General features: G+C 39.9%; 65 protein-coding genes across 65 annotated transcripts in view; 28 read left to right on the plus strand and 37 right to left on the minus strand.

The window, feature by feature from the left end:
• MONOS_12531 (putative glycoside hydrolase family 31 protein) overlaps positions 1-1,822 on the plus strand; it is a 2,286-nt gene extending 464 nt beyond the window's left edge. Inside the window, exons 1-3 of the mRNA XM_067865161.1 lie at positions 1-332; positions 628-1,533; positions 1,649-1,822. The exon at positions 1-332 is cut by the window's left edge and continues 464 nt beyond it. Coding sequence (XP_067721017.1) covers positions 1-332; positions 628-1,502 — 1,207 coding nt within the window. The 3' untranslated portion in view covers positions 1,503-1,533; positions 1,649-1,822. The remainder of the gene's footprint in view (positions 333-627; positions 1,534-1,648) is intronic.
• Positions 1,823-2,867: 1,045 nt separating this feature from the next.
• MONOS_12532 (uncharacterized protein) lies at positions 2,868-3,779 on the minus strand (the record flags this gene model as incomplete). The annotated part of the gene is made up of 1 exon (XM_067865162.1): positions 2,868-3,779. One exon carries the CDS (start codon positions 3,777-3,779, stop codon positions 2,868-2,870), a length of 912 nt encoding a protein of 303 aa, XP_067721018.1.
• An 830-nt stretch (positions 3,780-4,609) lies between these two features.
• MONOS_12533 (uncharacterized protein) lies at positions 4,610-15,643 on the plus strand (the record flags this gene model as incomplete). The annotated part of the gene is made up of 1 exon (XM_067865163.1): positions 4,610-15,643. The coding sequence occupies one exon, from the start codon at positions 4,610-4,612 to the stop codon at positions 15,011-15,013; it is 10,404 nt and encodes a 3,467-aa protein (XP_067721019.1). The 3' UTR covers positions 15,014-15,643.
• A 5,036-nt stretch (positions 15,644-20,679) lies between these two features.
• Positions 20,680-22,283, minus strand: MONOS_18150 (putative superoxide dismutase). Its single transcript, XM_067871141.1, has 4 exons — positions 21,886-22,283; positions 21,632-21,831; positions 21,230-21,532; positions 20,680-20,899 (listed from the first exon to the last, which is right to left on the minus strand). Exons 1-4 carry the CDS (start codon positions 22,244-22,246, stop codon positions 20,858-20,860), a joined length of 906 nt encoding a protein of 301 aa, XP_067721020.1. The 5' UTR covers positions 22,247-22,283; the 3' UTR covers positions 20,680-20,857.
• A 154-nt stretch (positions 22,284-22,437) lies between these two features.
• On the plus strand, positions 22,438-28,341 carry MONOS_12973 (uncharacterized protein; the record flags this gene model as incomplete). Its single annotated transcript, XM_067865640.1, has 7 exons — positions 22,438-22,440; positions 22,527-22,562; positions 22,800-22,914; positions 22,974-23,044; positions 23,103-25,258; positions 25,394-26,579; positions 26,672-28,341. The coding sequence occupies 7 exons, from the start codon at positions 22,438-22,440 to the stop codon at positions 28,064-28,066; spliced, it is 4,962 nt and encodes a 1,653-aa protein (XP_067721021.1). The 3' UTR covers positions 28,067-28,341.
• A 602-nt stretch (positions 28,342-28,943) lies between these two features.
• MONOS_12972 (uncharacterized protein) lies at positions 28,944-34,287 on the minus strand (the record flags this gene model as incomplete). The annotated part of the gene is made up of 2 exons (XM_067865639.1): positions 28,944-34,170; positions 34,237-34,287. 2 exons carry the CDS (start codon positions 34,285-34,287, stop codon positions 29,146-29,148), a joined length of 5,076 nt encoding a protein of 1,691 aa, XP_067721022.1. The 3' UTR covers positions 28,944-29,145.
• Positions 34,288-34,374: 87 nt separating this feature from the next.
• MONOS_12971 (putative nucleosome-remodeling factor subunit BPTF) lies at positions 34,375-35,813 on the plus strand (the record flags this gene model as incomplete). The annotated part of the gene is made up of 7 exons (XM_067865638.1): positions 34,375-34,378; positions 34,634-34,676; positions 34,748-34,766; positions 34,873-34,923; positions 35,016-35,144; positions 35,213-35,570; positions 35,648-35,813. The coding sequence occupies 7 exons, from the start codon at positions 34,375-34,377 to the stop codon at positions 35,707-35,709; spliced, it is 666 nt and encodes a 221-aa protein (XP_067721023.1). The 3' UTR covers positions 35,710-35,813.
• Positions 35,814-38,596: 2,783 nt separating this feature from the next.
• On the minus strand, positions 38,597-46,492 carry MONOS_12970 (uncharacterized protein; the record flags this gene model as incomplete). Its single annotated transcript, XM_067865637.1, has 3 exons — positions 38,597-41,170; positions 41,960-45,018; positions 45,667-46,492. 3 exons carry the CDS (start codon positions 46,490-46,492, stop codon positions 38,597-38,599), a joined length of 6,459 nt encoding a protein of 2,152 aa, XP_067721024.1.
• Positions 46,493-46,526: 34 nt separating this feature from the next.
• MONOS_12969 (uncharacterized protein) lies at positions 46,527-50,858 on the minus strand (the record flags this gene model as incomplete). The annotated part of the gene is made up of 1 exon (XM_067865635.1): positions 46,527-50,858. One exon carries the CDS (start codon positions 50,856-50,858, stop codon positions 46,527-46,529), a length of 4,332 nt encoding a protein of 1,443 aa, XP_067721025.1.
• A 933-nt stretch (positions 50,859-51,791) lies between these two features.
• MONOS_12968 (putative Glycosyl hydrolases family 31) lies at positions 51,792-52,984 on the minus strand (the record flags this gene model as incomplete). Its single annotated transcript, XM_067865634.1, has 1 exon — positions 51,792-52,984. One exon carries the CDS (start codon positions 52,982-52,984, stop codon positions 52,136-52,138), a length of 849 nt encoding a protein of 282 aa, XP_067721026.1. The 3' UTR covers positions 51,792-52,135.
• A 3,416-nt stretch (positions 52,985-56,400) lies between these two features.
• On the plus strand, positions 56,401-58,888 carry MONOS_12529 (uncharacterized protein). Its single transcript, XM_067865158.1, has 5 exons — positions 56,401-56,884; positions 56,934-57,073; positions 57,167-57,231; positions 57,329-57,693; positions 57,805-58,888. Exons 1-5 carry the CDS (start codon positions 56,583-56,585, stop codon positions 58,388-58,390), a joined length of 1,458 nt encoding a protein of 485 aa, XP_067721027.1. The 5' UTR covers positions 56,401-56,582; the 3' UTR covers positions 58,391-58,888.
• Positions 58,889-59,869: 981 nt separating this feature from the next.
• On the minus strand, positions 59,870-63,644 carry MONOS_12528 (putative serine/threonine-protein kinase Nek1; the record flags this gene model as incomplete). The annotated part of the gene is made up of 8 exons (XM_067865157.1): positions 59,870-60,120; positions 60,212-62,012; positions 62,175-62,343; positions 62,569-62,604; positions 62,700-62,763; positions 62,898-63,021; positions 63,117-63,409; positions 63,617-63,644. 8 exons carry the CDS (start codon positions 63,642-63,644, stop codon positions 59,870-59,872), a joined length of 2,766 nt encoding a protein of 921 aa, XP_067721028.1.
• Positions 63,645-64,394: 750 nt separating this feature from the next.
• On the plus strand, positions 64,395-68,897 carry MONOS_12527 (uncharacterized protein; the record flags this gene model as incomplete). Its single annotated transcript, XM_067865156.1, has 4 exons — positions 64,395-64,596; positions 64,685-66,941; positions 67,119-67,326; positions 67,549-68,897. The coding sequence occupies 4 exons, from the start codon at positions 64,395-64,397 to the stop codon at positions 68,665-68,667; spliced, it is 3,786 nt and encodes a 1,261-aa protein (XP_067721029.1). The 3' UTR covers positions 68,668-68,897.
• MONOS_12526 (putative Large subunit ribosomal protein L4e) lies at positions 68,891-70,966 on the minus strand. The gene is made up of 2 exons (XM_067865155.1): positions 70,937-70,966; positions 68,891-70,853 (listed from the first exon to the last, which is right to left on the minus strand). Exon 2 carries the CDS (start codon positions 70,848-70,850, stop codon positions 69,189-69,191), a length of 1,662 nt encoding a protein of 553 aa, XP_067721030.1. The 5' UTR covers positions 70,851-70,853; positions 70,937-70,966; the 3' UTR covers positions 68,891-69,188.
• A 1,936-nt stretch (positions 70,967-72,902) lies between these two features.
• Positions 72,903-73,205, minus strand: MONOS_10045 (uncharacterized protein; the record flags this gene model as incomplete). Its single annotated transcript, XM_067862454.1, has 1 exon — positions 72,903-73,205. One exon carries the CDS (start codon positions 73,203-73,205, stop codon positions 72,903-72,905), a length of 303 nt encoding a protein of 100 aa, XP_067721031.1.
• Positions 73,206-76,134: 2,929 nt separating this feature from the next.
• MONOS_10046 (putative regulator of chromosome condensation) lies at positions 76,135-78,948 on the plus strand. The gene is made up of 10 exons (XM_067862455.1): positions 76,135-76,228; positions 76,281-76,382; positions 76,433-76,503; positions 76,549-76,633; positions 76,704-76,891; positions 77,018-77,468; positions 77,657-77,715; positions 77,829-77,908; positions 78,049-78,097; positions 78,166-78,948. The coding sequence occupies exons 1-10, from the start codon at positions 76,156-76,158 to the stop codon at positions 78,754-78,756; spliced, it is 1,749 nt and encodes a 582-aa protein (XP_067721032.1). The 5' UTR covers positions 76,135-76,155; the 3' UTR covers positions 78,757-78,948.
• Positions 78,944-82,949, minus strand: MONOS_10047 (uncharacterized protein; the record flags this gene model as incomplete). The annotated part of the gene is made up of 6 exons (XM_067862456.1): positions 78,944-81,179; positions 81,399-81,533; positions 81,759-82,486; positions 82,559-82,589; positions 82,650-82,741; positions 82,796-82,949. 6 exons carry the CDS (start codon positions 82,947-82,949, stop codon positions 79,071-79,073), a joined length of 3,249 nt encoding a protein of 1,082 aa, XP_067721033.1. The 3' UTR covers positions 78,944-79,070.
• A 300-nt stretch (positions 82,950-83,249) lies between these two features.
• Positions 83,250-86,885, minus strand: MONOS_10048 (putative Ubiquitin-like modifier-activating enzyme 1 B (Uba1B)). Its single transcript, XM_067862457.1, has 3 exons — positions 86,813-86,885; positions 86,657-86,730; positions 83,250-86,590 (listed from the first exon to the last, which is right to left on the minus strand). The coding sequence occupies exons 1-3, from the start codon at positions 86,863-86,865 to the stop codon at positions 83,550-83,552; spliced, it is 3,168 nt and encodes a 1,055-aa protein (XP_067721034.1). The 5' UTR covers positions 86,866-86,885; the 3' UTR covers positions 83,250-83,549.
• A 141-nt stretch (positions 86,886-87,026) lies between these two features.
• Positions 87,027-89,749, plus strand: MONOS_10049 (putative tubulin polyglutamylase TTLL1). The gene is made up of 10 exons (XM_067862458.1): positions 87,027-87,127; positions 87,193-87,331; positions 87,393-87,421; positions 87,465-87,553; positions 87,611-87,692; positions 87,748-87,999; positions 88,213-88,507; positions 88,653-88,758; positions 88,930-89,022; positions 89,155-89,749. Exons 1-10 carry the CDS (start codon positions 87,065-87,067, stop codon positions 89,186-89,188), a joined length of 1,182 nt encoding a protein of 393 aa, XP_067721035.1. The 5' UTR covers positions 87,027-87,064; the 3' UTR covers positions 89,189-89,749.
• Positions 89,750-90,199: 450 nt separating this feature from the next.
• On the plus strand, positions 90,200-94,065 carry MONOS_10050 (uncharacterized protein; the record flags this gene model as incomplete). Its single annotated transcript, XM_067862460.1, has 11 exons — positions 90,200-90,221; positions 90,290-90,472; positions 90,547-90,609; positions 90,665-90,689; positions 90,758-90,932; positions 91,017-91,129; positions 91,243-91,988; positions 92,180-92,590; positions 92,719-92,803; positions 92,916-93,090; positions 93,275-94,065. 11 exons carry the CDS (start codon positions 90,200-90,202, stop codon positions 93,389-93,391), a joined length of 2,115 nt encoding a protein of 704 aa, XP_067721036.1. The 3' UTR covers positions 93,392-94,065.
• A 728-nt stretch (positions 94,066-94,793) lies between these two features.
• Positions 94,794-103,377, minus strand: MONOS_10051 (uncharacterized protein; the record flags this gene model as incomplete). Its single annotated transcript, XM_067862461.1, has 5 exons — positions 103,295-103,377; positions 102,941-103,165; positions 99,367-102,876; positions 95,127-99,258; positions 94,794-94,831 (listed from the first exon to the last, which is right to left on the minus strand). Exons 1-5 carry the CDS (start codon positions 103,331-103,333, stop codon positions 94,794-94,796), a joined length of 7,944 nt encoding a protein of 2,647 aa, XP_067721037.1. The 5' UTR covers positions 103,334-103,377.
• Positions 103,378-104,129: 752 nt separating this feature from the next.
• On the minus strand, positions 104,130-104,808 carry MONOS_10052 (uncharacterized protein; the record flags this gene model as incomplete). Its single annotated transcript, XM_067862462.1, has 4 exons — positions 104,130-104,194; positions 104,269-104,383; positions 104,449-104,745; positions 104,803-104,808. 4 exons carry the CDS (start codon positions 104,806-104,808, stop codon positions 104,130-104,132), a joined length of 483 nt encoding a protein of 160 aa, XP_067721038.1.
• A 706-nt stretch (positions 104,809-105,514) lies between these two features.
• On the plus strand, positions 105,515-106,562 carry MONOS_10053 (putative casein kinase II beta chain). Its single transcript, XM_067862463.1, has 2 exons — positions 105,515-106,027; positions 106,107-106,562. The coding sequence occupies exons 1-2, from the start codon at positions 105,562-105,564 to the stop codon at positions 106,448-106,450; spliced, it is 810 nt and encodes a 269-aa protein (XP_067721039.1). The 5' UTR covers positions 105,515-105,561; the 3' UTR covers positions 106,451-106,562.
• A 33-nt stretch (positions 106,563-106,595) lies between these two features.
• On the plus strand, positions 106,596-110,725 carry MONOS_10054 (putative DNAdirected RNA polymerase, beta subunit). Its single transcript, XM_067862464.1, has 4 exons — positions 106,596-106,816; positions 106,889-107,001; positions 107,180-107,282; positions 107,363-110,725. The coding sequence occupies exons 1-4, from the start codon at positions 106,613-106,615 to the stop codon at positions 110,534-110,536; spliced, it is 3,594 nt and encodes a 1,197-aa protein (XP_067721040.1). The 5' UTR covers positions 106,596-106,612; the 3' UTR covers positions 110,537-110,725.
• A 69-nt stretch (positions 110,726-110,794) lies between these two features.
• MONOS_10055 (putative ELAV protein) lies at positions 110,795-113,537 on the minus strand. Its single transcript, XM_067862465.1, has 3 exons — positions 113,383-113,537; positions 113,166-113,291; positions 110,795-113,115 (listed from the first exon to the last, which is right to left on the minus strand). The coding sequence occupies exons 1-3, from the start codon at positions 113,507-113,509 to the stop codon at positions 111,671-111,673; spliced, it is 1,698 nt and encodes a 565-aa protein (XP_067721041.1). The 5' UTR covers positions 113,510-113,537; the 3' UTR covers positions 110,795-111,670.
• Positions 113,538-113,666: 129 nt separating this feature from the next.
• Positions 113,667-115,801, plus strand: MONOS_10056 (chaperonin containing TCP1, group II (cytosolic)). The gene is made up of 4 exons (XM_067862466.1): positions 113,667-113,987; positions 114,069-114,247; positions 114,297-114,801; positions 114,925-115,801. The coding sequence occupies exons 1-4, from the start codon at positions 113,688-113,690 to the stop codon at positions 115,624-115,626; spliced, it is 1,686 nt and encodes a 561-aa protein (XP_067721042.1). The 5' UTR covers positions 113,667-113,687; the 3' UTR covers positions 115,627-115,801.
• Positions 115,802-116,793: 992 nt separating this feature from the next.
• On the minus strand, positions 116,794-118,391 carry MONOS_10057 (putative DDE superfamily endonuclease; the record flags this gene model as incomplete). Its single annotated transcript, XM_067862467.1, has 2 exons — positions 116,794-118,005; positions 118,059-118,391. 2 exons carry the CDS (start codon positions 118,389-118,391, stop codon positions 116,794-116,796), a joined length of 1,545 nt encoding a protein of 514 aa, XP_067721043.1.
• A 1,486-nt stretch (positions 118,392-119,877) lies between these two features.
• Positions 119,878-120,384, minus strand: MONOS_10058 (uncharacterized protein; the record flags this gene model as incomplete). Its single annotated transcript, XM_067862468.1, has 1 exon — positions 119,878-120,384. One exon carries the CDS (start codon positions 120,382-120,384, stop codon positions 119,878-119,880), a length of 507 nt encoding a protein of 168 aa, XP_067721044.1.
• Positions 120,385-128,895: 8,511 nt separating this feature from the next.
• Positions 128,896-130,432, minus strand: MONOS_3494 (uncharacterized protein; the record flags this gene model as incomplete). The annotated part of the gene is made up of 7 exons (XM_067873499.1): positions 128,896-129,418; positions 129,487-129,842; positions 129,902-129,945; positions 129,993-130,097; positions 130,147-130,250; positions 130,309-130,357; positions 130,424-130,432. The coding sequence occupies 7 exons, from the start codon at positions 130,430-130,432 to the stop codon at positions 129,324-129,326; spliced, it is 762 nt and encodes a 253-aa protein (XP_067721045.1). The 3' UTR covers positions 128,896-129,323.
• Positions 130,433-130,587: 155 nt separating this feature from the next.
• Positions 130,588-132,572, minus strand: MONOS_3493 (putative pre-rRNA-processing protein TSR4; the record flags this gene model as incomplete). The annotated part of the gene is made up of 3 exons (XM_067873498.1): positions 130,588-132,146; positions 132,196-132,287; positions 132,471-132,572. 3 exons carry the CDS (start codon positions 132,570-132,572, stop codon positions 130,730-130,732), a joined length of 1,611 nt encoding a protein of 536 aa, XP_067721046.1. The 3' UTR covers positions 130,588-130,729.
• A 70-nt stretch (positions 132,573-132,642) lies between these two features.
• On the plus strand, positions 132,643-134,161 carry MONOS_3492 (uncharacterized protein; the record flags this gene model as incomplete). Its single annotated transcript, XM_067873497.1, has 7 exons — positions 132,643-132,834; positions 132,883-132,985; positions 133,037-133,178; positions 133,232-133,591; positions 133,693-133,769; positions 133,863-133,940; positions 134,096-134,161. The coding sequence occupies exons 1-7, from the start codon at positions 132,656-132,658 to the stop codon at positions 134,159-134,161; spliced, it is 1,005 nt and encodes a 334-aa protein (XP_067721047.1). The 5' UTR covers positions 132,643-132,655.
• A 202-nt stretch (positions 134,162-134,363) lies between these two features.
• Positions 134,364-136,672, minus strand: MONOS_3490fu3491 (putative DNA damage-inducible protein 1). Its single transcript, XM_067873496.1, has 8 exons — positions 136,433-136,672; positions 136,299-136,341; positions 135,965-136,253; positions 135,639-135,874; positions 135,404-135,497; positions 135,174-135,266; positions 134,974-135,057; positions 134,364-134,878 (listed from the first exon to the last, which is right to left on the minus strand). The coding sequence occupies exons 1-8, from the start codon at positions 136,617-136,619 to the stop codon at positions 134,522-134,524; spliced, it is 1,383 nt and encodes a 460-aa protein (XP_067721048.1). The 5' UTR covers positions 136,620-136,672; the 3' UTR covers positions 134,364-134,521.
• A 26-nt stretch (positions 136,673-136,698) lies between these two features.
• MONOS_3489 (putative phosphatidylserine decarboxylase) lies at positions 136,699-147,693 on the plus strand (the record flags this gene model as incomplete). Its single annotated transcript, XM_067873495.1, has 2 exons — positions 136,699-136,890; positions 136,941-147,693. Exons 1-2 carry the CDS (start codon positions 136,727-136,729, stop codon positions 147,691-147,693), a joined length of 10,917 nt encoding a protein of 3,638 aa, XP_067721049.1. The 5' UTR covers positions 136,699-136,726.
• A 257-nt stretch (positions 147,694-147,950) lies between these two features.
• MONOS_3488 (uncharacterized protein) lies at positions 147,951-149,482 on the plus strand. Its single transcript, XM_067873494.1, has 3 exons — positions 147,951-148,396; positions 148,469-148,641; positions 148,710-149,482. The coding sequence occupies exons 1-3, from the start codon at positions 147,963-147,965 to the stop codon at positions 149,402-149,404; spliced, it is 1,302 nt and encodes a 433-aa protein (XP_067721050.1). The 5' UTR covers positions 147,951-147,962; the 3' UTR covers positions 149,405-149,482.
• Positions 149,483-149,654: 172 nt separating this feature from the next.
• On the plus strand, positions 149,655-157,522 carry MONOS_3487 (putative Nuclear pore complex protein Nup98-96; the record flags this gene model as incomplete). The annotated part of the gene is made up of 1 exon (XM_067873493.1): positions 149,655-157,522. One exon carries the CDS (start codon positions 149,655-149,657, stop codon positions 157,464-157,466), a length of 7,812 nt encoding a protein of 2,603 aa, XP_067721051.1. The 3' UTR covers positions 157,467-157,522.
• MONOS_3486 (Rab1e) lies at positions 157,501-158,600 on the minus strand. Its single transcript, XM_067873492.1, has 4 exons — positions 158,446-158,600; positions 158,242-158,349; positions 157,943-158,190; positions 157,501-157,874 (listed from the first exon to the last, which is right to left on the minus strand). Exons 1-4 carry the CDS (start codon positions 158,578-158,580, stop codon positions 157,745-157,747), a joined length of 621 nt encoding a protein of 206 aa, XP_067721052.1. The 5' UTR covers positions 158,581-158,600; the 3' UTR covers positions 157,501-157,744.
• Positions 158,601-160,776: 2,176 nt separating this feature from the next.
• MONOS_3485 (uncharacterized protein) lies at positions 160,777-161,688 on the minus strand (the record flags this gene model as incomplete). Its single annotated transcript, XM_067873491.1, has 1 exon — positions 160,777-161,688. The coding sequence occupies one exon, from the start codon at positions 161,686-161,688 to the stop codon at positions 160,777-160,779; it is 912 nt and encodes a 303-aa protein (XP_067721053.1).
• Positions 161,689-162,430: 742 nt separating this feature from the next.
• Positions 162,431-162,766, minus strand: MONOS_3484 (uncharacterized protein; the record flags this gene model as incomplete). The annotated part of the gene is made up of 1 exon (XM_067873490.1): positions 162,431-162,766. The coding sequence occupies one exon, from the start codon at positions 162,764-162,766 to the stop codon at positions 162,431-162,433; it is 336 nt and encodes a 111-aa protein (XP_067721054.1).
• A 936-nt stretch (positions 162,767-163,702) lies between these two features.
• MONOS_3483 (uncharacterized protein) lies at positions 163,703-164,979 on the minus strand. Its single transcript, XM_067873489.1, has 2 exons — positions 164,721-164,979; positions 163,703-164,653 (listed from the first exon to the last, which is right to left on the minus strand). Exons 1-2 carry the CDS (start codon positions 164,812-164,814, stop codon positions 163,809-163,811), a joined length of 939 nt encoding a protein of 312 aa, XP_067721055.1. The 5' UTR covers positions 164,815-164,979; the 3' UTR covers positions 163,703-163,808.
• A 3,899-nt stretch (positions 164,980-168,878) lies between these two features.
• On the minus strand, positions 168,879-169,810 carry MONOS_3482 (uncharacterized protein; the record flags this gene model as incomplete). Its single annotated transcript, XM_067873488.1, has 3 exons — positions 168,879-168,891; positions 169,092-169,285; positions 169,340-169,810. The coding sequence occupies 3 exons, from the start codon at positions 169,808-169,810 to the stop codon at positions 168,879-168,881; spliced, it is 678 nt and encodes a 225-aa protein (XP_067721056.1).
• Positions 169,811-170,419: 609 nt separating this feature from the next.
• Positions 170,420-172,710, plus strand: MONOS_3481 (putative TMS membrane protein/tumor differentially expressed protein; the record flags this gene model as incomplete). The annotated part of the gene is made up of 9 exons (XM_067873487.1): positions 170,420-170,438; positions 170,490-170,570; positions 170,630-170,697; positions 170,753-170,848; positions 170,899-171,060; positions 171,125-171,329; positions 171,408-171,758; positions 171,939-172,275; positions 172,353-172,710. 9 exons carry the CDS (start codon positions 170,420-170,422, stop codon positions 172,474-172,476), a joined length of 1,443 nt encoding a protein of 480 aa, XP_067721057.1. The 3' UTR covers positions 172,477-172,710.
• A 4-nt stretch (positions 172,711-172,714) lies between these two features.
• MONOS_3480 (putative ubiquitin-conjugating enzyme) lies at positions 172,715-173,885 on the plus strand (the record flags this gene model as incomplete). The annotated part of the gene is made up of 6 exons (XM_067873486.1): positions 172,715-172,717; positions 172,818-172,947; positions 172,994-173,034; positions 173,094-173,195; positions 173,256-173,530; positions 173,619-173,885. 6 exons carry the CDS (start codon positions 172,715-172,717, stop codon positions 173,719-173,721), a joined length of 654 nt encoding a protein of 217 aa, XP_067721058.1. The 3' UTR covers positions 173,722-173,885.
• On the plus strand, positions 173,841-175,366 carry MONOS_3479 (putative nucleolin). The gene is made up of 2 exons (XM_067873484.1): positions 173,841-174,504; positions 174,580-175,366. The coding sequence occupies exons 1-2, from the start codon at positions 173,885-173,887 to the stop codon at positions 175,289-175,291; spliced, it is 1,332 nt and encodes a 443-aa protein (XP_067721059.1). The 5' UTR covers positions 173,841-173,884; the 3' UTR covers positions 175,292-175,366.
• Positions 175,367-175,527: 161 nt separating this feature from the next.
• Positions 175,528-176,239, plus strand: MONOS_3478 (cytochrome b5 domain-containing protein; the record flags this gene model as incomplete). The annotated part of the gene is made up of 4 exons (XM_067873483.1): positions 175,528-175,598; positions 175,667-175,770; positions 175,839-175,904; positions 175,962-176,239. 4 exons carry the CDS (start codon positions 175,528-175,530, stop codon positions 176,237-176,239), a joined length of 519 nt encoding a protein of 172 aa, XP_067721060.1.
• Positions 176,240-176,372: 133 nt separating this feature from the next.
• On the plus strand, positions 176,373-180,037 carry MONOS_3476 (uncharacterized protein). Its single transcript, XM_067873482.1, has 2 exons — positions 176,373-176,546; positions 176,596-180,037. The coding sequence occupies exons 1-2, from the start codon at positions 176,436-176,438 to the stop codon at positions 179,857-179,859; spliced, it is 3,375 nt and encodes a 1,124-aa protein (XP_067721061.1). The 5' UTR covers positions 176,373-176,435; the 3' UTR covers positions 179,860-180,037.
• A 45-nt stretch (positions 180,038-180,082) lies between these two features.
• Positions 180,083-182,242, plus strand: MONOS_3475 (putative Ribosome biogenesis protein - Nop58p/Nop5p). Its single transcript, XM_067873481.1, has 7 exons — positions 180,083-180,203; positions 180,253-180,626; positions 180,703-180,754; positions 180,815-180,897; positions 180,962-181,357; positions 181,479-181,728; positions 181,833-182,242. The coding sequence occupies exons 1-7, from the start codon at positions 180,106-180,108 to the stop codon at positions 182,113-182,115; spliced, it is 1,536 nt and encodes a 511-aa protein (XP_067721062.1). The 5' UTR covers positions 180,083-180,105; the 3' UTR covers positions 182,116-182,242.
• A 367-nt stretch (positions 182,243-182,609) lies between these two features.
• Positions 182,610-189,456, plus strand: MONOS_3474 (uncharacterized protein; the record flags this gene model as incomplete). Its single annotated transcript, XM_067873480.1, has 2 exons — positions 182,610-182,643; positions 182,727-189,456. 2 exons carry the CDS (start codon positions 182,610-182,612, stop codon positions 189,389-189,391), a joined length of 6,699 nt encoding a protein of 2,232 aa, XP_067721063.1. The 3' UTR covers positions 189,392-189,456.
• Positions 189,401-205,052, minus strand: MONOS_3473 (putative ubiquitin domain-containing protein; the record flags this gene model as incomplete). Its single annotated transcript, XM_067873479.1, has 1 exon — positions 189,401-205,052. One exon carries the CDS (start codon positions 205,050-205,052, stop codon positions 189,561-189,563), a length of 15,492 nt encoding a protein of 5,163 aa, XP_067721064.1. The 3' UTR covers positions 189,401-189,560.
• Positions 205,053-205,885: 833 nt separating this feature from the next.
• MONOS_3472 (uncharacterized protein) lies at positions 205,886-208,207 on the minus strand (the record flags this gene model as incomplete). The annotated part of the gene is made up of 2 exons (XM_067873478.1): positions 205,886-208,128; positions 208,198-208,207. The coding sequence occupies 2 exons, from the start codon at positions 208,205-208,207 to the stop codon at positions 205,886-205,888; spliced, it is 2,253 nt and encodes a 750-aa protein (XP_067721065.1).
• A 14-nt stretch (positions 208,208-208,221) lies between these two features.
• On the minus strand, positions 208,222-211,144 carry MONOS_3471 (uncharacterized protein; the record flags this gene model as incomplete). Its single annotated transcript, XM_067873477.1, has 2 exons — positions 208,222-211,003; positions 211,115-211,144. 2 exons carry the CDS (start codon positions 211,142-211,144, stop codon positions 208,496-208,498), a joined length of 2,538 nt encoding a protein of 845 aa, XP_067721066.1. The 3' UTR covers positions 208,222-208,495.
• Positions 211,145-211,349: 205 nt separating this feature from the next.
• MONOS_3470 (uncharacterized protein) lies at positions 211,350-213,188 on the minus strand (the record flags this gene model as incomplete). Its single annotated transcript, XM_067873476.1, has 1 exon — positions 211,350-213,188. The coding sequence occupies one exon, from the start codon at positions 213,186-213,188 to the stop codon at positions 211,350-211,352; it is 1,839 nt and encodes a 612-aa protein (XP_067721067.1).
• Positions 213,189-213,948: 760 nt separating this feature from the next.
• MONOS_3469 (putative sentrin-specific protease 1) lies at positions 213,949-217,158 on the plus strand (the record flags this gene model as incomplete). The annotated part of the gene is made up of 1 exon (XM_067873474.1): positions 213,949-217,158. One exon carries the CDS (start codon positions 213,949-213,951, stop codon positions 217,156-217,158), a length of 3,210 nt encoding a protein of 1,069 aa, XP_067721068.1.
• A 2,373-nt stretch (positions 217,159-219,531) lies between these two features.
• On the plus strand, positions 219,532-221,734 carry MONOS_3468 (putative TRP protein for ciliary function; the record flags this gene model as incomplete). Its single annotated transcript, XM_067873473.1, has 4 exons — positions 219,532-219,633; positions 219,699-219,820; positions 219,890-220,111; positions 220,210-221,734. The coding sequence occupies 4 exons, from the start codon at positions 219,532-219,534 to the stop codon at positions 221,525-221,527; spliced, it is 1,764 nt and encodes a 587-aa protein (XP_067721069.1). The 3' UTR covers positions 221,528-221,734.
• On the minus strand, positions 221,717-223,628 carry MONOS_3467 (alpha-1,3/1,6-mannosyltransferase ALG2). The gene is made up of 5 exons (XM_067873472.1): positions 223,520-223,628; positions 223,347-223,463; positions 223,086-223,288; positions 222,336-223,027; positions 221,717-222,214 (listed from the first exon to the last, which is right to left on the minus strand). Exons 1-5 carry the CDS (start codon positions 223,572-223,574, stop codon positions 221,878-221,880), a joined length of 1,404 nt encoding a protein of 467 aa, XP_067721070.1. The 5' UTR covers positions 223,575-223,628; the 3' UTR covers positions 221,717-221,877.
• A 90-nt stretch (positions 223,629-223,718) lies between these two features.
• MONOS_3466 (uncharacterized protein) lies at positions 223,719-229,198 on the plus strand. The gene is made up of 4 exons (XM_067873471.1): positions 223,719-223,800; positions 223,889-225,907; positions 226,315-226,392; positions 226,511-229,198. Exons 1-4 carry the CDS (start codon positions 223,771-223,773, stop codon positions 228,992-228,994), a joined length of 4,611 nt encoding a protein of 1,536 aa, XP_067721071.1. The 5' UTR covers positions 223,719-223,770; the 3' UTR covers positions 228,995-229,198.
• On the plus strand, positions 229,005-231,803 carry MONOS_3465 (uncharacterized protein). Its single transcript, XM_067873470.1, has 2 exons — positions 229,005-229,077; positions 229,182-231,803. Exons 1-2 carry the CDS (start codon positions 229,063-229,065, stop codon positions 231,597-231,599), a joined length of 2,433 nt encoding a protein of 810 aa, XP_067721072.1. The 5' UTR covers positions 229,005-229,062; the 3' UTR covers positions 231,600-231,803.
• MONOS_3464 (putative HECT E3 ubiquitin ligase) lies at positions 231,754-238,499 on the minus strand. Its single transcript, XM_067873469.1, has one exon. It carries the CDS (start codon positions 238,492-238,494, stop codon positions 231,997-231,999), a length of 6,498 nt encoding a protein of 2,165 aa, XP_067721073.1. The 5' UTR covers positions 238,495-238,499; the 3' UTR covers positions 231,754-231,996.
• A 351-nt stretch (positions 238,500-238,850) lies between these two features.
• MONOS_18151 (uncharacterized protein) lies at positions 238,851-239,956 on the minus strand. Its single transcript, XM_067871142.1, has 4 exons — positions 239,767-239,956; positions 239,695-239,717; positions 239,482-239,638; positions 238,851-239,435 (listed from the first exon to the last, which is right to left on the minus strand). The coding sequence occupies exons 1-4, from the start codon at positions 239,924-239,926 to the stop codon at positions 239,095-239,097; spliced, it is 681 nt and encodes a 226-aa protein (XP_067721074.1). The 5' UTR covers positions 239,927-239,956; the 3' UTR covers positions 238,851-239,094.
• Positions 239,957-239,985: 29 nt separating this feature from the next.
• MONOS_3463 (putative WD domain-containing protein) lies at positions 239,986-246,254 on the minus strand (the record flags this gene model as incomplete). The annotated part of the gene is made up of 3 exons (XM_067873468.1): positions 239,986-242,143; positions 242,317-245,945; positions 245,999-246,254. 3 exons carry the CDS (start codon positions 246,252-246,254, stop codon positions 240,104-240,106), a joined length of 5,925 nt encoding a protein of 1,974 aa, XP_067721075.1. The 3' UTR covers positions 239,986-240,103.
• A 223-nt stretch (positions 246,255-246,477) lies between these two features.
• On the minus strand, positions 246,478-247,867 carry MONOS_3462 (putative 60S ribosomal protein L3-2). Its single transcript, XM_067873467.1, has 2 exons — positions 247,740-247,867; positions 246,478-247,670 (listed from the first exon to the last, which is right to left on the minus strand). Exons 1-2 carry the CDS (start codon positions 247,839-247,841, stop codon positions 246,615-246,617), a joined length of 1,158 nt encoding a protein of 385 aa, XP_067721076.1. The 5' UTR covers positions 247,842-247,867; the 3' UTR covers positions 246,478-246,614.
• A 61-nt stretch (positions 247,868-247,928) lies between these two features.
• On the minus strand, positions 247,929-251,064 carry MONOS_18152 (uncharacterized protein; the record flags this gene model as incomplete). The annotated part of the gene is made up of 5 exons (XM_067871143.1): positions 247,929-248,059; positions 248,132-248,483; positions 248,592-250,537; positions 250,683-250,818; positions 250,885-251,064. The coding sequence occupies 5 exons, from the start codon at positions 251,062-251,064 to the stop codon at positions 247,929-247,931; spliced, it is 2,745 nt and encodes a 914-aa protein (XP_067721077.1).
• Positions 251,065-251,208: 144 nt separating this feature from the next.
• Positions 251,209-252,884, plus strand: MONOS_3461 (uncharacterized protein). Its single transcript, XM_067873466.1, has 7 exons — positions 251,209-251,331; positions 251,380-251,440; positions 251,512-251,556; positions 251,606-251,806; positions 251,858-251,946; positions 252,012-252,149; positions 252,292-252,884. The coding sequence occupies exons 1-7, from the start codon at positions 251,253-251,255 to the stop codon at positions 252,573-252,575; spliced, it is 897 nt and encodes a 298-aa protein (XP_067721078.1). The 5' UTR covers positions 251,209-251,252; the 3' UTR covers positions 252,576-252,884.
• Positions 252,870-260,108, minus strand: MONOS_3460 (putative casein kinase 1; the record flags this gene model as incomplete). The annotated part of the gene is made up of 5 exons (XM_067873465.1): positions 252,870-258,949; positions 259,123-259,306; positions 259,580-259,719; positions 259,870-260,043; positions 260,100-260,108. 5 exons carry the CDS (start codon positions 260,106-260,108, stop codon positions 253,229-253,231), a joined length of 6,228 nt encoding a protein of 2,075 aa, XP_067721079.1. The 3' UTR covers positions 252,870-253,228.
• A 2,337-nt stretch (positions 260,109-262,445) lies between these two features.
• Positions 262,446-263,560, minus strand: MONOS_3459 (uncharacterized protein; the record flags this gene model as incomplete). Its single annotated transcript, XM_067873463.1, has 2 exons — positions 262,446-262,872; positions 262,947-263,560. The coding sequence occupies 2 exons, from the start codon at positions 263,558-263,560 to the stop codon at positions 262,446-262,448; spliced, it is 1,041 nt and encodes a 346-aa protein (XP_067721080.1).
• A 5,257-nt stretch (positions 263,561-268,817) lies between these two features.
• MONOS_16133 (uncharacterized protein) lies at positions 268,818-269,449 on the minus strand (the record flags this gene model as incomplete). Its single annotated transcript, XM_067869048.1, has 2 exons — positions 268,818-269,138; positions 269,207-269,449. 2 exons carry the CDS (start codon positions 269,447-269,449, stop codon positions 268,818-268,820), a joined length of 564 nt encoding a protein of 187 aa, XP_067721081.1.
• Positions 269,450-271,163: the final 1,714 nt, after the last annotated feature.

The raw sequence follows: 271,163 nt of genomic DNA on the forward strand, positions 1-271,163 counted from the left end.
CACGATCTGGCTGGGAGACAACAACGCGACGTGGGAGGATCTGAAGGACTCGATCAGCGGGGTGCTGACGATGAATGTTCTGGGGATGCCGTTCTGCGGGTGCGATGTGGGCGGGTTTTCGGGGGTGACGAGGGCAGAGCTGATGACGCGGTGGGTGCAGCTGGGGAGCTTCCTCTATCCGTTCTTCCGCTCGCACGCGGCAGTGTTCCAGGAGTCGCACGAGCTGTACAAGTTTGGGGAGCCTTGGACTTCGATCAACAGGGCGTATGTGCTGCACAGGCAGCGTCTGCAGAGCTACTGGTACACGCTGCTGGTCAACGCACATGAATACGGTGTGTTGCTCTTTTCTTTTCTTTTCTTTTCTTTTCTGTTTTGTGTTGTGAAGAGGTGGGATGGGAAGAGATGAGATGAGATGAGCCAATGGAGAAATAAAAAATAAAATAAAATAAAATAAAATAAAAAAAGCGTGAGAAATGAAGTTAAAGGGAAATGAACTGATTGTTATTGTTCATGTTTTCAATTTTTTGTTTTTTTTTCCCATTCTTTCTCATGATTCATTTCTTTCTTTTTTTTTCTGTGGGTGCTCAATTTTCTGATTGGTTGGCTCTGCTCGATGCGCTGTTTCAGGCACGCCGATGATCCGTTCGCTTGCGATGGAGTTTCCATCTGACGAGAAGAGCGTGGGTGTTGATACAGAGGCGATGCTGGGGGATGCGCTGCTTGTGATTCCTATTGTGACGCCTGCGCCTGGCGGGGCGAACAGCACCGACGTGTTTGAGCGGAGGGATGCGTATTTCCCTCCGTCGACGCGGTGGTACGATTGGTGGGAGCAGAAGGAGGTGGGGTACAGCGGGGAGACGAGGACGCTGGAGGGGAGGCTGGAGTGGATGCCGGTGTATCTGCGGGGAGGGCGGATTGTGACGGTGCAGCAGACGGTGAAGGAGACGCTGGAGCTGATGCGAGGAGCGCCGCTGACTGTGATTGCGGGGCTTGACGAGAAAGGAGAGGCGGCGGGAGAGTTTGTGACGGACGACGGGCTGACAGAGCGGACAGAGCGGCTGAGGGCGAAGTTTTGTGTGAAGAAGGAAGAGGGAGAAAGGGGAGAGAGGGAAGGGTGGAGCGTGATGGAGATGGATGTTGTGGACAGGTCATTCGAGACGAAGCAGACGGTGGAGGAGGTGGTTGTGGTGGGGGTGGAGGGCGAGGTGAAGGAGGTGAAGGTGTGGGTGAAGCTGGCAGAAGGGGAAGAGCCGGGGCTGGCAGAAAGCGTGTCGGCTGCGATGAAGAGGCTGCTGAAGAAAGAGGAAAAGGCGGGTGTCAGCAGCGGGGAGAGGGAAGTGAGGAGCAGCTTTGTGTTTGAGGAGGAGAAGGGCAGGCTGAGTGTGCGGGTGAAGGAGCAGACGCCGATGAGCAAAGTGAAGGAAATGCGAGTGATGTGGAGGTGCGAGAAGCGGAAAGGCAGAGAAGAAGAGAGTGGTGAAGAAAAGCAAAAAGAGTTGTAGCATTTGAGTGAAACCTCTTTGGATTGCGACTGTGTGTCTTTTTTTCCCCCCTCCTTCACTTGTTATTTTTTTGTATTCTGATTGTTTCACAAATTTTTGATTTTGACTTTTCTTCTGATCTTTTTGGCTGTTTGACCGATCCACAGTTTCGGGTCTTGTTAGTTTGGAGCCAAAGAGAATGGTGCTCGCAGTTTGCCATTGAGACTTTTTGTTTTTGTTTTTGTTGTTGGTTTATTTTTGAATCGTCTTTGTAATTGTCATTTTTAACATTTTTATCATTAGCATTGTTATCGATAGTTAAAAGTTTATAAATTGGAGAATCGAAACAGATTATTTTTGGACAGCTTCGGAGTGGTGTTCTATTTTGTTGAAGAAAACACGAACAAAGATTTTGAAATGGATGCAACGTGCTTTCCTGACGGAGGCAGGAGGCTTGCAGAAAACAAGAAATCGGAGCTTCTGGGGGAGTGAAATAAAAGTGAGTGCATTGGAAGGAGAAGAAGGAAGCAAAACGTGCGGGCATCTGCACCCCCCAAAGACAAAGGCTGCTGGGAATGAGAGGAGCAGAACGACGGGGCAAGGAGCAAGCGCGTTGCAATGGCAAAAAGCGTTGTTTTCTTTTTGATCACTCTTTTGTGAATCAAAAAAAAAGTATCACATTAAATCCAATGAACGCGGAGCGGTTTCTTCCTGTTTATTCTGCTTGCTTTTTAGAGTTCCCTTCCAAAATAAAACAAAATAATTTTGCAGATTTCTTAGTATTTTCCAAAAGCAAATCAGATTTTTGATTCCTTCTCCGTTGGCTTGCCCTCACCTCAATCTCCTTCTCCATTTTCAGAGAAACACTTGACGTCAAATGCCAGTTTGCTGATTTCTTGCTGAATCATTCAGCAGATTGGGCGAAGGCGAAAGAGTTTGAGACATCTTCGATGACTCGGAGAGGCCTCTTTTGTATTTTTCCTTGGACTGATCGAAAAGACATTTTGCTTGCTGACAAGCAAGAAACGATCCAGCAACTCAGAAGAAGCACATGGCTGGCCTGCAATTCATTGACAGCTTCCCATGAGAATTTGCATTGTAATCGGAATGGCACACATATTCAGAGGGGGAAACAGAACACGCAACTTTGTTGTTGCTATCATCAACAATGTGAATGAAACAAAAAAGAAAAAAAGAAAAATGGAGTTGTGGCTGAGCAGTGATCTGAATCTATTTGAAAGAGAAAACAATATTATGTGACATCGATCACAGAATGAGAGCTGAGAGAGAACGCAGACAGGAAGGGGCGAACAAATGCAGATTGGAACTGATGGGGCTGACAATAAAAATGTTTGCCTTGTCTGTGTTTTGTGCTGCTTGTGTTGCTTATGAGGCAGAAAGGTCCGAGATCGAAGCAACAGCTCTTGCAATGGCAAGCGCTTCTTGCAACATAAGTGCTCTTCGGCAAAGTCCGAAATGGTAAAGCAAAGTTGAGAGAGGGGATAATACTTGCTGCATTTGCACTGATGACATTTTGAGGAGCAGCCGTTTGGATGGGGGCTCGACTGTGGAAGGGACTGTGCTTGCTGTCAATTCGTCTGTTGCTCTTGTGGATGCTGAGTTGAGGCAGCTCCTCCGCTTTCCTGCTGTTGCTGTTGATAGGCAGAGTGCAGCACGTGTGGTGTGCTGCAGAATAGTCACAGAGGAGAAGCAGGGCAGCCCGATTTCGATGTGTGGCGGCTGTGTGTTTCTGCGGAATGTGTCTCTTAGGATGTGTAGCGCAGCCCAGACAGTGCCTTCCCTTGTATCTGTTGCAGCAGGTGTGCATGGTGTCCCATTTTTTTCAGAGCAGCTGAGCGTGCTGTCGTGTGTGTTTGCCTCGTTTGCGGTGGCTGTGCCTCCGCTGCTTCCGTGTGCATCGCAGCACATCTCGTCAACCATGTTTGCGAACATCACGCATGCGGATGGGCAGTTGTCACAGCTGCAGAGGAGCACGCGAAAGAGGGCATGGGAAGCAGAGATAGTGTCGTCAGAGATGAGGAATTGCACGAACCCATACTCGGGAGTGGTTGTTGTGCCGCCTGACGTCTGGTCGATGCATGCGAACTCGACTTTTGCAGACTGCCGCGCAACAACTGGGCGGCAAGAGTTTGTGGATGGAACACACGAAGCGTCGGATTGTGTTTTCAGTGTGGTGACAAATGAGAGCGGGGGTGCATTTTGCTTCAAGGAAAAAGCATCGCTGAGTGTTGTTCGATGCTCGTTCGTGAATTGCTCCGCAAACCAGGGAGGAGCCATTTATTTTGAATATTCGTCTGGGTTTTTCCGATGTGAAAGATGTGTGGTTGATGGATGCAATGCAAAAGGTGAAACAGGGGGGATCAATCTGAGGGGATGCTCATCATCGGTTGAAAAGGAACTGTGATTGGAAACTCTGTTGCCTCAGGAAAAGCGCTGTTTATGTATGCTAATCTCGCATCAGGAGTTCATGTTATGGATTCGAATATTCTGGAAAACGGAAAAACTGTTGATCATTACACAGGTGCTCTTCATTTGTATTATGTGTTTGATGAATTGACAATCAGCAACACTCTGTTTCATTCAAACCATGCAAAGACATTTGCAGGATGCATCTTGTTTGGAGATAGTTCAGGACCAAAGTCAGCAAAATATCAGTTGAGCTTTTGTTTTTTTCGGAACAACACAGCAACGCAATTGGGAGGGAACGATATTCATATTTCAAACAACAATTGTAATGAAAATCTTACAGATCGCAATTTGACAGGCTGCTATTCGCTGACAGAAGGCGTGAGGGTTTCAAAATGCACGAGCGGTGGCTATGATTGTTCGGAAAATCAGACATACACGAATTGGCTGCCTGACATTCCGAGTGCATACGAGACAAGTGTCGACAGCAGGTCGGGGATGGACAGAAGCGACTGTGGATATGCGCCGCTGTGCCAAACGATCCACTTTGCCTTTGGAAGGATTGAAGCAAGGTCGAGCAACAAGATTGGTGTGAAGGCAGGGAAGTGTGTGGAGGAGGAAACGGAGGTGTCGAGCAGAAGCGTGGTTGTTGAAGGGGAACAGCGCGAAGGGTGCCGGATCGAGTCAGACGGGAGCGGGGGATGTGTGTTTGGGATCACCACTGGGCACTTTGTGGGGAGGAGTGTGACGCTTGTGCACAAGAACAGCGAGAGTGGAGGGGTGGGGTGTTTCTGGCGATGACTGACAACGGGATTGTGGATCTGGTGGGGTGCAACGTGGAGAGTGCGGCAGGTGAAGAGGCACTGCAGGCACCGTTCATGACGATGAGCAGGGGAGTGGCAACGCTGGAAGATGTGAAGATGGAAGGGATGAGGTTTGGAGGGAGGGGGGCGATCCAAGGATCAGCGCCGGGATCAGGGTGTGGGATTGTGGTGAAGGAGTCGAACATGAGCGGGATGGAGGTGTCGGAGGGAAATGGGAGTGTGGTTTGCTTTGCGCTGGGAGGCGGAGGGGAGGTGGTTGTGAGCAGCTGCAAGGTGAGTGGGTGTGGGTGCGAAAGCGGGTGTGGAGGGAGTGTGTGCGTGAAGATGGAGGGTGGGGGCAGGGTTGTGGTGAACGGGACAGAGCGAACACAGTTTGAGTTGTGCAGGGCAGGCGCAGGGAGGGACGGGGCAGGAGGGCTGGGCGGGGCTGTGTTTGTGGAGACGAACAGGGGAGGCGGGGAGGTGTGGATGGGGAACACGACGTTTGAGAGGTGCACAGCAAAGAAAGGGGCGAAAGTGTTTGTGAGCATCAGCGACCTGTCGAGTGTGATTGTGCGGGAGCGGTTTTTGGTGGAGCACACAGCAGAGGATGCAGAGGCGTTGAGCGGGTTTGACCGAGATCGGAGCGGGGAGACAGGATATGTGCCGCTGATTGTGTTCGTGGAGCAGTGGGGCGGGAGGGCGTTTGTTGCCGGGGAGGAAGGGGCAGAGCACTATCGGTGTGGGTTCAGCTTCTATGCATGCAGCACGATTGAGAAGGCAGTGGAGCATCGGTTTGCGAGCGGGAAAAGAAGGATGGTTTTGGAGGCACCGTTTGTGTTTGACCACGAGATGGTGTTTTCAGGGGAAGAATATGAGATGGAAGGGAGGCAAGCACAGAATGAAATCCGGATTGATGGAGCGAGTGGAGCGGGGCAGAGCGGGCTTTTGTGTGTGCAGACGGGGGTGGCAGTCTCGGATGTGGTGTTTGTTCTTCCGATGTCGATTGGAGGCAGGAATGTGTTTGTGAGGTGTGAGTCCCACGAGCTGAGGTTGGTTCGATGCACCCTAAGGCCAGTGGGTTCATTGTCTTCATCGCCATCATTTGCCACAGGTGTCGCAGCATGCACGCTATTGAGGGAAGAACAGAGAAAGATGACATATTCATTTGTGTGTGTGGTTGATTCAGCGCTTCGTGTGGAATCGCTTGTGGTGGACAGGGGGATGTGTCTGCAGAGGTCGTCGGTGATTGGGTGCAGTGGGGTGTGCGATGTTGAGCTGAGGGGGTGTGTGTTTGAAGGGGTTGAGAAGACAGAAGGGAGTGGGGCGTGTGTGGAGGGAGAAGTGAGAGGAGAGGGAACAAAGAGAGAGGGACGAATTGTGGTGGAAGGGTGCACATTCAGGCGGTGCAAGACAGCGGAGCAGGAGTCGAGTGGGGGCGGGGTGTGTGCAGCGCTTTGGGGGAAGAGCACGTTGGTGGTGAACGGCACAGGGGTGTTTGAGGAGTGCAAGGCGAGCGAGGGGAGCAGCGGGAAGGGGAGGGGAGGAGGGGTGATGATAAGGGTGAATGATGAAGAGAGCTGGCTTGGGATATGTAGAGGGGTTGTGTTTTCGAGGGAGAAGCCGAACTGGGCGAGATGGGGGCGAGATGTGTTTGTGGATTGCGGAAGCGGAGTACTGCTGGAGGGGAAGATCAGTGCGGAGAGTGTCGGGTTTGCGGATCCGTTGGAAATGGCGGATGATGCGCTGGGGGTGTGTGGGGTGGAGAACGGGAGTGCTGTGCCTGTGATACCTCTGTTTGTGTATTTGCTTGTGCAGCCTGGGAGGATCCGTGTGGATGGCAGGTCAGGAGCAGATCATGTGTTCTGCGGGTTTGAGTTGTTTGAGTGTCTGACAGTGGACTATTGTTTTGAGGAGCGAAGCAGTGTGAATGCGAGCAGGATAGAAGTGTGCAGCGAAGCAAGGCTGGGAGCGGAGATGAAGGTTGAGTCGTTTGGGCTGTCGATATGCTCGCAGAGCGAGGCGGAGGCGCGAGTGGATGTGGAGGATGAAGGGGCGCGGAGTGAAGAAGGGCTCATCAGCTGCTCTTTCCCGTTCAGTGCAAGTGGCACGTTGTTCTGGCTGGCTCGCAGACTGCAAGTGGGGAGGGAGTGGCTGATTCTGTCGAGGGAGTCGCTGAGGTTGAGCAAATGCCGGGTGGGGTTTGGATTTGAGGATGGGGAATCGGCTGGGTTCGGTGCGATATGTGTGGTGGGAGGGAGGATGGAGCTGAGGGAGTGTGTGCTGAGTGTGGAGGCGGAGCTGGAGAAGAAGGCAGCGGTGGATGTGAGGGGTTACAGCACTGTGAATGTGGCAGGATGTGTGTTTGAGGGGTGGCGGAATGGCAGAGGAGACGGAGGCAGCATGGCGATAAGAAGCGAGGGAGGGGAGGCAGGGAGCGCAGAGATCAGGAACACCACGATAAACGGTTGCTCTTGCGTTGGGGGTTGCGAGCTGAAAGGGGGTGGGATGAGCATTGCGATTTCAGAGGAGGATGAGTTTGTTGTGCACAACGCTTCGTTGAACAGGTGTTCTGTTCCGTCTGGGAGCAGCGAGGCATGCGGTGCAGAGAGAGGAGTGGGAGGAGGGGTGTTTGTGGAAGCGGTTGGTGGAGCTGCGGGTTTTGCGCTGAGGGAGATGAAGTTCAGCGGGTGCGATGGGTGGAAGGGGAAGAATGTGTTTGTGTGTGGGAGGGAATTGGACAGGATAGTGGACAAGGAGCATCTGAACTGGACGATGAGCAGCGACGAGCTGGAGCAGCTGGAGTGGATGAGTGGGTGGGAGATGAGCAGCACGGGAACAAGGCTTGCGATCCCGCTTGCTGTGTATTTGTGGGGCAACTTCAGCATGGAGGGGTATGTGGATGGGGCAGGAGGGGAGGACTTCAGCGGGTGTGGGCAGCCCGTGATTCCGTGCAAGACGATCGATGGGATGGTGAGCATGAGGCTGGGGAGAGCCACAGCGACATCGAAGTGTGTGATTGGTGTGCTGGGGGAGAGTGCTGCGAGAGGGGCAGTGGAGCTGTCGAAGGCAGGGTCATACAAGTTGTGTGGGTGCGGGGAGAGGAGGCGGATAGTTGTGGAAGACGGTGGAGGTGGAGCGCAGCGGGGGTATTTTGGATGCCATGTGGAGTGCAGGTTTGAGAAGGCAGAGTTTGCGGTGCCAGACGAGCTGTCTGGGCAGCTGCGGAGTCTGTTTGAATGCGAGGGAGGAAAGGTGGGATTGAGGGACTGCAGCGTGAAGGCGCGAGAGACGGGGAAAGGAGTGTCGTTCAGCGTGATAAGCGCGGAGTCTGGGGTTGTGGAGGTGGCAGGGCTGGAGGTGGAGGGGATGGAGTTTGGGGAGCGCAGCATGGTGGTGATGGACGGGAGTGGGGGAGGGGATGTGAGCGGGAGGATGGATGATGTGGAGCTGGACGGAGTGAGCAGCAAGTCAGGTGGAGGGCTGGCTGAGCTGAGGAGCTGCTCGTGTGTTGTGTGCGAGGGGTGGATGGTTCGGAGTGTGGAGCAGGTGAATGGGAGTGTTGTGCATGCAGAAGGGGTGAAGGAGCTGAGGATTCGGAGCAGCGAGTTCCGGAGGTGCTGGCGGGAGATCCGGAACGGGAGTGTGCTTGTTGGATGGGTGTGTGGGGGTGAAGAGGCGGAGGTGTGGAACTGCACGATGGAGGAGGATGGGACAAGAGACGGGTTCTGCGGGGGAAGTGTGTGCTGTGGAGTTGGGGAAGGGGGCATGCTGAGGTTTGACGAGAGTGTTGTGAGAAAGAGCGAGACGATGGTGCGGAACGGGGTTGGGGGTGGGCTGTATGTGGAGTTCTTGTCGAGGGAGCTGATCTACTCAGTGAAGAGTGTGGAGTTTGAGGAGAATGTGGCGTGGCGGGGAAGGAACGCGTATGTGGTGTGCGAGGGAGCGCGGGCAATGATCCAGTACGAGCTGTGGAAAGGGACAACAACAGAGGAGACGATAGAGGAGAACGATTTGTGGGTGTATGAGAAAGGCAGCACAGGAGAGGGAGAGACGATGAGGAAGCATCTGTTTCCGGGGAATGAGATGATTGTGTATGTGGACTCGAGCGGGAGAGAAGGGGAAGGGTGCGGGGCGTACGATGACTACGACTTCTGTGCAGACCTGGTGAGCGGGTATGCTGTGATGAAAGGAGCACAGCACATCCTGCACATTGCAAAGGATGCGGCGCTGAACGGGGAGCTGATGCGGACAAGGGATCCGCTGACGATCCGGGGAGGGAAAGAGAAGTCGGTGATGAGGGTTGGGGAAGGCGGGCATCTGGTGCAGAAGTCGGAGGTGGAGTCGAACACATTGGTGCTGAGCCAGCTTGTGGTTGAGCTGGGGAGCGGAGGGGGTGTGGAGGCAGAGCTTGTGTTGGTGGAGAAGGGGAGGGTGGCTGTGGACAACTGTGCATTTGGAGAGGAGAGTGTGGGAAGGGGATCGGGGATGTGGATCATCGGGATGAGCGGTGGGAGGTGCATGATGGACAATGTGAGTGTGAGGAACATGGAGTTTGAAGAAGGATGTGGAGTGGTGAGGGTGGATGGAGGGACGGCAGAGATTGGATGCAGCAACTTGACTGCGTGCAGGACAGATGGGAAAGGGCTGGTTGTTGGAGGCGAGGGAGGAGATGTGAAGATCAGCGGGTGTGCGTTTTTGGGGTGTGAGGCAGGAGGCGGGAGTGCAGTGAGGTTGTGTGGTGGGTCGAGTGGGAGGATTGGGAATGGGAGTGTGTTTGAGGAGTGCCTGACACAGGGTGGGGAAGGAGGGGCGATGAAGTGGGAATTGAGCGGAGGAGGCAGATGCACGATGGATGGGGCAGGGGTGCGGAGGAACTGTGCAGAAGGGGAGGAAGGGAGGGGAGGGGGTGTGTTTGTTGGGATTGTGGAGGAAGGGGATACGAACTTTGAGTTTGGGAGTGGCGTTGAGTTTGGGGGGAACAGGGCGCAGGCAGGCAAGGATGTCAATGTGATGTGCAGCAGCCTGAACAGCTCGATCCAGGCATCGCGGTTTCTGTTTGAGCTGAGGAGTGGAGAAGGAGTGTGGAGGTGTGGAATGGAGGGGACGGACGAAAGCATGTTTGAGGGGGTGGATGTGGATCTGATGCTGTTTCTGGTGGAGTACAAGGGGGAGAGTGTGTATGTGTGGAGCGAGGGGATGGACGTTGCAGGGTGTGGGAAGCAGGAAGTGGAGTGTCGCTCGTTTTGGCGGGGGCTGAAGAATTTGAGGGATGGGGCAGGAGAAAAGAAAGTGTTTGTGAAGGGGTGGACAAGCATCGCAGATTGCCACGATGTGAGTGGGCTGAGGATAAGCGCAAGGGATGATGGGGAAACCTCGGAGTTGCGGGTGGGGAGCAAGCTGCCGAGCGGAAGTGGGGGAGGGGTGCTGAGCTCGACAGCGTCTCTGGCGATTGTCTCGCAGGTGTTTGTGCTGCCAAGCAGTTTTGATGGAGAGGTGGGCTGTGTGATATCAAGCCGAACACGAGAAGGGTTGCTGGTGCTGAGCGGGTGCTCGTTCAGCCTGGTTGAAGAAGGAGGAAATGGTGAGGCAGGTGAAGGAAGGCTGGGATACGAGCTGGTCTGTGTGGAGGGAGGAAGCGCAGCGATGGAAGACTGCAGGATACGGTGGATGGAGTTTGAGAAGAGTCCGCTGCTGTTTGTGGAAGCAAGAGTGAGTCTGGAGAATTGTGTGCTGGATGGGGTGCTGTCAGGTGGAGGAGGCGGAGGGGCAGCGAGGGCTGTGTGTGGAGAGGAAGGTGTGTTTGTGGTTGAGGGAGGCGAGTTTGGCGGGTGCGAGAACGTTGGGGCAGGAAGCAAAGGCGGGGTGTTTTTTGTTGACAGCAGGACTTCGAGGATGGCAGAGCCGTTTGGATTGAGGGAGATCAGGGTGGAAGGCACGAACAAGGCGGAGATAGGAAAGCAGCTGTTTATTGCGTCAGATGATCTGAACAAGACAGTGAGAGAGGAGACGATGGGGTGTGTGGTGGGGCTGAGCGGGATGGATGAGAACAGCTGTGTTGGATGGGAGGAGAGGTTCGGGGTGATAGATGTGAGGGTATTTCTGGTGAAAGCAGTGCTGGAGGTGGTGGCTGTGTCGGCGAGGGGGCATAACATTTTGGGGTGCGGGAAGGACGAGATGCCGTGCGAGACAGTGTGGGAGGGGATGAGGCACCTGGATTTGGGGAGCAGGGAGAAGGCGCTGGTGATCGTGGATGAAGCACTTGTGTGCGACGATCTGGATGTGAGCGATGTGAAGATTGGAGGGATGGGCAGCGAAGAAGATGAGAAGCACTTGTCAAGGATCCGGTTTGAGAAGAGTGGAGAAGGTTGTGGAGAAGGTGGGGGAGAGATGGGAAATGGGGTGATGCGGAACAAGGGGGTGTTTGAGATGTGGATGATGGAGGTGGGTGCAGGAGAGGGGTTTGGGAATGCAGAAGGAGCGCTGATTGTGAGCGAAAGGGGAAGAGTGGTTGTGAGGGAGAGTGTGTTTGAAGGGAGGGGAGAGGATGGGGAGAGGAACGAGTTTGCGCTTGTGGAGATAGCGGGAGGGGAGCTGGTAATGGAGAATGTGGAAATGAAAGGGGTGTGTGTGAGGGGTTGTGTGGTGAGGATGCGGGAAGGGAGCGAGATGAGAGCGGAAGGGCTGAGTGTTGGAATGGCGCGGCTGTATGATGGAAGTGTTGTGGAGGTGGGAGAAGGGCTGGGTGCCGAGAATGGGAAGAAGGGGACGGTTGTGGAGATGAACAAGTCGGAGATTGTGGATGTGAAAAGGGAGGTTGGGAGAGGGTGTGTGGTTGACGAGCGGGGGGAGGGGCTGAGGGGGAGTGTGAGTGTGCGGATGGTGGGGGTGAGGATGCACACGTGCCAGTCGCTGGGATCGCTGGAGGGGGGAGGGGTGTTTGGAGAGCTTCGGGGAGAGGGGCAGATGGAGGTGGAGAACTGCTGGATGGTGCAGTGCAGCAGCAACGGGGCAGCAGGAAGAGGAGGCGGGGTGTATGTGAGGACGGTGCTGAAGACAGAGCTGAAGCTGGTGGTGAAAGAGGGGGAGTTTGACGGGAATGTTGCGCTGTATGGGAGGAATGTGTTTGTGGAGTGCTTTTGCATCGAGGAGCAGATCAACGAGACGCAGTTCCGGCTGAAGCTGAGCGGGATGGTGCAGGAGCACCTGTTCAGCGGGGTGGACCGGCAGGAGCACACAGAGGTGGTGGATCTGATGAAGTTCATCCGGGTGTATGAGGCGTCGACGATATTTGTGGGGAGCAGAGGGGAGAAGAAGGGGAAGAACGCGAGGCAGTGTGGAAGCTTGGAGGAGCCGTGCCTTTCGCTGGAGTATGGGTGGGGGCATGCGGTGTCGGACTTTGAGTGCCGGCTGCTTGTGATGGGGGAGTGCGAGCTGAACGGGGATGTGGATCTGAGGGAGGTGGTTGTGAAGCCTGTTGAGAGGGATGTGGGGCGTGTTTGTGTTTGTGTTGGAGGATGTGGAGGTGGTGGTGGAGGAGGTGGAGGAAAAGGAGGAGCGGGAGCAAGAAGCGGTCTGATGGAGATGAGTGGGAGTGTGGAGGTGGAAAGGGTGGCATTTGAATTGGGGAGTGTGGAGCGGGGGAGCTATGAATGGCTGATGCGAGTGCAGGAAGGGACGCTGGAGCTGGAAAAGTGCTCGTTTTTGTCGGGTGGGAGTGAAAAGTCGGGGTTTGTGAAAAGGATTGTGTGCTGCTTGGGAGGGGTGTTGGTGGGAAAGAATGTTGAGATGAGGATGCTGGATGTGGTGTGTGGGGTTGTGTGCAAAGAGGGGATGGTGGAGGTGGAGGGGATGAAGGCGAGCAACATGGACTGTGGGGAGTGTCTGATGCGCTGCGAGGATAGCTTTGTGGGGATCGATGGAATGAGTGCAAATGGGATTTGTGTGGGGAAAGGGCCATTGGTTGAGGTGGATGGGAAGGGAAAGGACAAGACGGGGGAGAGGAATGGAAAGAGCTGGATGAGGGGGGTGAGGGCAGAGAACATGAGCAGCGGTGGGGAAACAGCAGTGTTGAAGGTGGAGAGGTGGATGGATGGGGAGGTGACGAACTGCTCGTTTGGCAGGTGCGATGGGGAAGGGACTGGAGGGAGGCTGATGGTGTTGGGAGGGTGCAAAGGGGTTGTGGTGAGCACATGTGTTTTGGATGGAAGGGGCAGAGGCGAGGGGGATGAGCGGAGGGGTGGGAATTGGGAGGGAGAAGTGTGCAAATGGAATGGATCGGCAGGGGAGTTTGAAGGATGCGAGGCGGTTGTGAAAGACACAACAGTCTCGAATTCAGGAGAGGGCGGGCTTTCTGTTTGTGGAGGAAGTGTGGAGATTGAAGATGGGAAGTTTGAGAACAACAACCCATCAATTGAAGGATATCCCTCAATGAGAAGAAACATTCTCTGCTCCGATAATGGAGTGTTGAATGTGATGAGCCTGAAAGGAGGAGACGGATGGGAAAGAAACACATCCTTGTGGATATTGAATGAAGGATGTGAATTGGGTGGGATTGCTTCTGAGAGAGCATCATCGCTGTTCATCCCAGTTGTGGAAGAGGCGAGGAATGAGACAGCATCTGATGGGAGAACAATCATCACGCTGAGTGGGAGACTTCTTCTTCCGTGCAATGTTTGGTTGAAGTTGAGCTTCAGGAATGGAAGGGAAGAAGTGGTTGAGAGCTATGGGGTTGGTGAAAGGGAAAGTGTGTCAGAGAACGAAATTGTTGCTGCTGTTTCATCGGGTCAGATGGCAATAGTGGGAGCAGAGACAGAAGTGTCTGTGAGTCTTCTATTTGGCAATCTTGATACTCCATCTGCCACTGATTCTTTCATATTGAAGAACAGAAGCGATCCCAAGGCAACTGAAGATGAAAGAATTGTTGAAGGAGGAAAAAAGGAAAGATCAATATGGCCAATAATCGTAATTGTGCTTGTTGTGATTTTGCTGATAGTTCTTATCGTTGCAGTTGCATTTATTATTCGATGGAAGAAGGCAAAGGATGAGAACAACGATTTGAGAGAAATTGTGAATGATAACATCAGAAAAGATCCGAAGGCATTTGAGATGGTGACGATGGAAATGTCACCGGAGGAGCAATGGAGAAGAGCAGAGAGGGAAGCTGAGAAGAAGAACGAAGAGAGGATCAAGAGGAGGGTGTATGCGAAAAGTCTGCAGCATTCAGAGTCATCAGAGCATTTGTTGAGTGAGAATGGATCGACTGAATACATATTTGGGAGTGATTCAGACAAGATCCCTCAATGGATACTGGAGAAGGTGGATGAGAAGGAGGAGGAAGAAGAGACAAATAAGAGAACACCTTCTCCATCCGTCTCATCCACTTCAACAACTGATTCAGATTCTTCTTTTGTTCGAGTGGAGGATTTGTGTCCAACAACATCATCGATGTCGAATCTGGTGGATGCGATGGCTTGCTCATCTCCACATGAAAAGCTGATCGTGGACTTGAGGGATTCGCTGTTCATGTTATTACATGGAAGGAACAAGACAAAGGAGATGGCAATTGGATGTCTTCAAGAGAGGGAGCAAACTGCTGCCCAAATCCTGTTCTGGGTGGCGAATGGAGCACTTCATTCATTTGATGAATGTGAAGTGCCACTTCAGTCGCTGACAAATCTGAGTCCACACATTGTGCTGTTCTCAGAGCATATGGTGATCTGCATTGCCAAGCATTCCGACTTCTCTTCAGATGATTTTGAGTCGTCATCCATCTCTTCATCAAGTGTTTTCACATCAGCAAGTGATGATGATGACAGAGACTCTCTGCTCTCGTCTGCCTTTGAGGATGAGGATGATTTCAAAAAAGAGTGTTTGAGGTGGAAGGCGCCAGAGCTGCTGAATGGGAGGAAGAAGCATGCGACGAAGAAGACAGTTGTGCTTTCGGTTGGGATGATGATGTGGGAGTGCCTGACGCTTGATGTCCCGTTTGGGAAGTATGAGGCGGAGGTGGCAGGGCAGAAGATGGTGAACGGAGAGAGGCCGTGTGGAGGGGAGAGTGAGGCAAGTGGGATGCATGAGATGGTGAAGGGATGCTGGAAGGCAGACAGTGGGGAAAGGCCAACGTTGCCTGGTGTGACGCGGAAGTGCTTTGAATTCTTTCCGGCTGGGGCGACAGTGGTGACGATGAGCGATGCGGTGGGGTGTGAGGGTGGGAGCGAGGATGCAGCCAACAGCGAAGAGATGGAGAGCATGATTGGAGAGAGCGAGCTGAGTGTAGTGCGAGGCTCGCCAGCCCAATGAAGAAACTGGGCACTGGAGCAGAATCGTGAAAGTGAATGCATATGCGAGCGAAAATGTGTGGAGGAAATGAATTGAGAATGAGCAATCGATGGGGTCTGACCTGGTGGGTGGAATAACGAAAGGAAGGCAGAGGACGGATGAAAACAATGATGATTGGAGTTGGCGAATGGAATGGAAATGGGACTGGGAATAGTTGGTGGTGTGTGAGTTCAACTCTTTCACTGAAAGGGTGTTGAATGGAGCACTTGTGGAAGGGTGGTGCGGTGGGGTTCAAGGAGCGGAGAGAAGCGGAGTTGTCAGCTGGTGCATTTGTGGAAGTGCTTTCGAACAATGGAGAGCTTTTTCATTCATTCATTTGTTTGTTTGTTTATTCATTATTTTTTTTTTATTGTGAGTTTTTTTATATTTTGTGTGTGTGTGTGTGTGTGTGTGTGAATTTTTGTTGTTGGCAGTGCTGAATGGTATGGGGATTGCTGATCTTGTTGAACAATCGAATTGTGCCATCTTTTGATTGGTGCTTTTTTCTCTGTTGGCTTCAACATTTTTTGATGCAGAACAAATCGAAAAACACTTTGAAAAAATACAGAACCAGAACCAACAGCTCTGCTGACATTTCTTTGTCCACTTTCTCTTTCGAAAGCGTCAAATTGTTCATTTCTTTCGTTCCTTTTCATTTTCAACCATCTCTTCCATTTTCTCGCTTTGAGCTGCAGTTGAACCATTCCAACAATTCAGAAGACTCTGATGTTTCATATCACTTCCGAAGAAGAGGAAACAACAAAACATGAAAAGGAGCTGCTCACTGTGAAGAGAGAAGAAACTCCTCGTGAAAAGAGGAAGAGGCATTCCTTGGAATTCACACTTTTTCAAATACTGTTTTGATGGCTGAAGGTCAAAACACCATTTGAAAAACCCATGGAAACGCATCTGCCAAAACAACACTTTTGAAAAACAAAGATGCCGATGATGAGAAGTCGGAATTGCTGGAATGCTCGGGCTTCAAAAACACAAGTTAACAACTGCTCTGTATTTGTGAAATGTGCAGTGTGTGGAGCGAAGGTCACAACTTCGATCTCTGCTTCCTTGAATATTTCACGCATAGGAGGATTTGAACTGCATGATTGCATGAGCAGAGGAATCAATCTGAGGCATTATTCTCTTCAGTCACATTTTCTTCATTCGGTGATGGATGGAAGAAGAACAACAAACGAGAGCTTGTTGAGTGATGTTTGATCCATCCAAAATTGAATTTGGTGAAATATCAAGAGAAGGTGAAAATAGCATTGAATGCTTTTTTTGTTGAGTTGGAGATGGAGCTGAACAATTGAGTGAAGTGCGAAGCAATGTGCAGCGATTCCTGAATAAAGAGAGTTGTTTGGACTCGGTTCGACAGCTTTTTTGAATCGAGATTGTTCATCAGCAGGATGAGCAAGGACACAGCTCGATGAAATTGGAATTCAATGCGAAGACTCATTCATGCTGAATGGCAATTCTTCTGAAAAATGATGTTTTTCTTGAGTTTTTCGTAAAGTCTCTTCTGCTCCATTTTCAAGCAAAAACAAACATCCCATTTTGAGTGCGGATTGCAGATCCAACACACACACTTTCTCGAAGATGTTATTTATGGCTTGATTATTTTATTTTTTCGTTAAGCGAAATTAATTGAGTTGAAACGAAGAGTTGATTGAAACAAAAGATTATTTTTCACATTTTGAAACCGAACAAAAGCGATCTTTCAAAAAGGAAAAAGATTCATGAATCATTTCATTCCGTTTTTGCAAAGATGTTTCATTGGATTGAAAACATCTTCTTTGAAGCAATCAATCGACCAATCGTCACTTGCTTTCTCTGCGATGTTTTCTGTGCCATACGATCCCCTATTAATTTGAATATCGTATTCAAAATGCAATATTGGGTAATTCATTTTGAAAAGTCGCAAATGGATAATTTTCAAATAAATCAAAAATTTCATATGGCTAATTTTTTTTGAAAAGTTCCTTTTGTTTATTTTTCTAATATAATAAAAATTTCATATTTCGATCTAATTTCTGTTTCCACTCACCATATTTCTCTGTCGTGAAAGCAAAATCTTGACATTGGTATAATTTCTATTTTTGTGAAGTTTCATGAGAAAGAACAGAAATTTGAGAGAAATATGAAATTATTATTTTATTCGAAAAATAAACAAAAGGAACTTTTCAAAAAAAATTAGACATATTTTGCTCAAATTTCTGTTTCCACTCACATATCTTCTTAAGAATGTGTTTAATAGCATTATCCAGAAATAGATTCCATATTAGAGAAGTTTGGTGTATGTCAAGAAAAATTTGAGCTAAATATGAAATTTTTGATTTATTTGAAAATTAAACATTTGCAACTTTTCAAAAAGAATTACCCATGTGGATCATTTTTATTGAAAACTTCCATTTGTTTTATTTTCAGATAAAATAAGAATTTCATATTTTCATCAAATCTCTGTTCACACTTATTAAACTTCACAGAAATGGAAATCAAAACCTTAACGATGTTATTATTTTCATTTCAGTTAAGAAATATTTGTGGGAACAGAAAATTGATGAAAATATGAAATTCTTATTTTATTTGGGGCAAAATATTTAGATTCAGGCATTTTCATTGAAAAATTATGCACTTTTCATTGACTTTTTTTGATCAAAAAATGCAATAAAAATGGGTCCATTTTTTTGACATTCGTGAAATGTTGGAAAACTTCTTATTATGATTTCAACGATCCATGTATGGAGATATAAAAGTCAAATGTATTTTGAAATTAGAGAAAGCGAAACAAAGTTATGAGTGAAACAATTTTTCATTGCCGTGTGCAAAAAATGCTTGAAAGTCCGTATTTATCCCCATTTGTTCATTAAACAAAAGGGAGTTTTCAAAAAAAAAATTAATTAAATATATATGTTATTATTTGATGAAAAATCGCAAACGTAAAATTTTCTAGTTACAGTTAGTGTTTATAATGGTGGGCACTTTTTTTAACTGTGGACAATCGCATCATCTCAACAACCGTTAATAGTTTCATAAAGACAATTTATCGAATGATTCCTTCAACGAATATAAACAAATATGAGTTGTTTTTATTTTTTATCCAACACAGTGAAAAATAATGATTATTATTTTTTATTATCGGAGAAACTCGGAGAATCTTATTTCTCCGAGTTTCTCCAAGAATTGAAAATGATAAGTTTTTTATTTTTGGGGTAAAATTGTTTCATTTTTGAATGACTTATAAGTTTGTGTTCACAGAGGAAATAATTGGTCTAATTATCAAATAGGAAACGTCAATTGTCGTTGAGATATTGCGACCATCCTCAGTTATTAAAAGTGCCTGCCATTATTTACACTCACAATAAATATAATTTTCATATCTTGATTAAAATTTTGTTCACACTCACAAATCCACATGATAATGTGCCTAACAGCATTGACATGTTTTTTCCTCCATTCTGATGAACTTTTGCAAATAAGAACAGAATTATGAAAAAAATAATGAGTGCTTGTTATTGTTTGTGGAAGTGTTTCTGAGGAAGAAAAAACTACAATTGATAAACAAATGTTTATAATGAACCTTGACAATTTATTTTATATTTTGTGACATCAAAACTTCTGCAACTTCTGCTTTCATTTAATAAAATACATATTTGAAAACAAATCTCTTGTTTTAACTTTGTTTTAACAGAGATGCACCAAAAATAATTCAAAGTCGAAAAACTTTCAAACGAAATCGAAAATTATTATTCAAAGTCGGAAAACATTCATTCAAAGTCGAAAGTTTTTATTCGAAGTCGAAAAGGTTTCATTCAAAGTAGAAAATTTGACAAAAAAAATAACTTTAAATCAAGAGAATTCAGTTGGAGAAAAATATTGTTCTTTCATTTTTGAGAACATTATCATAAATGGATGTGTTGTTGATTTCTGCAAAATATGAAGATTTCGAACCAAAACAAACTCAAAAATAAAATATTAACATAACTTGGAACATTTGTTTCCTTCAATAAGAAATGAGTTGTTTGTGATGAAAAAACACGAAATAAGAGAGCCAATACTGTATTCTTCATTCTACATCAAATAGGGGAAAAAATAAAAAATTTCTATGGAAAATTTTCTGTAAAGAAAAGTATTTTCAATTGAAATGAGATAAAAATGTGTCAGAATTTCTTTCATATTTTCAAATATGCTATTGGACAAAAGAAAGTGAAGAAATATATCGGAAAAAAATATGAAAAGTCATTAAAATAACAAATATCATAAGTATTTCAACAATAACGATGTTTTTTTTGACTATTATTGATTTTAGTCACTTTTTTAATATTTGAAGTTTTTCGAACTTTCGACTTTGCTTGAAACTTTTTCGATTTTGTTTGAAACTTTTTCGACTTTGAATAATTTTAGGTGTTCTGTTTCAAAAGAATAAATCGTTGCAAGAACAGCTGCTGTAACGATGTTGCTTTAACGGAATTGTCATTTGGTAAATCAGAGTGAAATTCTTAATGAATGATTGTGTTCTTTGCAAAGAAAAATTTTGATAATAGAATACAAAGCAACAATATGAATGCTAGATATTGAAGAACGGAAAACAGAGCATAATAAAATAATTTTTGATAGCGCTTATGTTAAACAGAAAGAATGAATTTTTCATTCAAAGTTTAGAAAAATACTCCATGGCGTAAATGATTATTCATTCTGATAAATGCCGAGCTCATTCATGTTAAAATTCTTTGTGTTGAAAGCATTCTACAGTTAGCCATAAGTATCGGTTCAAAGATAAAACAACCACTGCTTTCACGAACATTATCGATGGGATTTGGAGTCAACAAAGAAGTTTTTCACTTCGAACAAGTTCAAGAATGAAATTCATTGATAATTATTTTGCAAGTTTTGTAACATTATAAAATAAATCTAGACATTTTCATGAGTATGTTAGAATGATTAATGATTTTTTCTTTCAAATGAATGCGAAAAACAAAAGGAGCTAGTTGTTTGTTTCGGTGATGAAAATACAGTGACTGATTGCAATTTCACTCCAACAACAGAAAGATCATCGGACGAAGATCTTGGAGTTGGCGATGACTGAGATGCATCTGAATTCGCTGTTGATAGAGATTTTTTTTGATTTTTTATCTCATTCGCAAAATACTACTAGAATTCACTCTTTAACCTAACTCATTTTATAAAAACAGTTCAAAAGCTGTTTATGAAGCTTTTTGAGGACTTTACAAAAAAATATTCCTGACTAAAAGAGATTAGCATATTTTCTGTTCTTTTTTTTTATGGTGAAAAATATTACTCTTTTGGAATTTTCAAGAAAAAAATTTGCACTTATGATAGACTTATTCAGATCAAAAAACTCAATTTGAGTGGGTTCATTTTTTGACATCCTTGGAATATTGGAAGACTTTATGTTTTGGTTTCAATGATGTTTGTTTTCAGCAATTAGATTCTAAATTATTAAGAAATTTGAGAAAGAGAAATAAAGTTATGAGCGATTAAAATTTTCAGTGCCTTTTGCAAAAAAATGTTGAAAGTTCGTATTTTCCCACAAATTTTCAATTTCGAATTTAAGTTTTTGACTTTGCTTATTTTTCATACAGTTGACCAAAACTGGTTCAGATGGTTTTTGATAAAAAAAATGAGTTTTATTGAATTCAATTACAATAATTTTTTATCAGGATTTACAAATCACTCTATACGATGTATGAAATATAATTCTTGTTAATCTTTTTGAAAACGGAAAAAAAAGTCTCTTATCAAAGATTAGAGAACAAAAAATTCTTTTTGTAATAACACATTCATTTTTGCTTTTAAAATCAAATGTAATTATTCTTTCTTGTTCATCGCTGAATTATAACGCTTTTCGATCTGAAATACAAATACAATGCAACGTTGGAATAAATAAATAAATAAATAAATAAATAAATAAATAAATAAATAAATAAATAAATAAATAAATAAATAAATAAATAAATAAATAAATAAATAAATAAATAAATAAATAAATAAATAAATAAATAAATAAATAAATAAATAAATAAATAAATAAATAAATAAATAAATAAATAAATAAATGTACACAAAAGAGCACCTAAAATAAAAACTATTTTCTCCCAACAAGACAATATGTTATGATAAAATAAATTCAAGCAATCCTCTTTTTCTTTTTCATTTAAGCATTAAAAAATATTAGCAAACCACATCCCAATCCAAATACTTCATATATGTCCTCAATGCTTCTTTCTTTCCCAATACTCCGAAGTCTCTCACAAATGAGTGCTCCCATGCATCAATAACAATCAACGGAACATAAGATTTGATTGAAGGTAAATCATTTCCTCGAACAAATCCCACAATAAGCGAAGAAGAATCATTGTCTTCTGATCCTTTTGTTTCTTCCTCTTTACGAACTGAAGGATCATAAAGAAGAACTGCCCAACCTATTCCTTCTGCAAATCCAACAGAAACAAGATCATTTTCAATATTCTGAAAAGATCCATACTACAAATTGAAAATTAAATTATAAATTGTATTTAATAATAATTATGTTCAATTCAAAAAATACAAATTTTCTGTTAAAGGAAAGAAATTTAAGCAAACTCCATCTTCTAAGCGCTTGGCAAATTCCGGTGAAGGAGTTAGACGTTTCGGGTTTGTGTTTTCAAAATATAGTTCATGCAAAATAATTGTTGATCGCTCAAATTCCATTCTAAGTTTTCCATTCTCAATCTCTAAATCTGTTTTGTCTTTTAAATCATCAGTGAGCCACTTGTTAAGAGCATTAAAATTAGAAATGCAACCTCAGAAAATATTGCAATACTTTAATAAAGCTCAAAATCAATCACTACGCAAACTTTCGTAATACTTCCAATGATCATTTATTGTGTTCAATGACATAACATCCATTTTTTCAGATTGCAATTTGGTTAAAAGCTCTTTTTTAGGCTGTAACACTTCCGGCTTCACATCAGATTTCTGAGTTGCTTGTAAAGGCATCAATTTTCTTGTTCCTGTGGCCTGAAAAGGAATTGAAATTTTGATTGGATCAATTCCAAGAAAATCCCGCTTTGCTGAAAGAGAAATCGATGGAGATATTGGAGGAGGAGGTGGAATTGGACTCAGTTGAGGAATGGAGAAAGATGATGGTGAAAAAGGAAGTGATGATAAAAACACCCTCAGTGCACACAGGGTGACGCTAAGAAATAATAAAATCATGCAGATGAATTACGTGAAATAACTTAAGCGTTGACATGGGCTGTAGTTAAAAGAATAAACCCATTCCTTTTTTATCGCACTTTTTTGATCATATAAATAATAAAAATTATAAAAAAGTTAAAAAATTTATATTTTACACAAAAGTGAATTCAATTAATACGCATATCAACGCATTTTCATAACTAGATCAAATGGTATTTTCTAATTGATTATATAGCTGTGCTTATGACTTTCAAAATAATTCTTTCGTTTTACTCCATTTCTTCGTTCTAATTTTCAGATCCAGGAATATTCAAGCACTGTATCGCCAGTACAGGTAATTTATAACAAAAAGAATCAGCAGGCATATTATTTTAGCTTCCATCTTTTTGCATAATATGAAAAGAATTATCTTTTTTATCATTTGTTTTTTTTTAAAACAAAACATTTACACAAAAATTTTTCGATTACCTTTAGAGTGTGATGCTTCTTTTTTGTGCGAAATTAATTTTCACTTTCTTCAATCTTATTTTTGTAGCGTATGAGCAAAGAGAAAATGATAATTTATATACAGATAGCACCAATAAAGAACTCCGAAATCCGAATGATTTTTCTCAAAGAGTGCAACAAGAAATTGAAGGCAGTCAAAGATCATCCAGGAGCCAATCTACTACAAATTATTTCACTCCGTTAGAGGATATCAAATCTTTATTTCGAGCGTTTACAAATTCTGTAACTGATGCATCAGCACTCGGATTATTGAGCTCAAAAAATTTGTTATGCGTTTTGCGCGTGAAAGTTAACACGGTTGAGCTTCGGGTATTTTGTTTTGAATTGTCTTCCATTAATATATGTGAATATTTAATTCTTTTGATAGGATTCTGCTCAAACGCATCTTGTATTAACATTACGCCGTGGGCAGACAAAAATAAAACAGTTAAAAACTGATAGCGTTAATCAAACCGATACTCCACGTTATAAACAGAATATTTTTGATTTTGTCATTCCTGCAAACTTACCATTTTACAATCCTCAATTAAATCTGATGGTTGTCAAAGAAGAAGTGACAGTTGTTGAAAACGAAGATCAAAGTGCATCTCAGACAGTAACGGAAAGCAACGAAGCGAGTGGAGGAGGCGAAAAAGAAGGGCAATCCGAGAATGATGCATCATCCATGAAACCATCGAATCTCTCATCACCATCATCTTCCGTGCAGACATCTGCAGGATCTGCTCCAAACACACAAACAACAGTTCCACAATTGCCTCTTTCACAGCCTGACGCAACGGCCAATCATTCTGCTTCAAATGAAAATCCGAAGACTTCTCCACAAAAGCAGACAACCACTTCATACTCTCCATATGCTGTCTGTCAGTTTTCGCTTTCACCACTCTTCACAGAAATGATGAAAGGAAGGCCGCTGTATCTGCTGCTCCCTGTCTCTGCGACGTCTCGCTTGCAGGTGAAGATCCTTCCCCAGACAATGGAATATTGGCTGCGGGCAGGTGTCAAGCAAGTGCAGTTTGTTCAGAACCAGATGGCAATTGTGATGGTGAGTGATGGCGTTTTCAGCACATTCGGTGCTCCAGACGCATCTCAGGGCCTATCTTCATCCTCTTCGGAAACAGGCAATTCCTCCCCTTCTTCTTCTGCTTCTTCTTCACCTTCAAAACCCACAAACTTATCGCAGTTTGCTTCGTATCTTGCCCCGCTTCTCTACAAACAGATGACGAACTCGCAGAATCCAGCCACAAAGGCATTTTTCCATTCTATTTCGTACAGAAAGCACGTTCCTGGTGTCATCAAAGGATTTGAAGGCGTGTCGAAGGGCACTCCGCTGATCGAAAAGATCATCAGCGACAGCAGCGAAGAAGTTTACTCATCGCCTGCTGCCTCTTCTTCCTCTTCTGCTTCTTCATCAGAAGCTCAAATGAGCGAAAAGAAGAAGGCTTTCCAGCTTCAGTTGAAGAAGAGAAAGGCAAAGCGATGGATGATTGAGCCGTCGCTCATGGGTGTTATTTCGGTGGAGCTTCGGATTTATCCTATTTTCCCAAATGTCACTGCAATTCCGCCAGAAATTGTGATTCGTGTTCCGATTAAGCGAGAGCAAAGAAAAATGCTTGCAAGTGAAGAGCATAGAGAAGAAGGGAACGACGAATTTAATTCACTTCAAAACACTTCACCATCTTCGCCTTCTTCATCTTCTTCATCTTCTTCCTCTTCATCGTCATCATCTTCTTCTCCAACAGAAAATGACTTTCAGGAGCCTTCTTCGATACCGCAATTGAACACCCACCTGTCGACTGCTTCTCTTGAGCCATTTGTTCGTCCCGACTCGTCCAGCTCTGTCTCTTCTATGACGCCTCTCATTCTCCACGAGGATCAACCTCCGAATTCTGACACACGCTCATCGCGCGCACCGCTTGTTCCTCCACTTCACCTCACACCAACACTCACACAACGCTCGCAAGGTGCACCTGCTTCTCTGCGTTCTCCTGCTTTCCTATCATCTTCTGTCGCTGATGCTGTTCCTTTGCCTCCTCTGCCGGCAGATGAGGCAGCCCCGCAGATGGAGACGAAGTCCATTCCTGCACTTTCTCGCCCAGTTGCTGTGCAAATTCACGTGTTCTGGGCAGAAGCTGGTGCAGAAGTGGTGCATCCACAGAAGGAAGGCGAATCAATGAAATTTGATCTGCCTGAAATGAACGGCAATGCAAAAGATGAAGACGGCAACATGAACATTAAACAGAAGCTGGAAAATCAGCTTGCACTTGCCAAGTTGCAGAAGAACGAGCCAGTCAGAGTGAAAACGGAGGAGCTTCTGCGGAAGTTGGAGGAGGAAGAAGAGCAAAAAGAGAAGCAGAAGAAGAAGACGTCAAAGACAAGCATCAATTATGTCCTGCCGAAAAGAGTGGTGGTGAGAATACGAGCAACAGACGCAAGATCAGAGCTGGCAGAGACGATACCAGGCGTCTACGAAACAGCCGAAGACCCCGATTGCCCAGGGAAGATCAAGGAGCTCAGAGAAAGAGCGTTTGATGCATTTACTTCATCGTCGTTATCAATCATTCATCAACCTTTTTTCTTTTATTTTTGAAATAACTTTTTATTTTTTTCTGTTTATTTTATTGACATTATTTACAAACTTATTATAATGATAATGTATAGCTTCTTCTTCGAGGATTTCACTTTTGTGTCTGATATGCGCTCTCCACTGGTCTTTTCGCTGATTTCGCAGACACCAAATGCTCAGACGCAGAAGACGCCTGAGAAAACGAGCTATTCAGAGTCTCCCCTTTTGACTTTTGCTGTGTCTCTTCGGCAGGCAGCACTGAAAGCAAACGAAACGTTTCTCTGCCGCTTTGTCGACCCGACAGTTGGGTATGCGCTGTCTGTTGGTATCCACACGCAGCACCTGAAGCGCATCGTCAGAAGCTTCCCTGTGCCGAAGCTGATGCTTGATTTTGGCGTGTACACACCACCTGTCCATGGGATCCACCCCCCTTTGCCTCCTGTTGTGGTCACACGGATGACACCTGACTGGGAGTCGCACTGGGAGGCGATGATGGAGAAGTTTGACCCGACTGCCGCTGAAATGCCGGAGTTCACAAATGGATATCCACACACTTTCCTCCCGTTTGTGTGCGTGCCTGTTAAAGTGCAGCCAACATGGACAGACATGGCGCGCGTCAGAGAGGTCATCGAGAAGATGGAGATGAATGCGCTAAGCGAGGAAAACTTGTACTACGGAATGTCAGACCTGGGCAGCTACATCGAAGATACCGCAAGCTGCCCAGACGAAATAAACTATCCTTCGATGACGTTTTATTCTCTTCTGAAGCCGACGTCGCTGGAGTATCAGAACCATCTTTCTGGCGATGGTAGACAGGAGGCTCCTCCAAACATCTCAGCTTCCCGGCCAAAGCCGTCAAATCCGCAGCCAACGTGCCCTTTGCCGCCGGCTGGCATTCTCGAATTTCTGTACACGACTCCTCTGCCTAATCCTTCCTCTGTCACAGGCATCGCCTTTATTACTCGGCCTGGGTGGGGCGGGACATTCCGTGCCTTTGTTGACCCGCTGTATGCGCTGAACCCGGAGTCAGCGATATTCATCGAGTTTTACTCGCCGATTATCAACCAGGAGACGAAGCAAGGGCTGTTCAAGAAGAAAGCACTGGATTTAATTGAAAAGGAAAGCAAAGACAAGAAAACAAAACAGGAGTCAGAAGCAAAATCTACAGCACTTCAGCTGCCTGTTGTTTCACTGAAAGATATAAAAAAAGAAACAATCAAAACATTCCTAACACTCAAAGCTGTGGCAATTGCGCCTTTGGTTGATGAAATGTCGAAGGAAGTGTGTTCTTTTGGATTCGCTTTATGTTTTAAAAGGAGATTTCTTATTGATCATGTTGTAATTATTTTTATAATTTGATATGTTTTGTATAGTATCAACTTCTTAAGAAGACGCAAACCATCAGAAGGCTGTACATGAAGATCGATAATGTTCCTGTGACATCGACAGACCCGAATGCATATGCGTCCATCAGCATCGACGCCATCATCCGCCCAATGCCATTGAACTCCAATGTGAAGAAAGACGGCTCGTACATTGTTCAGCCGCCTGCTTCTTTCACAGTCGACGAATTTGGGCTGAAAGAGGCACGGAGAGGAGAAGACGAAGTGGAGGAGCTTTTTATTGGTAAAATCACGCAAACCGTGGAAGGAGAGCAAGAAGAGGATGAAATGGATGGGGATGTTGATACAGAATTTGATATGCTGATGGCTGAGTTAGGAGGAGGAGGAGAAGGAATGTCTGCGGAAGAGCTGAAGTGTTTGAAGGACAGGAAGAAAAAGCAGCGCAAAAACAAATCACAGAAAAAGGCCGATCTTGCATTGGCAGCAGTGGAAAAGTCGTCGGAGGCATCGCAACAAGACGACGAAGACGACATTATCTCATCAGCTTTGTTTGAGGCGCAGGCAGAAGCAGCTGGGGTGCCACCGGAGGAGATGCCGGATTCGGAAGGGAAGCGGATCTGGGAAAGGCTGAAGCTGAAAGGGGTGAATGGCATCATGAAAGTGATGAAAGTGATGCAATCGGGAGACGATCAGAACAACGCGCTGTTGGAGAATGAGATGGAGCATGTTGAGGAGATGAAGAATGAACTGGAGCAGCAAAAGGAAGAGGAGCTGGCTGAGTTGAAGAAACAGCAAGAAGAAGAGGAAAGAATACGGAAGCAGATGGAGGAGGAGAAGGCAGAAAACGAGAGGAAGGCGATGCTGCTTGCTGCTCAGTTGCAAAGAGAACATGAACAGGAATTGGAAAGGCAGAAAATGGAGGAGATGGAAAAGAAGAGACAGGAGGAAGAAAGAATAGAAGCAGAAAAGTTGGAGCAGAAAAAGAAAGAAGAAGAAGAAGAGTTGGAACGGAAGAAGAAAGAAGAGGAGGAGATTCGTGCAGAATTGCTGAGAGAGGAAGAAGAAACGAGAATTGCACATGAAAAGTTGAAAGCAATGTTGGCTGAAAAAGAAAAACAAAAAGAAACCGAAGAGAAGGAGAAAGAGGAGAAGGAGAAGGAGATAGAGAAAGATTCACTTCCCCAAAATGGATTGTTTTCAATTGTTGGTGTGACAGCAGCATCGATTTCGGCAAAAAAGCAAAACAGAAAACAAAAAATTGACAAGAAACTTAAAGCTGCTATGAAGCGAATTCAGAAAGAGGAGGAAGCTGCAAGAAGGTTACAGGAAGAAATTAGAAAGTTAAATGAATTGAAAGAAATGCGAAAGAAGAAAAAGAAACAGCAACCGAAAAACGAAGGTGATGAAGAAAATGCATCAAACTGAATTTACAAAAACAAAGGCAGTTTATAGCTTACATTGGAGATGTGATTTAACCACAGAATTGATTATGAGGCATTTCTCGTTTGTTCGGAATTTGGGAGAATTGTGTGACAACACTCTTCTTCTGCAATATTTGAAATGGAACAGCAAAGCCGAAAATTACTGAGGCAAATGTATTTCGAAGATTTCGAGTTTTTTATTTCACGTTAATCGCACCAATCAACACTTTTTGATTGGAGGAATGAAATAATCCATTATTTTGCGCAAAGAATAAAAAAGTAACCGAATATCTTGCAAAACATTCACATTAATGCAAGCGGAAAATAGAAAAAAGAATTATTATTATTATTTTTCAATTGTTTTAAGCTTTAATTAAAGCAGAAAATAATTTTCTTTTGTACAATAATCTTTTCATCTTAACTTTCACATACACTCTTAAATGTTATTCTTCAATAACAAAATTATTCTCTCTGTTTGACTTTCACAACATTTGTATTCGATTTGCATGCATGGGTTATTGCTAAAGCTTTTTTTTTTACTTTTAATTAATTTATTTTTTGTGATTCTCATTCTCATTTGCTCTTCCATCTTAACTTGCAATGTGTTATGGATGCTTTCATCCTCCTTTCTTCTACTGTTTTTTTATTTTTTTTCAAATAATTTATTTGTATTTGAAAAAAGATGCTTTTTTTGAAGTTTATGTAGTTATTATTCTCTTTCATTTGTTTATATTATATTTTTTATATTTTATTCTTTTCCTTGTATTTGTTTATATCCGCTTTTCATTTTGTTTCTTTTCCATTTTGGATTATTGGTGATCACAAATCGCATAGCAATGCATCTTCCTATTTTTATCTACCAGAAGGTAAAAAGAAATATTCGAACTATTAATTCTTGTTTAACTGAAGAATAGCAAAAATAATTGTTTGAAATTAAAAAACTAAACTAATAGATTGAAAAATAAAATGCGTACGAGTATAACAGCAACGCATGTCTTTCATCTTTCAATATGTTTCACAATCTCCAGAATTCGTGAAGGAAATAACTTTTTCTAGCTCACAAAAAATAAAAAGAAAAGAAACTTAAACTTTTTCTTTTTGAAGCTGAGAAATAATTGACCTCGCTTCTTGCAGTTCTCGTTCAAGTTTCATTCTTTTCTCCTCATTTGTCTTCACTTTCTCCCAATCTCTCAATATTCCATTCAATTCCACTGACATATCCTTTCTCTTTCCTTCTTCTTCTTGAGCCATTTTCTGATATCTGTGTAGTTCTTCTTGTGCAATTCTGTATTTTTCTTCTTCTTCTCTCATTTTTTCTTCCCACTCTTTTATTTGTATTATTTGGTTGGACACAATTTCTTGATAATTTCTGCATTGCTTTTTCGTTTTCTCTTCATCATCTTCGTATTTTCGCAGTCTTTCAACCACTTTCTCGAGTTGCTCTCCATCTTCTTTTATTTTCATTCTCAAATCAGCATTTTCAGCTTCAAGCCTCATTCTCTCCTCTCTTTCTCTTTCCAATCTCTCTCGCTCTCCAGCCATCCGCTCTGCTTCCCTTTCCAACTGTTTTTTCGCTTCTGCTTCTTTTTGCAAAGACATCTCTAATTCTCTAATTCTTTCGTCCGTCATCGCTTTCTCCTTCTTTCGTTCGTCTTCAATTTGCTTCAACGAAGTCACTGCACTCTGCAAATGCGCTCCAAACATTTTGTTTTGTCTTTCCAATTCTTCCTTTGCCTCCTTTTCCTGCTGCAGAGTTGCCATCAAATTGTGAACTTTCTTCATTTGCTGGTTGATTTCGTCTTCCAACACATTTCTTTTGATCTTTTCTCTTTTCAGTGTTCTTGCCACTAATTCTTCTTCTTCCTCTTCTATGTTCATGTGCATGTCAATATGTCTGCTCAACTCAACTTTCAGCTTCTGGTTCATTTCTCTTTCTTTCGAGAGCGCCATCAGCATCTCTTCGTGCTCTTGCCCAATCTGCTTGTTCTGATTCAGAACTTCCTCCACACCTGATCTGAGCACAATCAACTCTCTTTCTGCTTCTTCTCTTCTTTCTCTTTCTCTCCTCAGCTCCTCTTCATGCACTTCTCTCTCATTCCTTTTCTCTGCTTCTCTCTTCCTCTCTCTCCAATTTGACTCTGTTTCCAGCTTCTTCAGCTGCACTTTCAGTTTTCTATTTTGATCCAGCCATTCTTGGTTCTGTGCATCCAATAACGCAATAATGCCTTGCTGGGCTGTGAGAAGCTCATTAGAAGAAAACACATACGAAGCAGAAGAATCTGAAGAAGGTCCGCTTGCTTCTGATTTCTCTTGCTTCTCTGAAGATTGAGTTGAAGACTGTGCAGATGTTTCAGAGAGAGGGTGAGAAGTTTCTGAAGAAGAAGAATTTCCAAAGGCAGAATCTGCAGATGCATCAGAAAATGCAACTCCATTATGAACAGCAACTTTATGAGAAGTTTGCTCATTTTTCTGTTCAAGTTGCGATGATGCCAATTCTTTTTCCTTTTCATTTGGATGATTGTAACCAATTGCGACGTCTTTCTCGGACACAAAGTTTTGCTCCTTTTCTTTTTTTTCAAGCAATCCTTTTTCTGTTTCTTCATCTTTTTCCATTTCAATCGTTGAAATCTCCTTTTCTTTTGGAACATTCTCACTAACATTATCTTCTTTCTCTTCAATCGCATCTTCAATCATTTTGTTTGTATTCTCTTCTTCACTTTCATTTATTCCTTCCTTCTGCTTTGATCCTTCTGTTTCATCGCTTTTCTTATTGTCTTCTTCAGTTTCCATGTGATTATCTTCTTTCTCTTCTGACAACTGTTCAATTTTCTGAATATCCAAATCTTCTATTGGCTGCTTCTCAATCATTCCGTTGCCATCTTCATCAATCTGTGATTTTCCTGTATTTTCCTTGTTATCTTTTTGACTTTCTTGTTTTGCTTGGTTTTCACTCATCGTCAGAATAGACAGATGAAGAGGCGATTGAACTGGCTGATTGAATGGCATTGCCAAAGAAATAGGCTTTTGGGGGGTTGGTAAAGAGGGCAATGAAGAAGTTGAATTTGCTGAAGAAGTGTTGAACGAAAGATCAGCTGAAAAAGAAGCTGAATTCTTTTGTGGGGACTGGATAAGCAAAGGAATATGTTTCAAAGGTGATAAAATGGAAGAAGAGGCAGAAAATAAATCGGATGTATTAACAGAAGATGAATTCTCTGAGGAAGTTTGCAAAAGCTCAGAAGAAGAGAAAGAAGGAGGAAGAGGCATCAGATGTGGAGGAGAAAGATGAGAAGAAGAACTAACAGCAGGCTCTGCAAAGGGAAGATGAAGAGGCGTGGTGAAATGCTTTTTTGATTCAAGAATGCGATTAACAAGAGCAGAGGACAAAGGATTTTTCAGTCCGAAAAGCGAAGAAGGAATGGCGGATGCTGACAAAGATGAGGAAGAGGAAGCAGATGATGGAGTGGAAGATAGCATCATTGAGCCAGCGGGTGAAGGTGTCAGAAGAGAGGGAGATGGAAATGTGATGCGAGATGGCAGAAGAGAAGACGGAGAAAAGAATGGCTGATTTGATGGTGAAGAATACTTTGGAGTGGAAGATGTCAAAGAAAAGGGGGCATTTAAAGCAGAAGGAGCAGAAGCAGAAGCAGAAGCAGAAGAAGAAGAAGAAGACGAGCCAATAAAAGCAGCAACAGAAGGAGAAGTGTTAGAATTAGAAGAAGAGAAAGAGTTAGAAACAGGCGAAGAAGTCGCATTATTCGTCTCGGCTGCTGTTTCAGATGAAGGAGGAATCAAAGCAGATGGCACAATCGACACACGAGGCGCATTGTCTTTTGAAGGCGTTGTGACAGCTCTTTTCAATGAATGTGGAGTGGCTTTGAACGGATGAAGTGGAGTTGTGGTAGAATTGCTCGCATCAGCAGCAACAGAAGAGGAAGCAGAAGAGGAGGCAGAAGAAGAAGCAGAAGAAAGAGAAGGAGAAGAAGATAGCAATGCAGATGGAGCAGGAGATGTTGTGTACTTCAGAGGAGTTGCTAGCAATCTGCTGTGATTTGCTGAAGCAGACGAGTAAATTGATCTGATTAAAAGTGAATCGTTTGCTGCTTGTGCTTCAGAAGAATTCAATTGGTTTTGTTGTGTTTGCTCAATTGCCAAAGACTTGAGTGGAGTTGCATGAAACATCACTTTTGATGGAGTAGTTAATGTTATGTCTGTTTTCCTCTGAGAAGGAGAAGAGTCTATTTTCTCTGCACTTTGACGCATATTTTTAATTGCCTCATTTTCATTTTTGTGTAACGTTACAACATTCTCAGCTTCTCTCTCTTTTTCAATCTCTTTTTCGAATTCTCTGTCAATTTCAGATTCACTCATCTGCCTTCCATTTGGTGCATTCAGCTTCAATTTATCGTTTCTGTCAACGTCAGAGCCTTCCTTTCGAAGGAGATTGCGATTCAGATAAACAGGCGTATGCACAGAAGATGAAAAAGCAGCTGTTTCATAGAATGAATGAGACGTGTCAACAGCCTCTTTTTTCAGCATTTCGCTTCTGTCGTTGGTTGAATAGGCGTCATTGGAGACAAATAGCGGAGGTGCTGACAACCTTTTGGCTGATAAAGGAGTATGAGCATTGTTACGTGCAGCTGACGGAAACGAGGGAGTTGAATGCGAGCTGACAGAAACAGACAGGACAGAACGGTTTGGCGTTTGGGGAAGAGGAGTGAGATGGGAAGCAGCAACAGAAACACGAGAAGGCGTCATTTTTGGGGTCAGAATTGGAAATGACAAGGAATTCTGCAAGCTCGAAGAAAAAGATGAAGGAGAAGCAACTGAAAATTTTTTAGAAGTGTCTGGCGTTGAAATGCATGCTTTGTCATTTCTTTGTTTACAATTCTCTTTTAATTCTTTAGCTTCGTCTGGATCTGATATATTCTGCAAAAACGGCTTTTCAAAAGAATTGCTAAAAGCAGAAACATCACTTTGTTGCTTCGGTGAATTGCTGAATCCAGTTCTCGTCTTTTGCAAAGGAGACGAAGTGGCATTTGATGACAATGAGAATGAAGAAGTGTTTTGCCTGCTGCGAAATGGAGATGTAATTCCCACATCTTGCTGAAGAATTGCTCTTTGGCTTGCTTTTACATCGTCTTGTCGACCTTTTTGGCTGTCGTCGTGCTCGTACTGAAATTGACTCTCCTGTTTGTTTGCCATCTTTCTTTGTGTAAATGCATCACTTAGCATTTGTTCAGGATTTGCTGTGTGTAATGAAGCTGGAGAATGAACAAGCGAGAAAGAATGAGAGTGATATGGTGTAACTCTTCGCACAATTTGCGCAGAAGAAGTAGTTGGTGTAAAGGAATGCAGGTGAGGAGTCAATGAAATAGGTGTTCTGGATAATTGCAATGGTCCTCTTGATATTGATGGAGTTGAAGCGATTCTCGAGACTTCAACGATTGGAGAGGATGATGAAAATAAATTCTCATTTTCTTTTTGATGTGCTGCTAGTGAAATTGAATCCTTTTGGTTTATTTCTTGAGAATTTAATCCATTGTTTAGTTCGTTTGATGCGACAATTCGATCAATGATTTCAGACTGCTCTGTGGACAAAGGTAATTGTTTACTGGAATAATTTTTAGCTTCAACATTCGTTTCATATTCATTGGCTTCAGTTCGATATAAGTCTTTTAGCGAAGAGATATTCGAATTTATAGAAATTGGCGACTGAGTATCAAAAATGATTTCATCTGCAGTTGAAGAAAATGAAAACTGATCTCGAATCTCGAAATGATTCCGTAAAACAGTTTGTGGAGAGCTCGAATTTGCCAAATCTTGCTCGGTCTCGCTTTCTCCAAGAGCTTTCAAAGCTGTTAAATTATGATCTTGAGCAAGATCTCGGTTTTCTTCTTGAATCATTTCGTTAAAATCTGCAGCTGTAAATTCATGTCTTTTTTCTGATAGTATTGCATCCATTGAACGTTTTTTAGTCTTGTTTTCCTCAAGAGAATTGTTTGTTGATAACATAGTTTTGTTATCGTGATTTCCCTCAGAATAGTTTTCCCTGGAATTGGCACGAATTGATTTAATAAAAGGAAGCGGAGATATAGAAGGTTCAATAATCTACATTTGAAAAATCAAGAAAATTAAAATTTGCATTTTTTGAATCAATTGTTGCTTGTGAAATACCGGAGTAAATTTTGTAGTAACTTGTAGAGTATGTGGCAAAGATTCACTCATATAATTAAGTATGTATGATCGATTTTTCTAAAATTTCACTTCGCTATATTTAAATTTAACACAAAATTAAAAATTTTAGAATATCGAATGTGTTAAATTACACATTGATCAATGAATCAATTATGAAAAAAGGTTTATAAATTTCGAAATTGTTTGATTTTTATTTTGAAAGCCTTTACAAATTTTTTATCTTTTAATTCTAATCACTTTTTTGAATCTGTAACATGTGTTAATTTTTAACACTTCAAAAATTTGTATTAATGTTCAATATATGAAAATTATTTGATAAAATATTTAATCGCTTTTGACTGCATATTGAGAATAAATATGCCAAAATCAAACAAAGTGGGGAATCATAGAAAGAAAGGAAGCGATAACGATCCAAGTAGGTACTGAATATATTAATTTTTGTTTTAAACTGATGATTTTTTAAAAAAATCAATTACTCATATAATTATAGACTCTATTGCATATGTCGAGTTTATATCCTAATTTATTTTCTTTTTAATATATTTTAACGATGAATTTTCGATGAAAATAAAAATTCTTTGGTTTTTTATTTAATTTTTTACACATTTTTAACAGACTCCTTTCATTGAAGGCCAATTTATGATACAATGTGATAAATGCAAAGAGGTTATTATTATTACTATTTTGATAATTACCATGAGTGAATCTCACAAATTTTAATGATAAATTTCAAAATAATGTAATTTTTTTCAACTCAGTGGTATCATGGAGTTTGCGTGAGTATAACCCCAAAACAAGCGGAATCCATGGATGTGTATATTTGCGATGCATGTTTAGGGAAATCTTTGCAAGGTAAAAAAAGGATAGCAGGACAGTTTTTGCAAGAGGTTTGCACTTATCTTTTCGAATAGAGCGCGTGAAATAAAATTTATAATATTTAAATTAAAATTAACAGCAACCCGCTCAGCCAAAGCCTCAAAAAGATATAAGAGCTGATGTTATAAGACATTTAGAAGCAATATTGAAACGAGGATCTGAGAAATGTGTCAATGTTTTAACTCAAGAATTATCATTGAGCATAAGCAACGAAGAAAAGGAGCAAAAAATGGATCAAATAAAGCAATTAAATGCATTTATAATGGATGAAAGGAAAATTCATTCAATGGCAGTTGAAGCAGAGAGAGGCCTGAAAGAAACTTATGGAGGAGAAAAAGAGAAAAAGTATAGAGATCAATATAAAAACATTAAAAATCGTATGGATTCAGAAGATCCGGCAGTCACTCCATGGAAGTTGAGATTTTTACTTGGAGAAAGTTTGCTTAATTTTGAAAATATAATTAATAAGTTAAAAAAATTTTTTTTCAACATTGTTATTGATTATGTATAATAGCTCCAGCTTTTGATCTTGGTGCGGTGGAGATAATTAATGCAGCTGCTGTTGATGCCTTTTAGTGGCAATTTATTATTCATCTCAAATATTTATTTTCTCATCACATTGTTTTGTTATCGAAATCATTTTTAATTTTTAGTTAGAATAATAAAAATTGTTGAAATAAGATTATAATTATATATTTCCGAGAAAAATTAATTTGTTTCTTTTAAGTTAAAAAACATTATTTTTTCTGTCTTTTGTTTAAAGAATGTAAAAGATCGAAAAGAAAGAATTATTGCCATTAAACGAAAATGAACTTTTGAAAAAGATGGAATCATTCTTGTTATTTAACGATGCGTTCGTGATTGAGTTGATTTATTGATCTTTTTCATTGGATGTTGTGAATTGCAAATTTTGTTCAGAAGTTATTTTGATTTTTTTCAATTTCTTTACAAAAGCTGAGGATGGTTTTGAGAAATGCAATTGTTTGTGTTTTTTAAAGTATGTTAAAATTTGCTGATATGTATTTTATGATGCATTTCAAAGAAGCATTAGAAATGAACAAATTCTTTTTGAGTTTGTGATTTTATGAAAAATGCTTTTACCAATTGCAAAGAGTCAATGAACTAAACTCGCTATCACTCTCTTATAAATGGATGATGGCTTTTCTTCATTCAAACATGTTAAATAATTTTTTTATCTTTTTATTTCTGTTTTAATTATTCACAATTCATGTAAATTTTTAATTTTTTTTTCATTTTTTTAATTAACTTATTTCCAACACTGTCATACAGAAATTTGATACAGTAATTTTTTTGATTGTATTAGATAATGAATAATCACGTTTTATCCATCATTTTCATCATTTCATTTCTTTTTGGATAATATGAGTAATTTTTTTGTTTCGCCAAAAAAAAAAAAAAAAAAAAAAAAAAAAAAAAAAAAAAAAAAAAATAGAAATAAATGTTTTCAACGATTCAACAATTTTTTATAATTTTTGTAAAAGTCGAAAAATGGTTATGATTAAAAAAGACAGAAATTCAACTCCTCAGTAATAAATATGGAATTGAAAAAGATAAAATTAATAGGTTTTTGATAACACTGTTCAACTTCAAGAGGTATCGTACGGTACAGAAAACATCGCAGAGAAAGCAAGTGACGATTGGTCGATTGATTGCTTCAAAGAAGATGTTTTCAATCCAATGAAACAACTTTGCAAAAAGGGGATGAAATGATTCTTGAATCTTTTTCCTTTTTGAAAGACCGCTTTTGTTCGATTTCAAAATGTGAAAAATAATCTTTTGTGTCAATCAACTCTTCGTTTCAACTCAATTAATTTCTCTTAACGAAAAAATAAAATAATCAAGCCATCAATAACATCTTCGAGAAAGTGTGTGTGTTGGATCTGCAATCCGAACTCAAAATGGGATGTTTGTTTTTGCTTGAAAATGGAACAGAAGAGACTTTACGAAAAACTCAAAAAAACAATATCATTTTTCAGAAGAATTGCCATTCAGCATGAATGAGCCTTCACATTGAATTCCAATTTCATCGAGCTGTGTCCTTGCTCATCCTGCTGATGAACAATCTCGATTCAAAAAAGCTGTCGAACCGAGTCCAAACAACTCTCTTTATTCAGGAATCGCTGCACATTGCTTCACGCTTCACTCACTTGTTCAGCTCCATCCCCAACTCAACAAAAAGAGCCTTCAATGTTTTTTTCACCTTCTCTTGATATTTCACCAAATTCAATTGTTGGATGGATCAAACATCACTCAACAAGCTCTCGTTTGTTGTTCTTCTTCCATCCATCACCGAATGAAGAAAATGTGACTGAAGAGAATAATGCCTCAGATTGATTCCTCTGCTCATGCAATCATGCAGTTCAAATCCTCCTATGCGTGAAATATTCAAGGAAGCAGAGATCGAAGTTGTGACCTTCGCTCCACACACAAAGCACATTTCACAAACACAGAGCAGTTGTTAACTTGTGTTTTTGAAGTTCGAGCATTCCAGCAATTCCGACTTCTCATCATCGGCATCTTTGTTTTTCAAAAGTGTTGTTTTGGCAGATGCGTTTCCATGGGTTTTTCAAATGGTGTTTTGACCTTCAGCCATCAAAACAGTATTTGAAAAAGTGTGAATTCCAAGGAATGCCTCTTCCTCTTTTCACGAGGAGTTTCCTCTCTCTTCACAATAAGCAGTTTCTTCTCATGTTTTGTTGTTTCCTCTTCTTCGGAAGTGATATGAAACATCAGAGTCTTCTGAATTGTTGGAATGGTTCAACTGCAGCTCAAAGCGAGAAAATGGAAGAGATGGCTGAAAATGAAAAGGAATGAAAGAAATGAACAATTTGACGCTTTCGAAAGAGAAAGTGGACAAAGAAATGTCAGCAGAGCTGTTGGTTCTGGTTCTGTATTTTTTCAAAGTGTTTTTCGATTTGTTCTGCATCAAAAAATGTTGAAGCCAACAGAGAAAAAAGCACCAATCAAAAGATGGCTCAATTCGATTGTTCAACAAGATCAGCAATCCCCACACCATTCAGCACCTCCGACAACAAAAATTCACACATACACACACACAAAATATAAAAGCCTCACAATAAAAAAAAAATGAATGAATGAAAATGCTCTCCATTGTTCGAAAGCACTTCCACAAATGCACCAGCTGACAACTCCGCTTCTCTCCGCTCCTTGAACCCCACCGCACCACCCTTCCACAAGTGCTCCATTCAACACCCTTTCAGTGAAAGAGTTGAACTCACACACCACCAACTATTCCCAGTCCCATTTCCATTCCATTCCCCAGCTCCAATCATCATTGTTTTCATCCGTCCTCTGTCTTCCTTTCGTTATTCCACCCACCAGGTCAGACCCCATCGATTGCTCATTCTCAATTCATATCCTCCACACATTTTCGCTCGCATATGCATTCACTTTCACGATTCTGCTCCAGTGCCCAGTTTCTTCATTGGGCTGGCGAGCCTCGCACCACACTCAACTCGCTTTCTCCAATCATGCTCTCCATCTCTTCGCTGTTGGCTGCATCCTCGCTCCCACCCTCACACCCCACCGCATCGCTCATCGTCACCACCGTCGCCCCAGCCGGAAAGAATTCAAAGCACTTCCGCGTCACACCAGGCAACGTTGGCCTTTCCCCACTGTCTGCCTTCCAGCATCCCTTCACCAGCCCCAACAATCTGCTTTCCGTTATCTTCCCCACCCCTGGCCTCTCTCCGTTCACCATCTTATCTCCAGCTGCCTCTGCCTCATATTCTCCAAACGGGACATCAAGCGTCAGGCACTCCCACACCATCATCCCAACCGAAAACACAACTGTCTTCTTCGTCGCGTGCTTCTTCCTCCCATTCAGCAGCTCTGGCGCCTTCCACCTCATGCACTCTTTTTTGAAATCATCCTCATCCTTAAACGCTGATGAGGGAAGAGAATCATCATCATCATCATCACTTGCAGAAGTCACAACAGTTGACGAAGAGATGGATGACGACTCAGAATCATCTGAAGAGAAGTTAGAGTGCATCACAATGCAGATCACCATATGCTCTGAGAACAACACAATGTGTGGACTCAGATTTGTCAGCGACTGAAGTGGCACTTCACATTCATCAAATGAATGAAGTGCTCCATTCGCCACCCAGAACAGGATCTGAGCAGCAGTTTGCTCCCTCTGTTGAAGAGTGCCAATCGCCATCTCCTTTGTCTTATTCCTTCCATGCAGCAGCATGAACAAAGAATCCCTCAGATCCACAATCAGCTTCTCATGAGGTGATGAGCAAGCCATTGCATCCACAAGATTCGACATGGATGAAGTGGTTGGACACAAATCCTCCCCTCGTATCAAAGAAGAATCTGAATCAGTTGTTGAAGTGGATGAGGTGGATGAGACGGATGGTGATGGAGTTCTCTTTCTAATTTCCTCTTCTTCAACATTTTCCAACATCCATTCTGGAATCTTGTCTGAATCTCTCCCCAATATGTATTCAGTCGATCCATTCTCACTCAACAAATGCTCTGATGACTCTGAATGCTGCAGACTTTTCGCATACACCCTCCTCTTGATCCTCTCTTCGTTCTTCTTCTCAGCTTCCCTCTCTGCTCTTCTCCATTGCTCCTCCGGTGACATTTCCATCGTCACCATCTCAAATGCTTTTGGATCCTTCCTCACTGTATCTTCCACAATCACTTCAAGTTCCTCTGCTCTTCTCTTTTGCTTTCTCCATCGGATAACAAACAAAATCAAACCAATGAGAACAATTATGAGAATTATTGCCATAATAATCACAATGATTGGCCAAAATGATTTTCCTTCTTTTCCTCCTTCAACAATTCTTTCATCTTCAGTTGCCTTGGGATCGCTTCTGTTCTTCAGAATGAAAGAATCAGTGGCAGATGGAGTATCAAGATTGCCAAATAGAAGACTCACAGACACTTCTGTCTCTGCTCCCACTATTGCCATCTGACCCGATGAAACAGCAGCAACAATTTCGTTCTCTGACACACTTTCCCTTTCACCAATCCCATAGCTCTCAACCACTTCTTCCCTTCCATTCCTGAAGCTCAACTTCAACCAAACATTGCACGGAAGAAGAAGTCTCCCACTCAGCGTGATGATTGTTCTCCCATCAGATGCTGTCTCATTCCTCGCCTCTTCCACAACTGGGATGAACAGCGATGATGTTCTCTCAGAAGCAATCCCACCCAATTCGCATCCTTCATTCAATATCCACAACGATGTGTTTCTTTCCCATCCGTCTCCTCCTTTCAGGCTCATCACATTCAGCACTCCATCACCGGAGCAGAGAATGTTTCTTCTCATTGAGGGATATCCTTCAATTGATGGGTTGTTGTTCTCAAACTTCCCATCTTCAATCTCCACACTTCCTCCACAAACAGAAAGCCCGCCCTCTCCTGAATTCGAGACTGTTGTGTCTTTCACAACCACATCGCACCTTTCAAACTCCCCTGCCGATCCATTCCATTTGCACACTTCTCCCTCCCAATTCCCACCCCTCCGCTCATCCCCCTCGCCTCTGCCCCTTCCATCCAAAACACATGTGCTCACCACAACCCCTTTGCACCCTCCCAACACCATCAGCCTTCCTTGAGTCCATTCCCCATCGCACCTGCAAAACGAGCAGTTCGTCACCTCCCCATCCCTCCACCTCTCCATCTTCAGCACTGCTGTTTCCCCACCGCTGCTCATGTTCTCTGCCCTCACCCCCCTCATCCAGCTCTTTCCATTCCTCTCCCCCGTCTTGTCCTTTCCCTTCCCATCCACCTCAACCAATGGCCCTTTCCCCACACAAATCCCATTTGCACTCATTCCATCCATCCCCACAAAGCTATCCTCGCAGCGCATCAGACACTCCCCACAGTCCATGTTGCTCGCCTTCATCCCCTCCACCTCCACCATCCCCTCTTTGCACACAACCCCACACACCACCTCCAACATCCTCATCTCAACATTCTTTCCCACCAACACGCCTCCCAAGCAGCACACAATCGTTTTCACAAACCCCGACTTTTCACTCCCACCAGACAAAAACGAGCACTTTTCCAGCTCCAGCGTCCCTTCCTGCACTCGCATCAGCCATTCATAGCTCCCCCGCTCCACACTCCCCAATTCAAATGCCACCCTTTCCACCTCCACACTCCCACTCATCTCCATCAGACCGCTTCTTGCTCCCGCTCCTCCTTTTCCTCCACCTCCTCCACCACCACCTCCACATCCTCCAACACAAACACAAACATGCCCCACATCCCTCTCAACAGGCTTCACAACCACCTCCCTCAGATCCACCTCCCCGTTCAGCTCGCACTCCCCCGTCACAAGCAGCCGGCACTCAAAGTCCGACACCGCATGCCCCCACCCATACTCCAGCGAAAGGCACGGCTCCTCCAAGCTTCCACACTGCCTCGCGTTCTTCCCCTTCTTCTCCCCTCTGCTCCCCACAAATATCGTCGACGCCTCATACACCCGGATGAACTTCATCAGATCCACCACCTCTGTGTGCTCCTGCCGGTCCACCCCGCTGAACAGGTGCTCCTGCACCATCCCGCTCAGCTTCAGCCGGAACTGCGTCTCGTTGATCTGCTCCTCGATCCAAAAGCACTCCACAAACACATTCCTCCCATGCAGCGCAACATTCCCGTCAAACTCCCCCTCTTTCACCACCAGCTTCAGCTCTGTCTTCAGCACCGTCCTCACATACACCCCGCCTCCTCTTCCTGCTGCCCCGTTGCTGCTGCACTGCACCATCCAGCAGTTCTCCACCTCCATCCGCCCCTCTCCCCGAAGCTCTCCAAACACCTCTCCCCCTTCCAGCGACCCCAGCGACTGGCACGTGTGCATCCTCACCCCCACCATCCGCACACTCACACTCCCCCTCAGCCCCTCTCCCCGCTCGTCAACCACACACCCTCTCCCAACCTCCCTTTTCACATCCACAATCTCCGACTTGTTCACCTCCACAACCGTCCCCTTCTTCCCATTCTCGGCACCCAGCCCTTCTCCCACCTCCACAACACTTCCATCATACAGCCGCGCCATTCCAACACTCAGCCCTTCCGCTCTCATCTCGCTCCCTTCCCGCATCCTCACCACACAACCCCTCACACACACCCCTTTCATTTCCACACTCTCCATTCTCAGCTCCCCTCCCGCTATCTCCACAAGCGCAAACTCGTTCCTCTCCCCATCCTCTCCCCTCCCTTCAAACACACTCTCCCTCACAACCACTCTTCCCCTTTCACTCACAATCAGCGCTCCTTCTGCATTCTCAAACCCCTCTCCTGCACCCACCTCCATCATCCACATCTCAAACACCCCCTTGTTCCGCATCACCCCATTTCCCATCTCTCCCACACCTTCTCCACAACCTTCTCCACTCTTCTCAAACCGGATCCTTGACAGGTGCTTCTCATCTTCTTCGCTGCCCATCCCTCCAATCTTCACATCGCTCACATCCAGATCGTCCCACACATCTGCTTCATCCACGATCACCAGCGCCTTCTCCCTGCTCCCCAAATCCAGGTGCCTCATCCCCTCCCACGCTGTCTCGCACGGCATCTCGTCCTTCCCGCACCCCAAAATGTTATGCCCCCTCGCCGACACAGCCACCACCTCCAGCACTGCTTTCACCAGAAATACCCTCACATCTATCACCCCGAACCTCTCCTCCCATCCAACACAGCTGTTCTCATCCATCCCGCTCAGCCCCACCACACACCCCATCGTCTCCTCTCTCACTGTCTTGTTCAGATCATCTGACGCAATAAACAGCTGCTTTCCTATCTCCGCCTTGTTCGTGCCTTCCACCCTGATCTCCCTCAATCCAAACGGCTCTGCCATCCTCGAAGTCCTGCTGTCAACAAAAAACACTCCGCCTTTGCTTCCTGCCCCAACGCTCTCGCACCCGCCAAACTCGCCTCCATCAACCACAAACGCACCTTCCTCTCCACACACAGCCCTCACTCCTCCTCCGCCTCCTCCACCTGATAGCACCCCATCCAGCACACAATTCTCCAGACTCACTCTTGCTTCCACAAACAGCAGCGGACTCTTCTCAAACTCCATCCACCGTATCCTGCAGTCTTCCATCGCTGCACTCTCTCCCTCCACACGGACCAGCTCGTATCCCAGCCTTCCTTCACCCGCCTCACCATTTCCTCCTTCTTCAACCAGGCTGAACGAGCACCCGCTCAGCACCAGCAACCCTTCTCGTGTTCGGCTTGATATCACACAGCCCACCTCTCCATCAAAACTGCTTGGCAGCACAAACACCTGCGAGACAATCGCCAGAGACGCTGTCGAGCTCAGCACCCCTCCCCCACTTCCGCTCGGCAGCTTGCTCCCCACCCGCAACTCCGACGTTTCCCCATCATCCCTTGCGCTTATCCTCAGCCCACTCACATCGTGGCAATCTGCAATGCTTGTCCACCCCTTCACAAACACTTTCTTTTCTCCTGCCCCATCCCTCAAATTCTTCAGCCCCCGCCAAAACGAGCGACACTCCACTTCCTGCTTCCCACACCCTGCTACGTCCATCCCCTCGCTCGACACATACACACTCTCCCCCTTGTACTCCACCAGAAACAGCATCAGATCCACATCCACCCCCTCAAACATGCTTTCGTCCGTCCCCTCCATTGCACACCTCCACACTCCTTCTCCACTCCTCAGCTCAAACAGAAACCGCGATGCCTGGATCGAGCTGTTCAGGCTGCTGCACATCACATAGACATCCTTGCCTGCCTGCGCCCTGTTCCCCCCAAACTCAACACCACTCCCAAACTCAAAGTTCGTTTCCCCTTCCTCCACAATCCCAACAAACACACCCCCTCCCCTCCCTTCCTCCCCTTCTGCACAGTTCCTCTGCACCCCTGCCCCATCCATCGTGCATCTGCCTCCTCCGCTCAATTCCCACTTCATCGCCCCTCCTTCCCCACTCTGTGCACCGCACTCCTCAAACACACTCCCATTCCCAATCCTCCCACTCGACCCACCACACAACCTCACTGCGCTCCCACCTCCTGCCTCACACCCCAAAAACACACACCCGCTGATCTTCACATCTCCCCCCTCGCCTCCAACAACCAGCCCCTTCCCATCTGTCCTGCACACAGTCACGTTGCTGCATCCAATCTCTGCCATCCCTCCATCCACCCTCGCCACTCCACATCCTTCTTCAAACTCCATGTTCCTCACACTCACATTGTCTATCATGCACCTCCCACCGCTCATCCCGATGATCCACATCCCCGATCCCCTTCCCACACTCTCCTCTCCAAATGCACAGTCGTCCACAGCCACCCTCCCCTTCTCCACCAACACAAGCTCTGCCTCCACACATCCTCCGCTCCCCAGCTCAACCACAAGCTGGCTCAGCACCAATGTGTTCGACTCCACCTCCGACTTCTGCACCAGATGCCCGCCTTCCCCAACCCTCATCACCGACTTCTCTTTCCCTCCCCGGATCGTCAGCGGATCCCTTGTCCGCATCAGCTCTCCGTTCAGCGCGGCATCCTTTGCAATGTGCAGGATGTGCTGCGCTCCTTTCATCACAGCATACCCGCTCACCAGGTCTGCGCAGAAGTCGTAGTCATCGTACGCCCCGCACCCTTCCCCTTCTCTCCCGCTCGAGTCCACATACACAATCATCTCATTCCCCGGAAACAGATACTTCCTCGTCGTCTCTCCCTCTCCTGTGCTGCCTCTCTCATACACCCACAAATCGTTCTCCTCTATCGTCTCCTCTGTCGTTGTCCCTTTCCACAGCTCGTACTGGATCATCGCCCGCGCTCCCTCGCACACCACATACGCGTTCCTTCCCCGCCACGCCACATTCTCCTCAAACTCCACACTCTTCACTGAGTAGATCAGCTCCCTCGACAAGAACTCCACATACAGCCCACCCCCAACCCCGTTCCACACCATCGTCTCGCTCTTTCTCACAACACTCTCGTCAAACCTCAGCATGCCCCCTTCCCCAACTCCACAGCACACACTTCCCCCGCAGAACCCGTCTCTTGTCCCATCCTCCTCCATCGTGCAGTTCCACACCTCCGCCTCTTCACCCCCACACACCCATCCAACAAGCACACTCCCGTTCCGGATCTCCCGCCAGCACCTCCGGAACTCGCTGCTCCGAATCCTCAGCTCCTTCACCCCTTCTGCATGCACAACACTCCCATTCACCTGCTCTACGCCCCAAACCATCCACCCCTCGCACACAACACACGAGCAGCTCCTCAGCTCAACCAGCCCTCCACCTGACTTGCTGCTCACTCGGTCCAGCTCCACATCATCCATCCTCCCGCTCACACCCCCTCCCCCACTCCCGTCCATCACCACCATGCTGCACTCCCCAAACTCCATCCCCTCCACCTCCAGCCCTGCCACCTCCACAACCCCAGACTCCGCGCTTATCACGCTGAACGACACTCCTTTCCCCGTCTCTCGCGCCTTCACGCTGCAGTCCCTCAATCCCACCTTTCCTCCCTCGCACTCAAACAGACTCCGCAGCTGCCCAGACAGCTCGTCTGGCACCGCAAACTCTGCCTTCTCAAACCTGCACTCCACATGGCATCCAAAATACCCCCGCTGCGCTCCGCCCCCACCGTCTTCCACAACTATCCGCCTCCTCTCCCCGCACCCACACAACTTGTACGACCCTGCCTTCGACAGCTCCACTGCCTCTCTCACAGCACTCTCCCCCAGCACACCAATCACACACTTCGATGTTGCTGTGGCTCCCCCCAGCCTCATGCTCACCATCCCATCGATCGTCTTGCACGGAATCACTGGCTGCCCACACCCGCTGAAGTCCTCCCCTCCTGCCCCATCCACATATCCCTCCATGCTGAAGTTGCCCCACAAATACACAGCAAGCGGGATCGCAAGCCTTGTTCCCGTGCTGCTCATCTCCCACCCACTCATCCACTCCAGCTGCTCCAGCTCGTCGCTGCTCATCGTCCAGTTCAGATGCTCCTTGTCCACTATCTTGCCCAATTCCCTCCCACACACAAACACATTCTTCCCCTTCCACCCATCGCACCCGCTGAACTTCATCTCCCTCAGCACAAAACCCACTGCCCCACCAACCGCTTCCACAAACACCCCTCCCCCAACTCCTCTCTCTGCACCGCATGCCTCGCTGCTCCCAGACGGAACAGAACACCTGTTCAACGAAGCGTTGTGCACAACAAACTCATCCTCCTCTGAAACTGCAATGCTCATCCCACCCCCTTTCAGCTCGCAACCCCCAACGCAAGAGCAACAGTTTATCGTGGTGTTTCTGATCTCTGCGCTCCCTGCCTCCCCTCCCTCGCTTCTTATCGCCATGCTGCCTCCGTCTCCTCTTCCATTCCGCCACCCCTCAAACACACATCCTGCCACATTCACAGTGCTGTAACCCCTCACATCCACCGCTGCCTTCTTCTCCAGCTCCACCTCCACACTCAGCACACTCCCTCAACTCCATCCTCCCTCCCACCACACATATCGCACCGAACCCAGCCGATTCCCCATCCTCAAATCCAGACCCCACCCGGCATTTGCTCAACCTCAGCGACTCCCTCGACAGAATCAGCCACTCCCTCCCCACTTGCAGTCTGCGAGCCAGCCAGAACAACGTGCCACTTGCACTGAACGGGAAAGAGCAGCTGATGAGCCCTTCTTCACTCCGCGTCCCTTCATCCTCCACATCCACTCGCGCCTCCGCCTCGCTCTGCGAGCATATCGTCAGCCCAAACGACTCAACCTTCATCTCCGCTCCCAGCCTTGCTTCGCTGCACACTTCTATCCTGCTCGCATTCACACTGCTTCGCTCCTCAAAACAATAGTCCACTGTCAGGCACTCAAACAACTCAAACCCGCAGAACGCATGATCTGCTCCTGACCTGCCATCCACACGGATCCTCCCAGGCTGCACAAGCAAATACACAAACAGTGGTATCACAGGCACAGCACTCCCGTTCTCCACCCCACACACCCCCAGCCCATCATCCGCCATTTCCAACGGATCCGCAAACCCGACACTCTCCGCACTGATCTTCCCCTCCAGCAGCACTCCGCTTCCGCAATCCACAAACACATCTCTCCCCCATCTCGCCCAGTTCGGCTTCTCCCTCGAAAACACAACCCCTCCACATATCCCAAACCGGCTCTCTTCATCATTCACCCTTATCATCACCCCTCCTCCCCTCCCCTTCCCGCTGCTCCCCTCGCTCGCCTTGCACTCCTCAAACACCCCTGTGCCGTTCACCACCAACATGCTCTTCCCCCAAAGCGCTGCACACACCCCGCCCCCACTCGACTCCTGCTCCGCTGCCTTGCACCGCCTGAATGTGCACCCTTCCACCACAATTCGCCCCTCTCTCTTTGTTCCCACTCCTCTCACTTCTCCCTCCACACACGCCCCACTCCCTTCTGTCTTCTCAACCCCTTCAAACACACACCCCCTCAGCTCAACATCGCACACCCCACTGCACCCAATCACCGACGACCTCTGCAGACACATCCCCCTGTCCACCACAAGCGATTCCACACGAAGCGCTGAATCAACCACACACACAAATGAATATGTCATCTTTCTCTGTTCTTCCCTCGATAGCGTGCCTGCTGCGACACCTGCTGCAAATGATGGCGATGAAGACAATGAGCCCACTGGCCTTAGGGTGCATCGAACCAACCTCAGCTCGTGGGACTCACACCTCACAAACGCATTCCTGCCTCCAATCGACATCGGAAGAACAAACACCACATCCGAGACTGCCACCCCTGTCTGCACACACAAAAGTCCACTCTGCCCCGCTCCACTCGCTCCACTCGCTCCATCAATCCGGATTTCATTCTGTGCTTGCCTCCCTTCCATCTCATATTCTTCCCCTGAAAACACCATCTCGTGGTCAAACACAAACGGTGCCTCCAAAACCATCCTTCTTTTCCCGCTCGCAAACCGATGCTCCACTGCCTTCTCAATCGTGCTGCATGCATAGAAGCTGAACCCACACCGATAGTGCTCTGCCCCTTCCTCCCCGGCAACAAACGCCCTCCCGCCCCACTGCTCCACGAACACAATCAGCGGCACATATCCTGCCTCCCCGCTCCAATCTCGGTCAAACCCGCTCAACGCCTCTGCATCCTCCGCTGTGTGCTCCACCAAAAACCGCTCCCGCACAATCACACTCGACAGGTCGCTGCTGCTCACAAACACTTTCGCCCCTTTCTTTGCTGTGCACCTCTCAAACGTCGTGTTCCCCATCCACATCTCCCCGCCTCCGCTGTTCGTCTCCACAAACACAGCCCCGCCCAGCCCTCCTGCCCCGTCCCTCCCTGCGCCTGCCATGCACAACTCAAACTGTGTTCGCTCTGTCCCGTTCACCACAACCCTGCCCCCACCCTCCATCTTCACGCACACACTCCCTCCACACCCGCTTTCGCACCCACACCCACTCACCTTGCAGCTGCTCACAACTACCTCCCCTCCGCCTCCAAGAGCAAAGCAAACCACACTCCCATTTCCCTCTGACACCTCGATCCCGCTCATGTTCGACTCCTTCACCACAATCCCACACCCTGATCCCGGCGCTGATCCTTGGATCGCCCCCCTCCCTCCAAACCTCATCCCTTCCATCTTCACATCTTCCAGCATCGCCATTCCCCTGCTCATCGTCATGAACGGTGCCTGCAGTGCCTCTTCACCTGCCGCACCCTCCACATTGCACCCCACCAGATCCACAATCCCATTGTCAGTCATCGCCAGAAACACTCCACCCCCTCCGCTCTCGCTGTTCTTGTGCACAAGCGTCACACTCCTCCCCACAAAGTGCCCGGTGGTGATCCCAAACACACATCCCCCGCTCCCGTCTGACTCGATCTGGCACCCTTCGCGCTGTTCCCCTTCAACAACCACGCTTCTGCTCGACACCTCCGTTTCCTCCTCCACACACTTCCCTGCCTTCACACCAATCTTGTTGCTCGACCTTGCTTCAATCCTTCCAAAGGCAAAGTGGATCGTTTGGCACAGCGGCGCATATCCACAGTCGCCTCTGTCCATCCCCGATCTGCTGTCGACACTTGTCTCGTATGCACTCGGAATGTCAGGCAGCCAATTCGTGTATGTCTGATTTTCCGAGCAATCATAGCCACCGCTCGTGCATTTTGAAACCCTCACGCCTTCTGTCAGCGAATAGCAGCCAGTCAAATTGCGATCTGTAAGATTTTCATAACAATTGTTGTTTGAAATATGAATATCGTTCCCTCCCAATTGCGTTGCTGTGTTGTTCCGAAAAAAACAAAAGCTCAACTGATATTTTGCTGACTTTGGTCCTGAAGTTGCTCCAAACAAGATGCATCCTGCAAATGTCTTTGCATGGTTTGAATGAAACAAAGTGTTGCTGATTGTCAATTCATCAAGCACATAATACAAATGAAGAGCACCTGCGTAATGATCAACAGTTTTTCCGTTTTCCAGAATATTCGAATCCATAACATGAACTCCTGATGCGAGATTAGCATACATAAACAGCGCTTTTCCTGAGGCAACACAGTTTCCAATCACAGTTCCTTTCACAACCGATGATGAGCATCCCCTCAGAAAAATCCCCCCTGTTTCACCTTTTGCACTGCATCCATCAACCACACATCTTTCACATAGGAAAAACCCAGACGAATGTTCAAAATAAATGGCTCCTCCCTGGTATGCGGAGCAATTCACGAACGAGCATCGAACAACACTCAGCGATGCTTTTTCCTTGCAGCAAAATGCACCCCCGCTCTCATTTGTAACCACACTGAAAACACAATCCGACGCTTCGTGTGTTCCATCCACAAACTCTTGCCGCCCAGTTGTTGCGCGGCAGTCTGCAAAAGTCGAGTTCACATGCATCGACCAGACGTCAGGCGGCACAACAACCACTCCCGAGTATGGGTTCGCGCAATTCCTCATCTCTGACGACACTATCTCTGCTTCCCATGCCCTCTTTCGCGTGCTCCTCTGCAGCTGTGACGACTGACCATCCGCATGTGTGATGTTCGCAAACATGGCTGACGAGATGTGCTGCGATGCACACGGAAGCAGCGGAGGCACAGCCACCGCAAACGAGGCAAACACACACGACAGCACGCTCAGCTGCTCTGAAAATGGGGCACCATGCACACCTGCTGCAACAGACACAAGGGAAGGCACTGTCTGGGCTGCGCTGCACATCCTAAGAGACACATTCCGCAGAAACACACAGCCCCCACACATCGAAATCGGGCTGCCCTGCTTCTCCTCTGTGACTATTCTGCGGCACACCACACATGCTGCACTCTGCCTATCAACAGCAACAGCAGGAAAGCGGAGGAGCTGCCTCAACTCAGCAGCCACAAGGGCAACAGACGAATTGACAGCAAGCACAGTCCCTTCCACAGACGAACCCCCATTCAAATGGCTGCTCCTCAAAATGTCATCAGTGCAAATGCAGCAAGTATTATCTCCTCTCTCAACTTTGCTTTTCCATTTCGGACTTTGCCGAAGGGCACTAATGTTGCAAGAAGCGCTTGCCATTGCAAGAGCTGTTGCTTCGATGTCGGACCTTTCTGCCTCATAAGCAACACAAGCAGCACAAAACACAGACAAGGCAAACATTTTGATTGTCAGCCCCATCAGTTCCAATCTGCATTTGTTCGCCCCTTCCCGTCTGCGTTCTCTCTCAACTCTCATTCTGTGATCGATGTCACATAATATTGTTTTCTCTTTCAAACAGATTCAGATCACTGCTCAGCCACAACTCCATTTTTCTTTTTTTCTTTTTTGTTTCATTCACATTGTTGATGATAGCAACAACAAAGTTGCGTGTTCTGTTTCCCCCTCTGAATATGTGTGCCATTCCGATTACAATGCAAATTCTCATGGGAAGCTGTCAATGAATTGCAGGCCAGCCATGTGCTTCTTCTGAGTTGCTGGATCGTTTCTTGCTTGTCAGCAAGCAAAATGTCTTTTCGATCAGTCCAAGGAAAAATACAAAAGAGGCCTCTCCGAGTCATCGAAGATGTCTCAAACTCTTTCGCCTTCGCCCAATCTGCTGCATAAATCAACAAGAAATCAGCAAACTGGCATTTGACGTCAAGTGTTTCTCTGAAAATGGAGAAGGAGATTGAGGTGAGGGCAAGCCAACGGAAAAGACCTCAAAAATCTGATTTGCTTTTGGAAAATACCAAGAAATCTGCAAAATTATTTTTTTTCGTTTTGGAAGGAAACTCTAAAAAGCAAGCAGAAAAAACAGGAAGAAACCGCTCCGCGTTCATTGGATTTAATGTGATACTTTTTTTTTTGATTCACAAAAGAGTGATCAAAAAGAAAACAACGCTTTTTGCCATTGCAACGCGCTTGCTCCTTGCCCCGTCGTTCTGCTCCTCTCATTCCCAGCAGCCTTTATCTTTGGGGGGTGCAGATGCTCACACGTTTTGCTTCCTTCTTCTCCTTCCAATGCACTCACTTTTATTTCACTCCCCCAGAAGCTCCAATTTCTTGTTTTCTGCAAGCCTCCTGCCTCCGTCAGGAAAGCACGTTGCATCCATTTCAAAATCTTTGTTCGTGTTTTCTTCAACAAAATAGAACACCACTCCGAAGCTGTCCAAAAATAATCTGTTTCGGTTCTCCAATTTATAAACTTTTAACTATCGATAACAATGCTAATGATAAAAATGATAAAAATGTTAAAAATGTTAAAAATGTTTAAAATGACAATTGCAAAGACGATTCAAAAATAAACCAAGAACAAAAACAAAAACAAAAAATCTCAATGGCAAACTGCGAGTACCATTCTCTTTGGCTCCAAACTAACAAGACCCGAAACTGTGGATCGGTCAAACAGCCAAAAAGATCAGAAGAAAAGTCAAAATCAAAAATTTGTGAAACAATCAGAATACAAAAAAATAACAAGTGAAGGGGGAAAAAAAAGACACACAGTCGCAATCCAAAGAGGTTTCACTCAAATTCTACAACTCTTTTTGCTTTTCTTCACCACTCTCTTCTTCTCTGCCTTTCCGCTTCTCGCACCTCCACATCACTCGCATTTCCTTCACTTTGCTCATCGGCGTCTGCTCCTTCACCCGCACACTCAGCCTGCCCTTCTCCTCCTCAAACACAAAGCTGCTCCTCACTTCCCTCTCCCCGCTGCTGACCCCCGCCTTTTCCTCTTTCTTCAGCAGCCTCTTCATCGCAGCCGACACGCTTTCTGCCAGCCCCGGCTCTTCCCCTTCTGCCAGCTTCACCCACACCTTCACCTCCTTCACCTCTCCCTCCACCCCCACCACAACCACCTCCTCCACCGTCTGCCTCGTCTCGAATGACCTGTCCACAACAACCATCTCCATCACGCTCCACCCTTCCCTCTCTCCCTTTTCTCCCTCTTCCTTCTTCACACAAAACTTCGCCCTCAGCCGCTCTGTCCGCTCTGTCAGCCCGTCGTCCGTCACAAACTCTCCCGCCGCCTCTCCTTTCTCGTCAAGCCCCGCAATCACCGTCAGCGGCGCTCCTCGCATCAGCTCCAGCGTCTCCTTCACCGTCTGCTGCACCGTCACAATCCGCCCTCCCCGCAGATACACCGGCATCCACTCCACCCTCCCCTCCAGCGTCCTCGTCTCCCCGCTGTACGCCACCTCCTTCTGCTCCCACCAATCGTACCACCGCGTCGACGGCGGGAAATACGCATCCCTCCGCTCAAACACGTCGGTGCTGTTCGCCCCGCCAGGCGCAGGCGTCACAATAGGAATCACAAGCAGCGCATCCCCCAGCATCGCCTCTGTATCAACACCCACGCTCTTCTCGTCAGACGGAAACTCCATCGCAAGCGAACGGATCATCGGCGTGCCTGAAACAGCGCGTCGAGCAGAGCCAACCAATCAGAAAATTGAGCACCCACAGAAAAAAAGAAATGAATCATGAGAAAGAAGGGGAGGGGAAAAAAGGAAGGGAAAAAAAAAGAAAAAACAAATGATTGAAAACTTGAACAATAACAATCAGTTCATTTCCCTTTAACTTCATTTCTCACGCTTTTTTTATTTTATTTTATTTCTCCATCAGCTCATCTCATCTCATCTCTTCCCATCCCACCTCGTCACAACACAAAACAGAAAAGAAAAGAAAAGAAAAGAAAAGAGCAACACACCGTATTCATGTGCGTTGACCAGCAGCGTGTACCAGTAGCTCTGCAGACGCTGCCTGTGCAGCACATACGCCCTGTTGATCGAAGTCCAAGGCTCCCCAAACTTGTACAGCTCGTGCGACTCCTGGAACACTGCCGCGTGCGAGCGGAAGAACGGATAGAGGAAGCTCCCCAGCTGCACCCACCGCGTCATCAGCTCTGCCCTCGTCACCCCCGAAAACCCGCCCACATCGCACCCGCAGAACGGCATCCCCAGAACATTCATCGTCAGCACCCCGCTGATCGAGTCCTTCAGATCCTCCCACGTCGCGTTGTTGTCTCCCAGCCAGATCGTGTTCGTCCGCCCCGACCCTGCAAACGACGCCCGCGACAGAATAAACGGCCGCACTGCTGCTGCCTTCTCTGACACCTTCTCTTCCTCTTTCTCTGCAGCTGTATCTTCTGCTTGCCCTTCCTCAGAAGCCTTCTCAGACGCCTTCCCCTTCGGGCTGAACAGCTCCTTCACTTTCCCCACCATCTTTGTCTGCGCTGCTGCTGCCTCGCCCAGCTTCTCCTGCACCTTTTCTTTCAGCGCTGCTTCCTTCATCTCCGGCTGCACCCACACCACCTCCACCGCCTCCCGCAGCGCTTCTGCCGTCACGCGGTTCTCTTGGTGCCCGTACAGCTGCTTCGCAAACAGATACGGCCCAAAGTGCGTCCTCGCATCCAGCTCCAGCGACTGGTGCAGCAGATCCTCGCTCGGCACCCACTCGTATTCTGCAAGGCTGCTCTTCTCCCACGCTTCTTCCCCGCCCGCCTTTTCTTCTCCACCCCCTGCCTCTTCTCTCTGCCCTTCGCTCTTCTGCAGCACCTTCCGCACAACCGGCTCCCCTTTCTCGTCCCGCACCACCTCCCACCCCTCGCTCAGCTCCGGCCCGCACTTCCCGTCGCAGAAGTTCGAGATCTCGTTCATGTCGTTCCAGATCCCGTCAACTCCCACCTCCCGCACAAACCGCCCCACCCACTTCCCCCACAGCTTCCCTATCTCCGGGTGAGAAAAGTCCGGGAAGATCGTCGACCCCGGCCACACCGCCCCTCTCGCCGGCCTCCCCTCTCTGTCCTTGATGTACATCCCGCTCTCCACCAGCTCCCTGTACGGCTCGTACCCTTCCTCCACCTTCACCCCCGGGTCCACAATCACCACCGACCTCACCCCGTACCTCCGCCGCATCCGCCGCAGCATCGCCCCAAACTCTGCTTTCGGGAACCGCACCGGGTCTGTCGTGAACAGCCGGTAGTGGTCCATGTAGTCGATGTCCACCCACATCGCGTCCAGCGGGATCTTCTCCTCCCGGTACCGCTCCACCACCCCCTCCACCACACTCATGTTCTCGTACCCCCAGTAGCACTGGTGCAGCCCCAGCGTCCACGCCGGGATCAGGCACGGCCTCCCCACCAGCTCCGTGTACTCCTCCACCACCGCCTCCATCCGCCCCTCCTCCCCGCCCAGGAAGATGTACAGGTCGATCAGCCCGCCCATCATCCGCCACGTCAGCTCCCCGTCCGCAATCTCCACCTGCAGCGGGCTCGCCGTCAGCATCAGCACCCCATGCATCCTGCCCCCGGCCCGCCGCTCCACGTGCAGCGGATGCGTCCCGTAGTGGTTCGTCCCGTCCCCAGGCGTGCCCCGGTCCTGGTTCGTCAGCGTGTAGTTGAACGGGTACGGCAGCGCAAACCGCGTCCTCCGCTGCCCCAGCCCGTATATCACCGGCTTCGCCCCGACCGCCGTGCTCAGCTGCACAAACCCCTTCCCGTACGCAAGCCCGTGCCTCACCGACCCCGGCCGCGTGTCGAAGATCGTCTCCCCGCTGCTCCGCCGCGCCACCACAATCCCGCAGTCCTCTGTCACAGACACACGGAACCCCGACTCGGCAAACGCCACCCCGCTCCCCGACCCCGCCGCCGCCTCCTCCACCACATCCACCACCTCGTACGCCGGCTCTGCGTTGTCCACAATCTTGATGTGCAGCCGGTCCCGCGTCTCCGCCACCACCTCAAAGTGCAATGACTCTGCGTCGGGCGGGAACGGCCCTTCCCCCGCCCGCTTCACAAACTCCCCCACAATCACGCTATCCGTCTCCACCTTCCGGCACTCGTATTCTGCGTACCCGCACGCACTCGCTTTCACCAAAACAAGCAAAAACAATATCATCAAGCCTTTGCTTTTGGGTGTCGATCGTGCTCAAACGCCTCATTCCTCCTCAACGGTCTGCACTTTCGCTCCGTATGCAGTCTCGCGCAGCAACACGCATTTGCGCGCGTCGATGCCGAATATAACCGAAACAGCATGTGGATGAGCCCGGCAATGGGAACAAAAACGAAAGAGAGCGGGCGCTTTTCGTCGAGTGTCAAGGAATGCCTTTAAAGACGCATCTTCTTCGCTACAATGTTTGGTGTGCGTGCGTCCTGCATGTTTCTTCCATCAAGCGCGATGGAAAAGACAGTTTCAATTGTCATTTTTAAATTGAATATTACTGCTGAATTGAAAGCACCAATTGGCAATGTTTGGGGGAACTCGTTCACGTTTTCAGAAAAGCCATTGGTGTTGATTGGCCTCGCTGATTCATGTGCGTTTTCGGGCTGGACAAGGCGGCAACCTCTGCAAAACACCAAAACATCAGAAACAGCTGGCGCCGCAGTCTCTGGTGAAGAAATGGCGTGATTGATGGGATTGCATGATGGAAAAGAAGCAGGACTTTCTCTTGTGAAGGATATTGTTGTTGCTGTCACACTTTTGAAGCGAAAACAGAATTCTTTTGTGATTTTTGCTTTGCTTTGCTTTTCTTGGCTTCGGGTGCAATTGCTTTCATTTTGTTTCTGTCTTTGTGTTTGTGTTTATATTCATTTTGCTTTAATTTTTTAAATTTTTTTTCAAAGGAAAAATGAGAGTTGGGCGTGCAAGAGGAGTTGCAGAAATGGGGGAGCAAAAAGGCTTTGCAAAGAAAACGAAAACCTCTCTGCAAAAAGGCTGTCAGCTGAAGGCAGCAGGCTGCACTGCGCTTTCTGCTCTTTTTTTTCCACTTTTTTTTTCAAAGCACAAACATGTTCCATTGCTGAAACCCCTCTGTTTCAAAGAACAAAAGCATCTTTCAAAAAAAAGAATTTTTTTAAAAAAAGAAAATTCTCTGAGTCTGTCTGCAGCAGAGTTCCTCACGGCTCTTCATTGTGCACCCAGAAAAAAATAGCCATCGATTTTGCAATGCTCTCTTCATTGAGCATCGTCGTGGCTCAATAATTTGATGGCTTCTCCTGCAGACGCTCTGCTCGCAGAAACAAATAAAAAATGCTCCGCAATGCCACTTTGCACATCGCTCCTCCATTGTGTTCAACTTCGTCAAGAACACAAACATTTCCTTTTTTGTTTTTTTTTTTCCAATTCATTATTCTCCGTTTCTGGACACTTCAACTTGCACGCAGCCTTCCAAGGCACGTGCCCCGCAAATGCTTATCAGCATATGCACAAGGGGGATGCATTGTGCGATGCAGGAAAAGCAGGAAATGCAGGAAAAGCAGGAGTGGCTGAGCTGTTGGGATTGCGAATGTTTGTGATCGAGGGCATAACACAAACAACATATGGGGAACTTTGCCAGTGCAGCAGGGATTTCGGCCGAGAACATCACAGACAGCAAGATGGTGTGCGGGGCTGGGCAGCGGAAGCGGAGAGCGGTGTTTGTGTACCGGCTGTGCGTGGTGGCGTACATGACGATGTTTATTGTTTCGTGCATTGTCTGTCTGCCCTTCTCCTCCTTTGTGTTGTTTTTCTGTTGAGCTGCTTTCTCCTCTCTTTCTCCTCTCTCTCTTTCTCCTTTTTGTGGGGATGCAGGCGATGCGATGCAGCTGAAGTATCTGACGAAGCAGGTGTATTTAATCACATACGCCTATTTCCTGGTGTGTGTTCATTCATCCCTTTCATGGGCGCACTTTATTGTGATTGTTGCTGTTGTCTTTTTCCGCTGCTTGCGGGGTGCTGCTGCCGGGGGTGCAGTTTGCAGCGTCTTTTGGCAAAGGAGAGGCAGAGTGGTTCCTGAGCGGAGGGAGGGTGCATTCGGCGAAGACAGCAGCGTCGGGGCGGGCAAAGGCAACGTTTGTGCTGGCGGTGATCGGGGTGAACGGCAGCTTCCTGGCGATCCTGACGTTCTGGCTGGTGCTTGCGCGGGGGCACGAGGAGTTCCGCGTGTGGCACGACCTGTGGTTCGGGGTGAACCCGCACGGGCTGAGCTTTGTGCTGATTGTGGTGGACGTGTACTTCTTCACAGGCATCCGGTTTGGCCTGGCGCACGCGTACATGTCTGTGGCGTACTATCTGTTCTACATCTTCATGTCGTGGCTGTATGCAGCCTACACCCACACGTGTGCCCCCTTTTGACTCCTTGTCGATGTCTAGTCTTCTGCTTTGTCGCTTTTCTGTTTTCTGTTTCTTTTTTTGTGTGTGTGCGCATGCGGCTGCATTCTGCTGTACAGGTGGATCTACCCGTTCTTGGCGCTGGGCACTGTGACCGCGAACTATGCGTATCCGATCTATGTTGTGCTCTCGCTCCTCACGCACTGCGCCATGTGTGCGCTGAGCAGGCTGCGGGACAGGCGCAAGGACGCACACAAGCACAGCCACAAGCTCAAGGAAGAACGCTCCGATATCCCGTGCAGCCACATCGTGCCTGTCCCGCACGCTCCGCTGGCATCTATTGCATCAGCTGCGAATGGCTGCTCCGAGGGTGCAGGCACGGACACATCGTGCGGTGCAGCAGCTGTGTGTGTCGAGAGCACTGAGGGAGCTGATGATGCAGCAGATGATGATGATGGGAATGTTGGGGGTGTTGGGGGTGCTGAGGGCGGTGCATGCGAGCGCGGCAAAGGCACCAGAGCTGGAAGGTGCAGCTGGAGCAGCACAGAGAAAGCGCAGGCAGCAGAGGAGGAGCGCAAGCGCATGGAGAGATGGCAGGCGGTGCTGGTTGGGGAGTCTGTGCGGCTGAGCGAGGCGATTCGGATGAAGATGGTGGAGATGGCGCCGCAGTGCCCGCTGGAAGTGGCCAGCGCCTCTTCGGCGTAGCTGGCTGGGAATGCGAAGAAAGCGTGAAGGGGTGGCTGGTGGGCTTGGGAGAGCAATTCGCAGGTGCCGCGGCTGGCTGATGCCTTGGCTTGATGTGCTTTTTGCAGCGCATGGGCTTTTGTGCCAGCGTTATTATGCATCATCATCGTAATTATTATCATTGTTCTTATTGTTGTTACTGTTCATATTTTGATTTTGAATTTTATGTGTGTGTGTGTGTATTTTATCATTTTTTGTCTGTTCAAACTTTTCTATGAGCAAGCTGCTCGATGTTTTTATGATTTGCGAGTTCACAACTGCAGGAGAGCCTGTCTTTGGTTTTGTTGCTTTATTTTATTTTTATTTTATTTTTATTTTTATTTTTTTTTTCTGTGCTGTGTTGTGCTGCTTTGCATTTGTATGTATTGGAATTTTTTGGATTTTGTTTTTGGAGGCTCTGTGTATTTATGAGGCTGCAGGCATGCCCAGCCGAGCCTAACACTGCCTTTTTTTGTTGCATGTGCAATTGTTTTGGTGGGCTGGGGGTGTGTGCTTGGGTGTGTTTGGGTGTGCTTGTGGGTATGGGAGAGAGGCGGAAGGAATGGGAAATGATCGAGAGCAACAAACAGTGAAATGAAGTTGCTGCTTTGCTGAGTGTGCAGAGCAGAGGGGAGCAGCGTGTATAAAATAAGGAGGGAGCTGTGGTTGAGATGGTAAAATGGCCAAAAATGGTGATCGCGGAGAGGGGAGAGAGCATTTGCTGAGAAACAAAAATGAGGGCAGGAAGCAGCGAGGAAAGGGCTGTGAAGGGTATGTGAGGGAGGAGGCTGGAGGAGGAAGGGAAATGCGCGTAATAAACGGCATTCGAAAATTTGTGATAAGCCGCAGTAGCGGATGCGCAAAGAAAGAAGGAAAAGAGGAGTTTATGTTACATTTCTGGAGGGGCGCGCCCCGCTGACAGGGATGTACAGGGTCATCCTCACATGGGTTTTGCTTTGTTTATTTCTTTTTGCTGTGTTTGGGGGAAGGGTGTTTTTCGTGTTTTGTGATTGCTTCTTATTTTTTTTTTTATTTTTCTTTTTCTTTTTCTTTCTCTTTCTCTTGTTCCAGATGTTTGTGTGTTTTTGTGTCATTTGAGGCTGTGCCTATGGTTTTGTGCGTCTTAGCAGAAAGTGCATGTTGAAAATAAAAGCTGTTTTTAATGATTCGTTTTCTGTTTTTTTGTTTTTCATTTTTCATTTCTGTTTCTGCCAAAAGCAGAAAAAAGCACAAAAATAACAAAACATAAATTTAAAAAATAAAAAAATAAACAAAAAATATGAAACACTTTGGTTTCTTCCGCTCAAAACGAAGGGAAGAGAAATATCGAGGAAAAAAATTGTTTTTAAAGAATTTTGAGTGGAAAGAGAAAGCACCCACTCGCTTAACATGGGCAGGAATAAAGCAAAAAGGAAAGCCCATTCTGTGGTGCTTCTGGACGGAACCTGCAGGTGCAGCACCTCAACTATTCTTGAGACAGTTGGCGATGTCTTTGGCCCTTGGTGCAACCAGATTATCGTCTGACTGCGCCAGCGCCTCCACCACTTTTGCATCGACCACGTTGCTCACCAAGCTGCCTGTCACAATCCCGCCGCGCTGCATTATCCGCAGCACCAGCCCCACCATGTTCACGCGCACCCACCGGCTTCTGTCCCTCAGCAGCTGGCTGCATTTCTCCTTGTTCAGCCCTTCCAGCAGCGCCCCGTGGTTGTCTGCCACACCCCCAACCCAGAACACAAAAAAAGAAAAAGAAAAGAAAAAGGAGAACAGAATCAAAAATACAAGTGAAGGACAAAGCAGAACCTGGGCAGAGCGACAACAGGCACAGCGCAGACAGCATGTTCGCCCGCTCAGCCTCTTCTCTTTTTGTGTTGGTTGCAACACCCCAGCAGAACTCCACCATATTGTCAGGCATCTTCGTCAGCGCACGCCCGCGGCTCAGCAGCAGCAGACACCGCGCAGCGTCTCTCTTCACCTGGTTGTCTTCCTCATATTCAAAGCACTTCTGCAGCACCTCTGCTGCTCGGCACTCTTCTGCTGCTGCTCCATACGGGTGCGGACACTCCTCGGCCACTGCACACGCACCCACACACAGCACATTCCCCAGCGCTGCTGCTGCCATCCGCCTGCACTTGCCATTCCCCGGCTCTCGCTCCAGCACCTGCACCAGCCCCGCCACACACCCCAGCTCCACCAGAACTTCGCACTGCTCTGCCCCCATCTGCCACGTCAGGCGGCACAGCGCTGCCACCACGTCTTCCTCTGCCTCTGCAGCCGCCTCTGCCTCTTCCACTGAGGCCGATGCATCTGGAGGCGCAATCAGCCAAACAAGCGTCTTCGCCAGCCTTCGCGAAAACACTCGCTGCCTCAGCCCCGCATTCCCGTACAGCACATGCCGCAGCACTTTGCAGTACAGCCCCAGCACTTTCCTGTCTTTCGTTTCCCCTGCTGCCTCTCCCACCGCCTCCACAAACTCCTCTGGCGCCAGCTTCAGCTTCTCTTCCGCGCTGCCCTGCTTCTCCACTTCCTGCGCAAAAAGCTTCAGCACGCCCACATAATACTCGTAAGTGGGCGCTGCTCCTTCTGCCCTTTCCAAAGCGATCGCTCTTGGATCAGGATTCGACCCTGCTGCCGAGACAGACAGATGAATCTGTGAAGAAAGGTGTGAGGACGCACTCGAGGAAGATGATGCTGATGCTGTTGCTGCAGATGGTGTTGCTCGCATGGACGAGAATGTTGAGGAGGGCTGAGACGAGAACATGTTCTGTGGCTGGCTCGATGCCAGCGGATGCCAACTGCTCTGCTGAAACGAAGCGGGGCCAGACTGATGCGAGGGAGGTGGTGTCGAAAAGGAGAAAGTGGCGGAACGTGATGGCTGTCTGCCTGACGACTGCATGTATTGCTGTCCGGAGTATGAGAAAGTGGACAAAGACGGAGTTTGGGTCTGATGCACCTGGCGATAAGCGGAAGGCGGCAGAGCAGCAACAGAAGTCGACAGGCTGTGCATCCCATGCGGCGTCGCCAAATGATCGAATGTGGAAGAGTTTGCGGTTGTGCCTGTTTCACGAAAAGAGCGCTGCGATGCAGACAAAGAATGAGGAGAGAGATGCGATGCCACAAAACTTGTTGAATGGCTCGGTGCAGCTGATGCAAATGAGCTTGATGAAGCACCAAAGCCAGGCGCATAATGGGAAGATGATGCGGAAGATGATGTGGAAGATGAAGCGGAAGATGAAATGGAAAGCATAGGTGAATGTGAAGAGTGAGAGGTCGATGACGTGAGGACCGAAGCCGACATAGAATTAGCCGAAGACGTCATTGATGCAATAGGCGCAGACGAGACAATAAAAAGCAGACCCAGCTTGACTAGGACTTCTTCCATGTGCTTGAGAACAACCTTCTCTGCAAACTCCCCCACCTTCTCTCTCAGCTTCACAACACTCTCCAGTTGCGCCTTTTCTATCTCCACCTTTTTTTCTGCATCTTTCGCTTCTGCCAGCATTTTCTCCATCTGCTGGTTCGCCTCTCTCATCTCCTCCTTCACCCGCCTGTTGATCTCAGGCAGATTCAGCAGCTGTGCCGCAGTCGGTCTCCAACGCGGATTCTGCTCTCCCCACAGTCATCATCAGCGTTTGCGAGTGGCACATTCGCAGCCAATAGAAGACCCCAAGCACACAGTTCCGCATGAAAAGAAGATAGAACAAGAATTGTCATCAAAGAAAAGGTTAACACAAAACAGAACAGAACAAAACAGCACCCAACACACCTCGCTCAGCCCTGCCACGATGAAATCTCTCAACACATCTGATAAATGCCCCAATTGTGTCCGCACATACTCTGGCTGCAGGTTCAGCTGCTCGTTCTTATTGAACGTGTTCACTGCCATCTCATACATAGTCACCATCAGCGCGTAAATGTCAGACGCTGCTGTGTACCTGGATCAACCAATAACACACAAAACACACAAAAATACACAAAAATACACATAAACGTCACTGCGAAAGCAAGTGCTCGACACCTGATATCCCTCTCCGAGCTTTCAGGCGGAAGGCAGTGCACAGCAGACGCAAAAGCAAGCGCAATCGCAAAAAGACAGTAAGTGAATGGAAAACAATCTTCACAAGAAAAAAAAACAGAGTTCATTGAACTGATTTGCACACAATTTCTTTGGATCCACTTCAGGTGCCAAATATCTTCTGTTTGCCACGCGGTAAGAGACAAAGAAAGAGAAATATAAAGAGAAATATAAAGAGAGAAATAAAGGCTTGGCAGCACAAATAAAAACAGATACTCTGTTCCTCCTATCCGCGTCGCCTGAACGGATGTCGTCAGCGTTCGTGCCAGTCCAAAGTCGCCTTGTGCAATCAACAGCACATAGACCAACCGGAATTCATGAGCAAAGTGTAATCCAGAATGCAGGCAGACCAACATAAAAGTGATGTTATATTAACAAAAAAACATGAGTGATGTGGAAAGCAGATGGGCAGACCAAGCTTGGCGCGGTGCTCGCCATACAACAGGATGTTGTCAGGCTTCACATCGCGGTGCACAATGCTTTTCCCGTGCACTGCCTCCAGCGCTTGCGCCATGTCCGCAAGCACATCCCATATGATCTAGTGCATTCCCCAGCAGCAATTGTGCAGCCAGGCAAACAAAGGCAAATCTCTCAGTTATTTCCATCAAGCGCAACAACACATCGCAGACACACCTCCTCGGGGATCGGCTTCCCTCTGTGCGGCTCCTCTTCCATAAAATTCCTCAACGATCCGCGATCGCACAGCTCCATGATCAGATGCACGCTGTTTCCGTCTTTCTGAGCATTGACAAGCTCCACCACATGCTCATTCTTGATACTCTGCAGCGCCTGAATCTCCTTCATCCACATCGAGCCCCACCCTGCGGCACTCATCATCTTGTCCGCGTACAGCCTTCCCGTCTCCACATCCTTCACAACGAACACGTTTCCAAAAGTTCCGTCTCCCAGATTTCTTCCCCGAATGTCTTTCCTCCCCGTGCAAAAGAAACCAGAAACAAAAACAAACATATAGCGAAATAAAATAATCAGAATAAAAATAGAATTCCAAAAAACAAATGCGCAGCCGCAAAAATCAAAAGTGAACGTTTTGTGAAGGCAAAAAAGAGTTTTCGAACTCTGGTCAAGATCTCCTCAATTTCATTTCATAAAATGGTTATTTAGTTTGTTCATACATTTTCCGAGAATGAGCTGGCCTTCCATTGTTTCTGAAATGATGCAACAATAAATAAAACAAAAATAAAATAGAAAAAATATAGTATGGTCCAATAAATAAATAAATAGAATACACAAAAAAAAAGTTTGCACTTTTTTATCTCTAAATCGATTTTGAGATAATAAAAATGATGATAAAAAAATTGTGACACTTATCGAATTTTTCTTCATTGGAAAACAAAAAAGAACTATTTCTGACTTACACAGTTGATGGAAAAAATTAATCTCTCTTAAAAACATATTCTTCATGTTCAAATCTGAACAATCATTCGAAAAAGATCTGTTCTTTCAGAATTTTTGATCAACTGTTTGGCTTCAGAAGAAGTGAATGGCACATGAACAAAACAAACGTGAATATCTTTATTGACTTTTTTCGCAAATGTTTCAAAATATCCTTTTATCAAATATCACTAGATTGAGAATATGTATTGCTCTCGTTTTATTTTTGTGTGGAGAAAGATGTTTTTTGCTTCATACCCATATATTTGTTTGAAAGAACTGATAATTTTTTTATTTTGAATTCTTGATTGTTTAAATTAAAAGAAAGGTGTGCAAAAAGTTGAATACTTATAAATAAAAATCTCAATATTTATATCGATGTTATTGTTAAATTTTTGTTTTGTGTGTACGATTTGAACAAAAACTATAATTTATTTGAAAAAATCTAATGCTTTCGAATATAACGAATTTTAAAATGAAAAATCACTTCAATTTTTTTGTAGGGAGAAGTTCTGTGAAATGGCTACTTTGCCACGTCTTTCACCTTTAAAATATGAAGATATGCAAACTCCTCGTCAGAGCGATAAGAGCTTACAAAGATATGATAATTCTACATATTCAAAGGGAGAACGAAATAAAAATAAAAAAACATTTTCAGTTGATTTGCCTCCAAGGAGTCAAACTTCGCTGGGCTCACCCATGACTGAGAGGAAATATTCTGGTTTAATAAAATATTTTTAAAAATTATTTATTAATCGAGTTTTAAATGCACTTTTTAATGAAAATGTTCATTCTGTTGTTCATTCAAGATCTTCTTCCTTCATTAGAAAAATCTTTGTTTTCTGATGAATTGAATGATCAAACAATGATTGCAAAAAACGCAATAGAGCAAGGTGAACGCTTATTCAAGCGGGACCAGAGCTACAGACCGCTTACAGAGAGAAGCTCTCACTCAAATGAAGGGAGCAAGAATATTCTTGCGGAAAAAAGAAAATTATTCAAGATTTTGCAGGATGTTGATCATTTGATGAACGAACGAGGTCATGGTAGAGGAATAAGCTCGATAATTGAAAGGCACAAATTGCTGCTGAAGGACGAAGGGATTGATGTTGATTCGCTGGATGGAGTGGTGGACAAAGGAGCACATGGAAGCAGAACGCCAGGAGCGAGAAGTCAAACCAGTGCAGCAGTATTAGGCGGGTACTCGAAGAATTCATCGGAGTTTCGAGAAGCGAGGGTGATGCAGACTCATCATAAAGGAAGCGATCACGGTATGGAAGCATCTCGGCCAGGCGCGAAAGAGATGCAGCCATCAAACTTGTTTCCCCAACAAAGGAAAGTTTCAGTGGCAGCAGCTGTGGAGGTGGCCGATGCAGCATCCATTGCCGCAAAGCTGTCCGGACTCACGCTGAAGGGCAACCCCCACAACGTCAACTCAGAAATAGCGGAGTTCAAGCGCATGGTGGAGCTGAGTAAATCCAAGCGGTCCCAAGCTCCCCGACGGAGCAAGCGAGACGAGTCATTTGCGACCAGCAGTGAACTTGGCAGCAGTCGATACGCAAGTGACGCAGATGTTTCACCTTTGCAGATGCGTCGCACGAAAAAAAGAGAGAGAGGCGAGGGAACTGGTGTGGAAGAGGCGCAGCATCGGCAGAAAATCGGAGTGAAAACCGTTTTGCGCGATCGGCGAGTGGTTGATGCTTCAAACGACGACATCCAAAGTGCGATGGCGCTGGCAACGCTGACGGAAAGAGAGGACGCATACAGAAAGCTGAAGAAGGAGGAGCTGGAAGAGGAGATTCGCATGCAGACGCTCAGAGAGAACGAGAAGGAAATGCGGAGGAAAGAAAAAGAAGAGTTCTGCCGAAGAGCCGAAGAGAAGAAGCGGGAAGACGCAGCAGAGGAAGAGGCAGTGCGGATGAGACTGCGTGCTTCGGAGGAGCAGCAGGATTTGACGAGGTCGCTGATGGAGAGTGGGCAGAGGGAGGAAGGTAGGCTGAGCAGAGAAGCGTATTCGGAGCAGCGGGAGCAGCTGGGCAGCAGAGTGAGCCACCGCCTGGTGAAGCACGATGGAAGGGAGGAGTGGAGCGATTGGAGAGAAGAGGACGAGGAAGGTGAAAACAGCGAAGGAGGACTCAACAGCAAAAGGGGCACTTCAGGCGCATTTGAAGGAGTCGGTAGGCAAACAGGTGAGATGGATGAGAACGGAGAGTATTTGGATGAGTTTGATGGAAGCGATGAAGAGAAGGATTATGAGGAATCAACGTTTTTGACTGCAACCCCGATTCGGTCACGAAGAGTTGAGCAACGCTCTGATTCAACTTCTCCTGCACATATGTATTCAACGCCTGTGTCTTCATTCACTTCATCTTCATCTTCTCCATCTCCCACCTCCAAATCCCTTTTTTCTTCTTCTAATTCTTCATCCATTTCACCGAAAATACTCCAAATCTCCGTTTCCGACCCCTCCGCTGCTCAGCCATTGACACAGCGGACGTTCCTACCTTCTCTGACAGACAGAGCCAGGCGGGCGCCGGTTGCGTCGCTGCCGCTGTCGACGCTGCCTCTGCTTGTGTTTGCGTCGGCGCCGCCGCAAAAGACGAAGAGAGAGCTGCTAGTGCCACTGCAGGCAACAGCGCGCGACGCCAGCGAGGCTGAAGCAAGGAAAGTGCAGGCGGTGCGCGAGCGGTGGAAGAAAGGGCAAACAGAAGAGGCGATGAAGAGAGAGGAGAAGAAGAAAGTATTTGAGCAGGAAGGCGAGGAGCGGCTGCTGTGGCTGGCGAACAGAGGCACCAGCAGGTGGCAGAAGAAGCGCGAGTTTGCAGTGGGCAGAGGGGAGTTCATCATAACACACGAAATGAAGCAGATCTGCAAGCGGTGGGCGGCAGTGATAACAGCGTCTGTGCGGATGGCCGTGCTGTTGGACCAGCTTGGCGAGGACAGGGCCAAGCGGTGGATCAAAGCCAAAGCGGAAGAAGAGCGGAGGAGAGAGGCCGAGGCCATTGCAATGCAGCAGAAAAGAAAACGCCAGCTGAGATTGCTGAGAGCTTTTACTGTCATTTCGAGGTGTGAATATTTTGGAGTGAAATGCATGCTTATTTTAGTGATAATTAAATACGTATGTGTATATATTTGCTTTTTTAAATTTTGTATATTTGAAATGTATTTTTAACGTTATTACTTTGAAATGAATAATTTTTTGTTTTTTTGTTTATCGAAACAATCCCAATATGCTTGATTCAGGGTTCTTGGAGCCTTTGTGCTGTTGCATCGCCTTAAGCAATGCTATTCATCGGCATGGCTGATACAGTCGTTTCTGGTGAGTGTCAAAGCTCAGCTTTCATTTCGCATTGATGTCAAACGCTTTCGCACGCTGATAATTCGGCTGCAGAGGCTGGCAAGAGGATGGCTGGATTTCATTCAGCCAAAGATTGATGCGCTGGATATGATGGTATGTGACTTATGAAAAGGATAAAAACACATCATTCTCTGAAGCTGTGACATTTATTCAAGGACTTTTGCATTTATTGAGGTTCATCTGTTTATAAATTGTTCTTTTTCGTTGATTTTTTTTTTCTTTCTTTTTGCTTTATGTATTTATTTGTGCAATTCCTTGTATTATTCCATTCCTATTTATGTCTTATGGCATTAACATTCATTTGTTATATTTAAGTGGCATGACGTTGAGACAGAACTTATTTACGGGTGTCCAGCACGCACAGTAGATTCACTTCGCTATCCTTCCACAAGCTCCAAATCTGGTTCTTATGGCAAGCAATCGTCTACCCTTCAGCGCAATCTCAATGCTTCTTCCACAACATCCTTATCAAATTTGCAAGTTTCCGTTCCTCCTGATTCTTCGGCTTCATCTCCATCTTCATCATCGTCACCTTCTTCTTCTTCTTCACAATCTGCTGATAGCAAAAAGTTGGATTCCGTCTATGATGCGCTGATGATAATCGGTGGCACGCGGGTGGAAAGCTTGTTCCGTAACCAATTTTCAACACTTTTCTTAACAGCCAGCGAGAAGCAAATTGTGGAGAAGTTCGTGCAAGTGATGGGGATACAGCCGAAGTCATTGGCCAAAGCTGCTTCTGAAGACGCTTCAGCAGAAAAGGGAGAAGAAGGCAGCAGAGCCCGTCTGCAAAAAGCAGGAAGCAAAACTCTTCTGAGGCAGCCAAGCACGTCAATTCTGATACGCTCGCCTCTGATGAAGAGGCACGCAGACTCCAAATTGAGGAGCATGAATGGTGGAAGCAGTGGAATGCAGAGGAGCGGAGAAGACGGAATGAGCGGAGATGCAAAGGGAAGGAACGAGGAAGGCGAGAACGGGAAAAGGGCAGGTGCATCTATTTTGACTTCAGCCAAGAAAGTGTCGACACAAAAGACAGATGCTGATCCTGAAGAGCTCAGACGGAGCAAGCTGCCCACGCACGTCCCGTTGTACATCCGAAGAGCATTGATAGCAGATGCCCTGAGAAGCATGCGAGTCTTCTTTATTCTGCATATGATAGAGATTAAACTGGATTCAATCAAAGCACAGAAAATGGAGTCTCAAAAGGAGCAAGACGAGCAGCAGACAAGCAGCCCAGCGGTGCTGGTCCGTTCGCGTTCGGTCCTCTCGTCTCAGTCGAGACTCCGCTTGCTTCAGCCTCAAAAGCAGAAGCCAAAGCAGAAACCGGCGCATGTGGTTGTCTTCCCCGCATATTCAATGATGAAGCGGGTGATGCGACTCATCGTCCTGCGGGGAATGCAGAAGTGCATCGACAGAGCAGCTGAATCCTCAGAATGAATGGGACGTTCTGGTTAATTATATATTTTGGAGAGTTATTATGTTGTATCTGATAAATTACAAAAACATAACAATTTTGTTAAGCGTGCTTTTGTTTATTTTATTTATTTTCATTATTTTATAAATGTCTTCTGTTTCAACTACTTCGTTTTAGAAGTTGTTTTTCTGTTGTGTTTTTGATGAATATTCACACTTGGCGTAATTTTTTATTTCACTTCATATATTTTTTGTTTCAAGAATGTTTCTTTCAACAACATTTAAGTTTTCACAATTAGCATTTACGTCTTTTGAAATCTTTTACCAATAAAAGATCGTTTTCTTTTCATTACCTTCTATTTGAATTATAAAAAAAAAATAATAATTATAAATTCAGCCATCAGTTGGCATTGTTAATATGTTCACTCAATGTATTGCACATTCAGTAAACAAACATTTGTGTTGCATGGAATAAAAAGGAATGAAATTCTAATTATTTCCATTAGCAAAATGCCTTACCACTAATAGGCTGCTTGAAAAGAGATTTACTTCTTTTGGGTAGCTTTGGCTTTTGGTGCTTCTTTCTTCTCGACTTTCTTGACATCCTTCTTTGCATCTTTGTTAACTGGTTTCTTGGTGTCTTTCTTTGCATCCTTCTTCACATCTTTTTTCTCGGTCTTCTTGACATCCTTCTTTGTTGTGGTCTTTGGTTTCTTCTCAACTTTCTTGACGTCTTTCTTTGCGTCCTTTGCTTTTGAGGCTGCTTTTGCCTTTTTTGCTGACTTTGCTTTCTTTGATTTCTGTGATGTTGTGGCTGCTTTTTTCAAAGCCTTTGCTTTTGCCAATTCGGCAATCTTCTTCTTCTTCTCTTCCTGCTTTGCCTTGCGTTTCTCGGCTTTTGAGACTGGCTTGACCTTCTTGTCCTTCATCTGTTTCTTTGCTTCTGCCATCTTCTTCTTATTTGCCTCTCTCTTTGCCTTTGCGCGTGCAATTGCCTTCTGGATTCTGTCCAACCGTGCTTTCTTTGCTGCCTCTTTCTTCGCCTTCTTTTCTGCCTTGAGTTTTCTGAGGACAACTCTTCTCTCCTTTCTGCGCAGTGGAACTCCCCATGGATCAACAAGATTGGTTCTCTTTGTCACTGGTCCCTTCACCTTCTTTGCTGGAAGCTTGCCAAGTGAGCGAAGTTTCTCAAGACGTGCTTTTCTTGCTTGCTTAACTTTGCTGTTCAAAATTGTCATTCTTCTGATTTTGCGCACAAGAAGAAGTTCTCCTCTCTTTCTTGGGATGCGAGGATGTGGGTGCTTCTTTGGCTGGACATATCTCTGAACAGAGCCAGAGTGAATGATACGGTCCAGATCTGTCAAGACCATGTGAGAAGTGGGATGGCGATATCCTCTCTTCATCATGGCATCACGACGGCGAGTTCCATAGAGTTTGTCCAATTTTCTGAAGGCTGCTTCAGTCCAAATGACAAAACGACCAACATGTCCACCAGGTGCCATTTCCTTGAGGTTAAGTCTGCAGACGTTGATGCAGTTCACACCAGAGATGTTTCTGCATGCACGAGACAAACCTTGTTTGCCTGCATGAACAATCAAAACACCTTTTCTCTGGACATAGCGACGGTTACGCATCTTTCCTTGGCCAGCTCTGATCTTTCTTGAGTCTGCTGATCTCTTGATATCGTTGGTAGCATGCAGCATGGACAAGATTCTCAAAGCTTCTTTTGTCTTCTTGATGCGCTCAATGTCGTTTGAGACAACCAATGGGATCTCAGGAACTTTTTCGATTCTGTGACCATGGGCCATCACCAGAGATGGAACTGCTGATGCAGCGATGGCAGAGCACATGGCGTATCTCTTTTGGGTCACATTAACCATTCTGTGCCATCTTCTCCAGATTTTCAGTGGAGAGAACATGCGACCACCACGAGTCATGTTGGCGAACGCACCCTGGCCGTTTCTTGAAGTTCCTGAGCCAGAAATACGTGGCACACGAGACACAGCTCTTCCTGTACCCCATGATTCAGCTGAATGTTGATGTCCAGCTTTGTTGTAACGGCCATATGGCTGTCTGCTGTTCTTTGTGATGTTTGTGTGCACAAAGTTGACAACATCAGGACGGATTGGACTGTAGCGAATCACTGATGGAACGTGAATGTTCTTAATAACTTTTGCGTTTTTGTTATAAACAGAGCAAAGAGACATATTCTTCAAAAATACAAAAATATGTTCATTATATAAAATATTAATGAGATATAATGTTTACAACAATTACTAAAGGCTCATCACACTGTTCTTGGATTTTGAAACACAAATGAAATTCCCTATTTGCCAATTTACCATAATTTAGGATAATTTATCTGAAAAGAAATTCATTTATTTTTTCACAAATATTGTTCTTCACAACAGATAAAATTCTTTTAACATCATCTTCACTCATGAAAAATATATATTTTTCAATCGCTTCGACACTTGTTTTTTTTTTTTTTTTTTTTTTTCAAAATATATTTTACTATTCTGAAATATTTAGCTTGTATCTGAATCTCTTTCTGACATGAAATTTTGATAAAAATATATTTTTGAATGAACGAAAAATTGTATTTTCATTGTTATGAAAAAAAAATTATTTGAAACTTCAATTATGAAAGGAAAAAGCCAAAACAAGAATTATTGAAAACAAAATTTATTTTTTTTTCTTTGGAAGATGAAAAGAAAAAATGTTAATATTGCTATCAAACCAAAACAAAATAAAAAAATCGAATTGCGAAAATAGAAGTTAGATTTATGAAAATATACTGTTTCTGTTTTGATTGTTAAAAAAATATAAAATTAAGAAAATTGAAGTTATGCTGTTTGTTTTCATTTTCAACTGTCTGTTTTATTATTTGTGCATCTTTAAATGACCCATTATTGATGCTGTCCATTGGCAAATGCCAGTTGCGAGTTGCCTTCAATAAAATTAAATTCGTGTGTAACAAATGCAATTGATCTTTGATAAACAAAAGAAAATAAGACAAAAAAAGTTTTTCTTTTATATGAAAAAGAAGAAGATGGAGTGAGTGATGAAAGCTGATTGTTATATGTTAAGACTGAAGAATTTGTTGAAAACAAAGCCTGAGAATACGACGAATTAGACGCATGATGCAAAGGAGGAAGATACATTGGTAGAATCGATGATGACAAATGAGGCACAGTTGCTGGCTATGGAAAGATCGACTTGATTAGCTTATTATTCTGTTCATTTACTGTTCGTTGGGTGCTTCACGAAATGGAATCAAGAATTGGAACAACGTGTGTTGCAGAAGAAACTGGTATCTGATGAAGAGTTGACTGAAAATCAGAAGTTGATTATTGATAAGCTGGAGTATCAGAAAATTCACTCACAGAAGATACTTCATTTTCACTTTCTAAGCTGTTTTTTTCTGCCTCAGTTTTTAATGTTAGTTCTCTTTCTCTTTTTATTTCTCTTTCTTCCTCTCTCTCTCTCTCTCTCTTTCTTTCTTTCTTTCTTTCTTTCTCTCATTTTCTATCTCCTTCTTACTCCTTTTCACTCTGAATTTCGCCTTCCGTATCTTCTGCATATTCACAAGCATTTAAAAGGATTGATCATCAACAAACTCGTATTCCACCTTTAAATCTTCAATCATCTTCAGAGCCTCCAGCTGCTTCTCATTATGCAGCCACAGCAGCCTCTTTTTGCAGCTTATTGCGAATTTCCGCAAACTTCTCGTCTTTCTGCTTTTGTGATTTTCCCACTTTCTGTTTTGATTGTATTCGGTTCAACTCGGCTTCTTCCTGTTTTTGATTCTCATAGAGCATATTCTTCTCCTCCTTCCGCTTTGGCTATTCTTGTTCTTCCATTCTCTTTTGCTCGTCCCTCAGAATCTTCCCAAAAGTAATGTTTTCATTCCCTTCCTTTTCCAGCTCCAATTATCTCTGTTGTCATCGCTCTTTAATCTTCAGCTGCTTCAGCTTTGCTTCCATTGCTACATATCTCCTCTTCTCCTGTTCTTAATCTCACTGCATCTGAATCTCCCTTTCTCTCTCAACCATCCGAACTCCTTCGTTAACTCGCCCTGCTGCGAGCTGCTGCAATTTGTTGTTTTTTGAGTCTAATTCGTCTTTAAAGTCATCTGTTCATGCTTCTTTCGTTTCTGTCTTGCCTTTTTTCTGCTTGGTGTAGTCTTCTTCAATTAGTTTTGTCAGCAAAGCATCGTCTCATACCACTCCCTCTAACCAATTCTTCCTCTCGATTTTCTAATTCCTCTTGATCATTCTGAAGTTCTCGTTCATCACGATACCCCATATCTCCACAAAGGATTTCTTTACCCGATCTATAATGTCATCATCCAGCTTCTCCTGCTCCATCACCCGCAGATGCCGCAACCTCTCCTTCATATATCGCAACCTGTCGCTCCTTCGCTTTTGGTTGATGTACTGCCAGTTCCAGCTCTCCCGCTTCCTCCTCACGCCTTCCAGCGCATTCCGGATAGCCCAGTGCCACAGGTCCCGAAGCCGCTTCGACACAACTTTCCGCCCTATGCCAATCGCGTCTAGCATCCAAAAATGAGTCAAATCTTCGTTAGCTTGTTCTGATGAATGTGAAATCGAAGACGATTGCAACGAGATGGGTGAATCACGTGATGAAAAAGATGCAATAACGTTTGAAAAAGTTATGATAGGAGATAAAGATGGAAAAGGCGAAGAAGAAGAAGCGGATGAAGTTGATGATTAAAATAAACTGCTGTTTAGAGGGAAAGCCGTTTGAGGAAAAGTTTTTGTCATTTATCGTGTTGCTTCAGTCTTTGCCTTCAATTGCTGATGCCCCTGCTGTCAAATGGACAACTGACAATGCAGCTGAGAACAGAAATAGATAGATTTTGTTTTGCTATTTGTGAATTTTCTTCGCTTTGTTGCAAGGTCTTTCTGTGAATCGACAATGGAATGAAAATGGGTTTGTACACAATATATTGCGCATATTGTGAACGTGATTTATACATCATTGATGGAGAAAGTACTTGCATGGAAGTAATTACAGAAGGATGTGATTGCAGGCTCATTCCAAAAGAAACACTGTTGAAAGAGGAAACTTCATGATAAGATTGGAATTGTTGCAAAAATTGTTGATGGAAATGTTGTTGTTGATGAAGCATTTGCATGTTTAAGAGTTCATTTTGTATATGATCAAGCACTTTCTATCGCTGTTGCTGCGATTAAGATCAAAAATTGTCGCAAAACAAGATGACATTCAGGGAGGAGATTGACGTGATTAAGAAGAGAGAAGAAGGAGAAGGAAAATGGATGGAAGGAGAAGAAGAAGGAAGCGAAGAAAATAAATGTGCAGTGAAAAGAGCATAAAAAACAAATAATAACCTGACAAATTGTTATTCTTCATTTTTTCCTTTTGTTTTCAATATTAATTCAGCTTTCTTCCTCAAAATTGTTTGTTATTTCTTTTTCTTATTTCCAGTCTCAAAGTTGAATTCTTAATATCTCCAAATTTTCACAGCTTCTTTCCATTTCCATTTGAATGAGACACTTTCCGTTGTGCAATTTGAATTATGATGCGCAAATCATCACAAATAATTATGAATCTTCATCATCAGAATAAACAATTTTTTCAAATTTCTATCGTTGTTCATCGTATTAAATAATAAAAACAATGATATTTGTCAAACATTTTTCATGTATTAACCTGCTATTTCCACAAATCTGAGTATCAAAACTTAAAATGTGTAATTATTATGGAATGCAATCAAAAATATATATATATATTATTAAGTTAATAACGAAAATATATGAAGGCTGATGAAGTGCTTTGTGAAATGTTGTTTTGGACAACGAATAAATTATGTCAGACAGATTAACACACAATTTCTTTCAAAAACTTAAAATTTAAAAATGTTATCAATGATATTTTTAACAAAATTGTTTTGAAAGTCAATTTCTGAATGAAAAGAAATGTTTCAAAAATGTTAATCCGTTCGACATATTGATCTTTTTCGACCGACTGATCTTTGTCGTTCGACTGATCTCGACAAAGATCTGTCGATAACCCATTGAAATTATTTGTGATCAATAAAATTATTATTTGTTTGTTCGAATCTTGAAATAATTAAAAAAAATAATAAATAAAAATAATAAAAATTCAATGCAAAAAAATGCAATATTTAAATTTAAATGTTATAAAGTTTATCAAAAAATTAAACACAAGCCGACTGTTTTGTCGGTCGACTTGTCGAGTTGATGAAAAAATGTCGGTCTGTCGCAAAGGCCTACAGTTGTGATAATCTTATCATCTGAATTCAAAAACACTTCCCAATGACAAACAATCATTTGAAAGTCAACACCTCGAAAAAAGAAATGATTTCAAAAATAATCACTCACATTTTTTTTAATGAGTGAATGAATCACAACAAATTATCATTTCGATTTTCTAATATTTTTCTTCATAATAATTGATTTATTCAATAATCAAAAATATAATAACACTTGTTTTTCTTTTTTTTTAGTCTAAAGAGTTTAATATTATATTTCTTTAAAAGAGTATTTTTTTGTGTTTTCAAGTAATCACTCCGTTGAATTTGACCAAAAACCAAATATTTGAACGATGGATGTTTTTTATTGCAGATTTGTTTGAGTGTTAAATTTGATCGATCGACAGCAAGAATTCAAGAAAAATTGAAAATTTCAATAAACCTGAACAATTCACATTTTCAACTGATCAGAAAAAATAACACGAACAAGAGGGAATCTTTTCGAAATGACTGTTAAAGTTTTTGATATTTGTTTTGAACTTCAAATGACGTTTTATAAAGAAATAAAAAAATATTAATCAGACAATAATTATGAACCTGTGTGATATATTAACATTTTGTTGTTTTGTTCATTGGTGAATTTTGCCTAAACAAGTGGTTTTTTTTTTTTTTTTTTTTTTTTTTTTTTTTTTTTTTGTAAGTTGAGTTGTTTTTTAAAGACCTTGCATTTTTAAATGTGACTTTTTCTCAAACAAGCTATTGTCAGAAAATATTGAAAACCTTTCAATGTTTATGCTCATTATCAAATATAATCTGTGTTGTTTTTCTCTTATCTCATATGATTGCATATTAATAATTTCAAAGCATTGAACATATGGCTGAAAATATTCTTCTTGATCACTCAAATTTGTGTAATCACTGTCACTCCGAAAAAAATATATTTCAAAAAAAAAAAAAAAAAAAAAAGAGAGAGAGAGAGAGAGATAGATAGAGAAGGAGAAAGAGAGAAATTATGAGAAATACTATTTAAAGATGTCTGTTCAACACATTTCCCAAAAATTTTCATATAATCTTTGATAACACTTTAAAATTCAAATACTGCAAGCATTTCAAATTACCACATTATTCACAAAAAGGTTAATTCTTGAAGTATTGTTTTATAACGGTTCTGGAAAAACGATGCAAAATAGAAAAAATTTTTTATTCGAATTTTATTTTTGTTATGGCACTTTTTTTGCACTTTTGTGATTGAAATGCAAGGGTCAAAAATGAACAGATCAGTTGTTTATTCAATAGGCTGTCATTCTAACCACTGTCTCGGATCATGTTTGCTGTTTATAATGAAAAAGAAAAAAATTTTTTAAATTTATTTTGAAAGTGTGCTCCGTTGATACATGCAAGCCACAGAAACTTTCATTCCCCGAAACCATTTCAATTGTTCAAGTTTCATGTGGGAAGAACCACGCTGCTGCTTTGTCAGGTTCAAAATAAAGAATGATTATTTTCATGTATTAATTAACTCATTAATAGCCAATGGACAGGTTTATCTGTGGGGCTCAAATGAAAATTCACAGCTTGGTGTCCCACGGAAGGATATATACGTTTGCAAAAATTTGAATTTTTTTTCAAATTTAATATTATATCAGAATATTCCTTTTCTTTCTCAATCGCTGCAAGGAATACGTATAAAGCAAGTTGGTTGTGGATCAAAATTTACAGCTGTTCTTTCAAGTATGTAAATTATTTGATGAATATAATTTATTCTCAATTTTCATGCATTTATCAAATGGGAATTATTTAGACGAAGGAAAACTATATGTTACCGGTCAGATTATTCCGAAAATAATGATTTCTAATTTTTCAATGATTGATATTTCATCGCACAAAGCAACTTCTCTGGCATGCGCTGGAGATAATTTGTTGCTTACAACCGAAACAGGATCTATTCTTTCGCTAAGTACTGAATATGATGACAAATTGCTTTTTACAGTTTGAGGAAATTGTAATCTGGATTTTTGAATAATTAAAATAATTGGTAAATTAAATTTATTAAATTTATTATTATTATTGCTCTTATTTCATTCGATGTATTTGGTCTATTAATGATTATTGAAGTCCCTTCCATCCATTCCTTTGTTTAACGGAGCTTTTGTAAAATGTTCGACGAGCGGATGCTGTTTTGCTGTATCAACACGGGGAGATCTTGTTGGATGGGGCTGTGCTCTGCACGGAGAAATTCCTTTGACTTCTTCAGCTTCAACGTCTGATACTTCAACAAGCAATGCAAATTCGACGAAATCATTAATTCCACTGCCACAGTATGTTGGATCGTGCCAAATCATTCGACTTTCCGGTCTGAGGAAGAAAAAAAGAGAAGAATCAATAGAATCTGGAACTGAAACCTCATCAAATTATCCATTTACGTCTTCAGCTCTATCGCTTACTTCTGGAGTTGAAAAGTTTTCAGCAAAACAGCAGGGAACGCATGTTATGGATGTATCATGCGGAGCAAAACACGTGGCAGCTATTTTGAGCAATGGTGAATGTTGGACATGGGGAAGAAATGGTTTGACTTATGATAGTGAAAAGAATGCCAATATATGATTTTTGAAGGATTGCATTTTCCAAAAAAGAAGATTATTTCATTATTTTCATTTCTTTATTTGAAAAGAAGATTCAATTTTTTGTGATTTCATTATTCAACCATTTCTTTTCTTTCTTTCTTTCTTTTCGCTGTCCATTTTCTTTGGCCAGATGAATCGCAGCTTGGATCTAATTTTGATGCAGATATTTCTCCTCCTCGTTGCGTTTTGGTGTGAAGCATTTTTTTCCCCACCTAATTTCTTTGTCTTTATCACTTTATTCTATTTTTATTAATTTATAATATTCCTTCAAAAATTCATTTAAAATGCATTTCATTCATCAGATACCAGCTGATGCAGTCGCTGTTGCGTGTGGAGCATCTCACACTGTTCTTCTCACTTCTGACGGAAAACTTTATGGATGGTTTGATACTTTCACACATTGGTCAATTATTCATTTGAACTCAATTTATTAAAAACAAAAATATATTTTATTTTTCCTGTTTGATACAAACGTTGTTTTTTCAATACGCATTTATTGATCTGTTACATAAATGAATGAAGGGGCCGCAATTCTGAAGGACAGTTAGGAATTAGTCCACACGAAGAAGTTGTATGTTAAACAAATTCGTTTGTTGTTGAAGTTTACTTAATAATTGCTATTATTCGTCTAATTTCCAGAAAACTCCAACTTTGATTCCATTTTTTAAAAATAAGCGTTGCATTAATGTTAGCTGTGGATTGTACAACACTTATGTTGTTGTGGAAGAAGAAGAAGATGAAGACGAAAACGAATCAGAAGAAGAGAACGAGGAAGAAGGCGAAGCTGAAGATGAAAGTGACGAAGAAAGAGAAGATGGAAAAGTGTCAAATGAAGAAGAAGATGATGATAAAGAAGCAAGTGGAGCAAACGAACAGGAATTAAACACGAAGAGAGCGCAAAAGAAGAAGCATTCAAAACATAACAAATCAAAAAATGAGAATAAAGGATGCGATTGCATCATTCAAGCACAGAAGCTGAAGGAAGCAAACCAATCCTCTTCAGAATCAAAAGGAAAGAGCGAAAGTCAAAGCAACACCGGAGATGCTGTGGCTTATAGTGTATCAGGAACTGTTTCAGAGAAAGCTCAGCAATACGCAGATATTCTTGAGCATCTGCAAGTGTTTATAGAAGGAGAGCTGCCTTTGTCATCTTCTCAGATGGCGGAAGCCAATGGACATGTAGAGGCGTTGATGAATTTGCTGCTTCAAAAACAGCAGAGACGCCTTTGAAAATAATCACTCAAAAATAGTTGCTTTTATTTCACTAAGAGCTGAATAAGCGAAACTGGTATCATTCCAACAGTCTGTTTGAATCATCTCACAACATTTCACACCACTTCCATCTTTGAGCATTGTTACATTTTCACTTCATTTACCATTTCCATTTTTCACAGAAAAAAAAAGATTGCTTGTGAAATTTTATCTAATCGTGAATATATATTCAACTGAAAAAAACAAAGAAAAGGTAAATATTCTTTTAACACAAAACTTTAAAAATGCCGAAGTTTTTTGATTTCTTTATAGTTAAAGGTGAATTAAAACATTCAGCTCATTTGAATATTTGACTGATCTGAAACTTGCATTGACGGCTGTATAATCTGTGCAGAACCCATTTGAGAACTTGTTGCTAGCAATGATCCCAACTGAGGAGAAGGAAATGACATTCCAGTTGTTTGATTAATGTTGGAGGTCGATGTGACAATAGGAGGTTGAGGTGCGATAAACGCTTCTGAAGAAGAAGAAGAAGCAGAAGAAAAGGAAGAAGATGAGGGAAACAATGAAGTTTGCATAGATTGTGATTGAATTGAAGTAGATGGTTGAGAGCTAATCTGAGGCTGTGTTTGAAATGGGAATTGTGAAATGTCAGAAAATGAGGAAGGGAAAGAAGAAGTTGGATAAGATTGAGTTTGAGGAGGCATCGCACAACTTGAAAGCGAAGAAGAGAAAGGCAGTTCTGGTTTCTGAAGGTTCTGAAGAATTTGGGGAAGAGCAAAAGTTTGTGCTGGCCGAGGTGGAAATTGTGGAGTTGATGATATAGTGAATGGAGAAGAAGAAGAAGCTGAAGAAGCTGAAGAAGAAGAAGATGATGATGAATGTATTCCCTGCTCAGATAAATCATCAATCATTCTGTCTTCTAACTCTTCACTTTGACTTTTTTCTTTAGCAGAGCCTACTGCGCAGAACATTTTGACCATTCTCTCCGACTCTTCAGGGCTCAAAAGCTTGCACATGGATTCCAAGCTCTGATTATCTGCATAAGTGCTCATCTCACCAGCCCCCTCCGATCTCCTTCCAGCGTCAGACATTTCATTCTGTGCTTCAGTGAATTCTTCTTCTGTGTTTGTCTTCGCTTCCTCCAGCCCATCTGCTTCCATCCCGTTCTCCTGCTCCTCCAACCCATCCATCTCATCTGAATTGCTCTCATTTTCGCTCTCGTCCCTTTCTCTTCTGTTCGACGCTTGCTCGTTCCAAAACGGCCTGCAGTGCCTGTTCGCCAGCTCTTCCAGCGTCGAGTCGTAAATGATTTGCTCAAAGTCTTCGGTGAAGAAGTCGTCTTGCTCATCCTCCAAATACACCAGAAAGTTGTTGTCAATCAACTGCGCCAGCGAAATAATGCGCTTCAGATTCCTCTCAAAGGACTTCTTCTTTTTTGAGCTTTTCGATTCCTTTCTGAAGTACAACTTGAGCGACTCCGTGTTGTGTTCAGCCATCTCCTTCACCTCGTTGACAACCGCCGACCCGTTCAGATTCATCAGGGGCCAGTTTTTGTGTGCCACTGCAGACTTCTCTGACAGCCCTTCCATCAGCTCGTCACACTCGTCAAGCTCCGCCTGGATGGCGCTCACATCTCTTTCGGCTCGGGCAAGTCGCTTGGAAACACTGCTTTTCTTCGAATGATGCTTCGGATGAACACTCGATGTTGATGTTTGCTTGTTGAAGAATTGATTGGAAATATCATTTTCGTTTAAAGGCTGTGCTTTATCAAAATCTTCTTCTTCTTCCTCTTCTTCTTCTTCCTCCTCCTCTTCGTCTTCATCGTCTTCATTATCTCTCAGCAAATCAATCTCATATTCATTTAAATCCATTCCAGTGTCTTGTTGCATGCTATTAGCATTAACACCTCCTTCTTTTTCCTTCTGCTCCATCTTTTTCAGCAATTCAACCACCTCCTGCTTCCTCTTCCTCTTCTCAACCAATCCGTCCCGCTGCCTGCCGAGCATCGACTTCGACCGAGACACCTCTGCTTCTCCGATCTCTGTGCCTTCCTTCAGCAGAAAGTGCAGCGTCCTCAGCAGCACTACCACCGTCCCTGTGTCACAGCCACACTTCCACTCTGCTAGCGCCATGGCGACATAAGGCATCCCATTCGCACTCAGCACAGCAGAGCGGCAGACTGAGTCTGTGGATGCCATGTAGCATACTGCCTGCGCGGCAGCATTTCGAAGAGCAAAATCATTCGACGTGAGGAATTGCAGCACCCTTTTCACCAGCTTCCCGTCTTTGTACTGGCAGATGGAGTCGACAAGCTCTGTGTCGTCGTCGGCAAGCATGTTGGTGATGGAGAAAAGCAGATTGCGTGAGAATACCATCGTCTTTTCCTTTCGCATGAGAAGATGGTCGTGTGCTTCGAGAAGCTCGCAACAGAGAAGATACTATTTGCGAATAGAAAATTAGAGAGAGAGAGAAAAAAAAAAATGAAAAGTTAAAAAAAAAAGCATTAATTGGGATGAATTATTCCAAAACAACTTTATAACATATTAAAAAAACTTTTATTGAAGATAAGCTTAGACAACTACAGATAAAAAAAAGAAGGCAACAGAATGAAACCAGAATCTGAAAAACAAACAAACATAACAGATTGTTTAACATACTCTCAGTTGTTCAGATTTCATTACAGTGGAAATTGAAAAAAAGAGCTTTGAACTTTCTAAAGGTTCATCTTGTATTGACTTGTAATGCTTCAAATACTTCAGAAGAGGAGGAAGAATCCCACAATCAATTATGCACTATAATAATAATAATAATAATAATAATAATAATAATAATAATAATAATAATAATAATAATAATAATAATAATAATAATAATAATAATAATAATAATAATAATAATAATAATAATAATAATAATAATAATAATAATAATAATAAAACGAAAACAATTAAATTTCAATTGATATGATAAATCATAAGGAATTTAACAATTCTCACATAATAACATGTTTAGCATACATTTGTAAATTCATTTCCATCACGTACAGCAATTGATTCCGCTATGCGAACTAAATCTATTGCATAGTCTTTCATTTCTTCGTGTCTGGCAACAACCGAAAGATCATTCAGAAGCCCATACACAAAGCGCTCCAGCTTCTCCTTCTCCAAGTGCTCGTACGGAACAAAGCTCAAATAGAATATCGCACTGCTCAAGGGCGTCGCAGAATTCTGGGGGCGCGACTTCCTCTGAAACAGGAACGGAGGCAGTTGAGCCATCTGCGACGAAGATAGCCTCGTTTGCGACGCATACTCAGACAATCGACTGAAAGGATTCTGCAGACACAAAGCTTCTGGCTGAGGCAGCAAAGACAACGAAGGCTGCTGGCTTGCTGCATTCATTTGCTCAGAAAAAAGAAGTGAAGGCGTTGAGAAAGAACTCGATGGAAGCGTTGGATCTATCAAACATTTTGGAGTTGAATAAAACTGTGAAGAAGATGATTCGAGATGCATGGATGAAGCAGTAATTGGAGCAGCGTAAGAATGAACAATTGACAAAGCAAGAAAAAAGAGTGGATCATTAACAAGCTGTATTGCAACTTCCCAATTTTCATCTGTGACTAGATTTGTGGCGAAAGTTAAGCAACCTTCAACAACAGACGCATTATGCGATTCAATACCCAGTCTCGAAGCGGCTTCCATGGCTTTTGAAAATGTGTAATATCTGCTCGTATCAGTAGAGCCTATTGCTGAAAAACAAAATTATATTTGAATAAAATCAAATGTTTTTATGATAACAATTAAACAGATAAAATGCAAACTTAATGAGCATAAACTCCAAATAGCAAAATCCTGCAATAAAGAAATTGAAAAAATCTTTGAAACGAAAATAATACATGCAGGAAAGAAAACCTGATCATCCTCGGGAGCACAAATATTAACAAATTTTAGCAAAATCGGCAAAGGGTCAAATTGTTTTACTAAATCTGCATCAATCAATTTCCCTAATAAATGAATTCACAATAATTTTCATTTGACAAAAAATATCACAACAATACTTCTTGTAGCCAATTTATAGAATGATTTTATTCCTTCAGAAGCAACAGAAGGTATTGGAGAAGATGCTTTTTCCAAAGCATTTGCAATATCAATTTCATCTTTTTTGCTCTTTAAATACACGTCTCTTTTGATGTTTCTTCGCGATGAAATCATTGTATCTTGACGAGCCTTTCTCAAAAAAAAGGCTGTTTCTTCACAAGAATTTAATCCTTTTTCGTTTATGTTTGTATTAGAAAAGTATGAAATTCTCAAATTTTCTCTGTCATCGCGATTCCATCTTGTGAAATCATCATTTTTTTTAACAGTCATAATAACTTTTTTATATTGGTATATGATCAACACCTATCCATAAATAATTATGATCATCGATTTTTGTTCATTGCTAAATCACATTTCAAAGGGAGAAGAACGAAATTTTTTCAATTATTTTTTTCTTTTTAAAAAAAGAACGAATCTTACACATTAAGTTGCCAAATGTTAGATTTTCATAAAGAATGGTGAATTTAAAAAGTAAAAATATGAGAAAAGAATTTGCATCGTGAAAAACATTACATCAATGCACAAATTCTTTAACGCATATGTTAAGTTTTTAAGAAAAACAAGAAATAAATGGAAGCTAGATTTTAACTTTCAAAAACACACTTAAAACAATACAATTAAAAGAAATCCCTTCACATTGAAAAAAATAATATGCACATTAAACCCGCAATAATGCTTAAAGTTATGCATTTGCAATTTTTTACAAGAAGAAATTTACAGCGGTCTGAATTTGACCACAACAGGAGGTGCCTGAACTTCTTTTTCTGGGTTGTTGAGCTCAGTGCATGTCATCACGAGTGTAATGTCAGTTGTTCCTGCAGGAAGATCAGTTCCCATCACTTCTTTAACAATTTGAGAGCACTTCTTCGACAGCTTCACTTTCTTCTGTTCGTTTGAAATCATGCCCATGTACAGAATTCCGGTTCCATAGCAGACCATGTCCACTCCCCAGCTCTTTTCTACTTCGATTCTCTTCAGAATTTCGCCTAATGTTGGCTCTTCTCCGAAGTCAAGTGTGATCTTGTCCCAAATTGTGAATGGAGAATCTTCGTCCAATTTTGCTGGAGGCATGGGCTCAGAGTATGTGAAGATGTTGATTGCAAGATTGACAAACCAGTTTCTGTACTTCTCGATGTTCTTCTCATGTCTCGAGAGAGTAAGAAGATCGAAGCAGGTGAGGCCTGAAATCAGAGAAGTGGTTGTTGCAATGGCTGGAATGATCTTTCCTGAAATCTGCTTAATTCTCGAGCGGTCGGCTGTTGGGATGCCATAGTTAATAGCTCTGAGGTTGGCTCCAGTCGAGATAAAGTCGATGTGATGGTTCGAGTCGTCGTCCTTCTCAAAGTCGATGCCGCTCACTTTGAGTGTCTTGAGCTCATCGCCTGTTGGAAGCCCAGACGCAAAGCGCTGGAAGGTTTCCTCTTCGTTTTCTCTTTCTCTTTCCAGCTCCTTCTCCATCTGCTCTTCGCTGGTTTCCTCGGCTGCTGGCGGAGGTGCTGAAGAAGATGTTGCTTCGTCGTCTTTCTTCTGGCCATCTCCTGTTCCCATGTCAATCGATATTCCCTGGCGAGGCACAAATGGCGGTGGGACAACACCTCCAGCAACCTCTGCCACTGTCTTCATATCCATTTCTCCAGCTTTTGATGCGCCTTCAACTTCAATGCCGAAGTTCTGTGCTCTGATGAATGCGGCTGCAGCAACAAACTCAATGTGCATCTGGTTTGTTTTGTCAAATACCAGCGGAGTGGGCATTCTCTTCTTTCCAGACCAGAAGAGCTCTCCTCCTGTTGTGGTGGCGTCAGCAGGGAAGTTGTAAAGCAGCTGCTTGATCTGGTTGGTGAAAATCTGCTCAAACAGCATTCTGCCCCAGACAATGCAATCTTTCCAGCATTTCGGTCTCTCAACGGTGAGATTTTTGTTCAGGTTCTCAATGTTTGTGAGGCGGTTTGCGGGGTTGAGCTTCAGTCTCTGCAGATACGCTGTTGGATCACGCACATACGACGCAGCATCGGCTGGCTGTTCTGTGAAGAGCTCCACAAACAGGCCGCGGGTGTACTCGATTGTGTGCTCAATCAAATATGGCAAATTCTTCACTGTGCACATGGCAATGTCCTTCTCTGGGGGATCGGGGGTTGCGCCGTAGTTTTCGGTCAGATAAGGCACAACTGTTTGTGTGTTACCTTTTGTTCCCAAAGTACCGCATTCAAGAAGCGACTTGCGATAGTTCACACACTGTCCATCAACGTACAGTCTTGATGGCACATTATCCAAAGCATTTGCCACTCCATCAAGAGACTCCCAGAATTCTGAGTTGAATGTTGTTTCAGTGTCTGGGCCGACTTTTGTGGTAAGAGAGCGGATGTTGATGGCAGGATTGATGGTCTTCACAGCCTTCGCAGCACGTTCAGACTTCGGATGGCCAATGTCTTCAGTGCGGAACAAGAACTGTCTGCTCAAGTTGGAAATTTCAATGTTGTCCATATCAGTTACTGTGATTAATCCTTTTTCTCCGCAAGCAACTCCCATCAGAGCGTAGTTTTTCAGTGCTTCGCATCCAATTGCACCTGCTCCGACGAGGAAATATTTCAAATCTCCAAGCTTCTTTTGCATTTCGTTACCAAATATGGCAATCTGTCCATCGTATCTGCATCCTCTTGGTGCTGCTTCTGCTTCAGAAGGAAGGTGCTCGAGGTCCAAGCACTGGGAATTATCGAGATACAGCCACTGTGTGAGAGGCATCAATTTGTTTGTCACTGCTTTTACCACTTCCTGTCCGACAATTCCTCCGACAGCAGACGAAACAGGCGCGCAATTTCCAGCGCAGATGCGTCCGAATATTGTGGCAATTTCTTTGTCGAACGGAACTTTCTTCGAAGCCTCCTGTTCTTCTTCTTTTCCAAACAAGCCTTCGTGTACGTGTGCAGCCATCTGAACGAACAGCTCTGCTTCCTTCTCGTTGTGAGGAATTGGGGCTCTTCCTCCGTTCTTCTGTCTGAACTCATCCAAAGCCAAAAAGCAGGAATGGATTGTTTCACTTCGCTTATCGTGCATCATATCTCCGTTATAGACGATTTCTGGTTTCTTTTGCTGCTGCTCGTAAGATTCATGTTTAACTTTAACTGGCATCTTAACTTCAGTTGCATAACCATTTTTAACATATTCTCCGAATTTTGTTGTATCGATTTCAACCTTGAACCTTGTTTTCGAAATAAATTGTACTTTTGCTGGTGGAAGATTGTTGATTTCCGTCATCCCTTCTACAAGAGAAAACTGAATGTAATCATCATTCGAAAAATCATGAGTTTCTCCATCAACTACAGATACGACGGCTGGATTGTTGTTTGAAATATCTTCGATTGCAACAATTTTAACTCTTTCTCCGGTTTGATCCGTCACAGAATGATCTGGGCCAACATCAATGAATATTCTAGAGAAAAGTCCAGCAATATCCGCAATCATGAACTTAACTCCGTGCTTTCTGCAAAGTGCGCTAATTCTTTGAATTTCAGACTCAATGGCATTGCAAAGCACGACAACTTTGTACTTAGAAATTATTTCTTCGGTCAAAGGCTCTGTGATGGCTTTGACTTCGCTGTAAGGGTTGAGTTCGGAAAGTTTCTTCACGCATTGAACAGCTCTATTTTTACCGACATCTGCTTCAGTGAGGTAAAACTGACTTGAGAGATCCTCAATTTTTGTTGGAAGCGTGTCGTGTACCGAAACAACGTGAAGTCCAGATAAAATCACATTTTTTGCTATTCGAAAATGTTTAATGAACATAAAAGGAAATTTTCAAAAAAGCACATATTTGGAATACAAACCAATTTCAACACCAACTCCGTTCATCCCAGATATAAGAACAGAGCTTGTTGCAATTTTCTTCATTGCTTCAATCCTTATTGAGGAAGCGAGAAAAACAAAAATTACAAAAAGGCATTTATAAAAACAATCATAGAATATTAAAGCGATAAGCTTACCCATATGTATGTATTTGTCTATCATAACGATCAAGTTCCTCCTTGGTTGTCATTTCAAAATGTATCGAACAATGGGTTATTATTTAATATTTATTGTGGGCAGTTGATGTTTGGTGTTTATGAAGATTTCAGAGATGAATTTATTCAAAGGTTTATTATCGTTTTATAATAAAAGAAAGAAACAAAAAATGATTTGATGATTTTTTACCATAGAAAAAATATGAATACATTCTTAGATTTTCAATAAAGGAAATGCTACGCTTGAGGGTTAAAACAGATTTGGACAAAATAGTTATCATTACAAATATAGAAAAAGTTTTGCATTTTATTATTATTCTGTCCATTGAATATGTTGCTCTTTTTATTTTTCCATTTTTAAGAGAAAATGGATTTTAACTGATGGAGACGATTGGAATATTTATTGGGCAAATAAAAGAAATGTCAGTTTAATATTTGGTCCTGAACCTCCTTTACGATTGCAAGATAATCAGATTTTGAATCATTTTCCAACTCACTATGGTTTGCGCATGATGTCGAATTTTTTTTTGAAATTTTCATAATTTTGTTTGTATTTCTATAGAAATTACCCGAAAAGACAATCTAATAAAGGTTTCTATTTTCATTATCGAAAGCCTCATGAATATTGCTTTAGAACTTAAAACGTTATCGAAGAGAACTTATTCGAGAAAATAAATTGCACCTCGTCGGAGATATTTTGGATTATGTGCCTTGCACTTACAAGTTTATTACAAAAAATTATTATTTTTGAGAAAGATTTTGAATATATTTTTTTTTAAGTCTTCCAACAGATTTGCCTCTCTTTTTTGACGAATACAGGAAGCGTCCTCGATCAACATGGATTGTGAAGCCAAGCTCTCTTGTTTGGAACTAATTTCATTTAACATTAAATTTTTTCATCGAGAAATTTGTTAAAGTCTCAAGGTCAAGGGATATTTTTGGTGAATCGTTTGTCTCAAGCCAGACGTTGGGCTAATTCGAAGACGTTTTTGCTGCCATCTGGCCAAAAGGAGTCATTTGTGCTGAGCAGATACATAGACAACCCGCTTCTTGTTGGAGGTCGGAAATTTGATCTCAGAATATATGTATTGGTGGTATCATACAACCCTTTGCGTTGCTACATTCACAAAGATGGATTTTGTAGATTTTGCTCTGTGAAATATTCAAAAGTTAGTGAATTGTTGTGTTGAACCCGAAACATTGAAAGAAAAGTTTTATTTGGGGAAAAAATAAAGAAAAGGCAAGATTGAAATCTCTTTTAAAATAAATTTATTTATTTTTTTTAAAATTCAAATGTTCCAGTGTTTCTTTATTCGCAATATTTTTTTTTTTCAATTTTAAAATAAATTTATTTATTTTTTGTTCCACCCTCATTCTTATAGGATGCTTCTAGTTTGACAAATCTCGAAATGCATTTGACAAATGTTGCCATTCAGAAGCGAAGTGAAGATTACAACTCGAGAAATGGCGGGAAATGGCCATTATCTTGTCTCAAGTTGTATTTGGATGCGACGCGAGGAGAGGAAGAGACAAACAGATTGTTTGTGGAAATGGAGTTTGTGATTGTCCAAGCTCTGCGTAGCGTCCAGAAGGTGATGTCGAGCGATAGGCATTGCTTTGAATGTTATGGATTCGATCTTCTAATCGATGACGATCTGCATCCATGGCTGATAGAAGGTTTGCAGATTCTATTTTTGGAGTTTATATTTAACTTATATGCGCAATAATCATATATATATTAATATTAATTTCTATTCGATATTTATGCTCCAATTTTCTTGTATTACTAAATGAATGGTTGTTATGGATATTTATTGCCAAGTTAATGGAAGTCCATCTCTTTCTTCAACCACAGACGCAGACCGACGCAATAAATGCGGATTAATTAGTGATATCTTTAACATTATATGCACTCAAAATTTTTTGTTGTTTGTGAATGTACTCTCAAGTTATCAGCAATTTGTAAGAAATTTGGATTTTTTAATTCATTTTTTTCAGAAATTATTTTTGAAGTTGTTCATTCTTGTTTATTGTATTAATGATTTTTCTTTTTCTATTTACGAATTTATATTAACGACAATGTGATTTGATATTTTTAGTCATTGCAGATCTGCTCATGGGCAATACATTCCTCATCAGCCTCGGTCTTTTGCAATGGCACCGCCTCAGCATTTGGGTGGATTTGTTCTATTGTTTGTTTTGCCATATGATTTTAGAATTATTAAAATTTACCCAAACTTTCTGTTTCTTTTATCTGATTTTGTGTGGTATATTTTCATTAATCCAACAAATATTGCCAATATATTTATTCAATATTCATATAGGGTCGATGATTTTGCATGTTCACAAAGTGTATAGCTCACATATAAGTTTATTCGACTGCGAATACTTATTTGCAAACAATACAGTAGATTGTAACATCAATCATATTTATTGCGATGAGAAAATTGCAAAATTCCTTTTTATTGAAATGAGTTATGCGATATTCCACAATTTGATCCGCAATTCGATGAGAAAGAGGAATGCAAAATCAAACATCAATGAATGAAGCTTGTTAGAGATTAGGAATTGCGAACTCTAAGAATATATTATATCTATGACAATGAACATTACATCTGACTTTCTATATCATGTGCAATTGTCTATTGGAAATATAATACAACAAATACTTTCTGGTGAAAAAACTGTCACATTGGATTAAGCGTTTATCATAGTTTTTGAAATTAAGGAGAATATTTGATTACAGCAAATGGAAAGCTAAAAAAATTGATTTGCATCTTACAGCTGCATATTTTTGTTATTTGGGGCAATATTCTTGCATTTATGAAAAAAGTTACGATTTGTTCCAAACTTTTTCTGCCATCATATCATCATAAGTCTTTCATTCTCATGCGGAAAAGAAGAAGAAGAAGAAGAAGAGAAGAAAACATAAAATCGTTAATGTTTTGATGTATTTTATATGAATATATTTAATGACATGCCCATGGTTCATTTGCGTTTTTTAAATCATCAATATATATTTTGAAATCATCAGTGTTCATTGATTAACGAATTTTCTGAGTATTTTTCAAACTGGAGAATTCATATAAGAGATAATTAATGATGAGTATTTTCTTATTATCAAATAATGACGTTTGATACAATAATTTATATTCAAAAAAATTTAGCTTTTTTTGAAAATTTTGAGAGTTTTGCATTGCATTTTAACCAATATAGTGACAGAAAGGAATTCTTTCTTTTCACATGCACTTCAACATAAGTATTTCCCCCTTCATTTGTGCTTTTCAAAATTCAAGAAATGACACAAAGAAATTACAACCATAATCGTGTAATTGTGATTGCCAGAAAAAAAGAATAAGCTTATCTTTGATGGGCCAATGCATTCAGAAAGGTGATTGATTGCTATAAATTTATTTTTTATTGAAGATTATATTGGAATTGCGAATGTTTCATAAAAAGTTTCTTCCATAAATGTTCAGAGAGATATTACTTTTTTATCTGCAAATTCAGATGCAGTCATTGTTAAGAATAACGTTGTTGAATCCACACAAAACATTGGAAATTCCATTCTTATTAATAGGGTTTTTGATTCTGGAATCTGGCGTTGCGACGTAAAGTATCATTCATCTCCATTTGGACGCAGTATGAATAATTATCGAAATTCTAAATTATCACAAAAATTAATTTGACGAAACAATAATTTTTAACAATAATAGAAGTGGGCATTGTAGATGCTTCATTTTCAATTCCTCCGAATTATGAAATTGGTCAAGATGACAGTATTTTGCATTTTTTGATTCATTTTTTGACAATGAAGCTTTTTACATTAATTAGAAAGTGCTGCTTTTCTATCAGTCTTGTATGTAATATTTTTATTATGACTTATATTCAGCTTTATTATTTATTTATTTTTTTTAAAATTTAAAGCGGACCTGTTCAATATAATGGAAAAGCTATTGTTGGAAACTCTTCTTGGGATAACGAAGATATTGTGAGCATTGTATTGAATCTAAACAGAAAGCCAAATTTTTGCCATTTTTTTGTAAACGGTATTCCGCAACCTTGCTTCGTTGTGAATATTCCACAAAAAGTGAGAATAGGAGTATGTCTATTAAACAATAAATAAATAAAGTTTTTTTTTTTCTGATTTCTGATTTTTGATTTTTGATGAACTGTGATATCTTAGTTTCATTTGACAGAGCCAGGAGGAAGAATAGAGGTTGTTGCATTGACTTTACTTCGGAGATGGCCCGTGTCTTTGAAGCAGAATGATCCTCATCTCGCTTGGATTGCACAAAGGTCAGTTTTTGATTTGTGATTGAACTGAAAAAAATTAATATTCATTTTTTGTTTTGCTCGTGATTCTTATCAATTGCTATTGTTCTGCCAATATTTGCATTCTGTTGGCAAAGATCCAGCTTGGCAATGAGAACGAATCAAAAACTGAAAGAAAAAGAGATGTCCGATGAAGACGAGCAGCTTTACCATAACAGTGACAATGCCGTTTCAGTTGACGAGACAAACAAGAGCAGATCTCTTGCCTCGAGTGCAGAAGACAGCAAAAGTGAGATTGGCGAAGAATCCAAAAGTCTTCTAGAAGCATGCGACAACAGCAGCGAGAATGAATTGTCTAACTCGTCAAAAATGATAGATGATGCGTCGCTGAGCCAAGAAGGAACTGAAAACGGGGCGTTGCTCTCTTTGTCGCCTCTGGAGCGCCTGAGAAAGAGAAAGAGGGAGAGTGATGGAAGTTCGGCGCTTAGCAGAAGCGGGTGGAGGGTGGCAGACAACGATGATGAAGAAGAAATGAAAATCCAGTCGCTTGAAGAAGAAAAACGAAAAATGAAGGAAAAGCAAGAGATGGAAGAGAAGGAAAGAGAAAGAAAACTGGAGGAGGCAGAGATTACATATCGATCTGTCGCCTACAGAACGGATTCTTCACCGAGCCTAAAGACAATAGAGCCCTTGAGCCTGCTGATTGATTCTTCATCATCTTCCCCCATTGAAAGTGACATCTCTTCACTACCTGTAAGCCTATCTTCCTCTTCTTCTCCGGTCGCATCTCCTTCTTCTTCGTCATCATCTGGTTCAACTTCTGTCCCTTCTCCCACAATTTCACCTTCGAACGACGAATCATTGCTTCTGCCCAAAAAAAGTGGTTTGTGAAAGAAAAAACTTTCGTAATGTATTTGCAATGAATGGCAAATTCGTATTTATAATTTGACTCAACCGAGGAAATTATTATTATTGTAAAAATTTTTTATCTTTCTGTTTTGAAAATGATGCCGATGATTTTTACTAATGGCCAATTATTTCTTTTTGATACTTCTTCTTTTTCTTCTTTTTCAGAAACTTTTTCTGTTCTGGAAGATGTTCACTCGATCAGCGTCACGTCAAATGTTGATCCATCCTATTTTGTGGTTAGAAATGAAAATCCAAGCGATCCATTTTCTTCCACTTGTTTTGTGTTTTCACCTCGCACGGCATCTGCTTCTTCTGCATCACCATCTTTCGCTTCAACTTCATCATCATCACAACCATACAGCTCATCTTCTGCTTCTTCAACATCAATGCCAAATCCACATTCACCCAATTCAGCTATTCCACAGAGCACTTCAGACACTTCATCCCTTCCATCTCTTCTGAGCATCACTTTGTCTCCGACGTGCCCCTCCCATGCCACTTTTGTCCTGTCGCCCTTTTTGACTCATTCTGTCTGGATTGCCGCTTTCTCTTTTCACAACACAAGCAAAAACGCAAGTTTGTATCAACACACTGAGGAAGAGAGATAGCATATTGTTTTCATTGCGTTTTATTATTATTATTTTTAACAACAAATATTGTTGTGATCAATCATGTAAATCATATGATAATTGATATCTTTATAGGAGTTGGAATTGCTGATGAAAGTGAACGGAAAGCTGCTTCTTTTCCAGGCGATGATGTTCATTCAGCTGCATATAGATCTGATACGTATGTTATATCATTTTGTGAGTGTCAGCTTTTTATTCTATGAAAATAATTTTTTATTAATTCCATTTATGATTTAAATGAAAATGATATCATTGTCAATTATTGCTAACAGAGGTTCGCTTGTCCACAACAAGAAATTCAAGGAAGGAAACAGCAAATGGGCTGATGGCTCATTGGTAGTTGTGCAAGTGGATTTGGATTCTTCACCAAAGACTTGCCACTTTTTCTGTGACGGAATTCAGCAACCAATTTCTTTGAAAGAAATACCAGTTCCAATAAGATTTGTGGTATGTTTTGAAAAAAAAGAAAAGAAAACAAAAAAGTTTATTTTATGATTTATTTGAGATTATGATAGTTTTCTTTTCGTATTTTTGAGAAATTGCTTTGAGAAAAAAGTTTTTCAAGAATAAAGCATATTTTTTCTTTTAAATAATTTTTGTATTTTTTAACAATTAATCGATATTTTATAAGGTTTCACTTCCTCCGAATGCCTCTGTTACAATTCATGCGATTCAGCGTTTATCTGCATCAGCTTCTGTCTCTCTTCCAAACTCTCGTGTTTTGTCTTTTGTTAACAAAAGAACATGAACAGGGATAAAAATATGAAGACATTAGATTTTATATTATTCAGCTGGTGCTCATATTTTTTGGAATTGTAGAAACAGTTGGTGAAATAGTGTTGTTTCACAATTTTTTTTTCACTTTTTGGTTCTTCAAACATTGTCGGACTATGTTTCTGTTTATTGTTTTGCGATAGTGCTGAAAAAGCCATTGAAATTACATCTTTTTCGTTCGATTTTTATATTTTTTAAAGGAATAGAGGCTAAATTCCATTGCTATTACACTATTTGTATTGTTGTTGGAATTTGCATTTGATTTACTGTTGATGGACGTATTATTCTTATTCGGTTGGATTGTTCAGAAAAGAAAAAAAAAAATTATTTTCTTCATGTTATTAAAGTTTGAGATTTCTTGATTGTTCTATTGTCGATATTTCGATAAGCTTTTTCTGTTAAGTTGTATTCCACTTTCAAGAATCCATTCAATTCTTTTACAAAATTTGAATGGTTGATGTTTTAAAAGCGTTCCTTCTCATCTTTCCTGATTGAGGCTCTCGCACTATTTTTGAAGCTGATGATTCTATTATTTTGAATCATCTTTCCATTTCGTTTATTTACATCTAATTCTTTTGCATATTTTCCTTTCTTTTGTCTGTAGAAAGCTTGAGATAACACAAAGCAAAAAATGCAGCATCAAAAAAATGCTATTTCTTTGTTCTAGTTGAAATAACTGTATTTATTGATTATATTTATCTGAGAAAATTAATTCAAAAACAATTAAATATTTCTTGTATGTTACAAATTGGTGAAATGCTCAAAACTGAAACGCGAAGTTGAAAAGAAATCAAAAAATTATTTGGAGGGAAAACGTTGCTTCCAACCGTTCGAGTAAAAAACGATTTGTGGTTTTTACTGTTGTAATTCGTTTTTTGAACATGCATTAATTCATCACATACTTAAATAAACATTATTAATACCAGAATAACAAAAACCATGATAATTTTTGCTTCATTCTTTTTGATAATTTTGTTTAAAAATCAAAAGAAATTAGCAAATAAATAATGTTGACAATTGAAGGGCAAATGTTGTTTATTTGAAGAATAACCCATCTGATAATGTTAGTGATTCAACTTGTAAATAGATGAAATAAAATATTTTGATTTTGTGAAATTAACAGCATTCGTTTTCAATAACTTTATGCCAAAAAATTATAAAAAATTAACACAAACTCGTTGTTAACTCATTAAAAAAAACATGTACGAAACATAAAAATGGCAGAATTTCACAAATGAAAGACAATAAATGAATATTATACACACAAATACAACAATTCACAAAAAGTATAAAGAGATGAGTTTAAGGACAATCAAATATATACAAATTAAGAACAATCCAAAAATCCAATATGTGTTTAATTCCACAATTCTGAGCTATAAACAAATATCTGATGAAATGGAGCCCAACAAAACTTATATAATTAAGACAAATCATATCATATTGCACATCAAGCCCAATGAGCATATAAATAACACAAAAATGAATCGTTCATTGTTGTTTCAATGCAAATAATGGATAATAGATATCCTCGCTACAATGCGAAAATAATTACTAACAAAATAATAAACTTGACAGCAAAGCCGCAGCAGTGAAACCGAAAATCAAATAAATCGAAAGTTTTATGAATAAAATAAAATACGAATTTATAATTGATAAAATGGAATTTTTCTTTTTCGCTTCGACAGAATTTGTTGAATGAGCAAAACTGTTTAATTTTTGTTCAGAAGCATCAGATAAATATGCTGCATTTTCACTTTTATCTCGCTTAAAGTTGTTTGCTTGTTCTGATTTATGAGGTGTTTTCATCTGACGGTCTGTAAAACGTTCCTCGGGTTCGAATTCAATAGATTTTGCTCTGTTTGCAGATTCCTTACCATTTGCCAAAGAAAAAGGTGATCTATCAGAAAGCTTCTTATCTGTATCGATATTTTCTATGCTTTTATCTTTACTATTTTTCGCATCTTCCTTTGGAATATTTTGATTTCCTATAAAATTAGTTGATTTTGTCTCCTCACTCTTCAAGAAAGCATCCGCTTGTGAGTCATTTTCTTGTGTCTTTTGCGATTTCGATTCATCTTTTTCCTCTAATGGGACAATCACATTGATTTCACTTCCAATTTCTTCTTCACTGTATTCAATTTCGTTTCTTTGGCTTTTTCTCTCTTTTGAATAGAGTTTCATTTCGTTCCTTTTGAAATCTATATCATCATGTGATTTTGAATCTTCTGTTGAAGCATCCACTTCTCCACCAAATAAATGATTCTTCTGATTATTTGCCGATGAAACTGTCTGTTGACCATTTCCCTGAACTCTTTCATCACGATCTCCATAAACGCCATCTCGCATTGAATTATCAGCTTCCACCTTCTTCTTTTGCTTGCTTCCATCTACTTCTTTACGTGAAATAGCATCTCTATTTAGCTTTTTCTCTTTACTACCATTGCCAGACAATTTCTGTTCTGTGCCTCTTTTGCTGGTTGCATGCACATCCATCTTTGCATATCTACGTGGGGCAACTTCTTCATAATAGAAGTAATCATCTGTTTCTGAATCATCATACAATTCATCTTCCTCCTCATCCTCTTCCTCCATTTCATCAATATTCAATATATATGGCCGTCTGTCATAGTAATCAGCAGCATAATCATCTTCTTCCAGTTCTCTTCTAAGCTTGCCCTTTGGAATCCTCTCATAATAATCATACTCATCTTCATACACAACCCTTCTTCTTGGATGATGTCTTCTGTCTGTGTAATAGAAGTCCTCTTTATATGGATCCCTTTCCTCGTTCCTGTATTGGCTGTGCTCGAAATAAGATGGATGAGCATATTCTGTTTGTCTTCGTCTGTTCTGATTGGATGAAATAGGATGGCTTCTTTGACTTCTTTGACTTCTCTCTTCTTTTCTTCTTCTCGTCTCACTCATCTCTTTCCTCTCTAAACGAATCCTATACAGTTCTTTCTCCCTTTCCCTTTCCCAATCCCTATCTCTTTCCCTGTCTCTATCTCTATCTCTTTCTCTTTCTCTTTCTCTTTCTCTTCTTCTCGCTCTTCCTATTCCTTGCTCCCTTCCACTCTCTTCCGCCGGTCTAATGTCTATCTGAGACAGAAACTCCATCTGCTTCCGCTCAATCTCCGCCAACGACATTCTCAGTGAAGAAAACGAAGAGAACAGGAAAAACAGGCTGACAAGGAGAACTGCACAGAACAAGAAGAAAAGAGTCAAAGGAGATTTCAGCGAGGCAAAAGAAGGAAGAGAAATGAGTGAATGGAAAGAAGGAAGAGGAAGCTTCTTCACAGTCTGGATGAGGGAGGAGAAGGAAAAAGGAGATGTGGAATCAGATGGGATCGAAGGGATGGATGGAATTGACAGCAAAGAGGAAGAAGTGGAAGAAGAAGAAGAAGAAGAAGAGGAAGAGGAAGAGGAAGAGGAAGAGGAAGAGGAAGAAGAAGAAGGGATTGGATGTAATGTCATTTGATCAGCTGGAAGCATAGATGCATTAGCTCCACATACTGTTGATAAATCAGAAGAAGAAGAAGATGATGATGATGAGGAGGAGGAGGAGGATGATGATGTTATTGAAGATAAAGAAGATGATTGAGGTGCAATAGAATTGCATGGGAGGATGAGTGAAGGTGTTGTGCGTAATGTTCCAGTCACTGCATCAAAGACAGAAGATGACGGCTGTTGTGTCTGATTGTTCTGTGGCTGTGATCCATTGAGAACTGAAGTTGCATCATTTGGCATTGATGAAGTAGATGAAGCAGAGGCAGAAGCAGAAGAAGGAAGAATTCTGCTTTCTTCACTCAAAGTGTTTTGTGGCTGTTGTTCTGAGCACAACTGCTGCTCACTCGGTGGTTGAGGCATTGCTAACAGCGGTGCTTCCTTTGCTGCAGCCACCATTGTATTCAGCAGATTTGTCATTGAATCTTTCACTTTTGTTGTCGACAGCTTGACAACCACTCCTTTCATCATAAAGTTCTTCACAATGACAATCTCATACGAACACTCCACTCTCACTGCCTTCTGCTGCATTTGTCCTGAAACATTATAATTATTCGTATTATTCACAGAATTCATATTCAATCCAGCTGTTCCGCTATTGCCTTGTCCATTCGAATCGATCTCTTCCACTCTGAATCTTGCTCTGTTGTAGAAATTAGCAGCAAACGGCACATCGAGTGTTCTCACTTCAACATCACAGACAAAACAGGAAGGCGACGAAACATGCAAAATATGCTTCTCTTCCACACGCGACTCCTTTGGGCCCATAGAGACATTAGGGTGGATGCTGTAGCGAAGAAGACGGGTGAAGCAGTGGGGAAGAGAAGAAGAAGATGACGAGGAGGAAGAGGAAGAGGAAGAGGAAAAGGAAGAGGAAACGCTATCTAACTGTGGTTCTTCAGGCCTCCACATCCAATCTGCTTGAGAATTAGAGTGAAGCGAAGCAATAGCATTGTGACACAATGAATGAAGATCAGACTCAGCAGGCGAAACAGGGAATTTCATGTCAAATCCATCGGCGTGTGTGGTTAAGTATCGTGCCATTGTGTTCAAAGAAAGAGAATTGATGAAGAAATGGAGGGCAGAACAAGGGAATATAACAGTTGTGCCTACATTCAATTGGAAAGGAGTTTGGGGAACGGGAAAAGGAGGCTGAGGAAGAGGAAGAGGAAGAGGAAGAGAAGAAGACTGAGTGTGAGTGTGGGAGTATAATGGCTGGATGAATATGTGGAGAGGAGAAGTAGGAGGAGGAAGAGGAGGAAGAGATGGAAGAGAAGATCTGATAGGTTGTTGAAGCTGTTTAGGCTGTTGATTGATATTGTTTGATGAAGAAGCAGCAGAAGAAGAAGAAGCAGAAGAAGGAAAAGAAGAAGAAGAAGAAGATGTTGAAACTGAAGCAGAAGTTAGAGGATTCACAATATTCTGAATGTTTTGTGGCTGAGCAGACTTCACATTTGGTATTCTTCTCATCACATCAGATGGAATAGCCTCATTTGTCTGTGGCTGTGCTATTGACATCTGCTGAACTGATGGTATTGTCTGTATTGATTGCATAGGCTGTATTGGCTGTATTGCTTGTACAGATGGTATTGCTGGTATTTTATTCATCAAAATATTAGCATTATTATTATTATTATTGTTATTATTGTTATTGATATTGGTATTGTTATTGTTCATTCCCATTGTCATTGCCATAGGAGCAGATGACAAAGGCAGCTGTGTCTGGATTGTTGCGGTGATTTCGCTGTTTATTCGACTTAACATCTGATTGATTGGAACATCTTCTGTGTGTTTGGCTGCATTGGAATCAACAGATGCTCTTCTTCCTCTTTGTTTGGACGAGGAACGAGTGGAACGAGAAGAAGAGGAGGAGGAAGAGGAAGAAGAAGAAGAGGAAGAAGAAGAAGATGATGATGAAATGGCAGGTTTATTGCGAGTGTTGAGAGGAGGAGGAGAAACAGAGACGACTTTTGAGAAGAAAGGAGAGGAAGGAGGGATGCGTGGATGGTCTATGGAAGAGGAAATGGAGGCAAAAACAGGAGGAACAAAAGCAGAGGAAGAAGTGGAAAGAGCAAGAGTGGAAGAGGAGGAAGAAGAGGAAGAAGAATTAACTGATGATGATGGCTGTGAAGAAGAAGAAATTGAAGAAGAAGAAGAAGAAGAAGAAGAAGAAGGTTGTGAAGAAGAATATGAAGCAGAAGCAGAAGAGGAAGAGGAAGGAGAAACAGAGTAATTCTGCATAACACCAATTTTAGGTGCAGGCGAAGGAAGAGAAGAGACAGAAGAAGCGTGTGGTGGAAGAGGAGGAAGAGGAGGAGAAGATTTGTTGAAGTGCTTTTGTGTGGAGTGGTCAAATGAAGTGGGAAATGGAGAATGAGATGAAGAGAATGAAGAAGAAGAAGAAGAGGAAGAAGAAGAAGAGGAAGAAGATGATGATGATACAATGGCTGAAGTGGAGGAAGGTCTTTTCGGCATAGGCAGAACACGAGGAAATGCAGTAGAAGAAGAAGAAGAAGAAGACAGCAGATTAGCAGGAGGAGTTGGAGTGTTGCGCTTCTTCACCACGAGCTGAGAAGGGTGTATGAGGAGAGAAGAAGGAGATATGGTGCCAGAGGTGAGGTGAGGGGAGATGAGGAGTGAATGAGCGAGTGAAGACATGGAACGCACAGAAGAGGAAGCAGACAGAGCTGGAGAGACAGAGGGGACGAGGGGATCATAGCGGAGTGGAGTGAGGGAAGGGGTGAGGGAGGGGGTTGGGATGGAGGAGCGAGAGGAAGAAGAAGAGGAAGAGGAAGAAGAGGAAGAGGAAGAAGAGGAAGAGGAAGAGGAATAGGAAGAGGAAGAGGAGGAAGTAAATAAAGCACCTGGAGGAGGTGAAATATTGGCAGAAATGAAAGCGTTTGTGTCAACTGCCTTGTGGCTTGTTGGTTGAGTGGCTGTTCTGATGTGTTCAGAGAGAAGGGAATTGGCATTCGTTCTTTTTTGCTCGTTGGCTTCTGAAGTGTTTAATGAATTTTTCATTTTTGTTTCTTCTTCTTCTTCTTCTTCTTCTTCCTTTTTCTGATTTTTTGAAGTTGAAGATGATGTTTTGTGTGTTTGATTGCTACGTGAATGATGTGAAGAATCGCTCAACTTGCCATTTTCTTTCTTCTTTTCCTTCTCCTCTTTGCTTTCTTTCCCTTCTTTTCGTTCTTTCTGTGTCTTCTGTGATGAATGCTGATGATGCCTCGATTTCTCTCTCGCCTCTGCTTTCCCTTTCTCCTTCTCTTCCGTCTTTTTCCCTTTGCTTCCTCCACTCATCCTCCCTGCTTTGCTCGCAATCTGCGAAGAAAGCGGAGGAAAAGGCTGTCTGTGAAATGAGCCAGCAACAGAAGAGTGTGCTTGTGTGATCGCTGGATGCCTTGGGGGAAACTGTGAACGCTGTGAATATGGGGAATATGGGGTATATTGCGAACATTGAGAATATCTGTTATATTGGGAGAGCTGTGGATATTGAGAGAACTGGGAGAACTGAGACAGACGATCAGAAGGAGGCGGGGAAAGCGAGTGGGAGGTGTGGAGGGAATGCATCATGTGGCGACTGCGAAGAGGGTGCTGTTGTTGTTGTGGATTCAGCTGATTCAGCTGATTCTGCTGATGATGAAGATATCCTTGCTGTTGTTGATGATGATGGCTGTTGAGAGGAACGTGAGTGAATGGCTGGCCCAGTCGATGCCGAGCAGAGTCGAATGGAGAGCCAAGTGGCAGATACATCCCCAGCTGTGACTGAGAACGGGCAATGAACGATGGGTCGGAAAAGACGGGCTGGTTAGCTTGCTTCTGGGAGGAGGAATTGGATTTTGTTAAAGAGGAGGAGGAGGATGATGATGATGATGTGGATGAAGAGCTGTTCTTTGTGTTTTGTTGGTGTTCTTTGTCTTGCTTGCTTTTTGATTCGCTCTCTTCGCCATCTTCTTCCTCTTCTTCTTCGTATTCTTCATCCTCTTCTTCATCTTCTTCATCTTCATAGCTACTTCTGCCTTGTTCCTCTTCATCATCAGCTTGATCGCCTCCACTTCTCTTTCCTTTCCTTCCTTCCTTCTCTTCTCCTCTTCTTCCCTCTTCCCCTTCTTTCTCCTCTTCTACCTCCCCTTCTTCTTCTTCTTCTTCTTTCTTCTTCCTTTCCTCTCTGCTTTCATCTCCATCCAATTCTGAAAGAGACAAAGACGATGCTCCTTCCAATGAAAATGGCGTGCTCTGTTTGTTCTCACATTCTTCAGTTTTGTCATTCGCCTTCTCTTTTTCCTCTTTTTCCTCTTTTTTCCTTTTTTCATTGCTTTCCCCTTCATTCAAACATTCGCCTGGCTTTGTGCTTTCTGCGCCTTTTTCCCCTTTCCCTTCACAAATTGCCTCGTTTTCCCCTTTCCCTTTCACCTCTTCGCTCTCTCCAGCAACCCCTCGTTCCTCTGCCTTCTCTTCTTTTCCCTTTCCCCTCTTCATCTTCATCTTCTCCTCTATTGCTTTGTCCCTTTCTTTCTCACTCATCTTCTGCAGCTGCTGCTCAAACTCCCTTTCCAGCTCAGCCATCTCTTCTTCTCCTTTCCTCCCGCCATTCTTCTTCCCCATCAGCGCAAACAAGGCAAACGGGTTCTCACACACAAACGGACTCTTCTGCTTCTTCCCTGCTTTGCTTTTATCATTCAATGAAACTTCCTCTAATTGTGTTTTCTCTTTTGACTTATTTGTCTTAGCTTCTTCTTCGTTGTTCTTTTGTTCTTTGTTTGCCTTCTCTTCTCCTTCTCTCTCTTCATCTTCACTGGATTTTTCAGAATTCTTTCCTGTTTCTTTTTTCTTTGGAGATTCTTTCTCTTTCTTTGCATCCATTAAATTCTCATTATTTGCACCATTTTTTCCTTTTCCCTCTTCTCCTCTTCCTTCTTCTTCTTCTTCTTCTTCCTTTTTCCTTTCTTTCTCCTTACGAGACTTCCTCTTCTGACTTCCACTCGAAGACGACTGCGACTTGTGTCGATGGCGATGTGAATGAGTGTGGGTATGTTCTTTAACAGAAGTGGCAGAAGAGATAGCAGAAGGAGAGGAGGAGGATGAGGAGGAAGAAGAAGAAGAAGAAGAAGAGAGCATTGCAATAGTAGGTGTCCCAGCCCTCATAGCAGCTGTCTTCAGTCTGAGCTGCTCTGATCCTCTCTTCTTGTCGTATTGGATGAGCAGCCTTGCCCTCATCTTCCCCATCTCCATCTCTCGCTCCATCTTCTGCTGCTCCTCCAGCGCTGCTGCTTCTGCACCTGAAGCTCCTTCTCTGTCATTCTGAGGCGATCCACTGAAGCTGCCTTGGTTGAGTTCAGAGCGAACACCTGAATGCAATGAAGAAGAGGCTGATGGGGATGATTCTGTCTGCCGTGACGACATCGCACCGAGAGTCGATAAACACGAAAAGGGTGCTACTGATACAGCAGATTCAGATGGTGGTGACAAACCATTTGGAGTTGAAAACGAAGAAGAAGACGATGATGAGTTGAACGAAGGACTTGGAGAATCAGGCTTTGTCGGATCAGAGAATGTGGAGTATATCTTTTGATCGCTTTTTTGTAATTTATCATCCACTGAAGGAGTAGTTGATATAGATGTTGGTGTTGTTGATGGGGAATAAGAATGAGCTGAGTTTATTTGGCCTGATGGAAGTGTTTCAATTGTCGATGATGGTGTTTCGCTGGTCGATGGTGTGGACAGTTGTGTTGGTGTTTGTTGTTTTAAGGACAATGTGGAAGTTGAGTTAATTGATGAAAGACTCTGTACTTTTGCTTCTTGGAAAATGTTTTCATTTGAATCTAAATTTTGAGCTGATGAAGTTGAAGATATAATTAATTTTGGTGAACTTTTCCCATCTTCTGGACTTTGAAAAAAAGTGTGAGACAATATAATTTTTGGATCTGCAAATGTATTTAAGGCAACTTCCTGCTATAAAAGAAAATGAATTTTAACAAAGAAAAATAATAAATAAAGTTTTGTTTCATTGGCACACATTTTGTGAAGTTCTAATAATAATTCCATGCTTTCCTAATCCATCATAAAAGTCTGTTATGGATGTTATTGTTGATGAAGGAAATGCTATTCCATCCGAAGGATTTGTTGATCGAACAAATAGCAAATGAGATGAAAGTAAAAAAAGTGTTCCTGTAGATGCTTCAGAATGTTTCTCACTTGCGCAACAAGAATAAATTGCTTTGGCATCTTTTGATAGACCAAACTTTTCAGTTGAAGCAATTAATTAAAAAAGAAAAGAGAAAAAATAAACAAAAAAATGTATATTTACATAAAACAATGTTTTACAAATTTCATGTGCAAATGTTGCAAAATATAAAAAATAAATGCAAACTGATTCCAAAGATATATCAGAAAAAGACAGCAATTTCATCTTGAAGGCTTATCGGAGTGATCAGAATATATCAATATAAGAATAATGGCATCGCAATCATTTTACAAAATATTCGTGTTTGTCGCTCTGCAACAGGTTAAAACGTATTATCTTTAATTGATATGATTTCATTTTATGTCAATGATAAAAAGACATAGACGGAAAAAGAAATACGCTGATTTTCCGTTTTTTCATCACACTTGTTTCTGTTCAATTGCATTTTGATCTTATGAAATGATATATTTCTATTCGTACTTGAGCAGCATATTCTCATAAAATTATCAAATTTTGATGAGAAATATGTTATAAATTCTCAAAAAAAGGATTCATTGGTGTTTGCATAACAAAAATTGATAAATAAAATATAATAAAAATTAAAATAAATGCGAGCCTCTACTCGTAAGCCTTTTTTCATTCATTTGGAATGACGAAGAATTCCTGAAATTTGGAAAATGCACGAATGTGAAATGTTTGAATCGTTTCGTGAAAGCTTTTTAAGTTACTCATTTTTATTGCTTGTCATAAATATTTTGAGTCATTTCTCCTTGAACACATGGCTATTTGACTTCAAAGAGATGGTATTTTATCTTCCACTTGATGAATTCTCGATATCAAGGTTTTAAATCAAAAGAAAATTTTATTCTCATTGTTTGTTCTGATGATGTATCTTTCTTCCATTGTTTTGCGCATCTAGTGATAAACTTCTCGAATATATTGCAGAAATTATTAACGTGATTTGAAAGCGCATAATACAGTGAGTTTGACATATGCATCATAATCCATTCGTGAATGAACTTTACTTATGTTTGTGTTCAACAAGAGTTATAATTTTGCCTGTATCTTTCAGAATTCGGTATATATCTAAAAATATTGACATAGCAATTAAATAAGAACATAAACAATAGCAAATCGACAATTTCAAAAGTTCTTCACACAAAGTGCATAAACCAAAAGCCACGCCACAATGAGAAAGTGTAAAGAAATAGAAATATTTAATCTGTTTGGAAGAAATACTCCAATATCAGTCGTCGGGGTGAATACATCAAAGCACTATATAAACAAAATACACCATAAATATTATTTGATTATGCTAATTTTAACGAATAAGCACAAACTGCAACGAAGGTGATGATTTCCAAAACAGAAGAAAGCAATAGGCAGATCGGTAAAATTTTTGAACGAATTCGAAATAAAAGTGGAGAAGTTTGTAGTATGTGTTGTCGAATTAAGAAAAGAAAATTCTTGAAAAGATCTGTGGCTGACCAGGCAAATAGCATTGGCGAGGTCCACCATCCAATGCACGCATTTGGAAATATTTGATAAATCACACAAACAATTATAATTCGATTTATTGTTGGAAATATAATTACTGTTCCAGCTTCTGATGATAATTCTAAAAAATAATGAACAATCTTGTCAAAAATTACATATTATGAATGAATTTTCAAATTGTACAAATGAAAAAATACTTCCATCCAATTCAATAAAACTTGTGCTTTTTCGAATTTAAATGGCCGATTGAATAAATGAATTTGATGCTTAATGTCTCTTAATTCTTTTATAGTGAAAATAACAATCAAAATGCTAGAATTCATTTCATGTCATTTTGAAAAATTAAATAAAGTTGTAATGATTTCATACCTCAATGCTATCCTAACAAAAGCCAAAAAAGATAAATAAATTTCTGTATAGTTCGATATATGCTTCATTATTCGAATTTTTATATCATGATAATAAAAATTATATATCATCACAAATGTTAAAAAAAATAAAATGTTTCGATATTTGGAAAATAATCCATAGATAAGAAGAATATCATCAATAATATTATTGAAGTTGTTCCACAAAGATTTGATGACATCAATTTCGAAATTTCAATTTTTATTGAATTATTCTTTTGATAAAAAAGTTGCATTATAAAATTTTTCAAACCAACTGAATATAACTTTAACGAAATTCACTTGTTTCAACAAATCAAATTTCTCAGTTTTTTCAAGGAATTTTGCTCTCAAAATTTTCTCTCATAATTTATTTGAAACAAAAGCCAAAGATAATTTTTCAAAATCCAAAAAGAAATGTATGTGCATGACTTGTTTCTTTTTCATCTTCGTTTGAAAAATATTTTCCTGTTCTTTTGAATATTCGTTTGATCTTTCAGTTTCGCAATTATAAGAAAAAAGATCTGAAATTGTGAGCTTTTTTGACATTACCAGCCCCTGGTCTGAAAAATGTCAAATTACTATTCTGATTCAGATTCTTCTGATGAGGACAAATGGATTACAGAATGGGTGAATGAGTCCTGTAACAGATTTCTTTGTGAAGTTCCTGAAGAATTTATTATTGACGAATTTAATTTAATTGGATTGCCACAATATATTGACCATTATGACGCAGCTTTATGTCGTTTGTTGGATGATTCGGATGAAGATACAGATGCAGATGAGGAAGATATTGAACTTGATACTCAAAAGTTGTATGGATACATTCATCAACGATATCTTACTTCTGCACCTGGATTAAAAGCTATGAAGTCAAAATATAGAAAGAAGCATTTCGGGTTATGTCCACGATTGAGTTGCGCATATCAACCTCTTTTACCGTGTGGAATCTCTGAAAGATTTGGTAAAGGAACAGTTCGAGCATTTTGTCCAAAATGTGAAAATATTTATACAGTTGCTCATCCGCAAAGAGCTTGTTTGATATTATTCTTTTTATTTTGATTTTTTGTATTTCATTCAAAAATATTACATATTTGTTATTTGGTTTTTTTCAGATCTTGATGGAGCATGCTTTGGTCCAGCTTTTCCCCATTTATTTTTAATGGTTTATCCAGAATTGCTTCCTAACGCTACTGAAACAACAGAAACGGGATATGAACCAATTTTAGATTCATTAAAGAAATTGAAGTCAACATTCATTCAACAACAACATGCTCAGCAACAAAAAGAGGGGTTAGTTGCGACAGAAGAAGGAAAAGATGAGGCAGAAAGCAGCGCATCAAATGCATCTCCATCATCCGCAGCTACTCCAGTTGGAAAACAGCATCAGAATGAAAGCGGAAGAATTGACGCAGGGGAGTCGGACACTTCAGATGACGCATCCTTATCTGATTTTTGATCAAACATAATCTCAAACTTTCTATTTGCTTACACACTTCAGCTAGTGTTAATTTATACATTTCTTCGTTTTTTATTTTTATTTTTTTTCAAAATGAAAACAACAAATGATATTCAATTTTTTTAAGATATGGGCGCTAAACCATAAGCACAATCCTTGATCATGGAAGAACCAGACTTTTTCACTTTAGACGAAATATGGACGGTAATTGGTTCATTCTTCGATGAAAAGGGACTTGTGTTTCAGCAAATAGATTCATTTAATTACTTTATTCGCAAACAAATTCAAAATCATCTGAAAGAGCATCCGGCAATAACCCTTATTCCTCAAGAGCAACATGTTCCTGGGGAAGCTCCAATTCAATCCGTATGAGCAAGCGTTTAAAAATATAAGCTGTTGTGAATTTTATTATTTTTAAATTCTCTTTTCTTTCTTTAGACTCGTTATTCACTTCGTTTTGACCAATGCTACATTGATTTTCCTCGTGTTAAAAATTACTTTTCTGCTTCAAAGCCTATGTCTCCAAATGATGCTCGTTTGAGAAATTTAACGTCTGCTACACTTTTGATTGGAGATTTTTTGCTTAAGTGCTTTAAATTGATCGTCAAAATATTTACGAATGAAAACTAAACTCCACAACATATACATTTTTCAATTTTATAAATCTATACATATTTTATTTTATGCAAACGTTTATTTTTTGTATTTTTTCATTTCTTACTATTTTAGGTATTCGGGAAATTTGTATGTTGATATTGTTAAGGAACAAGAAGTTTTAGATGATCCTACTCCAATCCCACCCACTAAAATTGGGCAAGTATTCTTGGGAAAGGTAAGCGAAAATTTTCATCGTTTAAACTGACTTTGTTTTTATTTTTCGCCTCCTTGCAACACAAAATGGTCAACTCAAAGATACCTATGATGCTGCGAACGGAGTATTGCCACCTTGATAAAATCAGCGAACAAGAGCGGCGAAAGCTCGGGGAATGCGCTTACGATCAAGGTGGTTACTTTATCATCAACGGAGGAGAAAAAGTTGTGTTAGCACAAGAAAAGATGGCTCACAATATTGTTGTTGTATTTAAAAAGCCACCGAATTCTCGATACTTGTATCAAGCTGAGTGTAGATCTGCTTTTGAAAAAGGAACAATGGAAATTTGCAAGATGACTGTATCTATGATGAGTCAATTTCCAGTTCGGTTTAATCTTCATTTCTCTGGGCATCCATTTCACGTTCAAATGCCTTATCTGAGAGAAGAAGTACCTCTTGTTGTCATGTTCCGAGCTTTGGGTATTGTTGGCGATCGCGATGTCCTTGAGCATATTGTCTTCGATCTGAGCGATATGAGAATGCTGGGTGTTCTGCGAGCATCTCTGATTGAAGCACAAACAATCCAAACACAAAGCGATGCACTCGATCTGATTGCAAAGCGTGTGCTGGAGAAGCCTGTGATGGACGCAAGTGCTCGTATTGAGTATGCGCAGGAGCTGCTGCAGTCAAAGTTTCTGCCTCATGTTGGTGTTTCTGACGGCTCGCGTGTTCGAAAAGCATTCTTTTTGGGGTATTCTGTGAATCGAACCCTTCAGGTGCATCTCGACCAGCGGCAGCCCGACGACAGAGATCACTACGGGAACAAGCGTCTTGATCTCGCTGGAGCACTGCTCTCCTCTCTTTTCAGGCAGCTCTTCCACAAAATGGTCAAAGACGCTCGAAAGGCTCTTCAGTCTGATGTGAACCGAGGCTATCCATTGGACGAGACTCGCATTTCGCGTGCCATCAACGACAAGGCGCTCACCCAGCATCTGCAGTACTGCCTCGGAACAGGCAACTGGGGCGCTAAAAAGGGAGAACCGACAGCCACAGGTGTCTCGCAGCCTTTGAACAGACTGACTTATGCATCAACCCTGTCGCATCTGCGCAGACTGAACTCACCCATCGATAGAGGTGGAAAGCAGCCGCGTCCTCGTCAGCTGCACAACACTCACTGGGGTATGCTTTGCCCGGCTGAGACGCCTGAGGGACAGGCTTGTGGGCTTGTGAAGAACTTGGCAATGATGTGCTCTGTGTCAATTGGCTTTTCAACAGACATTATTCTTGATCAGTTGAGCCAGTGGGGTATGGAGACCTTTAACGAGATCAGCCCAGACATCATCGCTCACTCTGCAAAGGTGTTTGTGAATGGAGCGTGGCTGGGAATTGTGAGAGAACCGGAAGATTTTGTGAATGCTTTCAAGGAAATTCGGCGAGCGGAATGGACAAACGACCCACGGAGGATGGACATGCTGCACGAAATGACAGTAGTCTTTGACCATTCAGAGCTGGACATCCGAATCTACTGCGATGCAGGGCGTGTTCTTCGTCCTTTGTTTGTTGTGGAAAAGGACTTGGAAACGCAGCAGTGCCAGCTGAAGCTTACCCACGACCAGGTGGACCGGCTGAAGGATCCGAACGATCCATTCCGGTGGGAAGATCTGGTGAAGGAAGGAGTTGTGGAGCTGGTGGGCTGTGAAGAGGAGGAGTCGTGCACTGTTGCCATGTTTGAAGAGGATATGTATCCTCAGATCACTGAGACAGAAATACGTCCCCCAACCATCACCACTTACACCCATTGCGAGATCCATCCGTCGATGATTCTGGGTGTCTGTGCCTCGATCATCCCGTTCCCCAATCACAATCAATCTCCAAGAAACACATACCAGTCTGCTATGGGGAAGCAGGCTATGGGTGTGCATGCCACGTCGTTCTTGCAGAGGATGGACACACTTGCCAATGTTCTGTATTATCCACAGAAGCCTCTTGTCAAGACAAGAATGATGGACTATCTTCACTTCCACTGTCTGCCTTCTGGACAAAACACCATCACAGCCATTGCTTCGCACACTGGATACAACCAGGAAGATTCCCTAATCCTGAATCAGTCATCTGTCGATAGAGGTCTCTTCCGCTCTATTTTCTATCGATCCTATCGCGATCAGGAGAAAAGCGGAGGCATATCAAATGAGCGCTTTGAGATACCATCCATTGAAGTGTGCGAAGCGATGCGGGAAGAAAGTTATTATCAGAAACTGGACGACGATGGGTTTGTTGTGCCAGGCACAGTTGTGCTCGGAAACGATATTCTGATAGGAAAGACAGCACCGTCCCGTCTGAGTGGTGTGGATGAAGGGATTGGCGGATTGAATGGTCAAGGCCCCGGAATGGACATGCGCTCGAAGAAGACGAGGAGAGATGTGTCGACAGGGGAGAGGACGCAGGAGCAAGGGATGGTGGATCGGGTGATGGTTTCGACCAACAACGAAGGGTATCGCTTTGTCAAAGTGCGCACGTATTCTGTTCGTATTCCTCAGATTGGTGATAAGTTCAGCAGTCGTCATGGGCAGAAAGGAACATGCGGTATGCTGTACAGACAGGAAGATATGCCATTCACAATCGAAGGCATCACGCCAAATCTTATTATGAATCCTCATGCTATCCCATCTCGTATGACACTGGGGCATCTTATTGAATGTTTGATGGGGAAATTGTCTGCACTGAAAGCTGAAGAAGGAGATGCGACACCCTTCACAGCAGTGCAAGTTAGCGATATCTCTGAAGCACTGCACCGATACCATTATCAGTCGCACGGAAACGAGGTGATGTACTGCGGCCACACAGGGCGTCCGCTTGAGGCGCAGATATTTATTGGCCCCACGTATTATCAGCGGCTGAAGCACATGGTAGACGACAAGATCCACTCGCGTGCGCGTGGTCCTGTGCAGAACCTGATCCGCCAGCCAATGGAAGGGCGGTCGCGTGATGGTGGGCTGCGGTTCGGAGAAATGGAGAGAGATTGCATGATCGCACATGGGGCATCGCTCTTCCTGAAGGATGCAATGTTCGATCGTAGCGATGCATTCAGGGTTCACGTCTGTGACCTCTGCGGCCAGATGGCCATTGCCAACTTACAGAAGAAGCACTTCGAGTGTAAGGTGTGCAAACAGAGCACACAGATCTCGCAGGTTTTCATTCCGTATGCCGCAAAGACATTGCTCCAAGAGCTGATGTCGATGACCATCCTCCCGCGACTCATGGTGGAACCTGTCTGAGGGCATCGCATTCTCTTTCGTTTATTTTCTTTTACCACCTTTCTTTTTATTATGACAACTTTATTCACATTGTTCTCATTTCAATTCTTTTTGTCACTTGCTGTTGAAGAACATCAACAGTGTTACCGATAATAAAAACATTATCGGAAATATATTTTAATTTAAGAATGTATACAATAGTGTATTGCATTATCTCTTATTTTTTCTCAATGTGAAACAGCTTGAAAGCATTTACCAAAAAACCAATCATCAGAAAAGCATAAATACTGTAATAAAAGTCTTGTTGAGTAAAAGCATAGTGACATGACGTTGAACGATGCAATGAAAAAGGATGTGTGTGGCTTTGTCAAACAATCACTTAAAGGGAAAAGTTTAGCAAGAAAAAAAGGAGGGCTGTAAAATCTATAACGTTAAAATGATCACAAATGAATCAACAAATTTTAAAGTACAACATGAACCTAAAACGTACAAAAATATGAAAAGTACGGTCAACATTACTTCGAAACAAATATAATCAATAAACTACTGATATAACCGACACCAAAAGGGGCAATGAAGAATAATGAAACAATTAAATAAAGAATTGAAACAGCATACAAATATGTTCGTTTGTGCCCAATTCCTTTACTCATACATTAGAAATTATAGATGTCGAAAGCTTCCAACATCAGAAATGAAACAGCCAAAGCTCACAGAGAACATAACGAAAAAGAAAGTTGTAGTAAGCCAAAAAGAAAAGGTAGGAACAGAAACGAATGAATGACCATAATCTGTACCTGATAACGAACAAAAAAGCACAAAAAAGCACAAAGCATCCATTTATCACAACATCAACATATTTAAGTCAAAAGAAAAATAGTAAAGAAAAAAAGTGAGGTCATACTTTTCATCTCAACAAGAACTCGAATGGAATGAGCATGACACTTACAAAAGTACCATCCCAAAATCAAAGACGATAAAAATGATTGAACAAAAACAGTTAATCTCTTATCAATCTTTGACTTTTCTCTTGACTTTTTTAAAACAAATAATTCGATTGTAACCGCTTCAACACACCCTCTCCAGCCTCATCATCTCCCTCTCCAACTCCTCATCCTCTTCCAACTCCCCTCTCCCGTTCTCTAGCTCCTTTGATTATTGCTCAGTTGGAGTGCTCTTCTCGCTGCTAGCGTTGCTAGTGCTTGTGCTATTGCTGCTGCTATTGCTAGGTTGAGCTTCTCCTGATGTTGACTGCTGTTGTTGCATCATGTATTGTGATTGCTCCATTCCTGAGGCTGGGCTGCTTGATGGTGCTGCTCCTGGCATGGCTCCTTGCATTGGTGGATACTGTGAATAATATTGTTGTGGATAATGCTCAAATCCAGGTTGTCCAGAAGGTGGCATGCTTGGTTGTTCTCCGCTTGATGCTCCGGTTCCTGCAGGGGCAGGTTGTCCAGAAGGCATGGGCATTCCTGATGGAGGTGGTGCACCACCAGCTGGTGCTCCTTGTTGATGGGCCATTTGTTGTTGGTAAAATTGAAAGGCCATGTACTCAGGGTATGAATATTGAGCAGAAGATCCTGGAGCTGGAGGAAGTGATCCGCCTGGTGCTCCAGGAGCAGCTGGTGCAGAAGGTGCTGCGGGCATTCCGAATGGTGGTGGAGGTGGCATCGTACCTGGCATAGGATAATATCCTGGAATGCCAGCTGCCATCTGCTGGGGATATGCTGATGGTGGATATGAAGGAGGTTGTGCCTGTGATGGATCTGATGGATATCCAACTCCATATTGTCCACCTGGAAATCCTGCACCATAACCTCCGCGCCCGCCTCCTCGTCCTCCTCTGAACCCTCCGCCTCTTCCACGTCCTTCACCTGCGTTCTTTTCTGTTTTGAATGAAACTTGAAGAGTTTTCCCTCCAACTCCAACGCTAGCTCCATTCAATGCATTGATTGCTCCTGCAGCTTGTTCAAATGTTTTATATGTAACGAATGCAAACTGCTTTTTCTGTCCTGTTTCAGTTGTTGGAACAGTCAATCGCAATATTTCTCCATATTGAGCAAAGTAAGCCCTCACCCAATCATCAGGCTCTTCAGTTGGGATTCCATAAACAAACAGAGTGTAGGAGCCATCTCCGCCTGCTCTGGCGCCTCCCATGCTTCCTCTTCCAGATTCTCCTTCTCCTCTTCCTGAACCTCCTTTTCTCGAAAGTCTATCGGTCGTACTTTCAATTTTCACTGTTAAAGTTTTTCCCATATAAACTTGGCCATTCAAAGCATGAACAGCAGCTACAGCTTCAGAATGTTGGGACATCCTCACAAATCCAACGCAACGTGAACGTCCTGTTTGATCCTTCAAAATGTTGGAAGTAATAATTGTTCCAAATGGTCTGAACAATTGCTCCAATCCTTCAATATTCAAATCTTGGTGCAACCCTGAAACGTACATGTTGGCATTCTTAATTTCGGGTGATGGATTTCTTGCGTAACTGACTTTCAACACTTTGTTTTCGATTTGTCTTCTATTCAAATTGTGGATGGCAAATTCTGCTTCCTCTGGTAATGTGTATTCGATGAATCCATAACCCAATGATGCTCCGGCTAATTTTTAAAGAAAAAATAAATCACTACATCAATATATTGTTTCAAACTTTTTTTGTTTGTAACAAGCTTATAACTTGTAATTGTTCCGTATGGTGCAAAAAGGCTTCTAAATCCATCAGCGGTCAAGCTCGATGGCAAATAATTAACAATTAAGCGACACGGGTTGGCTGGTGCTGCAACGTGGCAGATATATTTTTTAATGATAAAAAAAGTTTAATAATTATTGTATAAATAGAATTCGAATTGATCAAAAAAGGCAAAGACCTTCCACAGCTTGAGAGGTACCCCACGTTTGTGGTGGGGTTGGAGAGCCTGAAAAGCGTGTATCAATTCCAGGAGGAGGGGCAGCATATGTAGTAGAATTTGTCATTTGCGCAGGATCTGTCGACATTAAGAACAATGATCGATTATTGATCGTAACCATACAATGTAACAACTTTGAATATTTGTATTATGATGATAAATATTAATCTAATATGCAAGCTGATACAAGAATGTTTGTTATATTTAACTTCTCAATGATTTTTCAAACAATATACGATTGGGTTAGATCACAATCTTAAACAAAAATGGCAACCAGAGGCGTTCCACAGATTCCATTTGGAGTTCAGCCAAAAATTATTTTACTGCGCGAAGGGACAGATACCTCTCAAGGTATTCCCCAGCTTATTCACAACATCAATGTTTGTGAATCATTGGCCGCAATGATCAAATCAACCCTTGGTCCACGTGGGCTTGACAAAATGATTGTTACCCAGCAAGGAAAATCTACTATTACTAACGATGGAGCGACCATCGTTCGTTTGCTTAATCCTGAGGAACCTGTGGCAAGAACGCTTGCGGATATTGCGCTTTCACAAGATGCAGAGGTTTATTAAGAATTTAAACATTGCATATGTAGACATTAGATTTCTGTTCAATTTTGTTTTCTGTTCTTATATTTTAAATAGATCGGTGATGGTACAACATCTGTGCTTCTTTTAGCAACTTCATTTTTAAAAGGTGCAAAGTCATACATTGAAGAGGGCGTTTCACCTCAAATTATAATTAGAGCATTTCACAGAGCATGTGCAGAAGCAAGAAAGCATATGGAAGAAATGAAGCATTCCGTTCAAGGCAAAACAAAGGAGTATGCACTTTTTATTTTCAAATTTGAAAAGTCAATTCAAAATTTTCAGGGAGGCTGATGACATGCTTTACAAGGTTGCTGTCACTGCAATGAACAGCAAATTAATTGCCCCTTACAAAAAACATTTTGGTGAAATTGTTGTTGGAGCCGTGAAATCACTTGATGAAAGCTTACCGTTGGATATGATTGGAATCAAGCAAGTTGTTGGTGGAGCAATGGAAGACTCTGAATTAGTTCGTGGCGTTGCTTTCAAGAAAACCTTTTCATATGCTGGATTTGAACAACAACCAAAGAAGATTCCAAATCCAAAGGTAATTTTGTTGAATGTTGAATTGGAATTGAAAAATGAGAATACAAAAGCAGAACTGCATATTAAAGACCCAGCGGAATATCAAGCTTTTGTTGATGCAGAATGGAAAATTATTTTCAAGAAATTGGATCAAATTATTGAAACTGGAGCAAACATTGTTCTTTCTCGTCTTGCCATTGGCGATCTTGCAACTCAGTACTTTGCAGATCGCAACATATTCTGCGCTGGACGTGTTGCACAAGAGGTTTCCTCATTAATACTTGAAAATTCGAATAATAACTTTTCTTTAACATTCTTATTTTTTATTATTCCATTTTTTGAAAAAATTAAATATTATTCATGATGATGATACATCAAAATATTTTAGGATCTTGAACGCACTTCAAAAGCTCTTGGCATTACCATTCAGAGCACAACAAATGATCTTCCTGCTTCGTGTGTTGGAACATGTGACTTGTTTGAAGAGAAACAAGTTGGAGGTGAAAGATTCAACTATTTCACTGGATGCCCAAAGGCAAAAACCGCCACAATTGTTCTTCGAGGAGGTGCAACAAAATTCCTGGAAGAAATGGAAAGATCTGTTCACGATGCAATTATGGTTGTGCGCAGAACGATTAAGCATTCTGCTGTGCTTCCTGGTGCTGGAGCGATTGAGATGGAACTGAGCAAACGTTTGAGAGATTTTGCAATCACAATTCCTGGAAAGGAGCAGCTGATAATTGGAGCTTATGCAGCAGCACTTGAAGTTATTCCCAGACAATTGGTGGAAAATGCAGGATTCGATTCAACAACGGTTGTTGAGAAGTTGAGAGCAGCACATCATAAGGGTGAAAAATCAATGGGAGTCGACATCAGCGAGGAAGGAATTTTGGATGCATTTGAGAGTTGCATCTGGGAACCTGCATCAATGAAGATCAATGCAATCAGTGCTGCAACAGAAGCAGCTTGCTTAGTACTGTCAATTGATGAGACAATCAAAAGTGCACAGTCAGAACAGCCTGGATCTCAAGTGAGAAGTCTTGCCGCAAAATCAAGAGGTAGAGGAAGAGGTGGCATTGCAAGGATGTAAAAGCCATCATTTGATTCAAACTTTCTCAAGCTCATATTATCACTTTCACCATTTATTTACTTAGTGTTAACATAACTTGTAGATTTTTACGAATAATCTTCATCTCAAATTCTTTTCATATATTTTGCACTTCCAGTAACAACCATTCCATTAAATATTATATGTTTCACATGAATCATGTGTAATTCTGTCTTTTTCAAAGCAATTTTAAGTGATACAACTGACTGATTGTTTTATTGAGTAATCTGATGTTTTGCAACATCATCTTTTATTAATAAATTAAAATTGAATATTATTCTTCCTTTGAATAGAGTTTTAGTAATAACCTTGATCTGGGATGAGACTTAAGGACTTTGTTTCTGAGGTTTGAACAATCTTTTCATTTTATTCTTTAAAACAAAAGAAATGATTTATTCGAAAATCACGATTATAATTATCGTCACAAAAATATCCTAATCAAAAAGAAGATATTTCTCTTTTTTTTTAAAGAGAAGATTAAATTTAAAAAATAAAAAAATATAAGAAATATTACAATGAGTGCTTTACCCGATCCAAGTGCAAAACCCGATCCAAGTGAGCAGTTGAATTTTTAGAAAAAATATATTTTTGCTTTTCAGAGAAGTTTACCAACCTCGAAAATGCGAAAAACAAGTTTGTTTGAGTATTATATTTTACTCCATTTTTTATAACTTCTGAAAATTTGGTTTTTTGAAACTAGTTCGGAAATGAACATTTTCGATTTTAAAGGAAAAAAGGATAAAATAACAAATCAAAAAAATATCTGAGTGCTTGCTTTTTAATCAAAGTTCAAAGATTCATATAATTTTTAATGATTCGAAATATTCAAAATTGTATTTTCCATTTTCATTTTCTGATCTAACCCTTTTATATGTGAAAAACAAATAGAAGGTTCTGCATCTTCCTTGAAAGGTGTTTGTAATAGTTATTTCTTATGCTTTTTTATGAGAAATTGCTCTATTTATTAATATTCGTTGGAAATGTCGCTTATTTGTTCTTCTGCGTTTGAATTGTTTTTTCTAATCAAAAATTGTAAATATTTTTTTTGGATAGGGTGATTTTTTTATCCGGACATAATTTTTATTTTTAGATAAAAAATAAATATTTTTTTATAAATCGCATGTTGAAATTTTCGAAAAAATGCAACAATCAATAGTAAATATAATCCATCAATTCTCTTTTAATAATTTTTCTGGTATTTCTTCGTTCATTATCATCTTCGAAATCATCATCTTTTAAAATTTGGGATTTCGATAGTTTTCTTTTTTTCGGCTTCTCTTCAGAAAACAAATCTTTTTCAATTTTTTCTTCAGCAGAATCATCAATTTTCTTTTCCTCTTTCATCTTTTTGTATGCTTTCCATTCATCTAAAAATGCTTGGTCGGATATATTTTTTCCATGGAAATTGAAACGATGGGATTTTTTTTTCAGCTGAACAGAAGGAGTGTCAGGTAACTTCATCAATACGGAATTGGACTGCCCAGACAACACGCCGCTCTTTTCAAATGCAGAGTGAATTGTTGAAGGAAGCAATGCAGTTTTCAAAGCCTGTGGCAAGGCATTTGCAACTGCTTTTCGTCTGAGTGCGATCGAAGAAGATGATGGAACAACATAGTTTGAATTGAAACATCTTTTAAACACAGCAAAAACTCCGCAGTCAAGTGGCTGTGTGAGATGAGTACTGTGTGGAATAAATGTAACAACGTCAATTGATTCATCTGCAAATTTTTGCCATAGATCTGGCTGTGCTCTTGAAGGATGAGAATCCAAGAGAAGCAAGCATCTTTTTTCGTTCATTTCCAGCAATTTTCTTCTTTGGACAATTCCAGGTAGTAGTATCTCTTCAGCATAGCGAGCAAACAATGCATCTGTCATCCATCCATCATTATCTGCCCATGCGTGAAGCTGCGGGCTGAGCAAGACCTTCATTTCTTGTGGAAGTTTTTTAGATGGCCAAAGAACAAGGCTTGGCAAAGAATAACCATCAGCAGCAACTGCAACCACAAGAGTTGAGTTTGGCATGTTGATTGGTGTCTTGGAAAACCCGACTGGAACATCTGAAGGATGAACGGCTAGTTGTTTTGTGGTGTCGGAAAGGCGCAAAGAGGATTCGTCGGTGTTGAAGATGAGAGAAGGAGAGTATTTGTGAGAATCATGAAGTGATTGCAGAAGAGAGAAGAAAGGTTGAAGAGACTGTTTGTTTGATACCGATAATCGTTGAATATCAACGTTATGAGGAATGGATGTCTTTAGGTCTGGATTTCGTTTAACGAATGAATACGGAGTTGATTTTGAAATTTTAACTTCTTGATCTTCTTCTTCTCCACTTCGAATTTTTCTATCAGTTAGCACTGATTCCATCTTTAATTATTATAAACAGTAAATATTTATTTGAAATAAATAAAAATGCAAACCAATCTTTTTGTTTGAGTTAAAGAATAACTCACTCCTGTCATGCTTTCAATTCTGATAACTCCGGTTATCACTTCTTTGTCTTCTTTCGTGAACAGCTCTGGCCGACCAACTTTTCCCACGGTTCTTCCCTTTTCAACGGCAGTTACAGCTCGGTTTATCGATGAACGAGAGAATTCATTCAGATTAGCAGCGTCGGTAACACGGCATTTTCCGTCAGCAATTATTGTGGCAATACGTACTAATCGATTTTTAATTTGACGATACTCGAAAGATTTCATCAAATCTCTTAATTTCGTTAGTCCAATTTCTTTTCTTTGTTTCACTGCGCTCATACAAATAAAGTAATGGTTATGATCTTTTTTTATTTTTAGAAAAAAATTTTTTTTGAAATGAAAAAAAACCAAAAAAATTTATTGGATTAAATTCTAACTTAGTAATACCCCTTGCTATGACCTAATCTCCTCAGGGGAGGCACAAATCAGAGATGGAGGAGCTAACCCCCCCATCTCCCCCCCCCCCCCATCAGAGATTAGGTATAGTAATTTAATCTTAATTTCGAACTGTTGACTTTTCCTTATATATTAAAAATATGATAAAATATCCAAAAAGTGGGAAGAAATAATTCATAATTAAAATTTTTGTCCGGATAAAAAAATGTCCGGATAAAAAAACCACCCTAGTTATTTATTTATTTAAAATGTGAATGATTTATTTTTTAATATTGTTATAAATAAGTTTCAAAACTTTATTTTGGATTAACTTCTCAATAATATTTGTAATTTCAATCATAATTGTGAATGTTTCATTTCAATGGTTTTTATAGTTTTGTGAAATTTATAAATTATTATCTTTGTAATATTCAATTGTTTGCTTGCGGATAATATTTATCAATCTTATATTTGCCCAATGAATTAGTGAAACGTGATTTTTTGTCTTCAAAGAAGGCATAAGTGTAAAAAAATACCTCCTTCAGTTTTATGATTTTTTTCATTTCAACAAATTTGAAATAAATAACATAAAAAAGCAACACTTTTGGGTGGAGCAGTTTTTTGATTCTTTGACTAAAATTTCTTCAAAAAATTTTTGTGATCAATCCCATAACTGAATTTTCATAATCATCTTTTTAACTTTTAATGTTTATTTGCGATAATTGAGAATCAATCTTAACATCAAGTGAAACTGTTTATTTAAAGAAACAAGTTGAGTGTGTAATTTATCATTATTTATTTTATTTTTATCTGTTATTCTTTTGATATTTAACTTTCACTAATTTATCAATAACAATTCATAATATTTCGTTGTAATTAATTTTTCTCAATGATAACATTTATAATAGAATTTTCTATTATTCCAATGCATTCAAATTGTCATTCATCATAAAGAATTCTTTAATTTTTGATTTTTTTTTGAATTGAAATGTTTTCCATTTGAAATGAAAGCTATCGTTCTTGTTTTTTTTTATTGATTTTGTTTCATGAGACATAATTGTAAGATAACGATTATTGTTCATTTTGCTTTTGTCGAATTGTCTCAAATAATAAAAATTGTGAATGAAAATCCAAAAAAGTGTGCAATACTAACGTGATCTGTTTTTTGTGTGTTCGTTTCATAAAAAATGAAAAGAACAAAAAACTTCAAAAGGAATAAATACAAACGGTACATATTTTTCCATTGTTAACCAAGCTGCTCGAAATACACTTGAAATGCTCTAACAATCCCTATGCGTACCCAATTCCACAACATAAAAAATTCTATGGATAAAAAGTCAAATTTTGAATCGGCTCAATAGAAGTTCTCATTTTTTCCTTTTAAAATTACCTATGATTTCTGAGTTATACATGAACTTAAAGAAGATGAAGATGAAGTGGAAAAAGAAAAAGAAAAAGAAAAAGAAACAGAAGGAGAAGGAGAAGAAAAGGAAGAGGAAGAAGAAGAAGGAGCAATTGGAGCAGCAGAAGAGGAAGAGGAAGAGATGGAAAACGTATCAACTTCTGTTTTTTCAGAGAGCTGTGATTGAACTGGGAGATTTGCATTGGCAAGCATCGAGTCAAAAGACAAGGGAGTTTGCGTGGGTGCTGCTTTGACAGAAAAAACAGGACGAGAAGAAGGAAGCTTAGAAAAGGGAATGGAAGCATTATGAACTGAAGAAGAAGAAGAAGATGATGATGATGATGGCGATATTGTTGTTGAAGGACACATCAAAGAACCCATAAAGCGCGAGAAAAATTCCTGACGCGGTAGATGCACAGGTGTTGCAGTTGAAGTTACAGCTGTTGGCTTCCCAGTCGATTCTGTATACGCTTCAGAGCAATAAAGAATCTGCATTTAATTCTGTTTCCTATGCCTCACATCCTCATCATCCTCCACCCCTTCTTCCTTCTTCTTCTTCTTCTTCTTCTATTTATTCTTCTTTATATTCTTCTTTTTCTTCTCTTTCTCTTTCTCTTTCTCCTTCTCCCCATCACCTCCTGCGCGTGTCGCATCATCTTCATCGCCTGACTTGTCTGATTGACAGCTGTTATGAATGTGAATAAAACAATCACAAAAACAAGGGCAAGAACAAGAGCAATGTGGAGAACAACAAAAAGGGAGGTGGAAGATCTGAAGGGGTTGTTGTGGGTTTGGTGGTGAGTGGATGGAAGGAGAGAAGAATTCACTATTGAAGTAGAAGTGTAAGAGGAGGAGGAGGAAGAATAAAAAGAAGAAGAAATTGTGGTGGTCTTGACAAACAAACGTCCAATAAAGAAGAATTTTGTTGTTGAATGACATGATTATTTCGAACACAAATGTTCTCGGGTTTAATCCTCCGCTTTTCACACATTTGAATAAGCTCATCTGTTTTTTTTTTTCGTTGTTTCTTCTTTCTTTGTTATTTCTCTCAAAGCACTCTCCTTCTTCTTCACATTCATAAACCTTGTTAATAAGACTTGCAGTTTCAACAAGTTGTATCTTTTCATCTTGTGGAAGTTTCAATCGAGTTCTGTGCAGGTCTTGAAACAGACACCTTCCTGTTCCAATCCATCAGTCAAATTGGATGGCTGATGAAGAGCATCAAATACATCAAGCTCGATGTGTCTGGTTGACATCTAAGATAAAAAAGAAGATGAATGAAAAGAAGATGATTAGTAGGAGGATGATATTGAAGATGAGAAATGGGAAAAGATAATTTTGTCTGTTAAATAAAAGCCAGATAATGCGATATGCTGAGTGTGTTGATAAGAGGAAAGATGATCAATTTGAAAGAAGCGAACGAATAATCAGATTCAATATGAGGTGAAAAAGCATATTGATCGCATGAGAATGCGTTGATGTGTTGCTTCGCTTAGATGATGAAAACCATGCAATGAGTATCGAGAAAAGAACAGGAAAAAGTTGTGGAGAATTGAAAAAAAATGATTCAGCAAATGAATTCAAATAATGTGTATTAGATGAAGATACAAAAAATAAAGTTGATACACAGCATACAGTGATTTTCGTGACAGCTTTTCTGAACGGAAGTGTTTGAGAATGAACAAATATTTGGGTGAGTAGGATGAGGGAGGCATCTTGTGTATCTGTCATGAGAAAAGAACAAATTCTATTATTTCACATGGACCAAGTTGTGTTGTTCCGCAGAGATCGGTGTTTGTCCCATTATTTGACACGATTTTGAATGTTGTAATGAGAGGGAGCCAGTCATTGAGCACATCGCAACCAGCTTGTCCATTATTCCACACTCTTTTTGATGGGGTTGTTGAACCACAATTTTCAAATGGAGATTGAATGATGCTGCTGCCATTGAAGAACACATCATTTCCTCTTCCATTGGTTGCAGTATTACCATCAAAGAAACAAAATGTGATGAATTTTACTCCATTCATCCAAGAATAAGAAGAAAGAAAAAAATGGCTGCACCTCCAAAAGATGCGGAAGCAGTCAGTTTGTTATTGATGAACTTGCATTCATTGATTGAAAACTGAATTAACTTTGCAGAGGAAAGATTTTGAAATGAAAAACCAGAAGAATCACACAAATATTAAAAAAGTATTAACTTTTTGTTAACATAAACTGTCAGTTTGACAGAAAACTGCAGATTCCAAAATGCCATCCAGTTCCACACTAATCAATAATTTTTCAACTTTCCACTTTGTTTTCTAAGAATATCCAAACAGAATTTGACTGTGGATAACCAAAACAAATAGCTTTTCCATATAAATATGAGTAACTTGCGAAATTAGATTTTCGGATATCTGCATCTCACGAATTATTTACAATAAATAGATTTGCATTTGGTAAATAAAAACTTATTTCAACGAAATATTATGAATTGTTATTGATAAATTAGTGAAAGTTAAATATCAAAAGAATAACAGATAAAAATAAAATAAATAATGATAAATTACACACTCAACTTGTTTCTTTAAATAAACAGTTTCACTTGATGTTAAGATTGATTCTCAATTATCGCAAATAAACATTAAAAGTTAAAAAGATGATTATGAAAATTCAGTTATGGGATTGATCACAAAAATTTTTTGAAGAAATTTTAGTCAAAGAATCAAAAAACTGCTCCACCCAAAAGTGTTGCTTTTTTATGTTATTTATTTCAAATTTGTTGAAATGAAAAAAATCATAAAACTGAAGGAGGTATTTTTTTACACTTATGCCTCAAAGAAATCTTTTTTTCCTCAATATATGTTAAAGCATAATTGCCATTGCTTATAAGTGATTAATAAGTTGCAGTTTTTTCAATAATGCACACAATCATATTACAGTTTCTGTTCATTTTTGTTCATTACACTTGTTTTAGCAAACTCTTTTCAATTTCATTTTTGATTCATTTTTCACTTTTTCAACAAAAATAGAACGTTGTAGCCACTAGGGATAAAAATAAATAATATAGTTATTTTTATTGAATTTTCATATTTTGCTGATCATGAAAAAATCCAACGGAAACATGTTGAACAAGTATTTAAGTGATTAAGAGAATTTTCATGAGTCGAATGATAAACTGTAACATTGTTTCAATGTCAATATATTGCATACACTGGTACTGTGTTTTTTAAAAAATTTAGAGTCATTCTTTGGCGTTTTATCATTACAACAAATCTTAAAATAATTTATAACATTTTAATTTTTTGTTTGAATAAGAAAATAATCGTAAAGTTAAAAATAGAAAAAACTTTTTGCAAAGTCCAATAATAAATAAATAACAGACTAATTATTGTTTTGAACGTAAATTATTTTAAATAACAGCTTGATTGAAAAAAAATTCAAATCATATAAAAAGAATTATTCTATCTGAATAAAACATATTGAAATAAGAGAACAAAAAATGCAAAATGTCAATTCATTTGACATTAAAGTTTTCGAGGAGAATTCCTAAATTATTTATTCAACAATTACAGTTCAATTTATCCCTGGTGAAAAACACTGAGAAAGAAAAAGAGTTGAGAAAAATCAATCAAATATGTCACAAATAAAACATTGAAAATATAAGATTAAAACTTTTTAAGCATTATAAATTTTGTGAAATCAAAATACAGTGAAGTTCGGTTATAATCACATTCGATTTTGCACGATTTTTTGTGATTATAACCGAACTTGATTATAACCGAAACTGTTTTTTCATTGAAAATTTTAACAGAAATAATTTTTTATAATGAAAAAAAAGTATTTTCAATATTTATTGAAATCCACACATTTGTTTCAATTTTTCAATTTTCAATGATTCAATGTTCTTTATTGTTAATAATAAAGCAAAAAATAACAACTTTCATTTTTTCAAAAATTTCAAAATAGACAGAAAAATACCCATTATTTTTTAAAAATTGTGATTATTCGCGATTTTGGTGTGATTATAACCGATGAAATTTCACTGGAAAAATGCTATATATTTTGATGCGAGAAAAAAATGTGATTATTCGCGGTCTTGATTACAACCGAGGTGATTATAACCGAGCTTCACTGTAATTCACAATATAATAAATAAATTTAACTCAAACATAAAAGAACAAATAAGCGACATTTCCAACGAATATTAATAAATAGAGCAATTTCTCATAAAAAAGCATAAGAAATAACTATTACAAACACCTTTCAAGGAAGATGCAGAACCTTCTATTTGTTTTTCACATATAAAAGGGTTAGATCAGAAAATGAAAATGGAAAATACAATTTTGAATATTTCGAATCATTAAAAATTATATGAATCTTTGAACTTTGATTAAAAAGCAAGCACTCAGATATTTTTTTGATTTGTTATTTTATCCTTTTTTCCTTTAAAATCGAAAATGTTCATTTCCGAACTAGTTTCAAAAAACCAAATTTTCAGAAGTTATAAAAAATGGAGTAAAATATAATACTCAAACAAACTTGTTTTTCGCATTTTCGAGGTTGGTAAACTTCTCTGAAAAGCAAAAATATATTTTTTCTAAAAATTCAACTGCTCACTTGGATCGGGTTTTGCACTTGGATCGGGTAAAGCACTCACTGTAGTGGGAAAAATAATAATAATAATAACAATAACAATAATAATAATAATAATAATAATAATAATAATAATAATAATAATAATAATAATAATAATAATAATAATAATAATAATAATAATAATAATAATCATTATAAAACAGTTTCCTTGATATTTTGTTTCATTCAATTTGGAACACATTAAATAGAAATTTGTCAATCAATTTGTTATTTTCCATTTTCCAACAGTGCAGTACTGTTCTCATTTAAATTTTTCGAATAAATAAAGATTCAAGGAAATATTTATCAGTGTCATGATTTTTGTTCCAATTGAATTGATTTTTTAAGTTGTTAAACAAAGGAAGATTTGAAATTCATATTATCATTTTCATCTATCTTTGATATGTATCTATTGACTGATGAGCAGAAATCAACAGTTTCATCCTGAATATACTCGGTGAACAGGATACACTTTTCTTGTATCAAATGTGGGGGAAAATACGGACTTTCAAGCTTTTTTTGCACAATGCATGAAAAAATTGTTTCACTTATAACATTATTAAATTTAATCAGATTTCAAAATAAATTTGATTTTCATATCCGTAACCAGGCATAGTTGAAATCAAAACATAAAGTTTTTCAATATTTCACGAATGTGAAAAAATGAATCCATTTTTATTGTGTTTTTTGAAATAAGATAGTCAATGAAAAGTTCATAATTCTTCAATGAAAATGCCTGGAGTCAAATATTTTGTCCCATGTGGATAATTTTTATCGTTTTTTTACAAGTTCCTTTTATTTCATTTTCAAATTATTTATTGTGCAAAAAATACAAAATATCGAAAAAAATACCGGGAAAGACGTTTTCTTAATAACTGCCAGAGAAAATATACTGATAATATTTTTTTTATTAACCTTGTCTCAACTGACTCGTTTGATATGATAGTCTTTCATTTCCGCTTTATTTGTTCATGGAATATAATTATAAAAATCAAGAAGAAATGCGAAAACTTTTTTCTCTGAGAATTATATAATAATTATATTTCATAAACAAATAAGGCGAAAATGAAAGTCTTTCATGTCAAATGAGTAAAGGAAGATAAATGTGATTGTTTTTGAAATCATATTTTTTTGTGGGTATGGATAATTTTCTTATTCGCAGTTTCTCAAAAAAGTGTTTTTTAAAAAGCGTAATATGCTTTCCAATTTTTGTCTTTCAATTACATGTTATCACAGAAAAACAGAGAAAAGTGGATTTATGGTTTAAACAATAACATTTATAGTCTGGGACAAAACTCGGGATAAGGACACCACCCGGGACACTTCAGTCTAGAATAATTTTTTTGAATGTTTATTTAAAACAATTCAAAATTAAAAAACAGTTCTTGATTAATTTTCTTGATTTTATCTTTTGAATGCCTGTCAAAAAATATGTCTCTTCAATAAGAAATTATATCAAATTGAATGATCAAACTTCCATAAATCATATGAAAAAAACAAACGTTTCTTCGCCTCTCCCTTTCAACAAATAATTACCGATTTAGGCCTCAGCAGAGTTTCGCAGGATACCTTCCAAAGCGGAAAAAGTTGATTATCTTCTGAAACAAGATGGAATTAAACCTTCAGATCTTGTGAAAGAAAAAATTATTACTCATTCTTCCATTTACCGGCATATGGCTTCAAAAAAAGCAGGGCCTGATCCTTAACATGCTGGCAGACCAGGGCTATGCAATAAAGAAGAAATCGAGGAAATAGAAGATTGTGAAATTGCTGAAATATCATCCACAAACAAATTGACAGTTTCAGACATTATCAGATTCGCGTGTTGCTTTATGTTTGTTTTATTTTTTATTTTGCATTTTTGATAGTCAGAAAATGTGATGATGAAGAAAAAGAAGGAATGCACACCAATGCCTGAAGCCAGAAAAATCAGCAAAAAATGGGAACGCAGGTTGATAAAGAAAAGTGGATTACCGAAATTAATAAAACCAACTTTTATAGATCTTCATCCCCTTCAAGCGTCGATAATTGAAAATATGAGGAATAGGTTTTCGTTGTTGAAAAATGTGATTGATGATAATAATATTTCATCAGATTTAATCATCAATATGGACGAAACTGTCATCTTGATGAAGCAGTCGAACAAGGAAATAGTAGTCACAAAAGAATCTCAACATTCTTTTTTATCAGAAGCACAGAGAAGGAAAAATGCTTCATTATTTTTTTCGATTTATGCAGATGGGACGTCACTTGATCCAATCATGCTATGTCCTTCTCAGACCATTTCCGAGGATCTAAAGTAATTGAAGTATCATCAAATTAACTGTTTGGCAAATGGGACAGGCTGGATGACAAGAAGAGATTTTGAAAAGGTTATGATAGAAATATTATTGCCAAAAATTAATGAGAAAAGAGTTGAGCTTCATGGACAGTCTTCCTTCTCATTGATTGTTCTTGATGGGCATTCCTCTCGCCTAAGTTTTCCAGTGATATCTTGGTGCAGAGATCATTTTATCCATTTATTGATTCTTCCATCACATTCAACATATCTTGCTCAGCCTCTGGATAGGTTTGTATTCGTGTATTTCAAAAACAGTCTGAAAAGAGCATTCTCGGTTCCTTCTGATTCGTCAATTTCTTCTTACAGAAAATTATTAATACCAGCAGTATCAGAAGCGGTTAATAATTCTCTCTCTCCAAGAATTGTGAAAAAGTCATTTGAAGCATGCGGAATTTTCCCATTTGACCCTTCTGTCGTATATCAGTGCCTTCCGCAGAACATTGAAACCTCTTCGACAGCAAAAAAAGTTGTAAACAATTCTTCACTTTCAAGTAGTATCAGCATGAAATTGATAACAGGAGATAATTTTTTCGAAAGCTTTTCTATACAATTAGATAAAAAAAAGAAAAGTCACCCAAACAGCTCAGTTTCATCGCAAGATATTGCAATTTCTGAGGTGAAGAAATCATCTCATGTTAAGGTCAAAAGCTCCAATGAAACAGGACCTGTTGAAAATGTCAACTTTCAAAATCACGGAAGGAAAACAATTATTCACGATGATGTTTCTTCGAAACAATCTGATAATTCAGAGGATAGAAATGAGCAACAAGATACAACAGAAGAAGAGATTCTTTTCCCCAGTGAAAAATGGAAAAGAAAACTAACTTCAAAAAGCAAATGGGGATCCATCTTCCATTTCAGTTAAAAATATTTAATGTGAGTTTCAAATTATTTATTCTTTGCTTATTAAAACATGATTCGACGTTATTCAACAGTGCTTTGTTTTCAATTGCTTTTTAAGCGCCAATCTTTTTTAACTGATTTTTTAATTGCAAATTCAATTCAGATATTTTCATTTGGCTTGTTCGATCTCCCAAAATACACGAATAGCTCGAAAGTCGTTTAATTTTTCCATAGAAAAGTGTTGAATTTTGTCATAAAAAGCTAAATGGAATATCCAGGGTTTTGTCCCTGACTATATTGATAGGAAGAGCGAAGAAGAGGAAGGATAAAAAGAAACGAAAGAAGAGGTTCTTTTGACGAGATGACAAGCAACGTTGAGTTCTTATTTTTTTAACCGCCAATTGTGCAATGAAGAATTCACAGGGCTTTTTGGCAGTATCATTCAGGTGTTTCTTGCGGCAAAGGATGATCACAGCGATTTTTGCAAAAAAAGCATTTGCCTATTTCGAGAAGCAGCTGAAAGCAAAGGAGCGAAAATTGAAGAGTTATTGAAAGGAGGAGCTGTTGATGCTATCTTGGATGAGATACAGCGGACAACATTGAATGGGGAATTGGCATCTGAACGCTTGAGATTTTTTCATTCGATTTTGTGGTGATTGAAAGGAAAAGAGAAAGACGAAATGGAAGAAGCGAAAAAAAAGCACTGAAAATGAAAGTACTTGAAAAGATGGAAGAAGAAGGATTAGAAGATTTCATCATAAACTTTCATGAAAGAATTAAATTTCTGAGATGGCGATATTCCTATGAATAAGCAATTGATAAAAATTCGTATATGATCAGATATATTATATACCGACGTGAAACTGTGTGAATTTTCATTATTTTATATTAAATATTTGTTAAGATATTTGAATTAAAAAGTTTTGTCCAGATAAAAAAATATCTGGACAAAAAAAAAACACATTATTATTTACGAAACAAGTCTTTATTTTTTTTTCAACTCTATATTTTGCAAAATACACATTGTTGTAGTGAAATATCTTTCGATACAAAGATTATTTATGAACTTTTACGCTAATAAGATAATAATACTGTGTCAAATTAAACCAGCCCAGTTCTCAGTGAATATGCAGAAGAATGTCATGAAATTATTAATTTTTTACTTTTTACCGTGAATAACAAAAATAATAAGTAATCTAATCTGTTTATTTCACTTATAAATTTAATATTAAAATTCATCGAAAAAATTTATTTGTAATAAAAAAGAATTAATTACAAAAGGTTGGAAATAATGAGTTAATAACATAAATGAGTATAAAATTCATACAAAATATAATTTGCTAAATTTTTAAAAAAAGAAAACAAATAACAACGAAATTTACGTGTTGAAAACTCGCAACTTTCAAAAGTTAATCGTTGCAATCAATCAAGTTCGAAAATACACAAAACATATTCACCTTCACTATACCAAAACTTCAAAAAAATGAATGACTTTGAAGTTATTATTGTTTGTCAAATTTCAAATAAATTGCTACCTCCTTGCTTCAGAATTTCGTTGAATTGAAAAATGTAAAATGCTCTTTAACTCTTCATAATTGTAAAAAACACAATTTTTTAAAAAGTCTGAATATCAAGAATTTGCTTTAACTGTGTTTATTGCTTCTTTTTCCAATTGTTTACGAATAAGCATTCGCTTTTTCACTTGCTCAAGTTGAGGAACAAGAGCTGATAAAACATTCAACATACAAAAAAAAGGTTAGCTTATAAAAAAAATATTTTCTGAAAGCACAAACCTCGAGTCCTTTTTAGATAAGATGCTTCAATTAGACGTTGGGCAATTGTGCAAGCCCCATCACTTTCTTGAACACTCATAAATGAAATAGCTCTATATAATGGAAGAAGGGCAACAAATAATGGACGACCTTCTTTTACTGGAGGAAGAATGTGCTTTGAAAGAATAGAATTGGGTAAAAAATCTGTTTGTTGACAAGCACATTTCTGAGAACTCAAGGAAAATACGAAGGATATAATTGCAGATTTCAATTGCGAAGAAACAGAACAAGATCTGAGAAAGATGTAAAGCATTTGATTAAATTTGCAATCTCTCAACAAGAAGTTCTGCATTGTTGGGTATGACATTGTTATGTTACTGAATATTGAAAATTTTTTAAATCAAAATTTATTACAAGAATTTATTAGCGTTCATACAAGAAAGAAAATAAAGCACGGGCAAAAGCAATTTCATTTCCAACCTGTAAAAATATGAAAATATGAATCGAAAATAAAATTATATTCATACATGGTACATTGAAAATAAGCACTGGAGCGAATTTATTACCATTATTTTCCTTTCATATTCGTCCATTTGAAAGCAAATGTCAATCCACATTTTCTCTGCATCAGGCTAATATAAAATAAAAACGATTATAAAATTTGAAAATTTAAAAAAATACCAATTCCAGTATGTCAAAAGAAATATATTGAGGTGCCTCAAAAAATATGCAGGATGACTTTTCATAAAATGGATCATAAAAGAAATTTGTTGGTAAGTGTTGTTCTTTTAACAAAAAAACAATTTTCCAGATATGTGATTTTATAAACAAAAAATGACAAACTGCGTTCTTTTTTTGGTAATCTAGAAGTTATTTTTTTACCATCTAATTTCTGAAAGCAACGTAAAACATAATAAAAATAATATTTTCAAAACATTCATATTATGCAAAATCATACAACATTCATTTTTGGAAAGTCAATCTTTTTAGGTTCTGCTCACAACTATTCAATTAAAAGGCTTGCAAAATACTTCCGAATAAATCCGAAAACAAAAATCTGTTGATCTTTTCGCCATAATATCCAAATTATTTCAGAAATGAGTTTCAAGAAACATTTGTTAATTCTTTTGTACATGCTTCCGTTCCTTGTAAACGTATGAAACAATTAAAAAAAAAAAGGATTTTTTAAAAAAATTTTAAATTTAAAATTTCTTTGAAAAACGATTAATTGAAATTTCATTCTGAATATTTCAAGTGAAATGTGTTAGTGAGATGAAAATCCATCGTCGATCATTTGAATAACAACAAACTCTTCAACATACACAGGGCCACTGCCTCTCTCATCTGTAATTTGATTTGATTCTTTTCCTTTTTTCTGAGATTTTCCCCTTCCTCTTCCACGGCCTCTTCCAGTTTCCTTTGTTTCTTTCTTTTGCTTTTTATCAAACTGAGATTTCTGGAAAGCAAGTAGACTTGCAGCATCAGCAATCCAACCATCATCAGGCTTTGTGCCATCTTCGTCTCTCATTGCATCGTCAAATCCATCATCAGCTTTTCCAGTGCCTTTGCCACCTTTTTCCTTCGCCGAAACGTCTTTCGCAGAGTCTGAACAATTTTCTCTTTTCTCGAGCTCCTGCGAAGGAATGCAACTGTTTGGACACGTGTAACACACAATCGTACCAAAGTTAGGTGCATCATTTTCAAACATTGTTTCCACATCAAGTCGATCCAAAATCTGAGGCATAATCTGAAATTCAAACATACGCTCTGCCCCGCAATACGGACAGGGAGGAATAACTCTGCCTTCAGCTGCAGAACGAATGTGATGTCGTCGAGAGGAAGACGACGACGAAGAAGAAGATGCACAATCTTCATCATCGTCATCATCTTCGTCATCATCGTCATCGTCATCATCTGAATCCAGCAATTCGCTTGAAGCTGCTCCCTTTTCAGCTGAGGCTCCTTCTGTTTCTTCTTTCTTGGTGCTAAGACTTTTGTCTTGTTCTTCATCATTTTCTGACATGTAACTTTCGCCTGTAATTTCTTCTCCCAATCCTTTTTCACTTCTCTTTGAGCATCCTGTGGACTTTTTCTCACCTTTTTTCGACTTTGACTTTTCAATTGCATCTTTCATCTCATTAACTTTTGCGATATCTTTACTTTCTCTTTCTTCTCTTTGACGATCTGTTCCATCACCTCCAATAACACCCTTTTCTGCACTTACCCATAAAACATGACCGTTGTTCACGTTGTAGCGAATGCATTGATCTGATTCCAAGCTAATACGTTTCTGAAATCTTCTGAGAATAATATCATTTGGTTTTGATTTTGTATCTTCATCATCTTTTTCTGTTGAAGCAGGTATTTCACTTTTTGGTGCTGAAGAAGAAGATGCTAAATCTTGATCAGTGGAAGAATCTTCCTCTTCTTCTTTAATTCCAAGCATCCCAGCTTCTCCTCCAACTTCTTCTTGTTCTTTGAGATATTTTTTATACAATTCGTTTTCATGCTCTCCTGAATCTGCTGTTGTTGTTAACAATGACAGATCAGGCTCCGGCTCTGTTACAATTTCAAATTCTAAAAATTCACTCACTTGCTTTCGACTTTTAGTTGACTGCTTTAATGGAAAGGACTTTATCGACTCACCTTGATCTTTTTCTTGTGTTCGAAAAAGTCGTACACTATATAATAAAGATAAAAACCGAGAATTAAAACCTAATGCTCTCAAACTTTCCTTTTTCAATGCAACCACCATGTGTACAACAATAGAGATATAATATTCTCTCTTTTGCGTGATCATATTGGGAAAATGGAGCATACATCTGAAAAAAGTCAAAAATTATTTATTTTCAAAAAAATATAAACTTAAAATTACCTGAAGAAGAAAAGTTAGCGGAGACTTACAATTTTGACAAATTAACGATTTGGAATCAATCCCTTTTGAATCCATAAAAATCTATTTTTAAAAAATTTATTAATATCATAAATAAAAAATAGTTACAAACTGGCTGACCTCCAACTTTACTTGTTCGAAAATCCATTTGCATGCCTCTAGGGATCTCTTCTAAAAAACCAAGTTCAATTTCTTCTTCTTCAGATAAAGCCATTAGACAAAACGATCTTTACCATGACTAAAATATTCTTTTAAAAATATTTATTGTTATGGGTGCAAGCAAGAAAAAAAAATTCGATGGAATATGTAAAATATGAAATTGACGATTTTATAGAAAAATTATTATTCATATTAAATAAATATTTGTACGTTTATACGTTTTGCTATCAACAACAATTTTCTTTGGAGCTTGTTGATAAAAAGGAAAAACGACTTTTGTGCGTTGGCAATTATCAAAAATTAAATGATATGATTGGGTTTGCTTTCTATCTTTAACGTTGATTATATTTTCCGAGGGAATTTAGAGATGAACAATTAACCAAAGAAGATTTTGTTTCTTTGAAATTGCTTATTCACAACGCTGTGAATTCATCATTTATTAAAAATTTATCACCTGATGCTCATCTTGTATGCCATTTATTTTTTTTGTTTGATTGATATTTGTGACATTTTTGTTAGTGCGCAACAACATCTCAAGATATCACAAATAACATTTTACAGTCATCAGAAATTCTTAATACAGAGAAATATTTTGGTGTAAAATTTGTTAAAAAAACGCCATCAGGAGGAATAAAGTTTCATCTGCTTCTTGCAAAGCGATGTTTGATGAGTTTAATTTTTTCGGAAAAATTTTATTCTAATAATTTATTTTAGCATTTCCTGATTTTCCTGTTTCATCAAATACTTTACCGTCATTACAAGCAGTTAGACTGGACAATTCTTCAACCGAGAAACTTTTTTACAAGAGCAACCCTCCCCAAATAATACGTTTGAAGCAAAAGATAGAGAAAGAAATATTAGAGGAACAAAAGGATGATGAGTTAAGTCATGAAGAAAAAATAAAAGAAGCTTATGAAGCAAGAAACAAAAGAGAAGAAGAAAGATTGAAAAAAAAGCATTTTAAAGAAGACAATGTTGGACAATTACAAAAAACACAAGACAAAATGAAAAGTGAATATTTTAGGCTTTTATCGGAAGAGCGAGAAAGGCACAAAGATGAAAAGTGGCATAACGGTATGAGATTTGTTTGTCTGCAATAAGTTTAATGAACGCAAAATTATCTTTTATTTAATACAAACAATGTCATCATTTATTGCCATTCTGCTCTTTTGAAGCGTCGATGTTTGAAGCAACTGATGAACAGAGAATCAAGCAGACGCTGATTACATTTGGCAAAGCTATTGAAGACTCAGTTTGAAACTTTGGTTTTTTTTTTTTAATAAAATAATTGACATCTTATTTGTTTGCAAACATGGTAAACAATGATCTATCGTCATTTTCCCAGGGTGATGCAGCAATGATAACATTATCTGCTGATGAAATTAAAGAGGATTTGGTCGATGTGAATTTTTGCCAGACAGGGGTGTGCTTTTTGACTACAATAAATAAATTGCATAATTAATTTCATTTTCTATTCTTTTTTTGGTTGTCATTATTAAATTGCATATAAACAATTCTTCTCATTCGTATTTTGCTTGTTCAAAAAATAAAATAAAATAAAAAAAAAAAAATAAAAAGGAGGAACTTGGTGCTCAACTTGCTCAATACATTGACGAATATGAAAAGCTGTTGGAGTCAGCTTGATTTTCTTCCGGCAGCTCAATTTTTATTTTTTCAAATTTGCGATGCTTGGGTCTTTACCGATTTTGAGGGGATTTCAATTCTTATTTTTATTCGCCTTGGCAGGAATCTTCCAAGATCATATTTCATAGCTTATAGTTTTTCTTTCGGCTTGTGATTTGTTTTTATAAACTTCGAATAAAGAATTTGAGGAAAAAGAATGATATTTTCAACGCAAAGATTTTTTTTCCTCAAAGAAGCAAAAAGAAGATAAATGGATAATTAAAAAGCAAAACAATCGATTTACAGAAAAAAACTTTTTCATGAATCTTTATACATGTCAATACAGATTCCTTATCTTTTCATGTAAACCTCATCATCATTTCACAATTGCCTAGTCAGATATTGTATGGCAGCATCAATGCTCCCATCAGACACTGCATACGCCTCTTCAGCTTGCTCCCGAGTGAAGCCCAGTTCCAACAGCGCGTTGAGCACTTGCTCTGCTGAAAGAGACTCCAAAGAAGAAGGCTGTGCTGCTCCTGCTGGCTGTGTGGATGACACTGAAGCAGAAGGAGTTGATGAAGATGGAGAAGTGTGTGGTGATGGTGTAGTGCGGTTAGCTGAAGAAGAAGAAGAAGAGGAGGAAGAGGAAGAGGAAGAAGAAGATGATGATGATGAAGGAACAGATGAAGAAGACATTGGCTCATCATCTTCCATTGAAGATGATTCTGGAAAAACCTAATATAAATCAATAAATATATACACATTTACATTGTTCAAAAAAAGAAAAGCAATTCTTATATAAAATCTTAAAAGAAGAAATGATGCAATACTCCGTCTTTAACTTCTGCCTCTGAAAGAAAAGAAACAGTCTCACTTCCAACTGACATGCTGTTTGTCCCAAGGTCAATGATACACTTTGGAAATAAATGAACAATTAAGAAAAATATTCATTACATTCATTAGAAATTAGAAAGAGAAAAAATTTATTCAAAATTCAGAAGAAAAAAATAAAGAATTTTTAGAAACAAACTCGATGTCTCTTGAGATTATCCAAGCCAAGTATCAAATCCATATCCTGCCCTTCAAGAACAGTGAATGATGTCATAAAATAAGAATTCCCAATCTGTTGAGAATCACATTGCACAATAAAACACGATATTTATTCAGACAACAGTTTTTAAATTAAAATTTAAATTTAATTAAAATTAAAAATTTTTATTAAAATTCTCAAATATTTTATTTGGCATATTTTTCACAAGCCTTTATGTCGATTGCGTGTACTCTTCCAATAATCTTTCCAGTTCCAACACCTCGTGCGACTCCAGAAAAGCGAGTATCAAGTAAATGTGTCAAACTTGAATTAAAAAAGTAAGTGAAGCCAAGTTGAACGTTCAATCACAATTATTCAAATAAGAAACAAAAGATTATTTCAAATTAAACATTAATCAAAATATTTCTTCAGAAAACAAGAAAAAAAAACATCATTGAATCACACTTGCATCGCTCACAGCATTTATCGCTCATAATTGTCGATTGGGCGCCTGTGTCCACCAGCGCAACTAAGGAATGTTTGTTGACTGTCACTGGGATGTACAACATTTGAACAACGCCAAACACCTCAGGCGTTTCATCCATTGCTTTCTGATAGTTCTCGTCAATTTGCTGATTTTTAATAACTTTCTCAATCTCTGCCTGAGCTTCTGCCCCGTAAGGATCTTTTTTAATGCGTATCTATTTGTGAAAATAGTGTAAAAAACGTAGACCAGAAAATTCATTTGGATAATGGAAAAAAATAAATGAGTTAAACATAAATATACAAACATATTTGTTTTTTAAAATTGTGTATTCTTTCATATCTCTTCGATAGCTCTCAAGTAACAATCTTTCTATTTGAGGAATGTCGTTTGTTTCAATTGCTTTTGCCAGTTCAGGATTTCGTAAATTTATTCTTTCTCGAAGCAAGGCATCAGAACGATACGAAGCAATCATAATATCAGCTTCTAACAATTTGGGAGGTGGTGGAAGTTGTATTTGTATATCGTTTGGATCGATTGGTATTGCAGAAGAATCTTCCGCTGTCACAGAATTTTGAGAAAGTGGCATATAATTCCTATAAATGTTGAAAAATCAATGTTTAAAGGAAAAATACACAGACTTTGGACGAGCAATCAACTTTAATGGCCTTTCTTCCGATAAAACTAAAAAAAAAAGTTATTGCAAATTATCCAACAAAAAAGTGCAAAACACAAATGAATATGGTAAATTTTATGTTTAAAAATCAATTCATACAGGCTAATTTCATGTTATCAAATAACAATCGTTTATTAAATATAACATCTACATTGTCCACATCAAGCTCAGTATTACTGGCAAGAAGAGCTTTAAATTCCAAAACTGTAGCGTCTTCATCAATAGTAATAGGAAGCTCAATATTTATATGCGGAAGCGTCACAATAACTTCAATTTGTTGTGCCATCCTTTGTACAAGCTATTTTCTCTTGACAATATTTATGTTTCCGCTTGTTATTAGAAATAAAATTTTATGCTGGGCATCGATCTCCGAATTGGTCTTTGTGCCTTTTCATGGGAAACTCCACATCCACAGATCAACAAAGTGAAGAACAAGAATCGCCGATAAATATACTAGCTAATAGACTTCATTCACCTTGGCTTGGCGTTATACGAGTAAGAATAAAGGAGCTTAATGTTCCCAGAATTTGTGGGCGTCATTTTTCCGCAACAATAAGGTATATTGACTTTTTAATAAAACAGTTTGTCTATAAAATTCATTTTACAGATTCGGAACACAATTATTTACAATTCAAGCAATACCAACCGAAATTGTGAAACAGACATTCAAACAACAAACTCGCCTCCCTAAGGTATTTTCACAAGTTGAAACCATTTCTAAAGGATCAAACATTTTTCCGAGCATGGCATTTACTCCGCCCTCTCTTCTTTTTTGTGGTGGTGATTTCCCTCACACAAAAGCTACATCAGGTGTTGCATCTTTTACTGCTTCTGCAGCTTCAACAGAAGTGATAGTTTCATCCCAAACTGCAAATAATCATATACAAGGATCTGATGAATGCTTTCTTTGGATTCGTTCTGTCTCTTTAAAACTCAGAATTGCAGTATCAATTTTTCAAAAACGACCAATGCCTCAGCAGGAATTACAAAAGCAACATCAACAAAAGCAAAAACAAGCATATCAGAATAACTCTAATAAAAATACTGATATTGTTCCAACTAATAAACCAAAAGGTGAAAAAAAAACGAAAAAAGATGGATATTTGGGAACTTGGTCCATCAGCATCGAGGAAGCTCTTCGGGAACACTTTATTGCAAACAACGAAACATTGCACTTCGATGACATTTCTGGAGAAGAAGGCAAAAACGCCGCAGAAATATTCTATCAAACATTCACAGAAAAATCAGAAAAAACCGTAAATATGATCAAATCGTTACCATCTTTTTCATTTACAACGCAAGGATTTCTTCACGAAAATCCTCTTATTCAAGATACGGATATCTTTTTACACAAATATCATCAGATTTTGGCTTCAGACGCGTTTATTCCTCCACGTGTGGTAGGAAATGGCGGGCTTTCTGCACAAAAGAGCAGCCAAGCACAAGCAATACCATCACCCGAAACCGTAGCTTCCTCCTCCTCATCCTCCTCTCCAGAAGCGCTGATGCATGCACATCCAATAGCAGGACTGCCTTTAATCAATTCATCCTCATCGTCTTCTTCTGCTTCCGCTTCTGGTAGTCAGACTCAAGTTTTCTCACCTCCCCTGCCAAGAGTTGTCAATCCTCCAAGCACAACATCATCTTCTACCTCATCTCAGCCACTTTCTCCATTCACTCTGCCATCATTCGAAGCTCTAAGCACATCAGTCGTAGCTCCGAAGTCTCCAACACACTCTTCTTCTTTATCAACATTACCTCTTTCCTCCTCCTCTTCCTCCTCTTCCATCTCTTCTTCTTCCATCTCTTCCTCTTCTCCCCAGCTGCCTTCACTTGCTCCATCAGCTTCCCAATCTCTCATTCATCACAATTCCTCCAACAGCTCCGATGGAACAAGCATTCAAGGTACCAATGACTGTTCACTTTCATTGCCTTCTTCCTCAGTCCCGTTCTCACCGCCTCGCTCTCAGCTTAACTTGACTGAATTCATCTCACAAGCTGCAATACAGGACACCACAACGATGCTTACTCATTCAGAGACACAGTCTGCTTCAACTGCAAAGACAGCATCTGCAACGCTATCACCATCACATTCAACAGAAGCCTTACTTGTTTCATCTCCCTCAAAAACCCCTGTTCTTTCATCTTCATCTGGATCTGCTGCAAACGAGTCGATCTCTCAGCCATCAACCCTTCCATCCTCTTCCTCCCCTTCTTTATCTTCCTCGTCCTCTTCCTCTTCCACTCCTTCTCTTCCATTGTCCATCCAATCTCCCTTTGTCACACCCGCCTCGCTCGCTGCCCCATCCACAGAACGCTTCAAAGCGACGTTCATTCCGTCGATGAAGGAGGTGCTCCGCCTGCGGCATCGCGACTTCTTCTACTCTCTCCTCTGCGGCGAGGTGACACTCGAGTTCCACTTCCAGACAACCACCGCCTTCCTCACGGAGCTCTACGAAAGGCTCCTTCGGTACTTCGACCTCGACAAAGATGGGTGTCTGAACCCGTTTGAGTTCGCAGTGCTTCTGGCAGCAGTGTCTGCAGAGCCTGTGGAGACAGCAGCCGAGCGAGCTGCGAAGCGAGAATGGGACGAGCTGTGTGAAAAGCGGAGGAGGAAAGAAGAAGAAGAGATGAAGGCAGCACAACTGGAAAGAGACGGGTTCTTTGCTCAGTCTGAGTTCTTCTCAGACATCGAAAGAGAGTTTCGAAAGCTGCCGCTCTTCTTTATGGACATCTTCAAGAAGCTGAATCTGCACAACTCGCCAGACAGGCAGATGCAGCAGATGTCTTCAAATGAACCACCAAATGCAACAACATTTTCTCCAGTCAAAAGCGCAATGCCACTCTCTCCTCAAAGCGACAGTCCAACATCACAGAACTTTCCTCTTCCTTCCACCTCAACTGCAACGATCCCTTCATCCTTCTTCCCACCTCTCTTCCTTCAGGCGCACCCTGACCCCTCCACCCTCACGTGCCCCATTTCCTCTCTTTTGGCTGTGCTGCTCCACCAGCCCTGCCGCTCCATCCTCCGCACCACCCCCATCACAGGCGTCGACCTCTGCCACTCAGCCGCCTTTGCCGACGACTCCGCTGTCCTCTCCACAGTCATGCACGAGCTGATGAATGCGCCCCAGCTGCATCCAGACCCGCTGTTTGAGATCCAGGCGTTCATGGGCAACTGCATGAGCGCCTGGCACAACGGCGTAGATGACTGCCTCAACAACCCGACGAATGCGCTTCTGCCGTTTGGGGCAGGAAAGATCAAAGACGCTGTGATGCACGAGGAGCTGCAGATGCCCAGAGTGAAGGAGAAGGAGAGGACGCGTGTGAGGAAGCAAAGAAGACAGCTGATGAAGCAGCGGAGGAGGGAGATGCTGGAGATGATGCAGCGAGAGAGCGAGCAGCTGCAGAGCGAACAAGAAGCAGATGAGTCAACAACATTGGGGAAAGGGAAGAAGAAAGGGAAGAAAGGGAGCAGGAGATACACCACTGAAGTGGCGAATGCGCTGCGGCAGGAGGCAGCAAGGAAGTTCCTGCAGATGGTGAAGGACGACCTCGAAGCAGACGGGACGTGGGACTGTGCGGCGGTGGATGTGGACACGATGGTAGCACTGGGCGATGAGCAGAGCACGAGTTCGAGTGAGGAGCAGTCAGAGGAGGATGAGTGGGTGGAACATATTGTACCGCTGACGTGGGTGAAGGAAAACAAAGTGGCCAGAAAGAAAGCAGAGAAGAGATGCAGACAGGGAGAGAATCTGTTCTCCACAGCGTCGTCGAGCATATCCTATCCAAAGAGAAACATCAGCCACTCACCTGGAAACAGAGGCTCATCTTATCCATCCTCTCCTTCGAGGCTGTCGCTGTGCAATTCAGAACTGAATGAAGGGAAACAGATGAAGGAGGAAGACACAATTGCATCTGTGCAATCACCCAGCTTCATTCTTCCTTCTTCTTTTTCACCCAGACCAGGAAACATCAGCCCCATGTCACCAAGACCCCGCACCAATTCTCCATTCTCTTCGGCTTCTATTACAAGCACTGGAAAGCACACACCATCCATCCCCATAGCATCCATGCTCCATGCCCCGCTGTCTATCGCCCTCACATTCTCTCTCTCACAGGCAGCTCAGCAGAACCTCATCGCAACTTTGATTCGGCTGAGGCAGGAGAAAGAGCAGAGCGATCTTTTGGCAACGGCAGCAGATCTGCCTCAGCAGAAGACACCACTTGCCATTGCCCCAACAACACCCATTTTGAGCCCTGCTCCCCCACAATGCATTCAGAACAGCCAAAACACACAAAACACACAAAACATTCAAGGAACACAAAACAGCGCAGCTGCTGTTCACTTAGCATCTTCCTCTCAAACACAGGCTGTGTTCCAAGGGTCAGGCTTTGCTATTGCACGGCTGGATGACCCAGCAGTTGCAAAGGCATCTTCACCTGCCATTCCGCCAGCCACACCAACACAAACAACATCTGTTCAATCATCTGCATCATCATCATCATCATCTACAACTTCTTCTTCTTCATTATCCAATTCTCCTCAACAGAACTTGCCAACCACACCTGTACCTTTCTCCACTACAATTACTACCAGTGACGGCTCTGTAACACCTGATGCAGCACAACAGCGCTATTCAGTTAGTTCTTCACAGAGGAGCATCCAATCTCCTGCACCTTCGCCTTCATTGTCTGCTGCTCTGCCACAGCCAAAAAAAGCAGCAAAATTAGAAATGCAGCAAATTCAGCACATTTCGCGTGCATCGCAGCTTTTCTTCCACCCTCTTTACTCACCTTCTCACGTCACCTCTTTCGCTTCTTTGTTTTCGACGTCTCCGCCAAACAGCTCCAAAACATATGCCATTTCGCCTGCTCTTCCACCCCCACACCCACAAAACAGCGATACAGCAACGATCAACCCTGCTCCACAGACGAAGACTGGCCCATTGAAGCGTCTGAAGAAGTTTCTTGGCTTTTCAAAGAATGCCCAGCAATCACAGCTTTCTCAGCCTTCTCAATTTTCTCAGACTTCTCAGCCATCACAGCTCCAAAAGCAGCACTTTGGCCGGAAAGAAGCAGAAGTGCCGTATTATTTGAGTGGCGAGTATGGTTATTCATCTGCCATGGAGAGTGGAGGAAATGCTGCAGCATCACCCACACCGTCCCCTTTGTATCTGCACACACCAGACATCAGCCAATTCCCTCAGATATCATCTTCTGGCTCTGCTTCATCTGATTTCTCTTCTCTTTCCTCTGTTTATGCCTCTGTTTCTGCCTCTAATACATCTACACCCACACCCACACCTGCCCCTACCTGTCGCCATGACTCAATGTATTCTCCTTCTCTCTCTGTTGATGCTGAGCGCAGACAGTCAGTTTCTCCTTCTGCACAAATTCCTCATTCGCCTTCAGGTTTTAATCGACAATTGTCTTCTTCTTCAATTTCTGGCAATCAACCTGCAATGTTTCCTTCATCTCCTTCTTCAGCATCATCTGCCGCACAATTCACAAATGCAGGAAACGAATCCTCATTCCTTTCTCCTTCTCCTTCTTCTGCTTCTGCTTCTTCTTCTTCTTCTTCTTCTTCTTCTTCTTCTTCTTCTTCTTCTAATTCATCTGTTCTTACGTCCCCAAGTCAAAATTACTATCTCAACACAAACTATGGCTCTCTCTATTCTCTTTTAGATGCATTGGCTGAGCTGCCTCCCTCTGCATTCCATCAGCTCTTCTTTGCACCTGAGGCAAGTCAGCCAGACACTCACACACAAACAGAGAACTATTCAACAGCATCATCATCATCATCATCATCACCTTCTTCCTCTGCTTCTGCCTCTTCTTCTTCTTCTTCCTCTTCTTCTGCTTCAAATTCACTTCCATCTTCTGCTTCATCAACAGGCAGTTCTCTTTCTCCTGTGCCATCTCTCACCCAGCCGATGGAAGTGCAGTCATCACATCTGTTTCCAGACGGATCTCAAACAACACCCCAATCATCTTGCTCATCTGCTCCTTATCAACTGCCTCCATCCAACTCTTCTTCTTCTATTTCTTCTTCTTCTTCCTCTTTATCATCTACTTCTTCTTCCTCTTCTCTTCCTCCATCAACATCTCCTCTTCCTTTGCCCCGTCCTCCTTCTACCGATCAGCGCTTCTCTCCTCGTCTCTCTCTGAATCCACCTACAGTCTCACCCACAACCACACCTCCTCCTCTTCCCCTTCCTCTTCCTTCTCCCTCTGCCTCTATCCCTGGCTCTCCTTCTCCTTCTCCTACTCCTTCAGACTCTTCTTTGTCTCCTTCTCTGCGCACCCACCGCCTCCAGAGCAAAACTAAACGACCAACTCTTTCTCGACTGCGCCAGGTGTTCTCCCGCAGCGACTCGCTCTACATCGACGACGATGATGAAACAGATGGCTTGTTTGAGTACACAGGGAATGATGGATACCAGCAGAGCTACGACGATGGCGAGGCAGACGATGAAGAAGAGACAGACACAGACATCGCTGATGACTTCTCAGAGGATTATCTCTTCCTCCCTTCGAGATACCCACAGGCCTCGCCATCTGCTGCAAGTGCAGCTTCTTTCTCTTCTGTTGCTTCTCCATCACTCGTCCGCCCTACTGCTGTCTATCCACACAACGCTTCTTCTTCATCTTCCTCCTCTTCATCTTCCTCTTCTGCTGCTTCTTCTGCTGCCTCTGCCTCATCAAAACCACAAAAGCGGGACTTCGAAAGGCTTCTGAGGGTGCTGTATCCACACAGATGGGACGGGGTGACGAGTGTGGAGTCGGTGAAGGCGCAGCGGCGGATGCGGCGTGTGGAGTACAACCGGATGAACGAGCTGCTGGATGGCAGATGTCTGCGCATTGTGGACAGAGAGAGTGGGCTGATCACAAAGGAGCATCTGCCGGCAATGCTGGTGGCTGCGTTTAAGGCTGGCTACTGCACTTCCTGGGGCCGCCGCATCGCCCGCTCGTCGCTGATGAAGCAGTGGTTCGTGATCATCACGAAGGACATGGGGAAGAGGAAGAAGAACCCGACGTCGGTGAATGAGATCCTGCCATTCATCAGAGAACACTCAGTGGATGTGACAGAGATTGAGAAGCCGATTGAGTCGTATACGAATTTTGACGACTTCTTCAGCCGCAAGCTGAAGCCAGGTGTGCGGCCGATTGCATCGCCAGAGGATGACTCTGTGCTTGTGTCGCCTGGAGACAGCAGAATTATGGTGTTCCAGTCGATCAACGACGCCACCGCAGTGTGGGTGAAAGGAAGGAACTTCGGGCTGGTCACCCTCCTCTACGGCATTCCTGAGCTCTTAAACATCTTTGTTGTCGAGCCGAAGGACAAGAAAGGAGAAAAATCGATGAAAAGAAAGATGAGAAGAGAAAAACCGTACCATGGTGGAAGAAAGGCGCCTGCATCGCCTGCCAATCAACAGCCAAAGAGATTCTTTTTGCCAACAATTCTCCACAAGCGCACATCAGAACAGCAGACAACTGCTGAATCTTCACAGAAACTGAATGAAAAGCCTGAAAAGGCAGCAGATGTCTCAACAGGATGTGTGAAGAGTGCTGCTTCGTCCTCTCAGCTGCAGTCGCCTTTGTCGGCGGATTCATCTCAAACAACACTCGGCGAAGGAGCTGAGAATGGAAGCATGAAGCAAGCAGCAAAAACTGCAAAGGGGGCAAAAGAAACAAAAGTTACAAAAGGAGATAAACAAGAAGCAGGAAGAAATGGATTGAATGGAGATGCAGATGGCGATTTATCTTCTTCTTCGTCTTCGTCTTCATCAACAACAACAACCGACGATGATGCGAATGGAAGAGGCTGGCTGACAATTGGTCAAATTGAGCAGAAGAAGAACTTGCTGAACAAAGAAATGATGAAAGATGAGAAGATCCAGAGGAAAAGAACGATGAAAGAAGAGCAGAGGAAAAGAAAAGCGGAGTCAATGAGACTGAAATCGGAGCAGAAAAGAGCGAAGGAAGAAAGGAAGAAGAAGGAGAATGCCGAAAAGGACAGGGCAAAGGAGAGGGCGAAGCACTTGGCAGCCACAAAGAAGCAGGAGAAGAATGTGGAGAAGCTTATTCGACAGGCAGAGAGAATGAGAGCGAAACAAATAGAGGCAGAGCAGAAGCAGAGGATGAAGACGCAGAAGGAGAAGCAAGGGGAGCAGAACAACAAAGCAGCAACAATATCATCCACAACATCACCGTCTGTACCTGTTGTTTCGCCTGTTTTGTCTCCACCTCTCTCAGCGTCATCAACAGAAGCTACTCCCACACCACTCTCAGACAATGCGCACTCATCTTCTTCTTCTCTCCCTGCTTCTTCGCCTTCCTCTGTCTCTTCTGCTAACACCCGCTCCACGTCCTCCCTCCGCCCACTCGCTTTGTCTCCCTCACGAGCTGACGGTGCAACACCAATTCAACAGAAAGATGCAAGCGCCGATGCTCGTCTGCAATGCAAAGCGCCTCTTCAGCCAATTCCTCGCTCCACTTTGGCTGACATCTTCACCGCTGCCACGCACGACAGACCGCCAAATGTGCCACTTGTGTCTGTTGAAGGGCAGCCGTTCTATTTGCTGACTGTATCTCACAGCTCTTCCTCTGCATTCACTTCTCCTTCTCCTTCTCCTTCTTCTGCTTCTGCTTCTTCTCCTCAATCAGTTGTGCTCCCACAGGTTCCCTTTGATGTGTTTGATCGTCTTCAGCCTTACTTCATCTGCTCCAAATGTCGCAACCAGCATCATCTCCTTCAGATACCGCAACAACCACATCAAACTCAGACTTCTGTGGAAAGAACACCCATTGCATCTGATTCGAGTGACACTGGAAACAACAGCCATCACAAAAGTGGCAATAGCTTCAGCAATGCTGTTAATAATAGCAATAACAATAATCATCTTAACACTCACAACAGCAGCAACCACAACAGCGATGCCAACCTTCCCCGTGTCCTTTCAACAACCCCTGCTGAAGATTCCCCCGAGGCCTCTCATCAACATTCCTATGCACAATCGCCACGTGCACCTTCTTCCGACTCTTCTCCTTCGCCTGCTCGTCCTTCTGGAGACAAGTCATCTCCATCTGTGACGCCCCGCATTGACCCGCGGCATCACTGGCTCCATTCGCCGTGCTCAGAAAACTCGTCGCAGGCAGACACAGACACAGATGCTGTGGACTCTGATTCACTTCTGTCGATGCAGAAAGACCTGGCAAGTGCAATTGAGATGTCCCCGCCTCATCATCCATCGGTGCTGTCGACACAGATTGATCAACAGCAGACAGCTCAGCAGTTCGCGTCATTTGCATCATCATCATCATCATCATCATCTTCTTCTTCTTCTTCTTCTTCGAATTTTGTGCCACTCTCCCCAGCAACACCTTCAACAGCCATACCATCTCTCTCTCCAATGCCAGCTGCCTCGCCAAGTGCTAATCCCAATCAGCACATTGATCCAGTGAGAATTGACAATCTGAATTCTCAGTCATTCTTCTGCTTGTTGTGCAATTCTTACATTCTGTCACCATCATCCACCAGCAAGCCAGGAATCACTGCTCGTTTGAAGAACTTTATTATGCCGCCTTCATCTCAATCACATCAGCAGAGCAATTCCATCACAGGACAAGTATCCTCAGGTCATGCTGGTGTTATTGTCGCCCTGCCAAACGAGCAGACACCAGAAACACAACCGTTTACGAGTGAATTTCCAAAAGAGCTCAATTTTTCATTCAATTCACTGCAAGTGCAAGCACAAGCACAAGTATCTGTTGTTTCTCCCTCTGACGGGCAGCTGCCCCGCTCTCAAAAGACGCCAAACTGCATCTCGTCTGCCCTGTTTCCTGAAGCACAGGCCGAAGCTTTTGCGGAGCCTCTTGTGAGAGAAGCAAGCATGCCTGCAGGCGCAACGACTCCAGACTCGACTGCTGCATCATCTGATTTTCAGATCAAAACAGCTGATGCAGAAAGCGAAGGAAGAAAAGTTGACAAGTGCGGTGTGTTGGTGGAGGATCGTTCTGATCCAGTTTTGACACATAGCTCACATGAGAGTTCAGTTGAGTCAATGGTGCGAGTGTTTGCTGAGGCTGCCAAGGAAGATGAGGAAATCCCAACGCCATTTGAACCGTTTGCTGCGTCGTTGGAGATGCAGAAGTGTCTGAAGGAAGCAGAAAAGAGCGGCATGGTTATTCCTTCTCCAGATGAAACACCCGAATCACATGCTTCACTGCCATCGGTGGCAGACGGAAGAGGAGGAGACGAGGAAGAGCAGATGCAGCAGCAGACAGATGGGCAGGCAGAGCGTGGAGAAGAACTCACAGGCGATCCATACACTGAAAGCGACCTGTCAGGCGACGAAGAATTTGAGGACGAGCAGTTTGGCGAGCGGAATGTGATGGATGAGCTGAATGCGGTGGAGAAAGCAGAGCTGAAAGAGATTGAGGAGGAAGTGAAGAGCCAGCTGCGCGACGAGGAAAGAGCAATGGCCTCGTCGCCGTCGCTGTCTTCGTTCCCGTCCCATCTGCTGGAAAGCAGCTGCTCCCACGCTGACGATGAGAGGAGCCAAAGGCCTTCCATTCTGATGGCTGCACTGACAACACCCGCTGAACAGCAGCAGCAACAACAGCAACAGCAACACAAACAGCAAAAACAACAACAAATTCAACAGCAGCAGAGTCCTTCCACAAAGCCATCGTTTGAGCCAGAATGCACAACGGACAATGCTGCCATGCAGAGTTCAGTGAGACAGCAGTCATTGCAGGCTTCATCCTCTGCATCTTCAGCATCGTCTGATGAAAGGTCACCTGACCATTCATCCATCACTTCTTCTTTGCCTCAGAATCCGAAAGTGTTCTCATCTGCCTCGTCTTCTCTTACTCCCCCGTCTCATTCATTCAGCTCGTCTTTGCCGCTGCGTGCATCCATTGTGATATCCCGTCTGGCGCCGCAGGACTACCACCGTGTGCACACGCCCTGTCGCTGCAAGGTCGTCTCGATGCACCACGTGAAAGGGACGTACTACACAGTCAACCCAATCGCTGTCAGGCAAGACATCGACGTGTTCACAGACAACACCCGTCTGCTGTTCCATCTGTCTTCTCCTTTCTTCGGCTCGTTCGTGCTGGTGATGGTTGGGGCGTGCTATGTCGGGAGCTGTGTGTCGTCGGTGGTTGTTGGGCAGGAGCTGAACAAAGGCGATGAAATTGGGTATTTCCTACACGGAGGCTCATCTGTGCTCTTGCTGTTTCCTCGCCATGTCCCGTCTTTTGATGCTGATTTGCGGACGAATTCTATCAAGAAGATTGAAACGTTCGTCAGAATGGGAACAAAGATTGGGACAGTTAAGTCATCTCATTAAGTTTGCAGTTAAGTTTTTTCTTTGACACTGCAAATTTTTGTGAAATCGTTGTAAATGTGAACATTAATCAAATTAGAATTTTAAATTTCTGTTAAATGTAAATCTCTTTTTGTATTCACTCTCATTAATATTTCATATTTTTGTTATAACTATATTATGTATGTTTGTTGATGGAGATCTTTATGCATTGTTCTCTTTTAGTCAACTTAGTTTCATACAAATTATTAGTTTTTGATCATGCTTTTTATTTATTTCATTTTTCTGGTTTAATGGCTTTTGCACCTCTTTCACGAATTGATTTTAAAGGTTGTACACAACCTACAAAAAATTCAGAAGGGGATCCTGTGGTTGTTTTTTCTCCAGAGCTTCAGCATTCGTCTGACAAGCGTTATTTAGCCTGTCCTTGCACAGATGGATTTGTTCGCTTTTATGATCGATCAACGTTTTCTCCACTTGTTAGTCTATCTGCTTATGGACCAGATAACGTAAATCCAGTGAGTGGTATAATTGGAGCATGTTTTGCTCAAAATCAGCCTCATTTGTTCTTTACGCAAACTCCAAACAACGACAGAGTTCGCGTATGGGATTTAAGAACAAAATCAGTTGTTATGGATTTGCCAAATCGTCATCATGTGAATGCAATAGATTGTAACACTTCCGATACATGTCTTGCTGTTGGGACAACAGAAACAGTAAATCTTTGGTCTGCTTTATTTTCAAATTTTTGATGTTTTATATGTGTATTTATTTCATTTTGTTTTATCAAAAAAAAAAGGGATTTGAGAGGAGGAAAAATTGCTGTTGTTTGGGATGAAAATCACAGTGACGAAATAACAGAAGTTAAATTTTCAAAAATATCACCAAATTTGCTTTTAACAAGTGGAGAAGATGGGCTTGTTTGTGTATGTGATTCAAGTCGTACTGATTTAGATGGTGGAGTTATTGGAAGTGTGTTAATTTTTGTTTTTTTGATTTATCATTATTCCAAAAATATTTATTTCAATGAATAAATAAAGTTTTTAATGTTGAATCTTCTGTCACATCGTGCTGCTTTATGGGAAGTAATGATGAAAATGTTGCTGTTATGACATTTACAAATTCATTTTCTGTGTGGAATTTCCCAAAAGACGATGAAACTCAGGAAGGAGATGGACTTCTTTATGTGCTGAAAGATGCGCGACCTGAAATATCGAAAATCATCCCTGGTTCGCAATACACTTCACAAGTCATTTCATCTTCTGTTTCACCAGCTGCGGCTTCTTCAAGTGCAACTCCATCCATTTCATTAACTTCTTCATCTACTCCATCAGATGGTGGAATGGATGTTGAAGAGGCATCAAGCTCTTCTGTTGCTTCATTTCCTTCTGCGTCGTTGTTATCATCATCTTCTTCTTCTTCTTCTTTTCCATCGACAACATCCACTGCTTTTGGTGCTCCATATACTTCTACTGAAGGTGTAATACTATCTGATGTAGATTATCTAATTTCTTGTCATTATAATCCATCGACTCGTCATGTCGTCTTGCTTTCTGGTGACCACAACGGTAAAGTTTATGCCACAACTGTTGAAAGAGATGGATTAACACATCTGTTTACACTTAATGGAGGGCATTCCAGTGACGTGCGTGCAATTGATTGGCTTCCTGATGAACCCCAGATGCTAATGACATCTGGAGAAGATGGAACAGTTGTAAAGTGGTTGTTTCGATAAATTAATTAATAAAAAAATGTAAATTAATTTTCTGAATTTTTTTCAAAAAAATTAAAATGAACAAAGAATAAATAATATCTAATATATGGGACAAGATCACAAGAAATTTTTTCTATTTCCTATTTGGCGTTGAATAAGTGTGCCTTTTGTTCATCATTTTTTGATAAATGTTTATGTAAATCTGTCGTTATCCTTATGAAAATGTTTAATAAAATTTTATTCTTATAATAATTGATCAGACATATTTCAAATGATTAATCCTTTTGCCACCACGCCAGCTGCTAACCCTTTTGGTGCTCCGGCTGCAAATCCATTTGGAGCAGCTCCAGCTGCTAATCCTTTCGGAGCACCCGCTTCTGGGGCAGCAAATCCGTTTGGTACTGCGCCAGCTGCTAATCCGTTTGGTACAGCTGCTCCGGCTGCCAATCCATTTGGAACAGCGCCTGCAGCCAATCCATTTGGAGTGCAACCAGCCGCTAATCCGTTTGGTGCACCAGCTCCCGCTGCTAATCCATTTGGAACACAACCAGCTGCAAACCCTTTTGGAACTCAACCAGCTGCCAATCCATTTGGCACAACACCTGCAGCAAACCCATTTGGAACGACACCAGCCGCAAATCCGTTTGGAACTGCACCTGCTGCTAATCCTTTTGGAGCACCTGCAGCTACGGCAAATCCATTTGGTGCTCCAGCTCCAGCTGCCAATCCGTTTGGAGCTCCAGCAGCGAATCCGTTTGGAACGACACCAGCCGCAAATCCGTTTGGAGCTCAACCCGCGGCCAATCCATTTGGCGCTCCTGCTGCTACGACAAATCCATTTGGTGCTCCTGCTGCGACAACTAATCCATTTGGCATTCCTTCAACAGGTGCTACTGGCATTTTTGGTGCGACAAATGGTTTGACACAAATTCCTGGTGCAACAACTCCTCCTCAGCAGCAAGTTCTTCCTCACGGAACAACTCTTGGAATTGGACAGCCAAAGACTGTTCAGGATCCTCAAAAGGTTGGTCATACGCTTGTGTTTTGCGCTGTCAATCATCAGCCGCAATACGTCCACAAATCCATTGAAGAGCTACGGTTAGAAGATTATTTCTTGGGGCGTGTGATTGCTGGACAGGGCATTCAATCAGCTAATCAGATTCCAGCAGATAAATTGAATGTTTCATTCAGCGTTGTGAAAGGAGCTGCTGCAGCAAGTCCATTTGGGGCTCCAGCAGCAGGAGCAACGAACCCATTTGGAGCTGCGACAACTCCTGCTGCTAATCCTTTTGGTGCGCCAGCTGCTGGAACAACCAATCCGTTCGGTGCGCCTGCAGCGACCAATCCATTCGGGGCGCCTGCTGCTGCGGCAACAAATCCCTTTGGAGCGCCTGCCGCTAATCCATTTGGTGCTCCAGCGTCAACCAACCCATTCGCGGCGGGAGCTACAGCCACAAACCCGTTCGGGGCTCCTGCTTCAACCAATCCGTTTGCGACAACACAGCCAGCTGCTAATCCCTTTGGCGCTCCTGCTGCTACGGCCAATCCGTTTGCTGCGCCTGCTGCAAACAACCCTTTTGCAACTGGAGCTGCTGCTACTAATCCATTCGCAACAGGGGCAACTACAACAGCAGCAGCAAATCCCTTTGGAGGAGCAGCAGCTCCAGCAAATCCATTTGCGCCACAAGGGACAACAGCCAACAATCCGTTTGCTACAAACACCGCAAATCCGTTTGCAACTGCAGGAACTGGAACAGCAGCTGCAAATCCTTTTGCACAGACGACTACAACAACCAATCCATTTGCGCCGAGTGCAACTGCCAACAATCCATTTGCCAATCCTGCAACAGCAAATCCCTTCGCTCCACAAGGCACAGCAGCCAACGCCGCAGCTGCTGCCGCTGCTTACAATCCCTTCGCGCTGAATCCTGCTGCTGTTGCCTGTGCTTACCCAGCTGCCTCGCTGCCTCCACAGACGCTGAAGGACCTCTTCCCTGGGATGCAGCCTGCGCCTGGGACAACCGCACCTTCTGGAACATCTGTATCATCTCCATATGGACAGAGTCTGTTGTACGATCCACGTTTTTCTTTGGCTATTTCTGATGACTTGCAAGCAGCAACTGACACAAAAGATGGCAATGCTTTACAATCAGACTCACAGACAAAACCAGATGGAAACTTATCTTCTCTTTCTTCTTCTGCTGCTGCTTCTGCTTCACTTTCACCTGATGCCATTTCAGCGAATGCACCACAAGCATCTGCCTCGTCTATTCTTCTGTCTGCTGCTGCTGAGACGCACAAGACGCGCACACCAACAACACTCAACAATCCTCTTGCAACGCTCCTTCAGACACCCAGTCTGCTTCAAATAGACGACATCCCAACTGCCACCACAGCGACGTCTTTGACTGGGTCTTCATCGACTGATTCGTCTGGGAACAAGACTGACGCTGTGGTTGAGATGTCACAGGGCCTGCTCTCTCGCTATAGCTCAGGAATGGTGCCTCCAAAATCATCATCAAACAACACTTCATCATCAGTCACTGCCAATTTGCAGAACAAGATTGCCTCGTTTGCTTCGAAGATATCGCCATATCCGTCTCTGTTCGACAAGTCTTCGTCGTTTGAGTCTGTTGTGGTTGAGCCAACAACAGTTATCATTCAGCCCACGAAGGATGTGAAGCGCTTGTTCATTGACGATCCAGTTGCGCTTGTCAATAAGCTGAAAAGAAATGCCCAATCTTATTCATCTTCGCTATTTGAAGGGAATGGTGATTTCATCATTAACTTCCCAAAGGAATCATCAAAAATGACAGTTCCTTCTTCTCCTTCTCCTTCGTCAACTCCTTCTCCTTTGCAATCACCTTTATCAGAGCATCCTTCGAACTCAAAAAGAGGACAATCAACAACACCACTCGACTCACCAATCGGATCAGGCCAAGCATATTCATCATATCCAATCACGAGGAATGAAAAGAGCTGCATGGAAGATGAAAGAGATCGTGATGAGTATTCCAGAGAGCAAAGCCACATGAAATACAGGAACCCAGAGCAGCAAGAAGGCTATGGTTCTTCTCCAGTTCTTCAGAATGTTCCCTCGCGCTATCACAACGTGGATGATGTCATCCAATCCAAAGACGAATGGGGCGAAGCATCTGAACAGAATCCGATGGCTTCCTTCCAGTCAATGCAGGAGCCAAAATGCAACAGCAGATCTTCCTCTTCCACGCCTCGGTCACAGAACCAGCCAAGGTCTCTTTCTCGTCCTCAGTCTGCTTCTCGCTATTCCACTCCAACCATTCTGACTCCGCGCTCTGAAGCATCTGCACATTCACTGCGCTCTTTGCACGACAAACTGGCAGACAATGGCTTCGACAGAGATGAGCTGAGAGAGAAACCCGATTGGATTCCATCTAAATATCCTCCCATGATGACTGATGACACATACCGCTGCTCACCTTCAATTAAAACGCTGTCGACATATTCAGATGCAGAATTGGCTGCTGTTGAGCAGTTCAAGATCTGGAAGCCGCACTTTGGGCAGATAACATTCCTGGAGCCTGTTGATCTGAGAGGAGGCATTGTACTTAATGAGATTGTGGTGTTCAGATCAAAGGAGGTGGAGGTGTATCCTTGCGAAGACGAAGACGAAGAGGAGGAAGAAGACAAAGAGAAAAAGCACAGTAGAGAAGAAAGTTCGAATAAAAAGAATTCTCAACAGCAGAAAAAGAATGCCAAGATTGAATGTCCCAAGCCAGGCGAAGGTCTGAATCATCCTGCTGAGATTATGCTGTTTGGAGTGTTTGTATATGAAAAGGGCACCAAAGAGCAGAGCACAGATCCTGTGCGCATAAAGCGATTCTCCAAGAAAATCAAAGAGAGAACTGCTGCAATAGGCGGAGAATTTGTGTCTTATTCGCCGAATGAAGGTGTTTGGTGCTTCCGAGTTAAGCACTTTTCGAAATATGGACTGGTGGATGACGATGATGATGAGGAAGATGATGTTGAAAATGAGAACGGACTCGATAAAGAGTATGAAAGCACTGGAAATGAAGCGTTTCCTCGATCAAAGCAGATGATTGGTGAATCTCCAAAGTCGGTGAGTGATGTTCCTCGCCCAATGAATTTTTTAGAGTCACATACAACACCGTCTAGTTCGGTGTTTGTGAATCCAGTTTTGACGCAAATGAATGTAACATTGCTTTCCTCTCCAGCAAATACTAATTTTTTTCCTGCATCTCATCAACTAAGTGACAACATCATTTCATCTTCCCCTTCCTCCCGCTTCACTTCAACACAGAGTAAAGAAAGAGATTTATCCTCAACAGAAATTCACAGTAATCTGCAAACAAAAATGAGAAATTCAATTCTTCTCAATAACACTCTTTCTGCTCCTCGCTCATCAAGTTCATCTGAGAAAGCTAAATTGCCATCCCAGCAGATGGACAAAGAGACCGTAAATCGAGTTTTAGAGGTTGCATCTTCGATGGTTATAACTTCAAAACCCCCAATCACAATTCATTTCTCATCTCGTCAGTCTGCTCCATTTGCTTCAAACAGCGGTAAAAGCCAATCCGATCCGATGAATTTATTTCGAGACTCGTTTGAGATTGCTTGGGCGAAAACTGGCACAACCACGAACAATTCAAACCAAAATACAGCAGGATGTGGATATGTGCTGTTCATCCCAAAGAGACGACGCGATTTGAAAGAGGCAGTTGCTTCTCTGAGTTTGACTCAAACTAATACACTTCCTGGAATGCCTGGTACAAGCCAAAATTCTGTCAAGGCTTCTTCGGCTTCAGAAATTGTCCAGCATTTGAGTGAAGCAGATTTCCCTTCTGATTATTTTGCACAGACAAAGAAATTTCCTCCACAGCCTTTGAGTACTCCTCCTCTGTTTTCTACATATCGTGTGGTTTCGGCGCCTGGATTTGAGTCAATGGCTCTTGCAAGATCTGTTGTGTTCCCTTTTTTATCTGTTTTGCTCGGAATTGCTCGAAAGTTTAACAGCAAAACAACTCCTGCATCTGTAATCCAATGCAAAGTCTCTGCATCTCTTCTTCGGATTGCTGCTGATATGGAAGCCACATACAATGCATTCATTCAGAACTCAGAAAATACAGATAGAACCAGTCTAATTGTACAGCCAATTATCCGAGCAATGAATCTGATGAAACTGGCATCTGCTCTTTGGACACCGATTGTGTCATCTCCCTCTGGAATTGTTTCAGAATCTACAGTTATTTTGTCTGAAAGAGATTATTACGGACATCCAATTTTGATGGAGCAGCGTGTTCGGGCGATTTCTCGATGTTTATCTGAGATTGTTGGGTGTGATGTGGAAGCAGACATTGAACGTGTGACATCATCACTGGCAGCAATTCAACAGCCATCTGTCCATCAGAAGTATTCGCAAGCAGTCTCTCAGATTCTGTTGTGCCTCACTGGCCATCAGGTGGAAAGGGCTGTGACGATTGCTTCAGAAGCTGGATTCCATCGGCTGGCGCTGCTGCTGTCGGAGATTGAGACTGTCACTTGGATGCCTCATTCGCATCCACCACTGTGTGGACAGCAGTCTCATCAGAAGCCGTTGTTTACTGCTCTGATGCAGGCACAAGTTGCTCTTTGGGATGATGATTCTCAGAGAGAGAAAGTGGAAGATGAGCTTCTGTCAGTAATAAAGGTTTTATCAGGTTCTCTTCCATTGCTTAAGGAAGTGGGGTGGATGAGGGTGTTTGCCATGTTGTTTTGGTATCGGTTGTCTGTATCTAAAGACGAGGATGAAGAGAGAAGCATTTCATCAAATGAAGCGACTTCCACAGTTGCAAATGCACTTTCCAGATTTCATTCTTCAGTACAATCTGGAATGTCAACACCACCATTTGTACCATCAAATTCGAATATCTCAAAGAAGTTGTGCAACGAACAAAAAATGGAAGAAGATGTTGAAGCTATTGAATCAAGCGATAATGGTGCAAATGATTTTATTGTTGAATCACTTCACCGTCGCTTCCATTTCGAACTCCATGCAAATGAGACTAAACAAGAAGATAACTTTTCAAAGTGCACAAAAAACTGCGCGCAACATTTTTTATCAGAAGAACTCATTCATCCCAACGAGAGAAAGAAACGTCAGATTGCAGAATCTTCCATCGCAAGCAGCGAGAAGCGTGATGAATCCATTATTTCTCGATCTCTTCGATCTCAATGGCTTTCCTCACTCTGTGAGCCTTTCTATTGCAATGCCTCAACATTCTCCGCATCGAATGCTCCTTTTGACGCGATGTATCATCTCTTGTCAGTGTTTGCAGACTCATCTCATTCAATGGAATCGCTTCTCCATCCTTTAGCAGCAACAGATTCGCCTTTGGATTATCGTATTCCTTTCTTGCTTCTCTCAACGATTAGCTCTGGAATGAAAATCGGCTCTCTCCCACCGTCTCCACTAAAAGGACAGCCTTTGGGATCATTTGAAAGTGCCTTGTCATTTGCTTCAATCTCTCCTCTCTTTCTAAGAACTACAGTCAATTTTGCATATCAGCTGACTTCTGCTGGGTTGTGGGAATGGGCAATATTCGTGATTTTGTCTCTTCCCGTTGCAGATAACTACTTTTTACCAATGGTTAATTCTTCAACAGCATCGGCTGATATTTCTGCTTCTGCTTCATCATCATCATCATCTTCTTCTTCTTCTTCTTCTTCTTCTTCTTCTTTGAGTGGTGCAATCTCAATCAATCAACAACGCCATAATCCTATTTCAAGTAAAACCGGCACACTGTTTCCACTTTTTGATTGTGGTCTAACCAAAAAGGAGATAAACAAGCTCAGATCTGAATCATTCAAATTCCCCACGACTGATTTGGAAGGAAGAGGAATAGACGAGTTGCCATTTCGATGGAAGATGATTCGCCTGGTTCTTCTTCGAGCTGCGCATCAACTCGCACAAATGGCATCTCAGTCTGCTTTCTCAACATCTTCTGACGCCCAATTAATGGGAGAATGGGACATGTTTCCAGCGATTCCTTCTTCACTTCACTTTTGTTCTCTCAATGGCCACCTGCCAGCTGATCAGCCTAACACATCAAAGCTTCCATTTCTTTTCCGCTTTGCCACTGACATTTTGTGTGTGCCAATGGAATGGATCCACGAAATGATTGCAGTGTATCTGTCATCTCAGTCTGAGCCTGCTGCAAATACTCGAAGACGAGCAATTTTCCACTCTCTGTGCGGATGTCAATGGTCTCTTGCACATCGGCTTCTTCTTAACGAAGCTGAGGCAATCATTGAATCAACCATCCTTTCATCTCCTCTTTTTGTTGCTCTTATTCAGTCTCAAGCACCAATTGTAAATCATTCTTCATCTGTTCTGCAAAAGGGATCACAGGCTTCAAATTCTGAAACATTGAACCACACTTCACATCTTGTTAGAGAAGCATTTCTCTTTGATGAAGAAGAAGACTTCAGTTCTTTGTTGCCAAGTGAAATAAAAGCAGACTTTAACATTTCACCAACGTCTGCTTCTGCTTCTTCATCTTCGTCTTCGCCTTCGTCTTTCGCTTCCTCACCCACATTTCTTTTTGATAACAATGAAGAATTGAAGCAATCAATTATCGAAACTGATACACTCGTTTCATCTAATCAGGCTTTTTCTTCATCAAAAGAAATTGTGTCTCTTATCAAATGTCTTGAAGCAATAAATAAAGCAATAGTTTGTGGAAATGCAACAGTATCTTCTTTCAATGAAAATGGAGGAGGACTAATTCTTCGATTCGTTAACGTAATGAAGCAGTTTGAAGAAGCTTTCATTCTTCCTCCAAAATCTAAGTCCTCTGCTTCAACTCCGATGCTTCTCTTGACATCACTTCCTTCGTCACTTCAATCACTTCACTCTGATTTGTCCAATCTTGAATCCGATATTTGCGAGTGCATTATTTGGAACAGTCAAACCTCTTCATTGATGCACACGCAGGCTCTGATGAAACTGGTTGTTTCAAAGGCAGAAATGATTTTAGCTCGGGAGCTAACAGAGTTAGACGCGAGCCATTATATCAATTCACCATCTCACCAAATAGAATTTTAAAGATTTTGTCATTAAACACTTTTTCAAACAAATATAAACAAAAATTTTCAATATTTCTTTTCAATAATGATGTGTTAATTTGTTGTCACAGAACTCTCAAGGTATAGTCAGTGTAAAGGATGTCAGACTTAAGCAAAAAAACTTACAATAAAACTTCAAAAAAACTAATAAATAAAAATAATAATAATTTGATTATGATAGTTGAGAAGTAAAGTGCCTGAGATGATTTATCATCTGGAAGGAAGAAAGAGGATGTGTAATGTTCATATGTTATGAACCTACGAACAACATCCTCCCGATCCTCCGCTGGTGCTTGTTGTTGACTGTGTTGTGACAGTCACAGCCGGATAAGAATTATCCATCTGCGAAATACTTGTTTCTCGTCTCTTTAAAATTTCGGTTGTCATTCTTTAAAATAAGACACATAATATTTTGAAGTCATGATTTTGTTGATTCTAAGAAAAATAATGACAAACTGTATGAATGCTAGATCTACATTCAAACTTGTTTTGGCTGAGGTCTCGAGCCAAAACAGTCCTCTCTCTTTCGCAAATCTTCTTGCTTCTACCTCTGAAACTCTTCTTTGAGCAACCAAATCACATTTATTTCCAACTAACAATTTCACGATAGGATCTGATATTGATTTGTCGACTTCTCCGAGCCAAGAGGAGACATTAATAAATGATTCATTTGACGTTGTATCATAAACAACTATAATTCCGTCCTATTATCGTTCAAAAACTAAATATATGAATTTTTAATATAAAAAGCACACTGCTCCTCTATAATAAGATGCTGTAATTGTTCTAAAGCGATCTTGCCCAGCGGTATCCCAAATTTGAAGTTTGACAATTTTTCCATCAATCTCCACTGTTCGAAATTTCTGACGTTTTATTTGATGTTATAGTGTTTTGAAAATAAAAGCATATTAAAGTATATATAGATGATTTGTTAAAAATTACCAAGAAAGAAAGCATACGAAATCAACACCAATTGTTGAAATATATGATTCAGAAAAATTATCGTCCGCAAAACGCGTTAGAATACTTGATTTTCCAACACCTGAATCCCCAATTATTAAAATTTTAAACATTACATCATATTCAGACGACATTGCGAACGGCTTCAAATAAATGAATTGATCTCTTGAGAATACTTTATTGTGGTTCGATCAAAAAGTAAAATAAAAATTTTTTAATTGCAGAAAGAAACCTTGAAATACATTAAAATAACAAGAAAGACAGTAAACCTGAGTGACGTGAAGAAGATTTTCCCTTCACGTCCGTCACTGGAGTTTTTTCACGTCAGTATTTAAAAATTTCAAATTCGTTTGTTTTTTGGTGTCCAATGGAAAAAATTTCTAAAAAAACATTCATTCAAAAAAATTATTAATCATATTTTAATGCATTTTCAAATTTTTAAATTTTTTTGTTCCATAATTATTTTTGCAAAATTTTCAAAAATCAAAGATCAGCGATTGGACATTACAATCGTTTGGAAAATTTATGATTTGTTTATTATTTTTTGATAAATTGCTTGACCCATATATTCTGAATATATTGAACTTCAATATGAAAAAGAAATGGATATTGACATGTTTGCTTAAATTTTTATTTTTGTTGTTTATGAAAAAGAAATAATACCATTTTCAATAGTCATGAAATGCAATTTTTCTATTTAAGTTTGAGATAGAAACTTTAAGATTTGAAATGATTTCTATTTCTCTTTTTGTTCTAATTTTTCAACTATTTAAGAAATAGAGCTACGTATTTCAAACAAGAAGTATTCCTTTGGATAAACAAAATTTTGTGGACTCATAAGGTGCTGAAGAAGGATTTTCTGTTTTAAATAGAGAAGAAGGTTTGTTATTTATTTGTTTTACAAAATATGAATGTTTATTTATTGACAGCTTTTGCACTGATTTCAGAGCAGCAGATAGAAATGATCGAAAATGAATAAAAGCACTATTTCTTGTTATTCAGTCTGACTATCAAGATCGGACAGCGAATTCATAAGGAAAGTGTTCAGGATGAAGGGACTTGGAAGGGAATTGGAGATGAAATTTTCTGACGAAAAACAATCTTTTTTTCACTAAGAAAGATGGAATTTGAGCAGAAAATGTAAATTTCACATTTTTCAGAAGGACCAGAAATCGATGCATTTGATGGAGAAACAACTGATGGAAAATACGGTTGGAGAATCAGATGATGAAACACTTGAAAACAGAAGGAATTATGAATTTTTATTGGAGGGAAACAGGTGCCAATAGGATAACATAGAGTTATTGACTTGAGCATTGGTTCTGAAGGTTTGATATTGTTATTTTTTGAAGTAATTATAATTTTGTTTTAAGAATGCTGAAAGAGCGAAGGATAAGATGATTTTGAAGAATAAAAAGAAAAGTTGGGAAGGAAGAATAAAGAAGGACAGATGAAATGCGAGATATTTCGAAGATACTTGGCATTGGGCTTTGGCGAAGAATTAGTTTTTGAAGAAAGATAATTTGAGTGAAATAAGGGAAGCGAAAGAAGAAGAGATGGAATGAAAAAGAGATTGACGCATGCTTTGTATTTTTAGATGGAGAGAGAAAAGATTGAGCTGAAAGTGAAAAACTATTCAAAGGTTTCTCCTCTGCAGAAGAAGACAATAACCTGAAGACGAGAATTTCAATGAATTTCTCCATTGGTATTTATTTGCTCTCATCATCTCAATTTTCAACAATTAATAATCTCATTCAATCCATTCATCATCATCTTCTTCTTCAAATATATCAACAACATTTCACACGCTTCTTCTTCATTATCATCATTCACTTCATCTGATTGGATTTCTTCACATTCTGAGTTGAAATCAGAGATCATGAATGAAATGAAAAGGAAACAAGGAAATATGTTGATGAAGGAAAACATAACAAATCAAAATGAGAAAAAGATGAATAGAAAATGAAAAATAAGAAAGATGGTTGAATAAAGTGAAAGAAAACAAAGTTCTTGATCTAATAAAATATTTTGAAAGGAAATGTGGTCAAAAGAATTGAAGAAATTTTTGTGATGATAAATATTTAGTGAAAAAGGAGAAAAGAAGGACGAGAAGAGAATAACGAACCAGAAATGCATGCAACAGCGGAGCAAGATGAGGATAAAGAAATGATAACTGAAGATGACAATGAAGCAGAAACAGAAGAAATAGCTCCATTACTATTTGCACTGAGCGGTGGCTGAAACAGAAATACTTTTAAAAGAAGAGAAGCTTTATGCAGCTCCGAAAATCGGATAGTCGAGCTATTTTTGAACAACATTCTCAAAAATATCTACTGATATGGCTCTCTGAAACCGTCGTTCCATTCACAATCTTCGTTTCCTTCGCCCAGCATCCCCCTCATCCTTCCATCCAAATCATCTCCATCCAAATCCTGCAGCCCATCCAACCCACCAAACTTCTCCTTCTTCGACGACATCCGCCATTCGTGTCCTCTTCCTCCTTCATTTGAGTCTTGCATCCACAAAGGAGGTAGACAAACTGCGCTGCCTTGCTTGTTTGTTGCTCCAGTTGAAATAATCCATTGAATTCCATGAATCTCCTGTGATTGTATAGACCCCTGAAGTACCATTTCCCTTTGAGAATTCAATGGAACTGAAACTGTACCAGAACCAGAAGAAGAGCCAGAAGACGGATTCAATAAAGGAGGAAGAGATCCAATTATGCCGCTCACTTCTTCTGCATCAGTCATCCTCCTTCCTTCAGCACTGCTGCTTCTTGGTGACTCTCTCAGTTGGATCAGGTTACTTTTGTCCTCTCTTGGAGTTCCTTTTATAGCGGACGTCGTTGGAGAAAGGTTGTTCATCCCAAACGCTTCTCTCTTCTTTTCCTTCTGCAAAATCCTTATCTTCTGCTCCACTTTTGCCTGTGCTGCTATTTCCAGTACCTGCTTCGTGGTCTCATTGAGCTGAATGCAACTGATCAATGCTCGCGATTGCAGTGTAAATGCAGCAGCTGCTGAAAGCGGATCAACAGGCTGCCTAGTCGGCGCCAATAGAAACTGGTTTTCTTCGTTTCTCGCTTTTTCCAGTACAGGGCGGAACTGCTCAAGTCGTGTGGCTATTTGAATGCCACGCGACTTCGTCATGCGCTCAATGACACTCACTCTCAGTGGCTTCTTGCGGATGCTTGGCTGATGCGGTGCAATTGCAAGTGAGGAGGAAGATGAAGATTGAGAAGACATCGGAAAAGAAGAAGGAATTCCTTTGATTTTTCCCAGTTGAAAGTGCTGAAGGAGAATGAGGCGATGACGGAGTGATCATAAGTTTTGCCTGAGTTTATGTTGGAAACAACAACATTAGATAAAGAGGATGAAGAAGAAGCATTCATAAAAGAAGTTCGACATGTTGAAGGGAAACATTGATACAAAAAGATCTGAATAACTTTTGAACTTGCTTCTTCATTATTCACAGCAAATGAAGTTGAAGTATTCTGATTTTCAATTGAAGAATTCCACTTCGAATTCATCGAAAGAGAAAGTTACAGAAGTAAATTCACCTAAATAACAGAATGCATCACATAAAGTTGTTCATCGCACACACATTTCTATCCTTCTGCAATTTTTCCTTTGATCGGCAGAATCGTCAAAACCTGCAACTTGATCAGCGGATGGATCTCTTTCCAGTCATGCAGGATGTCTCTCTTCTTTCTTTTCTCGTACGCCCTCTTCTGCAGCGCCAGGTGCCGCCTCACACGAGTACACATCAAACACGCCAGACTCCGCTCGATGCTCCTACCAGCCACACTCATAAAGCCAATTCTTTCATGTGGCAACAAACACAGCTGCAAAGGTAGCGGAGAAAGAGTAGCTGGAATTGTTGTCGTTTTTTCATGTGCTAGCGGCTTTGTTCCTTTTTCGCGATGAAGTCTTCATCGGCCAGAAGCGCTTGCGGCACAGTCTCCATATGAGTGATACCTTCTGTCCATCACTTCCTTCTCTTAACTCCTCCTCCTCCAACATTCTCGTTCATCTCGTTCATTGAGCTGTTTCTGCTTTCCAGCTTGATTGGAATCCTCACAAAATAACCTATTTTCATCAACTGATGGAAGCTCCGGTTTATTGTCTGCTTTCCACACTCCAGCACAATCCCCCTTGTATCAGGGCACTCAAGCAGAGGGAAATCAGACGCCGATGCATTCAGCCGCTCCACATCACTCAGGTCGAGTCTGTAGTCGATGCTCGTCCCACCTTCGTTCCGCAGCACAATCGACTGCATTGGTGCATCCACCTCGCCGATGGGCACATGCTCCAGAAAATGCATCGCCGTCGTCTCTGCGCCTCGTCCACTCTCAAACACAACATGTGCATCAGTTGGACTCAGCGTCTGGCACACGATCTCCAAAATGTCTTGCTTCCCAGCGGAGCAGCATCCAAATAGAATGGCAGGTGCAGCAGATTCTGCAGCAAGCGCATATCAGCCTCTATGATAAGTTTTTCTTCGTGGAGGTTGAATATCCCCGCTGATAGTGTGAGCTCGTGGGCATAAATATGGTTTAGATAGTTAAATGACAGCTTTTCCTGCAGAATCGTCTTTTCAGTGATCCAGCTGTGCTCATCCACACAGCTGAAGAGGGAAGGATTCTTGAGATTTCTCCAAAACATGAAACTGTAAGTGCATTTGGCTAGATTCAAAGGGCCAAAAAATGTTTTGATCGTGCGGAGCTCTCTTCACAGAATGGCGTTGCTGTGTTGTTTTTTTGGACGGGCCAGGCAGAATTGCTAATGTCGAAATAGTTAAAGAAGGAATGATTTGTTAATCGAATGGTTTTAGAAGAGGAAGAGAAGAATAAAGGAAAGATACAAACAATTAATGACTTTATGAATGAAGGCCAGTGAAGTGATCTTCATTTCACAAGCTGTATCAATCGAATGAAATGATTAAATGCTAACACTCAAACAAATCAATATTCATTTTATAATAAAGGTTAAAATTGATGATGCTGAGAAAGTGCATCTATATTTTTTGTTTTGTTTTCATTTTGCATTGTTCATTTGAAACAATCTTTCATAAAATTTCAATTTCAAAGTCCTTCATTACAGGAACATAAAACCACAAGTTTGCGATGTTAGACAAAGAGAATGAACGTTTTATATTATGATAAAAACATATGTCTGCATGATTTTTCATTTTTAAAATACATATTATGAGAAATCATTCGCAACTTAAAGATCATTTTATCACGTTGAAAGCGTTGTATTTTTGAATATGATTTATATGTTTTGCTTGTTCAATAAGAATAACTTGAAAAATAGAATGAAATGAAATAAATTTTTAAAAGACAAATACAAAACAGTGATTAAAGTCAAATATGAAGTAATGCTTCCAAAGTTTGTAAGCTTATCGAGTTTCTTTTATCTCCAATTATGTTTTTGATTTTCGAAATAATTCTCTCGCAACTAGCTTCGCTGCATGGAGATAGGATTAGTGACAAACATAAGCCTGAATACAACGATTGGAGATTACCAAACTCAGCAATTACATTGTAAAAGATTTCTGGATCTTTTTCGAGCATTTCTTCCGGCTTCGATTTCATCTGATTTTCAAAGAACAACTTGCAAGCAGTTATAGAATTGTTTCCATAATCTTTAAGCACGCTCCGAGCATAATTCGTAAATGATCTGTCAAGTCGAGGAAACCAGTTTGTGTATAGCAAATTTTGGATTTCTTGCAAAATAGTTTTTTCTTTCTCTTCGTTGAATTCTATACATAAATCTATTTTCTTTGTCGAAAATAATTCCTGTACTTCTTCTTCATCTTGAAACGTCTCTTCTCCAGCTGTGCTGCATGCACAATGAAAGGAGTCATTTCTCAATTCAGTATCGATATCTGAAAAATGTTCTGAAGAAGAAGAAGAAGATCTCAAAGTCTGCGAGATGGAAGAAGAAGGTGATGTTGATGATGACGCAAAATCTTCCCGTATAAATGAAGAATCTTCTGTTTCCAATTCCTTACGAAATAAACAATCATATACATCATCAATCGCATCATTTTCTGCTTGTACAAGTCCATATTCGTCGCTTTCTTCGCTTTCACTGTCTTCCAAACCCTTCAATTCACCAATTTTCGTAAGATCATCTTTTTCTTTTTCTTCAATTTCTTTTATTAGTTTTTCGATCTCAATAAATTCCTCATTTTTATTTTCCGAACCTAAAAATCATGAAAAAATAAAAAAAAAAAAAAATTAAATAAAAATGAAGAAATATTGATTGCAAACTATTGCTTTTAATTGATGAATTTTGTTTGTCGAAGCAAACTTGTTTTCTTTTTGGCGTTGAAAGATCATAAATATCATGAGTATCTTCATTCATAAAGGAAGTTGAAGAATCGAAAGAATTAAAACTTTTTGACACAAAATATGTATTTTCCGAAATATCTAATGGAAAAGGCCAAGGATGAAAAATTGAAACAGGGAAAGATTGAGGTTGATTTAACAATGTTGTTTCACTTTCATCGGATTGTTGAATAGTACACCCCAATGGAAAAAAGGAAGAAAGTTGAGATTTCGGAAATGTATGTTTTCTTAATAGTTGTATTCCTTCTGGGGTTAATGCATAAGAAAGTGACACGTACTCCCCCCGAATTCCTGTTAAAAAATAATTATGTAACAAAATGATAATGTTTACGATTGCGTTGCGCCATTTTGCATCTTGAAACAAACGATGCTTGGAAATATGAAAAAGATAATCAAATGAATCGAGTAAATAAGGAAACACTCGAAAAAGCTTTGTTCTGTCTTTTTCAAACTTCAAATGTAGATTCTGTAGAGGGAAAAGCAACAACTCAGTTTTGATGATATCTAACACACTTGAATAGTCCATAAATTTTTGATTAACAACAACATCGAATTTTTTCCTTACAAATGAAGAAATATTGTACAGGCTCATCCATCTTGTTGTGACGAATGAAGGAATGCGCTTTTTCAAGAGTGTTCTTACAGATTTAGAATGGGATCGTTGTGAAAAATCTTGTAACATTTGTTTGATGGAAATTAAAAATGGTATTTTTGAAAAAGCATTAATGATGACTAAATTTGTTAGATGGTTGCAGCAATGAATATGAACTGGAAAAAATGTGTATCTGTTTCTTTCAGAACTTCCTGATCTTGTTTCTTCGAATTCAGAGAATTGAGTTATTGCCTTTTTCTGTGAAGAAAAACCATCAGTGCAAAAACTTCTGATCACTGCATTGAATGATCGAAACTCTGAGATTAATTGTTGAATGAATAAAAAAAACTCCGACGTTGTTCCACACGATTCATAAAGACCCCAAAAAAATGGAGAAGAATTCAAAGACAAAATGGAAACATTCACCACCATGAATTTTTTATTTGCAGCAGTTGCTCCATCAAACATTATGCTTATTCCCTTGTTTGAAACTTTTTGCTTTTTTTCCTTCTCTTTGTCAGTTTTTTCATTGATGATCAAATGAGAAATTTTCCTTCGTGTTAAGTATGGGAAAATTGACATAGGTGAAATAGAAGGATTTGCTTGACCGGCTCGAATTAAGGAGAATATGAATGTATTAACTTCCTTTGAGGATGAAGACAAAAAAGAAGCATTGCACCTTCCAACCATCGATATAAACTGCTTTTCTAATTCTTTGGGTGAACAATCTCGTTCAAATGATATAGTGTGCTCTTGAGAACTTTTGGTAATGGGTAAATCTGTCTGTTTTTTGAAATTCAAAAATTCTCTAATACTCAGTAAATCGCACTTGTGATGTTTAACAATAGAATAATTCTTCCTTCCTGATATGCCGCAAGCATATCCATCCTTGGATACAGGGCAAAGGAAATACTTGTGACAATCTTTCCCTGTATATCCATTTTCGTCCGTAATTACATAAGTTATCCATAAACTATCTTCCAACAGTTCAAATTTGAGCTTTGATATATATTCATTTTTCTTTTTTGGATGAACGAACACTAGGAAAAATTAACAAAAAATGAATCTTGAATATTATTTTCAAATTTAACGTTAACCTGTTCCATATTTTGAGTTAATGCGTTTTTGCAGTTGAACAAATGAGTACTTCGCTTTCTCCATTTTCTTTTTCATTTTTTCATAAGCTTCTTGCTGCAATGAATCAAATACAAAATAAAATATTTTATCAAATTCATTTTTTTAAAAAGCAAACAATTATAGGGTTATTGATGCTCGAAACCAACTCATCTGGTAATTCACTTTGATAATCTTTCGACGGTATTTCCATTTGCGTATTGACTGAAGCTGACGTCAGTGACCGTCAATGACAATTGAAATTCCTCAAATGACTAATGCGTCAGTGGAATACATTTTATTTGTGTGATCAAAAATAAAAACAAAATTCTAAGATATTATTTATTAATTTTTTGAAGGTTAGAATAAAAGAATAAAAATAATATTAACATTATCAAAACACTGTGAAAGAATTAATTAAAATTTTTCAGTGACGTGATAAAATTTCCAAGTCCGTCAGAATTCAAAAATTTTACGTCAAAAGTCATTACGTCACTCAGGTTTAAAAGACAGAATAATTCTTTTCACGTTATAACTTTTTGAATTTTGTTTGAATATCCTTCATTTTTTCATAATCTTGCATTAAAAATATTTTGTATCTTTGATTTATAACTCAGAAAATTTTTGTCCAAAATTATTCAAAGCTTTTTCCAACAATCGTCAAACAGCAATAAAATAATTTGAGTTGCTTTCAATGAAAAATAACAAATTAATATTTTTTTCTTTAAAGATTATTTTTGGAATAATTAAAAAATTATTTTCGAAAAATAAATGTTACAAAGCGATCACCATTATAATCTGGACGAAAAAAGAAAAACAAACCAACAAAACAAATGATCTTCTTGGATGTGAAATAACAACTACAATGAAAAGAAAAATTAGAGGATTTCAATATTTGCACAGTCATATAATTTTTCTCACTTTGAAAAGAACAATTCTTTGTGATTGTTTTATAATGAAACATTTTTTTTTGTTCTTCGATAACAAAAATGATTTTTTTGAAAAATTATAGTAAAGAATTCGAACAATCGAGATTAAAAGAAGATATCATTCTAAAAAAAAAATGATTTCACTTTTAAGTTGTCTCCTCCTTGTGGTTGAAACCTATTATTCACATGATTTGATTTTTGTGCAATTTTTTGCCTGAATAATCTTGAAAAGTTCCTTTTGAATAATTTTTTAGTGATAATGAAAACAGAATATTCAGATTAATTATCTGTTCCAATTCAACAAACTTTTCTCAGTTGAATATTTCTGGATTATTGAAATTCAACTTCGATTTTTGTGCAGTTTCTTGAGTGAGAACAGAAATTTGATTAAATTTTTAAAATTTCAATTTAACCTGAAAATTGAACACAACGAAGTTTTCAGAAAAATATGGACAAATTACAAAATAGCTGATATTTTCTCTTTATTCAATGTTTTCATTTTTTTTTTTTTTTTTTTTTTTTTTTTTTTTTTTCTTTTTTTTTGCTTTTTCAAATTATGTAACCTACTCTTCAACCATCACTGAGAATGAAAGTGTAGTTTTTCTTTTCTTTCTTTTTTTTTTTTCTTTTCTTTTCTTTCTTTTTTTTTTTATTATTAATTCTGGAGCGAAGACTGAAAATTTATAATAAGTTAGTGATTAAACAAAAACGAAAAATAGATCAATGAAATAAATACAGATATACATCATTTGCCATTTTTCAAAAAGAGAAAAATGAAGATGGATAAACGAGAAGAAGTTGAATGCTTTGTTTCAAATTGGAACATCTTTATTTAACATAAAGATCTATTTCTCTTTGAAATGATTCAGGAAATAATTTATCAATTGAAAAAACAAAATAATTTTGTAATTAATAAAAATCTTGAAAAAAATAAAAGAATAGATTTCCATTTATTCCGATCAATTAAAACATTAAGTGAAAAAGAATTTTTATTCGAAAAAAACATAATTATTATTATTTTAAATTTTCAATGAAAAAAAAAATTGTGGAGAATATTTGAATCAGTTATAAGCAATAAAAATTCGTATTTCACTTTTTGTTTTAAGGTGGATAGTGAGGTTGTAATTTTTCTTTTCAGAATACATTCAAAGAGTTTCATTTCTCTCTTTCAATAAATTGTAAATTTTGGTTTAAATATTTTATCACTTGTTAATTTCTGAAACTGAAAACAATGATGTCACATTCATTCCTTAAAAAAAAAAAAAAAAAAAAAAAAAAAAAAATACAATAAAATAAAATTAAATATTATATAAATAAAACACTTTCCGCTCCGTTTCTCTTTCTCTTTCTTTTTTCCTTTACTTGTTTGCAAACATTTGCTGCATTTTTTTTTTCCTTTTTTACAAAATTCAATAAAACGAAACATATTTTCATATTCAACATGCTTCAGATTGCTGATCTGAGAAAAGTTGAACAAGTGAAAGAAATTGATCGAGAAAAGATGAAATAAAAGATTGAGTTTGTTGAAAAATATCAAATAGAATTTGCGTTGATGGTGAATTAATATGAACAACTTTCAAAAGTGTGCTAATATGATGTTGTGCTTGCTGTTTGAGTAAAGTTTTTTCATCAAATTGAGCAGAGTTCGACTTGGCAAACAAGGTTACGCTATCACGTTTCAAAGGAGGATGAGAATGAAGCAATCGAATTGCATCAGTTTCAGAGCGAAGTGATGACAGTATTGAATGAGTGCCTTCTGAAGACGATGAATTTAACAAGTTTTCCGAAGCAAATTTTTTGAAAAAAGGCTCTGTGAACTCCAAATTTTGAGGGGAAGGTTCAATGAAACGCAACTTTAAATAATAAACATAGCATTTGATTGATCGAAAAAAATAAAAAATACACACTTGAAAATCAGGAGTTTTTGAAACAGAATCCGAAGCAGCTGCTTTGACATAAAATTCAAATGGACACTGTTTTTGACCAAAGCTAGCAAAAACACGGAAAATTATTTCAATGACAATCTTATCGAGAGAACATTCAGATTTTTCCATGTCCGAATCTTCTAATGATTGTTGCTGCTCATTGTCAACTTGAATAATTGGTGATGACTCTGATGATCTTCTGTAACAACCATCAAGAAGTGACACTCCTTGAATTGCTTCCCAAAGATTGACAAATATTTCTTCTTTTGATTTTCCAGAAGATTGTTGAAGAATTTCACCAATATTTTTCTCTCCAGTTTGAGTTGTTGAATTAAATGAACTATCATCGATTTCACTTCGTAAGCGTGCTTCCACTTTTGATAATTCTTGTGATGCTTCATCGCAATCTCCAACCTCAGATTCAATTTCTTGAAGTTTTATAATATCCTTCATAATATTATCAAGTAATTGAGTCTCTGTACTTTTATCAAAAGTTGGATAACTTCCATCAGAGTTTATTATTTTGTTAATTTTTTCCTGTGCTTCTGTTTTTTTAAAAATTAAAATTGAAAGTGAAAAATTTTTTGAAAATTTAAATTACCATCAAATATTCTTGTTGAAGAATCTTCAGAAAGTAAAAATTCCCAAAGTGCCACCATTAAATCAGAATTTTGTTGCATTTTGATTGATTCATTCAAAGAAAACTAAAATAAATAACACAATTTACAATTTTTAAAAATCTATAAATATACAAACAATTGATTCATCTTTGCACATCAACAAATCCTGTGAATCAAATATTTGAAGGTTTCCAATGGATGTCTCCGATAAAATATGAGGGAGTTGCTCTGACATCCTTCTCAAATAAAAAATATTTCTATTTTCATCCCAATTTTAATTTTTGAAATAATAATCTCTTTTGATATCTATTCTTTATGATGCATATTAATTATTTCTATTTTCTGGTATTGAATTATATTCACGATTATCAATTCTATTGCAATTAAGTTGTTATGGGAAATAATTCTGTTGATTCGTAAGCAATTTTAACCCTAAATCTTCATGGGAAGTTGCATTGGAAGTCAGTTCTAATTATTTTGCATATATATAATTTTTATCTTTTATAAAAAAGGTTGCATTGGGTCAGCTGTAGGAGCTGCTTGTATTGGATGTTGCTGTACTTGCAGAAAAAAATCTAAAAGCACAGACCTTTGTATGAATTTACATGCTTGAATGCATTTGAATATTTTATTTATTTTCTTTATTTGAAAGCTGCTAGGATTGGAACTCTTGTTCTTTTGAGTATCGGATGTGTTCTAATATTAATTGGTTCCATATGGGTTTGAATGATATCTTTTCGAAAAAATGTCAATTTTTATATTATCTTGTTAATAGGGCTTTCGAATTTTTAATAACAAACCTTTTGGCTATGATGTTGGAGGATGCATTGGAACAATTGACCTTTGTTCTGAAAAACTTCTTGTTTTGAGGGTATGTACTTTTTTATCATTCATTGAATATCACCCGTTGGATCTGTATAGATTGGAATAGCATTAGTTCTAACGTTTTTGTTCTTCTTTCTCATAAGTTTGATAATGTGTTTCACGGCAAATTCTGCATGCTTATCGTTAAATAATGGATGGTGGGTGTTTAAAGTAATACTGTTTCTTGGAGTTGTCGTTGGGTGCTATTTTATCCCTCCAGTATGATTCCTTTTTATAATAATTATGAAAATTAACATTTTGAAAAAAATTACAATAATCATAGAAAGTTGTTTCTGGATTATTCTATGTGATGGTTATCGGAAGTGCAATATTTTTAATTATTCAAATTGTGCTGCTTATTACCTTCTTTGATGCTTGGAATGAAAGCTGGCGAGATAAAAATTGTCTTGCTGGCTTGACTATCTTCACAATAATAGTAAGCATTGGATGGATAATCCTGACTGCTTTGACATATGTCTTTTACAACAGTTTGCAAAAAGCAATTCTTGTTTAATAACATTTCTTGCTATTATTTTCATTTGGAATTTTTTCAAAAAAATATTTAGAATGCACTCTCGATTTGGTGTTGACATCTGTCGGAGTTGCCTTTGCGATTATCATGATACTCATCACATTCAAAGTGTCTTCAGCGTCGATATTCACAACGAGCCTTGTGCTGATCTACTGTGCCTGGCTTAACCTGTCCTCGCTGATGGCCAACCCCAACAACGAATGCTTCACATTCTATGCATATTCCACAAACGACGGCGCAGGCGGAACGGTGATGAAAGTGTTTTCTGTGCTGTTTACGTACATCGCCCTGTGCTTTTCGTCGTTTTCGTACTCTGGTCAGATGAAAGGGCAGGACAGCCCAAGCGTTTCGAGCAACGAAACAGCGGAATACAAGAATGAAACAGGTGTGGATATTTATTAGAAAGAAAGCAATTTTATTCCTCACGATCATTGAGAACGATTGATTTATTTTGCATATTTTAATAACTGCCTTAATGGATCTTAATCTTTATTTTATTTTATTTTATTTTATTTTATTTTTTTGTATATAATTCTTGTGATTAATTGTATCTTTTTTTCATCAGATGAGTACAAAAGACCTCGATCCAAAGAAATGGCTGGCAACAAAGACGATATTGCGGGAAGCATTTCATCATATTCGTCAATTCGAAGAAGCGATCAGCAGATTCAGTCAAACCCCGTTGCGAATGGCGAGTCAATCATTGCAACCTCTCAGCCAATGCCTGAATATGCCTCGTCTTCGACTGACGTTTCGGATGAGGACAAAACGAATGTGAAACCTTATGTGTATCCATATTGGAAGATGTACTTAATCTACATTTTGGCTTCAATGCACATATCTGTTGTTATCGTTGGCTGGTCGGTTACAGATAGAGAAGCATTGTCAGGCTTATCTGCAGGGTTTGCATCATTAAGAAGAATTAACACGAACTATAACATTTACTTTTTAATATAATTATTGGCATTTTTTTTTTCAGAGCAAGCACTGCTGCGATGTGGTCCAAAACTGCTGCCCATTGGGTTTGCATTTTGCTTTACATTTGGCTTATGATTGCACCAGTTGTGGGCCCGAAACTCTTCCCGAACAGAGTTTGGGAATGAAAATGAATCATCTCGCATTAAATAAATAAAAACCTTTCTTTAAGCTTTTTTAAAATGATTTTAATTTTTTTAGTATACAGTATTTTGTGTCTTATTTTTTAATTGTTTGAAAGTTATTTTTTGTTATTTCGAAATGTTTATTTTGATCTTCAACCAATATTATTTCATTTTCTAATACCATTTTTTAAGTTATCGAAAATTATTTGATCATATTTTCAAAACTCATTATTAACCAAATATGGTATGATTTTTTAAATCAGAATTATTGTAAAACTTTTAACATACTTATTTCTATTTCAAAAATATGATTGACTTTGCGTTTTTTTTACAATGATGTTTAGCTTAAATTGAAAGAATTGGCAGAAAAGAGAAGAAGAGAAAGAGAGAAAGAAGCTGAAGGAGGCGCATCTTCTAGCGACGATTCAACAAAAAAACGTGCTGTTTCACCTCGATCACTCGTTCTTTCAACAGGTTTTTTTTCCTACCAGTTTTAAATTGAATCAATTTTTGTTCCAAGATATTAACTCATTACAGTTGCCAACATCATTCAAAATGAGAGTTTGACGCACATTTAAATTATGTATTTTCATTAAATGTTTTGCTTTTGACATATTCAGTTCCCAGATCCTTCAAGCATTCGAGAATTAGAATTCATTATCACTCCTGAAGGAGGAATGTGGCAAGGCGGATCTTTTCTATTTCATTTAACTTTCCCAGCTGTATGCCTTTGGAGTATTTTTTAAAAAAAATTCATGAGAAAATTATGAATTTTTTAATAGAATTATCCTAACTCTCCACCAAAAACAAAATGCATGACAAAAATTTATCATCCAAACATTGATTACGATGGAAACGTTTGCTTGAATGTTCTTCGCGATGCTGAATGGACTTCTGCAATGAACATTGAGCAAGTTGTTTGTGGACTTTCATTTTTGTTCTATGAACCAAATCCAGCTGATCCATTGAACAAAGAAGCAGCAGCTTTGATGGGACGTGACATTGAACTGTTTAAGAGGAAGATTAAGGATACATATAGAGGCGGATATGTTGATGGGTTTGAGATAATTTGCGAATTTTTAAAAAATTTTATCATTAATTCACTTATTTTTGTGAAATAAAAAATGTTCTTTATTTATTTTAAGTGTAACTTACGAAAGACAGCCCATTCAGTTTGCAGTTCCATCTTCTGGTGCATCTTCTTCCAGTGTCCCATCATCGAGTACACAACCAAGCACAAGGAAATAAATTGTGAATGATTAATAATAAATTATTTATTGAATAACTCGATGCATTAAAATAATTTAAAGATTTATTGCTATTTTGGCATATCTTTCCCATAGTTATTTTATATAAACTTTTTATTACTCAAAATTTCAGATAATAAAGAAAATTTTGAATTTTTTCTGAAATGGATGAATTGCATAATAATATAGAAAAGAAGAATGAAGGAATATTTACGGATTTTCATCCATTAAAAGAAAAAAAACATAAAAAGAAAAAGCATCATCACAAAGATTCAAAAAGTGAAAAAAAACACAGATCTTCAAAAAATCATAAGAAACGCATGCTTGACGAAGATTCAAAAGAAAGTTCAAGCGATTCGACTGAAGAAGATGAGAAAATATCAGAAAGAAATAACTCGTCAGATTTGGGCACCGAAAGAAACGAAGACTCGCAAAAAGCACCTAAAACAATCCACGTTCATCACAAAAAATCACATGCTTCAGAAAAAAATGATGAACAGATGCAAAAAGTGAAGAAAATAAAATATATCGAATACTCAAGCTCCGAATCAGACTCATCAAGCTCTGATAGTTCTTCAGATGAAACATCGGACAGCACGAAGCAATTGAACCCAGACATGAAATCAGATTCTAAGGCTTCAGATGAACCAACTTCAGCTTTTTTGTGTACAAAAGGAGAAATAAATAGTGGAGATAAATTAAGACAGATCCATATTTCAGGGATTTCATTCAACACAACTAAGTCATCAATAATTTCTTTTTTGAGTCAGTTTGGCAAAATAAGGTATGCACTTTTTTTGAGCTTTAATATTGAAAACATATTTTCCAATTCTTTATAATTTTTCGAACATTTTTTCAGTCGGATTTTTCTTCCAACAAAAGGTGACGGTAGAATGCTCGGTTATTTGTTTTGTGAATATGAAGATGAAAAATCAGTTGATAAAGCTGTTTCTTGCACGGGTCAAATTCTTGATGAACGACCATTGAACATATCTCCTCGTCAGCAAAAAGCGCCACCTCCAGCAGTTATTGAAGTTTCGACTCCCGTCGAAGTGCAAGAGAAAATCGAATTATCTCCGCTGCCATCACTATCACATCAAACAACAGCAACTCAGCCTCAAACAGCAAAAGGATCTTCGACACTGTACTTGGGGAATCTGCCTTATGGAGCATCTGTCGATGCGCTGAAGGAGTTTTTGACTCCAATTTTAGTTGAATGTCCTTTTGTCCGCGTGAGAATCACAACAGAAAAAGACACGGGACGCTCAAAAGGCTATGGCTACGTAGATTTTGGGACAGTGGAAGAAGCAGAAACTGCATTTCATACACTTTCTGGACAAATATTCAGAGGAAGGGCACTAATAGTTGATTACACTGAAAGTAGAGAAAACAAACGAGGAACTAAAAAAAGTAACAACGCGTCATTTTCTCAGGGCAATGATCGCCAAAAACAAGCAAACAGCGGTAAGGAGCCATATAAGCCAAAATTCTTCAAGAAAAACTTCCAAAACGATGAAAATTCTGATGATTCTCGAAAAATTCACTGGAAAGCAAATCCTGAAGATTTATAAGATATTATTTATTTATAAAAAAATATTCACTTCACAATTTTAAATGAAAATAATCAATAAAAGAAACAAAAATTCAATTTTGCATTATATTTTTTGAGAAAAATTCCCACTATTTTTATTACTATTTTTACATAATTTTTACAACATTTTAAAATTATTGCATACATGCTACGTCAACAGCCAGCATATGAGATAGTTTTGTCCTTATTTTGGTTGAGAATAATTACCATATATACATGATAAAGTCAACTCTTCCAGAGATATCTTTTGAAGAAGTTTCAAAGCATTCGACAGATTCTGACCTTTGGTTTCCTCTTTTCTTATCAAAATAGTCTTCTTGACTTTCTTCTGTTTTTATGGTCATTTTGTTTATAGGGTTATTGTGAAAGGGATTGTCCTCGATGTGACAAATTTTAAGCACAGAGCTGGAAGAGCTCCTCTTCTAAAATCAGGTGGAAAAGATATAACAGAATCATTTAGTATGAAGAAGAGTTCATAAGAAAATTATCATTTAAACAACTTGCAATTATTTTCTTCTTATCAACAGACAGATATCACGCATATGTAAATTGTGCTTTTTTACCAGGTGTCAAAGTTGTGGGTAAACTTCAAGGTTGCACATATAAATCAAACTTACTTCATCCTTCTTTACAAATGCCATTTCTTACAGGTGCAGTTACCTCACAATCAACATCTTCATTTTCATCATCATTGTTTGGTATGCCTATTATTGGTTCAGAGCCTGCTCCATCAATGCCATCTGCTCGCGCCTCTTCATTTCCACATCAGCCTTCTGTGTTCCAACCCATTTCACCACAACCTTCATCTACAGAAGCAAATACAAAAATGTCCAATTTTTCTTCGCTTTCAAAAGTTGATGAAAAGCCAAAAGAAGAGAGCACAACAAAACCATCAATCATTTCTCCAACAGACTTAACTTCTTCATAGAATATTAAATCGACTTCTTTTTTTTTTGTCCATTAAATGTATGTCAAATTTCAAATATGTATTATCCACACGACTGCGCATAAGTGAAGGATTATTTTGAAATCAAAGAAGTTGAAAGGCTTTTCTATACAAAAAAAAAAAACAGGAAAATGAAGATCATTGATGCCTACATAAAATTTTATTTTTGGATAGCTTAATGATTTTATGCTTTATAGAATTGTTTTTAACAGTTTTTTCCTTTGGTTGTGAAAATATTGCAAACCATTCATTTCCTTCTGATATTAAAAATTGCTTGGAATCAATAATTGTTTGAATAAAGTTGCAATGTGTTTTTTATCTAATTTTTACTATGTTAGATCACAGATGACGAAATTAACAATACAGTAGGCCTTACAAATCAATTTCTTGATAGTTATGTTCTTAAAGATTATTCTTTAAACCCACCACCAATCTACGAATTAAATAAAGTGAATGTTACAGAACAATTAGAAAATATTTGGAAACCTATCCCTCAAAGAAAATATGAATACTACGAAAGAATAAGAAATGCAGTTAAAAAGTTTCACGATCCTTTGACGAACTTTATTCCCCCATGTGCAAGTCTGTTTGTTTATGTTCTTCCAATAAATTTCGAAGCCATACACACCAATAACCAATCAAATGGAGAACCTTTTATTGTGGCCAAAAAAAACAATAATATGGATGCATTTAGTTATTATTATAGCAGCATTAAGAATGATGTATTTATCAATAAAACAATAACAAAAATTTATTTAGATCCAGCTTCAGACAAATCTAACAGCGAAAGCGCTTTTCAGACAATATTTAGTTGGGCTAGAGACCAACGCTTATCGAGAGAACCATTAAATTCATTAAATCTTGCTCTTTCATATTATTTTTCGAATCGTCCGGGATCTCTTTTTGACATTCCGCTTAATGATAATATTATTGTAACATACAAGGATGGATTGGCAGAGAGAAACGTTTCAATACCATTTTATTCGTATATGCTTCAAAATAATACCAAATTAAAAGATTATTGTGCTTTACGGAATGAAAAAACAGCAATTGACAATCAACATCTCAAGAGAATATCATCATCCCCTCTTCATTCAATCAATTATGAATCAAATAACTTTCATATTCCTCAACGTCAACAATCACCATTAGCATCTTCAGCTTCCTTCCCACCTAATAAGGTTACTGCAAACGAAGAAAGCAACATTGAACGGTTTGAGGAAGGATCCATCAATTCACTGTACTTCAAGAAGGAACATATAGGAATGATTATCATCCGGTCGATGGCCCTTGAAGATTTAAGCGCATACGGGAAGACAATTTTTGACGGTGTCAATTTCCTGAAGCAGAAGAATGTCAGCAGAGCGATTATTGACATGCGGGGAAACCAGAACGGGAAAGTGGATATGGCGTCGCTCACATTCAAGTTCTTTTTCCCAGAGGCGTTTCCTTACTTTGGGAAGCTGGACATGGTGAAGACAAACGTTACGAAGGAGCTGACGAAAGTGATGCTCGCAGACTCGTTCACGACGTTTGAGGACATCGACAGCTTTGAGCCGATAAAAGACTTGTATGGCGGGAAAACGGTGAAGAAAGAGAATTTAGATACGAATTGGACGCAGCCGTTCTACAGGAACACAGAGAAGCTGTTTCTCTTTGGAGACTCGTCCCACAGAAAAGAATGGGAAGGGCATCAGCTGTTTGCGCCGGAGAATCTTGTTGTTGTGAGCGACGGGACAGCAGACTCTGGGGGAGCAGTGTTTATCAAGCACGTCCGGGAAAAGAAGCTGGCGAAGATGGTGGGGCTGGGGTGGGCAGAGAAAATGAGGAAGGAAAACAAGATGAGTTCTGCATTTATGAGAATGGAAGCAGCAAATGATGGAAACAGAAATAACAGAGAAATAGACAAGAACGAAGGAAGAAGAGAAGGAGAAGGAGAAGGACAAGGAAAAGGCGAAGAAGAAGAAGAAAGTGATTATCTGTTTAACTTGGCAATCGGGACAACAGGTGGCCAATTCAGTGCAGAGGCTATTCAAAGCTGGAGGGAGAATGGAGATGTGATTGTGGATAAAGACAAGCTGCCTGAGGGATATATGCGCAAATCGACTGATTTTCTGTTCTCTGTGCTGAACATGTGGTCCTTTGACCCGCAAAACAGTGAGCCCAAAATACTTGACTATGATTACCTGCCACCTGACGAGGCCATCAGCATCTTCCCGTCCAGCGAGCAATATTCTGAAGAGAGCCTGCAGAAGCTTGTTGACGCCATCGTCGAAAGGGGTGTGTTTGAGAAGTGCTACGAATGGCAGGTGCTTCCGGATGCAGATTGCGCTGCGCCGGATGGGAAGGAGAATGAGCTGTGGGGAAGGCCCTGTGTGAATGGAGCGTTTGACAAAGGGAGCTGCAAGTTCAGCAGGTGCAAGCGAGGGTATTATCTGAAGGACGGAAGCACGTGCACGGAGATTCCTCATTGGGAGTATGCAGAGAAACAGAAACAGAATCCTGAGGGCAAAAAGCACAACTACACGATGCTTTTTGTTATTCTTGGTTCGAGCATTGCTTTGATATGTGTGGTGGCGGTGGGAGTGTGTCTGCTTGTTCGGCTGAAGCGGAAGAGAGCGCCGGCAGCCAACAAAAGTGTGTCTGAACAGGATGACATGTGGGACGAAGACTCAGAAGATGAGGAGCATCCGAGAGACAATTCGAGAGAGTCCAGATGGGATGGCAATGATGATGATGATGATGATGATGATGATGATAGCAATGGATTTAATGATGATGATGATTACGATGATTACGATGATGATGATGATGATGCATACACACACAACTACAGTGGAGAAGATGGGAATGCTGGGTATGACAGCGAGGGCATTGAGCTCCACCGGCGGAAGGGGAAGAAGAGGAGGAGGGTGACTGTGAGAGACCAGACAACAAATAGAGAGCGAATGAACGAGGCAGCATTCAGAACAAAGGGAAACATGAGTGGGAAGAAGAAGAAGAAGAAGAAGAAAAAGAAGAAGAATAACACTAACACTAACACTAACAATAGTAATAGAGTAGGCATACAGCCATTGCTGAAGGAAGGCACTGTGAAGAAGAGTGGGGCAGCTGGCAATGTTCTGCTTGCAGCTGATGGGATTGACACACAGCGAGTGATTGGCCTTACTCAGATTGCTTACAGCTTACCCGCATCTTCTTTGTCTGACTTGCAGTCTCTCTCTAATTTCTCTGCTTCTTCTGCTGTTTCTTCTCCTTCTCCTTCTTCTGCCACTCGACGCTCTCTTTCTCCTTCGTCTTCTGTTTCAGCTGGATCTTCCCTTTCCACTTCACATAACACAACTTTGTCTTCCTCTTCTCCCTCTTCTCCCTCTTCTTCTTCTTCTTCTTCTGTTTCCACATCGTGTGATGCGTCTGCTCTTTCCTCTCTCAACACACAAAACATGACATTCAGAACAATCACAACTGAAAGCGGAAAGCAGGTTGTTGTTGCAACAATTATTAAGAAGAAGAAGAAGAAGAAGAAGAAGAAGTTAACAGTTGCACAGGAAAGTTCAAATAAAGAAGAAGTCGCTTCAACTACTCCTATCTCTGTTGAATGATGATGTACAAATGCGTTAATGCATTGCTATTTTTTGTTCAGCTTATTAATTTTTATATTTTGTTGTTATATATTTTTATGTTTCACAAAATATTATTTTTTTCAAAATTTTCTTTATAAAATTTAATTTTTTAAATAGATATATTTTAATTTTTAAAAATTATAATTAAAAATTTTAAGTAGGAATGATTTAATTTTTCGATTCGAATAAAGGTTTATATCCCATTTTTAAAAGGGATCCAAAATAATGTTGATTCTTCTTGACACTCCGGCAGGCTTTGGGCTTTACCAAATCGATGACAAAACGCAAATACAACAATTAAATGCTTCAAATATTAGTTCATTGTATGTAGAAATAAATTACAATTTTTATAACATAAATTTTTAAATGAAGATCAAAATTTGTCGGGTTCACCAAATTTGAGAATATGAACGATGCCCTTAGCGCAGCTACACACATCACAGAAGGTAAGCTGCCTTCACAATTGAAAAAGTTTTTGGAAGTTGAAGTGAAACAACATCATCTTACTGGAGATCTTGGAGTTGCAGATCTTAGAATTGGAAGTGCAATAAAAAAGAAACTTGAAATCAACTGCGTTTTTGATAATGACTTGCTAGAGCTTATGAAGCTACTGAGAGGAGAGTTGGAAAAAGTTGTAAGTTCAGATGATCTGCGCAAAATGTCAATTGGTTTATCCCATTCCCTTTCCAGATTCAAGTTGAAGTTCTCACCAGAAAAAATTGATGTGATGATTGTGCAAGCTGTTGGTTTGCTTTATTAATCAAATTGCAATGTGGACAAAACTTCAAAATCTTCAAAAAATTGAATTTATTTTATTCGCAGGTCTGTTGGACGATATTGATAAAGAAATCAACACATACGCAATGCGTGTTCGGTTTGTGACCGGTTATATATATATAAAAAAATTTAAAGCGATTGTCATTATTTTTATTAGTGAATGGTACGGATGGCATTTCCCTGAACTTAGCAAGTTAATAGAAAGCAACATCCAATATGCTCAAACAGTAAAGAAAATGGGTAGGACAATTCAACAATTTTATTTTTATTTCGAGAAATACTTTCTTTTCGACTTTAATCACAGGTCAAAGATACAATGCCTTGACGATGGAATTTGGAGATATTCTTTCAGAAGAAGTTGAAACGAAGATGAAAGAGGCAGCCCATGTGTCCATGGGAGTTGCAGCTAGCGATGATGATATTGCAAACATCAAAGCGTTGTGCGAACAAGTGATTGATCTTTATGCATCTCGTCAACAGTTGGCTGATTATCTTCACAACAGAATGACTGCCATTGCACCAAATCTCACTCTCCTTGCAGGGGATCTTGTTGGAGCAAAGCTTATTGCCAATGCAGGAACACTTCTCACACTTGCAAAACATCCTTCTTCTACTGTTCAGATTCTTGGTGCAGAAAAAGCACTTTTCAGAGCACTGAAGACTGCACACGCCACTCCAAAATATGGTCTTATCTATAGAGGTTTGTACGAAATTGATGAATTTACATGATATTCACATCTTATTTCATTTTATTATGAAACATTTCATTTTAATTTTTATTTTCTTTCGAATGAATCACCATTGTCCAAAAATGTGTTCAGCATCTATTGTTGGAAAGACCTCGGCCAAGAACAAAGGTAAGATGGCACGTGTTCTTGCCAACAAGCTTTCACTTACAGCGCGTGTGGATGCACTCGGAGAAGCACCTGCATCAGGCGAGACAGGAGTAGACACATCAATTGGACAGCGCTGCCTTGACCAAGTAGAGAGAAGGCAGATGCAGCTTGACGGAATTGCACCTCCTCCCATGTTGCCAAAGAAGGGAAACATCGAAAAAGCACCACAATATGTGTATGTTATCACATCTTATATTTTTTCCCACTGTATTAATTTGATTTTAACTATTTTGGATTCTTGTTCTCATTGAATGCTATCCAATGAAACATTATAAATAGTCCTCAACCATCATACAACACAACAACTGATGCAGTCGTGACTTCATCTGCAGATGAAAAAGCAGAAAAAGCAGAAAAAGAAGAAAAGAAAGAAAAGAAAGAAAAGAAGAAGGAAAAGAAAGAAAAAGACGAGGATGAAGACGATATTAAAGCCGAAAAGAAGAAGAAGAAGCATAAAGATGATGATGAAAAGAAAAAAGATAAAGAAGAAAAGAAGAAGGAGAAAAAAGAAAAGAAGAAGGAAAAGAAGGAAAAGAAGGAAAAGAAAGAGAAGAAGGAGTAAGTGGGGTTTAAATTATTGTTGTGTAATTTATGAGAAGGTTTGAATTCCAAGTCACACTTCACATTTTTTAAAGTATTTTAGTGCAATATTAGCAATGCTAAAACATTTGCTATTACTTTTTTTTCAATGGACGTCAGAGTGTATCTTGATTAAAAAAGTGATGCGTACCTGTTTAAAGAATATTTTTAATGAGAAATTGAGTTTATTTTGATGAGATCAATAATAACATAATATTCGAAAAAAGTGTATGTCATATGCGCTTAGCAGGTCAACAAGAACTCATTCATGCGACAATTGCAGATTAAAGTGTGCAATTTTATTTTTCTTTTAAAATATCAGAAGCTTTTTAATTGTTTCCTTTTATTTAAAAAGAAAAACGAGATGCGATGGGTTTGTTCATTATTTTAATAAATTTTATTTTAAACATTTCAAAAAACAAAAGAGGATATCCTTGTTCGACATGCAAAGCGAGGTATTTAGAATGCACATATGACATGCCCGTTAAGAGACGAGGTCCGCGTTCAAGAAGTGTGAATGTATTTTTTTAAATGAAATGTTGAATTAAATGACAGCTCCTCCAAAACTCTTACAACGATTTTCTCTTGCACCAGCGTTTGAAGGAACGTCTCCTTCTCCAACATCTACAATCGATTCAAATTTTATTACGTCTTCACTCTTTGGAAATCCTCCGGTTCATTTCCCTCCACCACCTGCACCAAAAGAGGCATCCAAGCCTCCATTACAAGTATCATCAATTCCGTTTGCTCCATCTTCACTTCTTCAACCATCTTTGCATACTTCAACAATTCAAAAAGAAACATCTTCAACAGAAAAAAATTCTTCACCAAAAATAGAGGCTGGATCCAATTCCACATCTTCATATCCTACACAAGTCCCTCCTTTAAAAGCAAATAAATCATCTTCCCAATCTTTTTCGATGCAATGTAAGTCACTAACTTCTTCAGCTATTGTGGCAACAGAACGATTTTTTGACAATGTTGTGCCATTTTTAAGAATTGGAGAGGAAAAATATGCTTATTTGGAAATATTCCAAAGATATATTAATCCTCACTTCTGCTTATTTGGGAAGGATATGACATTTTTTTCACATTTTCCATTTAAAGCAAAAGAGTTATTAATAACATTGAAACGAAAAGAACTAGAACAGAAATTTAGGACAGATCAACAAAAAAATCACGGACAGCGGGCAGACTCCAATAAAGGCCATTCTTCAGGACCGCTTTCATTCGCATCAGGACAACTTTCCACTTCAAGAGTTATTCGGTCCTTCACACGTGTTGAGCATCTGCTGCTGTATTATTGCGATGCTTTGCACATGGAGTTCTACGCTGTGATTGCGCTTGCTGCACAGCTCGTGGGCCATCAGAACTTGTCTGCCATGTGCATTCGGCAAGCGCGCCTTTACTCGTCCATCCTGCAGGATACAGCAGGCTCTGTAGTTGGCGTTAAAATGAGCCTTCCGTTCAGAGTGATGCACACGCTCTCGCACACCGGAAGACTTGGGCAAAGCATCTGGGAGAAGATCCAGCAGATTGACGAGCTCAGCAAACAAACGAAAAGAGCTGGAACATCTCCAGAGGGAAAAGCAAATCCTCAGCATTCACAAATATATGCAAATGATCTGAAGAAAGCATCAAAGCTGTCTGTCACAACTCTTCTTCCTCCGCCACAGCCACAGACAGATCTTCAGTGTTTGCAATCCGTTTTCCCGCTTCTTCCACCACTGCGCCCAGGAGAACCTGCACCATTTCTGTTTCCATGTCGAGAGAACACAGAAAAAGGATTGAAAGGTGGAGGAATGGACAACATCTCATCACGGAACTCATCCTCTTCATCGTCTCCACCATATTCTTCTGATAGCGCTGCAACTTCTCAAAATTCATCGTCTTCTTCGTCTTCATCTTCGTCGTCTTCGTCATCATCATCCTCATCATCTTCGGCTGCTGCTGAAGACACAGAACTTTCACTCGACCTTTTGGCTTTCAGAGATTTCCTGCGGACTCTCACGATCGATGCAACATGTGCGTGTGCTGTCCCGTTTCGAACGAGTGAGATTGTCGAAGGCACTTTTGTGCTGGAGTATTTGAAAGGAATCGCTCTGATTTCTTTCTATTTTTACCAGCAAAACGAGCGGCGATCAAAACAGACGCTGTCTCTTGCATTCGATTTGCTGACATCGGAATATCTGCACAACATCATTTTTACACCATTTCCTCCGTTTCACAACCGAATCGTCCATCCAAACTCCACCATCCAACTGGACGGGAGGCATTTCCGACTGTTCCAGTTCTACGAGTACATCAAGAGCTCCTTCAACATTGACCCGCTGAACAAAGCGAAGGAGAATAAAGAAGAAGCCAATTCGACCTCAAAACTGCAAGAGAGCACAAACACCACTGCCCCGTTCTTGCCTCAAATAAGCTCTCCACCGACGATCCCTCTTCCAAACATTCCTGTCATCCAGACATCTGCATCCTACAACAAGATGCTGAAAGAGGCGCCGGCTGCTCCGTCTTCAGCGGAGAAGTGGGAAATGCGCTCAAGCGGTGTTTCTCCTTCGCTAAAGAGGTTGTTTGCAGTCATGTCGAACGATCCGGCTAACTCGCCCACACTTTTCATTTCTCCATTCGAAATATTCATCCTTGCCTCAAAGGAGCTGGAGGCATTCCGCTGCAAACAGTGCCACAGCTCAGGCAAGCCAGTCTCTCTGTCGCGCTTCGGGCCGCTTGTGTGGACACCATCAGCACCTCACAGCCAGAATATCCTCTCTGCTGTCTCACCTGAAGTCGAAAAGAGCCACGAAAACATCTTCTGGCAAAGAGGCGCCAAGCTGAATCCGTACAAAAGCATGTCGTTCTTCAACGACCTGTTTCCGTCGGTGCAGCTTCCGGGACAGAAACACAGAAGAAAGAAATTCTTCACTCAGAGTCAGATGGCCACACCGTCTGCCTCAAACACGCCGATGCCTGCTTCTTCTCCTGTGCCACCGAGGTTGTACACAGAGGCCACCATCAACATTGAGTCTCTAAATAACTCTAATGCTATTTCGTGTATTCGCTCATTGGCTGACCATGTGCTGCACCTCAGCCTCACAACGCGCGAGGGAGAGTTCATCCAGCAGGCATTTCTGGACGACTTCAACAGGTTTTCCGAGTTGATGAGCTCAGACATCTTCCCTTCTTTGAAGGCTGCTTCTGCTTCGCAGCTGCAGAACGAGCAACAGTCGCCGCTGCAGCAGGATGTTCAGGAAGAAATGGTCCTTTCACCGTTGTGGAAACCAAGAAGCGTGTTCCAATATTCTTCTTCTTCTTCCTCTTCCTCTTCTTCTTCCTCTTCTTCTTCCTCTTCTTCTTCCTCTTCTTCTTCCTCTTCTTCCTCCTCTTCCTCTTCCTCTTCTTCTTCCTCCTCCTCCTCTTCTTCTTCTGAACAAAAACAACACCCTGAGAAACTTCCAGACTTAAAAACTCCGTTAACTTTATCTCCATCTGCTCGATTGCCCAGTCCTCTTTCTCAATCGTCTTCTTCAAATATACTTCATTCTCCTGTTCCATCTTATGCACCGCAATCTTCCATTAGAGCAGATGATGGTAAGTCATTCATTTCTTCTTCTTTAATAACAACATCCCAAGCACCAACAAGCACTGCTTCTATTTCCACTTCTACTTCAAATTCAACATCAACTTCTTCGTTATCTTCTTCTGGACCCAAACTTATCCCATCTACAAATCCATCAAAGGAGTCTTCTTCCGCATCAAAGACTAACGACTCAGTTATGAAGCAAGTGCAGAAAGTGAAGGAGATCTTTTTTTCTTACATCGAACAGAAGCTCAGCTCGCAAAGTACAGCTGGGAAATCAGCCTTCCGCTCTGCACAGTTGATGTATTATCTTTCCAACTGCATCGATGTGACTCCACAGATGCGCATGATCGATGCTGGACACGTGTTCCATTTCTTAACATGGGGATTTTTCCCGTACTTGCCAATGGCTGCCAAGCCGTGGATGCGCTTGAAGAGGCCGAAAAAGGAAAAGGCGAATGCAAATGAAACACAACAGATGAAAGGGAAATTTTCGACAGAAGAAATCGAAGAAGATTTGACAAACCCATTTGATCAGTTTGGATCGAGCAATATAATTCCTTCAAAGGTGGAAGAAATAGCACTTCTGAGATCTGTTGCCCACCTCCAGCGGGTTATTCTGCAATGCGGTGGAGCAGAGGCGTTCACTTTAGTATCCATCAACGATCCTATTGAATCACCCGAAAAAGAGGACAATGGGTCACAACAACAATGCCAACAGACAACCGATTCCGACAAAGAAAGTGCCAAAGCTGCTCAACAAACTGACAAATCTCAGCTCAATTCAAATGAAGGATCACAGCCGTCTGTTCCGTTCAACATGATTTCAACGACTGCATTGTTCGAAAACGCGATGGATCAAATTCGGAACCCAGGCAAGCTTCATCCTCAGACAGTGATTGTCGAGAACATACGAGGGACAAGCAGCGAAGAGCCAGTCGAAGATCCTTTGGACGCAAACTCTTACTTGTCAGATATCGATTCGCTCTTTTACACAGAGACACCGTTTGAGCATCTCGAAAAGCCGCCTTCTATCGTATTTAACAATGCTATTCCTGATGGATATCAGAAAACAGCAGAGATCATCATATTCAAACCAGTGGCATCAGAAAATCAGTATAAAATAGCCACGAGCCAAGTTCCGCTTTCATCGCATTATTTCAAATGCTCCTGCGGTGCCAAAGTTACAAATGATTGCGGAGTTGACCCTACCTTACTTATTGGACAGTCGAAGGTTTTTAACAGCAAATCTGTATCTCCTGTAAAAGATGAGAATGATACATCTTTACTGTCTGAATCAGTGCCAGGTGCAAATCCATCATCTTCATCTTCACCATCATCTTCATCTTCACCATCATCCGCATCAGCATCTGAATCAAGCTCCACTTTTGCTGAATCATCTTTTTACACAACATCACAGCCTATAAATTTGACTTCGCTCAAAGCTAAATGGAAACCAACGCCAGCTACTCCTCGTGAATTCCTTCTTGACATTCTTAAAACTCATACAAATGTTAAAAGTTATGTTACCCCACCTCTTCAATTTTTACAGCACTTGGATATTCTTCTCACAAACATTATCAACAGGCAAACTCAGATGTCTGATACAAATGGATATAGCTCCTCAGGAGAGCCTTCAATATTCATGATGCTAATGGAAGGGATAAACCTGATTCTTCTCAGAATGCGAAATGACATGCCACCTGAGCCTCCTGTGATGTCCACTCTGCCCACAATGACACCAGCTGCTCTTGTTGGACCATCTGTCAGTCCTTCTCTAGACATTGGGATTTTGAACTCGATGACGTTCAGCTTGCTTACACTGCCATATGTTGGCCTGCACGCTGCGGCACTAGCCTGCGCAATTCGGAGTACACATATAATAATAAGCATCTTCATGGAAAGCAGCGTGTTTCGCTTTTTAACAGGTGGAATGTCATTTTTCATAATTGTACTTCCATCTTTTTTCTTTCAACATCTTCTAAGTAGAAGAACAACAAGTAACAAGCACTCTCATTTTCCTCGTTCGAACGAGCAATACTATGGCATTAAAAATGTTTACTTACTCAGAGAGGCGTATATCTGCTACTTTAAACTTATTCAAGTTATTCATTTCTTTTCACATGACGAAATTCCAAAACAATTGCATCGCCAGCACATCAAATTCTTCAAAAAACTTTCAATTGATTATGAATACGAGATGATGCACAAGCACGCAATGAAGTTGGAGGAAGATCCATTTCTTGTTCCAGAAAGAAGCGAAGGTCTCTTACTGAGCGATATTATCACACCAAATTATATTGCAACTGTTCGATTTTACCTTGATCACAATGAACATTACACTTTCATTTCTTCGCATTTCCCAAAGGAACCACCATTACACGAACTTATCCGTCGAGGCGACACAGTATCAATTCACACAAGTCGAATGAATGTGTTTGACGAAAATGGCGAAGACGATCGACCTCTTAATGGAGCATCAACGGACTCCTCTGAAGAGGAATTAACAGAGACGGATACTGTGGGGTTGACTCATTCTCCAAAAGACGAAAGCAAACGCATGCAAGACAAAAGCGATTCAGAAGAAGGAGATGAACTAACCGTTGTTTATGGCATGGCAGCTTCATCGCATCCACGATCATCCTTAAAATACTCAGAAACATGCTGCTCAGATGATGATGAAACAAGCGAAGACAGATCATCAATCAAGCTAAGCAGCAAGGGGAAGGGAAAAGGAAAAGGAAAAGGAAAAGGAAAAGGGAAAGGTAAAGACAGAAGCACAGGAAAGAGGAAAGAGAAAGAGAAAGAGCAGTTTAGCGACGACGAAGAAGAAGATTCTGAAGACGAAGATGATTCCAGCACAACTTATGATGACGAAGAGGAGGAAGACAAAGAATTAGGAATGAAGATGAAAAGAAAGATGAATCATCATTCAAAGAAAAGGAAAAAATCGCTTCAGCCAAATCAAGTTGAAACGTTGCCTTCAACAATTTTACCAGCAGAGAAGAAACCTTTGACCACAGAAGGCGCACCTGCTGATGTATTCGGCAAATCTTCGAGCATTCTGTTTCAGAATCACATACCGCCGCACCCACTTTCTGTTAGTCTTCCTATTTTCAAGAGCCAAATTTCACAGCAAACGAACTTCGAGCCTCAGCGTTTTAGTACCAATCCTTCAGTAATGCCAACACCTTATATAACTCCCACTCAAACAATTCCAACAACTCCTATTCAAACTGTTCCTCCTGCACCAACTGTACCAATTGTACCAACTGCTTCAGTAGCACCAACAGTTCCAACAACTCCAGCAGCTTCAGCACCTTTCGATTCAATGCAACAGGCACAGCAAAACTACATGATAGATTCAACTTTGCAGTTTGGTGCGCTTAATTCATCTTCTATAAAGCCAATGTGGATACCAAAAGAAAATTCATTGATGGAAACTCAATCGCCAACTCTTCAATCAATTTACCCACCTTTTACACCAAACTTTTACGATTCTTCTTTTGACCCACTTGCAAATCGTTCCGATCTCAATGAATTTGATTCAATGTTTTTGCAGTCATCTTCCAGCAAATTACCTTCAATTGGACTCGGATCTTTTGACTCTCACATCGCAACAGATCTAATGACAGATGATTTTGCCGATATGCTTAGTTCTTCATTTTTATCTTATTGACATCGTATTTTCTGAATTTTTTGTTTTTGTTATTATGATCATGTGTGTATATATTCTTTAAAACACTAAAAATTATAAAATCCAAAAAACACAAATAAATCATTAATGAAAAACAATAACAAAAGAAAAAGCTAAAAATTAACATAAAATTATAAGCCAAAAATTATGTTCATTGAAGCGGAATGGTAGTTAATTTTTTCCAGTCATCCACAGCAGATGAGCAAGACAAACGAATTAACTCAATTAAAGATCTTGCAGTTTGCTCGGGATCACATTCGGAAATTTTTGAGATCGTGTTTTCAAATTCTGATAATCTGTTTTCGCAAACTTTACCCAAAATTTCAATTGTCAATTTATGACATTCTTTAAGTCCTATAAGTATATTTGAAATATCAGCAAGTCTATCAATACATCTTGCAAATAGCCAGAGGCTTCCATCTTTTGAGCAATGAAGATAAGGGTTCTTTCCGCTTACCTCATCCGCATGTAAAGAAAGCAATTCAAGCAGAGAGAAAAGATCATTCACACACGTTTCATATGCACGAATTATACATCTTTTCCACGATTTGCTTGAAATGTTTTCTACTGGTCGCATGCTGTCGTCAACATCAATGCTTTCCAAGAGAGCACCAACGATAGTTGCACACGCATGACCCTGCACTGATGTGATGAAGGAAGGATGGAAAAACATTGCAAAGAAGCAATAAAAGGGGGTTGGGCCAAGTGAAGTGGGTTGGATCTTAATCGGGAAGTGAGATTGGTCGCTTGAATTATTATTAAAAAGTAGATTCCTTTCGGAAAATGAGGGAGAAAGAATATTTGATGATTTGAGTTCTTTTTCAGTCGTTGGCTTTCCTTTACGGCTGAGCATGGCTGAAGGATTCGAGTCAAAATTCAACGGTTGTGGAAGTGAGGAGAGATTCGTGCATTCATGTACAGAAACATATTGAATTATCATTCTCAAATTTGCGCTTGAAATTAAAGAAGGCGAAGACCTTATATAATTGTCATAACGATTGCAAAGAAGGAATGGATAGTCTTTACAAAGATCAGCAAATAAAATTTTCTTTCTGTTTAACACGTGGAGCTCTTTCTGAAGAGCTATCTGGATTTTATCGCGTTCCTCTGCTTCTTTTACTGTTGAAAAGATGTCTTTCAGAATTTCTCTTTTGTTAAGATCAGAAACAGTTGGAGGAATAAACTGTGGATGAAGGCAAAAAGCAAAGTAATGTCCACAACATTTGAAAAGCAAGCTGTTCAAAAGTTCTGCATCCTTCGAATCTTTATTAACATTTTCACTGCTATATTGTAGATATAAAAACAAAACGTGAGAAATTGTTTCCAAATAGCAATTTCCTAATTTCTCTTTGATTGCAGGGTGCCATCTCGGAGAGTCCATTGCCACAGATAAAGGTGGTGAGAACATGTACTGTTTTTGTGGAACATACAATGCATCAATAAGTCGAGCACTTGGCGTTTTTTTAGATGGTTTGACTTTCGCTAACGCAGTTGCAGAAGCAAGCTTTTTAAGATCTTCTTCAACAGTTGGCAATGATAAAAATGATGGGATTACGGAATCATTGAGTGATACAATAGGTGGTATAACAAGAGAATCGATATCAATATGATTACTTGAACTCTCTGGAACATTGCAAGTGACAGTCAGTGATTCAGTTATTGGACTGATATAATTATTATCTTTTGAAGTTGAATTAGCCGAAGAAGAGGATAATGAAGTAGAAGAAGGAGTAGAAGGAGAAGATGAAGAAGAAGAAGAAGAAGAAGAAGCAGAAGAAGGAACAGAAGAAGACGAGGCAACATCATCAGTTTCAGTTTTTAGTAATTGATGCTCTTCCTCGCCACCATCGCATTGAGGCAATTGATTCTCTGCTTCAAATCCAGCAAGCAGTGCATCGAAAAGCGCAACTCCAGCATTCAATAACGGAAGCAGAAGCGATAGCACAACGAGTGCAGGCTGGCGAACAAGTAGAGGGAATCGTGGCCTGGTTAAGACAAAGAATACGGAAAGGTTTCGAGGTGTTTCGTCATTCAAAGAGAAACCAAATGGATGCCTTTGATCGTCTGAAGTTTGAGTCGAATTTGACTCCGAATTTGCTGTATCGTTTGCTTGATGTGCATTCTGCGACGATTGGACTGGAGGAGGTTCTTTCAGAGCTGTTTTGAGCACTTTAACCATCGTGCTAAATGAATTGACACTTGATTGATATAGAATATTTGCAAGCATTGCAGTTGCCAGAAGCGGAATAAATGCAGAATCATGATCTGAAAAATCTTCATCCCATGCAACTTTATGAAAGCCTGCTGTCCGCGCTGGAGTGTTGATCTCAACAAGAAGCCATTTGAGAAGGTACGAAGCAATCTCTGTTCTTTCTTTTTGATCTGGTGAGATTATTAAGAAAGGAGAAAATGGAATCAGCCCCGATATATTTTGATTCTCATGAGCTGGATCAGATTCAACAAGAAGCATCAGTGGATTCCAAACCCTGTCTTCTCGGAGAGCCTCACGACTGATAAAGACAGTCATTATCAAATGAAGAGCAGTTTCTCGTCTCAGACTTCTAATATCCCTTCTGAGGAAGATGGCACACGAACGACGAAGTGCCTGAGAAACTGGAGAGAACGTTCTCAATACACGATAAAACAATGAAGTTGAACGAGGAAAGAATCCATAGAATTGCAGGCAGCAATTGAGGCACCATTTGAAATGTTCGGAGCAAAAGACGTTTTCTAATATTCTATCCCGTACTTCTAATCGGTGGGTCGATGAATTTTGCGGTTGATACATAAGTTCAGATAGGACTGAAGCAAAGAATGAGTATGAATAACGCATGATTTCGTCTTGATAGGAGAGCGCAACAGATGGAGGTGGATTCATATGAATGAAAATGCAGAAATTATGGAAGCATTCAATATTCTGTATTTTAACGAAAATATCAACAATGCTTTGCCTCAAATTTTTGTCGGAGGCTTTTCTTAGAAAGACGTCCAAAAGATGCATCGCTGCAAGAAGAGTAAAATCATAATCGCAACGATTCTCTTCTTTTAATCTGATATTAATCACATTGCATGCTGCTGATAGAGCCTTTGCTGCAATACGCACTTCATTAGACGACCGAATAAACCATGAAATCAAATTTATCAGCTGTTCGGGATTGTGAACATCCCTCACAGAATTAGTCAATTTTGTTGGATCCAAAAACTCTTTGACTGTGTCATCCTGTTCTTCAACCTGGACATGAGTAAGATGTTCAATATCAGCAAATTTTGCTACAAGTAATAAAAGTACTTCATGAAAGCGTTCAGGATCAACAGAGTAATACAAAGGCAGAGCAAGATACGATGGAACAACAGTTGATTTATGTGTTCTTCGGAATAAGCGATCTTCATTTCTTCCAACTGCGTCGCAATGTCCCTCAAAGAATGTAAATACTGGACGAGATGGATAGAAACATTCTGGAGTGTTGTACTCCCCTCCTCTGAGTCCATCGTCTGAGAATCCTTCGTATGTATCATACGTGGAATCGGCAAAGTGAGATACTGATGCTTCCCACTCGCAGTTGTAGTAAATAGAATATTGTGCTTCAGAAGCTGGCAATTGTGGAATTAATGCAAATGATCCATCATTCGACGATGCCAATACAGATTTTTCAGCGATCTGAGGGATACATTCACCTTTTCGGCAATGGCAAGAATCTTCGTCTTTAAGACTGTTGGTATTAGCAAGCTGACTGTACATGTTTTGTTTGCTTATTCCAGCTGATGCAAAGCAACCACAAGAGCACACTCTGTCTGCAACAATTCTTCGAACCCATCTCAATTCTTGAATTCGAGGAGTTGTTTCAAGAGTAGTTTCTGTGGCCTCAAGAATATGATTAGTATCGACCTGCTGAGTGTATGACGTATTTGCTGCATCAGTAACTGGCTTGTTGGCTTCATATACTGATTGATCCAATGGGATGGTTGGAGGTATTGCAGTTGCAGGATGGACAACTGTATGATGCTCAGCAGACGATGATGACATTGACTCTGATGAAGATGACGACACAGCAGATGCAGAAGCACTTGAAGAAGTTGCATTCTCCATTTTCTCATTGGACATAGAAAAGCCCCAACGCCATTTTGCTTGTTCTGCTCTGAGAACAGCTTTGTTACGGAGTTGTGCAGCCAGCCAATATGGCCCAGCTATCAGTTTTTCATCAAAAGACACAAATACTCCCGAAGGTTGAATTGAATCAGCCTCTTCATCGATTTCAATTTCATGTTTCATTTTCCCCGTTTCCTCATGTGACACAATTGCAAGCATTTCGGAGGATGTGCACTTTTTCTTGCTTTCTTTAATTTGCCACATCTCGTCCCCTTTCTGTTTTAAGACAAGATCACGGTCCCATTTCTTGCTGAACACAGCGGCATCTTTCAGGTTATCGCTTTCCTTCCAATCTTGCTTCATTCGGCTGATAAATAGTTCGTTACGCTCTTTAATACGCTGTTTTTCTTCTTCTCCATTTAAGACATCATCCCCAATCACACACATTCGAAGCAACATGGATGCAGCTTCTCTTGTTTTCCATTGTTTCGCTTCGCACAACACTAACATAATATCTGAGATGCACGAATTGATAATGAAACGTCTCAAAGGAGGGCTAACACGAGCAAATGCAGCAAGAGACGACATCACATACATCAGAGGAATTCGAGATTTCTTTCGTTCAAGAGTTTTCTTTAATAAATGTTTAACCAACATCAAAACGTTATTTGGAATTTCAACAAATTCTTTTGGTTTTAAGGGATATATTGATTCTGTTTCAACATAATATGAAGACGTATTTGAAAGATGGTTAACAGGAAATCTTGAATTATCAAATATGTTGTTGCAGCTAAGCATCATATTCGGGTGAGAGAACATTGCAATAGCATGCAAAAGCACGTTTAGCCAGCGTGCAAGTTCGTCTCTTAATGATGTTGCGCATAATTGAAGTGTACATTCCATGAGTTCTAAAAAGAATGTTGCTCCAACATAAGACACAGAATACATTGCTGAAGCTACAACATTGTCTGCCATGCCCTCTTCAACTAACCGAGTGAAAAATTTGGTGCATCTAATGGCCATCCAAATGGAACCAAAAATGTTAACCTTTGCACCGCGAATTAGTAATGGAGACACAAAACGCGCGTAGCAGCAATATGCATTATCAGGATAATATGGTGGGAGAAGTGCAGGAAATGGTGTGTTTTTAATAAAGCTTGGATTAGCACATGGAAGATTCGCAAAGTTCGGCTGCTGTGGCAGTCGTTCTTTTGGGAATTGATCTTCATTCATGTTTCGCTTGACATATGGCAAAATAGCTGCAATGATTGATTCTGTTGATTCAGAGGACAGTTTTTGAGCATTTCCCCAGTCAATTCCATCCCACTCAAAGCATGAGCACATCTCTGACTCTCTCACAGCAGCATCCACTTCAAATCGGAAAGTACGACTTAGACGGAAGCGATTCTCTTTTGTTAACGTAATGCCTTTTAACAGTTCGTTCAATTCAAGTTCTTCTTCATCTGTGAGCTTATCATCTGCTTCATCCAATTGGGTCTCGCCGTCAGATTCTTGTTCTGTTTTTGCTTCCTTTTCTTTAGCCCTTTTGTTTTTAATTTCATTCATGAATTTTGCTTTTGCCTGCCTTCTCGCATCATCCAATAAAGCCTTTGAAACTTTGTTGCATCGGGCTTTGCATCTTTCTTTTTCTTCAGCTATCATTCCTTCAACCTCACTGCAAGCACTCAGCAATGGCAAAGCGAGATACATCGTGTACATGACTGATGTTATAAGCACTTTGATTCCAGCCTTTGATGATGCAGTCGAAACTTGCGGTGCTTTCTTCTTTCCAAATTGCTCTTCGTCTTTTTCTCGTGCATATTTGTTGTATTCAAATTCGCTATCTTCCTCTCCCACAATAAAATCTGCAATACGTCTCGGATAATCAAGAGAAAGAAGTAACAACGATGCAAATGTTCCCATTGAAGCGAAATCTCGAAGGATTAGGTACAGTGGAAGCATGGAAGCATATTTTGTTTGACGACACGGAAGCAGCGAAAGAAGGGAATAAAGAAGAGATTGGCAGAGTGACAATGATGGAGAGAGAATGAAAGAATTATTATTCAGACACTCATCGATGAGCTGAGAAGAAGGAAACGGAGGCAATGGAGGAAGATATGGATGCTCTTCCGGTGGATATTCTAATTGTGCCGACGATGAATTAGAGAAAACTGTATATAGTGAAGAAGAAAACGAAGATTCTGGAGTTAATGCAGATGATGAGGAAGAAGATGACGACGGTCCATTTGAATGTTGCTGCTGCTTTTCGATTTCTTCATCTTCCAAATCTTTCCAGTCTTCTTCTTGTTGTGATTCTGAGTCGTACGCTTCGTCATAAGATCCTTCAATCGTAAATCCGGATGTTGCTTTCCCTCGGTGCTCCGCTTTTATCTGCATCGCTCGCTGTCTGCGAAGCTCAGCTTCTTCCCATGCACCTCTAACAAGCAGAACACGCAGAACAGCCAGAACAAGTTTTGCAAAAGCCATTTTGGCAACATCATCTGTGCAGTCAACAAGAATAGCTTTAAGCCAAGGTGTTTGCAACTGTGGAGGAGAATATTCCTCTTCATCCGAATCAAAATCCATTGACCCAACAGGTGCTGGTGGATTAAGCTGATAGCAGCATTCTGCAGCAAATAGAGAGGCAATGCGTATATCGATTGAAGCAAGCCCTTCAAACTGCCTGATCCAATAAGCCAGCAGAGGTCGCTCGCTTGAGTGAATGTAAGTATCAAATAAGAAATACATCCACACCCTGATGAAGTCCGTTGATGATGTCAAATGATTCAGTTCCAACGCATTCGGAGTTGGTAAGCACAAAGATGAGATTGCATGATATGCTAAGGCCACAACCTGCGGACGAGCAGCGAACTGTCGAGCAAATGAAGAATGAATCAAGTATGAGTCCATCGTTTCCATTCCTTTTCTGATGTCCAATGGAACAGGGAATAATGTTGAGGATGCGCAAAGTGCTCGAGATGTTATTGGGCATACTGATAAGGAGTTCTCGTCTTTAAAAGCAGGGCACTCAACGTTCATGCGATATTTCATCATGTAATCAAATAATGATGCAATCATTCGGAAATGGTTGTGATTGTAAATATGTGTTTCGTGTGTGAATTCTCTGTTTTCGGACTGAATCTGCTGAAGTGTGCCTATTGGCACATATTTCCTAATTTCCTCTGCTGAAGGCATTTCCTGTGTCAGCGAGTAAAATGGTATCTTTTGTTCTGGCTCATCTCTTTCCATCGATTCAGATGATTGTGCATCGGATGAAACTTCGTTTTCTTCTTTTTCATCAAAAGGCAGGATTCTGTCATAAACAAGCAAATATGCTGAATATGGCTTGTCTTCTTCAGCATCAACCCATTTTTTCTGTTTCCAGTCATATTTGCGTGTCGTCTGCTTACCTCCAAAGCATTGCTCCTTTAAGCGGAGAGGATCAACTTCCTCAACTGATGAGTCATTGAAGCAGAGCCATCTGTGCGGAGGGCGTCGTTCACGGATGTATGAATAGTAATGGCCAGATTCAGAAGAACCCGTGTGAACCACAACACCTGCAAGACGATACAAATATCTCTGCGCAGGAGGAACAGAAGAGTAAGTAACTGTTGCATGGGAAGAAGAAGATGACGATGAGGAAGAGGAAGAGGAAGAGGAAGAGGATGCTGAAGAAGATGATGGTGAAGCTGCTTTCAATTCTTCAAGTGCCTCTTCAATGGACAGCGGACGAGGCTCCTCCATCAAATCAAGTGGTGTTTTTTTCTGCTGCACCATCTGGAATAGAGACTCAATTGTGGTTTCTCTCTCTCTTTCATCAAATGTTTCTGATGTAAACGGTGTCAAATCGAGCACCTCTCCTTCCACTGGAAACTCAAAATAGTCATTCACTTTATATTTCAAGAATGTTTCAAAGTTGAACTCAAAACGCTTCAGATGGAATATCAGGGTGTTCGGTAATTTGCCAAGCAGCGTGCGCTTAACGCTCGTAACAAGTCCGTTGCATTCAGTACATTGGTACTTGTTATCTCCATCAAGCACTTCACCCTGAACAAATAGCTTCAGAGACGAAAATAAGGATCCTTTCGATTTAACGTCAACGGGAAGCACGTAGAACGGATCTCTTCTTTCGCTTCTGTGCCCAGCCTCGCAAATAATCTGATTGACAAATTCGCCTTGGAACATGCGCTTCAGCACATTCTCCTGTTTGTTCGATTTCAGTGTCTTCTCTAAATTATCAAAAAGCTGTCCAAGAAATTCATCTGCATCCATTTGAATGTATATTGACATTTTCGTCCCATTTGGATTTCTATAAGCATCACAAAATGGACGCGTTTCTGCTGCTTTGTGAGAATTTTCCTGCATGTTTGCAAACAATGTCTGAAGTTCGTCCCAAGAAGACTCTGGAATTTCCTCTTGTTCCTCTGTCTCTCCTCTTTCAGCAAGTATCATTTGTTCAACTTCTTTCTCTTGCTTAACTTTTTCGTATGCTGCATCTTTAAGCGAAAACAGAGATAGTCTGAAAGGATAATGCATATACAATTGTTGCATAAATGATAGCATGTAGCAGATAGTACCAAGGTTATTCATTCCAGAATACCCACTCTTTCCTCTCTTCATCTGTGCTGGCCAGTGCCTGAATCCATTCACAGAGCTTCGATGACGCTCTCTCAGCTGTAATCTTCCAAATAGCCATCCTGCTCTAAGCGAGCACGGAGGGCATTCATTGCACAGAGAAAGCAAAAGATCCACAGCCGCCATTCGAGTGCCTTCTCGCTTGCATTGTGGCTCTTCCTGCGAGATTGGTGCTATCTGAAGTGGAAATGATGGAGACTGCTGATTTGTGAGCTTGGCAGGTGATAAAAGTGCAATAGATGAGGATGACAAAGGAAGAGTCTCCCAAACTGTCTTATTTTGTGCAATGTCCATTTGCAGTGTTTCTGGTGTTGTTATGTTTGTAAGCATGTGGTGGAATATGTGCGAAACAAGGTTAAATTCTTGTGAAGTACCCAGAATAGATTTGAGCGACATTGAGCTGCTTTTGGTTGTGCATTCTAAATGTTCTGGAGTTAATTTAGAAGATGAAGAAGCATTTATGCTCGCCTGGCTTTCGTCCTGATGAAAATCAGACGAAAGTTCAATGATGTTCTTTAGCAGACGTAGCCAGCCAATCAACACATCGTCACTTTGTGTTGTGAAAGGTGACTCGGATGGATCTCCGTCGAATTCAATTGTTGGCCTATGGACGATGATGGAAGACACCACACTTGCCAGAGACGGAAGATCATGCACAAGCGAATATGGCTGAGCAGGAATGACTTGTATCTTGTGTAGTGCCAATACTCCGATGAGTTTTGAGAAAAACGAAAAGAAGTTTTCACAGTTGGATAGAGGGCTTAGATAATCAAGCTCGTCAGCTGTGTTGATCACACAGTGAAGGAGCTTGGAGCAGACCGGAGACAATGTTTGACTTTCAGTATCTGAAAGAGACTTTTGCTCTGCCAGTGTCACAACTTTTGTCAAAAACTTTTCAAAAGAAATGCGCACAGATGCAACTGTCGAGTGGAGAAGAAGAGCAGAAAAGAAGACGTCAAATGAAGGCGACGATATTTCTTTCAGCATTGAATCTGTTGATTGTTTAGACGAGCACAGAGCAAAAAGAATGGATAAAAGTGATTCAACTCCCTTTGAGGACTCCACAGCTGTTGGATCAAGTGAAGAGGAGAAAGATTGCTTGCCATCTGACTCCAACATTTTCAAAGGAGGCATTGTTTCTTCTACTAATGAAGTTATATCTGGAATGCATTGAGTTAACCATAGAAGATTGGCATCTGACTTCTTTCCAGATTCGAAAACAGCTTCTTCTGAAACATAGCACCCGCCAGGACCATATCCAAACTGTTCGCCCTGTGAACTGTAGATTGATTTGTGCGAAATCTGTTCTGTGTCCATCTTTCCGATTTGACTTGAATTATCTTTGGAGCTTAGCTCAATTCTCATCAGACGCGTTTTCTCCAATGCTTTCATAATTACTCCATCTTTTTGCTCTCCCAACATCTTTGACGAGGCTCCTCCTGAAAACTTCCAGCCAAATTCATTTGCTCCAGTTGAAATAGATGGTAGTAGGTGTTTCGAAGCAAAATACTGAAGATGCTGCGAAGATAAAGAAAACAGAGAAGCCAACGAAAGCAGTTGGTAGAATAATGATTTAGAAAGAGTTGTTGCCGAATCTTCTTGCAATTCTGCCATTTGATTGAAAATGGTCCGAATATGCTTCTGGGATTGATTAACGTTGATTTCATCTTCATTGTCATTTAAGATTATACTTGTTTCTATGTCCATAGCTGAGGTGTTGGATGATAGACTTTCTTTGGCTTCTTCTGATTGTTGTGATGATGTTGTTGTTTCAGATGAATCGACAATGAATGATGAAATTACTGCCATCAGCTGAGAAAATATAGAAGATCTCAGCGAAGCTGGAGTTGCCTCATCTGTAAAGTCTATTGTGAAAAGAAGCGAAAATAGTGTTAAAAGTCCACCAGAAAGACAAAAGTGATCCTTCCATTCAGAAATAGCGTGCTGAATTGAGGATTTTCCTTGTTTGTTCTCATCTTCATTGTTTTTCTGTTCGTCTTTTTGGCTTGCAGTGGAGCATGATGACCAATAATTGTTTGATTCATCGAGCATTGAAAGAACAACCCCAAGTGAATACTCCAACTTGTTGAGAGAAGATGAATCGAACACTTCACGCCATGAAATTATCCTCTGCTGAATAGTCTCCTTTGATAAAGCCGAAGAAAAAGCATTTGACGATAACAATGACGACGACGACGATGATGATGATTCTCCATAAATAGAAGTTGCTGATTGTTCAGAGTCTCTCATTCGCTCAGAAGGATTGCAAGTGATGATAGCATCCTGAATAGATTTGTTTGTTGGCGCCTCAGCCAGAAGTGACTTTACCAAGTATGTAATTGAAGGAGATGCACCCAATGCACTGAACAGAAGTGGATGATGACTGAGGAGCAGCTGAGATGGATACAGATAAGGAGGAATGGCAGAAAATGGATAAGCATAACACACAGGTCGAAGAAGGGGATCTGCTTCCGTCATTGTAGAGACATTAATTACTGATTCGTCATACAACTTTGAGTTTGCTTCTTCGTCTGTAGCAGTCCCTCCCAGAGTAGAAAAGGAGAGCGTATAAGCTTTGTGCGGATCACGTAGCATCTCTCTCAAAACAGCTGGCTGTGCAGCAGATTTGAGTACTTCCTTCTCCTTTTCCAGTTGATACTCGCTTCCCTTGTTCTCTGCCCCAATGCTTCGAATGTGCTGCTTCAGCGCAACATCCAGCTTTGGCTCTTGCTTCTTTGCAAGTGATAAAAGTGAGCTTTTGTCCTGTGTGTAATCAGCCATTCCGTTGTACAGCCAGACATCGCTAATTTGTTTCATTGCTTTCCAGTTCGGTCTGCTGATAAAGTTCCGCATGTTTTCTGCTTCTTCTATTTCTGCCTCCATCATTCCAGGTTCATGCACCGTTATTTCTCCATCCATCGCTTCGAGTCCCTGCCCCAGCATCGCATCGAGCTGGCTGCGCGTAATTGCTCCAGTTTTCTCAGCGTACAGTATTCGAAGAAGCTGCGGACATGCTTTCTCTGTTGTTGTGATTGCCGTCTTGACATCGCCAGTGGCACCAGCTTCCAATGTTACTTCCACTTTCATCATTGGGCCGTGCCTTTGGTGAGAGCGGGCACGAGAGCATCTGATGAGCGGATGCACTTGCATGTCAAACTGGTCGATCATCTCTTTGATGATGAGAAGGGCATTTTCTGCTCGTATGTACAAGAGCTGCGATATCTCCTCTGCATCACGCTGCTTCTTATTTATCGCATCGACAAGATTCTTCACTTCTCTCATAGCCTTGTTGAGGCAGGCATTTATTGCCTCCTCAAACTGGATGAGTGCAATTGTTTCGTCGCACATCTCTTCTTCACTCATCGCTCGCTCGCTCTGAAGCATCTGTGACTGTGGCGACTGAATAAACTTTGTCAGCTCCGGAAACGCATTCGGAGCAAATGACTGCATCAAGCAGGAACGGGCGTTGGATCCGATATTTGCATAATGTGCAGGAGAAGAGAAAGAAGAGGACGAAGATGAGGAAGACGATTTTGATGACTTAGATGTGCGAGCAGTCTTCTGCTTGTTGAGCGTCTGAAGCTCTGCTTCGATGTTGCGCGAAGAACCGTTCATCAGAGCTATTTCCCAGATCGTCTCGTCTGCCACTCGAAGCGCTTCTTCAATCGCTTTCAGGTTTTGCTTTGTCTGCTCACAGTTTTCAGCATATGAAAGCACAGATAATTTGTTCTTTTCAATAAGTCTCCGTTTATTTTCTAGAGCTTTCTCTTGTTGCTCGTTTTGTTCCTGTTCTTCTTTCTCAAATGAAGCTGAGATCTCTTTGAAGACTTCCTCAAACTGTGCATCATCTGCTTCTTCAGAACTTTCCCCTTCACTTGTTTTCTCCTCACGAGCCTGCTTTAGCATTGCCTCCAGCTCCATTTGTTTTTCTTCGTGTCTCTTTCGTTTCTCTTCCTCAAATTCCTTTTCTTCGACTTTGAGCTCTTCCTCTGCTGACTTTATCTTCGCGTTAATCCTCGCAATGCCATCTGTCCATCTGTTGATTCTGATTGAGTGCTTTGTCTTAGCAATCGATGCTTGTGTCAAGATTGACTTAAACAGATTGAATTCTGTTGCCGAAAGGCTTCCTTTGTCCATCGTGTGGCACATCTGAATGAAGAATGGAATGAACACCTTGGGAAACATGTTGTCGTATTGCAGAACCAACTTCTGAAATTCGGGTGTCGGCTGCACATGCGGCGGAGTCTGCGGAGGAGTGATAAGCTTCCGTATCAAGTCAACGCCTTGCTCTTTCTCGTCAGCTGTCTGCGCGTCGAGTGTCATCGTGCTCCACACTCGGTCGAGCATCTCCTGTGTGAGCGGCTGCCGCGACGTCTGAAGAATCTTCAGCAAAAACAGAGCAAGCGAGGACGTGTGCTCAGAGTAAGTGAAGGAGCCTATCTGAGCCGAATCGATCTTTAAGCCAGATGTTGCTAAAGACAAAGATGAGCCTATTGAGCTCAAGGAATGCAAAGAAGAAGAGGAATCTGTCAGCATATTCGCTTTGGAGTTCGCCATTTTGTTCATCTTCATCATCTCATGCAGCTCTTCAACTTCTGATAGAACAAGCTCAGCAATGTTGTGTTGCATTTGCAGATACGTGAAATACTCTCTTTCGCTCATCATGTGATTGTCTTGTGTCAATAAAGACCTGTTCTTTTCTTCCTGTTCTTTCTCTTTGAGCAAACGCTGTTTCTTCTCTTCAGTTGTCTCATTGTCGTGTGCTCCTTTCTTTTCCTGCTGCTGCAATTGTTCTGTTATGATCGCATTTTGTAGGATTCGAATGCTCTGAACAACAGAGTTGTGGCAGTGAAGCAGCGCAACACAAATCGGGATGAAGTGCTCACGATGAGCCAGAGGAAGCATTGAGACAAGCGGAATGAGATGGAGCAGCGCCTCCTGGAGAACAGGAGGAGTGCAAGAAAAAGCAGACAAGAAAGGAAATTGTGTGTGGCGTACGAGTGATGGAGAAAATATGAGGTATTGAGGAGTGGTAAAAGAGAAGCTTGACAATGACGAGGATGAGGAAGAGGATGAGGAAGAGGAGGAAGAAGAAGAAGACGCAGATGCAGATTCATCTGAAGCGGAAGATGTAGAAGCTGCACAGAAACTAATGCAAAGCTCTGACAGTTTCTTCACTTCTTCTTCACTTATTTTCTTTTTCTCTTCTTCGCTAAGCGGATCAAGAACGACAGAAAGGAAGAAATCCAATCCTTTTTCAGAAAGCTGTGGGAATGAGCGAATTATGGATTGCTCCACAATTCCTCTAAGAAGGCGAATAGAATGGACATCGCTGATGAGAATATTGGAAGCATCTGCTTGTTGAAGAGAAATAGAAGAGGAGCTTGGCAATGATGGCAAGGACGAAGATGAAGAAGGTAAAAAAGAAGATGATGATGATGCGAATTGTTTTTGCTTTCTTGAATGGAGCTTGGATGTTGTGTTGACGCAAATCGAGTTCACAATCATGTCAAACAGAACTGTCAGATCGCCTTCAGAGCAGACTTTTATCAAATCCATGAAAAAGGCATTCATTTCCTTTTCCTCGCTTTCGTGTTTTCCTCTTGCCGCCTTCCACAGAATGCTCAGTACTTGCTCGCCAAGTCCGCCTTTCAGTTGGCACAACCGCAGCGGCAGCGCAAACGCCCTCTTTGCGACTTCCATGTGCATTCTCTCTCCAAATATTGCTTCGATCACATGATACTCCGCCAGCATTGCAAGGAAGGTTCGCGGACGCATTGCTGATGCGCACACAATTGAACGTGATTCAATGACACTTCGAGGCAAACGAGGAGTAACAGTCTTCAATGGATCACTTTCAATCTTCGCAATCAAAGCAAGTGCATCTTTTATTTTACTGTCGAGCAGAAGTTGTTGTGCATCTCGATTGTTATTTCCTCCTTCAACGTGCTGTTGGTTTCTGTTAAGTGCTTCTTCTCTTTCTGCTTCTAATTTTGCTTTCAATTCTTTAGCTTGCCTTAATTGGCTCTTTCGCTCCATAATTTCAGCCCTTCTTTCTCTCACCTCCTTCTCTCTTGCTTCGTCTTCGTCTTCCACCGACTGTGACACAGTCGATGATTGCGACTTGCAAAATGACTCAACAAACTGAATGGCAGCTGCAATACGCTTTTCCAGCGACGAAGCGCTCATCTGGCGCACGCAGATGTGGAACAGGAGCTCCTCCATCGCTTCCTTCACATTTCGCTTTCTGCCTTTCCCCAACGGAAGAGCAGCGGAATCGCTTATTTGTGCTATGCGAATAAGCACAGACTCTATCGAGTTCAATATGCGAAAAGCAGATTTCTTTTCAGATGGGGGCATCATTGTGTCGTAATTGATACCTTCTGCAAGAAAATATGCTAACTCAACAAACAGTGACTGGAATGGCAGAAGTGAATTAGCTGTGAATATGTTGGATGCCCTCTCAAATGGCCGTATTAAGTACTTCAGCCTGTTTAGAGATGCATCGGATTTGAATTGGTAATGGTGTTCAGACAAGAATATTGATGATTTTTCATTTTGTGAAGTTATAGATGACGATGATGATTCACTTGCGCTATCTTGTTCTGTTTCAATACGATGTGCTTGAAGCTCTTGCTCTATTACATCTGACAACAACTGAAATCCTTGATAGTCAACTAAAACGCTCAGCATGGACAATGGGTATGCTGGCAGTCCTTCCATATTCAGATCATCATCAACATATTGACTGATAATCTCGTCGATTTCAGGTAAGTTGTGTGAGTCAAATTCGTAGCTTTGCCAATAAGAATTAACTTTGCAACTGAACAAAACTCCTATGGCATGGGCAAGAGCATCAGAATGTTCAAACTGATTTAATGATCGAACCAAAAAGATAACAATATCTTTGGTATAGCACATTATACTCTCCCAGCATCCTCTTGAAAATGTTCTGTTAAATAAAAATAAAAAGGTTAAAATGCAATTTGCTTTTAAAATTCAACAAAAATATTTTGAGTTAACAGACGCAAAAGATTTTATCACTCTAAATATTCTAATAACTGATTGAAATAGTTGTTCATTAATCTCTTGCATGCGAAGAGCTTCATCTAATTCATCAAGTGCAGTGCAATAAGCTGAAAGAGTAATAACACTGTTTTTTATTTCGGATTCTACGTGAAATAGGATTTCAAAAGATGATATTAATTATTTTTCATCAAATAAAGAAGAAAAAAAGAAAAATAAAGAAATTTAAAGGAAATGCAGAATGTGTTAATCTCAACCTCGAATTGAAGATCGCCGTAAATCAATGCTACGAAGCGAATTATTTAATTCTTTTTCACTTGTAAATATCTCCAAAAATTCTAATAATTCCTCGAATATTGATTATAATAAAATATAAAATTTGCACGCCTTCCTTTTTCTTGGAGAAATAGTCCTCTTCACTCATATTTCAATTGGTAAAATATTTGATCTGAGCCATCATAAAGTTATCAGACACAGTTCTGTTCCTTTGAGTGTATTTTGATATATTCATTCCTCAGTTGAAAACGCAATTGCAAGTCCGAAATTCCGATAACAAATAAATATTTTCAACTAGATTAAATAAACTTTTCAAAAAAACTGAAATAATCACAAAAAAAAAAAAAAAAAAGAAAAAAAAAAAAAAAAAAAACCATTTTAAACATAATGAAAAAAGGTTGTTATAATTAATTTTTACAATGATTCGTGCAATTGTTTCCATTTACGCAAAATCATGACTTTTGCAAGGGCGGGAAAAACCCAACAATCGAATAAAATAGCGGAGATCCCAAGGAGAAAGAGTATTTTAAATTCTTTTTCGGTTTAATATTCCTTTTCTGCCCGCAATCATCGAAAGTCCAGAGATACTGGCGCCGAGAAGGGGTTGGCATGAACTGACAGTTAAAGCGATGCTTCTTTGATTCTCTGACCTTATCCTGATCGGTTTGCCTCAATAATTTTGTTGATTCTGAAAGAATAGAAGAATGAGTTCCAGCTTCCTTCAAGCAAAGAGGAAAGATAAGAACTTCTTCAAGAGGAGGTTGTGATAAATCGTCTGTTTTTTCCAATAAATTGCTTGAAATCATATCTGTCTCAACGAAAGAGTCATTAAATGCACAAAGATAATTTGTCTCATCACATTTTTGATGAGATTCCATCATTGTTGATTTCATAGAATTTCTCGAATTCGTTTTCTTTAAGAAAAGTGATGGTGATCGTTTGTGAGTTGATAATCGGGGTGATGTATCTGCGTTAATGGAGGACAGATCTGCAAAAAGATTTGTAGGCGTATTTCTTGAGACTGTTGTTTGAAGGTTATTAGGAAATGAAGAGAGAGAGAGCTTTTGCGAAATTGTTGAGCATGAAAAGTTAGAAGACGAAGGTGAAGGTTCAAATGACGATGGTTGTGCTTCATCATAATAAGGAAAACTTTGATTACTTGAGAATATTGGTGAATGCTTAGATTTCATTGTCAGGGGAATTGACCCCATTTCATGAAGTGGTAATTCTGAATTGCATATCATTTTTTCTGTGCTTAACATGTTTTCACTGTCTTTTTGAGCATTTGGCTCGGATTTGGAGTGGTTTGTTGCTTTTCGCACTGCCTTTCTATATTTCCTAAGTCTTTCATCAAAGAACACCTCCAAGTTGGTCATTTCTTGTTTTTTATTCATCTTCTGCATCTTCTTCTCTTTTCTCTCGATGATCCTTTCCAAATGTTTGCGCTCCTCTTCAGCCACTTCAAAGCTTGCTGCATTGCTTAATCGTGCATGCAACTCTTCCAGTGTGTACCCACTATACGAAGAACCTTTCTTGGAACATTCATTGTCTTCTTCTTCTCTCTCTCTTTCAGCCTCGTCCCACATCTTTTTGATCTCTTCGTCGTTTTCGTCGATCCACTCTTTTCTGTTCCATTCGCTAAACAATTCATAAAACTGTTTTGATTCTCTTATTTGTCTTTTGTTTTCTTCAATAACTTTCAATCTCAAATCTCTTTCCTCTCCTTTTTCCAGAAAACAGGCATCACCATAACCATCACCTCTTATCGTGTTTGCATCGCCTCTGAGTTCTAAATCACGTTTCATCCATTTGTGATTCATCTTTCTCTTCAGATATGACAAAATGTTTGAGTCGTCTTTCGTTCCAGTTGCAGCTGCCATGTCATCTGCATAGTTGACTTTTGATATCTTGACTGTATTTTGACTAATAATTCCATCCATAATCATCTGTTCCAGTGAAGATGACGATACCCATGAGCCAGCTGAAGAGCAGGAGCCAACGGAATTTGTTCTATGGAAAGTTGTTTTGTCTTTATCATTTTGTTCCGGTTCTGTTTGTTTTTCAACTTCACTGCATTCTTTCGTTTGTGTTTCTTTTGTGATTTGATTTTGAGAATTTTTGATATTTTTAAGTTCTTCCGTTTTTTGTTTGTGACTGAGCATCTGAGCATAAAAGTCATCAAGCAATTCGACTTGCGTTAGTCCATACTCCGGGAAAATATAACTTTCGCTGATATGATTTTTTTGAACTTCTTCTGCTGTTGGACGAAGAGAAAGAACGGCTTCATTATGTTCTCTCAATGTAACGTAAGGCTTCCTGTGAGAAAAATCGAAGCGATCTTTATTTTCTTTGTGTTGATTCGCTTCACCATATTGTACTTGAGAAATATCAAAAGAAAAGTCTTTGACGTAATTATCTTTACTCATTGATGAAGAAATGCTTGGATACTCTGAAGAAAATTGAACGGTCGGATAATACCAAGCACTTTGAGAAGACGCCTCTAGATTGAATTGAGAAAAAGATTGTAAAGGATAAAATGATTGAATGGGCAATGGATTTTGCAGTATCTCCTCCTTTTCATTGAATAAAAACGTATTTTGCTGTGAAGGTGATTGTTGCGTGGATTTGTTACTAATTGTCACGCTTTCTGTTGTAGTGGAATGCAATTGCATTCTTGAAAAAGACGAATATGCTTCTATGAATCGAATTCAAAAAATGATTTTAAAAAAGGAATAAAGTTATTTTAAAAAAACAAATGCAAAACCATGATTCATCACAATTTCTTGATTCAATAAGTTGTTCTTTCTCGAATGAAATTCGATTATGAATTGTGAAATTTTCAATTCTTTCAAGGAAATATATAGAAAATAGTAAATATGACAATTAAAAGTGAAACAAACAAATAACAGTATTCCAATAACACAGTTGACATACAAAATTAATTTATCCAATAAATCAAGTTTAAAATTCAAAAAATAGAAGAGTTCTGAAAAAACAATTTTGATGAAAAAATAATTACTCATACATGATCAATTTTTCGGAAAATAATACAAATAATAAACTCAAGAACATTTACGAGGATTATATAAAAATTGTGAATATTTAATGTCTTCTGGTTTAACTTCTGGTGCGGGTGTAAAAAATGAAAGATCAAGTTTCTTTTTAGAAGTATCCGCCAAATCATCCATTGAAAATAGAACAGGACCGAATTTCGCTGGCTTAACTGTATCGTTGTAATTCTGTGATGAATCTTTTTTTTTGTTGTCAAAAGCAAATAAAGATTGGACATTTGGTTGTAACGTTAATACAAAATCTTTCTTGAAATTTGATTGTGACTCCGTTTGTTCTCCAGCATTATTTATTTGGGAAATAGCAGAAATATTGCTAACATCAAAACTCTCTCCCTCAAAAGGAATGGAAGCTGGGTACTCACACTGTTGCTGCTTTTGCGGAGATAGCAAAGGTGATGGCGGATGAGGGGTGGAAGGCGGTGTTGGGGGAGCTGTTGAAGGCAAAGAGAGGCACTCTCCATCTGCCTCTTCATTTGTGTCTATTGAAAATATATGCTTTTCAAATTTTACTGTTTCATTTTGACCCAACTGTGATTTAGGCTGTAACTTTTCTGTTGCTTCAAAAAATGAACTGTTGTATTTATCTGAAATAGAAGGAGATAAAGGCTGTGGCATCGTCAATGATGAAAAAGAGTTTGAATGCAGAGGGAATGCATTTGAAGAGAATAGTTCATGAGAAGCATCTGGATGAATGAACTGTGGCATCATTGTGTTTGGAGGATGATGCATACTTGATTCAAAATATGTTTGTGATTCAGTCGGAGTTTGAGATGCTGCTGGAATAGGAGTCACTTCATAACATACTGGCATCAGTGTGTTATTTGCTTGGATATCTACAGCATCCGAATCAAATGGCACAACATTATCACTTTGAATAGTTTGTATGGAAGAATAAATATCTAACTTTGGAGTTTTTGAAGGAGAAACATCATCTAAAGCAAATTCTTTGGTGGTTTCAATTTCAGATGGAAGCGCTTTCTTCCTTTTCTTCCTTCCTTTTTCCTTCCTTCTCCGCTCATCAAAGTATTGCATCAGTTTATATCTTTGCAGCGATGTTAATGTTTGATTCTTTTCTTCTGTTTCCTTCAGCTTCAGTAGTTTTGCCATCTTTCTTCTCAGCACTTCTATTTCTGACTCTGGCAGCCCCAGTTCTTCTGCTTCATTCAGTCGATTCCTCACTTCTTCCAACGTCATTCCGCCTTTCTCCTTTTCGCCTCCTTCGAAAGAATATGCTTTCTTCATCACTTTCGCTTCGGCCTCGTCCCACATCCTCTTCTCTTCCTCGTCTGTCACCCACTCTTTTCTGATCCATTCCCCAAACACTTTAAAATGGTCAGTGGCCTGTTTTATTTCGCGTCTAATTTCCTTAATCCGCCTCTTTTTCGCTTTCTCCAAATCCAAAAGGCTTTGTGATGATAAATCTTGCTCCTCATAGCAACTATCTTCATTGAAAGCGCTCTTTGAAGTGCTAACTAGCTTTGAAGAAGGCCTGTCTCCTTCAGACAAACGCATCTCATCGGCCGTTCTCCACCTGTGAGTCAAGACTCCTCGCCTGAATTCTGTGATTCCTGAAACTTTTGTATTTTTCCACACAAAGTCATCATCATGTGCTAATTGCGATTCAGCAGTAACTGTTGGATGCCAATGATCAAAATTATCAATAATTTCCACATCCGCATCAGAAAATGAATTCAAAGAAGATGTAGATAAAGAGTAGCGATCTGAGTCACAAAAAATATCTTCCTGTTTTTCTTGTAACGTATCATTCAACACTATCTCTTGTTCTGAACGCTTCAATCGATTCTTCCTTTTTTCCTTTTGAGTCAAGTGAATTTGTTGTTCAACCTCATTAAGGAGATCACAAGGTCTGCAATCGCATACGTGTTTTGTGATGCGACCTGACATTATTGCTTGCAATTTCGGATCGATCGGCTGTTCTGTTGATGTGGTTGCATTATCTATATTTTCGCTTAAAAGTACATTCGGACAAAATTCAGAAGAATTCGACAGAGGCTTTGCTGTTTCGATCGGTTTGCTTTTGCTGTTTTTATAGTTTTCCTTTTCTGCTTGCATCTTTAGCAAGATTTCTATGTTGGTATCAGAATCGTTAAATCCTGTAAATGAAGTTTGACAGTTTGTTGACGAATTTGTTTGCGTGAATCTAGATGAAATTACGCTTCGCACGGTTCTTGCTTTCTTCGAATGGGCAGCGATGATTGTTTTCATTGTCTCTTCATCTCCATTTTGTTCATTTGCTTTGGATCCTTTCGGAACTGGATCAGAAAGAGTAATAAATGGTAAAGAAGATCGAACTGAATAATCTGTAATAAAATAATTTGTCTCATTGCCTTCGGTGGTATTTGATGTTTGAGTAGTAAGTGATAAAATTGGAAAAGTTCTTCCAGAAAATGATGAATTCGCAACTAAAAACGGTATATGTGTTGATGCATAATTATCACAAAGATTTGCTTTTGTATTTTCAAGTGACGGATAGATATCCTGTTATAAACAGTATTTTTCATACAATTTAAAATGCAATAATTGAAAAATAGAGAATATTTCCAATAATAGGTTAAAAAATGTCATTGACAAAACAAAAAATTTTTAAACATGTTTCCCGCAAATATGTTCAAGTGTCATTTACTCTTTCATCCGAAATTTTGTAAAAACAACAGAAATAAAAATAAATAGAATAAATTATGGCAAAAGTTCATCAAGTAAAATTTTGTAAAAACGAAAGTGAGAAAGAAAAAACATACAAATGAAAAGTTAAGTCATTGCAAAAAAACAACTTTAATAATTATTCAATAAGAAATGATTAAACTGTTGAGAATTGGTTTAGCATTCAAAAAGAAGTAAATGAAATCTCTTTCTCGATGTTCATGTTCTTTGATGTGCTTTCTATCATGGCTTTAATCTTTTCTTTTTGTTCGCTTGAAGCCTCGTCATTTATAAGTGGTTCGGAGTATTTGAAAAATATTTCAGCTAATTGTTTCTTTGGCATGCTGCGATAGTGTCTTCCTTTTAGCTGGAACCATTTTTTCCACTGTTTCTGAAGACTTGGAATGAATTCGTCAAAACACCATAAGAATTTTCTTTGAGGTGGCGTTAAGTGCAACAAGCGTTGCTTTATGGTCTTTGTAGATGCTCTCTCTTTTTGTTGCAAAACTTCACGTTGCAGTTGGTTGTTAGCATCATTCTCATTTCCATTTGAATAATTCAACCAGCACAATGAGACAACAATAGGAATTTCGTTATTTGATGTGTTTTCATTAATACCAAAAGAGCAGTCTGTATTATTATCTTCTGCTGCTTGGAAGCGAAATGGATCTCTCAACTCTTCTAGAAAATGTTGAACGTTTTGATTGCACGAATGATCTGAAGATAATTGCTGTTTATGCAATAAACTTGGTGCTGATGAAGCTGGATGTTCTAGGAAAGAATAGAAACTGGTGCGATCGGGATTCAAAAGGAGTGAATGATACGAAAATCCATCTGATACAAAGGGCTGTTGCATTTGTGAAGATACAAAAGGAAATTTTGAAGATGCGTCTTGATGTTTGTGAAAGATTAATGAATTTGAAAAATCATCGATGTTCGAAATTGAATGGGAATGAATTGATGAAAGCGTATCATCAGCAACAAATGGAAACTCGACTTGAGTGAAAGTTGATTTTTTGTTGTGCTCTTGTTGGAGTAATGGTGAATGTTGATCAAAAATAAGTGAAGAAATTGAAGTACTGGGATCTTTTTCGCCTTCTTGTTCCTCTTCTTGAAGTGCTTCGTCTTTTCTCTGAGAAGAGTGGTTTCCAGCGGTTGCAATGAACCTGTTGTAAGTCTTCTGTCTTATAAACCCGTATTTTTTGAAAGGCGTGACTATTTTGTTATCCAAATCCTCTTCTGTGATCCGTTCACATTTTTGGAGTTGGTGCCGTATCAAAACTTGCTCATTTTCTGTTATTCCATTTTTGTCAGCATCTTTGAGAAGTGACTTCATCTCTTCAATTGTTGCCAAAGAAAACTTGCATTGCCCGTGCTGCCGATTCCATTTTGCTTTTTTTTCTGTTTTGTTCCACAAATCTAATTCTCTCTTGTCAAACATCCACGGCTTTCTTATCCATTCTCCATAGAGATAATAAAATATCTTCGCTTCGTTCAGCTGCCGATTAACTTCTGATAATCTCCTCTTCCATGCCTTTTCTTCCACATTTTTTGTGTATTGCTCAAAATTCGTATCCTTTTCTCCATCTTCATCTTTAACAATATCATCAATTCTTTCTAATTTATTTCTGTCCAATTTCTTCGAAATAAATATATCTGATGATTTTAGTAGCCCCATTGCATTTAGCATTTTCGCATCTGCTTCCTCCCATTTCTTTAGCAACAAAGTCTTTTGCTCTTCAGCGAATTCTGGGCGCTTTGTAATCTCTTCGATATTATTAGCATCGGCACATTGAGCTTTATTTATTTCGCAAATCGGTTCCCAACCTCTTTCGTTTTCTTTCAATAATTGTGCAAATGAATCAATTGATGAAAGGGTATTTGATGAATGTGAAGAAATCGATGACGATATCGAACTTGTTTCGGCTGTTTGAATGTCGAAATTTTTCCCAATAATTGGTTGATTTTCATTCTTTGAACCAAAAACTTTTTCAGCAACTGGACCTTTCTCATTGTTGCACATATCTTAAATTTATAAATATAGTTCTTCGTTATATTGTTGATATATTATGATTTGAGCATACCAAATTTTGTGATATCTTTTGAGCGAAATGCAAATGCTTGTTTCTCTTTCATGTGAGAACTTTCTTTCTTGAAACATTGTGAAGAAATTTTACCGCGATTACAGTTTGATGAATTGTTTGGAGAGGACTGAAACTTTTTTGGAACAAAAACATCTGGAGTTCTGAGAGTAAAAGGCAGTGAAGATTGCTCGTGTGAAATTGTTGGAAATGTGTGTCGAGGTGATGTGCATGATGATTCTGTTGTTCTAGAAGAAAAAAATGCTAAATTTAACATAGAAGGTTGTTGAATTTGGCTTTCGATGGTTCTGTCAATGTAATTTTTCTTTTCCAAAATTTTTGATTCTTTCTCTTTTTCTAGCATAACGAATTTTTTAAATATGTTAAGAAGCGTTAAGCATATTTAAAATAGTAGTTATCCATCCATCATACCCTGTTCCACAAACTGTAATTGTGAATAACTTGAAAAAAACCAAGGAGCATTATGAGAAAATGTGAAAAATGATTGCTTTGCATCATTAGAATTAATTTCGTAAATGTCTCGTACCCTTCTATTTTGAAGGTCGAGATTAAAGCTCATTTATTTGGAAAAATCCTTTGAGAAATATGAAATTTTTATAATTTATTTTCAGATCAAATAAAACTGTCCTGTATCTTTGTTGAAACCTTCTATCGCTAGATCATTTTAGCATATTGTCGTATATGATAGAATCTATAAAACATTTTGTGGAAGAAATTGAAAATGAGGTCGTACACTTTACGCAGCTTGACGATATACTAAAACATTCGATTGTACTCTCCTCAATCAACCAAAAAGCAACTTATACAGATACTGAAAAACGCCGTGAGCGTGCTATGCGAAATATTGTGGAAAATAGTTCGAATGAAAGCTCTTTTTGTTGTGTTTCTTCAAAGCAAATAGAAAATGAAAATTTTACAAATCCAATACATAAAACAGAAGTTTTGGCAACAAAAGACGAAGAAGAAGATATCCTGTCTACAATTTTAGATTGTACTAATTCAATTTCCACTCTTACTATCGCTCCAAAGCATGAAAAGTCAGAATCGAATAAGTCCATTCATGAATCAAATTTTCAGGAACAACAATATAAAGTGCTTTCGCAATGCCAACAAGATGCGGAGAGTGGACTTTCACTTTTTCAAAGTTCAACTCCTCAAGAAGCATTTGTTAGTTCATTCTTATCTTCGACGTATAAATCTTTTCCTTTTTCAACTGTTTTGCCAGATTACTCTTCGTATTTTTCTGAATCCAACATTGAATCATCATCAAGCAAATTCTCTGTTCCTCCTCAAATTGAAACTTCATTAAATTCTTCGGAACAACAACAAATCTCATTTATAAAGGAAAACGATCCTTTTTCTCACTTAGCATCACTTCTTCATCCAACTCCAATTGTGTTATCTTCGTCCGAAGAAAATACGCAAGCTACAGTAGACGCGCTAAAAAGCGGTAAACAATCTTGTGACACTTGCGAGCCAAAAAGTGATTCTTCTTTATCAAAAACTACTTCTTCTATATCAAAAAGTTCACTTTTGTTTGAGCGGTTGAAAATTGAAGCAGTTGTATTCGTTTTAATTGCATTGCAACAACAAGAATCATGGAATTTAAAGAAGCAATCTTCTTCGTCATCAGCTTCAGCCTCTTCTAGTGAAGATTTCTTATTGAAATTGGCATCACTTCGAGATCTTGTTGTTCGTTTTTGCTGTATTCGTGGAATTGTGATGGCTCATGAATTGATAAAAGAGAATGAAAATGCTTCAAGTTCAAGTTCTTCACCGTCATGTTCAAGCTCTGAAGCATCACCTGCAGCATCAAATGATTTGTTCAATCCTCAGAAACATCCTGACTTGTTCCAAAAAGTGTCTCAGTGGATGGATCTTTTGTATTTGCGCTATGTTCCTCGGTCTGTTCTTCCGCGTCCGTTTTCGGCTATTGACTTCAACCAGCTAAGAAAGATTGATGAGCAGAAGAGGCAGTGGTTTCAGGCAAAAGTGGAGGAAGGAGACGAGTTTGCAGTACTGTCTGATAAGCGGATTCCGGAATGGGCAAAGATGAAGTTTCAGAAAATGGCCGAAAAGAAGAGGGAAATGGACGAGCTGAAGAAAGAAAGAGACGAAAGAGAACTGCACAAACATAATGCTTCCACGCAAAAAGCGAAAAGTTCAAATTCAAAACATAAAAATGCTTCGGATAAATCAAAAAATTCAATGAAAGAATCCCAGTCAAAAATGATGAAAGTGTTTAATTCAATTAAATCTACACTTTCGTTCTCTCAGCAGCCAAAAACAGTGCAGCATTCATATTTGAACATGATCTCAAGTTCAAATGCATTTTTAGACGCAAAGGGCAGTCCTTCTCATCCATCTGCTGATTCCATTTCACAAAACTCTGAAGCTTTAGCTTTAACTCATTCTTCAAGTTCTGATTTATCTTCTTCTTCAGTAACTTCATCGTCTTCTCCCTCAATTCCACCATTTCATTTCTTGAACCAATCGCTTCCTCCAAATGCTTTCCTTTTCCAGCCGCCTTTTGATAGCCCTATTGTCGAATTGTCAAATATTCCTCTTACAAAAAGGAAGATGCAATGTCTGATTGAAGGAGAATGGCTGAATGACGAAGTCATCAACTTTACGATTGAATTGATGAAGCGGAGGATGGTGCGAACAATACATGCACACGGTTCAGCCGAAGAAAAACAGCGTCTGAAGATCAGCGGAGTGGATGTGGAAATGAGGGAAGAGAAAAACGGAGCAGAAATTGAGAAAAGAAAGGCTATGGGAGAACCAGGATATGAGGAATGGGATGTAGAAAAGGACTTGCTGAGTTGTGGATCGTCAGGATGGAATCCAGAAAATTGTTGTCAAATTTCGCTTTCTCTTCATAAGGAAGAGCCTGTCGCTCTTCAGTCGTATGATGAATCTTCTACAAAAACAGCAGAACTGCCAAGTCTTGATTCTTTGTGGAGTTCAAAGGAAGAATTCTTACAAGATCCGATCACCAAAATTCTAAAAGTTAATCCGTTTGAAATGTACAGATCAACAGTGTATTCTTTAGACACTCCAACAGCCTTATCTCAGTCATCGCCTGTTGTTGCTTCTTCTCCATCTGCAGCTAAATTCTCACAGTTTCCTCATTTCATCACTCCTTTTTGGAGGGACACTTCACTTCCTCTTTGTTACGCAACAAACACTTTCTTCTATGGAAAAGTAAGTGAAGGAGGTGTTGGATACAACTACGATATGGTCAAAAGATGGACAAGAAGGCGAAAAGCATTTGTTTTCTATGAAAGAGAAGTACTGATAAATAACTCATCTTTCATTTCAAAAATATCATTATCATCATCTTCTTCTTCTTCTTCCATTTCACATTCAAATGTCCCAAACAAAATCAAATTACTTCTTCCTTTGTTCGACAAAATTGTCGTTCCTATTCATCGCTTTTCTCACTGGACTTTGTGTGTGATAAATTTGAGGCTGCGACGCTTTGAATATTATGATTCTCTCAAAGGATCTGGAGAGAATGTTGTTGCGACACTGCGGAGGTGGGTAAAGGATGAGATTAACGACAAGGGAATTAAAATATGGAGGCTGCAGGAATCCTCAGCAGCTTCATTGTCGGGTGCTGGAAAAGGAGGAAGTGATGTGCGTGTTGAAGAGGAGATGTCTCGGGAAGAGAAAGAGGCATATGCAGCAGAAATTGAAAGGTGGCCGTTATATCGACCTGCGCAGATGCCTGTACAAGAGAATGGATGTGATTGCGGAATGTTTATGTTGTTAAGCTGTGATTGCGTTATGAGAAACTCTTCACTCAACTTCAGCCAATCGGCAATCAATTACGTAAGAAATTCGCTTGTTGAAGTGCTTCGCAATTCAGGAGGAGACGGTTTCTGAAAAGTTGCTGTTTTAAATGCATTTCATTTTCATTTCATTTTTCATGAAAGACTTTTTTGTTTATATTCCTTCCTAACGATGAATACAATGCAAAATAATATTTTTTCTGTCACGGTTATTTCAACGGGATTGAAGCTAAAAAACCATTACTCATGACAAATCAAATTTGAACAAAATATGTGTGTGAATAATTACCAAGAATACAAATGATATTCTCAATAACATCCTTAAATGAAAACTGAACATTTCATGAACAAAATTATTATACCATAACAAAAAACCTACGAGAAATTAATAACGACTTTTTCTGCTTTATTTTTTCACAAGTTTGGGGTGAAATGTGTGTTAAATTTCGAAATCATATTTTTATCTAAAAAAAAAATAGCAATTTGAGAATTAGCATCGAATATTCATAAAATATTCATAACTAAATAATTACACAAAAAAGAATAATCCAACCTTGTATTCATCTTCAAAATTGATTTTGATAACAATTGGCAATATCAAATAAAATTTATTAAAATTTTTTAGTCGAAAACACAACACTTTTTCATTATTAACACCCCGGATAAGGTTTTAATTTCAAAAATTATCACCCATGCATTGATAACAAATACGAAATGAAAAAAAGCATGAACTCTCAAAAGGAATGAACCTCACAATTTTTTTCTTTATGTTTGACTTATTATTTCGGTTGTTTGATGGAATGTTGAATAATCTATTTCCAATTAATTTTTAAGGATCTACACAAAGATGTGTTTATTAATGGAATAGTCGAAAATGTTAATATACTGGGACAGATAAATTGGAACTTATTTTATCAATTTTTACTGAAATTTTATCAAATTTCACCATAGTGCAAATATTCTCACATCGCACAGGTTTTAATGCTCAAATTTTCAAATTAAAAAAAAAATGATGAATTAAATTTGAAAAAATGACCGATCATGGTCAAATTGACTTTTATTCAAAATTTTTCATTAGCAACTTTTCAAAAAGAATAACTCAGATTGATAATTTGACGTGTTCTTTTTCACACTGTCAAACAATTCAAATTGAACAATAAAGATGAAATTCGGAAAAATTCGGACTTTTAAGCACTTTTGCAAAAGACATAAAAATGTTTTGTTTTTCTCACATATTTTATGTAACTTTTTCATTTTTGAAGTTCAAATGAATTTTTTTTCCGTGAGCATACATTAAGGATATTATTCTGTAATGTTTTGTAGCATTGAATAAATTCAAAAAAATTATCCTTTTTTTAAAAATTTTATGATTACACACACAGTTAATTAATGGGACAATTATATTCTATCATAAAGTTTGAAGTTTCACATTCTATTCCAAATGAAGGAAAATACGGACTTTCAAGCTTTTTTTGCACAAAGCATTAAAAAATTGTTTCATTTATAACATTTTTAAACTTTATCAGATTTCAAGTAAATTAGATTATTAAATCTTAAAGCAAACATCATTGGCATAATAACATTATGTTTTGTGACCTCACATGTATTTCAAAAGATGAACCCATTATTTTAAAATTTTTTGATCACAAAAAGATCATCTTTGGTGCATAATTTTTCAATGAAAATGCCTGAAGCCATATATATTGTCCCAAATGTTGAATGAACAATTTCATTATTTTGAGTTCAATGTGAAGTTCTCATCATCTGAGGATAATTAAAACTTTTGAATTCAAATTAATATGTGCGTCTCTTTTTTTTGAAAATTTCATGTGAAATTTTCTAACAAAAAATTTTGTAATCAAATATCTTTTCCCACTCTCGAAATTTCTTAAAAGAAAAAATAATAAAAAACAAATAACTTTGATATGCATTAAATGCAAATATCTTGAAATTGAATAAGTTGAAAATAAAACAAAATGAAAATTTCTTATTGTTATTCCGACGAAAATAGTTTCAAATATGACTCTTCGAGGAAAATATTTCACGTTATGTTATTTTCATTTCTCCTTTGTTTTTTCTTTTCTTTTCTTTTATTTCATTTTTAACATTTTTATAAAACTATTATTTTTTTATTTTGCGAAAAAATCTTTTCGAAATTTCCGTTTTATTATAAATTTCATAAACTACAAAATAAAACGAAATAAACAGAGTGATTATCAAATTAACAAATCGTATTATAATTATTATTGGTGGGGCAAATACTGAATGATTTCAAGTTTTGTGTTGATTCGATGAAATATTCTTCTCAAAAGAGATCTTTCCATTGCTTTAGAATAAAAATCATTAATTGACAAAATGCATATAAACTGGGCAATAATATAAATAAAAACGATAAATGAAATATAAATTGACAGTTCGTTTTTTCCTATATCCATATTAATTATTATATAGTGAAAGATCAATAAAAATGGATCCTCTTTGGCTGGCTTTATCTTACCTTCAAAGAAGAAAATTCGATCAATGTTTAAAATTATGTGTACAGATGCTTACTAAGAACCCACTGGACCAGGTGAATTTAATTTAGTTGTTATTATTTGAATTTTTGAAACGGCTTCTTCTTTTTGTTTAATAAAGGCCGCATGGTTTTTGAAAGTTCGTTGCTTAACTGAAAAGAATTACATTGATGACACAGAACTTGAAGAACAAGCGATTGGAGATATCCTTATGGATAGTAATGCAACCGCAGACAATCCAAGGTTTTATTCATATCCATTTTTCTATTTAAAATATGTTTTTTTTCGTATTTTTTTGTACGATGAATTTAGACCCGGAACATCACTATCAAAGCCAAAGACTGCACGCCCAGGAACTTCTTCATTTGGTGGAGCACGTCCAATGTCATCAACTGGACGTCCAATAACTGGATTTGCTCGTCCAGGTACTCAATCAATTCGCCCAACCACTGGGGCAACTTCAGTTGGTTCGTTACAGCGAATTTTAACAGCATCTCGAGGATCAACTGCTCGTCCAACAACGGCTCAAGGACGGTTTGAATACTTTGTGAAAGATTTATACACATAAAATTATTTCCATATCAAAATTTCAATTGCAACATCTTTCAATTATTTTTAATATTTTTATATAGTCTTGTTCGTCTTGCAACAGCCTCCATTCAATCGCTTCCCCCAGATGCAAATATTGATGTTTCTCGTCTTGATTTAAAGAAATATAGTCGACGTCCAGCTTTAGCAAAGGCTCTTTGCGATTATCTGCTATTTGTTGATCAAAATCCTCGTCAGGCTTTGTCTTTATGCTCGATGGTATTAGAAGATGAGGATTCAGCTCGAGATGGTAGCATTGGAAGTGGAAACGCTTCAGCTTCAAGTGCTAGTTCATCTTCTGTTGATTCTGAACGAGAACGAATGTTGGAAGCAAAAAGAGATGTACAAAAGGATTGGTGGTGGTGGGAGCGAATGGGGAAAAGCTTCTATCGAATGGGGCTTTTACGAGAAGCCGAGCAGCGCCTCAAAACGTCTTTACAGAAACAGGAAATGCTGCTTCCTTATTTAGAACTGGGGAAAGTTTATATTCGATTGGATGACCCAAAATCTGCTCTTGATGTTTATGAATGTGGTGAAAATGTCTGCCCATCCAATCCAATGTTGATATGCGCCTCTGCTCGTATCTATGACGAAATGGGCGATTCTGATAAGGCGAAGGACAAATATTGCGAAGTGCTCGCAGTGGATGCATCAAATGTTGAAGCCATTGCATCTTTGGGAGCCTTCTATTTCTATGATGGGAAGCCCGAATTGGCTATGCGTTTTTACAAGCGGCTGCTTCATCTGTCAACCACAGCTGCAACTGATGGAGATGCGAATGCTGACGATGAAGATGAACTGCCGAACTATGGTTCATCAACTTCTACTGAGGACCACAACCTGAAGAAAGGCGCTGTCTCCTCTCCATCAATTGCACTGGCTGCATCGTGTGAAATGTGGAACAACATTGCCCTGTGCTGCATGGAAACTGGGCAGATCGATCTTGTTTTGCCAAACTTCAGCCGAGCTCTGCAACACGCAACAGAGTCTGCGCAGACAAGCGATATATGGCACAACATCGCATTGTTCTACGTGAAAATGGGAGATTTGACACTCGCATACCAAGCATTCCGAATCTCAGCTGCTGCAAATCCAGACAATGCCGAGTCTTTGAATGCATTGGGAGTGCTGGATATGCGTCGTGGTAATCTGGATTCAGCGAAAGTATTCCTGGCTTCAGCAAGAGAAAAGCAGCCGTTTATGCACGAACCGTGCTTCAACGGTGCACTGCTTGCTAGAAGGATGGGGGATATTGAAGAAGCGAGTAAACTGATCAAAAAAGCGAAAGAGCTTTCAGGCGGAGCAATCTCAGATATTGATGAAATCCAGGCAGAAATCGATAAAGAACTGATGTGCATTTGAAACATTTCACAGAATTTCTCCATAACCTTCTTTTTTAACAATTTTATCTGAATTAACTTTCATTTAATATTTGTACTATCATTTAGATAAATTTTTGACTCCTTCAATTTTCACTTTCTGTTTAAAAGTATTTTTCATTTTTCACCTCGTCTTCTAATTCTTCAGCACTTCATAAGATAAATGTGAACATTATGAAATATATCAACATTTTTTTCAACATTTATAAAGAAAAACAAAGTTATAAAACGCAATTTGGAAATGAAAGAGATACAAAAGTAATTTTAAAAAAATTGCCTTAAACAATTTTTCGCTTTGAATAAAAAACATTAAAACAAGAAGAATTGAATCAATCACTCTCTTTTTGAAGAGTGCTTTGTGCTATTTTGTTGCTTATCTTTCTTGCTTGATTCTCCTTGTTTACTTCTTTTGCCTGCTAATTTCTCAATTTCGATGTTGATTTTATCTCCGAACTGCTGTAAAGAGAAAAGAGTCTTTGCTCTTTCGATTCCTCTTTCTCCCATTTCTAACAGTTCGTTCGGATCCTTTGCTGCTAAAGCAACCATCCATCCTGCAAACTCCTGAGGATTTGACTGGCATAAATATCCTGTCTTCCCGTTATCAATCGATTCTTTGGGGCCTCCAGAATCAACAGCAATGACAGGCAAGCCAAACGACATTGCTTCAACTCTGAAAAAAATAAAATATTCAATAAAACATACAAACCAAACGTAAGACAAAAAAAGTTGAAATCGTTAGGGACCGAAAGAAACATTTAAAATTTTACACTTGAAGAAAAAATAATACAAACGGAACAATCCCGAAATGCTCATTGGTTGGAGTGTAAAGAAGGCACCCTGCATTTCCCAACAGCTCCTCTTTTTGCTCGTTGCTGAAAGAAGTCAAAAACAACACGCGACCTTCGGCCTCAAGTTGTGCAGCTTCTTTTTTGAGTGCCTTCAAACAGGCTGCATTGTCAACGTTTTTGGGGTCGTAACCTCCAGCAAGAATCAGAATTGACCTGCGGTGGAATCCTGGTGCCATAAACTCGCCCGCCTTGTAAGCATCAAGTGCAAGCTTGATGTTCTTTTTGGTCTCAAAACGGTTGATGGATAGAAATACAAATGGTGGCTGACTATCCATCATATCTTCATTTTTGGTTGATGAGGAAGAGGATGATGCAGAGGGGGAGCTAGAAGCACCAAGAATGGCATTTTTAATATTCTCTGGTAGAGCTGTAATCTTTCCTTTCCTCCTATCTTTTAAGAAGTTTTGGCCTGAAGACGTATTTACTGGAGGATATAAAACCAATGGACTTGAAGTGAATGCAGGAAACGCTTCTTTGAATCGAGATTGAGTAAAACAACTGTTCACTGCCACTCCATCAGCCATGTTCATTGTCCAAACTTCCAAATGATCTATCACATATCTATAAGCTTTTTTAAGAATATTATTGCTTGGTTTGCTTTGAAGGCTATCTGGAAAGTGACAGTAGAAGAAGATCTATAAATTTTCAACAAAAAATTGTGAATTTATTCTCAAAAAACACATCAAAAAATACCGGTTTTCGAAGTAATTTTAATATTGGAATGCAGATGGACACTTGATCACATATTATCACATCAATTTTTTGTCGTGTGAACAGCGTCTCAATACAAAGAAGCAACGAAACATAAATCATCCTAAAAATGCTAAGAAATGCATGAAATTTTCCGAAAATGGTCTTTGGAATCCAATGTCCTCTTCTTTTCACATTGATTGTTCCTTGAACATCAGGTTTATTTTTGAAAATATGAGTAAAAATATAAAAATGAAAAGAAACCATCTATTGTCTCAGCAAAGCAATTATTCCGATTATGATAACCCACATAAAAAGTGCATCGATGCTTATGACGTTGAAGTCCAAGCGCTATGTCCAGCATTAATCTTTCGGCTCCTCCTGAAATATTTCATTTCTGTTATTTTTTGACAAGTAAAGAAACTCTTGTTGCAAACCTATTATCATTTCTGGATGCACAAGCACCACATTTAAAGATGACTTATCAGACATACTCCAATTAAACTTATTAAATCTTCGAGATGAAAAACAAAAGAAAAAAAAAAATAATATGTCTCAAAAAATGTTTTCGAATGATGAATTTGTTCACTTTTTAATTTAAAGGTATATATTTATATAAAAAAATTTGTTGTCCCTAAATGATAATTTTTCAGAATGTTCTGTTAAAAGACTTTGTGTAAAGATTACAATGAAGAATGTCGAAGAAAACATGATAAAAGTTTGTGCAAATGCATTAAATTATTGATATATCTATTTTGAAAATAATATAAATTGTGATAAATTGAATAATTTTTATATTTTATGAGAATTGCTTCGAAAATAATGAAATGTCGCACTTTGAAGAATCACACGAACCTTCAAGATTTCCACATTCTTCGTTATGCTATACGTCGCAACCATCATATTTCATTTTTTCGAAAACAAATCATTTTCCAGAAACGACTTCATTAAGTCAATATCCTTTAACTTCAAATAAAAAACAAGTTTCAACATATGAGGCAACTTGCGCATCATCACTTCCGTTTACACTCAAGGATTTCGAAGCTCAAAAACGAAAAAGTACTGAACAATCAACGAATTATCGGTCTGTTGCGACCGAATTAGAAAAGATTTCCGTACAAGCTTCACGCAATTGTGATTCACAATCTTGTAATCAATGCTTAGTTCGAGAATTATCAGAAACTACATCACCAACAACGCAAATGAAGAAACACTCATTTTGCAAAACAAATCATGCTTCATTGAACATGACGAATGATCAAGTATTAAAGTATGATCCACAACATGACAATCAACAAATAGAAAAAGAAGATGCCGAAATAAGATCTTCTTTCCCAATTAAAGAACAACAGTCTTCTTTATCAGTTATCGATCAGGTCAAACATTCTCAATTACTTAGCTTTGCTTCGACAATTCCTCTTGCTCTTTCAAAAACAACATTTGAGTTCTATTCAGAAATGTGCAATGAGTTCAAAAAAAGTCAAGCAAGGATTGTGGAATCAAAAACGAAAAACATAAATCCAATTGAAATAACTGTAGACAGTGTTGAAGCAGTAGATTCAGTTACAAGATCACAAGGTCGCTGTTCTCCTTCACTTTCATCTTTGTCCGAGAATTCAATTGATCAACTACTTGAAGAAAACATCACACACTGGAAGCCTCAACCAGAGACACAAGCGGCTATGTGCTATGACTTTGACTTCAAGGTTGATGGAGTGAGCCAATCTTCAGTGGCGATGCACCGCAAAAGTGAGATGATCGAGCGTTGGAAAAGTGCAGACGCCGAGTTCATCAAAGAATATACTCCAACATTGTCATCATCTATGTTCGTGAGAGGAAATTTGGAAGGCGTTGATCTTGATGAGGAGTCCAGGCGGTTGAGAAAGGAGATTGTTAAGCGGCAGATTAAAGAAGCCAAACAACACAAGAAGCTATTTGGAGAGTGGGTGAGAAAGCAATGGATTCAGGACGAGAGCGAAAGGAGAATGTGGCAAGAAGCAGAAAAGAAGATGAGAATCAAAATAGAAAGAACTGAACAGGAAATAACAGAAGGGAAAGTGGAGAAGACACTTGAGGAGTTAATAAGCGAGCTCAAGGAAGCTGAATGCGTTGGGGCTACAGAAGAAATCCTGCAAAATCTGAAATCAGAAATTAAGAAGAGAGAACAGAAACTTTACAAGAAAATACAAAAAGATGAATTAACCTTTTTTCAGAGGGATTGGATTTGGGCTGCAAGGCATAACAGACGAGATATTTCCTCAGGAGAAATGAAAAAGATACTAAGAAATGAAGAAGATTCCGCATGTACTGTTGGCTTCACCAACAATGAATGCAGTTCATCATTTGAATTATCGAAAAATAGTGAGAAAACATTATCTTCCGTTGAACCAGAATCTGTTTTTGATCCTAATTTACAAACACCTTGTAATAAAATTTCTTCAGTTGGGAGCACATTTACTACTGCAATGCATTTCTCAAAACAACCAAATAATAAGATCCTTAAAGCACAAGCTTCTAACCTATCTTTTAAAATACCTTCGTCTGAACAAAGAGTTTCTTCTGCAAATTCAGAGATTTTAGCAAAGCTTCATTTTCTCCAAAGCGAAAAAATTCATGTTTCCGATTTTGAAGAGTTGCTCAGCCCATACTCTGTGTTAAATGATTGCATAGAAGAAGAAGAAATACCAACAACAGAGGAAGTGGTCTTGCTTGATCGTGATGAGTGGTTCGATCGGTTTAGCGATCCTTTTCTCAATCCAAAGATAAAGAGAAGAATGAAAAGAAGAGGAGAAGATGTTCAGGCCTTTGTTGAACAAGAATCGCAGGTTAGAATCGAAATTATTTCGAACCCTCCAATCATTGTTCCATTGAGATTATTAAGTGAACTGGCCAATCATTTAAGTTCTTTAAAGAAAGCTTTGCACCCTAAACCTCGCCAAAAACAATTTTATTTTCACAAATCAAAATATTCAAGAACCCTATTTTTTTAACAGTTATCACAATACGACAAGCAAAGAATTTTTCACATTGAGTATGTAGAATAACATTTTATCTGTTGGTAAATGAAGGGTTTCTTCTTCTTCTTTTTTTGAAAGGTAATTTTACTATCAACATTTATTGTTCAGTCATCCAAACAAAGTTAATTTTCAAAAAAAAAAAAAAAATGAAAATTTCAATTTAAAATGAATTCAAAACCAATTTTTTCATTTCAAGCAATTTTGATTAATCAAAGTATAATAATTTTTCTAATCCATATGAATTACTAAGAAAAAGCGTTGGAATTGATTTGATGAACAGTACAAATTGCATTGTATGCACCTTTTGTTGTTAAAAGCAATGTGCAAGCTTATTTTTTTAATTCAACTTCTAAAATTAAATTTGAATGAAATTAATTTTCTTCTTTTTATTGAATTATATTTCAATAAAAGCACCCTCAAGATGCTTATTCAATCGAACAAATTAGCAATGAAAGCATGAGAATATTAACTGATCCTTCTATTTTGATGCAGCAACGCTTATCCCAAACAGGATTCAAGAATAAATTAGATAAACACCGCAAAGAGCAAACTGTTGCATCAAAACCTATTATTCACCATCAAGCAACTCAGCGTCGTCCAACTATTACAACTGCCAAAAATTCAACGTTATCACGCTTTCCCTTTTCATCAACCTATATCTCTTCAGGATATGTTCAAAACACAGAAATGACAGTTTCAGCAGTATCTTCTTTACCATTTAGCTTTCAATCTTCTGTTGGACAACAAGATGTAACAACCTTACATGAAAAAATTGCTGAAGAACCTTCCTTGTCTCATTCCGAGAAAAACTGCGAATTATCCGAAGCATCAGGTTTACCTGTGATTCAGGAGACTCCAACAAGTTTTAATACAAATACTGATCAAGCAACAGAAGACCAGGAGGCCATACAACCATTAATCTATCAAGCAAACGAAAAAGAAAGAATAGAAACAAAAGAATTTGATAAACAAAAGAAAAATGCTGAATTGGAAAATAAAAGTCAATTTGATAAAGACATCAACATAAAAGAAGAAGAAAGATACACTTCACTTCACCTCATCTCGGATATTGGGAAAGAGTATTTAAGACTTGTTAACGAAGCAAATCAAAAACAAAGACAAGGATCACCAATTACGAATCAACAGGAAAATTACGAGGAACTTTTGAAATCATTAAAAATTACAGACACAACAGCTGCCAATTCTTTGACAATCTCACTACCTTCTGGGTCCACCTCGGAATCATCGTCGTTGCTTAACTCACAAAACTTATCTTTTGCTCGCAAAGAAACATCGAAATCTCCTCCTTCTCCGTTATTATCCCTTTCTTCACTTTCTCAACCATCATCTCCATCAACAACTTCGTGTGAGCTTGATGCGCAACTTGAGGAGAACATCACGCGCTGGCAGCCACAGCCAAGGCACAAGGTTGCGTTGAGTCGTGATGTGGACTTTGAAGTGGAAGGAAGGCATCAGTCAGCTATTCTGACATCTTCGAAGAAGCACATGATAAAGCAGTGGGAAGAACAGGACGCAGAGTTTGCTCAACAGACACAGGAATACTCCTCTTTGGCTGAGGTCAATAGAACGAAGCAGGAAAAAGGCACAAGAAGTGATTTTGATATTAAGGAGAAGATTAGGAAAAAGAAGAGATCACTTATTAAAAGACAGATCAAAGATGCGAGAATGTTTATGAAAGTGTATGGAGTTTGGGTGAGGAAGGAGTGGATTTCAGATCAAGAAGAGAAAGAGATGTGGAATGAAGCAGAGAAAAAGATACACATCAAACAAGAGGCAATTGAAAACGAGGACATTTTACATGGAAAAGAGCATGAGACTTTGGAAGAAATGAAAAACAAGCTCCGCGATGCTGATATTAATGCAATGAAAAATGAAGAAAAAGAAGCTCTCGAAGCAGCAATTTTGAAGAGAGAACGGAAATTACAGGAAAAAAAGCTGAAATCTGAGCAAACAGATTTGCAACGATTTCTGAAAACACTACCAAAAAACGAGGATTCAGACCTTGTTCCAAAGAATCATTCAAACCCATCTGCTTTTCAAGTAACTGAAATATCTGCATCTTCGCCTTTAACAGCGAAATTTGAAAAACCTGCTCCGTTAATGGTCGAACAGCAAGACGGCGACCTGACCCCAACGCAACCGTCTCTCGTAGTCACGCCAGTCTCAAACGACCAAGCAGAGTCTCGCTCGCTTTCGAAACACCACTCAAAATATCAAATATCACATAAATTTTTAAACGGCTCACTTGTGTCATCTCCTTCGTCTCATCGTGGCTCTTCTCTGCATTCACATGTTAGCGACCGTTCTTCAACAATATCTACGCAATCTGCACACTCACTTAGTTCTTCTCAAACCTGTTTGTCATCTTCTGCTGGTAACTCCTCTTTAAGCTCTCAATTAAATAAATTATCCTCAAAATCAGAGAGACACTCATTTTATTCTTCTTCATTTGTGTTAATACAACAAAAGGATCATTTTTTGCTTTCTTATTCAAAATGGTCTTTGCTGCATGGGGATCATTTTGACTTTGATGATACAGTTCAACATCTGGTCGAAACAGTTCCTTATTTTGTTGTTCTTCGGAATTCTGGTTCATCAACCGATATTCATTTTGCGAAAAATGTGGTAATAGATCAAAATGAAATTCTTCCACGGTATTATGACCATTTGCTTAACTATAGAAAAATTAAGAGAATGAGAAAAAAAGGATGCGATGTTCCTTCGACTCCTTTGGAGCTAAGCATTCATTTTGATATTCAACCTGATCAGGCTATTGTACAACCAATTTTTGCCGGAATCCGTCCTTTAAAAGCAAACAAACGATTAAAGATTCGTACGCTCCTTTCGGCCATGCGCATAATGATTCTTAATTGATCCCATATTAAATATAGTTTTAATTTTATTTTTTGTATTGTGAATGTCTGACTTGTTTTCCAGAGACAATGCATCAAAGTAATGTTTGCATAGTACACAACATATTAATTTTTATTTATTTTTTCGGGATTTGCCTTTTAACTTTTGGTGCCACCTCATTTCAAATTTGTTCTTCAAAATTTTAAAGACTGATAACACCGACAATTCTAATTATTTCGAGCATTGGATAAAAAACGATGAAAGCATTATTGGCTCGTCTGTCGCATTTGAACTCAGTATTTTGTCGCATATCCCAAAAAATAGTGAAAGTCATATTTATGAGAGTGTATTACCAAAATACAAACAAACAAAATCAAACGCAAACGAAACATTTATTTGTGATTCTTCACAAACCGATTTTCCTTCACTATATTCATCGCAATTTTATTCAGTTCAACCAATGCTGATTGGAAAGACTTTTTGCAAAATGGACGGATGCTTTCCACCATCAGAGAATAAAGAAGATTCCTATACTAAAACATATTACCAAGAGTTAAAAATTCCGTCTCATTTCACTTCAACAGAGTTTTCATCCTTCCGCAAATCAATTCTTGAAAACGAAGAGGCAAAGTGTTTTCATCTTCAGAATAGCAAAAGTCACGAAACTGAAGCTGCATTATCAAAGAAAACACAAACGAGATCAAAAAATAATAATTTACAAACGGAAAGTTTGGATACTGAAAACGATTTTGCAATTAAGAAAGAAAGAATTATTTCTGATTTATTTTGTTCGTTCGAAAATTTTGCACCAAAATCAGGAGGATATCATTCAGTTGCATCACCACAGCTTAAAGAATCATTTCGAAAAGATTCTGAATCTTCAGTGCAACTACATAAATCGGATCAAGTTATGTTAGAATCATCTGACAATCTCACAAATTGGCAGTTGCTCGATGGAAGAAACATCGAAGAAGAACTAAACAGAGTTCCAGATGGTTCAAGAGAATCTGCGCTACACGTTGTTCGCGAACGTAGCATGCAAAGCCGATGGATGCTTGCTGACAAAGTGGAAGATGAAATGATGTTGAAGCAAAGAGAACACTTACTCGAGCAGTTTCAAGAAAAAACGAATCAACCAAAGGAAAACTTATACAAGGAATATTCTCAAACACGAGAAAATGAACAAAAATCGCAACAATCTATTGAGGAAGCAAGTTCAATAAATCCAGAGACGGAGAAGCGGATTGATGAACTGATTACCAAAAGAAGGAAAAAACATATTCAAAAGCAAATCGACGAAGCGAAGCAATTTAAGAAAGATTTCGGCTATTGGGTGAGGAAGGAAGGGCCGATGAATCCAGATGAAAGCAGCATGTGGGACGATGCAGAGGAGAGTATGCAATTGAAAGAACAGGAACAAGCAGAGAAAAGCGGAGATGATAAAAGCGGAATGACACTTGAAGAAATGAAAAATCGGCTGAAAAATGCCTCTTCACTTAATCTTTCAGAAGGAGAGCAGCTTCATTTGCAAAAGGCTATTAACAAACAAGAACTAAAAATTGAACTTCAGGTGCGGCTTTCCAAAATGACTCAATTGGAGAAGGGAAGATGGCAGCTCCAAAAAGAGTTGTATGAACAATCAGCATATCGGAATCATTTACCAAGGAAAATAAAAAGGGAAATGGAAATTGAACTTGCTGATAAAATTTTAACACAATCTGGAGTTTTGAATTCTTTTCGGTCAGATGACCAGTCGAATCTTTCATTGAATGATACAGATAAAACCATCAATAAGGAAGATTTTCTTGGAGCTTCTCTCTCACAAACAACTCAATCCTTTGGATCATCTTTCATGGAGGAACGAAGTGCCAACCAATCTTATTCTTCTTTCATCCCGGCTTCATTTTCAACAAAGTCTCAAAGACCACCGATCCATTACCAACAAAATTCACAAAACTTTTTAAAATATGATTCTAATTCTTCTTCGAATAATTTCAAATCACCTCATTATACCTTACCAAAACGATCTCGATTCACATTTTATGAAGCTCATCCAACTTGTTCAGATGAAGTTTTGCCTTCAAGTGCAATTTCAAAAACCGCTAAAGTTAACAAGAATACTTTGAAAGGAAAATTTGCAAATCATTTTGAGTCAATCTTTTTACCAACATTACAGCTTCTTTGGAATTACCCCTTTCCAGAGAATTCATATTTTTCATCTTCAGATGCACTAAATTTTAATGGAGATGTTTTCACAGGAGAAAGTTTGTTTCTCACTCCTTTAATAAAAACAATTTCTCCATCAGATCAGGAAACTTTTCCGGTTTACGATCAAATGACTTTTTTTCAACAACAGCATCATGATTTCGTAGAACCTTTCGAACTTCCTGTTTCAGTAATCTTGAAAAGGAGACATTGCGCTATCCCTTTGATACTACCTTCGTCACTTAATTTGTCATATTTCAGTCAGCCTACTTATCGTCGCGCGATGCGTGCTTTTAGATCCGAGCGGCGATCAGGATGCATCAGTACAAAGGCACTTTATGCCATGCTTCAATTCAGGCCACCACGTCCTGAACAAGTTAATCTCTTTAGCTTGGGCCACAAAAGATATAATTACAAATGAATAAGGCTCAATAAATTAATAAATAAAAGTATTTCTCATCTCCAACAAAATTTTCTTCGCAACTATTGGACGTAATGAATAAAATTGAACAGACATTTCCAATAATTACTGCTTATTTTCAAAATCATCGAAGTTTGAACGATTATCAATTTTCTCTTTCTTTTTTAAATTGTGATAAAAAAACAAAAAATAAACATTATTTTATGAAATTTCTTTTGGATAATTAAAAAAAAATGCAATTGTCAAAACGAAAAGAATAAATGCAACTCGCACAACAGCAACATTTTTTCGATTTCTCAGTAATTGGTCTTTTTTAATTTTAAAAACGCTTTAAGCAACACTTCTCAATGCAAACATTTAATTAATTAATTTATTTTTGAATTATCATGTAAAGTCTCTAATCCATTTCCTCATCAGCATCAACCTCATACCCGCCACTTGCAGTGAAGTCAGTATCAATGGACACACAATTGGTGATTGCATAGATCAGTCTTTCTTTAAGAATATCCTTTGATGAATAGCGAGGTAATTCAAGATGCTGACTGCACGTGTGACTTTCAGGCATTGTACCATCAACATTTGAACGAGATGAAGAATAACCCATAATTGTAACTTTAATTTCAAGTCCGCGTGGAATATGTCCTTCAACGATTGGTGGAAGTCTGCTTCTTCCTGTCACAAATCGAAGGTACAATTGTCTCTGCAAATTGCTAAGTTCAGAAAGTGCATCCCAGAAGTATCTCACCAGCTGTGGAGTTGAATCGAAGCCGGACATAACAGTGATCTTCTTCAAATCTTCCACTGTCACCCTTCCGTCACCACAGGTGAGGAATTCCAACTCTTTTCCTGTCGCAAGCATAAGAATTTCTTCTGGCACAACAGCCAGCAACCCACGTCGTATTTCTGCAGCTTCTGCAGCACCTTCTCTGAGACGGTAAGCTTCAGCTGCAGCGCAATACGCTTCTCTATCTTCAAATGCAACTTCTTCAAAAGCACCTCCGCTGCTGCCTCCAACTTGAGGAGAGGAGTGGGCACGCAATGGTTTATGCTGTGAAAGATCGATAGTAGTCTTTCCATCAGTAGACAGCACATTCCACTCCAAGCCATAATATGCAAATTCTTTTGGATTGGTACAGCGCTTCACAGAACGCATCAAACGCACGAACATCTCATCTACGCTCTCCAAATCATTCAGAGTTGGCTGTTCATCAGCAATGTGCTTCCACACTGTTTTGCCCAACATCACATTCATTGGGTTGCGTGTAACAATGTGTATTCCCATCAATGATCCGAGGAAACGCAACATTTCCACTTTCCTAAGAGGCATTGCTTCTGAATCCAAATCGCTTTCTCTAACAACACGCCCACCTGATCCACCTATGGCTGTAGTTTTATCTTCCTCTCCCTTCTTTCCTTTGCCTTTCTTCTTCTTTTTATCTCCTCCCAGCATCTTCTCAACTTTATTTTCAGTTCCCTTCGACCATTCATCTTCGTCGTTTGAAACGTTCATAACAAAACATTCCCGATCAGTTCCCACATCTCCGGCTCTGTTTGCTGAAGGACGAAGAAGAGGAAGCTTGCACGAAGTGCCTCCTTTCACATTGCTCATGTCAATCATTCCACGCCCTCCTTTCTTTCTTCCGCTTTCTCCATCAGATCCTGTTGAACTCTCCTGGACTTGTTGCAATTCAGATGCCATATCAGATAAGCATTCACGATATGGCCCACCAGCATCAGTACTTCCTTCTCCTATGAAATCAACTCTGAATGCGTAGTCGCGAGATCCAATGGTACCAGCTGCAATGTGCGAGCGGAGCGCTTCCATCACCTGCACAAACAAGGAGTTCTTGATGATAGTTCCACCTTTCGCACTCGCTCCTCGAAGTGTTCTGTTCACACGGATATGGGGTGCTGATTTAGATGAATAGCAGGCATTTAATCGTTCTTCCCATATTTTCTCTTTAATAGCAACGAACAGCAAACTTCGGAACGACTTTAGCATTCCCATGAATTGCAGAGATGAGCTTAAAGATGCCAATGGAAGAGTCTCAAAGATCTCTGAAACAACGTTGTTCAAATTGAACAGAAGTGAAAGCCTGACAGAGAGTGGGTGAATACACAATGGATCGCGTATTAACTCATCGCTTTCACCTTCCTTTGCTGAGGATTCTAATCCATCTGATAAAGATGAAGATGTAGAGGAGGCTGAGGACTCAAAAGCAAATGCTTCAAATGATTGAGGTGTAAGATCCTGCTCAACTTTTGTGCATGTGTCCAAATTCAAATGAGCATATGGAGTTGTGGATGGATTGTGAGATGTGAGTTGGGTAAGAACAAGAGATGGATCAACTGTACGTGTCTTGAATGAAGGGAAGCTTTTAGCGCTAACAGGGATTGGAGATGGTGATGCAGGTGCTGGCGATGTTCCAGAACCGTAGAACCCGAAAGCACTTGGTGCAGGTGACACAGAAGCCAATCCTCTGGCAAATGGAGGAGGCGACACTGATCTTCCAGGGGGAGGTGATTGTGAGCGGCGCTTCTCTGAATCTGCAGAAGCCGGAGGAGGAGAAAGCGAAAGAGGCCCAGGTGAAGCAGATCGGCCTGTTCTCTTGTCTTTCTCTTGCTTCCGCGTATCTGTTGCTGAAAATCCAGTGTTGACACTTTGACTTCCAGTCTGGAAAACTTCCATTGCTTCTTCAATCACATCTTTCATTCCAATTTCTTCCCACGAAACTTTCAATCTTCTCACAGCTCTGTTTACAAGATCCACAATGCAGCTGTCCAGCTCAATGTTCCACAGATGCCTGTCTGCAAAGATGCCGTGAATTCTCCTCATGCATGGGATAAGAGTCCTTCCAAACGATCTTTCAGCTTTTTCAGGGAACTTAGCTGTCACCCAGCCTTTCACACCGTAGTTGCGTTCGCTGCTTTTCGGTTCTCTGTTGTGTGTCTCCAAACGGAGGTAGATTTCTGATCCGTTCACCTTCAGCTCGAACGGTCCTTCGCTGTGCTTCCCTTTCTCCGACATTCCGAAGCCGGTGCTGCTGACCACTACGCAGTGGCCTCTCGATTTGTCGACTTTGGTGGATTGGTCAAATGAAGCAGTGATCTTTTTGGCACCAGGGAACACAACTTTCATCTTCCACCCATTTTGCGAATAAGGATGCTCTGATTCAGCACGAATTCTCTTGGCAGCATCGAGAACTCCTTCCCACACAAGATCAGGCTGCACACCGCGTGTGTTCAGGAAGAAAGACATGTACTCTTCCAGCCTCTGGAAAAGTCCAATGTTCGATGATGGAGAGAATAGAGCAGTTGTGTCAAGTGGTTCGTATTCTTCGTCCCTTACTCGGCCAGTTCCAGTCAGTCTGCCAAGGTTTCCTCCGTAATTCTGCAATGACAAAGGCGCCTCTGATTCTGCTGGAGCTTCGACACTCATCGCGCCTTCAATCGCTGCTGTAGGTTTCTCTTCGACTCCCATCAATCCTTTGGTCACTTCACTTTCTTTTAATACCTTCTCTTCCTCTGAAGATCTCAATTTCAGAATCAGCTTTCGCACTTTATATGCCCTAATCATAACTGCCTTCAGTTCCAAAAGTGTAACAGCATGAGGCAAAGATAAGTCAACGTCTCTTTTTGAACCTTCATCATCATCTTCCTCTGAGTCAGAATCAGAAGAATCGCTGTCATCGTCGTCGTCTTCTTCTTCCTCCATTCCGACTTCTGAAATAAATTCCTCGATTTGACGAGTTGGGAATCCCTTTAATGAAAGGCATGGAGCTCTAACTTGCTCAGCTTTCTGATTGTCAATTTCATCTTCACTCACAACGCTTCCAGCACGGCATTCGCACCATCTGAGAAGAAGATGGTTGAGAAGTAGAGCAAACACTTTGTAAAGTGGATGCTTTCCGTTCATAACAGTCACTACGCTCATCAATGGGCTTATCAACGGAGCCAAATCTATCCACACACCATCCATGGCTTCTGCTGCTGAAGACGACGATGACGAACATGCAGACGATTCGCGTGGTTTTTCGCATCCACGCAATGGCAATGAAAGAAGGAGCTGGATGATCCAAATGGCAAGCTCAAGAGAGCCTTTATGCTTGTCATTTGACTCATCTGCATCTGATCCTTCGTCATCACCTTCTTCGTTCATTCCGCATCCTTCCCCAAGCTCACTCACAAATCTCTTCCATCGAAGAGGTTTACCTGCCCCTCCACTTTCCTCAACAGCCTCTCCGCTTCCAATCCCTCCTTCTCCCTCTGCGTCCGTGACAAAGAACTTGTATCCCCATTCATCGCTTCCACCAGAGCTCTCAAACTTGAATAGCACACGATCCACATCAGCAATCACAAATGACTGGAATCCTTCTGTTCCGTGTAGTACTTTCAGCTCCTTCCCATCAGAAACATTGATGAATCGCAATTTATCTTTGCCTTGTTCAGTGCTGCATCTCCTATCAAACTTAATCTTCAGGCCGCTAGCACCAGTGACACGCAGCTCTTCACTCACATTGACTTTGTCCTTTAGAGGATGCCGACTTTCCATCACAACCATATTCTTCAGCAGGTGAGTTCCTGAAGTAAACACTCCACCTTCTTTCATTCCTTTCCCTTTGGAAACAATGCTCGTGCTGAATGAAGGAATTGGAATCAATCTTTGTCTTTCATGAGAATTTTCGGATTGATTCTTATCATCGATTTTTGTTGATGAACTCATAGATGAAGAAGCAGAAGAAGAAAGCGAACTGTCTTCTTCCAAAGTGTCGTCTTTCCAGGTGTCTCCCTTTGGAATTATTCCTTTCAATTCAGCAGTTTCTGTTGTTGTAATTGCCTCTGAAATAGCAGCAGGAGATCGCAAGATGGTCAGCAGACATCTCAGCAAAAATGACAGACATCCATCGCCCCATCCATCAACAAGCTCTGCGGCAGCATTAACTTGTTCATTTGGTAGAGATCCATACAACTTCTTCGCTGCTGTAATTTCTGCTTTTCTGGCAACGGCAAATTCGCGTCCCTCGGATGAAATGGTCTGAAGCACTTTTCCAGCAACGCACCCGCTGGTGATTTCATCTGCCATCCACCATCCAACACGCCTTGTTAAAGCCATGATGCTCTCTTCGTCTGTTGCTGGCTGTACAAAAAGATTTCTCTCTCTTTGTTTCTTGCTGCTATCACCCACTTCCATTGCACGCATGCTGTCACCACACAAAGTCTTCCTTCCAACAATTTGATGCAATGTTCGCGATAGGTCAATAAACACCACACCAGAAAAGTTGTGCCTTAAAAAGGCGTAAAGCGTGGCTTCGTCGCAAATTTCTCCACAGCGAAACGGCTTCGTACGAGGAGAGTTTGCAAGCACAGCCACAACAATTCCCTTTGCAATGCGCTGATTAAGAGCATGCTCTGCAAGAAGTAGCTGTATCGAACGGGTCATAAAAGCAGATGCACCATCGGTTGAAGGATCTCCTGCACGGGTTAGAGGAGGAATGGACATATCTGAATTTTCGTCTGCTGCACCGACTGATGCGTCAATTGGGAGTGCAAAGGCACGCAGATCCTCGGCACCTACCCACTCACACACGCTTAGCCCTCTTTCGTTATTACGTCCTGAAACAAATACTCTTTCTGGTGAACCTGGCGCATCTTTTCCACTAAGCCCAATCACACGGCACAAGCAACCAACAGTACCGTCTTTGCAGCGCAGGCCAACAACGCCAGTAAGAGGTGAAGTAAATTCGCCTGATGAAGACGATGATTGACTGTTTGCTGATTTGGGTAAAGACATGGAAGAGCTTAAAACATGCGCTGAAAGACGCTGCGATGGTGAAGATACCAAAAGATAAACGTCACCAACATGAATGTCTTTGAACGCAACTCGTTTCAGCCCAGCAGCTGACTCTTCCATCATTCGCATCAGTTGTGTAGCAATTGTAGCAAGCGATCCGCCTTCCACCCCAACTCCTCCAACTGCTCCCTTTGCTCCTTTCTTCTTTTTCGATTTTCCTTCTCCAAGCTCTTCTCCAAACAAATCTTTGTCTTCATTATCACTTTCGGATTCACTTTCTTCTTCTGAGCTCTCAAGAGAATCAGACTCGGAATCGCTATGCTTCTTCTTTCCGCGCTTCTTCTTCCTCTTTTTAAGAATAGAGACAATGGCCTTCTTTCTTTTTTTGAAAGCAGATTCTTCCTCTTTCTTCAAAACTTCTGAATCTGTTGATGCAACCACATCATCTTTTAGCATTTCGGAATCTGCTGATTTATTTTCATCTCTTTTAACACCTTTATCTTTTTCAAGAAATTCTCCAGTTACAAACTCCTCTCCTAATAAATTTTCATCAAGCAAACTATCAATAAATGTCAATTCTTCAATTACCATTTTCTTTGTTCTTGGCTCTTTTTTGCTTCGTTTTGAATCCTTTCCTTTCTTCTTCTTCTTCTTCTCTCCATCTTTATCTTTTTCATCATCTTCTTTATCTTCGTCATATTCCCACTTTTTCATTTCAAGTTTCTCTAATTCAGAAAGAGCTTTTTCTTTCTTTTTCGCCTCCTTTGCTTGCTGTTTTTTCATTGTTTTCATATTCTTTTTGTCTTTCTTCCCTTTTCCTTTTTCTGATTCCGAATCGCTCGTTTCAGAATCCGAAGTTCCTTGTACCTTTTCTTCTTCGTGCTTGTCTGTACTTATTCGCTTAAAAATTGCCATGGCAACCTTTTTTTCTTCTTCTTCATTTCCTCCTGCTCCTTGGCTCAAGTATGGCAATTTTCCACCAAATATTTGAAGATCATTTTCAAGATTAACAGTAAAATTCTGAGTTTTTGCAAGTTTCAAAAGTGGATCTTCTGGCTTCTCCTTTTTGTCTTTTTTCTGCTTAGATTTTGAATGACTAGGCATTTAATTGTAACAAAACTTTGGAATTGTCAAATAACTCCAAGGTTATTGATCACAATCCTAATATTTGTTTCATGTCAATTTTGATCTTTTTACTATTGCGAGATTAAGTGAGATAATAACAGGTTTAAAAATGCTGCAATTAAGATGTGTATAAAAGAGAAATGAAATTTGAAAGAAATACTCTTGATTATAATATTTCTGTTAAAAAATTGTAAAAATTTTAAATTATTTACAAAATTTAATAAAAACAAAAAATTATTTTGATTTTATTTCAAATGAATGATGCTTGGTATTGGTATATTATGAATATATAGCATATTGCTCATCATTTTTTTTAAAAATCGTTCAAAATCTTTGAAGTAATATCTTTTCTATTTGTCACAAGAAATAAAAAAAAATACAAATCAAAGTAAAAAATCACAATTTACCATGAACTTTGAAGGAGTTAATCTATCTTCAAATAAATTTGAGATTTTGGATCGCATCATCAGAAAGTTACTGTTCTTTTTCCATTAGGAATACATTTCTGAATCGAAATTGGAGATTCATATAACATTTTGTTATGAAAAGAGAAATTTCAAGAAATTCATTAGTGATTTTTCATTTAAGCTTCTTGATTGATTTGCTCTCTCTACTTTTAATTTTTATTAATTTGTCGTCTTTATCATTTTTTTCGTTTCTTTCATCTTTATCCTTATGCTTTTTATGAACAGGTGGTTCTCTAAAGTTTAATGAAGAATAAAACGACGATATTTGCGCTCCATGACCACATGAAACGCAAGCAACTTCCATTTCCATAGGTGGTGTCGACTTACGATAATATAGAAGCGATTTTTGTTTCAGTGACAATTTTTTCTTGTTGAGCATTGACGAAGAGGATGTGTTTCGAATTTTAAGAATTCTAGAAAAGCAACGAGGGCATGAGTATTCAACCATAGGAACTTTGAAAAAATATTTTTATAATAATGAAATTTAATTGAGACACACTTTGACGCCTTGAAGCAAACAAGATGTCAGCTGCATATTCCTGAATGAGTAAGCCAATAAAAAGCAGCTCTGGACCAGTAAATTTCATTTTTAATTGCAAGATATTCTTTTCGTTCAGTTTTTCGCTTGCCTTTTCATGAATATAATGGAATAGGGACTGAAATATTGAATTGATCAATAAATTTTAAAAATCAAATTATTTTGTAAACAAACAGTTGGTGGAAAAGAAAGTCCAACTAAAGTTAAATTATTGTTCAAAAAATTAAAGATTTTATTTATTCAAACGAGTTGGAATTGTAGGACAAGCAATAAGAGAAAGATTTGTAAAAAAGGCATCTTCAGTTATTGTTCGATGCTTTTTTTCTTTCTGATGAGATACATATTCCAGATCATTATATTCGAATAATTCTGAAGGGAAGGTGAGGCTCGAAGGCTGACAATCCATGAATTATTTTTTTGAAGCACTTTTGAGATTAATTTTGGGAGGCAAAAAAAAAAAATCTCTCCAACATCCAAATTTTTATTTCACATAAAGAATATGACAGTTCAACGAAAAGGTAATACCAAATATACAAAACAAAACAAAGCAAAGCAAAATAAAATAAAATAAAAATAGAAAAGGCTACACAATTGCAGCTCTTCCAGAAAGAGAAGCTTCTTCTTCAAAATGCCTTGAAGATGGACGGAATCTGGCAGGCGCCTCACCTTCAGGTGGAACAGGGCGCGATAAATCACTGTATTGTTGAGAGGTGGGAGTCTCAGGCGATAATAGAGAAGAATGAACAAACAGAGGCGGTGAAAGAGATTGAGGTGAAGAATCGTTATCATCAGCATTCTCAAATTGGCTCTGAGGGTATAACGTGTGTGAAAGAGGCCGAGGGCGCGAGCCATGGCTGTGCGGACGCAAGTCGAGTGGCGGCACAGCCGCGTTTGTGGGAGACGTTCCAAAGGAGCCTGAAGCAGGAGGCTGCTGAGAGGGAGAAGTGAGTGCAGAGGAAGGAGGCAGTGGAGGCAGTCTTGTTCCTGAGTGGACAGACCCTGTCGACACTGCTCGCACAGTCCTGCCAGCCTGTTTACCTCGCTCTGTCTCACTGCCACTCCACAGCTTGTCTTCGAGCTCGTTCAGATCAGACGCATTGGACGTGCTCCCGTATGCATTCCACTTGTACCTCTGCCTCTTCAGCAGCTCCAGCTCTGCACGATGATGCACCTCTGCCTCCTTCACCAGGCTCCGCAGGTGGCTCAGCTCTCTTTCCTGCTCCAGGAGCTCCCGCTGGACAGACGACAGAAGCACAAGCTGGTCAGCGCCGGAAGAACTGGGAGAGGCAAGGGAAGAAGAAGACGACGATGATGATAAACTGGAAGGTTCTCCATTGTTGGCATGTGGACGAAGGTTGGATCGCGATCTAGTGGATAAATTCTTCGATAAGCGTAAAGAGGAAGTGGAAGCAGAAAGAGAAGAAGAAGAAGAAGAAGAAGAAGAAGAAGAAGAAGCAGGAGAACGCGGTGTGTGGTTTTCGTTTGTCCCGACAGAATCTCTTCGGCTGATTGCGCTTTTCAGCTCTTCTTCCATCATCTCGTCGCTTTTCTCCGCCAAAAGCCGCTTCTCTGCCTCTTCCTGGTCGAAGATGTCTCTCCTCAGCTCGTTGATCTCCTTCACCAGCGTCATGTTCTCCTTGATCAGCTGCGCAATCTCCCCCTGCTGCACCATCCGCCCTTCCACCAGCCGCTGCTGCAGCTGCTTGATGTTCTTCTCCACATGGCTCCTCGCCCGCTCGTGCTCCCTCATCTCCGCACTCGTCCCTTGCAGCACCGACCCTTCGGTGCCTATCATCAGCTCTGCTCTGGCATCGCCCCTCCCAAACGCAATGGACTGCCGCTGGAACACCCCACGCTGGCCAGGACGCGGACGCGACGTGGCTGCACTGAAAGTGGATGAAAGCGACGGGCGAGGGCCAGATTTGCCAAACTGACTGCTGCTGCTGCGCCCTTCGCTCGTCGACCGCTCTGTTAAGGCGCCTCTTTTGGACAGAGGCAAACCAGAAAGCTTCTCCTTCCTCAGTGATTGTGATAGCATGGCACGACCATTGCTGCTGCTGTCTGAATCAAGCTGCCTTCCTCTCTCCGTCATGCTTCCCCTGCTGTTGTACTGCCCCACACTCCAACTGGCTCTCAGTGACATCCCCTCGCGACTGGTGAATGAGCCGCGCTTTTCAGCGTCTTCCATCATCTTCGCAATGCGCTCGCGCTCTTTCGCCTCTTTCTCCTTCTTCTTCCTCTCGTTCAGCATGCTCCGTGTGGCAGCAACAGTCTTTGCCATCGGTGGGGGAAGAGAGAACGTCTGCGAGGTGCTGCCGACAATCTCCTCTCCTTTCTTCATCTGCCCCTGCGCATTGCGCCCGACATACTCTGTGTAGATGCGGATGAAGTCTGCCTTCAGCTGCTTCGGGTCGTCCAGGTGTGGCAGGCATTCGTTCAGCTCGCCTTCCAATTTGCGCTGATAGTCGGCCGTCGTCTGCAGGCGCCGCTGCTGCACCGACAGCTCCTGCACAAGCCCTGTCAGCGACAGCTGGCTCTCCAAAATGTCCATTGAAAGACGCGTCTTCTTCTGCTCGTAGTCGCTCAGCTCTTCTTTCATCGCAATGATCTGGTTCGTCAGATTCTGAGGGAAGAAGAAGAAAGAAATAAACAGAAAAAATAAATAAAGAAAGAAATAAATAAAAATAAATAAAATAAAAAATGAATGTATCAAATAAATTATAGTATTAATGTTTCATCAAATTTAATAAATTATCATTTTTCCTTTTCAAATAATAAAAAACTATTCAACCAAACCTCAATTTCATTTTCTCTGGGTGTAATTTTCGTGTTCAGCTCCTGTATCTTCCAATCCAGAACGAACTTGAATTTCTCGAGCTCCTGGTTCTTCTCCTTCAGATCAGCAATTCTGAATGCCTTGTCCTTCACCGTCTCCTCCCTCTCCACTTTCTCCTTGTTCAGCGCTGCTATTTCTGCCTCAATCTCCTCTGCCACATCTGACAAGTGCCCATGCTCCCTCACCTGCTCCTCCCACCGCTCCTTCGCCTCCGCCAGCTTCTGCTTCTTCGCCGCCACAACCGCCATCGCCTCTGCCCTCTCCGCTCGCCGCATCTCTGCTCTCTGCTTTTCATTGTACAGACGCGCCTCCAGCTCCGTCTGGCACTTCAGCAGCGCCACATCCCCCGTGTCCATCGTGAACAACCGGTCTGCCTCGTCTGCCTCGAGCACTTCTTCGATCTCTGCCGCCAGCCTCACACACTCCTCCTGCTGCTGCTTGATCTCTTCACTGAACGTGCGCTTCATCTCAGCCATTTCTTTCGCATGCGTCTCTCCCAGCGCCCTCATCTTGTTCTCCCACTCAATCGCCTGCTCTTTCTTCTCTGCCTCCACACTCTCCAGCGTCTGCGACAGATGCTCCAGCCGCTGTGCTGCCTGCACATCCAATCGTTGCTTCATCGAGGCATATTGCTCGATAATGTCGTTCTTCTCCTTCCTTTTCGCTTCTCGTATCTCCTTCGTCTCCATCTTCATCAGATTTAGCCGCTTTATCTGGTCGTCAATGATCTTCGCGTGCTGCTTCTCAATCGCTGCAATCGTCGCCTGGCTGTCCTCTGCCATCCGCTTTCTCTTCTCCTTCCAGTTCAGATCAGCCTTGTGCACTTTCTCTTCCATGCTCTCCAGCTCCTTCATCGTCGTGTCATACGCCATCCGACTCACCTGCACCTCTTCTGCCCACTCCAGCTCCCCTCCGCTGTCTTTGCTTCCTTCGCCGCTTCTCTCTCTCTTCTTCCCCACTGCCACAGGCTCACTCGCCTCCAGCGCCTCCAAACTGTCTTCGTGCTGCTTCTGCCCAACAGACAAAACAAGATCCATCGGATCATCCTCACTCCCCATCTGCAGCTCAAACACAAGCGCTGTCCCGTCTGCTGCACAGCTCATCATCTGCACAGGCTCCTTCTTTCTTTGCCCGCTCTTGTTCTTCTTCGCACCTCCACTGCTGCTGCTTCCACTTGAACTGCCATCGCTGCCATGCTGGCGGTCTGGCTGATTGCCTGGTCGTAGCGATGCAGTGATGATGGAAGTGATTCTGCTGTTGTGGATGGAGAATGCTGTCGGAGAAACTGTGTCACTCAGCGGCAGACGGAAGAATTTCATTGTGCCATCTGCACAGCCAACAATCAGCATCTCCTCGTCTGGTGTCAGCGCCATCGCAGAAATATCGCTCTCTTCCACATCGATCGATGCATATGTTGGCATCAGGCTACTGTCAAACACGCGAATACGGCCATCGTTGCATCCGAAAAAGAAGCTCGAAAAGTCGCTTGTATGTGCCAGTGCTGTCGCATACACGTTTGCTGATGCTGAGAATGTTGACTGCAAGGACGATTGCGATGATGATGAAGAGGAGCCTGCAGATGAACCAGCCGTCTTCTGCTTCTTGTCTGATGTGTTTGGCTTCGACTGTTCAGCTGGGAAATCAGGAATAGCCATCTTCAGCTGCACAAGGCGCGTAGACGTGTAAGTGCTCATGTCCCACAGGATTGCACACCCATCAGCTGCCGTTGTGATGCACAATGAATCATCTCCACTCCACGCTGCGTGCAACACCCGCCCTGAATGCCCAGCCACCACACCACCCGCAAGCACCCCCACGCTCTGCCCTGCCCAGAAGTCGTACACCTGCACCACCTGCGAGATTGATGCCACAAAGCGGTGCCCGCCATTTGAGATGACAGCTGTCCGGCAGCCGCGCAGAGAAGAGTACTGCCGCCCCACCTGCTGCGACAGGCCGTCCAGCAAGATGTTGTAGATGCCTAAGTGTTGTTCTTGGCCAATGAGGGCAAAATGACCCGTGGGATGAACTGAGACACATGTCAAAGGACCCCCTGATTCAGAAAGGGATGTGGCAAACAAAAGAGCAGAAAAGGAGGATGAGGACGAAGATGAGGCGGAGGAAGATGTTGAAGAAGAAGCAGAAGAAGAAGAAAAAGAAGACGTTGCGAGAGAATGCGAAGAGGAAATGATTGGGAAAGTGACGCCGCGTGCGCTGCCATCAGAGGAGATTGTGACACACACCGAGCGAAGAACAGCACGAGAGGCAGAAATGACAGCCCCTCTGTGCCATTGGGGAATGATGTCTGTGACAAGAGGGAGAAGCGGCTCGACTGAAGCTGAAGTGCGAAGTGAGTTGAAAGGTGTATCCGAAGAAGAAGAAGAAGATGATGATGATGATGATGAGGTCGAAGAAGAAGCTGATGCAGAAGAAGATGAAGAGGTTCCAGCGTTTGATCGAGCGCGGAAGGAAACTGCGGTGTAAAGAGGCGAAGTGACTGGCCCAAATGAAATCAGGCCATTTTGTGAAGGAGAAGTGTTTGAAGATGAAAGAGATGGTGTAATGGTGAGTACAGAATTGGCATTGGAGGAGGGAGAAGAAGAAGAAGAAGAGTCGAGGGAGTTTGAGGAAGAAGAGGAAGTAATTGAAGGAAGTGAAATGGTAGACATTAAATGGGAAGAGATAGTTATGCCCGTGTTTGCCGAGCGTGTCGGGTTCATATCTCCGCGGAGAATTTGCCCTTTGGAAGTGGCGATGCAGATGATTCCAGAGTTAGGCTGCAGAATAGAAGCATCCACAATCTCGCAGCCAGACAGCACAAACGTCGACATCACGCGATACTCAGTCTGTGCTGATGAAGGCCTGTTAGAAAGAAGGCTGATGTCTGAGGAAGAGTTCATCATTCCTGTGTCATTCGAAATTGAAGATGCAGATGCAGATGCAGATGCAGTAAGGCTGCTATTTAACAGGGAATGGTCTCCTTCCATTACGGGATCTGTTGACGACGCAACAGAATTTTCAAAGGAGACAACACAACCCCCATCGACTATGACGCAAAAACCACGCATTGTTGGAACAATCTTGCGAGGAATTGCTCCTCCTTCGATTCTTCCGCATATTCCTTTAACTTCGTTAGATTCTACCAATTCCAGAATTCCATCGTCTCTTCCCACAATCAGGCGAGAAGCAGATACCCAAGCCATTGATGTGTAATTTTTCAGATTTTTAGTTCCAAACGCCCCTGGAATAGATTTAATGATTGTATCATCCAATTTTAACACTCTGAAAAATTGTTCTCCACAAATGTATATGGTTTTGGAGTCAAGCAGATGGAAACAAGCTTGAAGAATTGCTCCTGGATTTTCCAACTTTAAAGAAGTAACTTGTTTTGCTGTCATTGTTCCAGAGTCTATTCTCCAAACAGTAAGAATGGATTCTCGTACAGTGAGTTTGGCTAAACACATCAAATAACGAGAATCTCCAGAAAAAGTCAACGTTGTAATATTCTGACATTCAACGATCAAAGGAGTTCGAAGCTTACGTGAAGGATTGGTCCAGTCTGGAATAACGCTTATGCTCCACTTGATATTTGCTACGAATTATCGGATAAAAAAAATAAAACTCAAAATTTAAGTTGTTTCAAACATTCTTGTTGTGCGTAAGCAAGCATCTTGAATCTTGAAGACTGTGGAGATGCAACAAGTGTCCTTATTGGCTTATTACTGTTGCTTACGCGGAAAAACTCTTGATGGTTCTCATTGCTTGTTAGATCATTGGAAGTTTTTAATGAATAAATACTTACAAATTTTCCGCAAGGATATGCAATATCCCTATCATCTATAACTGCAAGGCAGTTTGGATACAATGAAGAACCAAATGAGTTTATTAATCGGACAGTCATTACTTTTGTTCTTGCAAAACAACGAGAACAAAGCAAAGCCCGTTTTGTTGGCCCATATTGTTTTCTTTCAAAAATGAGATTCTCATCAAATTTGAAGATGGCTGTTAAATAAATAACTTAATTTTCTGAATTGATTTCATAGTTCTATATACTTTCATTTAACTTCTATAAAATAACTCTTTCATTCCCACTTTCCTCATTTTTTAATTTTTCACAAATAAAATTTTGTTTTTCATAAATAATTCAAAAAATAATCTTTTATAAATCAAGTGACGAACATGTTTTTGTCATCGCTTGAAGTGACCCGTCAAAAGAGTCAAAAAAGTTATTGGAAAAGGTTTAAGCACAAAAAAGCTAAATTTAATTAGATTTCTTGTTGTCTCTAACCTTCTTGGAGGCAACATATTGAGCTGCTTTCTCAGCGTGTGTCTGGAAGCGACCATGTCCGAATTTGGAAGATGTATCGATGAACTTAAGATAAGTTGGTCTTCTCTCGCGCTCTGGGCGAATTGATTTTCTGATTGTGATAACTCTCTTTTTGGTACCAACAACACCTCCCTTGATCATCAGCCAATCATTTGTAACTTTTCCGTAGTGTGGGAATCCACCAAGAGGTGTGATTCCTTTCTCTGTCAGATCTGAATCAGTGGTAGCTGATTTTCTGTCTCCAGCACGTCCAATACGATAGATCTTCTTGTTCACTTCAGTTCTGTGGAAGAACCCGTGCTGACCTGTACGGGCCACTGTGCGCATCACACGCGATGGATGCCATGCACCAATGCAAGCAACCTTCCTGCGCCCACGATGGGATTTTCTTTGAAGCTTACGAACACCCCAACGAGCAACAACACCCTGAGTTCCGTGACCACGAGAGATACCGATCAGATCGACCATCTCGTCTTCGCTGAACACAGTGCTGACGCGCACTTGCTTTTCGAACAATTGATAAGCAAAGTGAACTTTGGCAGCCATGGCTCCACCGTTCACTTGGATCTCCATCAAATGAGCTTTCTTTTGTCCAATGTTGACCATTTTCATTTGAGTGTGGGCCAAGACGCGCAGAACGGTGCAGTGCTTCACAATACGTTCCAATTGTTTCTTGTAGTTGGCATCGAATTTGCCAGAGTACTTGGTGAAGGCGAGCTTCTTGGACTTGTACCATTTCTTGTAGAACTTTCTTTTGACGCTGACGTCCAAGGATTTGGCCCAGAGTGTTGTCAATGAGCGCAGACCACGTGGAGTCTCAATGTATCCCACCATACCGCACACAACCATTGGTGGGCATTCCAAAATTGTCACTTGTTCGCAAACTTCGTGACGATTTGCACGTGCTCCGTCAGTTTCACGGATAACGTGTGTGCATCCAGCCTTATATCCCATGAATGCTGTCAAGTGGCATGGCTTCTTGGGATCATCCTATAAAGGCAATATATCGCAAAATTATCAAATAACAAAGATCCCAAATAACAAGGCAAAATTTCACACCTTTGGGAATGACTTAATCTTACCTTTTCCTCTGCGGCAACGCTTGCGTGGTGTAAATCCAAGACTTCCGTGACGGGGATGCTCGTATTTGCAGTGAGACATATCGATCGATTGATCTGAAATTCCATTTTTTGTATAGAAAAATTACCCAAAAGCAAATTGTTTAAAAAAACATAATTTTCATAATTGCTAAATGTGAATTGAAAAAGGTGCATTTTTAATAAGATTTTCGAATAATTCAAGTTGAACCGAAAGAATATCGATTTTCACTCGATCATTTTCAGTTTCTGAAACAGACGACCAGGGAAGATTTTCAATACCTAAAAGTATAAATGATGTGCAAATAATAAATACAAAAAATTTGTCATTTACAATAAATATAACAATCATACATCCAAATCGTTGTTCAGTTGATTCTTCATCGTTTCCAGTAATCTCTTTTAGCTTTGCAAGTCTCAGCTTTATCTGTTCTTCTGCCAGATTTTTAGGTGGAGCTTCTTGTGCAGCAATCCAACGGTTGTCCTTTTCTTCCTCCTTCTTCTTTTGCTCTGACTCGTCCATTATCCGAGTCAAGTCCCAAAGCTTCCCCATTTCCTTCCGAAGCTCTTCGGCTGTTGCTTTCGCAAAGGCGTACGTTGATTTTTGAACAACGAAATTTTCTTCTTTTAATGATGGCTTTTGCTTGGGCAAGCGGTTGTTTGCTGCAATGATGGTACCAATTACATTTAGAGATGTCGACAATACCTGAATAAAAAACGAGAAAATTCATCGATTTTACAAAAAAAGTGAAACATTAAAGAATAAAATATGAAATTTTGTTTGGAGAAAAAATTTCTCTTTATTTGAACACACATCGACGTTTTCAGCTGGAGACGTGCAAAATATTTTCATCAGCACAAACGCCAGCGAAGCAATGTCATTCAGCAGGGCGCAAAGGAAGCAATGCATTTTATCGTCTGGATCAGCAAACTTCAGAAACAAAGGCGATCGCAAGAATTGATACAGCTCTCTTCTCAAAGTGGTGAGAATCTGAGCAAATGCCAAGTTTGAATGAACAAACAGCAAAGAATGCGATTCGTCTGTCATTTTTGTGCCTGAAGAAGGATCAGGCGATGAATAAAACGCGTTTAAGCCTTTCTTTGCACTCACCATTTCTTCAAAGGCAGATGGAGGACGAGGAATAAGAGAGACAATAATCGCACAAACAAGCAAAATTGAACTGAAAATGGTGTTTTCCTCGTTGGCTTCTAAATTTTCTAAAGAGCGGCTGAAATGATGAGGACTGTCAGGCTGTGAAAGAAGAGCAAGAACAGAGGCAGCTGTTCGATGAAATGGCATTTGATATTCAGAAGGGAAGACGCGACATGCATACGATGTGAGAGAGGCAGCAAGTTGAAATGCAACGCTGGAAGAGAAAAGATAAAAAGTTGCTTCGTCTCTGCTTCGCTCCCAGGCAGATAGCGACAAGGCAGATGATGCAGCTGAATGAATATGTGTGTGTGATGCTAATGAGTCCATAAGAGGATGACGAGTCATCAATGAGAGAAGATCTCTGCATAGAGCTGTTTCTGTTGAAGTGAGTGAAAATTGATTAGATTTGATAGAATTGAATTTTGAATGAAATGAAGAAGTGACAGTTGAAGAAGAAGAAGAAGAAGAAGAAGAATAAGAAGAAGAAGAAGAAGAAGAAGAAGAAGAAGAAGAAGAAGGGCACATAGGCACGCTCAATGACATTGAATGCTCCATTGCTCTATTTACGGCCTGTGAGATCAGAATCGATCCACGGCTAGACAGCTGAACAGAATTTGTAGACAGCATTGAAAGTGCAAATGGGGTTGCTATTTGGAGAAGTGTAGGAGGAGGCAGAATGCTTGGAACGATTGAAGAGCAGAACGAGTATTGTGTGTTGAAATAGAAAAAAGCTGCTCTTCCAAACTTGCTGAACGGTGTGTTGAGAGCATTTGGCTGTTGGTTTTGTTCAGATGAAGTGTTATCTTCGCAGATGAAATGAGGAAGTGCATTCTCATCTGGCTCAATCACAATCTGACGAAAGACATTCGACGGAGGCGTCTGTGTGATGTACTGAATTTGAGGCATTGGGCTGACAATGTCATTCCACGTGCATCCAAGTCGCAGAAACAAATATTCAAGCTCTTCCAAGTATTCTGAGAGCTGCTTGCCTTCCTTCATTCTTTTTCTTTCCATTTTCTGATCTGTTTTTGGATCTCCATTAGAAAAAGGAGACATAACTGGATTTGTGAATGCTTCTCGGAGTTTAATTTCATCAACAGAGAGTGCTCTCGAAGCGATCAAATGCCCCAACAAAAAGAAAAGTGCGTGCTTTCCCATTCGAAGCTGAAGAGGAGATATTGCCGTGCCTGTTTGAGCATTCTGTGTTGTTGTGCTATCTTCAGAGGCAACTTGTGAAGTGCAATTAGAAGCAGAAGTAGATAAAGACTGAGAATGTGTAGAAGAGGAAACAGAAGCAATTGATTGAAGAAGTTTAATTGCTAACGGAAATAATGGCGAAAGACCTTTGAGTGGAGATTTAATTGGACGAAGGGATTCAACGTGTAAATCTTTCTCTTTTGAATGCAGCCCTTCAGAGCAATTTGACGAAGATGAAGAAGATGAAGATCCGGATTCCTCGCTTGTTGATCCCACTTCAGAATTTACTTCATAATTTTGATTTATTCTCTGTTGATTTTGTTGTGACTCTTCTTCATATTCGTCGTCATCTTCTTCAAAATCATAATGAACTGGTGGTGAAAGAAAATGAGGAAGCTCAATTTTGTACCCTTTATGTGGATGAGCAATTCGAGGGATTATTATAGATAAGAAAGTTATTAGATATTTTATCGGACTGCGAGTTCTATTCATAACTAAATACAGAAAGTTCAAAATGTTCGATAGATTTTGCAAAATAGTCAAAAATATGCAAACCTGTTTGATGCCAAATAGAAAATACATAATTGATAATTGGATATTTTGGTGATTCTTTGTCTTTTGCCATTTCTTGTTCTAGAAGAAATATAATCTCTTTTGATGACGAGGCTTGAGCGCAACAATGTTCAAGAGCCTTTTCAATCCATAAAAAATAAAACATAACTAAATGTTTTAATAGCAAGGTATCTGCACTGCAAACCTTTAAAGAATTAGATGCGATTTTTCTGTTTTCATGAGAAATAAGGCGGGTCAAGGCTGGAACAATTTCCCAAAGAAAATCATCAACTTCAACGTGTGTAAAGTTTAAAATTTTACTGAGTTCATCACATTTGGAAGAATCAGATGAATCTGCAGCAAGGCAAACAAGACATGATTCCATTTATATTTTTTAATTTCCTTTTTAATCTATTCAAACAAATATAATATCACTGTTGAAGCAACTTAAACTAATTGTTAAAATAGAAATCTAATGATTTTATTTATTCCAACTTATTTCTTTTTTATAAAAAAGTGTGATCTTACCATAGGAAAAGATTATCACTTATCATCTTCCGTTTAAGTTTCTTCATGAACATTTTCATTTTGTTATTGGGATTTATTGTTGCATTTTATGTTATTCGCCAATTAATGAGATTCTATAGAAAATGTATGCTTGCTTTTTAACGACAATTTGAAAGCGTAATTTGTTGTTCAGTCACTTCTGTTCGTGTATGGAAAGAAAATATTAACAAGCATGGACCATTAGAACAGATACTGTTTGTAACAATTTTATATCAGCGATCAATAAAAATATCTACAATTAATGTTCATTGATAAATATTTTTAGTCCTGGAATCTACAGAGTTGCTGTTCAACATGGGAAATTGACATGGTTTGCTCATTTTAAACTCCTCGGCTATTTTTTTATTAATCTTATTTAGCAACATGTACGTTTATCCAATGATGAAAGGTGGAATGCTCATAATTAACCCAATGATTGTAAATGAAGCTGTTCTGAAGCAAATCTTACAATTAGGGAACCCAACCGTTCTTGCAATTTTATGTGATGATCAATTTTGCCCGGTTCATACAAAGGATGTTGCGGCTTGGAGGAAAAAATTCCCAGAAAGCGTTTTTGCTTGGTATGAATTTTGTTTTGCTTGTTAATAAATTTTATTTCAATTGCGTTATAGCCCGAATAAGCATTATCAGAGACTTGTTAAAGATATTCCTTTGGTTGAATTTCTTGATACAACATTGGAAATGCAAATCAAATATGAAGGTAAAAATTTGTTATTCCACGAACATTTTCAATTTTTTTATTTGAAATTTTATCGAAATTTTCAGATGTTTCTGTCAGATTCCCTTGCGACGATCGTTCTGAATTACACATGCTTTTGACAGTGAAAGATGGAAAAGCCAACACAGAAGAAGAAAATCGGGCACTTGTTGTTGGAGAGATGCTTCATGGAGACAATTCGGATCGTATGTTACAATTTCAGTTCAAATCATATTTTTAATTCTGCAAATCTCATAATTTTATATTTTTACAATATTTCTGATATTCATTTGTTTTTTTGCATAATATCTCAACTTTATTATTTTTATTTTTTTCATTATTCTCCAGCCAAAAATATCCATGAGACTACGATCGGCCGAGTGATGTCAACAATGTTTAAGCAACGTGCACAGATTGGCGGACACTTTGCCCGAATGGCCGAGAATGAGCACCTGATGGGTATTCTTCCATCACATGGCCTGCCACTGGTAGAGTCAGCTGACGCCTCATCCTCCTCATCCAGCTCCTCATCACTTCCCAGACAGAATATTGGTGTTGCAAAGGAAACGCTGTTGAAAATAGCAGCAACTTATCCAAAGGAGAAGCCTAAGGATAGCAAAAAATCACAGTAGGTTTATTTGTAGATGACATTATTTTGTTAAACGTTGTCTGCACAGTTGGATATTCACTCTATGTTTGCATCTTTCATTTTTACAGAATATTGTCGTTTTCATTTTATTGAATAAGAAATGCTTCAAGCCTTTCGCACTTATGTTTCATCTTTTTATCATTTGTGAAGAACTTTATTTTTCTTCTTCTTCTTTTCTTCCTCTTTTTTTTTTTTGACTTATGTAAAAACTATTTTTAAAACAATTTTCTACAAATTCAAAACAATAGGTATTGCTCAACAATAAAGAAAAATTGTATTCAGCCTCTAAAAACAACATATTTTTTTTCAAAATGAAAATAAATGATAATAATGGAAATAAAAAACAGTGTTTGCATATCAAATAAAAAGCAGCTTTCCCAAAGATTCATACGAATAATTGCAGCTTTCTATTTGTTTCATTGTATAATTCTCTTTGTAAATTTTTACATAAAGTCAATAAAAAATAACAAGTATTACACACAAATAACATCATCAAAAAAAAAAAAAAAATTAATTTAAAAAGAAAAAGAAATTCCAAAAGATTAAACTTTCAATCTTAAATAGCTTCACTCTAAAAAATAAAATAAAACATAACAAAACAAAATAAAATCAACATGGCTTCTAATTCTTCGCTTTTTAATATTGTGACGTATTGACAAATAGTGAGTCATGCAACGATTCTTCCATATCGAACTCTTCTTCCTCTTCTCCTTCTCCTTCAGCATCAACCTTTGCCTCTTTCCTCTTCTTCCCTCTTATGATGAATGACGGGAAGAACGAGAACACAGATGAAGGAGCAACTTCAGGAGGAGCCTGCACAGAAGCAACTGAGCCCACAAACGAAGACATCGAAGACATCGAAGGCGAGGAAGAGAGAAGCGAAGGCGACGCACGCCCTTCTGTGGAGGCAGCACGCACTGCAGCAGGCGATAACGCAGAAGGCACGGACTCAGCAGCTGAATGCAGAGAAGAGAGAGAAGGAGAGCGCGTAACTGAGCAAGAATGGAAAGTGGAACGAGGACGAGAAAGAGAGCGAGAAAGAGAACGTGAACGAGAATGTGATTTTGATTGTGAGTGTGACAGAGAAAAAGAGAAAGAATCTTTTCTCTTCGAAGCAAATGAGTCTTCGTCTGAAGAACTTTCTTCTTCTCTTCTGCTTTGCACACTCTTCCTTTTGATCAACTGTTCAGCCAGATAAGATTGAAGCTCGGATGAAGAAGAAGAGGAAGAGGAAGAAGATGAAGAAGATGAAGAAGATGAAGAAGATGAAGAAGATGAAGAAGGATGAGGTTTGGCTTGTGAAGGAGCAGATTGTTTGGACAGAAATTGAGGAGGCCGTATGACACTTGGTGCTGCTGATGAAAGAGGAGGAAAGGGAAAGTTGGCATTTGCAGAAGGAAGAGGAGGAGCAGGAGGAACAGAGGGAGAAGAAGGAACATGTTTGGCAAATGGATAAGGAGAAGAAGAAGGAAGAGAAGAACCGTATGGGGGAAGTGAAGGAAGCGAAGAAGGTGGAGAGGGAAGGGGAGGAGGGGGAGGAGGAGCACTGCAAGTAGATTGTGGAAGAGGAGAATGCGAAGCTTGTTGTTTTGAAAAAACAGGAGAAGATGTTCCCAAGGAATGGATCGAAAGTCCAGGCAAAGGAGAAAGAAGAGGCGGGGCTGGCGGAATGGATGTGGGAGGAGAAGAAGCAGAAGAGGTTGAAGAAGCAGAAGAAGCAGGCTTTTTAGGAGACACAAGCCGATTGGCCGACTTGCTGCGAGTAGATGCTTCTTTTGGTGCTTGGGGCATCTGCGAGACAAGAGAAGATCTTCTTGAATGAGCATCTTTTGGAGCTTGTTTTCTGTGAATGTTCTGTTGCAGTTGTTGTTGTGGTGGTTGTTGCTTTTGTGGCTGTTGCTTTTGTAGCGGTTTCTGTTGTTGATGCTGCATCTGCCTCAGTGGATGTGCCACTTTTGTTGGGGTTGAGGCAGTTGCATCTGGAATGGAAGACGATGAAAGAGACTTCACTTTGATAGCTCCTGTTGGCTGGGGCGATATCAATGAAGATGACAGAACAGGATGGCTTGCTGAAGGAATATACGGACGAGCACTCGAAAAAGAAGAAGAGGAGGAAGAGGAGGAAGAGCGGGAAGAGGAGGAATATGAAGATGAAGATGATGAAGAAGAAGAAGGATAAGATGGAGTATCTTTTCTCTCTGCGTGCTTTTTGGAGAAGAACGTATTTTGTGGGGATCGTTTCTCTTTGGACAGAATCCGATGACGTTCAATTGATTCTTCATTGGCAGCTCCATCTCCTGTATGCACCACCTCCTTCTTCGTTGCCCTTTCTCTCTCCTCTTTCTCTTTCTCTTTCTCTCTTCTCCTCTTCTCCTCTTTCTCTGCTTTCTCCTTCTCCTTCCTCATCTTCTTCTCCCGCTCCAACCGCTTCTTCTCCTCCTTTGACAGTTCATTGCTTTCCTTCGATGTTCTGAAGAAGTTGCTGATGGAGTTAAATATCCCCGATATGAGCGAAGGAGATGTTCCTTTTGGTGTATCTGCACTCTTCTTGTGCTGAGCATAATGCTCATCGGGCATGGCACACACTCCTCCTCCAGCATCATAACTGTCATAACTGCTATAATCACCATAATCATCATAGGAATTGCTTGCTTTGGACATTTTTTGCTCAAGTTGGAACTCTGGTTTGACCTTCGAACACTCTCCTTCTTTTTCTTCTTCTTTTTCTTCTTCTTTTTCTTCTTCTTTTTCTTTGGCCTTCTTGTATTTTGGCTGTGGTGGTGGAATAGCAAACGAAGGGGGTGTGGAAGAAGGCAATGCCTTGGGCGATTTCTTTGGCGAAGAGCTTTTTCTTTTCGATTTTTCAGCCACTCTTTTTCTTTCTGCAAGTTCAGCTTCTCTTTCTCTTTTGACTGATGCTGCTTTTCTTCTCTCATTCATTAGTCTTTGATCACTGCTGACTTTCCTCTTTTTGTCTTCCACCGCCCATACACCTTCTTTTTCTTCATCTTTTCCTTCTTCTTCTCTTCTTCTTCTTCTTCTGTTCCTTCTTCTTTCGATCTCCATTTGCTCCATCTCTGCCAGCAGAATCTCTTCCCTCTGCGCTTCCCACACGAAGTCTATCGCTTCTTTGCCTTCTGCAACGTACCCTGCCCCCAACAATGGCTCAACTTTTGCTCTTTCTTCTTCCTTTGCTTTCATCTTCATGTTATAATCTTGTAATTGTATTTCTTCTTTAACTTTCTCTTTCTCTTTCTCTTCTTCTTCTTCTTCTTCTTCTTCTTTGAATAATTCTTCCTCGGCCTCTCGTTCGAATTCGTTGTCTTCTTCTTCGATTTCTCCTTCTTCTTCTCCTTCTTCTCCTTCTGATGATGATGAGGAGGAGGAGGCTTCCTTGTTTGCTTCCTCCTCCTCCTCCTCTTCTTCTTCTTCTTCTTTTGTTTTTTCTCCACTTACAATAATATGTTCCACCTCCTTTTCCTTTCTCTTTCCTTCCTCTCCTTCTCCCTCTTTCCCTTTCCCTTTCCCTTTACTTCTCTTTTTCCTTCTCTTCTTCTCTTCTTCTTTCTCTTTCTCTCTTTCTGTTTCAGCAGCCTCAACCTTGCGAATAGAGGCAACAGTTGCCATTGTTGTGTCCATCTGCAGTGCATCGTCCATCGTCTTCCCAAGTTCTCCCTCGCTGCCCATTGCAAACAAGCTCTTCTGCTGTGCATATTCATCAGCTGGGGGAGATGATAATGATAATGATGATGATGAGAAGAAGGAAGAGGAGGAGGAAGGAGAGGAAGAGGAAGGAGAGAAGAAGAAAGAAGAAGAAGAAGATGATGATGATGGTTGTAGTTGTGGTTGTGGTGGTGATGAAGAAGGAAAGAAGGAAGAAGAGAAGCCAGACTGAAGCTGAGAAGGCTCAAAGAATGCAGATGATGGCGGAGGAGCAGAAGAAAAGCCAAAAGAAGGAGCAGGGGCGAATACAGATGAAGAGGAAGAGAAAGAAGAGGAAGAGGAAGATGAAGATGAAGATGAGGAGGAGGAGGAAAAACCAAAATGAGTTTGTTCGGTTGACTTGTAGACTGGCTGCTGATTGAAAGAAGAAGAAAAGGGAGAAGAGAAATAATTAGGTTGGGATGAAGCTGATGAAGAAGAAGAAGTCCAAATAGAAGAAGAAGAAGAGGAGGAGGAGGAAGAAGGGAACAATGGTGATTGTGATTGTGATGAATAAGACAATGAAGACGCAAAGGGAGACGAGTAGAAAGAGGCTGGGAGAGACGAGGAAACAGAGTCTGTTCCATTGGCAGGAGGAGGCAGAAGAGGCAGGGTCTTCTGAGAAGACACATCAAAATGAGAAGCAGAAGATGGGAGCGAAACAGCCTTCATCTCAGCCAGTGTGGGCGAGATTGTCCCTTCTGAGTGAGTGGACGAGGCATCGCTGCTCCACATTGCGAACGGATTCGCACTCAAATCAGCCTGTTCTTTCGGCTCTTGGGCAATGGAGCCCCCAATCAATGAAGAAGGTGGATGCGTTGACTGGTTAGTCTGCTGCTCCTGTTGCTGTTGCTGCTTCTGTTCAAACACAGCTATTCCACTTGCATCCAAATTGCTTCTTCTCTGGATGACTCCATCACCGCCTTCACCACCGCCGCCGCTATCATCTTCTGCAGAATGCAAAGTAGCGTCTGGCACATGCAGCAGCGTCTGCCCTCTGCTCAGTGCAGAAGAAGAACTTTCAGACAGATCCATCGTCCTCTCCTGGTTGCTCTTGTGATACAGCGAGTGCGACAGCGTAAGCGCAACCGTCACGTCTTCCGAGGCAATCGTGGCTGTGTTCACAGAAAAGGAAGATAATTGTGCTTTCCCATTGGAATTGTCATTGATTCCATCGCCTGAGGAAGAGATGGAGGCTGTGGGGGCATCGGAATCAATAGATGAGTGTGAGTTGTGTGGAGAATGGATTCTTTGGACAGTTTCTTGATCAGTTGCAGTGAAGGCACGCAAAATGCATCCGTTTTGGTCTGTTTTGAGTGAAAGTGTTTGAGAAGAAGAAGAAGAAGATGATGATGATGATGATGAAGTGGAGGTGTCTGAAGAGAATGGCTGGTGATGTGCAGAAGAGGTGGATGTGGTGGAAGAAGAGGTGGAAGAGGAAGATGTAGAAGAAGGAACAGGAGCAAACGGAGAAGGAGAAGGAGAAGTGGAAGAAGAGGAAGAAGAAGAAGATGATGATGATGAAGAGAACGAGAATGGCAAAGGTGAATTGTGAGGTGTGATGAGCTGAGTAAGAGGCGATGAAGTGCCATTTGGAATGGAAGAAGAAGAATTTGCAAGCAGCGGAGAAGCTGATGTGGAAGGGGTATTGTTCGATGAGGTGACCACATGTGAATCCGGCAGAGGAGGTGAAGGAGACTGCTGCAGCTGCTGTGTCGATTGTGTTCTGAGTGATTGAGGTGCCTTTGTTGCATCAGAGCTGCTCAGCGTCTGTTTGATTGATGTGTCCGCTTTGCTTAACACAGGAGAGGGGAAAGGGGTTGTATTGTTATTATTGTTATTGTTGTTGTTGTTATTCTCCTTCGACAAGGAAGACGAAGGAGATTTGTCTAATTCATTGCCATTGTTGTGGTTATTATTGTTATTATTGTTATTGTTATTGTGGTTAGAGCGATTGACATGGAGCTGGTTGAAGTCTGGGGAGAACGGGTTGAGTGACGAAAAGAGCTCTGACGAAGGCGGCTGGCGCTCAAACGAAGAGGATGAAGGAGGATGAGGTGTTGACCCGCTGTCAGCAGCTGCGCGGTTGCTGTCCTTCTTTGTGTCTGAGACAGCGCCTGCTGTCGCAGCAATAGCAGCAATGTCAGCATCTTCTGCATCTGCATCTGCATCTGCCTCAGCTCCTGTGTCAGCACCAGTAACACCTTCAGCTTCAGCAGACATTCGGAGTCCCGATCCAGCATGTGCCGAGGAATCTGAGTGAGGAGCTGTTTTTACCGCGCTTGCTGTGCTGTCTGCTTTTCTATCTTCTTCTCTCTTCAGAGCAGACGCTGGAGACATTACTGAAGCTGAAGCTGTGGCTGTGGCAGCAGCAGTAGCTGTCAATGGAGCTTTCGATGGGGCTGTCACTGCAGCGACAGGTGAAGGCGACAGTGTCAGTGTCAGTGTGGGTGTAGGTGTTGGTGTTGCCACTGTGGTACCTGCTGTTGGCGTGGCTGTCTGTGCAACTTCGCTGGCTTCACAGATTTTGCTGGCTCTTGTGTTCTTCTGCGACTGCTGTGATGTCATTGTTCGGATGGGAGGCGTTGCAAGAGATGGATTTGAGAGCGGATAGGTGTTTGGCGAGGATACATCGGCATCTGGTTTTGGTTTGATCTGAATGGATTGGTTTCAATTAGATAGATTGTATATATGTGTGGTTTTGATGATGCACATTTCAACATTCAATGGATATTTTAAAAAATGGAAAGAAAAAAGAAAAGAAAAGAAAAGAAAAGAAAAGAAAAGAACCTAATAAAATAACTTCACAATAGAAATATTAATCACACCTTCCAGTCAAACACTCTCAAATTTGGCGGGATTTTTTCGAGCCACGACTCAAAAGGAGCACTAAGAACATCATATTTTGGGTCTTCATCGAACGAAAGCGCAGAAACGGAGTCGAAATAAGAGGAGAACTCGGATGGCATCCCTTCGAAAAGGCTCTTTGTTGAAGTGGATTTTTTGCATTGACTGGAAGTGTGTGAGCCAAATTGCATGTGAAATAAAAAATTATATTCAAATGGAAAAATGGAAAATTGGAAAAATATTTGATTTTAAAAAAATGAGCAAAATAAATAAATTAATGAAGAAGAATGTGACAAAATTGACAAGAAATTCCAGATCAAATTTAAAGATATTTTTGAGCAATAGACAATTGCAATAAAATAGATTCAAGTCCATTTATTCCATTTTTAGTGAAATTTTTATTATTTAAAAATGATCAAAAAATAACACTAGACACACTAAATTCTTGAGCATCTCTCTTCAGGGGACATTCGCTCTCGAAACTGCCACGGCAGAGAGCCTTTAAATAGATATGCAAACAGATATCCAAGAGATATCAGATCGTCTCTTCGTGTCGCTTCAATTTCTTCATGAACGTTCTTTAAAAGGCAAATAAGTGTAATGTTAATGATTGGGAGGGGGGGGGGGGGGACATATTTTTATTTTTGAATGAAAAAAGAAGTAATACAAAGCATATTCAAAAAATATTAGTTCAATTTGTAGTTTAAAGCATTAATAGTCCTCCAAACAATTGAAATATATCTCATCGTTCCAACAAGTCCATGTCTCCTTGCGAATGGGATATGCTTCTGCGTAATAGAGTTTCTATATTCTTTTGATAGGCCAAAGTCAATGACGAATATCATTTCATCCATTGATCCAAGTCCAATTAGAAAGTTTTCTGGTTTTATATCACGATGAATCTAAAAAAGGTGCACATCACAACAAAAAAAATGTAAATGAAAGGAAAGAAGCACACATATCCCATTGAATGAAGCGTTTCTATGCGATTTATCAACTGTATTGCTATTTTTGATACTGTTACAAGTGAGAAGTGCCTCTTTGAATGTTTGTGGAGCTCATCCAATGTTGGGCCTAACAATTCCATTACCAAAGCATTGAATTGTTTATTGGTCCAATAATATCGAACCTTAAAATCGGAATTATTCTTTTTTAAATGTTAAAAAGTTGCTCAGACCTTTGGATAGCCATGATGATTCATGAATTGTTTATATCTGTGATATTCGTGTTCAAGTTTTGGAGATCTGCATCTAGATCTCTTAAATGAAATTATGATTAACTAAAAAAATAAATTGAGCTAATTACAACCTCAATTTTGGTAGCATAAAGTTGTCTCGATTGAACACTTTCCGTTAAGAAAACTACTCCTAAAAAAAAATTTTTTTTTAAAAAGAAAATTACTGTCAATGCATTAAAGGTGATTGATGTACCGAAAGATCCTTTGCCAATAAGTTTCAACAGTTTGTACCTATTAGAAATAATATTTGGGAGTTGACTAAATTCTGTCCCTTGAATATCATCTTTAAATGTCGTGCGCAATTGCTCCATAATATTTGATTAATGTAATTTTAAATATTGTGGTATTGCAACAAAAAAGCCCTTCAAAGTTATGAAAATCCCCAAATTATTGAATTGTGTGATCATAACCACATTTAAATTTCTTTTAGGATTCGAAGAGACAAAATTGAAAATACAAAAATTTTGTATTTAAGTTGAATGGCATCGCATGAAAAAATAAATATCAAAAAGCATATATAGATATTCAACAAGAAAAATATTGTTTATTGCGGTTTGAATATTCGTGAATAAACCATAAATCCTTTGAGTCAGTTTTTTATTGAAACATTCACTCACCGTGAATGTTAGTTACAAAATGTTAGAAATAGGCCTTTGCGACAAACCGACATTTCAAGAGCCTTTCAACAAGTCGACCAACATAAAAGTCGATTTGTTTTTGACAAATTTTGACATGAAAAAAAAAATTAATATATAAATAAATAAATATAAACCATTTGTTTTTCATAATTATTTGAATATTATTATAATATCATTCAGATAATTTTTCATGAAAAAAATTTTATATGGGTCATTATTTTTCATATGGGACGAAATTTATTGCTTTATGAATTTTGTTCCACACAATGCTTTCAAAGATTTTCTTCAACTTTTTAACATTAAAATTTGTTGTTTTACATGATAACGTTAGAATTATAATTATTCGAAGCAGAGATAGTTTGGAACAAATTATTGAATTTTTCATAAATGCAAGAATTTTGACCCATATCGTAACTTTGTTCGAAGAAAGATCTTTTTTTAAGTAATTATGGTATAATGAGAAAAAAGTCAAAAATACATGTTTATAAATAAATAGAAAAAGAATCTTGATTGAATTTTTGAAAACCAAGTTAATTTGAGAAAAAATATGAAAATTCCATTATAACATTTATTTATTCAGAAATTTTTAATGTTAAAATTATTTAGCATCACAATACCTTTCAATTCCAGTCATTGAAAATTATTGATTATTATTTGAGTTTAATTGAATGATATTGCTTTTTTATATGCTTCGAATCACTTATCATTTGTTTTCAAATGAATTATTGTTTTATTAAATTTTGATTCGAAATTGAAAGGTTTTTATTTTGGAAGCTGTGTTTTTTTTTGACTTTATTTATATCATGTGCGATATATATCATATTTTTACCAATTCGGGAGGTGACAAGAGAATTAAAATTTGAGGCATTTTGTTGAGGTTGAAATGGGAAATTATTTCAAAAAGGAAAAGAGAAATTTTGTGAAAGATAAATGTTATTGATAAAATTTTGAGAAGATATGAAAAAAGAAGAGTTCAGAAACTGCATTACTATATTCAATTGTCTTGTTGTTTTTCATCGTTTTTTATTTGTTATTCGTTTCAAACATTGACATAATTTTATTTATTGAAAAGATAACTAATTTTGAAAAAAGCAATTCATATATCTTGATGCGAAAAAACATTTGTTTGTGTTTTTTTTGGGATCTTTTTGTTTTTGATAGATTCGATAGATGAACTTGTCAAAAAACAAAAAACATTAAATAAACTTTTGCAATTACAATTTTTCAATTCCTATTTACCAGCGTGCAAGTGAAAATGAAGAAAAAAGATAAAACTTAAAAAAAAAAGTGAGGTAATTTTTGTTAAATCAATGAATGCCAAAAAGAATCTGTCTTTTTGTTAAGCTTCGTTTTATTCACAAGCACCAGGCCATTTATTGTTCCTATTCAGTCAGATTTATAAACGTTAAAAAAAATTAAGGAAAAGTCCTTATCCACATTCTTTTGCTGTGCATTTCTGGAATTCACAACCACTGATCCTCACACATGACGAAATTGATTCAGCAAATATTCCTCCTCCAGAACCGTTTTTTACTGTGCATACATTGAATGAATTGTTCTCAATCTTGATTGAATTATTTGTGTAACACATGATTCCTCCCCCAACATAGTTTGCATAGCAGTCGTTGAACCAACAAAATTTCACTGAAAGCGTTCCAGATCCCAGATTATACATATTAATCGCCCCTCCACTCGAAACTCCATCTGTATAAGATCCACTTGACCCAGTGGTTTTTGAGCCATTCCACACACACCAGGTGAACGAATTCGCCCCATTGTCTGTAATCTGCTGTCTCGCTGGTTTCGATGGATTCCCTTCACTTCCACTGATTGCAACATTCTGAGAGCGATAGCACCTGGCAAATGAGGTGTTTGAGGCATCCAGGGAAGATGAGGGGCTGTTCAGTGGGGGACTATTCCCCCATCATACACATCCCACACCGATGAAAATGTGCACCCACTCATCAGAAACGAGGTTTGGCCCAACCCTTCACCCAGATGTGTTGTTTTCTGTGGATTTGTGGAGATGTTGAAGAAGGTTAGCTGGGTAAGTGTCACAAGGGGTGTCAGGTGAGGTGCTAGAAATGGGGCTGAAGACACACAAAAAGATGAGAAACCAGACTCACTCACCAATACACTCCCACCTTCTCCACTTTCTTCTTCTCTTCCTTCACCTCTTCCTTCTCCACCTCTTCTTCCTCCGCCTTCTCGTTGTCCCCCTCTCTCTCCTCCTTCACCTCTTCCTCTTCCTCTTCCCCATCCGACTCTTCCTCTTCCCCCACCTTCTCTCTCACTCATCTTCTGCCCCATCCTCCCCTCTCCTCCAAACAGTCTCCCACACACATTTCCTCCTCTTCCAACCCCTTTCAGCGTGATGTTCCAAAACACCCCTCTGCACCCGCCCAGTTCAAACACCCCCGCCTCCTTGCCCTCCCCCATCTCCACACCACATCCCTTCACCACAACCACATTCCCCTTCATTCCACACGCTATCCTCCCAATTTCATCTCCAATCAGCTCAATCCCCTTCAACTCAACCATCATGCTCCATAACTCCCTCACAAAAAAATATCTCATCTTCTTCCTTTTTCCAACTTTTCTTCAAATGTCTCTAAATAATCATATCTCTGATTTTCCCGCTCCCTTCTTTCTTCGCCTCCATCAGATTTTCATAAAATTTTCTCTTTCAATCGAACTTCCAAAAAAAATGTCTTTTTCTTCTCAATCATTTGCCAAATTTCTTCTTCTGCTGCATCATCAATCCCTTGATCTCATTTTCGGCTTTTAACAAGATTCGTCCTATATGTCTTCCCAAACCTTCAAAAATTTTTTATCTTCTTTTCCATTCATCTCATTTATATTTCACGCCCCCTCACTCCTCCAAGCGCCCCTTCAATTATTATTTCCTGACTTCTTTAATGCATTTTATATCCTCTCTTTCCTTATTCTATAGGCATATATTCACAGTAAATATACCTGAAAAAATATTCTAATTTCAACAACAATAATAATTAATGATAAAAAGCACAAATATAAAAAATACAAACCTATATCTTTTATGATGACCATTCTTCACTGATTTTCTTCTCCTCCTCCGAATATTGTTCCGTTCTGCCAACAAAACCCATCTTCTCCTTCTTCGATTACTTTCTGCTTCCTGAAATAAATATTGATCAAAGTCCAAACTTCTGTTCTGATTCTGTAAAAAATAATTTTAACTTCAAAATTCATTTAAATATACGAGGAAGAAGGCGAAGAAGAGGAAAAGGAAGACGAAGAAGACGAAGACGAAGACGAAGAAGACGAAGAAGAAGAAGAAGAGAAGAGGAAGAAGAAGAAGAAAGAGAAGAGGAAGACGAAGAATGGCAGATTCTGCATGTTCAATTGCTATTTGCAGTGCAGTCGCATTTGGAATGTCAAACTTTGTTCGGCAGATGTACATTATGGAGCAATGCATGAATATTTAGAAGTGATGAAGAGAAGTTGTTTCTGAAGGTGCTGAGTGTGGAGAGTGAGAGAGAGAGAGAGAATAAAAAGGAAGAGAAGAAAGAGAAGAAGAAGAAGAATATTGTCCAGTATGAATCTAATGGATATGTTTGATTGATAGAAGTAATTAGAACGAACCAAAGGAATTCAAATATTGTTTCTTTTTCTTCTTCTTCTCTTCAAATATGTCCAGTATTGAGTGTGTAAAAATTATGGACTTTTAATTATAATCGTTCTTTTTTTCCTCCTCCTCCTTCTTCTTTAAATTCTTCTTCTAATTCTTCTCTTTTTTCTTCTTCTTCTTCGTCGTCATCATCATTAACATTATCTCCTTTTTCTCCATTTTTTCTATCAATTCCAATAACAATACTTATTTTAATTATATTTCTTTTACATCTCTTTCTTCTTTTTCATTTTCTTCATATTGTATCTACTGCTTTGTATATAATAACATTTCGTTTTTAATATTTTCTAACACGCAATAAATCTAAAATAAATCGTTCTAAACATTCAAAAAGTCTAATAAAAAGCAGCTTCCAAAATAAAAACCTTTCAATTTCGAATCAAAATTTAATAAAACAATAATTCATTTGAAAACAAATGATAAGTGATTCGAAGCATATAAAAAAGCAATATCATTCAATTAAACTCAAATAATAATCAATAATTTTCAATGACTGGAATTGAAAGGTATTGTGATGCTAAATAATTTTAACATTAAAAATTTCTGAATAAATAAATGTTATAATGGAATTTTCATATTTTTTCTCAAATTAACTTGGTTTTCAAAAATTCAATCAAGATTCTTTTTCTATTTATTTATAAACATGTATTTTTGACTTTTTTCTCATTATACCATAATTACTTAAAAAAAGATCTTTCTTCGAACAAAGTTACGATATGGGTCAAAATTCTTGCATTTATGAAAAATTCTTTCGATATTATCGAAAGAATTTTTTGTATATATTTTAATATAAGCATGCGTTACACTAAAGAAAAATTGTGCTTGTGGTTGTCAGTGACAAAACAGAAATGTCAGTAGATAATTTCACTTTTTATTTAAGTGTTTTATTTTTCATTTTCTTTTCAATTTTATTTTATATTGTTTCTTGACAAAATATTCATAAATATTGTCATTTATACTAAATTTATAATTTTTTAGTGTGACATAATTTGATCAATTTATATAACTTGAATGAACCATAAATTTATTTTCGAATTTGCCACGATTGATTTTTGAGTTTCATAAAAACAATTTTTAAAAAAATGAAGAAGGAATACTATTGAAAACGATCTGCCCATCGAAATTCTTATTATCCAAACAAAAAATTGCTGATCTTATGTTTTTTCATTTAGCAATAAAAAAAATATGTGACATTGTTTTTGTATCATATTTAGAAAGCTAATTCGATGCAATCAACACATTGGAAAAGTGTGTGAATACTACTATCGTATTTTTTTATTGATCTTCAAATTAGAAGAGTCATTCATGAAAGTTTGTTTTTTTACAAATTTGAATTAACCTCGAGACAGCAAGGTATTTGTGTGCTGTTGAACAAATGCATTTCGCTCAAATTTTTATTTTCAGAAATTCTTGTAATTTAATAATCATAAAGTTCTTTATTGAATTTGAAATAGCAATATCTGAATTTTTTTTAAATTTCAAATTTTTGATAATAATTGTTAAAGAGAATGAAAGTGTGAAAAACCATAAAACCCAGTTAATGTTTCAATGAAAAAAGATTTATCGAACAGTTCTTAAATTTGTTGTGAATTATTAACTTTACAACTTTTTTTTCCATTTTTACATCATTGGAACTATTGTTATTTTAACTTCATTCAGAAAAATGAACTATATATTTGCTTTAAATTGAAATAGGAAAAATACTTAAAGAATGAGAAAGTATGTTTCTTTTAATTAATCTTCGATAAAGATGTTTATTTTATCGAACATTTTCAACTTAGTCGGATAATTGTGAAAGAAGAATTGCATTCGCAATATGAAAAGAATATGAAAAATATGAAAAACAGATGATGATTTTCTTTTACTTGTGATGTTTGAGATTTGAGTTGAAACAATGAAGAATTCAATTATAAGTATTATATCTTTATCGTTATCTTTTTATTCTCATTGAAAAACTTATCATAAATTTATCGCAACCAATTCCTTCAGAGAATCTTTCGAAGAAGAGAAAAAATTGAAGCAAACATGATGGTGAAGACTTGTTCTTGACTAATAACTCAGACAATACTCCTTGTCTGCAAATGTTAGCATAGCGATGCATGAATGAATATCTGCTCTCACTGATTCTTCAGAAAAAAATGAGTTTGATGTTTGTTGATGCAACATTGCGAACTCACAACCAGTAACTTTTATCATGAATGTTGCCTATTCGATTTGATTTTTATGAAAATGAAGAGAAAGAGAAGGAAAAGATGTTAGGAGTGAAATAAAAAGAGAAAAACGTGGTGGAAGATAAAAATAAACGCAAAGGGGAAAATGACTGTCTTTATGGACCTTGAAAAGAATTCAAGAGACGAGAACATCAAATAAGCAATGAGCAGATTTCATTTATAAAGCACTCAGTTGAAGGGGACCTTCAATGTTATCATCTCCTAAAAGTTCAGATGGACATGAAACAAGCAATGATGGATAATATTTTATAATTGTATTTATTCCTCATCTTCCTTCCTTTATTTTTCTTCTTCTTCTTCTCCTTCTCCTTCTTCATTTGCTTCACCTGCCTTTCCTTCTCTTCCATCTCCTTTGAATCTGCTGCCGTTCATCACCGAATCCCAAACACACACATGTTTGTCTGAGCATCTGCTGATTCTACCAACTTCTCCTCTGCACAACACAGACTCCCCCAATCGCCATCAGCATAGGAACTGCAAAAATACCTCCCACTTCACATTCGTCCCACAAAGTCACCATTGCGATCGAGAGGCTCAATCATCATCAGCATAAACTTCTGTATCTTCTTCTTCTTCTTCCACTTCCCCTTCCTCTTCCTCTTCCACTTCCACTTCTTCTATCACTTCTTCCTTTTCTCTTCACTCCATCTTCTCTTTAACGACTCGCCATCGGCTGAAGCAGCGGCTGTAAGTTGCTCATAAGCACTTGTCTCTCATCACATTACGCAACCATTTCTCCATCGCGTACAGAATCCACCGATGGAGAAATTCCCACTTCGGAGGAATTCCTTGGAATTAGCGAGAGTCAATTTTTCAGGAATTTCGGAGAAAAAGAAGAGAGAAGGAAAATGAGGAGAAAAAAGTTGTGTACCTCTCAATTAAGTGATAGAGTTCTTTTATTCTTCTGTCTTTTTGAAATATCATATGCAAAACTAGTTTCTTTTCAGTTCAATTTTGAACTAATTGGAGGAGGAAAATATGACACGATTGCTAAAAGGGGTAAACAGTAGTTATTCTGCTTGATGACGATGACGAGAAAGAAGAGGAAGAAGCAAGACATAATGGTGATGGATATAATGATGAGAGAAAAGAGGAAGAAAAGAAAGAAATGAAGAAGAGGAGAAGGAAGAGGAAGAAGAAGAAATATCAGAAGAAGGAGAAGAGATGTCTGACTGGGAGCTTCCTGATAACGAGAGCACGTTCGAAACATCTCAGACTCCGAAACATTCGAAATGGTTAATATGAAGCAATGCAAATAGTCAGATAAACACACAACAACTCTAACATCTGAATCAACATCAATAGCAGCAGCAGCAACAAACTCAACATCAACAGCTTTTGCTGCAGCTTCTGCTTCTGCTTCTGCTTCTGTAGCAACAGCTGCAGCTCCAACCGCCTCCGACTCCATACCCGACAAGGCTGTTCATTCCACCTTTCCTTCACCAACTTTCTCTCACTTGTCACTTTATCCTTCTTCTGTTTCTCCAATCTCTCTGTCCAAATCCTCTTCTTAATCCACTATTTTTAACACGTCTTCTGAAAAGTCCATCTCTTTCCTTTCCCCTTCCCCTTCTGCTTCTGCTTCCTTTATCTCTGCCTCATCTTCCACTCCTCGCTCTGATTTGGAGCATTGTGCAGCACTGCCCCTCTTCTTGCCCTCTCCCACACAGTCACTTTCATTAACACTGCCAATTTCTCTGCTTCCTCCTTTCATGCTGCCTTTCCTGTCTTCTTCTTTTTCAGTTTTACAGCCAGCAAATTCTCTTTCTTCGTCGCTTCTTCCCCTCGCCATCCCAACACATTCCGCTCTATCTTCTTCTTCTGCTTCTTCCGTCTCTTCAACAGACAGCACAATCAGAAAATGATTCACCAAAACTGTCACATTTGGAGAATCTCTTCCTCACATCGAAGGATCGCCTTCCTCTCTTGTGCCATCTACTGACAGCTCCAAGCCTTCTTCATCCACTTCTTTTCCTCTTCCTTCTCCACCTTCTTCGTTTCCCTCCCGCGGAACATACGAAGGCGCCTCAGTCGCTTCCTCCTCTTTCCTCAGGGAATCTCCTCGTCCTCTGCAATGCCCAGGCAAAAAATCTTTCTTGTCATCTTCTCTCCGCTTCATCAAAAAGGTGTTCCAGTCGGCAGTCCTCATCGCTTCTCCAAAGGCGAAGAAGAAGAAAGAGAAAGATGATTTCTTCCCTTTTTCGCAGGCTAACACTGTTTCCTTGTTTTTTGTGAGGAAGCAGAATGTCAAAGACGGAGAATCTGTCCAGCTGTTGTATCATTACACACCCCGCACATCATCGCTCTTGTGTATTGTTGGTGCCTCACTCGCTTCTTCGTTTTCTCCTTTGTCATATTCTTTTGCCTCTTCCTCCTCCTCCTCATTATCATCATCTTCTTCATCTTTTTCTTCTTCTTCTTCCTCTTCTTTTTCTTTTTCTTTTTCTTTTTCTCCTTCTTCTTCTCCTCCTCTTCTTCTTCTTTATCATCGTCTATTCTTCTCACAAATCTGACTGACGCTTTCAATTGCATTTCCTTTAAGCAATAATCCCCAACTAACACTTCCGCACAGATTTTGAATGAATTTGTGAAAGTTGAAAAGGGAAAGAGTGTAACTTAACAACGAATATGACATAAGAGAGTGAGAGAGAGGAACAGGAGAAGGAGAGAAACGGATTAAAGAAAAAAGAAGAAAATTATAAAAGAGAATGAAATAAGAGAAGAGGTAATAGAGAACGAAGGTCTGGAAAAAGATCTTGATATGGAAAAGAAAAGAAAAATGATGTAAGCATCGACTTTGTGGATGAACCCTGCGAGTTAACCAGAATATGTTCAGTTTTTCAAAGGATTTATTCAATAAAAAAGGAAATAATTTGATGTGAGAAAAATAGTAACATAAGGAAAATAAAACCAAAAAGAGAGTTTATGAATTTGTAAACTCATTTCAGTTGTTGTATTCGTTGATTCAACCTTCTTCATCTAATGCACTATCTTTGCAATTTTTCAAAAGAACAACTTTTTTTCATTTATATTTGATTAATTAAAGATTATAATGAAAAAAAAATACAAATTTCATTTCCAAATGTTTGTGTATTGTTTCAGGAATAATTGATGAAATGAATAATCAAGTTAAAAGTATTTCATATAATGAAAATACTTGAATTTTTTTTTGTATTGTATAAATTAAAAAAAGAGAAGCATTATATTCGAAGGAGAGCATCCAGCGTCTGAATGCTTATTGGAAAACGTTTATCACCGAGAATGAATCTCATTTTGGATATGATTCGTTCGCAACTTGCTTCGCTGCAAGGAGAACAAATCAGAGTCAAGCAGAGTCCTGAGAAAACCATTTGCAGATCTCCGTAGGAGGAAAAGGCCCTGTTAAAAACTTCTGAGTCTTTTTCAATCACACTTTCTGGGCTTGATTTCAAAAACCTTTGAAAAATTAATAAGCATCCATTTATGTATTTTTCTTACAGGTGTCGAATTGATTTTCTTGTGTTCTTCGAGAAAGTTTCAAATAATCGTGAATACCAATCGGCAGTTAAGTAATTTTCTATGTTCTTCAATATTTCAATTTCTTTTTCAAAAGATAATTCATTGCACAATTCAATCTTTCTTGTCGAGAAAAGAAGTTCAACTTCATTTTCATCATGTACGCTGATATCCATTTCTTGTTCATCATCATTTTCGTCAGAATTGTCTTCGAAAGCACAAGATGAATTTCTTAGTTCTAAATCAATCGAATGTGGCTAACTTGTATCGTTAAATGTCAATGTCGAGGAAACTTCGGAGTTAATCTCTTACGAGAAAGAGCTGTTGAAACATGAAAGTTGACAATTTGAAGAGGATGAAGATAAAGCAGAGACTGAGGCAGAGGCCGATGAAGAAGAATACGACGACGAAGAGGAGGAGGAAGAGGAGGAAAGCACTGCCGTTCTATCAGAAGTTTCATTCGCAATTGTTTCTGATTCAAAATTTCGTGAAGATCCAAATTCGAACATATCATCAGAGGCAAGTTCTTCTACCAAAAGTAATCCAAGTTCATCGTCTTCTGAATCGCTTTCTGCTTCTTCTTCTCCTGAAATAATATTATTCTCAATAGAAAAAACAAATTGAGCATTTTCAATTTTCTGTGTCAAATCTAAAATACTTGCTATACACTCCTTATTGATTAATTCCGATTCTCTTGATGTAATATTATTCTTTGCTTGGAAAAACCCGTCAATAGTTAAACAATGATTAT

The sequence above is a fragment of the Monocercomonoides exilis genome, assembly GCF_001643675.1.
Source record: "Monocercomonoides exilis strain PA203 chromosome Unknown scaffold49-690789, whole genome shotgun sequence".
NCBI classification, from domain to species: domain Eukaryota; phylum Preaxostyla; order Oxymonadida; family Polymastigidae; genus Monocercomonoides; species Monocercomonoides exilis.

Excerpts from the sequence above, each read along its gene's own strand:
- MONOS_18150 (XM_067871141.1), bottom strand. The coding sequence starts at position 22,246 with ATGATTTTATTATTTCTTAGCGTCACCCTGTGTGCACTGAGGGTGTTT. Across the intron at positions 21,832-21,885 it reads TCATTGGAAGTATTACGAAA|GTTGCATTTCTAATTTTAAT; the intron begins GTTTGCGTAGTG and ends ATATTTTCTGAG. Across the intron at positions 20,900-21,229 it reads AGTATTTGGATTGGGATGTG|ATCGAAAAGCGTTATAATTC; the intron begins GTTTGCTAATAT and ends TTTGTATTTCAG.
- MONOS_12529 (XM_067865158.1), top strand. The coding sequence starts at position 56,583 with ATGGCTTCTCCTGCAGACGCTCTGCTCGCAGAAACAAATAAAAAATGC. Across the intron at positions 57,232-57,328 it reads TCACATACGCCTATTTCCTG|TTTGCAGCGTCTTTTGGCAA; the intron begins GTGTGTGTTCAT and ends CCGGGGGTGCAG. Across the intron at positions 57,694-57,804 it reads TATGCAGCCTACACCCACAC|GTGGATCTACCCGTTCTTGG; the intron begins GTGTGCCCCCTT and ends TCTGCTGTACAG.
- MONOS_12526 (XM_067865155.1), bottom strand. The coding sequence starts at position 70,850 with ATGTCTCTTTGCTCTGTTTATAACAAAAACGCAAAAGTTATTAAGAAC.
- MONOS_10046 (XM_067862455.1), top strand. The coding sequence starts at position 76,156 with ATGCAAGGGTCAAAAATGAACAGATCAGTTGTTTATTCAATAGGCTGT. Across the intron at positions 76,229-76,280 it reads TAACCACTGTCTCGGATCAT|TGTGCTCCGTTGATACATGC; the intron begins GTTTGCTGTTTA and ends TTATTTTGAAAG. Across the intron at positions 78,098-78,165 it reads TTAGTCCACACGAAGAAGTT|AAAACTCCAACTTTGATTCC; the intron begins GTATGTTAAACA and ends TCTAATTTCCAG.
- MONOS_10048 (XM_067862457.1), bottom strand. The coding sequence starts at position 86,865 with ATGACAACCAAGGAGGAACTTGATCGTTATGATAGACAAATACATACA. Across the intron at positions 86,731-86,812 it reads AGACAAATACATACATATGG|GATTGAAGCAATGAAGAAAA; the intron begins GTAAGCTTATCG and ends TTCCTCAATAAG. Across the intron at positions 86,591-86,656 it reads CGGAGTTGGTGTTGAAATTG|CAAAAAATGTGATTTTATCT; the intron begins GTTTGTATTCCA and ends ATTTTCGAATAG.
- MONOS_10049 (XM_067862458.1), top strand. The coding sequence starts at position 87,065 with ATGCTACGCTTGAGGGTTAAAACAGATTTGGACAAAATAGTTATCATT. Across the intron at positions 87,554-87,610 it reads TATGTGCCTTGCACTTACAA|TCTTCCAACAGATTTGCCTC; the intron begins GTTTATTACAAA and ends TTTTTTTTTAAG. Across the intron at positions 88,759-88,929 it reads TGCACTCAAAATTTTTTGTT|TCATTGCAGATCTGCTCATG; the intron begins GTTTGTGAATGT and ends TGATATTTTTAG.
- MONOS_10053 (XM_067862463.1), top strand. The coding sequence starts at position 105,562 with ATGTCAAATTACTATTCTGATTCAGATTCTTCTGATGAGGACAAATGG. Across the intron at positions 106,028-106,106 it reads TGCTCATCCGCAAAGAGCTT|ATCTTGATGGAGCATGCTTT; the intron begins GTTTGATATTAT and ends GGTTTTTTTCAG.
- MONOS_10054 (XM_067862464.1), top strand. The coding sequence starts at position 106,613 with ATGGAAGAACCAGACTTTTTCACTTTAGACGAAATATGGACGGTAATT. Across the intron at positions 107,002-107,179 it reads GCTCGTTTGAGAAATTTAAC|GTATTCGGGAAATTTGTATG; the intron begins GTCTGCTACACT and ends TTACTATTTTAG. Across the intron at positions 107,283-107,362 it reads GGCAAGTATTCTTGGGAAAG|ATACCTATGATGCTGCGAAC; the intron begins GTAAGCGAAAAT and ends GTCAACTCAAAG.
- MONOS_10055 (XM_067862465.1), bottom strand. The coding sequence starts at position 113,509 with ATGTCGACAGATCCTGCGCAAATGACAAATTCTACTACATATGCTGCC. Across the intron at positions 113,292-113,382 it reads TACCTCTCAAGCTGTGGAAG|CACCAGCCAACCCGTGTCGC; the intron begins GTCTTTGCCTTT and ends GCCACGTTGCAG. Across the intron at positions 113,116-113,165 it reads GCTTGTTACAAACAAAAAAA|CCGGAGCATCATTGGGTTAT; the intron begins GTTTGAAACAAT and ends TTTAAAAATTAG.
- MONOS_10056 (XM_067862466.1), top strand. The coding sequence starts at position 113,688 with ATGGCAACCAGAGGCGTTCCACAGATTCCATTTGGAGTTCAGCCAAAA. Across the intron at positions 113,988-114,068 it reads CGCTTTCACAAGATGCAGAG|ATCGGTGATGGTACAACATC; the intron begins GTTTATTAAGAA and ends TATTTTAAATAG. Across the intron at positions 114,248-114,296 it reads GTTCAAGGCAAAACAAAGGA|GGAGGCTGATGACATGCTTT; the intron begins GTATGCACTTTT and ends CAAAATTTTCAG.
- MONOS_3490fu3491 (XM_067873496.1), bottom strand. The coding sequence starts at position 136,619 with ATGGCACAACAAATTGAAGTTATTGTGACGCTTCCGCATATAAATATT. Across the intron at positions 136,254-136,298 it reads AAGTTGATTGCTCGTCCAAA|GAATTATATGCCACTTTCTC; the intron begins GTCTGTGTATTT and ends CAACATTTATAG. Across the intron at positions 134,879-134,973 it reads AGGCAGAAGTTAAAGACGGA|GTTTTTCCAGAATCATCTTC; the intron begins GTATTGCATCAT and ends GATTTATATTAG.
- MONOS_3488 (XM_067873494.1), top strand. The coding sequence starts at position 147,963 with ATGGCTTTTGCACCTCTTTCACGAATTGATTTTAAAGGTTGTACACAA. Across the intron at positions 148,397-148,468 it reads ACAGAAACAGTAAATCTTTG|GGATTTGAGAGGAGGAAAAA; the intron begins GTCTGCTTTATT and ends CAAAAAAAAAAG. Across the intron at positions 148,642-148,709 it reads AGATGGTGGAGTTATTGGAA|TTTTTAATGTTGAATCTTCT; the intron begins GTGTGTTAATTT and ends GAATAAATAAAG.
- MONOS_3486 (XM_067873492.1), bottom strand. The coding sequence starts at position 158,580 with ATGTCGTCTGAATATGATGTAATGTTTAAAATTTTAATAATTGGGGAT. Across the intron at positions 158,350-158,445 it reads CAACAATTGGTGTTGATTTC|AAATTTCGAACAGTGGAGAT; the intron begins GTATGCTTTCTT and ends ATAAAACGTCAG. Across the intron at positions 158,191-158,241 it reads CATCTTATTATAGAGGAGCA|GACGGAATTATAGTTGTTTA; the intron begins GTGTGCTTTTTA and ends GAACGATAATAG.
- MONOS_3483 (XM_067873489.1), bottom strand. The coding sequence starts at position 164,814 with ATGAATGAAGATACTCATGATATTTATGATCTTTCAACGCCAAAAAGA. Across the intron at positions 164,654-164,720 it reads TTCATCAATTAAAAGCAATA|GTTCGGAAAATAAAAATGAG; the intron begins GTTTGCAATCAA and ends CATGATTTTTAG.
- MONOS_3479 (XM_067873484.1), top strand. The coding sequence starts at position 173,885 with ATGGATGAATTGCATAATAATATAGAAAAGAAGAATGAAGGAATATTT. Across the intron at positions 174,505-174,579 it reads AGTCAGTTTGGCAAAATAAG|TCGGATTTTTCTTCCAACAA; the intron begins GTATGCACTTTT and ends ACATTTTTTCAG.
- MONOS_3476 (XM_067873482.1), top strand. The coding sequence starts at position 176,436 with ATGATTTTATGCTTTATAGAATTGTTTTTAACAGTTTTTTCCTTTGGT. Across the intron at positions 176,547-176,595 it reads ATTGCTTGGAATCAATAATT|ATCACAGATGACGAAATTAA; the intron begins GTTTGAATAAAG and ends TTACTATGTTAG.
- MONOS_3475 (XM_067873481.1), top strand. The coding sequence starts at position 180,106 with ATGTTGATTCTTCTTGACACTCCGGCAGGCTTTGGGCTTTACCAAATC. Across the intron at positions 180,755-180,814 it reads ACATACGCAATGCGTGTTCG|TGAATGGTACGGATGGCATT; the intron begins GTTTGTGACCGG and ends TATTTTTATTAG. Across the intron at positions 181,729-181,832 it reads GAAAAAGCACCACAATATGT|TCCTCAACCATCATACAACA; the intron begins GTATGTTATCAC and ends CATTATAAATAG.
- MONOS_3467 (XM_067873472.1), bottom strand. The coding sequence starts at position 223,574 with ATGTCTGATAAGTCATCTTTAAATGTGGTGCTTGTGCATCCAGAAATG. Across the intron at positions 223,464-223,519 it reads GCATCCAGAAATGATAATAG|GAGGAGCCGAAAGATTAATG; the intron begins GTTTGCAACAAG and ends GAAATATTTCAG. Across the intron at positions 223,289-223,346 it reads CTTTGCTGAGACAATAGATG|GAACAATCAATGTGAAAAGA; the intron begins GTTTCTTTTCAT and ends CTGATGTTCAAG.
- MONOS_3466 (XM_067873471.1), top strand. The coding sequence starts at position 223,771 with ATGAAGAATGTCGAAGAAAACATGATAAAA. Across the intron at positions 223,801-223,888 it reads TCGAAGAAAACATGATAAAA|AATTGCTTCGAAAATAATGA; the intron begins GTTTGTGCAAAT and ends ATATTTTATGAG. Across the intron at positions 225,908-226,314 it reads TTGTTGAACAAGAATCGCAG|TATAATAATTTTTCTAATCC; the intron begins GTTAGAATCGAA and ends GATTAATCAAAG.
- MONOS_3464 (XM_067873469.1), bottom strand. The coding sequence starts at position 238,494 with ATGCCTAGTCATTCAAAATCTAAGCAGAAAAAAGACAAAAAGGAGAAG.
- MONOS_18151 (XM_067871142.1), bottom strand. The coding sequence starts at position 239,926 with ATGGATTGTCAGCCTTCGAGCCTCACCTTCCCTTCAGAATTATTCGAA. Across the intron at positions 239,639-239,694 it reads GACTTTCTTTTCCACCAACT|TCCCTATTCCATTATATTCA; the intron begins GTTTGTTTACAA and ends TCAATATTTCAG. Across the intron at positions 239,436-239,481 it reads GTTTGCTTCAAGGCGTCAAA|TTCCTATGGTTGAATACTCA; the intron begins GTGTGTCTCAAT and ends ATTTTTTCAAAG.
- MONOS_3462 (XM_067873467.1), bottom strand. The coding sequence starts at position 247,841 with ATGTCTCACTGCAAATACGAGCATCCCCGTCACGGAAGTCTTGGATTT. Across the intron at positions 247,671-247,739 it reads AGATTAAGTCATTCCCAAAG|GATGATCCCAAGAAGCCATG; the intron begins GTGTGAAATTTT and ends TTGCCTTTATAG.
- MONOS_3461 (XM_067873466.1), top strand. The coding sequence starts at position 251,253 with ATGAACATTTTCATTTTGTTATTGGGATTTATTGTTGCATTTTATGTT. Across the intron at positions 251,332-251,379 it reads AATGAGATTCTATAGAAAAT|TCACTTCTGTTCGTGTATGG; the intron begins GTATGCTTGCTT and ends TTTGTTGTTCAG. Across the intron at positions 251,557-251,605 it reads CAACATGGGAAATTGACATG|CAACATGTACGTTTATCCAA; the intron begins GTTTGCTCATTT and ends AATCTTATTTAG.